Genomic DNA, 213,632 nt, shown 5'->3' with positions numbered 1-213,632 from the left:
TCTGCAAAGTCAGGTGGATTTAGCAGGACTGTGCGTCTGCGGTGCACTCTTACAGGACACAGCGAAGGATTGTGCTCAGCAATCCTACAAGCTTAGAAGACAAAGATGGCTACTGACTGTTTTGCATGGAGAATCAGAGTTAGTAGTGTTATAGTACTGAAAGAACATGATGTTTACTTAGACGGTTGTTACATGCAGAACATTAGTTAATACAGAGTCTTAATGCCAAATCCACAATGGTAGACTATACAGACACATAGTAGCCATATATGGTTTTACAGTAGTGTTGGGCAAATTGAAATGGAGCCAGTGTCAGACTGGGGTGTCTGGGGGCCCTCTGGGGCTGCCACCCCAAGTGCCCCTACCCCAGTCATGCACCCCATTACTTACACTTCTGGCAAGTCATGTTGCAACCCCCTTATGCATATGTGCAAGCATGCCATGTCACATGTTAAGCTGGCCATACACATGGCGATCTGACGATGTTTCGTCAGATCCGCCACACACCATTCAGGGCTGTATCGGCAGGTAAGGAGGTAGAAACAATAGGATTTCTACCTCCTTCTGCCGATTCAGCGCTGAAGGGAGATTTTGGTCAGGCGCCTTCTATGGCGCCCGATCAAAATTTTCAAACTGGTCCGATCGGCGAGTCGGCCAATATCAGCAGCTTCCTGCGATATCGGTCGACTCGCCGACATACCATACACGCACCGAATATCGGATGAAACGAGGTTTCGTATGATATTATCAGTGCGTGTATGGCCACCTTTACTTTTAGTGGCTGGGTGAAGCACACAAGTTCTAGGCAGGGAGCAGACCTGGACCGGGTTTTTTTTCCCAGTGTCCTGCCAACCCAGTCCGACCCTGAGCAGAGCTCTCAAAGATACAAAGTAACCCTATGAACAATTATATATTTAGAACATAGCATAATATTGCTGTTTGTCGAGTTTAAATAATTTGGTTAAGCCAGAGATTGTAGTTAGAGGATGATATTTAATAGCGTAACTTGAATTTACTGGGCGCCAAAGCAAAATTATTTCCCCATATCTTTAAAATAAGACATTTTCACATTTTCAAACAAATATTTAAAATGCAGGTATCAGTCAGTGCCCCACTGTGCCTACAATACATTCTGATTACCCAAATTCGCAGGGTCTGCTTTCTTTATAATTCTATAATCTGCTGGGATTGCCTATTCTAGGTACAGCGTGCGGAAGGTGGCGCTAATGCCTCAGTTTTAATAAAAATCTAAAAGCCTGGACTGATGTGTTTTGTTTGGAGTGTCTGCCACTCATGGTGTGTATGGCACTACCCTACCGCTGAGCAGACTGGCAAAACAGTTGTTTCACAACTACTACAAAGGCAACGTGCGCTTTGTTTAATGGCCCAGGCTGCTGTGGGAACCCTGGATCTACATAGTAACATAGTAAGTTGGGTTGAAAAAAGACATACGTCCATCAAGTTCAACCATAATGCCTATACCTAACCTGCCTAACTACAAGTTGATCCAGAGGAAGGCAAAAAACCCCATCTGAAGCCTCTCTAATTTGCCTCAGAGGGGAAAAAATTCCTTCCTGACTCCAAGATGGCAATCGGACCAGTCCCTGTATCAACTTGTACTAAGAGCTATCTCCCATAACCGTGTATTCCCTCACTTGCTAAGAATCCATCCAGCCCCTTCTTAAAGCTATATAATGTATCAGCCAGTACGACTGATTCGGGGAGGGAATTCCACAACCTCACAGCTCTCACTGTAAAAAATCCTTTCCGAATATTTAAATGGAACCTCCCTTCTTCTAAACGGAGTGGGTGCCCTCGTGTCCGTTGGAAGGACCTACTGGTAAATAAAACATTAGAGAGGTTATTATATGATCCCCTTATATATTTATACATAGTTATCATGTCACCTCTTAAGCGCCTCTTCTCCAGTGTAAACAGACCCAACTTGGCCAGTCTTTCTTCATAACCGAGACTTTCCATACCCTTTACCAGCTTAGTTGCCCTTCTCTGGACCCTCTCTAGCTCAATAATGTCCCGTTTGAGCACTGGAGACCAAAACTGAACAGCATATTCTAGATGGGGCCTTACCAGTGCTCTGTAAAGGGGAAGAATAACCCCCTCCTCTCGTGAATCTATACCCCTTTTAATACAGCTCAGAACCTTGTTTGCCCTTGCAGCTGCTGCCTGGCATTGCTTGCTACAGCCAAGTTTATTATCTACAAGGACTCCAAGATCCTTCTCCATTATGGATTTGCCTAGTGCAGTCCCATTAAGGTTATACGGGGCTTGCATATTTTTACATCCCAGGTGCATGACCTTACATTTATCCACATTAAATCTCATCTGCCACTTAGCTGCCCAGATTGCCAGTTGGTCAAGATCCTGCTGCAGGGATGTCACATCCTGGATAGAATTGACTGGTCTGCAGAGTTTTGTGTCATCTGCAAACACTGATACATTACTCATAATACCCTCCCCTAAGTCATTTATGAACAAATTAAACAAAAGTGGACCCAGTACAGAACCCTGAGGGACCCCACTGAGAACCTTACTCCAAGTAGAGAATGTGCCATTAACAACCACCCTCTGTACCCGATCCTGTAGCCAGTTTTCTATCCATGTGCAAACGACTTCACTAAGACCAATAGACCTTAGCTTAGAAAGCAGTCGTTTGTGGGGAACGGTATCAAATGCTTTGGCAAAATCCAAATAGATTATATCTACTGCATCCCCACTGTCCAGCTTCTTACTTACCTCATCATAAAAAGCAATTAAATTGGTCTGACATGACCTGTCCTTCATAAAGCCATGCTGATTACTGCTCATAATGCCATTCTCCACTACATAATTTTGAATGTGATCCCTTAACAAGCCTTCAAATAACTTGCCCACCACGGATGTCAAACTATCTACTACTACTACTATCTACTACTGTCACATTTTGAGATATTAGTAGCTTCAGGGTTCCCCTACATCAATAGGTGCACTGTGGGTGATTTACATTGGGGGTGGGACAGAACAAGTGGCAAGAAGCACTATTGGATGCAAATGCCTTTAATTAATGGCATGTATTCTTGCAACTGAAACGAAGTTTGAACAACCGCAACTGCACTCGGTGGCTAAAAATTACCCCAAAAGAAACCCTGTGGCACCCTGTCCATTTTCTTTATTTAAATAAATGAATCTGTATTTATTAGAGAAAAAACCTGTATGCAACTTAATACATGATGTTTGGAATATGAGACTCCCACCAGGAAGTCTCTCCGTACTGTACTAAATATAGACAGAACCCCCAGAGGGTATCAACTTGCTAAACTATGATCTTTAACTGATATTTCCATTTCTTGATACTTCTGATTATCTGCTTAGTCGTTGGGCCTGGTACGAATTGCTCCTCATAGTACATCTGTTTGTGTTGCTATGGGGAATATATTGTAACATGCAGGGATGTATCAAATCCAAAATTTACTTATGGGTATGGATGAACATGATTTAGGACTGAGAAAAGAATCATTTTTCTATAAATGGTGCTTGGGGATTTTGCTCAGATTGAAACACATACATACAGATTGGGTTCATTATCCTGCCCTTTATCTGAGAACTGGCAGCATTGTTGGATCAGTGCTCTGCACAGCTGGGAGAGATGAGTGTGATGCTGAAACCAACATTTTTGCAGTTTCCATATCCCTAATATAGAAATAAGGCTCTTGTCTTGGGACCTGGAAACTGCATGATTTCCTGCACTCTTAGGACGAAAACATGAGGTCATAACGTGTGACTGTCTTGCTAAATTCATTACATTTGACAAGACTGAAAATGTTTAACAGAGATATAAACCCTAGTCCCAACCTTTTTTACTGGTGAGCCACATTCAAATATGAAAAGAATTGGGGAGCAACACAAACATTACAAGAACTTTCCAGGGTCAAAGGGCTGAGATTGGCTATTTGGTAGCACCTAAGTGGATTGGCAACCAGGAGGCTCTGTTTGGCAATACTGATGGTTTTTATGCAACCAAAACTTGCCTCCAAGCCAGGAATTCAAAAACAAGCACAAGCTCTTGAGCCACTGGTTGAGCATCATTGCCCTAGCCTATCTTCAGTCCTCCCTCCACTCTTCCCCTGCAAGCTCCCATAAAATCTGCCACAAATCTGCAGTGCCGCACAGCATAGTTCAAAAGTGCCATCTTCTTTTGTCTTCTGACCTCTACCGGCAGTTCTCGATATGGACCTTGTGGGAATGTGTGCAGTCAAAGTCTAATAAGGACTTAGCATCAACTGTGCCTGCTCCTGCAGAAGAGGAGCCAAAGACAAGGGAAGTTGGCACCTTTGAACCTCACTGCGCAACTCTGCAAATGAATGCCAGGTCAGCACACAGGGGAACCTTTGAACAGAATGGATGCTGTGTGGTTTGACACTGATCTTCCTAACCCGCAACAGCAATATAAATTGTGCAATGCATCTCAATATCTATCCCTTTTAGTGGCCTTGTAAGTACAGATATCCCAGTAAGAAGGTGCAAATCCATAAAGAAAAAAAAAAAAAACACTTAGTTCATCTCCAAAAGAAATAAGTTGTAATTATGAAAAAATACAGCACACTCCCAAATATAAAATATATAAAAGTTAATGCTAATTACCCACAAAAATAAAAAAAAACTATAAAGGGTCTTAATCAGAGTAAGAAAATCAGAAAAACATGCAGAATAAATTGTTACCCAAGTGCAAGATACAGTGGCTTGCAAAAGTATTCGGCCCCCTTGAACTTTTCCACATTTTGTCACATTACAGCCACAAACATGAATCAATTTTATTGGAATTCCACGTGAAAGACCAATACAAAGTGGTGTACACGTGAGAAGTGGAACGAAAATCATACGTGATTCCAAACATTTTTTACAAATAAATAACTGCAAAGTGGAGTGTGCGTAATTATTCAGCCCCCTGAGTCAATACTTTGTAGAACCACCTTTTGCTGCAATTACAGCTGCCAGTCTTTTAGGGTATGTCTCTACCAGCTTTGCACATCTACAGACTGAAATCCTTGCCCAATCTTCTTTGCAAAACAGCTCCAGCTCAGTCAGATTAGATGGACAGCGTTTGTGAACAGCAGTTTTCAGATCTTGCCACAGATTCTCGATTGGATTTAGATCTGGACTGTGACTGGGCCATTCTAACACATGGATATGTTTTGTTTTAAACCATTCCATTGTTGCCCTGGCTTTATGTTTAGGGTCATTGTCCTGCTGGAAGGTGAACCTCCAACCCAGTCTCAAGTCTTTTGCAGACTCCAAGAGGTTTTCTTCCAAGATTGCCCTGTATTTGGCTCCATCCATCTTCCCATCAACTCTGACCAGCTTCCCTGTCCCTGCTGAAGAGAAGCACCCCCAGAGCATGATGCTGCCACCACCATATTTGACAGTGGGGATGGTGTGTTCAGAGTGATGTGCAGTGTTAGTTTTCCGCCACACATAGCGTTTTGCATTTTGGCCAAAAAGTTCCATTTTGGTCTCATCTGACCAGAGCACCTTCTTCCACATGTTTGCTGTGTCCCCCACATGGCTTGTGGCAAACTGCAAACGGGACTTCTTAGGGTTTTCTGTTAACAATGGCTTTCTTCTTGCCACTCTTCCATAAAGGCCAACTTTGTGCAGTGCACGACTAATAGTTTGTCAGGTACCTGGTCGTTCGCCTAAGGTAGGCGCGCGTCCGATCGCCAGCGCACGTTCCGACGGCCGCGCGCGCTCCGTCACTCGCGCACGTATTGACGCCGGCATGCGTCGTGACGCCCGCGCGCGCGTTAACGCCGGCGCGCGTCTTGACGCCGGCGCACGTCTTGACGCCGGCGTGCGTCTTGACGCCGGCGCAGGCGCATTGCGCTCAAAAGGACGCCAAAGGCCTACCAGCATTGCGAAGTGATCGTTTCCTTGTGAAAGACGCCAAGCTTGTTTCCTGTGATTGCCTATTTGACTCTCTGACCCGGCCTGACTCTCGATCTTGAAAACTTGCTGCCTGTACCGACTTCCCGCCTGTCCGACCTCGCTTTTGCCTGCCGATTTTGCTCTGACGTTCCGGTTCGGCACTCCTGCCACTCCTCCACTTGGTTCAAGTCCTGTTCCATCCTCAGTGGCTGTGATCCTTAGTGGGAGGTGTAGGAGAGGTCCTTCCTCTACGAGTTCTTCCAGTGACGCGCCCGGCTTGTCCTGACAGTATCACTTCGCCAGTATGGAAGAATCTGAGGAAATTTCTGCTATGCAGCTCCTTACCCAGCAGATGGCGACCCTCACTCGAGTGGTGCAAGAACTACAGGCAGGCTTCCAAGAAGTTCAAGCCCAGCTACAACCCCTGCCCAGGGATCCTACTGATGCTCCTGTTGCACCCCCACCTGTTGCTGCCCAGCCGCCAATTGCCAAGCTCAAGCTCTCTCTGCCGGAGCGTTTTCTGGGGGATCGCAAAAAGTTCCGGGCTTTTATGAATAGCTGCAAGCTGGAATTCACACTTAACCCCCAAGTTTATACAACTGAGCAGTCCAAGGTGGGGTTCGCTATCTCACTCCTGTCCGGGGAGCCACAGACTTGGGCTCATCGTCTTCTGGAACAACAAAGTCCGTTGTTTAGTGACTCTGCTGCTTTTTTCCAGGCGATGGCGGTATTATACGATGACCCCCAAAGAGAAGCCTCAGCTGAAGCCGCACTCAGATCTTTGTCCCAGGGTAAACGGCCAGTTGAGGAATATGTTACTGACTTCCGTAGCCACGCTGCAGATACCCGATGGAATCAAGCTGCACTGAAGCATCAATTCAGAATAGGGTTGTCTGAAGGTCTAAAGGACGAGTTAGCCCGAGTGGGGATTCCCGAAGACTTCGATTCTCTCATCGATGTCGTCGTCCAGCTAGACCGACGTTTGAGGGAGAGGAGACTAGAAAAGTCCGGGACATTTCAACCCAGTTGGCTGCTCCCTAAAGCTCCTCTATTCCCTAAACCCATTTTGGCTCCATCCACCACGGCCTCTCCATCGGCTGGGGCTGCTGAACCCATGCAAATCGGGCTCATCCGTTCCCCTCTGACTCCCGAAGAGAGGCTACGCAGACGTCGCCTGAACTTGTGCCTTTACTGTGGTGCCTCTGGTCATCTGCTCCGCACATGCCCGGTGCGACCCACAAGTAAGAGATCTATACCAGGTCTTCTTAGTGCAGAAGCTGTGGATGGACTGTCTCTTATGTCAGTTATTACTATTTTGCAGTGGTCAAGAAAGACGCTCCAGACCCCTGCGTTGATTGACTCCGGGGCGTGCGGTTGCTTTATCGATCGAGACTTCGCACGTTTTCATGACATTCCTTTAAGACCCAGATCCTGCCCACTGACGGTGAAGTTGGCTGACGGATCTAATATTTCTTCTGGTCCAGTCCTGTTTGAGACTATTCCTTTGTTAATAAAAATTCAACAGCATACCGAAACCCTATCGTTTAACGTGGTTTCTTCCCCTCTGTATCCTATCATTTTGGGGTTTCCATGGTTAAAGACTCATAACCCTCTCATCAATTGGTACTCGAATCAAATAACATTTCCCTCTGAGCATTGTCCTTGTTCTGAGTTGGCTCCTGGGAGATTGCTGGTTGTGACCCCTGATCCTCGACTCAAACTGGTTCCAGAACCTTACCACGAATTCTTAGATGTCTTTGATGAGAAAGGAGCGGATGTACTTCCTCCACATCGGATATATGATTGCCCGGTGGATCTTCTTCCCGGAGCAGCGATCCCATTCGGACGGATCTACCCTCTATCCGAACCTGAACTTAAAGTCCTCAAGACCTACATTGAGGAAAACCTTAGGAAAGGATTTATCCGTCCGTCTACCTCTCCTGCTGGGGCAGGTATTTTCTTCGTTGAGAAAAAAGACCATTCCTTACGCCCCTGCATAGACTACCGAGATTTGAACAAGGTAACCATTAAGAACCGATATCCGCTACCCCTCATCTCGGAACTGTTTATAAGATTACGTTCAGCACATGTATTCACAAAACTAGATCTTCGAGGGGCATACAATTTGGTCCGCATTCGACAAGGAGATGAGTGGAAAACAGCCTTTCGCACCCGATATGGGCACTATGAATACCTAGTGATGCCCTTCGGGCTATGCAACGCCCCAGCGACGTTTCAACACTTTGCAAATGATATTTTCAGAGACTTTTTGGATCTTTTCGTTATTATTTATCTCGATGATATCTTAATATTTTCATCTTCCTTGGAGGAACACCGACACCACGTCAGACTAGTCTTCTCTCGGTTACGAGCACATAAACTTTTCGCCAAACTGGAGAAGTGTGAGTTCGAAAAATCCTCTATAGAGTTCCTAGGTTTTATCATTTCCTCAGACGGAATGTCTTGTCGGGCTAATTCTGCGTATATCTAAAAGAATTTAAGGCTCCTTTTTAGTAACAGGAGGAGTCTTAAATAATATATGCCCAACTCTGAATTCGATATCGAGCTTTCCCAATCAATTGGTACAAAGGTGAGAAATCATGACAATTATTTAATAAAATAATTAATTTATTTAAATATGAATATTACAAAAATGAAATTATTACTTAACACTCCCTGATATCTATCTAATAATTAATCAAAATGAACATTGACCAATAGACATTCTTCAATAAATGGCAAGCATCCACAAGATTATATATGTACGTTCACTTTCAATACTTAATAACAAGGTAATTAAATATGTTGAATCAAAGGAAGGGTAAATAATTGATTTTGAGGTCTTAAGAAATTCTATCCTTAAATTTTCTTATTTCTCCATTAAATCGCTAACTTGGATATCATATATGTGTTAATGAAAAATAAAATGGACCCAAATTAAACAGATTATTCCCAGTTTGCAACTCTGGGAAAGTCAATGTTTAGGGTAAGACTATAATATACATAGGAATAATAAATATCCAAGCATACAACCTAATCGAGAAAAAGTATAATAAAATTTATATTTACCAGAGTAGAGTTTTCTTATAGTTGAGGGTAGTTTCTCCTTCCTCTTCCAGTTTTTTTTTAGATCCCCTTAGATTTTCTTTTTCAGGTTCTTTCTTTTAGATCCCTCTTTCTTTTTCTTAGTCCTTAGTCCATTCTTTTTTTTTTAGTCCCTTCTAGTCCTCCTGTCTCCTAACTTATCCCTCATCTCTATCTCAAACTCCACCTCTGGGATTTATCAACTAGCCAACTGGCATCAACGGATAGTCTTTAAGTTAAACTATCACCAGTTGATTTAAATATTTATTACAGTGACCTCTGGACCTGTAATGTCCTCCCCCATCTGTGGATGGCACTGTTTCCTTAAATATTGTGGTCTGAAAATATTCAGAAAATATAAAATAACCTTTGACCTTCCTTAATTCGATGTTACACACTATTGTTGACATTGCTCCACACTAGAACAATGCTGTGTAACTACTTAATACCTTAGTACACATACAGTATACCTGTGAACACACTAGCCATTCAAAATTGGTCTGTCCTTGATTAATTATTACCCTCTCAACAGGTATGCTCTATATTGTGGAGAGTTTGTAAGATCCTTCAAGGTGTTCTCATCTTGTTCACCTAGACACCAAGGATTATATAACCTTTGATATTTGCTTTAACACAAAGGTTATACATCTGGGCTAGTAATCCGATACAAATCTCCTTTTCAACATATACGTTTCTGATCAACTAAACAAAATAACATTCATTATTTATTCCTATATGATTCATCAAAAAGCACAATATCATTCATGAATATATATTCTATTAAGTAACATAATCACGTTATCATTAACAAATCAGAATATTCTTGTAATTAATAATTATCTTATCTGAAAATCCGACAAATCCCCCTTATTTTTCTAAAATGTTTCTTATAATATGAACATTTTAGAAAAACTACTTAGGGTTTTCAAACTCTTTCTTCATCATACCCATTATGTAAACTTGATCGGCGAGATTTAAGCCATAGTTTATCTAGAGTCTTTTTGATGATCTTCATCCAACGAATTGCTAAGATGGTGATTACAGTTAACCATCCTACTATAATTGTGATCAATATACTCCATATATAGTTTTCCCCCCATGACCAAACAGAAGGAAACAGTATTTCGTCATCGGTTGGTGAAAATTGTGGAGTATCCATGGTGATATTATGTTTTTTTATAACCATACGGATGGTATGGCTGGGCTTATTGTCCAACAAAAATTTTAAATCCGGACTTATGGTAATTTCCTGATTTTGGAATGCATCAATGCTTTCCACCTCTCCTTCAGTGTCTTCAATGTTCACAGGATATGGAATTAGCGATTGTTACTCCGGTTGCAAACACGTTTCCTATTACTGCAAAGATTATAGCAGCAACAATAGCAGAAATGAACCGTTTTGGTCTTTGGTTTGACGAAAAAAGGCTCTCTGATTAAAGTTTTCTGGGTTTGCTCCAGGATTTGAGTAATCCGCTTTTGTGAATATTCAATATGCAGCTGGTACCATGTTTGAATCTCCGGTGATCGAATATTGGATACGTTGACTTGTCTTTCGATGATCCAACGTGGATCTAGGCTCATATAAATCTTCTGGGATAAGATTCTCTTGTTGGTCATGATGAATCCTGCCGTATCCTGTAGCATGATCCCGGATGATGGACCTGGCATCACAATCCGCTCAGCGTGTAACTCTTTCCCCAAGATCAGGACTGCATATAAAATAGCGATCATCTTGGATGGCATCTTTGCGCCTATAGATAATCAAAAGAAATCATTAGGTTCAGCCGTCATATATACATAGCAAGTTTCAGTTCACTGAGAAGATAAAGGATATTTAGAAGGTAGAGAGAGACATAGGCATATCATGATACAACATCTATATACAATATTAATCTCTACTTCTATCTTTAACTAAAATCTCCTGATTTCTTACTACTCAGCTCTCGACTTGCTCTATTCTCCGAAGCTGTGAGCTAGGATGACAAACACGTAATTGGTTAATGTGCACCCATTTTTCAACAAAATCATCCCCCTTAGGAATTTTAACTTTATAAACCACAGGAGATAATTTATCAGTGATTATATATGGACCTTTCCAGGAAGGTAAGAATTTCCTTTCCTTTACTTGGTCTCTGGCAAAGTTATAAAGATAAACTTTGTCATCAACCTGATATTCCTTTTGAGTTGTTTTTAGATCATAGTACGTTTTTGTACTTACTGCAGCTTTTTCAATATTTCTTTGAGCAAACGCAAAAGCATGCTGTAGATGCTTTCGTAAATTTTCTACATATTGATGTGCAGTCATTGCATTCATCAAATTGTGATCTGTGGTCCTATAAAGTAGATGTTGAGGTAATACCATTTTTCTACCCGTAATCATCTCAAATGGAGAAATTTTGGTTGCCGCACTCGGGGTGGCTCTAATAGCCATGAGAACTAGTGGTAATTTGACATCCCAGTCTTTACCAGATTCTTTGACAAACTTTTTCAGAATGTTTATGATTGATTGATTGTAACGCTCTACTCCACCACTAGAAGCAGGTCTGTAAGCTATGTGTAGCTTCCTTTTTACTCCTAGAATTTCCCACATCTTAGTCATAACTTCACTGGTGAAGTGACTTCCGCGGTCAGATTCAATACGTTGGGGAAGACCAAATCTGGAAAATATATGGTTAATGAGCAGTGATGCGCATACACTAGAATTACACGTCTTGCATGGTAAACCAATGTATAATGTCATTTCCTAAATACATTTGATATTGCGGTTCCTTTAACACATTGAAAACGTGTTCCGCAGATTTGTTTCCTAGGGAGATAGATAAAATGCATTTTGCAATCACATTTTGACTCTGGTCATCTTTGTCCAGGTCATAAACCCATTCCTGTAAGGAAGAAAATTTAATCATCTGAGGATTTGTAACCTGCTTTAGAAGTCCTAAACTTATATAGCTGACTTCGGACTTGAGATCCAGCTTGGCATATTTCACCCGGGCAATATTATTTACCTGTACGGGAACCAGCATAGTATCATTGGTCTTCTCGATTTTAACCAATGATTGGATATGTCTGGTTATGCTTGCTACTTCCCGATTTCCCCCTTTAAGAGAAATGGTTAACACATCATCCTCTAGGATTATCTTTTCAATTTTGTCCTTTTGGATATTAATGATGTGGAAGGAAGTATTAATGCTTTCTTCAGGTTTACCGTTTTTTAGGATTGAGACATCTGGTACCTGACTGTTCCGGAAATGGATTTCGACAGAATTAGGTCTTTCTTCAATCATATGGCAACTATTTTGCGGTTTTGCATTGTGGGAACGTTCAAAGAGATTGGGGTTTTTACCTGAGTCCATATTGCTTCATTAATAAAGTCAATTATGGATCTTAACCTTTTGAGCAGATCAATTCCAATGATCAGCCGATCATATGGAAGATCTACAATCAATGTTGGATGTCTAATGGTCTTTTTACCAATCTTATATGTCAGCCAGGACTTGCCTTTCACTTGTAGACTATCACCACCTACACTTACCAGAGATCCATCAAATACCGTCAATCTCGGTTTATTCTTTGAGGACTCTAAGATCTGTTGGAAATAGCTGAAAGACAAAATAGTGACCTGAGATCCGGTATCCAATAAACCTTGGATTGGTCCGACACATCCATCCTGAAGACAAATATCTATAAAATACCGGCCATCTAACTGTAAGAGATTACAGAGGAAATTGGAGTGTTTTATCATCTGTTGATTTAAAAAGTGATCTCTCTGCAGCGTCAGGATATTTGGAGATTGCTCCTCCTTGTTCTGTCTGCAGGGCATTTGTGTTCCTATGGATTCTATTAATGGAACAGACTGAACCGAAGGTACTTCACACACTGGTTCAAATAACACCGGATTATAAGAATTGTCCTTATTAGGCTGTAAAACAGATGAAATATTAGATTTTCCCTTCCCGGCCCTGAATTCAGGGTCGGGGCAATGCAAAACATGATCATTGATTGTATTTAATTCTTTCCTGTCCATTTCCATATAGCAATTTGATTCTGCTTCCTTTATTTGGCGGAGCTTGGCCCCGCTTTTTCCTCTAAAAAAACTTCAGGTTGTTTTCCTGCAGAAACTTGAGATAATTTACTTACAATGTCAGTTAACTTGGAAACCTGATCTGCAAGCTGATCAAATCTGCTAGGTCTACCTGGGTTTTGATTCTGTGGACCATTTTGGTTCCCTGTGGGTGATTTACCCCTGGGTGAATCTGGTGATTCCTGCCCTTTTCTCCATTGCTGCCTGGGCCTATTGTTCCAACGTCTGTATCCCTGGGGATCCCAGTATCCTTGGTAACCCCCATATCTTTGGTTACCTCGGTATCCATGGTACCCTTGGTTGAAACGAGGACGGTAACCTTGGCTTCCAGAACCTGAACTATTTCCTTCTGACCCCTTGGCAATTTGAGGTTTAGTTTTTCTGGTATTTAGTTGTTTTTGGTTTTGTTGATTAGGCCCAGTGGCTGAAGGTATTTTCTTTGGCTGGGACTCAAAATTTAAATGAGGTTTTACCCCGGACTCATCAACATTGTGCTCTGGGAATTTTTTAAATTTCCTATCATTTAAGTTTTGGCCCTCACTAATGTTAAACAGCAAAGTTGCTGATGTTACCAGTCTTTCTAGAGGGTTTTCAAAATCCAGATCATGAGCTAGACTTAATTTGATCTGGGTTGGTAAGGCCTCATAGAATACTTGTTTAAATTCCACAGATTCCCAATCGGGGTTTCTGTAAGCTAAACCATAGGCATTTTTAAGTACAGAGAGAAATTCTCGAGGGCTTTGATTAGATCTACATGTAAGTTTATAAATTTCTCTCTTTGCAGCAGTGGTAGTTCGATAGGGCCCAAATTCTGATTTAATTTCATGTAGGACTGACTGCCATTTGGTGATTCCTCTCTCTTTAAAGGAGGAAAAGTAATGACGGTATCTGTCATCAAAGGCCCATGGAAGAAACCTGATTTTGTCTGCCTCGGATAATTTTAATGAATCCATAGTAGATTCATATAGTTCTAAGTGGTTTGCAATTTGGGAAGAACCTTTCTTAGAAAATTTTGGTATAGCAATATTCAAAAATTTAATTATGCTGGCAGAATTTTGTTTTTCTTTTGGAATTTGGGGATTTTTCCCTTTTGAACCCCTCTTATGGGTATTCTTCCCCCTGTTTGGGAAAGGACCGGATCCCCATGCTCTCTCATCACTCTCAACTTCACTTGCATCAGTATTGGAAACACTACTTCTATGGGATACATTTGACATAGGTATTTGATTTCGCACATTCCTCACATTCCTCTCTGGGGACGTGTCTGAAGAAGAATCTCTAAGGACCCTTGTTCTGTGATTACCTATTAAGGTGGTCACAGCTTGGCAAGCTTCAGCCAACCGGCCCAAAACATCTTGTGCCTCTGAATCAACATTATCAATTGGTTTGGCTCTAGAAATATATGGTGCCCAATTTTTATATTGGGGAGTGATTATTGGAGGATCAGGAGATCTCTCCACACCATATACACCTGACTGTTGACTTTTAATGTGCTGTTGCTGTAATTCTTCGAAATCCTTTCTGAGCTTACAGTATGCTATGCGACTACGTTCAGCATCAGTTTCTAAATCCCTAATAAAAGCTTCCTTGTTTGAGATATCTATCTCTAGTTGGTTTTTATCAGATTTCATATGTTGGATATCTGATTCTATCTCATGTAACTGAGACCTCAATTTTTCTACATTTTCTTTTCTAGCTTTTGATAGGGTATCTACCTCCATTAATGCATATAAAACAGGAGGTAGGGCACATATTAATTTTTTTTCTTTTTCTGAACTGTTAGAGGCTAAGTTCATACATGTTAAATAGCGTTCAACCAGGCCGTCTGTTGCCCAGATATCATTAAGGTCTGCTCTAGCATTTCTCTTCAAATCATTAATCCAAACATCCATCCCTATATCAAATTTTACCCGTGTATATATGAATTCAACAATTCTGTGGATCATTTGCTCTGGGGTATTCCCATTCTCACTGCTTGCAACACTCATGGTCTCAATTAATAAAAAAATAATTAGCTTGACAGAAGTATTGGAATGGTTTTTCACTATTTGTACCAATATGAGAAAATAATCTCGCTCTCAGCAGTGCCTCCAAATATATGTCGGGCTAATTCTGCGTATATCTAAAAGAATTTAAGGCTCCTTTTTAGTAACAGGAGGAGTCTTAAATAATATATGCCCAACTCTGAATTCGATATCGAGCTTTCCCAATCAATTGGTACAAAGGTGAGAAATCATGACAATTATTTAATAAAATAATTAATTTATTTAAATATGAATATTACAAAAATGAAATTATTACTTAACACTCCCTGATATCTATCTAATAATTAATCAAAATGAACATTGACCAATAGACATTCTTCAATAAATGGCAAGCATCCACAAGATTATATATGTACGTTCACTTTCAATACTTAATAACAAGGTAATTAAATATGTTGAATCAAAGGAAGGGTAAATAATTGATTTTGAGGTCTTAAGAAATTCTATCCTTAAATTTTCTTATTTCTCCATTAAATCGCTAACTTGGATATCATATATGTGTTAATGAAAAATAAAATGGACCCAAATTAAACAGATTATTCCCAGTTTGCAACTCTGGGAAAGTCAATGTTTAGGGTAAGACTATAATATACATAGGAATAATAAATATCCAAGCATACAACCTAATCGAGAAAAAGTATAATAAAATTTATATTTACCAGAGTAGAGTTTTCTTATAGTTGAGGGTAGTTTCTCCTTCCTCTTCCAGTTTTTTTTTAGATCCCCTTAGATTTTCTTTTTCAGGTTCTTTCTTTTAGATCCCTCTTTCTTTTTTCTTAGTCCTTAGTCCATTCTTTTTTTTTTTAGTCCCTTCTAGTCCTCCTGTCTCCTAACTTATCCCTCATCTCTATCTCAAACTCCACCTCTGGGATTTATCAACTAGCCAACTGGCATCAACGGATAGTCTTTAAGTTAAACTATCACCAGTTGATTTAAATATTTATTACAGTGACCTCTGGACCTGTAATGTCCTCCCCCATCTGTGGATGGCACTGTTTCCTTAAATATTGTGGTCTGAAAATATTCAGAAAATATAAAATAACCTTTGACCTTCCTTAATTCGATGTTACACACTATTGTTGACATTGCTCCACACTAGAACAATGCTGTGTAACTACTTAATACCTTAGTACACATACAGTATACCTGTGAACACACTAGCCATTCAAAATTGGTCTGTCCTTGATTAATTATTACCCTCTCAACAGGTATGCTCTATATTGTGGAGAGTTTGTAAGATCCTTCAAGGTGTTCTCATCTTGTTCACCTAGACACCAAGGATTATATAACCTTTGATATTTGCTTTAACACAAAGGTTATACATCTGGGCTAGTAATCCGATACAAATCTCCTTTTCAACATATACGTTTCTGATCAACTAAACAAAATAACATTCATTATTTATTCCTATCTGATTCATCAAAAAGCACAATATCATTCATGAATATATATTCTATTAAGTAACATAATCACGTTATCATTAACAAATCAGAATATTCTTGTAATTAATAATTATCTTATCTGAAAATCCGACAGTCTATGGACTCTCGCAAGGTCTCTGCGGTATTAGACTGGCCCGTTCCCAACAGTCGTAAGGCTGTACAAAGATTTGTGGGCTTCGCCAACTTTTACCGAAAGTTCATCAAGAATTTTTCTAAGATAATCGCCCCTATCACTGCTCTTACCAGCTCGGTAAAAAGATTCTGCTGGACTTCTGAGGCTCAGCGGGCTTTTTTGGATCTCAAGAATCGTTTTACCTCCGCTCCCATTCTAAAACATCCAGATCCTACACGGCCGTTTGTTCTAGAGGTGGATGCCTCAGAGTATGCCATCGGAGCTGTGCTATCGCAAAGAAACGATGTACAGAGCCTACTTCATCCTATCGCATTTTTCTCTAAAAAGTTATCTTCTTCTGAGCAAAATTACGATGTGGGAGACAGAGAGCTACTTGCGATTAAATCTGCATTCCAAGAATGGCGACACCTGTTGGAGGGGGCGTCTCACCCTATTTTAGTTTTTTCTGATCACAAGAACTTGGAATATTTACGCTCAGCAAAAAGACTCCGACCTCGTCAGGCCAGATGGGCACTCTTCTTTTCCAGATTCAACTTCCACGTTACTTTTAGACCAGGTTCCAAGAATGGCAAAGCGGATGCATTGTCCCGTCTGTTTTCTGCACCCGAGAATGATTCTGCCACCAGCACTGTCCTTCATGCCTCCAATTTTCTCCTTCTCCAAGCCGATCTGCTTGATAAGATCCAGAATGCCTCCAAGTCTGTGGACAATTTACCTACACATATGGATCGTCGTGGTAATTACCTCATGTCTAATAATAAAATTTTTGTCCCTGAAGACCTGCGCCTCGAGGTACTCAGATTTGTCCATGATCATCCTGTTTCCGGCCACCTGGGGGTTCGCAAGACACTAGAACTTGCTAATAGGAATTTTTTTTGGCCCGGCATGTCAAGGGATTGTATGAAATATGTTACTTCCTGTCAAACATGTGCCAGATTCAAGGATACACATTCCCGACCAATGGGGTTACTTCAACCTCTCCCGGTTCCTGAGAAACCCTGGGAGAGAATTTCCATGGACTTTATTGTGGAACTGCCCAAGTCGGGGGGTTTTAACACAATCATGGTAGTGGTTGACGGGTTTACCAAGATGGCTCACTTTATACCCTTGGTGGGGTTACCATCTGCAGCCACAACGGCAGAAGTATTTATTAAAGAGGTCTTTCGGCTTCACGGCTTACCCAGGGAGATAGTGTCTGATCGAGGGTCGCAGTTTACGTCTCGCTTCTGGAGGGCGTTATGTCAGGGACTCCATATTGAGCTAGCCCTGTCCTCTGCTTTTCATCCTCAGACGAATGGGCAAACAGAACGTACTAATCAGACGTTAGAGCAATATATTAGATGTTTTTCCTCTTATTCTCAGGAAGATTGGTCGGTGCTCTTACCCTTAGCAGAGTTCTCTTACAATAATGCGGTACATAGCTCCTCCAAACAGACTCCTTTTTTCTCTAACTATGGATTTCATATTACCACTCTGCCAGGCCTAGCAGAGGTTACGGTTCCTGCAGCTCAGGATAGACTTTCGTTCTTAAAGCATAATTTCGAGTTGCTCCAGCAGACTTTACGGGAGGCTCAAAGGAATTACAAAGGATATGCCGATAAGAGACGGAGAAAGAGTCCTGAATTCAAGCTGGGGGATCTCGTTTGGTTATCCACTCGTAACCTCAGGTTATCGTGTCCCTCCAAGAAGTTGGGCCAAAGGTTTATGGGTCCCTTCCCAATCTTGGAGCAAATTAACTCTGTTACCTTTAAATTGAAGCTGCCTACTAACCTTCGAATCCATCCTGTGTTCCACGTCTCTCTTCTAAAGAAAGTGGTGGAGAATCCGTTTCCGGGTCGTATTGGGGCACCTCCAGAGCCAGTGACAGTACAGGGTGTTGAAGAATTCGAAGTCCAAGCTATTCTCGATTCCAGGTATCGAAGAGGTCGCTTGCAGTATTTGGTCCAGTGGAAGGGCTATACACCTGAGGACAATTCCTGGGAATCTTCAACCAATGTCCATGCTCCTCAACTGATTCGGGTCTTCCATAAGAAATTTCCAGGGAAACCTGCGTCTGGGCGCATCCGGAGGCCGCGCCTTGGGAGGGGGCAATGTCAGGTACCTGGTCGTTCGCCTAAGGTAGGCGCGCTCCGTCGCTCGCGCACGTATTGACGCCGGCGTGCGTCGTGACGCCCGCGCGCGCGTTAACGCCGGCGCGCGTCTTGACGCCGGCGCACGTCTTTACGCCGGCGCGCGTCATGACGCCGGCGTGCGTCTTGACGCCGGCGCAGGCGCATTGCGCTCAAAAGGACGCCAAAGGCCTACCAGCATTGCGAAGTGATCGTTTCCTTGTGAAAGACGCCAAGCTTGTTTCCTGTGATTGCCTATTTGACTCTCTGACCCGGCCTGACTCTCGATCTTGAAAACTTGCTGCCTGTACCGACTTCCCGCCTGTCCGACCTCGCTTTTGCCTGCCGATTTTGCTCTGACGTTCCGGTTCGGCACTCCTGCCACTCCTCCACTTGGTTCAAGTCCTGTTCCATCCTCAGTGGCTGTGATCCTTAGTGGGAGGTGTAGGAGAGGTCCTTCCTCTACGAGTTCTTCCAGTGACGCGCCCGGCTTGTCCTGACATAGTGTCCTATGGACAGATTCCCCCACCTGAGCTGTAGATCTCTGCAGCTCGTCCAGAGTAACCATGGGCCTCTTGGCTGCATTTCTGATCAGCGCTCTCCTTGTTCGGCCTGTGAGTTTAGGTGGACGGCCTTGTCTTGGTAGGTTTAAAGTTGTGCCATACTCCTTCCATTTCTGAATGATCGGTGGAACAGTGCTCCGTGGGATGTTCAAGGCTTTGGAAATCTTTTTGTAGCCTAAGCCTGCTTTAAATTTCTCAATAACTTTATCCCTGACCTGTCTGGTGTGTTCTTTGGACTTCATGGTGTTGTTGCTCCCAATATTCTCTTAGACAACCTCTGAGGCCGTCACAGAGCATTTGTACTGACATTAGATTACACACAGGTGCACTCTATTTAGTCATTAGCACTCATCAGGCAATGTCTATGGGCAACTGACTGCACTCAGACCAAAGGGGGCTGAATAATTACGCACACCCCACTTTGCAGTTATTTATTTGTAAAAAATGTTTGGAATCATGTATGATTTTCGTTCCACTTCTCACGTGTACACCACTTTGTATTGGTCTTTCACATGGAATTCCAATAAAATTGATTCATGTTTGTGGCTGTAATGTGACAAAATGTGGAAAAGTTCAAGGGCGCCGAATACTTTTGCAAGCCACTGTATATACTTCAAATTTATTTTTTCCTATTAGCCAGAATTGTACATCTACATTGAGTACGCTGGTACATTTGGGACATTTATCTTGAAATCCCTTATCCATAAATCTCCGAATCATGGGAAGGCCGTATCCCAGAGAGTACATTTTATGCAAATAATTCACATTTTTAAAACAATGAATTACCCTTTTCTCTTTAATAATAAAACAGAAGCTTGTACTTGATGGTAACTAAGCTGCATGGATCCATTTTGGTGGCAAAATAATCCTGATGTGTTTACTTAACAGCTAAACGATTTTTAAAGCATGGTGATCCAAATTATGGAAAGATCGCTTATCTGGTCCCCTAAGCATTCCTGATAATAGATCCTACACCTGTATGTACGTTTTTGGTATAGGATATCTAGATGAATACAATGTTGTGCTTTTTCTGCAACATCCCGGGCTATTTCTGACAGTCCCCCATCCCATTTATTTATACAATTAGTATTTTATCTAACCTCACTGTTACACTTGGTTAGTTTGCTTGATTAGTTCTCTCATTTTAGGTAACAGTTAATCCCCATGTCTTTAATACTATTCTAATCAGCTATTTGGATGAGTCTGGGATCCATGATTGCTCTGTTGTGGCTTACATATACTTTTTAAGCATTCCCTTTGTCGATAGATGCGTAGGCTGTGAAGTCTTTTGTGAATACTTTGCTCTCTCAAGTGGAAACATGCTCTTTCCCACCAGCCTCTAGTGCTGTAGAAATAGGACAAACTTTGACAGTCCTCCAGCAATGTATACATAATTTAGTAAGGAAGTATTTGCTGAATGGAAGACTTTGTTTGGAGGCAATTACATTCTTGGATTGTACAACTGGTCCTGTCAGCAATAAAAATATAACTTAAAGGGGCTTCATCACATCATTTATAAAAAATGGCCATTTCTAGGATGTATTATTCAAAAATATTCAATGTGGCTAATAAAGTGACATAAAGATCTTTTCTTCTTTGTGAAGGCACAGGAATGCTTGAAGTCTACTTCAAGTTGCATTAAAATGATAGTACCCAAATGATTCCCCGTGGGGCTTTTTTGCTTTCTCCACAATTTTGTCCCTTCCTGTTCACAACCATTGAGGTCCCACTTCCCAGTTTTCCAGATAGAGATCTCTGTGTGCCAAATATACACTGGATTGTCAGATCCATCTGACCTTCAGGGGAATCAAAGCTGGCTCAGAACATCAAGAGAAAATAGGGCTGGAAAAAATTCAACAGAAGAGTATGCACCAGCAGAGATTAAGCTTTCTCCTCCCTCCCTGCATTAACCAGTTTAGTACTGACCTGGCACAAATCAACATATTAAGTAAGGGTCTAACATTTGCACCCAAAAGTATATTAAATAAACCCAAAAGGATTGTTTTGCTTCCAAAAAGGATTAATTATATCTTAGTTGGAATCAAGTACAAGGTATTGTTGTATTATTACAGAGAAAAAGGAAATCATTTAAAAATGTTTAATTATTTACTTATAGTGGAATCTATGGGAGATAGGCTTCCCATAAATCGGAACTTTCTGGATAATGGATCCCATACCTGCACATTTATATTAAAAGCCCCTAAGGTGTTGCATAGCCAGATACAGGCACATGATTACTGGCTTCGATATGGGTCATGGAACTCCATAGCGAGGGAAGCAACACCTTTGTCCTTTATTTTGATTCCCTACAGGGTAACTGCACTTAATGTTTTTTATCTGGAAAAACAAAAATGCAAGTTTTTTGTCATCAGTTCTGGGTAACTTCCTGGTAAAATATTTTATTTAAAAATATATATAGGGGGGAGCACGAGAAAAAATGCAAATTTTTTGCAAAAAAAGTGCTTTTATTTTTATGCCATACACACATACACAGTGTATGGCATAAAAATAAAAGCACTTTTTTTGCAGAAATTTTGCATTTTGTCTCGTGCTCCCCCCTATATATATTTTTCGATTGGCTGAGAGTGCGGCTCTATTGCTGGGGGTTTGATGCATGAAGTCTGGAAGGCCGAGTGCAGAGGATTTATCTATTCGAGTAAAATATTTTATTTAAACTGTGCTTAGCCTGAGCCATATACAGTTCTTTTTGAGAGTACAGCCAGAAATTTCCCCTGTGAGTTCTTCACATAATGGGGTTGACTGGCACTTTTTTTGCAACTAACTTTATTTAGTAAACTAAGGGGCACATTTACTAATCCATGAACGTCCGAAAAGCGGCCGAATGCGTTTTTTTCCTAATGATCGGTATTTTGCGATTTTTCCGTAAATTGTCGCGACTTTTTCGTAGCCATTATGAGTTTTTCGTAGCATTACGACTTGCGCGAATTGTCGCGACTTTTTCGTAGCCGTCGCCCCGAGTACAAAAGTTTCGGATTCATTCAAGCTTCAGCCCGCCGTTTACGAGCGCTCAATATGAAAAAGTTGCGACAATATACGAGCAAATCGGAACGGCTACAAAAAAAGTCGCGACAATTCGCGCAAGTCGTAACAGCTACGAGAAAGTCGTAATGGCGATGAAAAAATCACAAAAAATACGAAAAAGTTGCGAAATGTTCGGTTCCAATCCGAATTTTTCCCATTCGGATTCGTGGATTAGTAAATGTGCCCCTAAGTGTCTTACCCACTAGGGTTAATATATCACCCTAATTTCCAACAATTCTTGTGATGGGGCATCTGTGTTTAGATACATTAAAGTGCTTATAAGCTCAGATAAAATCTTGTGCCCAGTACTATGAAGGTGCAGCGTATTTCCCAAGACTTGTACAACAGCCCAATGACAAACATATTGCACCCCATGCCATATTTTCTTGGATTCCTGGTCAAATCCAGAGTAAAGAGAAGAATAAGCACAATGTGCTGTAAATTGTAACAAAAAGAGCCTTACCGGCGGGGACACCCGCCGCGCCGTCCTCTCCCTGCGCCGGCTTCCTCCTAAGTGCGCACACGCTGGCGTGATGACGTCAGCGTGCAATGGCGCGAAATTCAAAAGTATTTAAAGGGACTTTTGCCACTTTTTCATTGCCCGTGATAGGATTGTTTCCTGGTGCCTTTTCTGAGCCTTGTACTTGTATTCTTGTATCCTGCTGGTGCTTTCCTGTGTTTTTGACCCGGCCTGTCCCCGACTATTCTGATATCCATATCCTGACCCCGGCTTGTACTTTTGACTCCGGCTTGTACTTTTGCCTAATCCCGCTGTTTGATTATCTGGTTAACCCTTGCCTGTCTGACGATCCCTGATTTCCGCCTGCCTCGACCCAGCCTGCCTGACGACGAACTTGCCTAATCCTATTTGTACCGTGATCTTCAGCCTAACTGACTTTATCTACAGTCGTGCCCCTTTGCTTGCCAGAACCCCTCGCCTTGTTCCCCTCGTTAAGTCCAGGTGGCATCTGAGTAGCTGAGGGCTCCTCCTGAAGCCAAAGGCGGTCACAATACTGGTGAAGCCGAGCCAAGACCAGGGAACTTGGCATCAGTTCTGGTTTAGGGTGCCGACCGTGACATAAATGATACACACATACTTCTCCACTTATGGTAGCTCAGAGTGCAAAATGGGGCTGTTATTACGAGTAGGCAGTACGGTTGTGACCCTACTGTCTGTCTTTGAATCAGACTTGTTTAGTTCAAGCCAAGGCAATTGAGGTAGTCACCTCAGACCTCAAGCCTATCTCCCTTTAATGCCCTGCCTGCCTGATTCTCTACAGATGGAATCAGGTGTGTTGGTGCAGACAGTGCTGGAGCTTTCTATCCATCCGCTTTATTCTTATCATCTGTCCTGTCCTAGGCTTACCTTGCTCCACCCACATTACAATTCAATAAAAAGCTACACTCCCATTTGATAATTTCTGTTAATTGGTCTAAACTCTAAAGAACCAATATTGGCAGCTGAAATCGTCCTGTTTATGGCCACCTTAAGTGATGTTCTGAGTTTTTGGATTTCCACCCCCCCAGGCGAAACAGCACCCCTCCCCCAGCCCCCCCCCCCCCCTGCACGACTAAGTGCATGCGCATGCGTGGAAGTTTTAACTCACATACAAAGCAGTGGGGAGAGGTCCCCATTGCTCCGTATGGGAGCAAAATGTTAACATGTTGTGGCGCCCAAAAATTTGTGCCGCCCTAGGCCCGGGCCTTTGTGGCCTCTCCACAAATCAGAGTCTGAAGGGAAGGCAACTTAGTAATGATTGTGTGTCCCTCTGGTTTTCCTGACAATGCTGCCTGCATTATATATAGCTTACACCCTAACCAGTTTTGGCAAAGGCAAAAGGTGGCAAGACACACAAGGCGTCTGGTGGGTTACTAATATTACTAATATTCACCATCCATACTCTGCTTCACATTTTACACTGAAATGTATTAACCCACTAACTAAGGAAGAGATTGGGGCACACAGGGAGAGTAGAAAGAGGAGCAAGGTGATAGAGGAGGGTTTGGGCAGAAGGCAGAGAGATACTGATAAACTAAGTTTCTATTACCACCTAGAGAGTGATTGAAAATTTTATTATGGGTGAGATTATTGTCAGTTTGTAACATGACCAGCAAGCCTTAGTGATTCTAATTAGGAAACAATGATGCATTTAAATAAGTGAATTAACTGACAATGTAAGACATAACTAACATCAGCTTTTATAAGACTTATTAGGCTCGTTCCACTTTAGTGAACATTGGAGGTACCTTCATTTTAAAGCTACAAAATTTGCAGCATTAATGGGCAATGAGGTATAGACAATTGAATGCATTTTAGTAAACTAACACTTTGAACAAGTTGATAGTACTCTCTTAACTCCATCTCTATATAATAAGGAGGCTTGTCACTCTGTCTAAATATTAGTGCATCTCGCTAGCAGCTTCCCTGGCTGTCCTGCCTTCTATGATTTTGAGGGCATATACACATTGCATACTTAAGTTATGATAATAGGATTTTTTATAAAGAAGAAGCAAAATAAATGATTTCACATAGAGATTCAGTGTTCCTATTGGCCAATGTTTCCAATTTCACTTTATAATTAGGCTTTGGGTTGGGATATAGTGATCTATAGTATTATCTTTTAAATAGAATATGCACTTTATATAAGCTGAGTTATTTCTAACTTGATTAATAGGAAGAGAACCTGGAATTCAATTACCCCCTTAAGTAAGTATATATAGCAACCATATATGTAGTTGCTATATGTATATCTACTGTATATGTAGATTTCTAGGAAACAGTCTAAAGGCATTTCAAACAAACAGATTTCTCTCCCATATAGGGACCAAATCAAGCTCATTTAATCATTCAGTCCCACGATTAACAATCATCAGATTATAATGGGAGACCATGCAGACATTGTATTCTATCGCTATGTATACATAAGGGATCTCCAGCCTGCAGCCCTCCAGCTGATAAAATTGCAGCTTCTAGAATCCAACTGTTTAATTTTGCTGTCAGACAGTTACCTATTCTTACAACTTCCTGTAGATTAAGTTGCAGAAACAAGTGATATTAGACTGAAAAGGAAGATAAAGCCTGTAAATTGGAAATTATTTAAGTAGTTACAAACCCAATTTTTGTATTCACCTGTGTTCAATGTAAGTTCATTAGAAAGAGCTTGTACTGGATTTATTTTCTGACTATTGTTTTAATTTTTAGCAGTTTATTAATTTATTTAGCCCACAATTAACAAAGTTCAATAAAGAATAGAAAGCAGCTGGACGGAAGAAAAGTCTATACAGAGCTCGCTATGTGACTGGTGGGGGGCACATGGATGAGCTAGTATTATCTGTAATTTATCATTTGTCCTTAGTTAAACAGTGTTTTCTGTTTTGATAAATATTAATGTAAAAGTCTTGCTTTATGTAACCCCTATGGATGCCTATACATTTCTGCTTAATAGTTTAATGCTTTTGTCATTTGACATCCTACCAGTAGGTGTCATTGCATCAACAAATTCTATTTATTAGAAAATTCTGCTAGCTGATGCAGAAATAATAGTGTCTCTGGGTATAAATGTGTCCCTTCCAAGATGTAATAAACAGGCCAAGAGAGGTTTAGCTGTAGGAAGTAATCCCCAACCTGTTTCAGGTGTCCTTCTCTGGACTGTACTGTGAGACTGGAGAGATGATTGCCATTCCCATATCTTCTATTGCTTAGTGGAATTGGAATAGGCAAGAGCCAAAATCTTCAACCACAGTCTTTTGTTTGAGCATCTCTACTGCCTCCGTGGGTCAGTCTAGGAGACTGTGGTTAACTGTTGAAGCAGGACATGGACAGATAGAAAAAGAAAAAAAAAAGAATGTTTATTCACGATTGGTTAGATGATTACCTTAATGCTCCAATAGAAAACGTCAGAATGGTGTTAGGGCATCTGTTATAACAGCGACTGGAAGAAGGACCTTGTGGTTAAAACACTGAGCAACTGTGCCTTAGGGTGACCATACACGTAGCAATTACAATCTTTCCTGTGACCCTAAATGTAGATTTTGCTTGGGCACCATCAAAACCTTTTAACCCACCCGATTGACGAGACGACCGATATCCACAGCCTTTGCAATATCGGTCGCATTGTCGATCCATATGTATGGGCAGCTTTAGAAATAAGCTTTAAAGAAATATAAACTTTTAGAGTGTTCTTCTAACCCACACTTTTACAATTTACACTACAAATTATATTATATGCTTTCAAATAGTTTTCAAGATATTAGCAATTGGCAGTCTTTAGATTGTAAGCTCTTGCGAGCAGATCCCTCTGATCCTATGTTTTACTCTGTAACTCTAGCTTGTTAAATTATTGTAAGGCCCCTGTTAATTATAAATTCGTGTAAATCACTGCATTACTTGCTAGCACTATATACATTAACGATATTGATGTTACAATGAATGTAAAACAACAGCCCCACCTACTGGGCATTTCAGATGACTGCGACAAGCAATGTGTTGTGATGATGCTCTGATTGTGATGACACTTTCACATTTCCACAGAGCTTTACAGAGATTATTCATCATTCACATCAGTCCCTGGCCCAGAGGAGCTTACAATCTAAGATCCATATCTCAATTACACACACTATGCTCAATTTCAGTCAGAAGTCGACAGTGTGCAGGGAAAGTGACAGCAATCCTATGCCATGTGACTATTCAAATAATGCAGTGAAAAACTTTAGTATTAATACATTTAAAAATGAGGAAAAAAACTGCTTAGAATTAAATGCCCTGTACAGGAAGGAGAAAGGATCATACCCAAACTTAGATCTTCTGCCTTCATAGTTCCTCCTCTTCAGTTTCTATCATTCTTATTACATGTTAAGTTGGCCAAGGAAGGAACACAATTGTTTCATTAAACTAAATTGTACAATAGTCAGTCTATATACTGGTGTCTTGCAGAGACGTCTGACCATACTAGTGTTGATCAGCTAAAAATAAAACAGAAAACCATAGCAACCCTTATAGGAGGACACCTAGAACTGCATGGACCTATGACATCTCAAGTCATCCACATTTTTTTGAACTTCAATCTAATTTACCCTCTATCAACCGGTCACCTACTGTCATTAATTTGGCAGAACGGGGGTGTGGTCAGGGACATGACTAGGGCATAACAGGCAAAGCCAAGATGCACCTAGATCAGTTCCGATTCGAGTTATTATCTCTGGGACCATCCTTCCCAGTAGGATGACAATGTATGACATTGTACGGAAAGATATGCAGAAGGAGACTTAGGTTGCTATGCGGAGGACTCATAAGATCTGGAGGCTCAGCGTGTGCACTGCTGCATTTTTATATTTGCAGTAACTTACCATTAAAGCATATAATTTGGGGATTTCACAAAGTGTAGAGACTGCACTAAATATTTAATGGGCCAGGACAACAAATCTTATAGAAATATGTGTGCTTTTTTACTGATGCTGCTTTATGCCTGATGACAGCAAAATGTCTAGCTTCAAAGTGTTCTATTTTTATGCTATAGGTTCAGATTTCATGTATTTATATACATTTACATTGCCTCAGGTAAGCCTCTTCATTGCATTCACTCCCGTTGCTAAGCCAGCCACATGCGTTCCAAGCAGCAGCAGCAAGCAAATGTCTATGAGTATTCAGATAAAGGGTATCTGATCCAGCTTTGCCTTCAAGGACAGGTGCTCTGATCTGTATAACTAAAACTCTGGTCACCAGGAAAGATAGGCTTCTGCTGTCAAAAAGTACAGAAATATTTACAGTGGCTTGCAAAAGTATTCGGCCCCCTTGAACTTTTCCACATTTTGTCACATTACAGCCACAAACATGAATCAATTTTATTGGAATTCCACGTGAAAGACCAATACAAAGTGGTGTACACGTGAGAAGTGGAAGGAAAATCATACATGATTCCAAACATTTTTTACAAATAAATAACTGCAAAGTGGGCTGTGCGTAATTATTCAGCCCCCTGAGTCAATACTTTGTAGAACCACCTTTTGCTGCAATTACAGCTGCCAGGCTTTTAGGGTATGTCTCTACCAGCTTTGCCCATCTACAGACTAAAATCCTTGCCCATTCTTCTTTGCAAAACAGCTCCAGCTCAGTCAGATTAGATGGACAGCGTTTGTGAACAGCAGTTTTCAGATCTTGCCACAGATTCTCGATTGGATTTAGATCTGGACTGTGACTGGGCCATTCTAACACATGGATATGTTTTGTTTTAAACCATTCCATTGTTGCCCTGGCTTTATGTTTAGGGTCGTTGTCCTGCTGGAAGGTGAACCTCCGCCCCAGTCTCAAGTCTTTTGCAGACTCCAAGAGGTTTTCTTCCAAGATTGCCCTGTATTTGGCTCCATCCATCTTCCCATCAACTCTGACCAGCTTCCCTGTCCCTGCTGAAGAGAAGCACCCCCAGAGCATGATGCTGCCACCACCATATGTGACAGTGGGGATGGTGTGTTCAGAGTGATGTGCAGTGTTAGTTTCCCGCCACACATAGCGTTTTGCATTTTGGCCAAAAAGTTCCATTTTGGTCTCATCTGACCAGAGCACCTTCTTCCACATGTTTGCTGTGTCCCCCACATGGCTTGTGGCAAACTGCAAACGGGACTTCTTATGGTTTTCTGTTAGCAATGGCTTTCTTCTTGCCACTCTTCCATAAAGGCCAACTTTGTGCAGTGCACGACTAATAGTTGTCCTATGGACAGATTCCCCCACCTGAGCTGTAGATCTCTGCAGCTCGCCCAGAGTCACCATGGGCCTCTTGGCTGCATTTCTGATCAGCGCTCTCCTTGTTCGGCCTGTGAGTTTAGGTGGACGGCCTTGTCTTGGTAGGTTTACAGTTGTGCCATACTCCTTCCATTTCTGAATGATCGATGGAACAGTGCTCCGTGGGATGTTCAAGGCTTTGGAAATCTTTTTGTAGCCTAAGCCTGCTTTAAATTTCTCAATAACTTTATCCCTGACCTGTCTGGTGTGTTCTTTGGACTTCATGGTGTTGTTGCGCCCAATATTCTCTTAGACAACCTCTGAGGCCGTCACAGAGCAGCTGTATTTGTACTGACATTAGATTACACACAGGTGCACTCTATTTAGTCATTAGCACTCATCAGGCAATGTCTATGGGCAACTGACTGCACTCAGACCAAAGGGGGCTGAATAATTACGCACACCCCACTTTGCAGTTATTTATTTGTAAAAAAATGTTTGGAATCATGTATGATTTTCGTTCCACTTCTCACGTGTACACCACTTTGTATTGGTCTTTCATGTGGAATTCCAATAAAATTGATTCATGTTTGTGGCTGTAATGTGACAAAATGTGGAAAAGTTCAAGGGGGCCGAATACTTTTGCAAGCCACTGTATATGTGCAACAGAAAATAGATTCACCCATTCAAGAATAACAGTGCCAATAAATTTTTATAGAGGAACTCCAGCTTCTGAACCAAAATGTGATTATTCATTTCCCAGGGTGCCACAGCCATGTGACCTGTGCTCTGATATACTTCAGTCACACTTTACTGCTGTGCCGCAAGTTGGAGTGATATCACCCCCACCCCCAGCAGCTGATCAGCAGAACAATGGGAAGCGAGCAAGATAGCAGCTCCCAGTAGATATCAGAATAGCACTCAATAGGAAGAAATCCAAGTCCAGCTTGGGACTCCTCCAGTTACATGGGAGTTGGAGAAAAAATAGGTTAGCTGAAAGCAGTTCTAATGTGTAGCGCTGGCTCCTTCTGAAAGCTCAGACTCAGCCACAATACACTGAGATGGCTGCTAGTGAATAATTTGCTATGTACAGAGTGTCAATTAGTAATAAAAAGTACACCATAAAAATCATGACAAAATCCCTTTAAGCAGTGCAGTGTGATTATATTTGAGGCAAGACACTAGCTGACAATACACAGGAAGTCAAGCTTATATGGCAAGGCCAAATACTGGATCAAATCAGGTTGCTCCTGCACCTTAGTCAGAAAGGGCCCCATTCAGAGCACACCCTGTGTCTTACTTAGTACGAAACCCAGTACTTAGTCTTCCCAGTACCTTGGTTAGATGCTGATCAGGAAGGCAGTCATTTTTGCCCTTATATGGGGGCCATTAAGCTACTGTCTTGGGCATGAGTTTCCAAGTCTGCAACCAGCATTGATTCATATATGGTCAGCTCAAGACTACTAGTTAGTAAGTGTTGTGTATAAAAGACCATTAAAACCACAGTTTGCTTAATCTACATGGTACAATGTGGGTATTCTATGGAGGGAGCTGTTTCCATGGGCAGTTTATCATTATTTTTTATTCACCTTGGTCTGGTCTTTTCTCATGGAAGGGTTAAACTTGATGGACTCTTGTCTTTTTTCAACCCTATGTAACTATGTAACCTTCACCATTGCAAAATACAGTAATGCATATGCTAGATTTATAGATCTGGTGCCGTTTAGCTTTCACAAATATGTAAAAAATTAAGAAAGCCACTAGTTGGAGATGCTAACATATACAGTACCAAGTTTGAGCATTCCCAAAAGATCTTCGCATTTGTAGCACACTGCAACAAATATATTTTCCCCATTCCCAGTGTATACCCTTACATTTTAAACACATTTTGGGCAATGACACATGTAAATATAACTGTAATTTTGCCCGATGTGTTTTAGTAGCCCCAACACCTATTGCCAAAATGTCAAAAATCACCCCAATTGCCTTTAATATAAATTGCCTGCAAGGACTTTTTGAAGCATTTTATTTGTTAGTTGTTTCTTCAAAATTCAGGCTGACAAGGATACAAAAATAAGGATGAGTACATTTCAGGTCATAGGTTATCTAAGGGGCATTGGAAACTCAACTGGGCTAATTAATCAACACAGGGCAAATTTCCGCCTGGCCAGTAACCCATAGCAACCAATTAGTTATTATCATTTTTCGGCTAGCTGCAGATAAAACAATGAAACCAATCCAGCTCTTTTTCAAGGAATGCAGCCTGCAGTATCATCATTTGTGGTGGGGGAGTTATGATTATCTGGGGCCGAAGCAAGCTCAGGGGATTCTGGGAAGCTAGTATTGAGGGTGCCAGCCCAGAGGAGCTGCCTGTGATGTAGGGAAAGGAACATGTTAGCTCTCATTGAGTGAGCACCATACTTTGAGCACTGGCATAGTCAGTATATAATATACAGGTATGGGACCTGTTATCCAGAATGCTCGGGACCTGGAGTTTTCCGGATAAGGGGTATTTCCGTAATTTGGATCTTCATAACTTAAATCTGCTAAAAATCATTTAAATATTGAATAAACCCAATAAGATTGTTTTGCCTCCAATAAGGAATAATTATTTCTTAGTTGGGATCACATACAAGGTACTGTTTTATTATTACAGAGAACAAGACAATAATTTTCAAAAATTAGAATTATTTGCTTATAATGGAGTCTATGGGAGATGATCCTATACCTGTCATATCACCCAATTCTCACAAATGTTAAAGGAAAGAATATGTGTACCTGCTACATGGAAGCAACCTCATTCTTCAAAGGAATGGAAGGTACAAATAAGGCTATGCAACTATGTACAACTATGAAGGTAAGCACCTTGAAGTACTGTATATACTCGAGTATAAGCCTAGTTTTTCAGCACCCAAAATGTGCTGAAAAAGTCACCCTCGGCTTATACTCGAGTCGGGTGCCATGGGTCCCTCCAGACTAGCACCCTCTGTCCTTTGTGTGCAAATTAGGCCACCCGCAACCATACCCTCCAGTGCCCTGGCCCACTCCCAAATTCATCTTCATCTACCATCCTCACCTGTCCCATTCTGCACCAGACATTGCAATTTGCAGACATTGCAGTTTTGAATGATTTTAACTCTTTGTGTGTTAGCTGGGTTGTTGATTGAGCTAAGGGGGTAGTACTCTTAAGGTATCATTATTGATAACATATTGTTTTTGTTGACCCTCTTCTCCACTTACAGAGCTAATTTACTTTTTTCCTTTGAAATTAATATTGAAAAACATATACCCCACTGATGCCTCATTTAATGTAATTGTATTGGTATTTATTTTGATTATTGAAACTTAGCAGTAGCTGCTGCATTTCCCACCCTACAGGCTTATACTCGAGTCAATAATTTTTTTCAGTTTTCTTAGGTAAAATTAGATACCTCGGCTTATATTCGGATCGGCTTATACTCTATATATGTACATAGACTAAAATACTTCTTTAAATGGCAGCAAAAGAAAAGGTTTGCAGTTAATTTTTAATTCATGTAAATGAGCCTGTGATGAGGGCACCAAGCAAGCAAATTTGTGCCTAATGTGGCCACACATGGTGGTGGGATAAATTGGTTAGATTAGATAAACTGGCCACCATGTTAATGATTAGATCACACATAGGTGGAGAAACAAACATATCCTATAAGGTATACCAGTGCTGTCCAACTGGCGGCCCGCGGCCGCATGCGGCCCGCGACCCCCCTCTGTGTGGCCCCCCACCTGTCTGGCTGCTTTGATGGCTTACCTTTGTGTAAGCTTTAAATGGTATCAGTACTGTGATTAACTGGCCCCCTGCATGGTTCTCACCTCAGATTCAGGCTGTAATCCCTCTGTATTGTTTAAAAATGTAATCCCCTGTGTTGTTCACACCTTTTAATCTCTGCATTGTTCTACCCCCTGCAGTGTTCACACCTCAGGCTCAGGCTGTAATCACTCCCATTGTTCACTTCTTCACACCTCAGGAGCAGTAGAAACCCACAAATAATCCCTGCACACTACCATGGATTGAACTAGCGATTCGTCCCCAAATATCTGCTATTGCGGGCCAACCCCAATGGCTTCCCCAACAATGGGAGTCACTTGTGGAACGCTCTTTTGCATCGCTTCAGTAATCCGAAGTTGTGCAAAGTTTCCTCCTGCAGGCAACTTTGCGCGACTTCGGAAAACAAGATCTATCGCGGGGTCAGAACCGCTCCGTGGGTTCTTACCCTGAAAGACTGAAAAGAGTTGAGATGCAAAAAAATAGAATATTTATTTGAAAAAACCAAAGGCAAAGACTGTCCAGCAGAATCAGATAACAGACAAAGTCAGTCCATGACCATGGTGTGGAGGGGTAAAATAAAAGGTTTATTTTAGTAATGTAAATAATTAAAGAAATTTGCAGTTTGACCTGTAGGTGGTGCTAAGGCCTCATTTTGGCCTGGAAACATAAGAGGCAGCTGCAAGACCTTGTGGCCAGACCTATTGGGGAGGTTTGTACCTAGGCTAGCTAGTGATAGTAGTGGTGAGTGACCTTTCACCTCGAGAAACTTGCACTTCGTGCAACTACGTACTAATTTGTGACAAATACGCTTATTCAATAAAATGCCAAATTGTTTCGCAGCAAGAAAACACTGGCACATTTTTGCCAGAGATTTTTCGCTAGTGCGTACTTTTCCTAGCGAATTTTCTCTAGCGGCACAATCTTTCAGAGAAAATTCGCTAGCATATATGAGCTAGTATCAATTGAAATCATTGGCTATATACAGGGCAGATGTGATGTTGCTAAACTTGGTGAAAGTGGCCAATTCTAAATGTCCACGGAACCAAAAGGAAACCTAACTCTCTTGTCAGCTGCAGTAAGAATAAAGTCAGACGCAGAAAAAAAACTATTATTGTTGCAGTGCAACAACATTAATAATAAATAAGTCAGAATCAGGCAAAATAGACTTTAATGAAAAGGGGAACGAAGAGAAAATTTTGCTGCAAAATGTCTCCTTTGCCTTTTGCTAAATTGGTGAATGCACCAGCCTGACAAGGAGTGCTTAGGAGAGGGGTAGAGCCCCTGAGGCGAAGTGTGCGCCAGAGAGGGAACTAAGAGTTTGGTGTAGGTTATAGGAGAGCCTGCGGTAGAGGCTTGGACACTGTACATATGGTCACCACAAAGGAAAGGGGTAATGGTACTAAAGGTCCCCATACACGAGCAAATCCGCTCGCTTGGTGATGTCGCCAATTGAGCGGATCTTCACCCGATATCCCCACCTATGGGTGGGCGATATCGGGGAGTGTTTAGGTTAAAAAAAAAATTGATCGTTTGCCCCTGGGGCCAAACGATCGGATTATGTGGGCGGCAATGGGGCAGTCGGTTCAGGGACCGCATCAACGAGCCGATGCGGTCCCCGATCCGACTGAATTTTCTAACCTAGCCGATCGATATCTTGCCAATTTTAGGCCAGATATCGGTCGGGCAGGCCCCTCGTTTCTGCCCCTACATGGGCAGATAAGCTGCCGAATCGGTCCGAGGGACCGATATCGGCAGCTACTATCGGTCTGTGTATGGGGACCTTTAGTGAGCAGGGAGCCCCTGGAACGGCTAATGGCACTCTGTTAGTGCATCCAGATGGGACAGGGGTCCTGGAAGTTTAGTCAGAAACACTGGATGTGTGTGTGAGAGAAGTAGATTGAGTAAGAGAGAAGTATTGTGCGCTATATTTCATTCTTTGTCGGCAACCAGAGCCTGGTCTTAAGTCTGCCTCGCTGCGAGAAGTGGATGAAAATAAAGTGTTTGAGTTCACTGCAGTGGTGTGAAAATTCCTACTGTTACAGCAAAGGCCCTGCACCTGCTTGTGACAACAGTAAATGGCTGCCTGCCACGGGTAGCAACTTTACAATAGGACCAGAAAAACGCCAGCCCTTAAACATAGTAAAAAAAGTAATAGCCACTACATGACCACGGTATGGAGAATAGGAAAATAGCAAGTACATGACTATGAGACCAGAGAATTAGCCAGCTCATGACCATGAAAAGTTAAGGGAGCACATCTCTGCTACAGCCCTTGCTTCTGTCAGCTTCTCTTGCTGGTAATTACCTTTTACAATGATCCATGTTGTAAACTGCCACAGACAGCCTTGAAAATGATGCCTTATATGTGTCAGTTCTTTTCAAAAGTAAAATATAGGTGTCATTTCAAAATGAGGAAGGAACTGCTGCTTTTTATAGAAAAGGCTTGATTGCTAAAGGTAAATAAACCTTCAGGACATTCCACTTGTACCCAAGCCATGCACGTCCGTCTCTTGGGGAAGTAAGGTGTTCATTGAGCAGAAAATAATGCAGGAATATGTAATGAATTAAGGACAACTTTGAACATTGTTCCTCATTCTAATGTAAGAAACCTGCCAGATAAAGGGGCGGTCAGTTACTGCTAGGAACCAAGGAAGATAGGGAAAGACAATTTACATACAGATAAAACAGTTTTTATAATTTCTTTTCTCATAAACTCTATAAGCAAACCTGGTAATTATATTGGAGCTGTACTGTAGAGCCCCCAATGTTCCACTGCTGAGCAAGACCAAATAGATGTAGCCAGTTCCTCCAATCTTTATTGCCCTATTAAGCACACTTAATACACACTTTGAAAAATTATTTGAAAAATAAGAATGTTTTTATGTATTTGAATTGATACACTGTTGGTACTATTTGGTACACATTTGTAAAACTATTATTTATTTTAAAAAGATAATCTTACATTCAAATAATAATGATACAAAAATACTCAAACATCACCTTTACATCTTTACTTTAAATTTCATGAAATTCAGTCTCCTTTAATCCAGCTAGAGATATTTGGTTTTGGCCATGTCCAGTTCAGTGTGTGGCCTTACGAGCATCCTAAAACCTGTTTCCCAGGTGACCCTGTTAAATATATTAGGAATTCTGGGATCCTGGTGTCAACACACAAACAACTAAGGACCCTGTTACCCTAGGGGTTTAGTCCAGTATGCTAGCCACAGTTGTCTGGTTCTTAAAAGCCATTGTGTCCTATTAATAAGGTAAACTAGCAAAGTTGTTAGATAACATTCTAGTATCTGAGTAACATGGATATTGTTAATCCTAGTGTAATTTGTTTTCCAAATTTAGGTGTAAGATATCTCCTTTCATCTGCTCCACCAGAAACAGATGGAGATCTCCTTAGGCTAGGGGTGCCCAGACTTTGTCACCCTGTGATCTACTCTTGCCACCTGGCCTCCGCCATGAGATCTACTACAGTTAAAATAGTGTGACGTCTATCATTTGGTGGAATAAGGAAGAAAAATATCAATCTATGTTTAACAAATACACATAGCAATATATAAATGCAGTGCCAAATTCACATTTAATGCCCACTTAACATTATTCATGTTAAATGTGAAAGGATTTTAATAGTTTTTACTTCTCTTCGTCATAGCCCACTTTGTAGTCTGCACACAGAAATATATATAAAGTCGGAGCAAATATATACAGCGGCCCAGTGGGGACAATCTTCTATACTGGGATGAAGCTACGAAGACGGATGGCTTAAGCAGCCGCACTCAAAGGCTTCTGAAGCATCTCATGGACAATACAGAGGTGCCTCCTTCTCAAGAAGAGCAGTAATCCCATTGCTCATTTACACTTGTTTATTGGGTCAGTATCTCCACATCCCTATAGAGCTACTAAGAGTTGGAGCTAAAGCCAAATACTCGGTTCATGTTGCAGGCAAATACTGGGGTAAAATGCTGGCTTATTAAGATACCATTTATATATAATGTAGGGTAACATCTTCCATACCAAGGTATTCCCAGCTAGCACCAAGGGGCTATTGATGGCATATTATTAGGTTTGCAGCCATACATCTTTTGCCAAGCTGCTCTCCAATCATGACTAGGCTGAGGCCCACCTATTGAAAGGTGCTGCGACTGTTACATCTGAGGGCATTGTTAGTAAGCTCATTTGTGTTTTTTTCCCAGCCTACACACTCTTTTTTTCTCACAAGAACTTTCACCCCAATTGGTTGCCGTAGAAACTCTGTTTACACAGTAGCCTGGATCAATCTTATAGATAGGCGTCTCTAAAAGGGAAAAAGATATACACAGACACATATAACTGTTGCTAGGCAATGTGACATGAAGAGCCTCTCCGGTTCTAAACAAAATATCTTTTTGTTGAAAAAAAAAGGAGATACATTGGGCCGGCGGGGTATTTCTTTAATCACCTATTTTTCTGGGGGCAATAACCAGCTGCCTATCTGTGTTGTAAGTCACATATAGATGTATACAAAATCTCTGTATTTAGCACCTGGTCTAGCCAACGTAGGTCCACCAGTAAAGGTGGCCATATACAGGCCGATTGTAGATTCGGCAGCTTATCGGCCCATGTAGGGGCAGGAACGAGGGGCCTGCCCGACCGATATATGGCCTGAAATTGGGCAGATATCGATCGGGCAGGTTAAAAGATTAAGTCGGATCGGGAACCGCATCGGCTCGTTGATGTGGTCCCCAAACCGATTGCCCCATTGTCGCCATTATAATTTGATCGAATTAGCCTACATTTACCCCAATATCGCCCAGCCGTAGGTGGGGATATCGGGAGAAGATCCGCTCGCTTGGCGACCTTGCCAAGCGAGCGGATCTTCACGTATATGGGCACCTTTAAACGCGGAAGCAGGCATTTTAGGATGGACCTATGCTTTGCTCTGCCGCGTGTGATTCTGTTTTCAGTACAGGCACAGGGGCAGCGTAAGAAAGCAGATCTGCTTCTCTCAGCCTGATGGAAAAACACAGGGCTGAGAGAAGCGGATCTACGCTTTGTGTGACCTTGCCCCAAAGGTATCAGCACAGGAGCTTACAGTCATGGTTTCTGTTAGAAGTCAGCGACTGTATCAGTCATGTAACTCTGTGGAGATCAACCAGATGGAAAGCACAGAGCTGTGTTGAAAATCATATTGGAAGTGCAAAACTGCTATATGATGAAAACGAAAACACATAAGTGCTCATACAACAGGACTATTGCTGCTAAAAATATACAAGACTAACAAGTATAACCTAAATATAAGAAAAATATTTTCACTTTTTGGTGACACTGGTCCTTTAAGATAATCTTACAAAGCAGGTATAAAACCAGCATTTTTCTCTAGACCAGGGGTTTCCAACAGGAGGCTCTACACATAAGGGTTGATTCACTAAAGTGCGATAAAACGAGCGCTATTTATAGCATGCGTTAAAAATTTTATTGCGTCTTATTTTTCGTGTCACTAAAAGGATACTTGCGTTAATTTAGCCGCGATGCTGTTTGCGTTATTTAAGTCACGAAGACTATTTTTGTGCGGTATTTGATGCAACGTGCGCTAATTAACGCAGTACGCTACTTAGCCATACACCCCATTACTTTCGGAAAACTACTGTTCTGAAAATGACCATTTCCCTGCAAACTGGAGGCTACATCACTCTAGGGCCAATACATACTTGAATAAATCACACTGCAAAGTCCATGTTGTGTTGCCAAAAGCTCATGAACTGTACTTTTCTATAATTACCACCTGCCCCAAGTAGGTGTTAATTTTCGCACAGACTAATGCAATATTTAGCACGTCTAAGTGTTTGTGAATAATGCGTTAGTATTATTTCTGCGCGTGAATTGACGCAAAATTTATGCATTCAGTTGCACGCTATTTAACGCACGCGATATGCAACTTAACGTATGCGATAATACTTTAGCGAATTTTAACGCAAAAAAGCATGTGATAACGCTTATCGCATTTTGATGAATCAACCCTATAGTCTTTATGACGCCAAGTCAAAAATTAAGAAATGAGCACCTGCTTTGAGGCCCCTGGTAGCAACAATAAAGGGCTTAATGAGCAACATGTTGCTTGCATGCCACTGTTTGGGCTTTACCCGGCCCAGACTGGCAATCTGTAGATTCTGGCAAATGCCAAAAGACTGTTGTAAGATGCGATAGACAGTCACTATTTAGTAGACAATTGTGGAGCTGTTTGGGCCTCTGTGTGCTTGAAATTCCAGGGCCTATTTTGAATCCCACCCAGGCCTGGTGGTCACTGCTCTAGACTATTATAGTAGAGAAATCCGGGATCTCTATAAATAGCAACTCTATAAATATTTGCCTCAGAAGCTACTGATCTATATTAAGTAATTTTTTCTAATTTAGTTATTTTCTTATTACCAATATAACCCTGGACTTAATATTGGAATTATTCTGTCTGAAGTATCCGCACAAAAAACAATACCTTCGTCACACCACTTACTTTGCTTTATTGGGTGCATTTAATTCCTGAGCCACTTCCAAGTTCAACCATCCAGTAGAAATTTCAAATAGGGAAGAAGCACACCTTCATGCCGGCAAATGCCTTTAACACATTTATTTGCAGAAATGCAAAGCACAAGCTTTTGGGGACCAACCCCTTCCTCAGGTGCACCCAAAAGCTTGTGCATAAAGGTGTGCTTCTTCCTTATTTGAAATGTCTGAAGTATTACATGGCAAGGTCATTAAAAAGCATTTGAAAATTTACAGTAACACAGTTCTGTGAGCAGTGAGTAAACTATTTCAAATGAAATGCTTTCTGTAATTAGCTGGCAGTTTAAATGTCTTGCTTTGTACTTTGGATACCTGTATGTTATATATCAATTTTTTTTTATAAGAAATCGCTTTTAACCCCTGAAAGACAAGTGTGGAACTGGAAAACACTGATTTTTTTTGAGAAATGTAATAAAAAAGATTTTTTGAATTGCATTATTTGCAAAAATATGATATATATAGTAACCTAGAATAATCCTGCTAAATATATTAACCCGTTAATTTGTCCAGATTTATAGAAACAATAGCTTTGTATAATGCATACAAATGTAAATCAAATATTGTTACGCTATGGTCATACTGGGCTGTTTCTCAGCCAACAGTATCCTGTGCGCAGACATGTGGTGTTGATTTGGAACGAAAAATCTTCAATATAATTAAATATAATAAAATTATAATTCATAATTTTATTTTATAATTCAGGGAGTTCAATAACTGAATGTTAGATGTAATGAGTGGCTAGGATTTGATATTTACATATATATTAGAAAATAGCATTGCAACCTACAGGTTAAAATCAAAGAAAAATGTTGAACCACTTATTTTTCACCAATAATTTTTTTTTTTATTTTGACTTGTAGAGTGCAATGCTACTTATTGATATCTAATTTTCCTTTATTTGCACTCAAGTAAATATATATCTACACACACACATATATATATAAATAGAAAACAAGGTAGCACTCACGGTGTTGTGGAAAACAATATCTTTACTTCATCAAATGAACAGTTATGGAGACATCTGTACGTTTCGATCCCCAAGGAATAAAGGTCCCAAAGGGAACTAAAATGTTGGGTAATGCAGTGTAATAAATTAGCACTGATTTCATATATTGGTGTGCTGACCATTTTTGACAAGTATCTACATTTTTTGGTCAATAGCACCCATTTTTTGAATTTGGTATCAGAGTGCAGACACACACTTGGACTTTATATATATAAACACACTAAAGAAAAACTATCCCCAGTCCTCCACTGCACGCTTATGATTAAATCTGGCAGCAGGACTGAGAGGAAGAGATTTGCTTTTGTGATTGGCAACTGATTGGCAAGGGCCACTGATTGCCTTAGGGCAGCAATGGACCCAAATACAGTACTGTTTATGTCACCTGACTGATTGGTGTAGTTTGGAGTTCCCAGTTAGGGACAAGGGGTGTTCCTGCCATGAAACAAGGTGAAACATCCAAACTGTGCCAGTGAAGGCTAAGAATTGGGTTTAACAAAAGCTGAAGGGCCAAAACTGTTGCACATTATTAAAACCAAATCTTTCTACACTCTTCCCCCGGTAGAACAGAAAGCAATGTCAATGCTAGGACATGGAGGGTTGTTAGGCTTTAAACAGCAAAATTACTGACACCCTTTCTGGGCCAAAACTATGGGAAGGTAGAAGAGGCATTTGCCTAGGGCACAATGGAGAGGGGGATGGGATGAAAGCCACACACCTTCTCAGTCTTCCTACCCCTAATTTAGGGTCCTGGGGGTATAAAAAGTGGTACAGTGCAAGGGGTCTGGGCTTCCCATCTCTCCACCCCCTGCTAGTCACCACTCCCCCTGCTCATCACTCTCTCTGATTTACACTGGGAATCGAGGAAGGTAGCCTTGGGCACACTAGCTAATTAGCCTAGCCTTGCTGCTATATCTTGATTACTACTTTGGTACACTGGCACCACACAGCAACAAAAGTGGGGGGGGGGGGGGCCTGCTTGACACATACCAATTCTGCCTGTCTACCCCTAATACAGGCCCTCAAGTATGACGTCTTCCCACAGCCCGCTCATCATGCGTGCTTGCGCTTGTGTGAGGGTGGGCATGTTGTTTGGCTGGGTTCTGTGATTGCATTTTATTTAGTTCATCTAGAAGTTAACGTGCCTTTTAGTATGTTACAGAACTGGGTATTCTGCCTCTTTCTAGCTACAAATTAAAATGCTATGGGGTTGTTGGGGTCACTGACAACAAATCTTGAATCAATGAATTTGCAAGTCTGTCTACTTCCTGTTTGCTGGGATAAATGGATCACGAGCAACCAGATATAGACTGAAGCTGAAAAGTTCAAATACAACAAAAAAAACAAAAAATGAAGATTGTTTGCAAAAAGGCACTATGTTTGCCAAAAAGCATTAACCCATAGCAATCAATATAATGTTTGCTTTTAAATAGGTAACCAGTAAATGCTACCTGCTGATTGGCTGCTATGGGTTACTGCACCTGTGCAAACTTAGTGCCTTTCATTACATAATAGTAATTATATTGCAATGTCACCCACTGTATCCTGCAGCGCTAATATGCTCCTATTTGTGTCTGTAAGTTACCATCCCCTTTAGAGTGTAAGCTCTAGGGGACAGGGACCTCCATCCTCTTGTCTCTTTTATTGCAACCTTTAATTATTTGTATTTATTATCATACTTTGAATTTATTCATTATTTTAATAACCACCTGTATTAATTCATAGTTCTACTGTAAAGCGTTGCGTACATAAGTAGCGCTTCATAAATAAAGATATACATATGTTCATAGTCTAATATTTAAAAAGCTACAAAGCTCTGTATGCTTTTCATTCAAAATACGGTAATTTGGTGGGTTATAAAGTTGTTACCATGCTATCACATCACTTTACAAAACAGACAATATCTACAGTGTATAGCAAAGGCAAGTACAAGTTGCTGATGCAGGGCTTAGTTTTAAAGATATGATATATGACCAGTGGGTCTCAGGCTGATGCTGATCCACAAAACACCCATCCTGCAAGGCAGCTGTCAAGGCAAAGGTTACTAAAACCTGCACTTTGTGTCTCCCTAAAAGACCAACATATTGATATCACTGCAATAGAATCTATGCTATGAAAGTGTGATTTCTGAGTAATGCGGGGAACTCTCATGAGAAGTCCTGGATCTCTCCATGTTGCATATTTTAAATGCCTGTGATGTATGAGTTTTCGTTCGCACAAAAAGGTTATTATTTGCTCAGGGCTACAGGGATGTTGCAGTGTTGTTCAGCATGGCAATGTATATTTCCCCAGTGAAGTAATAGAAAAGTCACAATGGTTTCTAATATAATGTATTTTGTTTGTTTGGTGCTGCTGAAAGCATGGCTTTCTGTGCATGGGATTATACAATTACATACATACCACTGAGTCATAATCAGCTGACAGAGACTGGCCTCGGGTTCAAGGACAGCTTGACCCAGGGCTTTCTGCAGGGTTGCTACCTTTCCAGGTTCCTTACTTCAGTGGGGGTGGGGGGTGGGGTGACATCACAAGGTTGGGACAAGTGTCACTGGGGCAGGCCAGTGACATCACTGGTTTGGGTTATGATGTGACGATTGCCCATTGACTGATTTTCATGTCACTCTCAGAGAATCCTGCCTTTGGAAAACTGGGCAGACGGTTTTGACCCAAACAGCCCTTCCGAAAACCAGACTGTCCAGGTCAAACCCAGACAGGTGGCAACCATAAATACATTTAAATTATATATAATAATGTTAATGTCTTAAAATAAATGGACTGCAGCTTCCCTAGATAGATAAAGGAACTGTTATACAAAACCCACTGAGCAAATAGCTCCAAGAGTCAGCATTGCCATTTCCCATAGTGTCATATTTAAACAAACAGTTTTAAATTGTTGTTCTTAATTGCTTTTTTCTTCAGTAAGATGTACTCTGTTTTTATTACACTAGCATAAATCCAAAACAATACTATGGATATTATTTTTTAATTAAAATGTATTTTAAAGCTTAAGACTAATGCCAAACAGGGCTGAGTCTTGGCTTGTGGATAAATGCAGGCCTGGAATCAGCCCCTTTGTTAGCATCAGCCTCTCCCTGAGCTACTGCGTCGGCCCAGGTGCAGGTACATGGAGCAAATTTCAGTGCCAAAACACACAAGTATGCATTTTGGCACCAAAATTCAACTTTGTATGGCAGCACCTGGCCAACAAAAGGGGCTAATTCTCAAACTGCATTTATCTGCAGGCCAATAATCAGCCCCATCAGGCATTAGTCTTAAAGGTCACCTTTTCGGGTCAAATTGTTTCCCCCACCAGAATTGCAGGCCCATAGAGCCCACATTCCATTGTAAGACCTCAACCCTACCCTAAAACCATGACATAAAAAGTCTTGAGCAGACATTAATTAGTGGCTTCCTATGCACTACAAGCTATGTAACTACAAGCTCTTCTTCCTGAAACCACTTGAATAACATGCAGGCAAGGGCCACCCACATTCAAGCACCTTACATGATGAATGCAGGTTGGGACTCCCAGTAGTACACCATTGTCTATCAAGCACAAGCCTTTGCATTCAAAAAGTTGCATCTGTCAAGGCAAAAGAATGTTGTTGCAGGGCCCAGAAGCATCTATATACTCTATATATCTATATACATCTATATACTCTTCTGCTAATAAAAAAAATCTTAAAGCTGAACCATTGCTATTATAAAAACATCACTAATGGATGGATGGATAATGGATGTTTAAGTCTGTATGTAAAGCACTATTGAAACCAGGGCCGGAACTAGGGGTAGGCGCGCTCCTTTGTCATTGCCACCACCGCTTGTCATTAGTCCTTACACATTGGGGGCAATGACCCATCTCATTACAGGGGCAAGGTGGCCGACCGGGTTGCCTAGGGCGCCCAGTCGGCTTGGCCTGCCCCTGATTGAAACAAAGCATGGTTGCATTCTTTGCAGGAGGAAAAAATGTTACATTTTGTTTCCAAATATTGAGTTATAATCATTTGCATTTGCCACAAGTACAATGAATGTCATACTTTCCTCAAGATTTTGTTTTAAGTTGGCCATACGCAGTAAAAGCTGCTGAATGCCACCCAGACTAAGTTGGCAGTGCCAGAGCAAGTTGGTAATCAGCTAGATATCAATTTGGAAGGTTTACAAATCCAGTCAGTTGAGGACTGAATATGAGCACTGATACGGCCCTCTTCTGAATGATCAGCATATATCCTTAAGATCTTATCATAGTACCCTGTATGTCACTGCCAGTGTATTTAAAGGAACAATAACACCAAAAGATGAACAATCAATTAATACAACAAACAGGGGGTCATAGGGCGTGGTGGGAAGGGAGGCTATGATATCACTCCAACTTACAGCGCAGCAGTAAAGAGTGGTTGAAGTTTATCAGAGCACAAGTAACATGGCTGAGGGCAGTTGGGAAACTAAGAATATGTCTTCTATCAAAAGAAACATGGGATTTCTGTGTATACATGTACTTTGGTATCTGACTACCTCTCTCAGAAAAATCCTTTATTCCTGGGGCTGGAGTCTGCGCAGCTCTCTCCTCTCTCCCTTCTCCTGCTTCCCCCTCCCATAAGAATGCATCCCCCTCCTATCAGAATGTGTGATCTATGCTACCAATGGCTAGAGCTACAGCAGGAAGCTATGGAGACCAAGCTAAAATGGCAGCTGCTATCGTAAACAAACTGAGGGAGTTTCTAGGGCTGTTTACTCAGGCATGGTAAAGCTTTCTGCAGAATAAATATAGTGTTCTAGGTGGCACTAATGTGGCAGTAAAATGACAAAATTACTTTCCTTCTCTTTCAACGCCAAATTTAAAGACTCACTCATTATCACATTTTTGTTTACTATTTTTATTGGACCCCTGAATTTACGTAGTTTCCGTAACTTATGCAAAAACTTATGTAACTTTAACATCAGGCAATGACAGCGCAGAGCAGGGGCAGGTAGGAGAGTAAGGTTTAAACTTAGGGCAAACTCCACTGACCCCCAATAAACTGACTGTTAATTAGCACATTAATTAATATAACTTTTATATGAACTGCTTATTATAGAGTAACATCAGCTGTTTGTATTGCACACAAGGGGCGTGGACAAAATTTTGGCACTGAATGCTTGTGTTTATGGGGTTCACATATGAATAACTTGTACAAGGCCCCAAATTTTCTGATGGCAGCCCTGACAGTGGGTGACTCTGCAATATGAATGCTAGTTCCCAGATCAGGGGCTCTGGGAGTGCTCCAAGAGGTAGTCTTTGGGTTTAGTTCTGAAAAGAATAAGGAAGGATTCTCTCCAGAGGAAATCAGGGATCGCATTCGAGATGTAATCATTATATTCTACAGAGCTTATATGCTATCTGCTATGTAACCAGTGCCTTTCCCCTTTGAATGGCTTTACAATAGCTCATTTATATACTACTTTATAACTACAGTAGTGTTTTTGAAGCAAACACACCAGTTTTACAAGTACAGGGCAACATTGCATTTGGTGGATAAAAAGATTTTAAAAGGAGCACTGCAGTGAGGGACTTGTACTCAGGGGACTGGACATTTGCTAATGAATACTACCCCTGGCTGTTACTAATGCCTATGACTAATACCATCAAGGAAAGTAACTACTAAAATATCTATAAGTAATTGCATTGCAACATCTTGAAGTGGTTAGATTTCTAGCAAACAAACAAATATTTAAGTGTACTCTAAAGAACCTGTGGCTCCAAGGCTACTAATGATCTTATAGTGTGTTTGGAGTTAGTGTTGAAAACCTTCCTTCCATTCCTACCCTGAGGGCCCACTTGAGAGAGAGAAACCCCTCTGTGCTACATGATAGGTTTTAGATGAAGACCAAAAGGGGTCTGGGCTCAGTGAAAGTGGTGGGTTATATTCATCTTTACAACCACTGTGCAACTTTTGGTTGTCGTTCCCTGCCACTCTACAAAAATGAATATGAAATTGAAGGATGCGTACAAGTGTGTACAGCATTTCGCACGTGCAACATTTGCACTTGTTTAGCAAATAAACCCTAGTAAGTTGGTGACTGACTACTATGAGCTATACCAGTAGGGTCCAATGCCCCCTCCCCCCCCCGTGTAGCCCCCCCCACCTGTCTAGATGTAGTGACTGCTTTTACCTTTGTGTAAGCTTTAACTGGTATCAGTACTGAGATTAACTGCCCCCTGCATTGTTCACATGCTGTAAACCCCTGAATTGCTTACACCTGCAATCCCCTGTATTGTTCATATCTTTTAGTCCCAGCATTGTTTGCAACTCGGGCTCAGACTGTAAGCGCCTACATTGTTCACCTCGGACAGACTGTAGGAGCAGTACCAGCATTGTGTCACTTTATGTACTGCCTGCCCTATGCTGTCTGTGTCTGCCATACCCTGCCTGTGTGTGCCATACTTGTAGATTGTAAGCTCTTTTGGGCAGGGCTCTCTTCACCTCTTGTATCGGTTATTGATTGCTTTATATGTTACTCTGTATGTCCAATATATGAAACCCATGTATTGTATGTTGGCACTTTATAAATAAATAAAATAATAATAATACTCTGCCTGCCCTACCCTGCATGTCTGTGCCATACTCTGCCTGCCCTATGCTGCCTGTGTGTGCCATACTCTGCCTTCCCTATGCTGCCCGTGTGTGCCATACTCTGTTTGCCCTATGCAGTATGGCATGTTAGTGCAGTGGTTCTAGATTAGGCTGACCAGAAGAAATAGAAATAAGCAAGTGTGATGTACTTTAATGGTAATCTTAAATCTGTGGCTCAAAAATATGAAAACAGAAAAAATAAATACAATGATCTATAACAATGCTGATGCAATACATTATTTATTAGTATTTATATTTGGTTATAGATTTTTTCCAAAGTTTTGGTTTTCTTTTTTTCTATTATCATTGGTTGATTTGCAGTCGTTTGCCTCTAGGACATTCTGGCATGTTCTGGTCCTTCTGCAATTGTAATGAACAAGTAGCCAGGAGGGAAGTGTAATATAAAGGAAAAGTAAATTACAATTTAGATGAAGGATTGGGGTAAAGTGGACTGCATGGAGAATTAAATGCAATAATAAAGCACTAGAAAACTATTAACATACTAAACTACAGAGAGAGTGGGTCACAGAACTTGGGGTGGTTAGCATGTAGGAAGACAGATGCTATGTATCTAACAGCTTTCATGGATATAGCAGTGGGAAAGGCAGCTAAAAAAGGAGAATGAAAGCAAATGGAGATGGGGCAGGCAGTTAGAGGATTCCCACCCCTAATGCAGTGGATTCTGCCCCCCATGCACCTGAGCTACTGCACACACTGACCTGGGGATTCCTTCTGATGGCTGAATGGTGCTGCTTGGGTGGCAGCTGATCTCCTGCAAGGATTAGCCCTTTCCCAGCCTGTGTGAGCACGATCTTTCCCAGATCTTTCCCTCCTCTCTCCTTCTAAGCTCTAGGGCCGGTCTTTCTCCCACTTTCTTTTATGAATTAATATTTCTCCTTCTCCCACAGCCTTCACATCTAGCCTTCGGTTCTTTTTTTTCCTGTTGTCCATGTAAAACACCCTCTACCCCGGATCCAGAAAATAACTAGTAATTCACAGGCAAGTCTTAAAGGCACAGGCTCTTATTAGACTGGCTCCTGCTGTGAAACACAGAGACCTTTGCATCCAAACACTGACTCACTCATCACAGCTATTGCAAAGTACACACACTGCAGGCAGTTTAAATAGAAACTTTTTCCATGTTCACAAGATAAATAAAGCAACCCAATGCAAATTGAAACCAGGAGCTGTGGGAGATAAAAATAGTTGGTGGGATTTTCCCTTTTTTTCCACAAACATTTGCTTCTTAAAGAAGTGGCAACCCTGTAGTCAGAAAGGAGTTAAAACATTTCTAGTGCATGAACAAATATTCATGTTGTGCCAGCAGCATGATATACTGCCATATAAAAATAAGATTGGCAATGCCAAGTGACAGTTAAGCTAAGGCTAATGTCACTTGTCTGCTGGCACTCACCTCCCCCCTCCAGCTGCTCATTGAATTTTGGGGCATAATAGTGCTTAAAACTGCACTTTGACCCATTCCTATTGAAATTAATAGGAAGTGCGGAGAACAGTCCAGGTAGGTAGAGAAACTCTTCATGTGACACTAGCCTTCCATAACTTGCTGGGGGGTAGTACTGAACATGCTAAATATTTGTGTGCACTTTTGAGGTCCTCAATGGAAAAGACCAATTCACTGTTTGGGTTGAACTAGATGAGGTTGAGGCCCTACATCAAGCTAAAATGGAGGATGGGGGTCAGAGGTACCACAATGGTCAGCCAGTTCCTTGGATGAAGATTCAGAGAGACTGCCCCCCAAAAGTAAACATTTAAAGGTCCATCTTGTATAGTCAAATGAAGCTCTTAATCCTTTTTTCTGCACCGAAAAAAAAGGATCACCTTTAGGCCTCTCCTATTCATCTTCCAGTCTCTCAAATCTTAAATTTTAGTATGTTACTATGTTACAGAAAGTCCTTTTCCATTGATCTTAATTTTTTTTTATAGACTAGGAATTTTTGTCTTCCTTTTCTACCTCTTTCCAGCATTTAAATCGGGGATCGATGGGCTTTCGTTTTGTGGAAGGATCAAGGGGGAGGTAGTGCCACTACAACTCACTTATGCTGTGTGCAAAATAAGAGAAATAAAGGACGCCAGAAGGTTCTTGCAGCAAACACAAACTGGGTTTATTGTCCAAGACAAATGTTCCACAGAATTATGCAGTAATACTCACAATGTATAGAGCAATGGATTGGCAGGTCAAATGTAGAGCAAGCAATGTAAAGATGCACCACTGTGGAGTTTAGTTAAAGCTATAGGAATTGTTAACCCTATAGGTCCCTACAAATGTTTTAATCCAGGCCCTCTCCTAATTATATTCCAGCCATACCTCCCAACTGTTCCGATTTTCGCGGGACAGTCCCGCAGCAGTTCCGGTTTCTTTGTGAAAAGTCCCTCATTTCCCTTTGATCTCCTGCACTGAACGCTAAAAGAGATACAATGTTTCTCAAACTTAATTTAAAAAGTAGCTTTTGGCATAGATCCCGGAAAAGTTAACAAGCTACTACTGCACTTAGATACAGTTGTAACTAATAAGCTAAACAGGTCTCTTGGGGGAAGTTTACCTTTTTTTTTTAAAAAAAAATTCTGGCAGAGAGCCCAGAAAAGTTAACAAGCTACTACTGCACTTAGATACAATTGTAACTAATAAGCTAAACAGGTCTCTTGGGGGAATTTCACCTTTTTTATTTATTTTTTTAGAAAAACTGTAATAACACATAAAACAAGACCTTAAAACCCCCAGAAATGTGTTCAAACTTTAAATATCCTGCCAAATATTGTAAAATGGGAGTGGTATTTAGGGGGTGTATTAACAAAAATGTATGTGGTCAAAAATGCGCAAAATATTTCTTTTTGTCCCTCTTTACATTTTTCAAATGTTGGGAGGTATGCAGTGCCTCAATGCCTCATTGCTTTGGTGAATTGGACCGTAGCAACCAGTTAGTTGTAGAAATTCCAAACTGGTGAATAAAAGACTAATAACTTTTAAAACCACACACAAAATAATGCAGATTATCTCAGAATATTACTATCTACATTATACTAAAAGTTCATTTAAAGGGGATCTACCCAAATAATGAAAGTGTATCAAACTAATTAAAATATAATGTACTGTTGCCCTTCACTGGTAAGGATAAAGACTCATGCGACGATTAGTCACAGCAATTTATACATTACCCTATGGTGGGAAAGTCACAGTGATTAGTCGCCACAACCACCTTTTTTTTTATAATTTTTATTTTTTCAGATTTTTGGTACATACATAAGCATTGTTTATTACAGGTATAGTTGCATCAGTAGTTATATAATATAAAATCACATTTTCGTTCATGTATATCCCATTTTTGCACAATCTTATAGTTTTTACTTATTTTTCTCAGTTCCCACAATATTATTACATTTGTTAAACATTAGAAACTGTATTAAGATTTCTTATCATTTACTGTTTGGATTAGTATTAGTAAAACCGTAACTATATAACTAAAACATGGAGATACAGTGTACCGAAAAAATTATTCCTTCTGTCTGTTGTTACTGCTAGTGCCTTACTCATATTGTAAGGAGGTGGGTGGGTAGTGTATCATGATATCTGTATTTTATCCAGGGTTCCCAGACTATCTGAAACGTTTTAAGTCTATCTATTGCTATGCTTGAGAGTTTTTCGTTAATAAAAATCCAGTCAACCTTGTTTTTAAACTGAGTGAAATTTATAGATAGGGATTTCCATGATTTTGCTATTGTTTGTCTTGCAGCAAGAAACATATGGTTCAAAAGTTTTTTTTTTGTTCTTAGGAACTTTGGCTGAGGGTAGTCCCATTAACGCTTCATACGGGTTTTTACGTAAGTTCAAGTGCAATACAGAGAAAATTAGGTTATAAACTCTCGCCCAATACCTGACCACTTTGGGGCAATGCCACCATATATGGCCCATCATACCCGGGGTTGGGCAACCTCTAAAGCAGTGGTCATTTGTGCTGTGGTATATTCTTGCTATCCTAACTGGGGTTAGATACCATCTAAATAGCACCTTATATCCAGCTTTGGATATAACTGTGTTTGATGAGCTGTGCTTGAGATTTTCCCATAATTGGGGCCATTGTGCTTCTGTAAGACTCACTCCCAAGTCGTTATCCCATTGTTTAATATAGGAGATATCCGTAAGGTTTTTAGGTTATATCAGAATGAGATAGAGAAGAGATATGGTTTTTGGTGGGGAAGCATTATTAGAGCACCATCTCTCAAAAAATGTCGGTGGGGCCTGGTCTGAGCGATTCGGTCCCCAGCACTTCTGTGCCCAGTGAAGTAGCTGCAGTGTTCTGTAATGTTCTGTCCACAACCGCCTTTTTTAAAAGTATGTCTTTGCCCTAAAGGTGGCCACATGTGGCGATTTTCGATCTTTAGCAAGAAAGATCGTTCCCACCCTCCACAGATGTTCAGGGCTGAATAGTCAGATAAGGAGGTAGAAAAAATAGAAATTCTACCTCCTTCTGCCAATTCAGCCCTGAAGGTAGATTTTGTTCAGGCGCTTTCAATGGCCCCCAATCAAAATCTTTTAACCCCTCCGATTGGCAAGTCGATCGATATCATCGGTGAGTGTATGGCCAGCTTAAGTTGTGTGCTTGCTTCAGAAAGACATTGTGTAGACATTTGGGTTGCTATTCAAACTGAAATAGGGTTAAATGGCACAGGTTACTATATTGTACAGATCTTGGGCCCGATTCACTAAAGTGCGATAAAACGTGCGCTATTTTTAGCGTGCGCAAAAAATTTTACCGCGTCTTAATTTTGGCGACTTTTCGCACGATTCACTATAAGCATACTCGCGCTATTTTACGCGTGGTATTTCATGCGATAGCTTTGTCGCGATAAATAGCGTGCGCTATTTATCGCATGCGCTAATTGTCGCGACATTACGCACGCGACAATCGGCAGCATAAAAATAGCGACATTTTGCCCTGGGAGAGCACAGAGTGCTAAAGAGGTGCTGTATAAAAGTTTATTTGCCAAAACCCCCCCAAAAAAACTATATAAATCTAAGTAAGAAAAAAAAAAGAAGTGCTAGAGATAATAAAATGGGGGGGGGGGGCATTTAAGAATATTTAGCCAAATACTTAGGGGTCTGTTTGCTAAAGTGGCTTAAATTAAGTTAGAGATTTTAGACACAGAATAAATGGCAAATATGTTATGTTTAATTTGTTCATAAATGACTTAGGGGAGGGTATTATGAGTAATGTATCAGTGTTTGCAGATGACACAAAACTCTGCAGACCAGTCAATTCTATCCAGGATGTGACATCCCTGCAGCAGGATCTTGACCAACTGGCAATCTGGGCAGCTAAGTGGCAGATGAGATTTAATGTGGATAAATGTAAGGTCATGCACCTGGGATGTAAAAATATGCAAGCCCCGTATACCCTTAATGGGACTGCACTAGGCAAATCCCTAATGGAGAAGGACCTTGGAGTCCTTGTAGATAATAAACTTGGCTGTAGCAAGCAATGCCAGGCAGCAGCTGCAAGGGCAAACAAGGTTTTGAGCTGTATTAAAAGGGGTATAGATTCACGGGAGGAGGGGGTTATTCTTCCCCTTTACAGAGCGCTGGTAAGGCCCCATCTAGAATATGCTGTTCAGTTTTGGTCTCCAGTGCTCAAACGGGACATTATTGAGTTAGAGAGGGTCCAGAGAAGGGCAACTAAGCTGGTAAAGGGTATGGAAAGTCTCAGTTATGAAGAAAGACTGAGAGTTGGGTCTGTTTACACTGGAGAAGAGGCGGTTAAGAGGTGACATGATAACTATGTATAAATATATAAGGGGATCATATAATAACCTTTCTAATGTTTTATTTACCAGTAGGTCCTTCCAACGGACACGAGGGCACCCACTCCGTTTAGAAGAAGGGAGGTTCCATTTAAACATTCGGAAAGGTTTTTTTACTGTGAGAGCTGTGAAGTTGTGGAATTCCCTCCCCGAATCAGTCGTGCTGGCTGATACATTATATAACTTTAAGAAGGGGCTGGATGGATTCTTAGCAAGTGAGGGAATACAGGGTTATGGGAGATAGCTCTTAGTACTAGTTGATCCAGGGACTGGTCCGATTGCCATCTTGGAGTCAGGAAGGAATTTTTTCCCCTCTGTGGCAAATTAGAGAGGCTTCAGATGGGGTTTTTTGCCTTCCTCTGGATCAACTAGTAGTTAGGCAGGTTATATATAGGCATTATGGTTGAACTTGATGGACGTATGTCTTTTTTCAACCCAACTTACTATGTTACTATGTTACTTTATTAAACGGGGACAAATATAATATTGCAATTATTCTGGCAACAAAACATTGGATTGGCAGTTATCCCACTCGCCAGAAAATACGCTACGTACTAATTAACGCAAGTTTTACTATTCAGCAAAATGGGCTACAGACAAAATTGTTGGCAGAATATTTGCAAACATTTAACCCATATAGCATATTGATGCTGTTACTGATAAATGTAAGAGTGTAGGAGAAACTACATGAAAGTATAGAATACCATATCAATGAAGGAAAAATAATGAGACATTACTCTGTTCAAAAGTATAAAAATATAAAATTTTACTATTAAAAGAAAAAAGGGGGGTAAAAAAACTTAGGGCTTGCTGCCCTTGAGTTCTCGCATGTCCCTCTGGAGTTGATCCACCTCCCCCCGGAGCTGGGCCAGCTCGGCCTTCATGTTGGCCAGGTCCTCCTGCATGGATGGTCCCGCAGGAGAACCTGGTGCCCAGCGCTTTGCCTGGGGGGAGTCCGGGGCCTGGGGGGAGAACTCAAGGGCCTGGGGGGAAACTGGGGGGAAACTGTGGGAGGAAAGAAGAGGGGGGTGTCTGGGGCCTCGGGGGACCCTGGGGCCTCGGGGGCATATTCGGCCTCGGGGGCCTCTTCAGCCTCTTGGGCTGATGGTCCTGGGGCCTCTGGGGCCAGTTCCTGGGCCTCTGGGGCCGGAGGTTGGGCCGCGGGGGCCGGTAGAGCCTGCTGGGCCGGTAGAGCCTGGGGTTGGGCCTGGGGAGGAGGCGCCAGCTGAAGTTCTGTGAAATAGTATTGCAAGATGTTATTTTGTGTAATATATTATATATATATATACATTCATAAACCATCATAAATAACGGGGACCCTCACAACAACATTTTCTGGCCCCCCCATCTCCCACGCCCCCAATGGCCCCTCCCCCTGTGAACCCTCACATCAATACAAAGGACACACAGACATTGTTAGCCATGGCCCCCTAAAACATTCGTGGCCCTTCCCCAAATGACTCACACTATGGGCCGCTCCCTGCTGCTTCCCCCCTGCTTTAAAATTATTTATGCATATGTATTTGAAAATAGATGTGTATATATATATATATATATATATATATATATACAATAGGAAGTGCTGGGAAGCTGCACACCATAAGGAACAATAATACCTGGGTGCCTGTGGCAAAACAAAATCTAGACAGGCATGGGGTGACAGCACACACAGGATTTTCACAAGGAGTCACAAAGATGTGAAATAATATTCAGAGGTTTATTGTGAGCAACGTTTCAGTTCCTCACTGGCATTATGGTTGAACGTGATGGACGTATGTCTTTTTTCAACCCAACTTACTATGTTACTATGTTACTTTCATCATCCCTGACATTTCTTACATTTGTACCTTTAGTTCAAATTACTTGCTAAATCTTTAAAAAGCATAATAAAGTACAATAATTACCTTCTGCAATTTCAGCGACCAGTTCTGGGCTCCTGCGCTTCAGGTCAGACCACAGACGCTGGAGCTGGCGGGGGTCCACATCAAGGGAAAACCCGGCGAGCAAACCCTCTCTTAGCTCGCCCAGGATTGCCCTCTTCCTCTCATGGACCCCTAAGTCCCCCAGCGGCGGGTCATCATATCCTGCACGCAGGAGCACGCTGATGATATAGCGCCTCTCCCCTGGTAGCAGATCAGAAACCCCAGGCATGGTCCTTTCAGTTTGGTGGCTGCAGGCTCAATGACACAAAATGGCCCCAAGTCGCACATGTCACGAGATTACAAAATCGCCACAAAATGTCCGCAAGTCGCGAGATTACAAAATCGCGAAACTATACATAGTAATGTATTTTGCGCGACAAAATATTCACCGCTATAGTACTGTATATTTTGGCGACAACATATTCACCGCTATAGTACTGTATATTAGTAGCGAAATTCCATACATGCCAAGACTTTAGTAAAATTGAGTAAAAAGACACATACTTGAACAAATAACACTGTAAGTCCATATTTAATTGCAAAAAACTCATTTACTGTACTTTTCTATAATTTTTCGTCTGCCTGTAGTAGGTGTTAATTTTGAGTAAAATTGAGTAAAAAGACACATACTTGAATAAATAACACTGTAAGTCCATATTTTATTGCAAAAAACTCATTTACTGTACTTTTCTATAATTTTTCGCCTGCCTCTAGTAGGTATTAATTTTCGCATAGCCGAATGCGATATTTAGCGCGCCAAAGTTATAGTGAATCATGCGATCGTATTCTTTTCAGCGCGAGAAATACTGCATGCGAAAATGGCGACTTATCACACGCGGTAATGCTGTAGTGAATCGCGCGCTAATTGTCGCGCCTTATTTAACGCAAAAAAGCGTGCAATAATTTTTATCGCACTTTAGTGAATCGGGCCCCTTATCTGTTATCTTCTGTGTAACCTGTGTCTTTTGTCTTTTTTACAGCTTAAATGGAAACTGAATGTGTACAACGTGCAGTCAAAAACCTTTTTTTCTTCTGACAGCTTCTGCATAAGGGGTTTATCCACTATGTAGAAATATGTCTCGTCCCCTCTCAAAAGCCTCCCTAACTGGCTGCTCCCTGCCCTTGCTGAACCAATAGTTGTGCTGGGATAAAAATCCCACCCTATTACAACTCTCTTATCCTCAGCAGTCTTCCCACACTTTGGTCATGTTCATGACCCAACACTGATTCAGTATTCTGCTTAAGATCAGGAAACATCACCTTTTTGGATGTACCTTACTAATAATGTTTGAGAAATGTCAATACCATAGAAAATTAACTGATGTCTATGGACTGGGGAACTCCCAGATCACAGAAGGAGTCATATTTGGCAGGGGGAAGTGTTTTTTCCGTTCAAAAACTAGCAGTTAGCTATTGCTCCAGAACAATTGCCATTTATGCAGGGACACCTCCAACTGGAGAAGCCTCTTTTGACAGCAGGGTTGGCAGCACAGAGGGTAATTACCCTCAATGCTGCCAACCCTGCTGTCAAAGGAAATTAAAAAACACAATGTTTCTTTTCATTTTTTAACTGCACATGAATAATGCTTTTGTTTTTATACTCACTCCCCATGTGAGATTTGGCTATGATTGTGGACAGCCTAATTGTGCTGACCTATGTTATGCTCTGGCGGTCTACATGGGTTTCTTCTACGTGCTTTAGTTCACCCAATACTACAAAAATGGGTATGCAAGTTAACTGGCTCCTGAAGAAACTGACCAGACATTGTGACAGGGACCCCAGAATGTAAACCCCTGCTGCATATCATGCACATTGTCTGCAGGCCTATAAACAAGAGGTGAGGAGCAGTACTAGTTTAACCCATATGCTTAGAAAGGAGACACAGACCAACAATATTTATTTTTATATTTTATATTTTGAGTTTAACCCAATGTGATATTCATACTGGCCATTTGGGATTAAGTGAAGGTTGTCTGTAGGGCATGTTAGTAGCGATGTGTGGGCCAGCACGAATCCACCTGGCCTGTGGGCAAAACACATCTTTCATGGGTCACAGGCAGGTGGTAGGTTGTCCACTTATATATACTTGAGCCTGCCTGCCCCTATCATGGTGTTAGAGATGGGTTGTTAGAGGGCGGGTTAGGGTTAGATGAGGGTTATGGTCGACCCACACATTATAAGTCTACTAAATAATAAATAAACCCAACAGGATTGTTCTGCTACCAATATCGATTTATGTATAGTTTATGCAAGTATAAGGTACTATCTATACTTTAATGGGCAGTGGGAAGTAGGATGAGTTGTGCGTAAAGCTGCAGTGGTTAGTATCAAGAAAAAGGCCCAAGCATGTAAAAATGTGGTTGGCTGGTGCAGGTGTAGGCCTACATAATTAGATCATCATAGGTCTTTGGTGTAGGTGGCCGGCATAGTTCTGAATCTTAGATGCATAACCTTATATTTAATCAACATGTTTGATTAGACACCTAGGGGCTGATTTACTAACCCACGAATCCGACCCGAATTGGAAAAGTTCCGACTTGAAAACGAACATTTTGCGACTTTTTCGTATGTTTTGCGATTTTTTCGGATTCTGTACGAATTTTTCGGATCCAATACGATTTTTGCGTAAAAACGCGAGTTTTTCGTATCCATTACGAAAGTTGCGTAAAAAGTTGCGCATTTTTCGTAGCGTTAAAACTTACGCGAAAAGTTGCGCATTTTTCGTAGCGTTAAAACTTAACGCAAAACATACGAAAAAATCGCAAAGTACCGATCATTACGAAAAAAACGCAATCGGACTCCATTCGACCCGTTCGTGGGTAAGTAAATCAGCCCCCTAGTTTCCCAGCTTTTTGACATTCACTTGTACATCTTGGTTGGGATATTTATAAGTGATGCATCAAATCTAGTATTGGGAAAAGTTCCTAGTAACTTTTACTACAATTTGGATTTAGCTGAATCCTAAGTTGTTTTGACAAGCAGACATTCAGAAAAATAAGTAATGAGAGGTCTGTCAGCAAAGGTTTACAACCTCCCTGCTGTTCACACCCATGCCACCGTTTTTTTTCTCTCACACAGCTATCCACCCATAACCCTAAGCTCATGCATGTTGGATTCAGAACTACTCTACGCCTCTCCATGCCCTAGGCAAATAACCTGTAAATTGGCCTTCTGCACCCTATACTCAAACTATTTGTTGTAGTACTCACACTTTTTGTAAATGATATGTCCATCCCTATATATATATATATATATATATATATATCCATCCCTTTCTGTGCTCTGCACTGATGATTCTGACTCTTGAAACAACATAGAGGCCAGCTGATTATCAGAAGTATGCAAGGCATTGTGGGAACACCAATCTTCGCAGTAGGAGAGCTGTTTCCTGCTCCAGTAAATTAGTAAACTGCTTCGAATTGTATTTTTTTTTCTTATTGTTCATCTTTTTGGGTTAACCCTACCAGACAATCATTGTTAGATTATGATTTTAATGGTAAGTAAAATCTCATGAATTGAGCCTGTCTAGTAGAAAATCATCCAAATTTGGACAACGTATGTGGTATAGAGAAACGCCATTAGATATGATAAACCACAACAAAATACAGTGTCCCCGATTACCTCCCTGTCAGTGCCTGACCTGGTAATCTGGCTATACATAAAATCGAATACATCGACCAGCTATATAATAACATAATAACCAATCTTTAGCTGTTGTGGCACCAGAATATAATCTCCCCAGGACTATGTGGTTTTTCATCTTCAGTTAAGACAAACTGCTAATAGCCAGTTTCCGACCCCCACCCCTTTGCTCTTCTCACTTTCTGAACTTGAATGTGCTTTAAGGGCACCAAACACAAAAGGACTAGTGTCTCATATCTATTCCAAACTCAATAGACAAAGAAGCAATCCTTTATGAGAACTGCCATACAAAATGGAGAATGTAGACTTCACCCATTCACATTTACCCCCTGTAATTGGTAGCAATTATATCCTTATACAATACCATATGATACATAGAACTCTGGTGGTCTTAAACCAGACAATTTATACTTTAAAAGTGGAGTGGGACTAAGTCACATTCTTGCATGTATTTTGGATCTGCCCTATTATAACTCCATTTTGGCCCAAGTGGAGACTAGTCACCCTCACCTTAGTCACCTTAAATCTCAGCTACCGCTGGCAAGAATGCCTTCAAGTGGGAAGGCATATGTATCACTTTGTTTTCTGTCACACAAAGTTTTCTCTTGCAGGATAAAACTTCAAGATTAACTGTGGTCGGCTAATCTCCCAGTGGGCTTCTGGTATAGAACTTCAATTTTCCAAATGTCACACCCCACAGGCATGCCCGTAAGGCTTAGTAGAAAGCATTAATTCCGGACAGGTATCAGCATATTCTTAAGGCTACTATTTTTCTATGCTAAAGCTCTGGATAATTTTGATAAATGAGGCCCTCCTCCACTCTACAAGCATATCTACTTGAGCAGAGGATGCGCAGACAGTCAGAAAAGTCATATCCCAAACTGTCTAAAATATCACAATATGCTTAAGACATGCTTTATGTTTGGATGCAACTGTATTTACCCCAATGTGTCTACTTCCTTTATTCAACTCTGCTCCTCTCCTTTTTTATCTCCCACTATACTGTATACTATATGATTGATCCCTTAGAATGTTAAATATATTTATAGCAGGTACAATTGTTTGATAAAGACTTTTATTATTATTTACTATTATTTTTTTATTTCTGGGTGACATGTCCACAGTGCAGTAAAATGAACCTGACAACACACCTCTAAACAAGCCTCTGCAACAATGCTTCCCAAACTGAGGGGCTAACCCCTCTGGGAAGGCAGGACCCCCTCTGAAAACCAGATATGATGAGATCTTTTTAAAAATTCTAGAAGCTAAACATAAAGTTCATATAGAGTATCCTTAAAGGAGAAATATTGGATAAATGGAAAAAAACATAATTTTGTAGGCAATTATGAATAATATATGGCAGTGCTGTCCAACCTGTGGTGCCAAGGGCCAGCATTTCTCTAGCATACATAGTGGAGGACTGTTAATGGAAGCTAGTTTTGACCACGCCTCTTTTTAAACCACACTCATATTATCACAAGAGGTTTTAAGACCCTGCCCACATTAATGATGGTAGCGCAGCATAAACCCAAATGGTTGGTGCTCACTGTGGGAATTTCAACCATCATTCATATGTGAATGAATTATATTATGGCATATTAGTATATACCCTTAAATCCATATGCCTCCTCCCCTGTGGATAGCACAGCAACCCCCACTTACACACTTTAGGGACCATTTAATGACTATATCCAACTGATAACAAACTCCCAGAACAAACCCCTGCCAGATTCACCTCCCACAGACAGCATAGGGCAGGCAGAGTATGGCGCACACAGGCAGCATAGGGCAGGAAGAGTATGGCACACACAGGCAGCATAGGACAAGCAGAGTATGGCACACATAGGCAGTACTCTGCCTGCCCTATGCTCCCCATGTGTGCCATACTCTGCCTGCCCTACCCTGCCTGTGTGTGCCATACTCTGCCTGCCCTATGCTGCCGTGTGTTCCATATTCTGCCTGCCTTATGCTGCTGTGTGTGCCATACTAAGCCTGCCCTATGCTGCCTGTGTGTGCCATACTCTGCCTGCCCTACCCTGCCTGTGTGTGCCATATTCTGCGTGCCCTATGCAGCTTGTGAGTGCCATACTCTGCCTGCCCTTAACTGTCTGTGTGTGCCATATTCTGCCTGCCCTATGCTGCCTGTGTGTGCCATACTCTGCCTGCCCTATGCTGCCTGTGTATGCCATATTCTGCCTGCCCTATGCTGCCTGTGTGTGCCATACTCTGCCTGCCCTTAACTGTCTGTGTGTGCCTTACTTTGTCTGCCCTTAACTGTCTGTGTGTGCCATACTCTGTCTGCCCTTAAATGTCTGTGTGTGCCATACACACAGACAGCATAGGGCAGGTAGTACATACAGTGACACAATCCTGGCACTGCTCCTACAGTCTGTCTGAGGTGTGAATATGTTTAAATAATACAGGGGCATTACAGCCTGAATCTAAAGTGTGAACAATGCAGGGGGCCAGTTAATCTCAGTACCGATACCATTTAAAGCTTACACAAAGGTAAGCCATCAAAGCAGCTAGACAGGTGGGGGGGCACACAGAGGGGGGTCGTGGGCCGCATGCCGCCAGTTGGACAGCACTGATATATGGTGCTGGTTTCACTTTAAGTTAAAAATTAATCCTATCTGTAAAAATGGCCCCTTTATAGCAGCTCCCTATAGATCCTATCAGTTCTCTGTCCATCTTTCAAATGAAGGGTGGGTGTGTCCCAACAGTCCCTGCCAGAAGCACAGTAGGAGGGGGAGAGCCAATCACAGCCCTGCACTCACACAAGCAAAGACAGGCTTCAGTTCCCTATCAGGTCAGCCTAGCTGCTGATTGTTCATATCCTACAGTGCCTGTACTGAGAGCCGCGGCCCCCCCTCCACATGCAGAGAATTCAGCCAGCAGGAAGTGGAACAAATGGGCAGGACTAGTGGTGTTTTGGGGGAATTTCTCAATAAATCAGTTGGAAACACAACTTTTTTAAGCTCAATCCTTCTATAGTTAGAGGAGTATAATTTACTGGTACATTCATAATTTTTATAGGATAGGTCTTGTTTAAAGGAGAAGGAAAGGTGCAATCAGCAGCGTTTTTGGGGCTGCACCCCCACACCAGCTCTGTACTTACCTCTTCAGCATCGGAGCAGGTCCACTAGAAAAATGCATTACTGACAAAGATGACCATTTTCTAACATTCCTTAGAAACATTTAGTAAAACATAGAAAGGAAATAAAAATAAAGTACTATATGTAGCTTATGGTAAAGAGCTCAAATGGAAGCTCATATTTGGGAGCTGATTCATTTAACATTTATTGCAAATTAAAAAAATGATTGCCCCCCTATCCTGGTGAGCTTGGGGCAAAGCCACTTTTATCCATAAATTGAATGCCAGTAATTGTGCATCCACCTTCCTTGCAGGAATTCTTCTTTTCGAGAAAATATTCTTTGTATATTTGGTGCCCTCCCAGGACCCTGGTGCTGGCACTGACTGAAACCTAGGCCATCTTTCAAAACAAACTTCTCAGCACTCACCAACTTGCCTCAGAGCTCTCATACCATATGGAGAATAGAGATTTACGTAACCAGGATTAAACCAGAAGCTTATGATTATATAGTGCTATAAATCAAAAGTGTAATCTTTAATAGGCTTACAGGACAAGATGAGAAAACTGAAAAATCAAACTACACATAAAATATGTTGTATTCTCCTTATAATAAAGCAACCTAAATCCGGTTAAACTTTAGGAAAGCAACCCATTTCTTATTTAAGTGAACTACAATGATTATAGCTGCCTGATGTGACAACTCTTTACATAAAGGTATTTCTTCTGACCTAATAATTTATTATAAACACAGTCTGAAAGAAAAACCTGTCTAACCAGTAAGACAAAATCCGTATGTGTTAAATTAAAATGTAATTTGAGCTTCACCTGTTTAAACGTATGAATATAGGGAACATATAAATACAACCTTTACAGCCAGAGAAATAACCAATAAGAACAGTCCTTATAGGCGAGGTGTGTTGACCACTGTAAAGGGACAGCACACTTTTTTTTGCAGCCAGTTTGCTCTTTGGGTCTGTACCTATGGTACACATCAACAGTGAATTAAAGAAGACATTTTTTATTTTATTTAGCATTGGTGTCCACTTCTGTGGATACAAGCCCACAAAGTAGAAGGAGATCAATTACTAGTTGCATTGCTGTGGGGTGGAACATATAAAAATATGCCACACAGCAATTTAAAGTGCCTAAGGAGGCACTTGTGGCTACAGAAAAATGCTTTCTGTTGCCATGGTTATCTTTACTATAAGTAAAATTGGCAAAAGCAATAGATACCCACCTGTAATTATTCTGTGATAACCTGATGTAAAACCTGTTTGGATGCCCAAAGCCAGTGTTGCACATTTCATTCAAAGTCAATTGAGTTAGCTAAACAGACAAGGATTCTACTTACTCTCAAACACAGCGTCAAACCCACCCATTCATTCTATAAGGAATGAATAGGTGATGTGGGTCTTTGCAGCATCACTGGCAAATTGTCAGTCCCATATCCCTAGACTGTCAGTGGCTGCTGGGAGTTGTTTAACAAAACCAAAAGGGCTGTAGGTTGCCAAACCCCGAGCTAGCAAAATAATCAGCAGGCACCTAGAATCCCCCTCCCCCACATGCTTGCCTATTTAGCTCACAGCTCATAACAAAACAAGAGGATTCTCCAGCTAACATACCAGGAAATTCACTGTTAGGATTTCCACTGCATTGTAAAAGATACAATTTGTTTGTTAAAATACTCTACAAACGAAACTAGATGCCTAAAGTGTCTAACTGTAGCATTGTCTATTTTGCTTTCATACTGGCCACCACCCCCAATGGCAACCCCATAATTCTCCTTTATTGCAATTTGTACAGTATTTAATATGCTGCAGTCACAACGTCCGTGTAATTGCACTCAAAATATTTTAACTCCTTTCTGACTGCCACTTGTTTGTAAAGGAAGAGTTTTTGAGGGAATGGAAGGAAAATCCCACCAACCTTTTTTTTTAATTTTATCTCCCAGAGCTCCTGATTTTAATTTGCATTGGGTTGCTTTATTTATCTTGTTAACATGGAAAAAGTTTCTATTTGAACTGCCTGCAGTGTGTGTACTTTTGAATAGCTGTGATGAGTGAGTCAGTGTTTGGATGCAAAGGTCTCTGTGTTTCACAGCAGGAGCCAGTCTAATAGGAGCCTGTGCCTTTAAGACTTGCCTGTGAATTACTAGTTATTTTCTGGATCCGGGGTAGAGGGCGTTTTCCCTGGACAACAGGAAAAAAAAAGAACTGAAGGCTAGATGTGAAGGCTGTGGGAGAAGGAGAAATATTAATGAATAAAAGAGAGTGGGAGAAAGACCGGCCCTAGAGCTTAGAAGGAGAGAGGAGGGACAGCAAGCAGCCTGGGCTGGGGACATCGTGCTCACACAGGCTGGGAAAGGGCTAATCCTTGCAGGAGATCAGCTGCCACCCAAGCAGCACCATTCAGCCATCAGAAGGAATCCCCAGGTCAGTGTGTGCAGTAGCTCAGGTGCATGGGGGGCAGAATCCACTGCATTAGGGGTGGGAATCCTCTAACTGCCTGCCCCATCTCCATTTGCTTTCATTCTCCTTTTTTACCTGCCTTATAGTCATGCAAGCTTTCAGATACATGGCCGCTTTCCCCCCTTAATCACCTCTAAAAATCCCATGCAATTAATGAGTCACCCCCTTTTTCATGTATACTGTTTTGCCCATCTACCAGTTTAATATATTGATTATACTCCTTTACTTCTCATTCAGCCCAGTTTATCCCAGTCCTTACTTCATAGCATGTCATCCACTTCTCCTACACTTTGTCCTTCCCTCCTGCTACTTGTTCGTTTTACTTCAATGACAGTTTTGTGTAGCCAACCAACCAGTGGTCCTCCTGCTGCCTCAGTGCCCGGCCATGTACACATGTGCTTGGAGTTGGAGATGTACAGAAGGAGGGCTACAGGTTGGCCATCCTCACATTACTGATTTGTGTAATACCCTGTATCTCCTCTATTCCCTACCACCACACACATACACTCCTCTCCCTGTTTCTATCTCCCCCTGTCTCTCCTCCCCTCACAGTCCTGCCTGCTCCCTCCTCTGCCTGTCACACACACACTCACACACACACTCTCACACATACAGTCTCTCACCCCTCCCGCCCTGTGTCTCTCCCTGTGTCTGTAGCAGGCTGTGCGGACCTTCCTCTGGGACAGAGGGATGAGGGGGGGCTACTATCTGCTGCCTGGCTCCCTGGGATGGTGGGGGCGGATTGCGGGGGTGTGAGGTAGGTCTTGGGGAGAGGGATTGCGGAGTTTTTTCCTAGGGAGGGAGCAGGGAGTGCTGGGTTGGTTGGAAATTCAGCAATGCAGAAGGGCCAAGCTGTGCGGGAATGTGCTGGAGGCAAACGATTGGATATCTACCGGTAATAATAGAGCAGCCTATGCACTGGGAGGGCTGACTTTCTGACCCTGACTATCCCCCCCTAAGGGGACCTGACATAATATACTCCTGTCTCTAATGTGCTCAAGCACAGATCGCTTGTGATTGTGTATTTACAGCACTGAGCACAGAGCTGCCCCATAGCACTTCCTATTAGTACTCTATACAGGGGTGCAATCTGCCTTCCTGTGTGTGTGTGCATGATGAGAGGGCACCTATGTTGGGATCTGATTAGGGGAGCAGTGGGAATTTCTGTGGGCTCAGTACTAAACTAACATGCCTTGTATGGTTTTCTGGGCAGTGATGGTGCAATGGATGTAACATAAGAGAGGCATCCTGTGTGTATACTTTCAAGGACCTTTATCTGCTGGGCCCTCATGTCTGTACACAGAGCAGTGATTACATGGGCCTAGTGTTGATACTGCAGGCTGTGATCTTTCACTGGGTCTGCTGAGTGCCCCGCTCCTATCAGGCAGGTGCTTCCTTCTGCTTGTGCTGATAATTGACCTGTGATCTCTCAGTAAATCTACTCTGATGGGGCAGCCTGGTTGCTACTAAAATGTCCTTAGAAATGGAACCTGTTTTCATGTGGCCTGCAGTATGTGCTGGGAACTCTAAGGTTACCTTGGAGGGAAGATCAGTCTACGTGGGGTGGAGGGCTAAACATTATTTGCTACACTGGACCCCATCACCAGGGGCTTAAACATGTAGACAAGGTCCCATTTACAGAATTCTAATATATAGGTCATGAAGAGATTTATTGACTTCCACATGTCAGGCCTACTTCACTGACTCCCCTTTTAATATATATATTGTTTTTTTCTGCATTGCTTATTTTATGGTATCATTTTTTATACTAACATCTTTTTAAAAGAGGCCTTGCTTTTTATGTCTTAGAAGTGACTTTACCATATTTAATGTAATATCCAGTGCAAGTGCATTGTGTTGCCTTAAAGCAGATTATGTTGGAGCAAAATGATTTGTTTAGAAATGCATGACTGGTATATTGTATCTTATGTGATACTTTCATGTGAATCATTATAGTGCTGGTTGCACATCAACAACATGGGGGGCTCGTACAATAGTTGCTGAGTTCCTTGATTATTTCCCATGATTCTGTGTTAGAAAAAGGGACAAATGTATAATGCATATAACATTCTCTCTCTCATTATGTGTCTCAATATAGACATTATTGTATTCTAATTAGCTATACAGTATTTTAGAAGTGCCTTAGCTCTACTCATGTTGACTGACATTTGTTTTTGATTCAGCTTTATATACTTTATACATTTCATTATTTATTATAAAGTACCAATATAATACACAACTGTACAATGGGTGTATACATTGAACATGCAGATTTACATACAAGACAAATGGGTTCAGACAACAAGGTGTGGGGGACTTTATAGTTATTGTGATACATACCCAACTGCACATGAGGATTGCTCTTCATATGAATACATATACTGATCATGTATCAAATTAGATAATAAATGCTTGGTATGGATTTTTTCCACTACATAAAACAAGGGTATTTACATGTCTGAATTTAGCAATGCCAACAAAGCATTCTACCATTCTACCATTTTAATGACACTTTGGCCACTAGAGGTCACTGTTTCACTGAATGTTTGTTCTTTTCAAAGCAATCACTATGGGTGCTCACACCCATGAGTAAACATAAGTAAGAAAATAAATAAAACTAAAAAAGCATTTACCTATAGAGATTTTTTTTTTTTTGTATTGAAAAGTTTTTTGAGTGGACTAGCGAAGGGCAGCTGCAATCAAGAACGTTATTGATAGTAACTGAAGACTCCACAGTTAGTGTGAACGCTATATGGTTGCATTGAAAGAAAGAAATAAAGCTGTCTGTGGTGAATAACTTGAGTTGTAATGATATATAAAAAAATTATGCATATATCTAAACACTCTGATAAAAAGGTATAGTGCACCATTAAGCTGACCAGTTCATTCCTATAAATTGGGGCCGCTTAAAATTAAAGGGCATTGCAAGGATGCATGCAAACCAGCCGAGGTTGCAGTAATAATTTTAAGTTAACATTTTTAAAGAAGTTGCTGAAGACTGTATTGCACTCCATGTAGCCATGCAGAATTCATCAAAATAAACTGTTTATTCATTTATTCAGCAAAGGGAAGATGGGCTTGCCTAGTATTAAAGGGGTGAGAATGTGACAATTAAGGGCAATGGCACAAGGGGTGATTGTGAGCTTTGTGTTGCCATGGCAACATATCACAGAGAATTGTCACAGAATGTTGTTTCTGAATGTGTACAAAACATGGAAAACCTGAATGATAACTGCATGGAAATTTTGAGATGATCTTTTTAGCTTATAAATGTACATTTGTTTTTGCAGGCCTAGATTTGTGTGAAGGCCACATAGAGGCAGTCCTAGGGAAGCACATTTTTAGGGGCAGCAATCCCAACAAGCAATTACCTCCCAACCTGGAACTGCCATGGTCATTCCCACACTTACACTTAATCCAGCCCATAGCAAATGTTTGGGGTAAATGTAGGTTTTAATGGATTTGTAATGAAAATAATGGTTTTAATTTTAATTTGGGAAAAAGTCATTATTAATATTTAGTTTCTGCTGCTATGAGTTCTGTGCATAAATATATGTATTTAAGTATTTTTGCTGTATTTTTTTATTCAAGTATATTTGTCTATGGATGACTCTTAAATGGAATATTAGTGTGCACTGTGAGGTGAAATGGCAGAGGAACTGACAGAACTGAATTCATTTTCTCCACCACACTAATCCATAGCAACCAATCAGCAATTATTTCTGAATTGTCAAGGGTAACATTTTTTGTTAAAGGGTATTACCCTGGACATAAATATATAACATTTCAGAAAATTAGTATTTCTTAATAAAAGCACCAATCAACCTGCATCCCTCCTGCAGTTTAACTTAGGCTGCCAGGGAATGTTGGAAGTTGTAATTCAAGAACAGCTGGAGAGATACATCAAATAAAAAAACCAAAAAAAAAACCTGTAATTAATAAAATTATATATATATATAATATTGCAATCTAAATCAAACTAATTTAAATATTTTTCTAGGCTGCAGTTACAAATGAAATGATCTAGTGTTTTGTGGTTGTGGTGAGAGAGGGAATTTAGAAAACAAAAACCCTTGATGTTTGTTTTTGTAAATGGCTTAATGCAGTATCCGCGGCACAAAAGAAATTGACGGTTTGTGTACACATCAGCCATGTGTACTAATGTGTTCAATTCTGTGCGCAATGGAACCCTGCTGCCTGCTAAAGTATATCCACTGTAACCAATTCCGCCCCACACTTTATTTCATTCCAGGTGAGTTTCCAGGTTTCAGCATGTTATCAGCAAAATATGAATGGAGTAAAACAAATCTGCCTTCAGATTGGCTTTACAGTCCTGCAGGGTTTAGCTGCAGTATTGATATGACCTAAATATCCATCTATGAATCAGTGAGAATCTGAGCTAAAAATAGGGCTAAAGATCATTGGGTTGAGAGGATCTGGCTCTGAGCTATGTGCAAGCCGAGTATTCTTTGATCACTGATTGATTTCAGTTGATATGTAGGAGGGCGCTATAGCACATCCTAATCAGAAACACAGTGACACATTGCTCAGTAGGTTATCTGTTTTCATCAGATCATGTGAAGAGATTGTATATTCCAGGACCCATTGCAGAGCCTCAAAATTGCTATGTAGATTTCTGTCCTGACAGTAGGTGACATTGAAAGTTATAGGTTTTTCCTCCCAAAGTTCAAAGCTAGCCAGTAACAAAAGAAGTATTGTTTGTTTCATTGATATTTTATGGTATGCTGTTAATAATTGGCTTTCTAGCTTACACATTAGAAGTTGTTAGACTATAGTTAACTGTCTTTGGCCCCCCACCAAAAAAACAACTTATGTAAAATTGTTGAGTGCTTTTGCAATTAATATTCTCTTTTATTATGTTTAGTATCACTAGCAGTTTTACACTGCTTTTATCATGATCTTCAAACTTATTGGCCACCATATAGTTGTTCACCTCCCAGACAATTTTAAGAAGATAGTACTATAAAAATTATACATTATTATTTCTGGCAATTCATTTGAAAAGGGAATAAAGAATAATGTAAAATAAAATGTAGAGCAAGAAAAAGTAAAGTCAAAAGAAATTGGTTAATCAGCCATCAGATGTTAGAACAAGGATTAGAACAAGCAAGCAGTTTAAATTAGTTTTTTTGGTAGGCTATATAAGAGATAAATAAATTGAGGTTTAGGTCTCTATGTGAAAATTGTAAAGAGAGGCAGTTTCTCATGATTAAGCCAGATCATCGTAAGTAATATGATTTACTCATGTCGAGTCCAATGTTAGTCTATGGCAAGGCATATTTGGAGAGATTTGTAGCCAGCGGTAGTAATTTATTTATTTATTTTTTTAACACTGGATGAAATAAATCAAAGTGCAATTACTGTGCTGGCAGTCAGGTCACTAATAGGTAAAGCTCTAGAATTTAATATTTGTTTCAGGTAAGTTAGTGAAAAAAGATTTTCTAGTTTTTATGAGGACCCTCTGATGGTACCCGAGTAATAGGTAAACAAAATGCCAGGGAATTTCTTTGCCTGACTAGTGGCAAGACGGTTATATGTAGTGCTTATTCCCCCTATATATCAGACTGCTGCTTTGAAAACACTGAATTTTTCCTCCTGCAGTCAACTTTACATGACTTCAGAAAACGAAGTGATGCAAAGGGCTTTCCACTGGCGACTTCTATTGTTGCAGCTGGAAAGCCTTTTTAAAGTGGTTACTTGCACATGATATCAGAGATCTATCACGGGTGAGTAACTTGCTCCATGGGTTCTTACTATAGGAGACAGCAGTAGCACCAATATATTTTCTCAGGATGAATCCCCCTATTCTGCTCTCCCATGATAACCCCATGTTTTGGGTTTTTTTTCTATTTGCTCTCTTACTAATTTCTATACTGTCTCTCTGCTCTTTCTTTTTTATATATTTTTTTCATCTCTTTTTATCTTTTGTGGAGAGAAGGGCTAAAAGTGATTCAAAGTAGGTAAAGAAATAGGGGCTTTTAAATAAATCATTGCAGAAGGCATGAATTGATTGAAAAAGGAAGACAGGTATCAGGGTCCTCAGACATTTCCCTTAAAAGTGTAAGTCCGGGTCCTGCCAGGATTGGCTAGGCTGGAGGAAGTTTAAATTTCTTTCTCCAGCCTAGCCAATCCCCTTGCAGCTGAACATGGGATGCTGCAGATGGGAGTAAAATGGACAGCCTAGCGGAGCGAGAATGCCCACTTGCAGTGCAGGTACATTTAGAATAAACAGTCAGTAAAGCTTTTTTTTTTTTCTTTTTGCTTCCATTTTTTTGTCCTCTTTATTCTCTTTTGTCAGTCAGCCTTTCCCAGCCTTTATGAAAATCCAGTCATGCTGGCTACAAATCTCCCTGTGTGTAATTGCTCTAATCTGTGTCCTCATACACAAATTTTGAGACCAGTGAACAGCTTTGTGTTGCCCTAACAAAGGATTTTGTGTAAAAACACAACATTTTGTGCTTATTCTGATATACACACAGTTTTTCAAAAGAGGCTCGTTCGACATTACAGAGATCACATGTAATAATACATGAATGGATAGCAGTAGTATGCTGGAATGGCTCCAAAGATTTATAACATATAAATACTTTTATTATTTCCGACTATTTTTAATAATACTGAAGTTTGCTATTTCTCATGCATCCTTGAATCAGCTCTGAGGGAGGAGGGGGGGGGGCACCAGTTCTGTAAAGTCTTCTAATTTGCTACATTAGTTGATACATTTATTTTTAGGCCTTCCTGAGCATAACCCCTGAGTTTTATTAAAGGCAGCTGTTAGAATTGATAAAATAGTTGCTAACATTTCACAGATCCTATATAGAAATGTAACCGCTAATGTAGCAAATTGTAACAGTTCATAGTCTGCACCTGGATTACTAAAACACTAGACTGAAACATCAAGCGGTCAGAAATTGAAAAAAAAAAAAAAGATGTCGATAAAGGTGACAAACCCATTAAAGAGGGGCTAACGATACAAACACATTTTTATTAGTAATTAAAGAAAATCATATTTATAATGCACATGCATTCTAAATTGTCGCAAGATAATTGCCTATCAGTTTAGTGTTTGTCTTGATAACGGCAGATAGCAGATTTTACACTCTTAGGCAATCATTCCTTTTAGTATACTGAGTTCCTAGTAATGGCAGTGCAAAAGTGCTAATGAATGTAAACTGTGTAAGTATACTCTGCGCAGTTTTACGCTGTTTTTGACTTTGTTTTGCTTCCACGTTATGGTGAATGCCCTGTGTGAAATACATTCTACAAAGCTGGAAAGTTTCATTCTTTGGAAAGTCGAGCGTTTTTGTATTTTGTTTGCCTGAATGCTCTTACAGTTCAGTCATGGCATTGTTGGTTAAGGATTTAAAAACAAGTTTGTACTCATGATAGTGCATAGAATTTCCTTGTGCTAAGCATTTCTTATTTGTATACAATTCACAAAAGCCTTGACTAACCAGTAAATCCTTATAAATTATGCTTAGTAATGCCATTTGTGTCGTAACTCATTGAAACTTGTGAAATAAAATGTATTCCTGTCTTTTAACATAGCAGGATTTAGAAGTCATGGTTGACATATCAACTGAAAAGGCAAAAGCCTGAAGACTCTTGCCTTCATATGGTTATGGAAGTCATTGGAGACTTCTAATATCCTTATATTTTACAATAGTTTGCTATTCACGCAATTGTATAGATTAGTGTTGCTTTACTCTACTGCGCATTGCTACTTTCATCACCGGGATGCTGTTTTTTGTTTTTTTTTCTTAAAGAAGCACTGGATTTATTTCAAGGTGACTAACATATTGGCACTCTCCAGTGAATTGTGGTTTCCTTGTCCTTTAATGGGAATTTATATTTTTAAAGGTGGCACCTGGAACAACAATCCATGAGTAAGCAAACAAAAACTTTTGTTCTAAATCAACCATGTAAACTTTTTACTCAGGTTTGTGTTGGTTTCCAACTTTATTAACCCTTTTTAGTACATTCAACCCCCTCTAAGAAAATTGACAGTGCTCATTCAAACAGGCTATTTATTTGATGTGCTCTACTTGCATTAGAGACACAGCTTTGAATTCCTCTAAGTACATTAGCTAACAGTTTCCATTTCATTTGTTCTGGTTGTACCCACAACTGTTTGCATCTGTGTTTTGCAATGCATTTTTAAAGAAACTTGTGATACCATCATAATAGAGGTCTATGAGAACACCTTTAAAAGGAATATAACCATTTTTCTGTATACGTTTATTGTTATTGAGGGTAAGTGGATAGGAGTGCAACGGCTTCTCTCTGCCTGTGGGTAAAACAGAGGCTGAGAGAAGCTCAACCTGTACCTCGTGTTCCCTTAGCCTTAGAGACTAATTTCCATTTTATAATCAGAAATTCAGCTCTTTTAGTGCAACAGTTGTAAATTGTTTTTTTGACCAAATGATGCAGCTCCCCTTGCATGCTCCATGCACAAGTAAGGCAAGCATGGAGTGAGAGATTGTAGCATTGCTGTTTCAGACAGCAGCAGCCCCAAAAACTATAACAAAACTGGAAGTATTAGAAGTATTATTTCACTGCTGCTAGATTGAAGATACTAATAGCCCCAATAAGAGTAGTCTGCATTACAGTTTGCAATCTTTGTGGATTTCCCATTACATATTATTTAGCAACAAGAAGTGGGCTACATATCGCTCAGGTAGCACAAAATCCATCTGGTTGATACAGTTGCCCCTGTTCTGCATATTACACATGGTCTGTGATTTTCCATGGTGTGACCTAACTGTATGTCAATAAATCTGACCCAACCCCCACCACCTCTGTTTTATAACTAATGGCGGGTTTCTCTTTTAACTGACCCTGTTGCCCTCTGTTCCTTGTTCAGTTCAGCTGTGGTGAAGCTCTACACAGTGCTCAGAGTCAATGAGTCAGTGCTGTGAGTACATCTCAATGGGAAATCTGGTATGGTTTCTCTAGGAAACATATACTATTGCCATGGTGATCACAGTTCAATGCTGATTGGTGCAGTGCAAGCAGTGTTACATGTTAACTTATAAAGCTGCTTGAAAAATAGGAGCCTTGGGAGCCTGTAAAGGTAGCCACCCGGAACCCCACTTTTTAATCTGGGGCCCAATAGGGGGTATAACATTTGGGGCCCCGGTGAAGAGATGTTGCCTAATAACATGGGAGCATGTGACCTACTTAGTCATCTTAAATGTTGGTTTTAAGGGACCCAAAAATGACAGCTGTCCCCCAACTGCATGTGGATCGAAGCATTGCTTGTGCTGCTGCCTGTGTAGTACATGCTTTAAATGGTCCTTTTCATCCCTGTGATTAATACACTAGGGAATGATTCCATCATCAGTGTCTGTCACTGTCCATGTAAAAACCAACCAGCAAGGATTACTGTTGTTAGCGTCATAAGGTTTCATTATGGAATCTGCTTGTACAGAAGTCCTATGATAATAAATGTCTTTCTAAAATCCAGTTCTCCTGCAGTAGTTAGTCTCTATGCAATAAATATCTATATCATAAGAGGGGGATCTGATGCTGTACCAAGAGAGCTAAACAGCAGTCTTATGGCATGGGCATGTGTGTGTGATCTGCAATTATGTAATAAAGATATTCTCATATTAATTCTCTGGGCATTAACATGAATAAATATTTTGCATAAAATATCCTGGGAGGCACTACACCATAGCATGCTGTAGACTGGTAAACCCTAGCAAAATAAAATTTCAGTTAACTGTATTAAAAAAAAAAAAAAAAAGCAAAAGTCTGGTTGCTATGGATACTATTCTGCATTAAAAGTTACACTTGCTTTGTGTATCCCCCCTCATTTAGTGTCATTTGTTCCTCTGCATGACTGGAGGAAGAAAACCTTAAACAACAAATGAAGGCCAATAAATGTGCTTAGGCACTATACAATACCCTATTGCTAAACACTAACCAGTGTCGCTCTGACAATGGATTTGGGAGCTGTAGTTCAGAATGGAAAGGAGTAGGCATTTGACTCTGTGGAAACTCACTCGTATTGTTAGCATTGTAGTACTTGCTAGAACTTGTGTTGCCTCTTATCCAATCCACTGCACCCATAGCCTGTTGAGAAAGGAGCAACAAATCCCCTTGCCCTGTTCCTCTGTTTGGAACCGTAGAGGTGTAAAATCCATGCCTTTCTGTGTCATCGGGGAATAACAATGCCTCCACGCACTAACATGCCTCCAAGGCTCCATCTGCCCCACACCTACATGGGTCTGCTAAAAACATGAAGGGGTAGGATTAATTGACTGATTTTAGGGCAAAACAACCTTTTTGTGCCAGAGGCATACGCAGGAGGGAAATCCCCAACAAACAGAACCTGTACTGAGCATTTCCTGTGAGCTTTAGGCTAACTTCTTAAAGAGAACTACTACACCAAAGGGAATATCCTTTGTATGCATACATAGCTTAGTACAGCATCTTCTGGTAGAATATGTCATGGAAGATAATGTCCTAATTTATATAGTTTTTAAGCCTGTAGGCGTATTGAGAGCAACTCATATAGCATAATCCATGTTTTATCCCTGTGCAGTACTAAGAAAAAAATGCTTACTAAATAGCTTAACTAGAAGGTGGACTTACATTTATTTAGGACTTTGTGTGACCTCTGGTATTATAATAATTGTTTGCATGGTTTAGGAACAATTGTGATTAATGATGGTATAAAAGAATTATGGTATATAAAGAAGCCTGTGGAGCCCAGAGTCATATTTTGGCAATAAAACTGTTTTGCTCTTGATTTTGTGTTTTTTTTTTTTTTTTTTGCATTTTTTTAAATCTCAAAGCTTTAGAATATAAAGCAGTGGTCCCTAACTAGTGGCTCAGGAGCAACATGTTGCTCACCAACCTCATGTATATTGCTTCTAGTGGCCTGAAAGGAGGTGCTTATTTTCGAATTCCTGGCTTGGAGGTAAGTTTTGGTTGTATAAAAACCTTGAGTACTGCCAAATAGAGCCTCTTACAGGCTGCCAGTTATATTTTTTCATGGTTGTGTTGCTCCCCAACTTGTTTTGTGGCTCACGAGTATAAAAGTTTGGCGACCCCTGATGCATGAGTGTTGCTTAATTGTTACCCACTGCCCATAGCAATGAGTTAGTTTCTGGAAGATAAATAGGACACAGGGACTGAGGTTTTTGTGTTACTGATGCTTTCAAGGTGATGCTTTAAAAACAGAATTTGAAAAGCACTTAACACTATTAGCAGTTTTGCATGACACTTCTCCATTTAAGAAGCTCTTAATTTAGGTGTGTCTTCAATGGATACTTTTGCATGAGGATATTAAGCACCGGGGAGTGGTTTTGCAGGATAGACAGAGCAGAAAAATAAGGACTATTACAAATTCCTTATAGAGGTTGGCATGAAGGTTGGTATAAAAACTATAACAAGTATCAGTGGCAAGTGCTTTGTGTTTCTCTTCACTGATTTTATAGAGGTAGTAGGTGTCATAACGACTGTTATACGCTTTGGTCATTAAAGCATCCCATGTGCCATATTTCTAAATCTGCCAACACACTTGGGACAATTGGAGGCTTCTCCACGCAAAAGGTTTGATACATTGAGGTGTAGTCACATGTGGATTGCAAAAACAGATTCTTAAAAGTTTAGTCCTTTTTCTGCTTGACTTGAGAACCGTGTAACCATATCTGTTTCCTTCCTATCATAAAAAACAGTCCTGTCATGCCTTGTGACTGGAATTTAAGCTATGGCTATTTAATAACATAGGTAAATCTTGCTGGAGGTTCTGTGGCCCCATGTGTGTTTAAGAGCTCCATAACATCTTGGCCACGTGCATATGGATATAAAAGATTGTAAGCTGTATACATACCATTTGGCAACAAGTCAGAGGAGTCACAGCAAGGTCAGTGATCCTATACCTTAGCAGTGTAGATATGCAAGTGCTTGTCAGACAATATTTTTCTGGGAAAGTGTACTTGTTTCCTTTGTAAAGGAGTTTCTGTACAAGCCTGCGTATACATCATCCCTATGAAAGCATGGTTAAATGTCACAGAATTAGGCCAGAGTTGGGCTGGTCTGCCAGAGTATCAGTAGATCTTCATAGTGGTTTCCAGCCAAGGACAATTTCCATCATCTCTTTCTTATTTCCACTACAGGTCTGTATGAGACCTATTACATTTAGCAGTATCTACATCAAATTTATTGTATGAGTGCACCCTCAATGTCGGGTTCTTTGATGGGCCCTATGAGGCATAGTTTGTCGTTGGATTTTCCGCATGTTCTCTGCGGTGACTCGTTTTCTGCTGCTAATATTCTGGGAGAAAGCCCATTCAACATTTGTGTGTGTATGGTTTTTATTTTATGGTCAAAGGTACTAGGGGCAATTTCCTGGGAAGTTAGTTCATTCATACAGCATCCCACAAACACAAGTAAAATAAATAACAATGTTTACTTAATAAAGAGTAGCTCAAAGAACTGTTAACTAGGTATTTTTGAGTCTGAATACAAAAATGGTTGTCTGCTTGGTTCAGCGTGACACAAAGTGATTTCTGAGACCGCATTTTGTTTTTCCTGCAGACTCAGTTTCTAAAGTATGTTGTTATAGAGCTATTCCTTAATTACAACTAACTATCCCTGGCATATGAATATTTATGGTGTATGGCACCATTTATTAAATATTATAGGGGTCCTCCTAAAAACAGTATTTAGCATAATAAATTAACATTTGTTATACATTTGCTATGGTTTGGAAGTTATTTATCAGTGCAGTTGAAATTAAAAGCAATATTTGTTCATCCCTTTCTTCTTGCCTGGGTCTTAACTCTTAAAATAATGTAATGTCTGATCTCCTCTAGGTCTTTTAATCAGCTTTAATTAGATGACTTGCAACTTTTTTTTTCAGGAGTCAGAGCCAGAAAGAGTGCAGAAAATGTAGAGAGACAAACAAATACTGATTTCATTAGCAATTACATTTGCAAATAAGATCCCCTTTATTGCAACATTGGCAGCACTGGTTGTTCAGTTAGAAGCATAAGCTCATTAATAATACTCCTTTGCTTTGAGATACCATACTTCTTTGCTTTTTGTGGGTTTTTGTGGTTTGGGTTGGTAAGTTACATGTTGAAAAGGCATCTGAGGGAGAATAGGGTTGTACTGGGGCCATAACATTGGGCTTTAAGTGGAGTAAAGTAGCCAAAATCAGGCCCCTCCTCCCTTCTATTAGTGCATGCGGTTCCATTTGATCCCTTTTTAAAATAATAGAAGGGAGGAGGGGCCTGATTTTGGCTACTTTACTTGCTTTACTTTAGTTGCTTTAGGGGCTTATTATGCTGGAAAATGCTGTAATGTTGATCTTTTTCTGAAGATCCGAAAATCTTCTTTCAAAACTGACTAGAAATTTTATGTAACATAATCTATTTATAGGTATATTCCATATGTATTTGGCTAATAAAGAAAATATAATGACATACCTATAGCCTGTACAGTGAATGTTTCTATGAGGTGACAGCTCAAGCAAGGTTTGAGAAACAGGAACTTTTCTAAGTGTTGCTGAGCTACATTTTCCAGAATCTCCCCTGTGATTTAGCTCACAAGGCTTGTAAATCCAAAACATTTTTTTTTTGCCTAATGAAAGAAAGTTTTGCCATGGTTCTGTCTATAAATAGTCAGTGCAGATTAGTGTGCACCTTATACAGTCATGCACAAATGACTTATTGCTTTAGGTTGTGCATCTGACTGTCAGAGAGGCCTTACACATGCCCCCCATAGTGTAACATTAATGCTGCACTGCTTAATACTTGTCATTAACAAAGTAAATATTGTTTTTCAAAGTAAACCTGGCTCCTGTGCTTATATATTTGAGTACTAAATAAGTTTCTTTAACACATTTCCCTGATTTAACATTTTTCTGGATTCTACACTATTTTTTTTCCTGGTCCCCTGAAAAGATTCAACATTTTGTCCCGTTAAAACATAAAAATAATCTGAGTTTTACCCCTCAATCAGAAAATTGTTTCTCTTCATACAGCTTTGTGTTGGAGTTGAAGGTAGCAACCTTCAGAATTGCATCTAATGGACACCGTAACCCCGCCCCTGACACATTGGTGTGATGCCCATTGGAGGGCCCAATACACAGGTAGATAAGCTATTGATTTGGTCTGAAGGACCCAAATTGGCAGCTTAAATCTGCCAATGCAGTTTTGGGTTTACAAGCCCTTAACTAAAGTAGCTGTAGTTCTGCTACCTTGCATGTGATACATGATTTACTTTGTTTTATGTGATAGCACTAAGCAGAAAGTATTAACTCATGAGATCCCTAGTTCTGTTATTAATGTTATATTTTGCCTTAGTCATGGCTTTTGTGAATTATACCTTGGTTGTAGACTGTAAGCTCTACAGGGCTTTCTTTACTTCCTAGTAAAGCATTTTTAGCAATTTTATCTAATTAGTATGTTTAATGTATACACTTTTATCTTGTACAGCCAAGTGAAATATGTTGGTTCTTTTTAAATATGTGTTAATAATAATATTTAGTGATGTGTAGGTTGACCTGCAACCCGCAGGACCCACAGGTTTACCGTTAGGTCGGGTGGGTTGTGGCTGAAATTTGCACAACCATTTTGGGTTCCATGTGGGTACAGTTCAGACTGGGAAAGTACGCTCTTCCTCTGCTGCGGTAGTTTCCCTGTCTTGGCACTTGCAGAAGAGGATGCGGGTCAGAAAATGACAACATTTTGTGTGTTAGTCGGGCGACTAATCTCTCCGAAATGCCATCCCACCGGCGAAAATGTAAATCGCCGGTGGGATGGCATATGCAGTGCTGAGATTTCCCCCAAACCGCGAAAGTTGCCTTGAGAGGAAACGGCGCCGCGTATGCCATCCCACCAGCGATTTACATTTTCGACGGTGGGATGGCATTTCGGGGAGATTAGTCGCCCGCGACAAGGGAGATTTGTCGCGGGCGACTAATCTCCCCGTGTGCCAGAGCCCTTAGGGTTGGTATGGGTTAAGTTTTTCTTGACCCCTGGATCACTAATAATAATGATTGTTTTGAACTTAGTGGTCTTTTTTTTTTCTCTTTCTCGCTCCTGCTCTCTTTTTCTATCTCTGACTCCCCTTCCTGTTGGTTCCCTGACAGAGGAGGGGGTGTGGTAAAATCTGATTAGGTTGTCATTGGGATACAGCAAACAGAACTGGTAGTAAACATTGACTTAGCTGAAAAATTTCAAGTGCCGCTTTCAAACTAGTAAGACCTATGACTGTGGCTACCTGTACCCTATCTAATGCCTGGGAGTGTGTTTATACAATTACTGCTCCTCCTCTTCTTTTTTTTTTTTTTTTTTTTTTTACTAGCATCTTTGTGTGTATGATTCCAGAGATCTCAAATGCCCATATTGCAAATGTATTATTCATTCAGGGCTATGGGGGCAATCTGGATATTAAGGCAAAGTTCAGAAGGGACTAGTGGTTTCTACAGGGCCTCTGTATGTATGTTTTGTATTTATTTAGTGCTACTTATGTACGCAGCACTGTACAGCAGAACAGTAAATTAACTGAACAAATAGGGGGTCAATACAATAATGAATACAAATAAATACAAAATACAGTTACATTAAAGATTAAGAGCAAAGTGTCAGAACAATAAGGAGGTGAGCTAGTTTTGCCCTGAAAATGCCAGGACCTGGCAGACATGCTTCCATTTAAAATAAATAAATAGATGTTATCACTTTAATTACAGGTAATACAACTGCAGTATGCTGATAGTTGTTGTTTATACGGCCTGGGGTTGTTAACTCCTTGATTGCCAGTGAAAGCAATCAGTTCAGGACATTGTTTTCTCAGCGTGGCCTGTCTGTTGTTTTATTTAATTGCTATGAAAGGGTTAATGAAACATACCTAGAGCTCCAGTGATTTTTTCTTTTTTTCTTTTTTTGTGAGGATGTGGGGGCAGGTATCCAGAGCGGCACTGGTCCTGTCGCCTAAGGTCAGACACTATGACACACTTTGTCCTGTAAGGTGAATCCTTGTGTCTTGTTTTTCTATTGTGTCAGTGTTTGCTAAATGATCTTCTTGTTTTACACTGAAGTGGAAAATCTCCTGCTTTATATATGAATATATACAGGGTGATCACAGGCACTGTGCTTCTCTGATAGTTCCATAACAAACAAGCAGTCTTTGATTCCCACCACACCTTGCCTGACTCCTGTCTATACCACTGCAGTTGCTCACATTCCTAACGCCTTATCGCTAACAGGTTGTGTTTAGTCCCCATGATGCATGGGGCTTGTGACTGTGTTTCCATAGCAACTGCACGTGATGTCACAGGCATGACGACTGAGCCTTTGCTTGTTCCCAGGCAGGGCCCTGAATGTCTGTGTGGGAGGTGAATACAAAGGCAAACTGGATGGAGCACAGAGCTTGGAGACCCAGACCCACATACAGGATTTATTCCATGTAATCTGCCATTGCTGCTTTATCTGTCTAGTGAATAATGGATGTGGATTAAAAACTCCATGCTTTTGCTATGCCTGCCACTAAACCCACAGGTAACAAAAAGTGGTGCTGTGCTACAGGAAATGGCTGTTTTTCTCTTTTATTGCCAGATGCAAAGAACTGAGCTGAAGGTTTGTGCTGGGTAGTTTGGATTTTGAGGGGCATCTAGTTTCTATGGCATATCTGCACTGTTATTTATTGACCAGCCCCACAGCCCAAAGAGATCAATGGGAGTTGTAGTCCAGGAACATCTGTAAGGCAGTGGTTTGTGTTTTTGGTAGGTTTTTTTCCCAGTATTTCAGTCACAGCTTATTTGCAATCTCTTTTTTTTCATTGCTCTGAGCATAAATTTCAGTGCTGACTACAGTCTGCTGCATATATACAAAATGATCTCTCTTTCAGAACTGCCTGTAGTGATTTTAAAGGTAAAACTGTTGAATGAGGGATTTAGAAGTATTGATTTGAGTTCACATTTGTGATTTTGTCAAGATATTGTTTTGTTAATGTAAAGGTCATTTACAGCAGACCCAGTTATATAGCAGATTTCACAGACTGTTTATCATTTCTTTTATGTGTTAATAATAATTGTAAGGTTTAAATGGGCATTCATAAACATGAAAAAAAATGTTCAAGGTGCTGTCTTCGCTACCCCTTGTTATTTTGGGGTCCAGAACTAGACATTTGGTAACTGTCAGTTTAGATTTTCCTACACAGATTTAATGTGTACCACAAGTATAGTGGCCCTCACAATATATGGAGCAGGACCACATTCTGGTAAGGCATGCAAGTGTTTTAATGAGTAACAGCAGCCAAGGCAGTTAGAGCAGCTCTTTGTGAGCTCCAAGGGCAACCTTGTGCATTCACATGGCAAATCCTGCTGTCTGTCCTGATTAGCAAATTATTAAATCTGTGGTGTAAAGTATATCCAGTACTTTCAAAGGGATCACTGATGAAACCTCTGACTACCAACTTGCTCTCAAAAGAATCTGTTCATGTTACAAAGATGGGGGAAGATTTATCAAAATATGCATTTTCTATACGTTTCTATGGGATATTTGGAAGCATCAATTGGTAAAAGCTAGAGTTCACATTTGAGAAATATGCTTCTGAAAATCCCATAGGAATAAATAGAAAGTGGGTACATTTTTTGAGGTGAGCTCATTTCCACATTTTGATAAATCTGCCCGATTATGTTTGGTTTATAGACTATATAGACAAAAATAATCTAAGATGCTTCTTACGTTAAGGACAATGGCACACAGGGTGTTTCATCACCTGCAGGAAATCGTGCTCGCCTGGGGGAGACAAAATGCCTCTTAATACATTTGTACGGCTGTCTATGCATGTGCACACATATATGGCAGTTTTGGCCACAATCTGCCTTTTCACCACCTGAATTTTTCTTTTCTAGCAGGCTAATATAAAATTAATACTTTAGCTTAGTGTTTGGTTATTCAGAGCCTTGTTTCATTTTTATTTTAAAGAATAGGCAGAATACTTTTTCAACATGAGTTCTGGCTGGTGTTTGTGGTGTTTTTGGTGTATACTGCCCCTTTTAAGTTATTTTACTGCAGCCTTGAGGGAATGAATCAGGCTAGTCAGTGATGTTTCAGACTTGACTCGCAAATGGAATTCCAACTGATCTCAGAAGTCTTCACTTGGGTTGAGGTCAGGGCTCTGTGCAGGACAGTCAAGTTCTTCCTCTCCCATTTCAGTAAACTCATTCTGTACAGACCTCGCTTTGTGCATGGGGTATTGTTGTGTTGAAAGTAGGAAGCACAGAACTGTCAAGAATATCTCATTATAGCTGCAGCCTTAAGGTTTGCTTTCAGTGGAACCAGAGGCCTGAACTATTGAAAACAGCCCCAGATCATTCTTTTTCCTCCACTAAGCTTTTTTGTTGGCAATCTGGCAGGTAGAGTTCTCTGGGCACTGCTAGATGGTGAAATGCCATTTACAGAGGATGATGGCAGTGCTTGGCATTACACGCGGTGATAATACATTTGTTTGCCTCTGATTATGATCACCTTTAAGTTTCCAATACTCCTTATGAATAGTTCTTGTGCTGGTGCTGGAAACCGTTTGGACAGATTGTTCTAAGGACAGGACATGGTACAGATGTCATCCAGTCAGAATGTTTCTGTATACAGTGGTTGCTTAATTCAGCCCCTGGAAAGCAGTTTTGCCTAAACTTTGGAAGCTTAAGGGCTCTGGCACACGGGTAGATTAGTCGCCTGTGAGGAAACCTCCCCGATTTCAGGGAAATCGCGGCGCTGCGTATGCCATCCCACCGGCGATTTACATTTTCGCCAGTGGAATGGCATTTCGGGGAGATTAGTCGCCCGCGAACAGGGAAATTTGTCGCGGGCAACTAATCTCCCCGTGTGCCAGAGCCCTAAAGGAGAAGGAAAGATTGAAATCACTAGGCAGGGGATCAGGTAAGTAATATATAATATGCCCTAACCTTTGGCATCCCTAGTTATTTTACCTTTCCTTCTCCTTTAATCAGAATTCTTTAAGAAACTAGATTCGTTTATTTAGTTTGACAGATGTTTCATATTGCTGTTTGGCTGTTTTAAACGATTTGCTTTTTGTTTACAACACTTATCATTTCTACACTGCTAATTGCTTAAGTAAATGGCTTATCTTCCAGCACTAATCTAAACGGCGGAATATGTCCACAGCCTACCCATAGATGAATCTGCCAGGAGTTTGACAGAAATTCATGCATATTGACTCATTCTTGGTTTTATTCTCTAATTATAACATTTTCAGAGCCTTCTGGTATATCTTTATGCACATTTACCCAGTGAACAAAAGGTTCAGTACAGCATTATGTGAGCTCACAATCCCATAATTACCCTACAGCAAAAAGTTGTTGATAAACCTGGGGACCATGGAATAGCCAGACAACTAGCTGTAGCTGGGAGGGTGTCTAACGTTTAGGGCGTGTGCATAGTGAAATTACTAGAGTTAATAGAGGGTTCAAGCTAGTTTATGCTTATATATAACACTCCTGCTACCCCTGCAAATATAAATAGATTAAGGCAGTGTGTATCGCTAACTTTTGCTTTCTCAGTCTCTTCATAACTTTGTGGTTCTTTACAAAACTTTAAATTATTAAATTCTTTGGCAAAGTAGTCTGGAGAGTTAAGCAATATGGCAGCTGCCATCACTTGAGCAAAAAAAAAAAAAAAAAAACAAACATTTTAATGCACAATCTGCAATCACTATAACATGTCTGTAAAAAAACAAAACGTTTAAACGGTAATAAAATAGGATTGTTATTCCTCCAATTCATGCAGCTTAGTTACCATTAAGTACAAAGGTACTATTTTATTATTACATAGAAAAAATGATTTGTTTTCTGTTTTCTGCACATTTTCTGCTCTACAGACAGCAAGAAGGGGAAGTAGAATGAAATATATTCACCTAAAAAAAGTGCTTAAATGTTTAAACCAATATTTATTCCAGTTTACATTATCCAGTTTAGCATTGTATTTATTTATAACTCTTTTAATGATGCATCCACTTACTAATGTTCGGAATGAATAATAGGTTTACTAATGTAGGTGTTAAATTCTACCATAGCTCATAGCAACCAATCGGCAATTAGCACACAGTCTAATGTAAGTCAGACAGCAAACGCTAATGCTTGATTGGTTGCCATGGAATTAGCACCTTTGCTAATAAGTGGATCCCAATTGTTTGAGAGTTTACTTTGATACCATATGCGGTCTCATTGCATTTTATATATGCTGGGTTAAATGCTATATAACATGAAGCTTTAGACTTTCATATTTAATAAATTCCTGATAGTGCTGGTAAACCACATGTATTTGAAGGCATTTCGTTTTAATGCTGTCCTTGTCACACGGATAGAGACGCTTCCCAACATACTGTGTAGGTGTTACATATTCAGCAGATGAGGGAGAAATTACTGATCTTAGAACAAGATGTGCCGTGTTGCAGGGATGTGATTTATTGAATGGAATGATGTCCTGTGGAGAGTGTCAAGGTGCAAGGGATTAAATATCAATGCAATCTATTTAATTGCTACAGTTCTGTGGCTGCAGTGACCAGCTACATTGGGTTAAGGGTGGACTGTAAAATAATCTGCTTGGATATGCAACTTTTCCATATATTTAAGCCAGGGGGCTCAAACTCAATTTACCTAGGGGCCGCAGGAGGCAAAGTCAGGATGAGTCTGGGCCGCATAAGGGATTTCACAAAAAAAAGTCCATGAAGGCTTGCATTATCGGATAATGCAAGGCACGGCGGGCGGGAGCTGCTGATTGCGGAAATGACGTTATGCCATCATAACAGTTATTATGGGAAGACGTAAGGAGCTAATTGTGCACACAGAACGTCTTCCCATAATAACTGTTATGATGGCATAACGTCATTTCCGCAATCAGCAGCTCCTGCCCACCGTGCCTTGCATTATCCCTTGAATCGCAATAAAAATCGCGATCCATTCATTGCTTTTGCGAAGGGGTTGGTGCGGGCCACAAAATATTGTACCGAGGGCCGCAAATGGCCCGCGGGCCTTAAGTTTGAGACCCCTGATTTAAGCAAAGAACCTTTAGTAATTTCTTTACAAAGTAACTTTGTTGCTAGACTTGAAATAGAGACCTAAATTGCTAAATGGGGAGACTGTACAAATCTCTGTTTGCAGCTTTGAAGGGGCAAATGAACTGTACACACGATAGCAGTAATATATTATTGTAATGTGGTCACCTTTATATTAACTTTTTACATACAGGTGGCCTATTCTAAGCATGTTTTCAAATGTTTGCTTTTTTTTTATTGATTTTGTATATAAAGAGGGATGGGGATACAGAAAAATTATATTATTTTTGTAAAATTGAAGTTTAATCCTTGTTCACATTTATGTAAAGTTGTAGTATATAACAGAGTGACCTATTATTGGCAAATTTTCTATTTTTATAGATATTCATTATTTATTATTCATATATATTTTGTCATCTTCTATCTCTTTCCAGCTGTCAGATGGGGGCCACTACCCCATCAGACAGAAACTATTGCTTAGTGAGGTTACAATTTTATTCTATTTATTTTCTATTACTTCTCTTTCTGTTTAGCGGGCCTGGGTCAGCCGGACCCACCAGGTTTTTTCCCAGCCTCTCACCAGCCCAGTCCAACCCTGGTCTATGGCATCACTGTTATGAACCTCTTCCAAACACCCCTCATAGGACACATGCAGTGGAGTAGCGTTTTTGGATTGTATTCTACTGTGTATGCGCACAGTAGAATAAGTCCAAGTCTTCATTAGGGAAAGTTAAATATAACAGCTGTCTGGTACTACTTTTTATTAAAAAGGAGCACAGGCCTGGATAAAAATCTATTCAGCTCACTTTGATTCAGTTGGCTGAGGGGTATCTACCATACTGGCATACTCAAATGAATGGTAGTTTCCTTATCCTTTGGTGTATGTAAATATTTGGCGTTTAAAATAAACCAATGTTTTTTTTTACTTTAGCTGTGTCTTTAACAAGGTAGTGATTGCTTTGATTTTAGTCTGTTAAAAAAAGGCAGTAGTTTGTAGCTGGGATGAGTGCAATAGTGTATGTTATAAATTTAACAGAAAGCATCTGCTTCTCTGCAAGGATGAAGGGCCACTGGTTGCATATGGGTAGGCTGCACTGCAGCCTCCAAAATGATATAGGGTTTGTATACTGTACCCCTTATAAATATAAAAGGATAACACCAAATATGAAGGAATTCCTTGATTATTTGAAGGTACAAGGGAGAAAGTCAAGTGATTTTACAATAATTGTGATATACAAGCTGACTTTTAATTTGCTTGAATAAAAGTATGGAGCACATTACTTCTCATAATACATATGCTTTAAAAAAGTAGTGTGATACTAGTAACTATCCTATTGAAATTAGTTTGGAGAGGCTACCAATTGAAGACCCTCCATTGGAGAATGTATAATTATATGAATTCTATGTCACTAATCATTTTTTAGGGGTTAATATCCTAAACACAGCATAAAATATGTTTGCTTGTATACTGGCACTGAAATATCTTCTTTTTTTTTAAATGTTGTTTATAGAACAAGGAAAACTTGTGCTTTGTACAATGATAATTGCGAACTCATGACTTTATACTGATTTTTTTTTTGCATGATGAGTTAAATGATTGCAAAACAAATGTGCCATTGACACAGAATTCAATACCAGTCCTGCAATGGAATGCTGAAACAGCCTTGTGAGCGTTCAGTTAAAAGCTTCCATTCAGTTTTCTGCTGCAGTTCCTATACATTGTGTTCCTCCGACAAAGAAAAAAAAGCTTGTAAAATGGATGATCCCATAGTTCTTATAGTAAACACCTCAGTGCATCCATGTAACTTTGGGGATCTTCCAACCCATAACCAAAACACATGCTCATAGTATAAGGCAATCAAACAAGGGTATGTCTATAAATCGGTCATTTAGTTTTATTTTCAAGAATATCTAATACAGCAAAAACATACTCACACCAAATGGCATCCCAACTAACCTTGACACTGGGCTTCCAGGTGTATCTAGGAGAGGAAACAGAATAGGAATAGTTAGTATCCTATTGTAGGATACTATTACTCCTGTTGGAGTAATAATAGCACATTAGTTTGAGCTGGTGAATTGTGTTCTACTTTAGCATGTCCCATTAGATCATGATTAAAATATGTTGAATTCTGCCATACTAGCCTTTGCCTTCGTGTCATTTCATGACTCCACCTTTATTTTCACTCCCCTATTGCAGCTGTTAATCAACCACGGTAACTACACATGCTTCATATCTATATTAATCAAGTTCAAATCAAGCCACAGTTCAATTAGTGCCTGCTCCTCCCAATCCTCTAATCCTTCAGTACAAAGGCTCCTTCAGAATTCCTCTCCTCTTGATGAAATTAGCAATGAGAAGTGCAAAGACACAGGGAGAGCAAATGTAAAGCAGAATTTGGCTCACAACTGCAAACTTCACCAAGAAGAGGGATAAAAGCTGTTACAGTATCTGCTAAGGGCTAAACAAAACAGGTAACAAGCTGGAGACCTACAAGCCAAGAGAATTTCGGTCTAGTTGGCTAACAGGCTGATGGCTCACTTCATCAACATAAAGGCAAGTTAACTTAGATTAGCTCAACTAGGGATGGGGGTCTGGGACTGTGCGAATATGGAAAAATCTGTGTAAAGCACTTCACAAATGAACCAGCGTCATATAAATATGGGATAATGAATAATGCATAAATATCTTGTTTGCATACTTAATGAGGACTCACCACTGTCCGGAACATAGCTGTGGAGCATCACATACATAATTATTTAATTGCCAGCAAAAAATGCATTCATTTAATGCAAATTAATAGGGGAAAATAAACAGAACATACATTAAAAAGACAATAAACCACTAAGAATTTCTATGTACCAAACTGTGCCTTTTATCTTCAGATTCTTGTACTTTATAGACTGGAACTGAAACGTCGGACAAAATAAAGAACCATGCTTCAATATTATTTGTAAAACCTTTTTTATTTCTTTGATGATACAACCTTAAAGTCCTGTGAGTGCTGGCCTTTACTGCAGTGATTTGTAAATTTTTCTTGCATGAGCACCCGGGCATTCAGCTTTTTGTATGTGAAGTGCTACCTACTGCTTGGACTATATATATATATATATATATATATATACTGAAAAACACTTAAATATTCCAGTAAATATAGATTTCCAAAATGTATATGTATAATGTATTTATATATATATATATATATATATATATATATATATATATAATACATTTTGGAAATCTATATTTACTGGAATATTTAAGTGTTTTTCAGTATATATGTATATATATATATATATATATATATAATATATATATATATATATATATATATATATATATATATATATACTGAAAAACACTTAAATATTCCAGTAAATATAGATTTCCAAAATGTATATGTATAATGTATTATATATATATATATATATATATATATATATATATATATATATATATATAAATACATTATACATATACATTTTGGAAATCTATATTTACTGGAATATTTAAGTGTTTTTCAGTATATATATATATATATATATAAATATATTTTTACTGTTTTGGGTAGATCGGTGTGTCTCCCTGGTTAGAGCTGTGGCCGTTTGATTTTTTTTCATACATCTATGGTGCTTTCTTCTCATACGGAGACATTTTATTATTCACAGAAATCAACTAAAATTCATTTTGATGCCAAAACTGACTGGCACTGTTTAGGATACAAGCAGGAGACAACACTACTACACTATTAAACTAGAGACTATTAGGGCTCTGGCACACGGGGAGATTAGTCGCCCGCGAACAGGGAGTTTTGTCGCGGGCGACTAATCTCCCCGTGTGCCAGAGCCCTTAACTTTGTGCAGGCTTAAGCTAATATTGACTTAGACTTGCTTTTTCCCACCTATCTTAAATAGGCATTGAAACTTTACTAACAAGAAATGGCTTACTCAAAAGGAGTAGAGTGCTTACGGATGTGGCAGAGCTGACTAAGGTGTCATCAAAATCTTATATATATATTTTTTTTTCACTACCGTATATACACTATTTCAGTCCACTTTTTGTCTACTGAAAAGATTATGCAAACTAAGGTTCTCTGTTCACGACATGATAAACCCACATTTGTAATTACCTGGCTCAGCTTCCTTCCTACCTTTTTCTAATCCTTTTTTCTTTTCTGTTTCGTTAAAGGAAAAGTCAACTTTATTTTTAATTTGTTTGTTTAACTGGGTTAATGAAGTCGGAGTTTGGAAAATTATATAATGTGAAGTTTTATGACTGCCTGGTTCATTAGTTAAATATCTAATATACTTTTTTTTTTGTTTTTAATCAACAAACTCTCACAGATGCCCAATTGAGATCTCACCTAATCTTCCTCCTAATGCCATTGAATTAGTAAGCTCAGAAGCAGCAGCCCTCCCCCACCTCTCCACCCGACGGAATAAATGCCGTGTATCACCCACCCAGCCTGGAGCCTCTGGGAAGCTGCCAACTCCCAGCCAGGAGAGGTAAGTGCTCAACCATGGGGAATATTTATTTTGTGTAGAGCTTTAGATAGCTTTAAAATTTCTAGTAAAAAAAATTAAGTGGGAGAATATTGACCACCAAAAGTTCCATTGTTTTCAAAACTAGCTATATATGCTAGCAGACAGAATATGTAACATGTTTTTATCAAATTTGTTTTTTAAAATAATATTAACCTGCAATTCTGTATTATAATTTTGTCTGGTTTGCAGCAAAATGTCCTGGTTTAGTGGTATCCTGGTCCCCAAAGTGGACGAACGAAAGACAGCATGGGGGGAGCGCAATGGGAAGAAGGGCAAGCGAAAAAACACCTCTTTATGTGGTCCCAGATATATGAGCTGCCTTCAGGACCCTGAAATGGACAGAAACAACCGCAACAACTTCGGCCTCCGTTGCACCTGGCAGGAGGACCATTATGGCAAGAAAGGGGCAGGTGGTGACCTGGGACTCAAATCCGTGGCCCTTGGATTTGAGGATGGGGAGGTGAAGGGCTCCAAAATGGGATCAACAGAAGTGGTGGGCACAGAGGATGGTGAGCAAAATTTGACTCCTGGTGAGTGCTGGGTACGATTTTTACAAGTGTTTCAGTCGAAGAAATTCCAGTCTGCTAAACTGGAGCGACTATACCAACGGTACTTCTTCCAGATGAATCAGAGTAGTCTGACTATGTTAATGGGAGCCCTTGTACTGGTTTGCTTGGTCATGCTGATCTTTCATTGTACTCATGGGGAACCCCAGGTAGTCTACGTATCTGTCCTTGCTGTAGCTATGGCTCTGTTTTTGTCACTTATGGTGGTGTGTAATCGCAACGGCTTTCACCAGGACTACATGTGGATAGTAAGCTACCTTGTGATAGCAGTCCTGTTTGCTGTGCAGGTTCTTGGGGTTCTCATGGTGACCCCACGTAGTGCCTCTGAAGGAATCTGGTGGAGTGTATTCTTTATCTATATTATCTATACCCTGCTCCCTGTGCGCATGAGGGCAGCTGTTCTGAGTGGACTAATTCTGTCCTCCCTACACCTAATCATCTCCTGGAGGCTCAACCTGACAGACATTTTCCTTTGGAAGCAGGTAAGTGATATGTTTACATTAATTAATATTTGTATATGGAGCTTTTATGCCTGTAAACATTTGTTTATACATTCAAGCTGTCATTTTTATTTTTGGGGTATATTAAGCATTAGCATTTGATGCATTGCAATTGAAGAAAAACATGAGCAAATTCATGGATGTAAGGCACGTAGAATAAAAGAAGGCTTTGCTTGATTTGGGTTCTGCATTACTATGTCACCTCTTGTTCTGGGAGGTGACACTTTTTTTGTTGGCTGCAAGGGAACAGTGCCACAGCTAGTATTTGGTCTTTAGCCATAGCAATGCATGTTTGAAACAAAAAAAGTTAAAAGCCCTTTCATGGTGTTTATTTATTTTCATTAAATGTATAATAATAAGCTTCAAGACTTCATGCAGTTGGCTTTCTTAATTTTTGGACTTGCTCATCTTTTTTATTGCTTTTAATTTAAAATAAAAACAAAGTATGCATACAATAGAAAAAAATAAAGTGCCATATTGTATATACATTCTTGAATCTGTGTGCATAGAAAGATTATGCCTATATCATGTCACAATGACAGCAGTGATCTAAGACACTGATATTTCCAGAATCTTTCAAAAAATCTTGACCAACAGTGCCAAGCCAGATTGTTGACCTTTTAAATCATTATTCTGACTTATACATTGGTGTAACTATGGAGTGCCCCTTCTCCCAGCCTGCTTGCACCTGCTCCTGCGGCTAGTTTACCACAGTTGTGAAGAATTTTGGGCAGGAGAGAGGCTAGGGAGGGGCGATTTCTAAAGAGCAGACCCCAAGGTCGTGGGTCTGCTTCCTCTATAGTTATGCCACTGATATGTTATGTATCACTATAAAATGGTAATGTTGGGAATGTGTTTTTTGTGTTAACAGAGCAGGAACATATATTTAGCTGTTTATATAATGTGTGCTGCATATATTAAACTATACCAAGTTTTCCAAGCTCAAGCTTCAGTTGTTAAACCACACTCATAGTTGTTGGAATACAGTGGCATTTGTAGTTCAGAAGATGGAGAGAACAGGTTGGAAACCCTTTGTACTAGATTAGTACTGTCCAGTTGTCTAGCTGGTGGTCCACAGGCCAGGTGCAGCCAAATGAGGGATTGTTATGGATCCTGTGACTACCGTAGGGCTCTACTGACTTCCTTTTACCAAATGATCATAGTAACAAATGATCAAGTAACTTCTGTATTTTTCATTTGAATACTCTTATTATGGCTGCTGTGGCACTTAGATTTTCATCAAACTGCTGAGGACCAATTTTGGTTTTCTATCTCTATGTGTAAGAGGCATGGTTGAAAAAAAATGAGGTTTTTGCACGGTACAACGTTGTGATTTTATAAGGCAGGCAGTTACCAGCTATGTTAGTGTAAGGTACATGTGTTTGTGTGCTTTGTGCAGTGGCAGTATCTTAGCCAGTGATGTTCAACCGAGGCATGATTATCCTTTTGGCTAAAATCAAGTGTAGTATTGAAATGCGAAACACTTGGTCCTCTGGCCTTTAGGTTGTCAGGCGGAAGCTGGAAGCTTGATGAAAGCGGAGTAGCGGTGATTCCATTAGGGAGAGCTGCTGGCTTATTTTTTTAGTCGGGGGCTTTGCACATGACTCCTCCTGCCTAATCATGTTTCACTTCCTTTGCCCCAGCCATTAGGTGGGCGGGAGGTATTTTTCTTTTTTCTTTCCAGCCGCCAGCTGGAGCCTTACCAAGGCAATTTAATGGCATTGCACCCGCACACTTCAGCACCCTTTTTGTGTTTGATTTTTGCACCCTGGATAGGTGTCATAGTTCTCTGGGCTTGACCCTAGGCCAAGACTTGGTGGTTCTCACCCTACCTTCGGCGAAGGTGGATCTTGCCTGCACACGCTGTTCATTGGTGAAAGCCTTGGACACATGAGCATCGGAGCCCATGCCATTTGGTAGGACTCGCACGCGACGATTCAATTCTATGTTTGCCCAAATTTTGCTGATTCATTTGTGATGTATCCCATGAAGATAGCAATAATACATTCTGAGATATCTTAATCTATTTCTTTATATAGTCAACTGCACTTACACAGAATCCAAACAACTTCCAAGTTACAAACACAGTGAGTGCAAGATAACCCATAGGCTTCACAAGTGCTTTTAAAGGAAGCAGTAATAACTACAAATGTTATTTCCAAAATGCAGTCCAATGGGCCCATAACTGGGTAACCCCCAAGAAATCCAGGAGAGTAATCAGGTATGCTGAAATGGTTTAGGACCCAACTTTTTGTATTGTAATTCTAAGGTTACATTGAAGATAATGTAAAACATATACAACTAAAATAACTTAAATAATATAATATATTATATTATATTATGTGGTGGGGGGATTTACTGTGGGTGTTAGGATATGGTCTGTTGGTTTGTCCCTGAGGAAGAGCACTGGTCATGCTCGAAATGTTGGAATTTTTTCAATAAATAAAAAAGTGCTCAGTGTTCCAGATGCACATGGCGCAGCACATAGCATCATTGGGCTCTGGGAGCCCTGTCCTTATCATCTGCATGCCTCCCCTCGCCTGACCCTCATAAATACAGGGCTGCCAAATTCAAGTAATGCTGTATTCATGGGACACATAATCTTTGCATTCCAACACTAAGTGCAGAGACCTGCATCAATTTAATGTGTAAGGCAGGACACAAACATGGCAGATTGCACCTGTTTTTTGCATTATACCATGCACTACTTAAATGATTCCTAATAGAGCAAAATAGTCATACCACTATAGAGATAAATGTACAAAAAAAATAAAAAATTTTTGGTCTCCCATATTTGCATTGTAAAATTAAATGGCAAACTCTTTTTATATAAAATAATGATGTAACTATCACATCGTTTTTATGGATTTGTAATTGTTGAGCAATATCTGCAATTTGTCAGGTCCCAAAACCAACCTAAATTACTGACCAGAATGCAAGTTTCTTTAAGATTCTTGGTCTCCTCCTTCAAGGTCATTAATACCGCAGGAGGGATAAAATAGTTAATTCTTGTACTCGGGTCAGGTTTGAATTGCCAACTGAAGATGAAAATGCTGGTGGGGCGCAGGTCTAGTTCAGTAGAAGCACTGGAAAATGCCAAAGGGGCTGTCATTTGGCATCCATTTTTTAGTAGGTCTGTAGCAGGCAGAAGATCATGGAGATACAACACAAGGGGGATATTTACTTTAGCGTGTATGCCGACATCACTGGTGATGTTGCCCATAGCAACCAATCAGATCTTTGCTTTTGTTGTGTGCGGGCTGTGACAAATGGGGAGATTAGTCGCTGCGCGACAAATCTTCCTTGTTGCAGGCACCTAATCTCCCTGAAATGCTGATTTTGGAAAATCGCGGTGCCGCGTATGCCACCCCCCCGGCGATTTACATTTTAGCCAGTGCGATGGCATTTCGGGGAGATTAGTTGCCCACGACAAGGAAGATTTGTTGCACGGCGATTAACCTCCTCGTTTGTCACAGCCCTGACTTTTAGGTGACCACTCAAATTAAATTGCTGATTAGTTACCATGGGCAACATGCTGTGACCCAAGTACACGTGACTTCTGCATGGCTGATTGGGTAGCAAGACAGCAACTTTCACCTGAAGCAGGGTGCCCCTGTGCTGCTGAAATGCCAAGATAACTTGCAGCGCTGGTGAGATTTAGCACTGAGGTTAGTAAATCAGCCCCATAATCTTTACCTGATTCTTGTGTGCATATACAACTTTCGCCTGTTTGTGCTGCTATTTGGATGCTGTTTGTTACTAGTACAGATATTTGCCAATTGACAGCTCTTGTTGTACTTTCTTCCTTAAATGGGAACTTACAAAACTGGAGTTAAAAAGTGTTCCTTTGACTAAAGATGGCCAAGATGGCAGTTTATATGGCCGTGTATGGGGCCCTCAGATGGGCTTACCCAACCCTTATCTGGCCGTAAATCATCCAGATCGCGTAGGTTTAAAAATCCCGTCAGAACAAGTTGCTGCTACTAGTAGCTTTATGTGTCTTCACCCTTTAGGGCTCTGGCACACGGGGAGAAGTTGCCTTGAGAGGAAACTTCCGTGATTTCAGAATGAGTTGGTCTCTGCATCTTACTATCAGGGAAATCGCGGCGCCGCGTATGCCATCCCACCACCGATTTACATTTTCACCGGTGGGATGGCATTTCGGGGAGATTAGTCGCCCGCAAACAGGGAGATTTGTCGCGGGCGACTAATCTCCCCGTGTGCCAGAGCCCTAAGGCTTCTTGGTCCTACCTAGTCCACTTAAAGATAAGGCCTAGTATAAAGGGTTTTCCTATTTCTCCTGGAACATATATTTTGATTGTTTTTTCTTTGATTGTTGATTACCTTTAACAGCTTTGTTATCAAGGTGCCCAGCAATGGTTGCTAGGAGGTATCTGAACAAATTCTTGTGTGATCTTAAGGGCTGGGAGGATGTCACAAAGCACTTTGCAATTTCACAAGCATTTCAAGAGTGGAACCTGGAACAAAGAATGTAAAGAATCAAAGAAACCAGTCAATGTTTTTTTTACCTTTTTGCAGTGTCTAATGGGAACATTGGCCAGTGTGTATGTGTGTTCCAGCATTTAGGCTCATCTTTTTCTCAGCCTTGCGCATTAGTGAGCTTGTGGGGCTGACACCGTCTAGTTTTTACTTAGACTGTCCAGTTCAAAAATGCCTGTCCAAGTCTTAAAACTCTGAAACCTATATAACCCTGCCATTTGGACCCCCTCAGAATGAGTCGGTCTCTGCATCTTACTATCGATACAATCCTTGACATCATAGCTCCCTTACTTATGTCTTTTGTCTGCCCCTTAAAGGAGAAGAAAAGGCTAATAAAGAGTTAATCTCAAGCTGCAGGCATACCTTCAGTTGTCTCAATAGTGCCCTTAAGTCTCCCCATATTTCTCCCGTTCAGACAATCAGAAGCCAAACAGGAAGAAAAACCGCTGAGCTGTGTAAAGAACGGTCCCATAATGCCTCACTCCTGCACCAAGAGCAAGACCGGTGTACATGCTCAGTTAGTTAGACTATGAGGATGCTTCCTGCTGATTGGCTCAGATCCACATTCCTAAGGGGGGAGTGAGTTCTTAGCATTCTTGAGGGAGGGGGGAGCAGGAGAGGGGAGAGAGCAGAGAGCTGTGTGTCTCTGGCAGAGGAAAATGGACACAACTTATCTTTTGACAGAGAACTTATGCTTATAAGGTCTATGTAAATACAGCTTACATGTGTTTGTACAATGGACGGTCCAGAACAGAGGTCCTTGGGGCATGGCTCCTGGATTTTTTTGACTTATAATTGGGGTGCCTTACTTGCAGTGTGATTGGTGGCATAGCTCAAGCCTAGCAGAAAGGAGGGTTTATGTTTGCTGTTACGCGAGGATGGCTTCCTGGTCACCTGTTTACAATTTCATGGGATACTGAAACGTTGCTTAACTGGTGCTGACTTTGATTAAAATGAATTTGGCACGCATTCCTTTAGAGTCTGGCAGCTACAATGGAGAATATGTGTGGGCTAAGGGATAAGCAGGTAATTAAACTAGGCCATTGAAATTCAGACTCCTTTTAGTTCTGTGTACTGTATGGCCTGAGTGCTAGACTAACTGACTTCTCTTCCTAGGTCTGAACACTTGCTTTATGGAAGATACAGTATACCTTACCTTAAGTTTTCTAATTGTGCAATCAATTTAATATTTTTAGTCAGGGATGGTATTGCCTCGAATAAAAAATGGACATGTTGTATGGTTCTCTATATGAATTAGTCTGCCGTTTCTGTAAGACACTTTATCTAGAAGCTATTGCAGATAATTTTATAAATTATATATAAATTGCAAGAGTAATCGCAAAGAGATACAGTTGCATCAAACAAATGACCATCATGCTGCCGTTCAATTTTAACAATTTAATATCCAAAAACAAATACAGGTATGGGATCTATTATGCAGAATGCTCAAGACCTGTAGTTTTCCAGATAAGTGATCTTTCCAGAATTTGGATCACCGTACCTTAGGTCTACTAAATAAACATTTAAACATTAAATAAACCCAATGGGATTGTTTTGCCTCCAATAAGGATTAATTACATCTTTGTTGGGATCTAGTAAAAGTTACTGTTTTATTGTTACAGAGAAAAAGGAAATCATTTTTAATGATTGAATGGGATATGGCCTTTCTGTATGGCTTTCTGGATAATGGTTTCTGTATAATGCATCCCATATCTGTAGTACTAAAAAGATAAAGTAACATATTAAAAAAAAAAAAGATATATACTTGTATATGTGTATACTGTACTGGGTTACGATTATAGATTCTAAGTTGTCAACTTGTCTGAGTTTCTTTTCAGTAGGGTTGTAACAGAGCAGTGCCAGAAGCCTTGGTGTTTCAAAGGTAAATTAACAGATCTATAATTTACAGAACATATCTGTAAATATAGTTTTTATAAGATCCTAAACCCAGCTATAAACATTTTTCTTAATTTGGTGTAATCCTGCATACAATTTATACACATCATGTGCAAAGTTGAATACTGTTGAGTAATTTTATGTTCAGTGAGTTCCCTTTACGTTAAATTTAAAATGAGAGTGAAATCCCAGTAGACCATGCATGCAAAACATCTTTTGATATTATTGAGAAGAAAATAAAGGAATTTCATTTTTGACCTCAACAGTGCCACTAGGGTACTTCCTATCAGGCTTGGACTGGGAATTAAAATAGGCCCTGGCATTTCAAGTACACAGAGGCCCGAGGAGCCCCCCACCAGCCCAATAAATAGTGACTGTCCATGGCATCTCACAGCAGCCCCTCTGGCATTTGCTAGAACCCACAGATTGCTAGTCCTGATCTGCTCCCCATTAGTAATAATCAATAGTTTATTTTAGCTATCATATGTACTAATGCTTTGAAGGGCCCCATGCAAGATTTAAAGGAACAGTAACACCAAAAAATGAAAGTGTATAAAAATAATATATTATGTACTATTGCCCTGCACTGGTAAAAGTTGTGTGTTTGCTTCTTAAACACTACTACAGTTTTCATAAATACCCTGCTGTGTAGCCATGGGGGCAGCCATTTAAATTGAAAAAAGGAGAAAAGGCACAGGTTACATAGCAGATAACAGATAAGTAGCAGATTCCCATTGTATTCTACACAGTTATCTGTTATCTTCTTATGTAACCTGTGCCTTTTCTCCTTTTTTCAATTTAAATGGCTGCCCCCATGGCTACACAACAGCTATTTCTATTAACTACAGTAGTCTTTCTGAAGCAAACACACAACTTTTACCAGTGCAGGGCAACAGTACATTATATTTTAATTATTTTAAAACATTTTTATTTTTTAGTGTTACTGTTCCTTTAACTGGCCTCACATGTAGTCCCTGATATCCAAAAAAGACACAAATAGGTTTTGCTGGATATAATACAGTCTGATATCTTTCAATAATAACTTGGTTTAAAAGTGCAGCTTTTTAGAAAGCGCATAGTTGATCAAGTAATTATTGAATGAAGCGTCGGTGTACTGAGTTTTAATTTTAATTCAACGTGTCAACAACTCTGGTATGTGCACTATACAAATAAATCTGGGCATTTCATAAAATCATTTTAGGCATTAGACAATGACTTGCCAGTGGGTCCCCTACAAACTGAGCATAAAAGGGTCTGCACAGGCCCCTGAGCTACCTGTTGGGTATCACTGGGGTTTTTTTTTAACTAAATTGCACTACATTTTTTAATTTATATAAAAAAAAAAATTGTATAATGGATACAAAATTATAATTCTAAGCAACTTTCCAGTATTGGTTTTAAATTAACATTTATTTGTAAATATACTGGTGACATTAAGCAGTGTTTGTATGTCCCTTCTGTTCTCTACATTGCTAGTCCTGACTACATGTACCCTTGTAGAAGTCATTTCATCCCCAGCTAAGACTTCAGTTCTTGCAGTGCCCCTGCATTTTATGTGATTATAAGACCTATGAAGAGACTCCCAGAAGGCATTGTGCAAATTATAGGTTTTGCTGGAGGAGAGGTGGCTCTCTTTGCTCTGCTGAGATTCTAATAATGTGACGTCTCTTCATTCAAGAAAAACTTTCTATGCGGATTGTGAAAATAGATCTGCGGCAGATGTAGGGCACTTTCTGTAAAATGATCATTGCAAAGAGGAAGCAGGGGCCAAAATCAGGTGAAATCTAACAGGTTTATAATATTATTTGAAGCAGAACAGACACTGATAAGAAACACATGTCCCAAAATATACAGCATAGAGCCCTGAAGCTATGGGGTCTGCCTTCCCTCTCTGTTCAGTGTCAGTTTTCTCCGTGGTTTAGTTTTCTTTTTCCCAAACACAAACCTGCCTGCGTCAATAAATCCCTGCTTACTGACCTCTTCTAAGCCAGTGCCGGAGGCTCCAGTATTGGTAGTTTCTTCCATTCTTAATGTAGCTGGTGATCTTAGAAACCTGCACATGCCCCAGTCATCCGTGAACTTTAGTTTCTGCCTTGACTTTGTCTTTACAGATATTCCCAATTATCCCGATTATGTATTTAACAAAGATTGCATGTGAAATCTGCATGTTTGAATGATGTATTACATATAGCTTGTGTGGCTAACTAAAAGTCAGTCCCTAAAAAAAATACCAAATACAACGCCTATTTGAAAATATAAATACATTGCAAATAGTTTTTAGATTTAGTTTGTGGACTATTAACATTTATGGCTTTGTTACCGTAAATCTGCTAAATGGTGTGTCATTGCTACCATCAACTTTTATTGGCCCATGGCTGCATAATCTCTTTTAAAAAAAGACCGTCATGTGATGAACCCAGTGTTAGGGCTCTGGCACACGGGGAGATTAGTCGCCCGCGGCAAAACTCCCTGTTCGCGGGCGACTAATCTCCCCGAGTTGCCAAATCTCCCCGAGTTGCCTACCCCTGCCATCCCACCGGCGAACATGTAAGTTTCCGGCGGGATGGCAGACACGGCGGCGCGATTTCGCGAGTCTTTTTCGGCGATTTCCTGAAATCGCCCCGCCGCGTCTGCCATCCCGCCGGCGACTTACATGTTCGCCGGTGGGATGGCAGGGGTAGGCAACTCGGGGAGATTAGGCAACTCGGGGAGATTTGGCAACTCGGGGAGATTAGATTCCAAACTGGAATATATTTATAAATAGTAAATATATATATATAACTGGAATATATTTATAAATAGTAAATATATATCAGTAAATATTGTCTTTTACATTGAGCCGCCATTTTATGATGGTTTGTGTGCTCCCTTAGAGATCACCTGACAGGAAGTAATGCAGCTCTAACCATAACAGGAAGAAGTTTGAGAGTGAAATGGCTGATGTGACCTAACATGTATGTGCCCTTAGTTTGTTTGTGTTTATCAGGGGGTGGCCATAGTACTTCAATTTTCTATTTAGGATTATCCTAAATATACTTTTATGCAAATGGTTTATTTAGGTAAAGCAGGACTTTATATATGAGCTGATTTATGTGGTATATTTCTATTGAAACCTACATTTTTGGGGTACTTGCCTTGACAGGGCTTCGAGCTACAGGTACAGGGCATTCTCTACACTCTGTGTTGCAGCAGTAAGTGGGCATGTTTGTGCATGCCAGTGCCACCCTCTGCTCCTATTTTTTGGGCATAAATTGTAACCATTTGCAAACAATTTTCCAACTACTGAAGATTTGCCCAGTTGCAATAGATTTAGCTAGAATTCTGGGAATGAATGTTACACTGAGGGTAAATTGTGCCAATTTTTTATACTTTGAGCCTTTTTGTATTTATTGGGACCAAAAATACTTTCTGTATCATGGGCATATGGAATAAATGAATGAATGGTATTTTAACCTATGCCAACTATCATTCTTCTTGTATTGTATCTTCAAGAGAAAAAGGCATTATGCACTTGCCCCTGGCATGTAACTTTAAATTTTTTATTGTTATTAAGGCTGTTTATAATTCTGTATATCACTAAAACTGTCAAGTCTGCTGAAATATCTTGGCTGACCTTCATTTCTATACAAGTCTACCACCAAGAATTGTGTTTATTTCATGATTTAGACCAGACAAAAGGTTTTGCTCAAATATGTTTGAGTATTGTTGGGCCCATGCTAAGACGCATTTTTTTTTACATTATTTAAGTGTTTACCTGCAGCAGTCCTCTCTATACCCCCCCCCCCCCTTCCTTTCGCACAGAAACAAATTGTTGGGTGTTTTGCTGTTGCAACAAAATCTGAGCAACCAAATGCCTTGTCTGTCAGTGCCATAAAGGCTTACATTTTTTATTGCTATGAAAGAACTGGTTTGGAAACTGCTTATTGTTTTCATCTCAAAAAATCTATGGTTTATGATATTTCTTGAGCCAAACAGGACAAACCGGGAGACTGAAGCTACTTCATGTTTGGTCTTGTGAGGTATATAATTAGTGCACAGATAATATCCCTGCATAATTGCTCCTGCTTACAAAACAGTCACAACAAACAGGGAAGTGTAGTGACCCACCTCCCAATACAGAGAAGCTGATTGATCTGTTTAGTTTTAAAAAAATAACAAAAACCATAGTTTTGTCATGATTAAAATAATAGGTAATAAGTATGTTCAGCACAAACCCGATTGTCTGATTTTGACTTGTATAAAAAAAAAAAATTACCTGAACTGTGAGTAGACTGTCAGCATGCTTTGTACTGTTTCCTTAGAAACCTTAGTTGCAGTTTGATAGTCATGCACAGAGGACCATACGTTCAGTATTTTGTTTAAATATCCTTTATATTGTGCTGGCCTGCTTATACAGCATTTTATAGAGATGTGTTCATTATTCACACCAGTCCCTGTTTTAGTGAAGCTTACAATCTAAGGTCAAAGTTGTACATATTTATGATGTAGTTGAATTCTAAATATATATATATATATATGATTTGTTAAAATTCAGAATTGTGATCTATTTTTGAAAATGATGGCTTTTTGGAATGTTATGTGAGACCGACCTGCTTGTTGGGTGATTTTGTTTCTGGTGATCATTGGTTGGTTGTAGAAATTATTAACAAGGGATAGTGGTAGAAGAAAACCAAGATCATCAGTACCATTAAGGTTACCATTAAGGGACATTTACCTTGTGATGCTCATATGAGGGATACTGTTTACCATTGCTTTCAGTATGCCATAGCCTTGGAAATTATTTTCTTTTGCGCGACTCTTCAGTAAGCGTCTGCAGCTTGAAGGGCGGTTACAAGCATGGGTGGATATTTTTCACCAATGTGAAGATGGGATTTTGTTATATATGCTCATACAAATTATTTTGCCCACCAGAATTTGTTGTATCATGACTTATGTACAGGCATGAGTGTAGAGCTTGAAAGGAATATTCAGCCTCCTATACCACACAAGCCAGGCCTTTGTTAGAGAATAAAGCTTTTTGTGCAATATGTGTGTTGCAGTCCAAATAAGTACATTTGGCTTCAATGGCTGTTTCTAAAAACTGGCTAATCATTAAAAAGCTAAAAGAAAAAACATACACCAACCAGTTTGCCTGGAGGGATATCACATACATACAGCTTTTTGTTTTTTGTTTTAGCTTATTTATGGACATTGCAGGTGTGCTTAGCCCATCTCTACGCTGCCATCATGATTTTACTTGAAAAGCTTTTTACCATGATTTCCTAGATGAGGCTCCTAACCTATTAGTTGCAGATCCTATGATGTCTTCTCTATCTTTGCACAACCCAGGTTATGACAAATATATCTAGTTTTTACTAAGAACATAATCCATGATTCCAGGCTAGGGTGGTGCATAGGCATCTGCACACTCTTGCTCTTTAATCTCTGGGCTCCAGTTTAAATGGGAGCCTTCTACTGAAATGCACACTTTTTCCTAAAAACTGCATTTATAATTTGCAGTCCCTCAATTCAAGACCCTCAAGTCCATCAAGTCTAATGAAGGGCTTGGGAATAAGAATTTCTCCAAAGCCTTGGAATGTAACACTTCAGGAGGGACATTCTCTAGGGCACATACACACCCTCCAGCAAATGTCACAGAAAATGCTTGTCAGGGCATCCCACGCTCATAACAGGTGAGTGTGAACAGAAACATTCACTTGTAAACAATGCAAGCACTCAGTCACTTGACATTATTGGCCTGTGGCACCTCAGATGGAAAGAAGGTGATGAGTAGCACCCCAATATTTGCAGTGCCTATTGCTTGTCTTCTCCCCCTGCTAACGCCAGAACCCTAACCATAGCAGGCTTCTACAATATGCATAGCTACTTAGAAGCCTGCAGGTCTTCACATATATATACCTCGGGCCAGTATCCATCCATTGTATTATTGCCTTTTTTGATTGTGTCTGTGTGTTAAAATTTTTTAATTTGTTAAAGTTTGATTTGCCCCACTTTTAAAAGATAGTATTACCCTAACACTCAAAATACTCTAGAAATCTCTGTAACTAATTAATTTCGTATCATCTTCAGCCACGTTGCCTTGTGGTTATACACTTTTCTGTGCACAAGTAAATGTGTGTATGCCATGTTAAATGACAAAGTTGTAAGGGATGGTTAATGTTCTTGGCAGTTCCCATTTAGTTTTGGTCAGTTTTCTTAAGCTTTGCTAAATTCATAATGGATGCCTAGTGCAGAACACTAGTGCAGAAATTGTAAGGTGACAGGGTTTCAAATGAAAAGTCCAGCAATTAATGTAATCCTCCATGACTGAATTCTAGAAATGGAGTTGACCTCTTTATAACCTATGCCACAAGGCTTGCACAGGTAAATTTACCCAGGGAGCTTGCATTTGCATTGTACATACTAACAGGGTGTGCAATTAGATCTGTTGACCATCGCTCTCCCCCTGAGCTTTTAGTCAGCTAAAGTTCTTCTACCATGCATAATACTTCATATAGTAGGTTCTGTGGCGACTGCCCTTCCTTTTACTAATTATTGCATCTAAAAACTGAAGCATATAAAAATATATAAAATACATAAAGAGTGAAGCTGTATTCACTGTAAAATGTAGATGTTGGACAATCTTTCCTGACTACTACAGTATACACTTCACGGTTTCATTGGTAAGAGGCAGGAAACCATCATACCCCTATTATTAATAATAATAATAATAATAGCAACAATAATAAAGTGGAAGAAACAGTTTGTCATCACAACAATGAGATGTTCCAGTCTTTAAGAGGCTTTTCCCTGAAAGTATGAATGAATCATTCGGCAAGTTGTATAGCATGCAAGGATATCCTTTACTGAATGTTATACTGGCCCCTACTGGGCTGTTGCCATTTTGGCTACTCTTACACATTCAGGGGGCCATTCACCAGTTCTTCTGAAAGAGGAAGACAACCTGTGCCCCATGGCTGCCTTCTGAGCCAGTGTTCTGAAGATTTTACATCAGGCTTAATGCACTTACCCTATGATGTACAAAAATGCATAAGGCTGTACTGGGGATACATTTATTTGACTGGCCTTTGTGTGGAGTTTGAGTGCCTAAACTTTTGGGTTTTTAGATTACTTCCTCCCATAGATGAAGGTCTGGGACTTGAGCACCAGAACCCCATGTTTCATATAGTGAACTATGTACTTGGTCAAAATTCAGGTGCTTTCAAATTTTGTGTAAATGAAGATAATCACATCATATATTAAAGCTGTGCTATGAGTCAGGACCAAGAAAATATCTAATAAGTATATTATTGATGAATAATCCCTCAGCCTGTATAGAGAACCCTCAAGAAATGGACAAATACAGTATAATCCAATGCAGAGAGTATGAACCCATGTTCTATTTTTGTGATATATGCTCCTGTCGCTTTTTTGAACTGCTACCTGGGCCTGCTTATAGAATGTCAGTGTGACGCTACAGGGTTGTGCTATGGTTCTGCAGTGCCAGATGTCTCCTAAATGATATTGTTCATGCTGGGTCTGCATTTCATCAAGTGATGTAAATGGAAGAGACACAGGTTTGTTTATTGGCTCTGTTATGCTTCTTAAGCCTTTCTCACTCCTTGTGTGTTTATCTTCCTTCATCATGTTCAGGGTGGAGTATTACTGGCCCAGATTCAAATGGTACTACCTAATGTATGAAACCAGCAGGCCTACATTCACTGTTTGTTTTTGGGAGTTATTTGCTTTACTGTTGCACTTTACTGGATAATGACACACTGACTGCTCTATCTCTACTGGCTGTAGCTTTGTTCCTTATTAATTTTTAAAATAATGTATTCAGTGTGCTGTCCAAATCCTTCACATGGAGGGACAGCATAATCTAGTGTTAATGTGTTTAAACTGAATTATGTTATATTATCAAAGGAGGTAGTCTGTGGAACCATTGTCCATGCCAGCAGACCTTGACTGGGATTCAAACTAGGCCCTGGCATTTCAACTACACAGAGGCCCCAACAGCCCCCACCAGCCCAATAAATAGTGACTGTCTATGGCAGTGATCCCCAACCAGTGGCTCGTAAGCAATATGTTGCTCCCAGTGGCCTCAAAATAAGTGTTTATTTTTGAATTCCTGACTTGTTTTGGTTGAATAAAAACAAGATTTACTACCAAATAAAGCTCCCTGTAAGCTGATAGTGTGCATTGAGGCTACCTAATAGCCAATCTTAGCCTTATTTGGCACCTCCACAAACTTCTATAATGCTTGTGTTGCTCTTCAAGCCCTTTTACATTTGACTGTAGCTCACGAGTAAGAAAGGTTGGGGATCCCTGGTCTATGTCATCTTACATCAGCCCAGAGGCCATAAAAACCAACTGCTTTTAGCACTTTGAGTTAACATATGAGATAAATCAGCAAATTTTAATTAAAGGGGTAACAGATCTACTCCACTGTAGCATATAAATATTGTGCGTTGTATGCTCCCATCTCAGCCTTTCAAGTGATTTATCCACTAAAGGTGGCGATTTTCGATCTTTCGCACAAAAGATCGTTCCAATCAGCCACTAATCTTCAGGGCTGAAACGGCAGATATGGAGGTAGAAACAATAGGATTTCTACCTCCTTCTGCCGATTCAGCTCTGAAGGCAGAGTTTGCTCAGACGCCTTCTATGGCGCCCGATCAAAATCTTTTAACTCACCCGATCGTCGAGTCGACCGATATCAGCAGCCTCCTGCGATATCGGCAGCCTCGACGACTTGCCATACACGCACCGAATATCGTACGAAACATAGCCAGCTTTACTGAAGTCTTACCCAGTGTATTATTTAAAGGGCATGGAAAGGCAAAGTCACTTGGGGGTGCCAAAATGTTAGGCACCCCCAAGTGACTTGAATCGCCTACCTTGTACCCTGGGCTGGTGCCCGGGGTAGCTGCAATCGCTTCCTTCTTCCTGTATCGCCGCGCGCACATGCGCAGTAGAGTGAAATGCCAAACTTTAACAGAGAAGTCGGCTTTTCACTCTAATGAGCATGCGCCTAACTCAGTCACATCTTAACGAAGCAGGAAGGAGGAAGCGCATCACCCCAGGTGCCCCGGGCTGGTGCTGTTTTCTCCTAACAGGGGCACCAGCCCGGGTACAAGGTAAGCGATTAAAGTCACTTGGGGGTGCCTAACATTTTAGCACCCCCAAGTGACTTAGCCTTTCCTTCTCCTTTAAGTAGGAGCGCTCCAGATTAATATGGAGTATATAATAGCAATTCAGCAACAGAGAGTTATAGGTATATCAGAGCAACCAATTTGAAAACAACTACTAACCCCACAATTTGCTCTTACCCTTTGAAGGGAGATATCAAACTATGGATTTTGGTTCTTACAAAAAAGCATCCCTGTTTCAGAGATTTATTTTGTGTTTAACTTCCTTTTTCCCCCCCTTTCTTCTGGGAATAACTTTCTCAGACAGTTAAAAATAGAATCTGTCCCAGGCTTTGGCAGTGTTTACATTCAGAATTAATGGGCTGCAAGTATCTTTGCTGCTTTGTGGTTCATGCTGGGATGTCAGCTGGGAACTTTCCCTTCAGTTGTGAAGATATTGCTTTTTAATTATCTAGTGTTATTGTATTTGATGGATCTCAAATATACAAAACATCCTATAAAGTTATTTAGATGGCTTGTCCTGGTGGTCCCACATATTAAATCTAAAATTAGTTAAGATAATAGGAATATAGGTCTTTTGTGATACTAGACACTTATGCAAAAAACTTACAAACTGTGTGTGTGGCAGAATTAGTGAAAACTAAAAAGTTTTTTTTTTTGGCTATGCTTGCAATGCATTGCGATGAATCTTAATTGAGAAACAGATCTATTTTTTAAATTTTTGCATTTTGTTTTTTTTTCTTGGTTAATTCCTTTTAAAGCCAATAAAATAGGGACTATTGCTTAGTTGAAACCACATTTCCATGGTTAGAACACATTAGTTATTTCGTATAATGAAGTTCCACATACCACGTAGCACAGCTTAAAAGCATTCTACTAAGCTAACATATTAACCTTGATTAACTCTATTATTACTTTGCTCTGCCTTTTTGGTTCTCTGCTAATTAGCTTGTGTTACTATAGTAAAGCATTAAATGAATCTATGTAAAAAAACAGCTTGCAAATGTGATTTAACTAATCTGGGCCACCGCATAATTTAGGACCTTAAAACTTTAGTAAGCTGGTCTGCTTCACAAATATATTTTAAATTGCTTTTCAGTTAGAACCCAGCTGAGCCCTTTACCAGGAGAGTACCTAGAGAAGAAGCAGACTCTGCAGTTGTAGAGGGGCAATTTTAATATATCTTGATAGAAAAGGTCAAAGTTTTGAGGCCCTAAATCAAATTTGCTGTGGGGCCCGGTAACATCTACTTACGCCACTGCCCTTTACAGTCCTTGGCCACACCAGCGATGGCAGGGTCTGCATTCCTATAAGTATGTTCTTGGTTAAGGCCTATTTACAATATCACATCTGAATCCTGTGACTTTCAATATAATCATTAAAATAAATGCTTCATGACCGCAAATGTTTGCAAACTGGTTGCTGTATCTGAGGTCTAAATGAAGGGTCACAGCACCATACAAGGTGTTTGTGCATGTAGGGTGTCTGTGTAAAACCACTTTTGGCATAATATGGGGCCCACTATAATACATGCACAGCACTGTTCACTGAATGAAATCCCAAGTTATGATATAAAATTGTTATCCCAGAACAAACCTTGGAGATGGCAGACTTGCTCTGTCGGGTGCCACCTTTTTTCTTCTAATTGAATAAACACAATGGTGGACATAATTATGGGTCTTATGCTCTGTATTTGGCCTAAATATAACATCTCTTTTGTGTGGCCATAAGCCACACTGCCAAGTGAAGAAAGGTGCTCGACTACCCTTTGTCAAAAATGAAGTCTGAATAATCCTTTGAATTCAGCTTATGTCTGCAGCCCTCCCAACCCAGACTGCTAAGGATTTGCTACCCTTCCTCAAAAGAATTCTGGCATCCCTGTTTTTTTTTTTTTTTCCTATTAATTATGATTGCACCAAGCATCATTTTTACTGGTCATGCCGGTAAAACATTGGGCAGGTGGCAACCCATGTCATACCATCCACATGGGTGGTTATTGTGCCACAGAAAGGTATTTTGTTACCAATTGTTCACAGAAACGTGTGTTCTAAAGGCAGTTTAATTAAGTGTCCTCAGGAAGTTTATCTAAGAGAAATTAGTGTGCTGTATAAACAGTAACACAATGTTTTATATACATAACAATTGTATTTGTCAGAAATAACACCAGATGTTCTATGTTGTATGCAAAACCTCAGCAATAAGAAACCTTTATTGCAGAGATGGAGGCAGAGTTACATAAGGAGTTATTGGTTTCAATCAGAATGGATATTAATCTTAGGGTTTTGCATTTTCCTTTCAAGAAAATTGCAGTTTTTCATCTGTATGAATTTTGTATTCATGTTGTTTTTTTTTTCCAAACTAATCTGTTATAAAATTTGAACCATATTTGGGAAATCCATTCCCACTTTCCCCTAGCAGCTTTGGTGCTTCTTTTTTTTGCCCTTCTACTTCTCATTCAGCATCAGATAGTGTCCTGCTTGCTGTATAGTTCTGGATAAATAATGCAATGTTCCAACCAGAGCAGAAGCAGCACTTATTACATCAGACCCTAGGCCAGGGATCCCCAACCTTTCTTACTCAAGAGCCACAATCAAATGTTAAAAGACTTGGAGAGCAACAGAAGCATCAAAAAAGTTCATGGAGGTGCCAAATAAGGGCTAAGATTGGCTATTATGTAGCCTTTATGCACACTATCAGCTTACAGGGGCTTTATTTGGTAGTAAATTTTGTTTTTATTGAACTAAAACTTGCCACCAAGCCAGGAATTCAAAAATAACTACCTGAGAGTAACATCCAAGGGGTAGGGGAGCAACATGTTGCCCCTGAGCCACTGGTTGGGATCTCTGCCCTAGGCAGTCCCAGTAAATATAGAAATAATTGCTTTCAGTTGCATACTGCGTTTGAATCTGATAAGTAAACTAATTTGCTGAAGATTCTAATAAGCAGGTGCCTGGGGATGCACATTTACATACAAGAACTTAATTTATATACATACAGGTGAGGGTTTAGAAAAGGTAGGCACCAGGCCTGGACTGGCCCAAGGGGTTGCTGTAAGATGCTATAGACCGTTTAGTGAGCTGGTGGGGGGCTGTTTGGACTTCTGTGTACTTCAAATGCTAGGGCCTGTTTAGAGGTCCGGACATGGTAAGCACTACTGCCAGTGCCGTGGGAGGAGCAAGTGCCATGGGGGAGCAGCCCAGAACTGACACCTATCTTGTATACAGTCCCCCATCCAAACCTTAGTATTCCTATTGTACATAGTCCACACAAGAAAATTAAGTTTGGTTGAAAAGATACTTTCCTTATTTGTATGCAAAGCAGTAGTGGTCCTGGGCTTTTTCCCAGAATTCCTAGATTTTCTTTTTACAATGAATATGCCCACCCACTTGTTTTATAGGGAGTCAGTCAAATGCCTGCTCAGTCTTTATCAAACACAGACAGGTAGTATAAGAGCTTTGTGCAAATGGAAAGGGAATATAAGAGACTGGGGAGGCCTTAAACAGGGTAGACATCTGGGCCCCACTTTTCCTAAACAGAAATCTAAAAAGTGTTTGGCAAGAAGTTGAGTGTTTGTATTTTTTATTTACAAAGTTACTTGTATACTCAATGCCATTCAATGCTATTTAAATTCTTTTCATATGTTCTTAATATTAAAAGCCCTAAAACTGAACTGCATACTCTATTGCAGTGCTGTCCAACTTCTGTGGTACCGAGGGCCGGAATTTTTCCGGCCTCCGTGGTGGAGGGCCGATAATGGAAGCTAGTTTCGACCACTCCCCTTTTTTAAACCACACCCACTTGAAACCACACCCATGTTATCGCATGACCATAGCCATAGTGCTGGGCGGTATACCGGTAAAAACCGATCACCGGTTTTTTTTTTTTGAAACCGATATGAATTTTCTACATACCGGTGTGCTGAATACTTCCGGGTGCGCACGTGACGTCAGCGCGCACGTGACGTCAGCGCGCACGTGACGTCAGCGCGCACACTCTACAAAAGCGCCATCGCTAGGACGCATTCAGAGTCGGATACCAATGTGAGCTGTTGGGGGGTGCCTGGCCAGTAATTATATTTTATGTGAAGGGGATGGGGTTGTGTGGGGGGGGGGGTTATATTTATGTGAAGGGGATGGGGGGGTGTTTGGGGTGGGGGTGGGTTATACTTATGTGAAGGGGATGGGGTTGTGTTTGGGGGGGGGTGGGATGGGGTGGGGGGTTATATTTATGTGAAGGGGATGGGGGGTGTTTGGGGTGGGGTGGGGTGTGTGCGGATGGGGGGGTGTTTGGGGTGGGGGGGGTGTGCGGATGGGGGGGTGTTTGGGGTGGGGGGGTGCGTGCGGATGGGGGGGTGTTTGGGGTGGGGGGGGTGGGTTTGGGGGGTGGGGGGGGTGATTGGGGTGGGGGGGTGCGTGCGGATGGGGGGGGTGGGGGGGTTGCGTGCGGATGGGGGGGTGCGTGCGGATGGGGGGGGGGGTGGGGGGCTGCGTGCGGATGGGGGGGTGTTTGGGGTGGCGGGGGGTGCGGGTGGCGGGTGTTTGGGGTGGTCACCTAATCATGCATGGGGAAAAAAAAATACCGTCAAATACCGTGATACCGATATAATTTTGAAAAATACCGTGATATAAATTTTTGGTCATACCGCCCAGCACTACATAGCCATATTAATGGTGGTAGTACAGCAAAAACCTGCCATACTCTGTCTTCCCTTCCCTGCCTGTGTGTGCCATACTCTGCCTGCCCTATGCTGCCTGTGTGTGCCATACTCTGCCTGTCCTACCCTGCCTGTGTGTGCCATACTCTGCCTGCCCTACCCTGCCTGTGTGTGCCATACTCTGCCTGCCCTACCCTGCCTGTGTGTGCCATACTCTGCCTGCCCTATGCTGCCTGTGTCTGCCATACTCTGCCTGCCCTACCCTGCCTGTGTGTGTGTGCCATACTCTGCCTGCCCTACCCTGCCTGTGTGTGCCATACTCTGCCTGTCCTATGCTGCCTGTGTGTATGGCACACTGGCGGGCCGCCAGTTAGACAGCACTGCTCTATTGCATGCAGATAAACATTGAGTGTATGGACTAGCTGAATGGAGTAGTTGCCTCACACCTTGTAATATAACTGAAAAACAAAGCCATAGATTTGAGCAGCCATTTAGATAAACTGCTTGTTCCATCTTCTACAGTTTGTTTTTTTTTTAGCTGTCCATTCTGCCTTACTGCCTATTTAATAGAACATATTATTACACCTTCTATGTGAAACTGTACCTAAAAATGAGGGTTAACTTTATGAAAAGATGTTATTTATGTTCATTAAGTGCTGTTTGCATCAGTGCTTCTTATTTACAAAATGTTGTGTTCCGTAATTCTGCACAATTAGGACCCAGTGCACTGATAACTGTAAATATATGTTGTCTTCTGGTTAAGTGAAGGTCAGAAGGTAAAGGCATCCTTGCTTGTCTTCCCTGCCATTTATAGCAAACATAATTATAATAAAACAAAGAGAGCACAGTCTGAATGAAACGCTTATTAAAATACACAATGCTTGTCTTTTTAACGACCTTGATGTCTCTTCTGTTTGTGTCTGCCCAGTAAAAAAGGCTTTCCTGGATGAAATTCAAGTTGTGAGGAATGGAAACTTGTTTGGGTGCTGGAGAGGAGAGAAAGTCAATAAAATAATATAAAATTCTTGGTGGGTAAAAGAGCTTTATTAAACAGAAATAGGCAGGAGGAAGTGAGCTTCTGATCTATCCCTGACATGTTGATTCCATGTTATATTCCTGTATAAATATAGACATTTTTATGATAATCTCATTAGTATTAGTATGTTTTATGACTACTCTGCTATCAAGGTGTAATTCTTCATTTTGTCATTTTATATCCATAAATCCGTGTACAGCAGTATCGTCTCATTAGTTAATTTATAACCTTTATTATATTATTGTGGTGAGTACATTTATTTTGCTGTGTTGTTCTCTGCATGATAAAGATGAGGAGAACTAATGTATTCCACTGGCATTTAGCATGAGTTGATGACCATTAGTTGCTCTTTAGATCCATGGGGGTGTGGTTTTTTTTTTTTTTCAGTTTAATGTGGCCATATACACAGCTTATTGGCTGGTGTACAAGGTCTCTTGATGGCCTGTTTGACTGATAGTCAGGAAAAAAAAATCTTTAGGAACGTTATAATATCCAGTTGGTACTTTGATGTGGGACAGGTCTCCCAATTTCCCCATTATGATCTGATCCTTTAGCCCCAATCTGGCAAGCGGATATGTCAATGTATGGCCAGATTTAAAGCTTCCTTAAAGGAGAAGGAAAGGTAAAAACTAAGTAAGCTTTATCAGAAAGGTCTATGTAAATACAGACATAAGCACTCACAGAAACGCTGGTCTGAGTCCTCTATCAAAAGGAACACAGGATTTCTTGACTCCTTTTTTGTAAACATGTTCTTAGGGTATCTGACTTCCTCTCAGAAAAATAGTTCATTCCTTGGGCCAGAGTCTGTGCAGTTCTCTCCTGCTCCCCCTCCCATAAGAATTCATAAAACTCACTCCCACCCACCCTTAGGAATGTGTGATCTGAGCTATAACAGCTAGACTGCAAACAGGAAGCTATGAACTCCAAGCTAAAATGGCAGTTACAATCAGAAAAAGCTTTTAGGGCTCTTTATTCAGGTATGATAACATTTTCTGCCAAATACATTTAGTGTTCTAGATGGCACTAATAAGGCAAATCTATTGGCAGTAAAATGCCAGAATGACTTTCCTTCTCCTTTTAAATTTTAATTATTTTCAGCTTGTGTCCAGAAGCAGGAGCCAATAACAATAGAGAGGATACAAGTTTAGATCACCTCTGTGTCACACAGGTACTGTACAGTAGTTCTGCTTCGTTTCATCAGTCAGAATACACCAGGCCCAAAGCATGGGTCATTCACATAACCATTTACATAATGTAACAGTCAACATTTGGTTGAATTCAGAAATTGCCAGATGTAGGTATTGGTGGCATTACATCTTTGGAAGTGCCCGGCGCAGAGTAGCAAACCCACCAGACCCCCTTCCACCTCTCCCCGCCCCGCAGACCTGTTCTCATTGAAATCCTTGCTTGTGCCCGCTCTCCTGAGAGCCAGTGTGAACGGAGATTTAAATGCAGCATAGAGCTTCCTCTATTGTTATGCCACTGATAGGTATACATTTTCCAGTTTTTATCTTTTCTAAAAGCTGTATACCTCTTACAGCTAGGTCACTTGGGAAATTACTACCATAGGTCATCCAGAGTAATGCATTCATTTAGTGCCTGAGGGGCTGTACAGTATAACCAAGTGCCTGCTGAAACAGCAGCTGTTGCAAAAAGATGAGGGACAAATAGTTAAATTATTAAATGTGCTATTCAGTCACCATTCATAGTGAAAACTTCTAGTATCTTGTGTAGTTGATTTGTGCGGATTTTACTAGAAGTGGCAGCTTTAATTAAATATAATCAAAACCAAGTCATTTTGGTACCGTTATGGTGTATGTGTTTTACCTGGCAATCAGTTAGGGAAATAATATAATATAACATGAATTGGGCCATTGTTTTGTGGTGCTCTTCTTACACCCATCTCTGCAAATATCCGTTTCATTCAATCCCTGGAATGTTATGAATATCAAGAGTTGCATTTACATGGGTGCTCTTACTAATGACTGTCCCTGGCTACACCTAGCTGTTGGGAATTTTGGGGATGGCGTTCTGGGAACTGTAGAGCAACAACAGCTGGAGAGCTGCAGCTCAAGATATATATACAATTTTCTTTTTTAAATATTAATATTTGCTTAAAAAAATGGGAGACTGGACTTCAACTTATATACAGGGAACAGTATTTTCTTAATTTAAGCAAAGAAATACTGTTTAAGGTGTAAAACAATTAAATTGCATTAAAATAAAAAAATATATTTTTTTAAAAATGTTATAATGGACAACATTCCCTTGTGTAATGGAAAAGGTCAGGTTTTCCAGATAGTATGTAAAACCTTTGATTTTAGTGAACCTACTGTACAAAGCAAATGTAAATATAATGATTTACACTTGGGAGCAGAATGTACCATTAGTGCACATATGCCATATTGGTGACACTGACCTAAATGTTCATGCTCAGTAACCTTATGTGTCATTGAATTTCCTTATACTTCTGCCACGAAGATATTAGATTATAGGCTCTGAAGCGTTCAAATCTATGTAACACCCTTAGAACCATGTCATTTGGTGTCCAGTATCTGTCATATTGTGTATGAACCCAGGTAACGGTAATGTGGCACATACTGGCCCTATACAAATTAAAGTTAATTTACAACTAGGTCATCAGGAGGTGCAACTGTCAATACACTAATTCCTCTCTCCATCCCTCTGCATTGCTGTCAGACAGGCATAATTGATCTCCAGTTAACTGAATAGACAACTAATGAACGTGGCTGCAGCATTAGTAGGGAACCATCTCTTCAAGGTACAGTGTACTGTCCTTTTATGGTTCCACTTTTCTTTTTAACTCAAAAGCAGTGGTACAGTTCACAAATTATCACCTAGGGCCTGTGCCATGTTACCAAGTCAGATTGGGCCGGCGGGGCACCAGAAGAAAACCCAGTGGGCCCTGCTGGCTCAGACCCTATCCCGGCCGGCGCTCTCCTAGGCCATAGATCCTTCAACCTCGACACACTGAAGGTAGGATTTAGACTGGTGCAATGGGTTTAAAATGATACTAGCCTTAAAGGGGAAATATATCTTTGAATGAACATTGAGTTGTAGAAAAATATTATGTAAGTAGTTTTCCTTATTTATATAAGTTTTTTTTTTATTCCTTTTAAAAAAAAAAAAAACTGAACAGCTATCTCTGGAAATCCCTGTAAATGAACACAGCCTCAAAAAAGTTGACTGGTTGTGTGTCTAGGTTTTATTTGTTCCTTTTTATAGTTCATAAATTACTGTTTATGGCCTCTTTTATTTCCAGTTGCACAGCCAAACTGCTGCCTGGTAGCTAAGAAAAGTGAACTTAGAAATCTGAATCTTTCATAGCAAACTGGGGAGTAACAGGAGGGTAAAAAGTTAAACTGTAAAAAAAGAAAAAAAAACCGAAGCAACTAAAATGGTGCTTTGTGATTTTCTTAGAATACAACTGCCCACAGCATACTGAAAGCTAATTTTAAGGTGAACGGGCCAACTTGGATGCTGTTTGCTGCCTTATTTTATCATTGTGTGAGAGTTGTAGTTTGGCTCTCAAAAGAGTAATGGAAAAGCTTAAATTATCACTGGGTTACATTATGAAGGCCCTTCTGTGTATGTAGGCTTTCATTTTCAGGAGCCAAATGCTAAATATAGTTACGTAATTTGCAGTTTGCGTGAGTGTATACATGGCATGCAGACAATTGAAGCAATTCAACCATTTAAACATGATCCTTTTTCAGTGCCCCATATCGTCCCAAGCTAAAGTGGGTTGTTTCAAGGACCAACTAGTAACGTTGTAGTTCCTTAGAGTGCTCTCTATAAGGTAGTGTTTGTAGGCACAACTACACGATGTGAGGAAAAAGTACTGGAACACCTTCTATCGGGGCTGCCCAAGCTGTTGCACTGTAACTCACAGCTTCTACCAGCAGCCAAAAGCACAGATGCTGAGCTATTTTTCCACAGCCTGATGTTGCCCATAGCAAGCAATCAGCAATTCGATATGAATGGTCACCTAAAAGGTAGAAAACAAAAGGAAAGATCTGATTGGTTGCTATGGGCAACATCACCAGTGATGTTTGTCTCCAGTGTTAATAAATACACCCCCTGGACAGTGCAGGGAAGTGGGGCTTATATGTCCGTTTTTTTCAACCTTGCGAGGACACAGGTAAGATGATCACACTGTAATATGGGAAATTCACTCACTATTGCATCATATATCATCTACCACAATGCCATCCAACTGTCTGCCCACGGGCCGGCTGCTTTTATGGCTTACCTTTGTGTAAACTTTAAATGGTATCAGTACTGTGATTAACTGCCCCCTGCATGGTTCACACCTCAGATTCAGGCTGTAATCCCCCTGTATTGTTTAAAAATGTAATCCCCCTGTACTGTTCACACCTTTTAATCCCTGCATTGTTCACCCCCTGCATTGTTCACACCTCAGGCTCAGACTGTAATCACTCACATTGTTCACCTCTTCACACCTCACACCTGTAGGAGCAGTAAAAACCCACAAATACACCCTGCACACTATAAAAAGAACATATACTGAGGTACTGCAATTTTTTCAATAGTTTAATAAGTTTTTTAATATATAGTTATTGTGCAGACTGTTGGAGCAGGCAGCATAGGGCAGGCAGAGTATGGCACACACAGGTAGAGTAGGGCACACACAGGCAGGGTAGGGCAGGCAGAGTATGGCACACACAGGCAGGGTAGGGCAGACAGAGTATGGCACACACAGGCAGCTAAGGGTGGGCAGAGTATGGCACACACAGGCAGCAAAGGGCAGGCAGAGTATGGCACACACAGGCAGGGTAGGGCAGGCAGAGTATGGCACACACAGGCAGGGTAGGGCAGACAGAGTATGGCACACACAGGCAGCTAAGGGTGGGCAGAGTATGGCACACACAGGCAGCAAAGGGCAGGCAGAGTATGGCACACACAGGCAGGGTAGGGAAGGCAGAGTATGGCACACACAGGCAGCATAGGACAGGCAGAGTATGGCTCACACAGGCAGCATAGGGCAGGCAGAGTATGGCACACACAGGCAGCATAGGGCAGGCAGAGTATGGCACACACAGGCAGCATAGGACAGGCAGAGTATAGCAGGTTTTGGTACTACCACCATTAATATGGGTATGGTTATGTGATAAAACAGATGTGGTTTAACAAAGGGGAGTGGTCAAAACTGTCTTCCATTATCAGCCCTCCACCATGTAAGCCAGAAAAATTCCAGCCCTCGGCACCACAGAAGTTGGACAGCACTGATCTACCATATCGCGTCCACATGTGTATGTATGTATAGGGGTATTTTTTGTGGCCCTCCAGATCCAGAAGGACTACAACTTCCAGAGTCCACTGAATGTGTTTGGTTAGCAACCTATCAGGATCTGGTAGGAATGCACGGAATCCAGGATGCGGTTCGGGATTCAGCCGAGGAAGGATTTGGGGTTCGGCCGAATCCGAAAGTAGTGGATTCGGTGCATCCCTAGTATCTGGAGGTTTGCCAAAGATGCACCCAAGGGTTGTATTCTCCAAACTGTCCAACTATATTTAACTACAGAAAGATTGGTTAAAAGAAACTGTGGCTTTATCCATAATCAAAGCTTTTCATTCTCACACTCTAGATACCAATACTCTTTTCTATAATTGCTACTAGTCCATTTTTTATATAGCAATTTGTAATTCACTTGTAGTTTTGGTTTCAACAAGAAATGCAATAGAGTTCTCATTGACCATAGCACTTTTCAATAATTATTCACTAGATTTATGATAAGATAATTTCACCTATTAAATAGATATGTACAGCCATTAACAATTGTGTTACATTTTTACACTCTCCATTTCTATTGGAATGCATTTCTGGTTTTTAAATTGCTATTTTTGATTTTTGAAGGACAGGTCTTCAAATGTACCTAGTTATTTTCTTTCTGTACATGAGCTGTGCTTTAATAAAGACATTTGTCTACTTAGATTTTTACTTTGGTTCAAGATACATAGCTTTACTTTCTACAGCCCTGTCCAATATTTGCTGTGTAGCAGGCTTCTTATCTGACATACCACAATTATAATAAGGAGATAATGTCCAAAGACTCCACAGACCTCATTTCATTTAAGAGCAAAAAAAACACTCTTGGTAGTTAGGGTTGCCAGCATTTCTGGAAAACATTACCAGCATTCTTCTATTTTTATATTTTGACCCTATTTATAACATTAGCATCATGAATCATTCTTACCCATTAGACAGCAACTCTATTGGTAGTCTGCAAAGTTAGAGTTAAAGCTGTGAGAGGCTCCTGCATTGCAGAAAGCTTTGTGCCCCAATCTAGGGTGCAAAAATTGACCTAATAAAGTAATATCCAACTAGTGATCCTCTAGCTGTTAATAGCATGCTGTGAGGGCCTCGGGTAGGACATTGTTTATGTATATACTGAAAACATCTAACAATTACTAAATAACATATTACTAACATGATTTGATAACCTATTTTTCCCATAAGGGACCCATGTTATGCCAGGCATCCATAGAATACCTTGGAATATAATAGAGATATGGGACCTGTTTCCCAGAATGCTCAGACCTGGTGTTTTTCCGGATAAGGGGTATTTCTGTAATTTAGATCTTTGTCTACTTTGTCTAGTAAAAATCATTTAAGCATTAAATAAACCTTATAATTAAACCTTATAGGATTGTTTTGTCTCCAATGAAGATTAACCATATCTTAGTTGGGATCATGTACAAGATACTATTTTATTATTAAAATCAATTTAAAAAAAAAATTAAATTATTTGATTAAAATAAAGTTTATGGGAGATGGCCTTTTCATAATTCTGAGCTTTCTGGATAATGGGTTTCTGGATAACTGATCCCATACCTGTACAACATATTAACCAAGCCCTGGGGGTCAAAAACTGACCATTCGTTTTCCTGCTGAAGATCTGCATAATGTAGAAAAACAAAGGGTAACATTAAAAGGATCAAAACTGACACCAGATCTAATCACCTAAAGCAGCCAGTTAAATGTTTGCTTAGCAGAGGACAGGTAAATACTGCTTCCTGATTTGTTGCTATGGGTCACTAGATCTGGTGCAAACTTTGTGCCTTTAATTGCATTACACAGAGCAACACCATATGTTCTCTTCTCTAATACAGCACTGTGCTGTGGCATCATGCCTTCATGATTTCTTATACACAAAAGCCATGAATAACCTGGAAATATATCCTTCTATATGGTGCTTAGTAAAGTCAATTCATTGTATTAGGAGCTTACGGATGTCCCTTGTGCCACATGATTAATGGAGATCTGTATATTATGAAAAAATGACTTGTATTGTAAAATATGTGGGTATTAAGTCACCTTGGAGCTCTGTGACTTGTAGAAAAGTATTGGCCCCCAGCCTTGTGCCCATATGTGGTCATGGAATTCTTCACTCAGAAACTGTTTTTGCACAATGAAAGACATTTTTAATTCTAGGCAACTTTCCATTATATATTAATAAAATATTTGGAAAGATTATAAAAATATTTGTCACTGTAATTGCATTTCAACGTATTTATTCTTTTCTGTTCTCTTGTTCTGATTTTTTAAACAATGTAACAGGTTAGTTCTCCTCAAGGTCTGTTAATCAGCTGGCTTCTACTACATTGTTTCAGAAGTCAGAACCAAAAGTAAATAGAATACAGATACTGCTTTTAATAGCAATAGAATTTACAAAGCTTTAAAACTACTAAATATGTTGGAAAATTTACTTAGAATTTTTTTTTTTATTTATTATTCTAAAGCAGCTTAGCAACATGCAAATGAATGATTCCAGGACTAGCACTCCCTTTGTGATATGATTATTTATTTTTTCACACAGTTCAAATGCGTGAAAAATAATTAATCACATCATAAAGGAAGTGCTGGTCCTGGAATCATTTATGCATGAATAGTTGATTAGCTTCCCTGCTGTCACCACAATAACACACGCAGTTGTAGCTCTTTTGGGCATCCATTGGTTTGCATTTTAAATAAACTAATAAAATACTTACAGTGGGCTGTCAAAATCTTTTATCGTATATGTTTGAATAAAAAGGCTATCTGTAGTTTTGTTTTCACAAGAGACTGCTTGGATTTACTCATTACTAGAAGATAAATTAGAATTTTAAGAGTTAACCAAAGCAGTGCTGTCAACACATTGGGGCACATTCAGTACAACAGGTCTGATTGCAAAAAATTTGTATTTTTTCGAAAGTTTACAACTTTTGCGTATTTTCTGCAATATTTTCGTTAATTTGCGCAACTTTTTCATACTTTGAGACAAAATCGTATATGTCGCAACGAGTACGAAAGTTTCGGAATTCATTCAAGCTTCAGTATCATGACTTTCCTTGGGCCAGGTTGGAGCTGCAGAGTGCCATTGAGCCCTATGGGAGACTTTCCTTGGGCCAGGTTGGAGCTGCAGAGTGCCATTGAGCCCTATGGGAGACTTTCCTTGGGCCAGGTTGGAGCTGCAGAGTGCCATTGAGTCCTATGGGAGGCTTTCCTTGGGCCGGGTTGGAGCTGCAGAGTGCCATTGAGCCCTATGGGAGACTTTCCTTGGGCCAGGTTGGAGCTGCAGAGTGCCATTGAGCCCTATGGGAGACTTTCCTTGGGCCGGGTTGGAGCTGCAGAGTGCCATTGAGTCCTATGGGAGGCTTCCAAAATCATGCGCTGAAGGTTCAAAGTCAGAAAGGTTTTCGTGGCGTTTACGATCGTTCGGATACGGAAATTACGTAACTTTCAGTTCGTAAAACAATATTTTCGTCCAAGCACGACGCGACTTTTCGCAAAATTAACACACATCAGAAATTTTCATATTTAATGCGAATTTTCACAAATCGTACTCATAATTTGTACTTTAATGAATCTGGCCCATTGTATTGGCGTACACAAAGGTATTTTTAAAATCTGCCAAATATGTGGGAGCTACGATGTTCCATGTAAAGGTACTTTACTGTAGTCCATAACATTCATACTGATTAACAAATGTGATCTTGTCACGTATAATTGTTTGCAAAACTTTGTCCTGGTAAATTGGCAAAGGAGAAAAGACAGAATCAGTATTGCCCACTTTTTGCTGCCCCAGTGGATTGTGTACAACGTGGGTGTAATAGGATTGGATTTTTATAAGATATTTTCAAGTTCCAAGTTTATTACTGAATGCTGATTCCACAAGTCCCTTAACTCTTTTCTGTATAGTGAAAAGGGGGGTCATTTGGTAATAAACAATACACTCTCTCGTCAGAAAACTTTGTTGCGTTCTCATTAACTTTATACATTTTATCCCCTTCATCCTCCCCCTTTATCAGCAGGATTAAATACCACATGTTTATATGCCAATATATTTAAAGGAATACGCACCAGTTAAGAAAACGCATCACTTAATAAACCTTCTCCAGCAGAATTCTGAATTGAAATATGTTTTTCAAAAACACACAGATTTTTCTCTGTGTTCTAAAAATGCCAGGGCCTTTTTTGGGTCTTGGTCCAGACCAGTCCCCATCAATGGCCATGTCCAAATAGCATTCTGTTATGCCCACAGGCTGATAAAAGCATATATGTTTTGTAGGTGTTCTGTTAACTGTAAAGCATAACAGGGCCGTAATCTAAAAGGCCATAAAATTGTCAGTACCAATAACACTGTTCAATTGAAATAGCAGGTGTATCTTAAATATCCATGACAAATTTTATATAGTTATAGTCATCAATCAATATGTATTTATATTATATGGTAATGCAACTGTAGACCTACGTATATAGATAGAACCACCATTTACCTTTACCCTGTTGAAAGGATACTTAAATATGATGTGGTTGCTGGTTGTTTGGCCCGCTATCAACCCAGTAGGAAACAAAGGACTGGAATGCACTGGAATGGCAGGAGAGTGATTAGGGAAAATGAATTCCCTGAGATCATTATATGATATGTAATTGCTACATAAAAGTATGGGTGTTACAAAAGTACGGGGCATACAGCATAGGAAACTGAACAGTGTGTCTAACAGCCAGTTCCACCCCCATTTGTCTTGTGTAATACATAAATTGATAATTTTTCCCTTTGTTTGACTTTCCTTTCCCCTGTAGTGTTTACTTAAATCTAAATGTTTAATCCTGAGGGATCATAACCTCCTATCTGCTTTGATAATAAGAAGGATAGAGTTTTGGAAGAAGTAAAGCAAGACATCAGCCCAGGTTAACTCCCAGACTGCACCAACAAAGGTTTTGTAATGTGCCACCATACCCACATAAACATATCAAAATGTCTGCCTCATCCCATAGTCCTCTGCAGCTCATATTTCAGTAAGGTTCCAAAAGGTTCGCTAAGTAGCCTGGCTGCGGTCTCTTTTTGAGTGAGCCAGTGGAATGTTCTTAGTTATCGCTAATGGCAATCTAGTTCAAATTAATGTTTAATGAACTATTAACATTTAATAGAGTTAATTTAGAAAAGTAGAACACACATTAGCTCAGTTTCCTGCCAAGAGCAAATATATTTATTGGTGTGAATCTGTTGTGTGACAGCGTAGGGGGAAATTTTCCTAAACTTTCCCTATTTACAGTATACACACCTGTTTCAAACTGAAGCAGTACTGATTAAATCATTGTGGACAGGAATTTATTTTCTTGTAATTGAAAATAATACACTGTACCAAATCTTCATTTTAGTTTGGTACTCTGCTACAGAGAAGCCCAGCTGTGCTATATATGTCACATATTGTTGGAACAAACCGCATTCATATGAACACCAACATTTTAGATAGTAGTGTATGCCTTCTATTACGTAAAGGACATGTCAACCCCAAAAATTATTTTTTGCCTAATAAAAGAGAACATCATTTTAAGAAACTTTCCAATGTGAATTTATTAAAAAATTATTAGTGCTTTTATAGTTATTTGTAAATGTAATTGCTATAGAAAGCAGCATTTGCTGAACTCCTGGTTGTTACTTTTTAAACAATGTTGCAAGTGCCAGGCTCCTACAGCAACAGAAGTCTGTAAAATCTGCTGGCATTTGTAACATTGTTTCAAATGTCAGAGCCACCAGGGCAGAGAATAGAAAGGACAGGCAGACACTGTATTTCATAGCAGTTATATATATATATACAAATAACTAAAAAAAAAAAAATTACAAATATGTAATGAATGTATATTGCAAAGTTGCTTATAATTAAGTTTTCTTTTATTAGGCATTATTTTTGGGGTTGGCATGTCCTTTAAAACAAGCATTTCTAATGAAATGATGCACATTTTAGCATGAATATTGTTATTATTAACAAGACTTTACAAAGCACTACCATATTATTTAGAGCTGTAGAATACAAGGGTGTACACATCAGATGAAGAGGGCCCTGTTCATAAGAATAGTGCTTACTGATACACTCAGTTGTCACTAGTGCTGGGCGGTATACCGGTTTAACCGGTATACCGGTTTTTGAAAAAAAAACGATATGATTTTTGAACATACCGCTATACCGGTATGCGCGCCTCCTGCAGTTTTTCTCCAATTACATCCGGGTTGCGCCCGTGCGTACGTGACGTCGGCGCGCACGCGACGTCGCTAGGACGCATCGCTGGAGCTGGAGGAACCACAAGTTGGGTAAGTGGGGTTGGGGCTGGGGGGCTGGGGGCTGGGGGGTTGTGGGGGGCTGTGGGCTGGGGTTGGGGGGGTTGGGGGCTGGGGGGGGGTTGTGGCTGTGGGGGTTGGGGGGGGGTTGTGGCTGGGGCTGGGGGGGTTGTGGCTGTGGTTGGGGGGCTGGGGGGGTTGTGGCTGGGGTTGGGGGGGCTGGGGTTGTGGTTGGGGGGGTTGTGGCTGGGGGGGTTGGGGGGGGTTGTGGCTGGGGGGTGGGGGCTGGGGTTGGTGTTAGGGTTGTTGGGGGGGGGGCGCTGGGGTTGTTGGGGGGGGGGGCCACCAATATTTATTATTTATTTTTTATTTATATACCGTCAAATACCGTGATACCAATATAATTTTGAAAAATACCGTGATATAAATTTTTGGTCATACCGCCCAGCTCTAGTTGTCACAGACTGCTCTAGAGTCGGGCACAGAAAGCAATGGCCGTGTATACAATCATCACAGAGGCCAACTTAGGGAAAAAGGTTGATAATAGCTCAAAGGAAATATTAATGTTTTGTCCCTTACTGCAATGTATCCAGATTGCATATTGTAGACATGCCACACTTCCTACAGACACCCGGAGCACTGGGGCCTGGATGTACTTGAGTTTCTGAGAGTTTTCAGAGATTTTCATCTTCTGCCCCTCCAGTTGTTAAACTGTGACTTACCTCTAGCAGATAACCTTTCCAACATCTAGGCATGTACCACTGGACAGGTGTAGGAAACAGGAAAGGAATACAGAATGCAACAAAAGAGAAATAAGGAGAAAAAGCCGTTTTTTTTTGTTGTTGTATGCAGAATATATTTGGAAACTGGCACATTGTCTTATCTTAGTTTGATGCATATTTCATCATTCCCTATTCTCTGTATAAAGCACTGTAAATGATATCTATGTTAAATTCGTTAAATATAATAGGCTTGCACAGATATAAAGTATATTGGGATCTGTCTTGCTAGGGAGGAGATCATACACTCTTATAAAGCCAGTATTGCTGTCAAACCCCCCCCCCCCCCCCCCATGTCTTTTTATGGAAAGTTGATATTCTGTTACATGGGAGCACTGTCTGGGATACACTATCTGTATAACCTGTAACAGTATGCTAGAGATATACTATACACCATACCCTGTAACAATTTACCTCTGATAACATCATACACTGTAACACTATGCCCTGGCATACACAATGCCCAGTAAAATGGCTGGGAATATATTATAAACATTATATTATATACCACCACTGTAACAGAGCCCAAAACCCCCCATATTTCTCTCTATGTAAATGTTGTTTTGTGGACTCTACAGTAGTATCCAGTCAAAGCTGTTGCATTTATCCACTTGACACCTCACACTGTGTTTTTCATGTTTGCTTGGCCTCTCAGTTTCACATTCCAGCCTTAACGGGTCTGTTCATCTCCATTGTTAGCCTTTTATATGAAGCAAGTTCAAGGTAACCCTGGTGTAGGCTGTCGCAGAATAGGGAGGGGGCAAATCAGTCATTAACTTAAGTCAAGGTTATGTTGCATAAAGTGAAACTGGTACAATAGTGCATGCAGTACCACAAGAATTCAACAAAGCTTTGACTTACCGCACAGTAATACAGAAATATCCGCAGTCTGCTATGGCGTTTTACTCTTATATAGTGAGCAGTCTTCAAATTTGGATGATCAGGATGCCATACCAGATGGTAGGTATTGTATATAGTGTTTAATGCATACAATAGTATATTTTACTCATGAAACATAAACTCTTACTATAGTATCTCCTTGCCACATGACTCCAAACTGTTATGTGGAACTAGTTACACTTGTTCATTTATGTGGAACTAGTTCCATTTCTTTATTCTAGTTAATCTTTTCTGTATAATGACCACCTTCTGTATTTCCCTGAGATCAAGCATTGGGGTATGCGAGTTTATTACAAAGATCTCCTTATCCCAACCCGGAAGGGCTAACAAGATTACATTGCCATAGTAATACCATGGCTCTCCAGAGTCAAGCAGGAGGATTTCTGGGTAGAAATAAATCCTGGTCCATGTCAAGTGTTTAATAAATATATATATATACACACAAACACACTACATGGCTAGAGGTAACTGATCACATTTTTATTTAACATTGTCTGGACAATGAAAGTCTAAAATGACACTTCCTCCATTGGAACACTTACTGCTGAATTTCAAGCTGTCCCTGCAAGCAGTGTCAGAACAAGAACTAATCTAAGGTAGCACTGAGTTTTATTTGGGAAGTCAGAGGCAAACTGTTACAGTCTGACACTGAGGAAAAGCATTCTGATGGGAGTCTGTATACTTAGCACTGGATTTCAAATAATGCACCCCTAGGTCTGCAGCCTACTGCACCTCTTTACACCCAACTGCCCCCCCGCCACAACACACACATATCATGCACTTGTTCTTCTAGCTGCCTCTTCCACCCCATAGCACATACATAAGGAGTTGGAGATTCAAATAACTCAGAATTGGAAGCATGTCCTAGGCCTGGGCCTTTGTGGCCTTCCCACAAATCTGGGCCTTGGTATACTGGATGACCCAGGGTATACCCGTAAATGGCAGAACGGAGCTGTGAAGCCATGATAACGTGAATGCAAAGTTTTAATGAAGACTAAAAAACAAAACAGCAACTGGTGCAAGATATTAATATGGACAAATATACAGACCAGTGACAGGAGCAATTGACAGGCAGAAATTGGGCCATTAGTCGAGACAGGCAGCTGGCAAGTGGAGATGAGGAACAGGGCAAGGTCAAAACCAGGAGATCCACAAGAACAGCACTAGGAATGGCCAGAAGTACAGGAACAAGGCAGGGAACAAGGAACCAGGCTACACATGGGTTTAATAAAGTGGGCAGAGGAAAGGGAACAGACAGCAGGATTACAAGACGTAAATAAGTAGAACCAACCAGGACCAGCCCTAAAGGTGACCACACATGTGGCAATTTTCGATCGAAACCTCGTTTCGTACGATATTCGGTGCGTGTATGGCAAGTTGGCGAGTCGACCGATATCGCAGGATCTTTCAATCCGCCACTAAGGTTCAGGGCTGAAACGGCAGATAAGGAGGTAGAAACATTAGGATTTCTACCTCCTTCTGCCGATTCAGCCCTGAAGGCAGAGTTTGCTCAGGCACCTTCTATGGCGCCCGATCAAAATCTTTTAACCCGCCCGATCGGCGAGTCGAACGATATTAGACTCGCTGACTTGCCATACACGCACCGAATATCATACGAAACGAGGTTTCGTACAATATTTTTGGTGTGTGTATGGCCAGCTTAAAGGAACAGTAACACCAAAAAATTCAAGTGTATGAAAGAAATTCCAATATAATGTACAGTTGCCCTGCATTGGTTCAACTGGTATGTTTGCCTCAGAAACACTACTATGGTTTATATAAAGAATGCAGCTATGTAGCCATGGGGGCAGCCATTCAAAGGAGAAAAGGCACAGGCACTTAGCAGATAACAGATAAAACACTATTGTATTCTACAGAGCTTATCCGTTATCTGCTATGTAACCTGTGCCTTTTCTCCTTTTTTCCAGCTTGAATGGCTGCCCCCATGGCTACACAGCAGCTTATTTATATAAACTATAGTAGTGTTACTGTAGCAAACACAAAACTTTTACCAGTGCAGGGCAGCAGTATATTATATTTCATTTACTTTAAAACGCTTTAATTTTTTTGTGTTACTGTTCCTTTAAGAGCCTCCAGTGGCACAGTTGGTAAATACACAGTCCCAGAAATGCACACACTAGAGTTTGAATTACAGCTGGTCCCGACACAAACAAGTAAACATTATCATGTCAATCATCATCATCATCAATTCATCACTTGGAGAGGTCACTGCCATTGGACTCTGAGGCAACACATCCTCTGGAGTGATAAATTGCAATTTACTATATGACACTCTGAAGGAAAAATCTGGCTTTGTCAGATGCTAGACCAAAACTACATACCTGAATGTATAATGGTCATGGTGAAGTTTGGATGAAGGAGGAATGGAAGGTCTAGGGCTGTTTTCCACTACAGTGTAAAATGGTATACTTGGTTATTCTGTGCTTCTTAGTTTGTGGCACCAGTGAAGGCTCTTTCCTGTTTCAACACAAAAATGCCACTATTAACAAAGTAAAGTACATACAGAATAGGTTTGCTGAGATGGCAGTGAAAAAACTTGACTGGCCTGCACAGAGATCCGAACATCTGTGAAATGAATTGGAACACTGACTGAGAACTTGCCCCAACATTAGTGCCCAACCTATTATGAACTGAAACAAGTTCCTCCAACAATGTCCTAACATATAGTAACCACCAGCAGCAATGGGGTAACCACCACTAATTACATACAGTATCTTGTGATTTTTTTTTTTATTCTGTAAATTTACTTTTTTTTGTTTTATATATCAAGTTTGAAAAAGGTACAGTACATGTGGTACAGGCTGAGCACTGGTCTTCCCAACAATATAAGCATATACCATTAGTACTGTTAGTGTATGTTTCCAGTTAGCATTATACATTCACTGGGTTAGGGACAACATTTGTGTTACAAAGTCCAGGTAATGAAGCTGGTATTCAGAGGGTGTTGGACTTATAAAGGATCTTCCGTCATTTGGATCTCCATAAGTCAACTAAAAACTAATTTTAACGTAAAATAAACCCATTAGAATTGTTTTGCCTCCAATAATCTTGGTTTATTTATATTTGGTTATTTTGATGCTATAAATGAAAATATCTATGCCTAAAAGATAAGTTAGGCTTTGCAAGTGTCAGCCTTGGGAAAAGCAATGTATATCTCTGTGACCACTACTTGCATCATTTATACAGGTATGGGACCTCTTATCCAGAATACTCGGGACCTGAGGTTTTTTGAATAAGGGTTCTTTCCATTATTTGGATCTCTATAAAAATCATTGAACATTAATTAAAGCCAATAGGATTGTTTTGCCGTCAATAAGGATTAATTATATCTTAGTTGGGATCAAGTACAAGGTACTTTACAGCAAATAAAGGAAATCATTTTTGAAAATGTGAATGAGAGATGGCCTTTCCATAATTTGGAGCTTTCTGAATAGCTGATTTCTATATAACAGATCCCATACCTGTACAGCATGTATTAGCATTGCTGCTTTGCGGGACTGGAGCCCTATGCTCAGTTTGTATGCTCTCCACATGTCTGTGCAGGTTTCCCCCAGGCGGAAGCTTAGTTGACTAATGATAAAGATACGCCATTCTGTGGGAATGTGATAGGGACCTTGTAAGCTCCACTGAGCTGGAACTGATGTGAATGATGCATAATCTATGTAAAGCGCAGTTGAATATGTAACTGCTGTATGAATAAAGAATAATAACATTAATTATTAATATAACTGATTATTATGGAAACCATAATCGTACAAAATAAACAGGCTTTGTGTGCATTTGTACGTCATGTACTCCTAGTTTGCAACAGTTTTGCTTCAGAAGCTCCTTTGTTTTGTAGCAGTAGAGGTTGCCATGAAATTCTCAAGGATTCAATTTGCACAGCAAATATCTGATATTCCATTCAGAATACAATTGTTTTTACCAATATAGCACTGAGGGCAACATTATGTTACTGAGTGGGACTTTTGTTCCAAAGACTTTTTTTTTAGAAAATTAAAAATGTTTTTAGTGTAATCTATGCACCATGTAGTTTCCTGTAAATGAATCATGTTAGCAGATATATTATGAAAAAGCAGTGTATTTCAATTATTATAAGTGTATAGTTATTTGTCCTGCTCTCCTGGCAAGGAGCATTTTCTTGGTAGTAATATGATGAGATCCACTTTTTTCCAATCAGCAGAACAGCACTCCTCTTATGCTTTATGAATAGGACTTAAGCTGTCTTTTTTTGCTTGAGCAAGATTCATGGTGAGGTGGCCGCCAATGATATAGATGGAGTTTATAGGTCTCGTTCATGAACATAGGTGCCCCATAGATGCTATATGGCCTGCTATTAAAATACATAGGGGCACATTTACAAAAGCACGAATGCACGAGTGTTCATGCGAACGCTCCAAGCGTATTTTCGTCGATTTTTTTCGGGCGTCCGCACGACTTTTTCGTACGCCGCACGACTTTTTCGGACGTTTGCACGAAAAAACCGGAAAGGTTTTACCGCTGTTTACAATTGTTCGGTACGAAAATTTCGTGACTTTCGGATCGCCAATACGATATTATCGTGACTAATACGATTTTTCCATAAGCATTTTTGTGATTTTTTCCCATTCGTGATTCGGATTCGTGGATTAGTAAATGTGCCCCCTTGTGTAGTTGTCTAGGAAATGCACGAGCAAGTTATAAGTCTCCCTAATAATTATAAAGCACAATTATATTAACTAATTTTTTTAACACACACATGCTATATTGCACAAGTGCAACTGCCAATAGCACACTACACTACACTACAATGTTCAAATTAGGAATTGAAAGCAAATATCTGATTGGTTGCTATAGCCATGTAAGTGCACTGGTACACTTAAATCAGCCCAGTGTGTCTTTGGTCAATGGGGATACAATGGGGGATACAACCTGAAGGCAATATCATGGATGTCCAGCATACCAGAGAACTTTACAACAGACAGGGCCGTATCTCTCTATAGGGCGCTCCTTTTGCCGCCCACCTCATTCGGTGCCGTGGGGAGAGGAAGCGCTAAAGTTTTGGTGCTTCCTCTCCCCATTTCTCCATGCGGACAAATTATTCTGGTGCTTCTGGGTGGCATGCCGCCCCTAAATTTCTGCCGCCCTAGGCCCGGACCTTTGTGGCCTTGCCACAAATCCAGGCCTGACAACAGGGGTAGTAGATTTCTGACTGCTGGAGGCCAAGTGAAAACATAATTACACTTATGAATTTGGGGATACAGCCATTTTAGAGCAAATGACTGTACATAGGTAATATAACCATAATTTCCAGGGCTGTGGAGTCGGTAGATAAATTCTCCGACTCCTCAGTTTCTGATACTTCCGACTCCACGACTCCGACTCCTCTGTTTTTAATATGCTAATGTATTTTATACATTCATACAGTCAATGAAAAGCATGCTTCATGGTCACTCAACGTGTTCGTTTATGCACTGCGTGCATTGGGCTTTATTCTTATAGCAGAGAAGTAATTAATTATGACTGTTTGTGAATTGGGACATTTAAATTTGCTTTATTTTTTTTTTTTATTTCCATTTAAATTTAGTAGGAGTCGGAGTCGGAGAATTTTTTGCCGACTCCAGGTACCCAAAATTGCCTCCGACTCCTCGACTCCGACTCCACAGCCCTGGTAATTTCAATGACATTATATGTAAAAGCAGGTTCTGAGTTTGTCCGAACCTTTGTTTCTAGTAGTCACTTACAAATTGGTTGGTGAAGTCTAAGGGCAGTGGCAAACAGGGAGATTAGTCACCCCAGATACATTTTCACTATTGCAAACGATGGCGACATGCCATCCCACCGGCAAGAATGTAAGTCACCAGTGTGATTGGTATATGATCTCTTCGGTCGCCCAAAGTTGCCTCGCAAAAAAACTTCAGGCGACTTCAGAAAACCGAAGCGTTGCGTATGCCATCCCACCGGCGATTTACATTCTTGCCAGTGGGATAGCATGTCGGGGAGATTAGTCGCCCGCAATAGTGAAGATTTATTGTGAGCGAATTATCTCTGTGTGTGCCACTGCCCTAATCCTTGTTTTAAGCAATGTATAGGTTCATCCTACAGAGCAGAGGCTCTGTAACATCCTCCAAAATTTACAAAACAGGAAAGAGTGCACTCTGGAGAATCAAATCAATAAAGTGTGATTCATTATTGTTTTATACAACACAACATGTTTCAGATCTACTGATCCTTCATCAGGTGCTTTTACCTAGTGACGGATCAGTGGATCCGAAACCTATTGTGCGGTATAAAAAAATAAAGAATCACACTTGATTGACTTGGTTCTTCGGAGTGCACTCTGCTGTTTCTAGTAGCCCTACACTTAAAGGACATGTAAACCCCACACACAAAAATGTAATCAGTGAACAGCCTCCTTGAAATTTTTTAATTTAATTTACCCGACACTCTGGTGTTCCAGAGGTTAACAGTTAGGCTGCAGCATTCCCTTAATCACTTGGATTTCCTTCTCCTCCTGTAACCCACTCGGCCCCCTCCCTCAGGGATTTGCTTTGGCTGTTGGCTTGTGGGCATGCTCAGTTGTTCCAAGCTCAGATTACTAAACACACCCTCCAGTCTAGCAGCCAATGAAGACATGGCATTGCTGGTTCCCATAGAAACTTAGCTCCTAACCCCCTCTCCTCAGCTTAGCTTAACCATTACAGTTCTCAAACAAAGTAGAACTTTTATCAGAGACATTTCTGCCTGTGTGAGCCTTGACCCTTGATGAAATTTATGCTGAATAAGGGTCTGTGTGTGTATGCTTTTTGCAGATTTAAATGTAACTGGTGATGTTTTGGAGAAAAAAATGGCTGCTGGGTGAAAGCTGTTATTTGCTTTAGGAATATGTGATGTTGCTGGCAAACAAAGGGGATTTATGCAGTACAAATGATGTCAATTGGGTGGGGAAGACCTGCCCAACTGATATACATTGTAGGAAAATTGTCCTTTAAAGGGAGGGCTGAGTTGGTTACAGGAGGAGAAGGAAATGTAAGTGATTAAGATGATGTTGCAGCCTTACTATTAACCTCTGGACAACCAGTGTGGCAGATATTGAAAGATTTCAAAGATGCTGTTCACTGATTACATTTTTGTGTGTGGCGTTTACATGTCCTTTAAAGGTGAGTTAGCGCACAGACATATTCAGATGGCCTGGTACAGAATATATTGATAATCTCAGCCACAAAAAGGCCATGCATGTGATATGTGCAGTAGAACGAGAGTGGGGAATAGGAGTGTGACATTCTTGCACTGAGTGTTGCCCTACTGATATATTTAGTTCCCTTTCCAGCATTGGGAAGAGTGGCAGCGTGCCAGATTCCTGCTGCTTGTGGTTAACCACTCTTACCGCACAGGAAAGTCAAGCTATGTGCAAAACCCTCTATAATTGCTCTTCTTTTTTGTATAAATATTTTTGGGGTATTCTCAACAGTAAAAGACATTATTTCTCTTGTTCAAGGTCTTCCTTACCCACTCACACCACATATATCCCACCCTTCTGCCATTTTTTTCTGTCTGTCAGAGACCTGTCTTTCTCATTCTTCTATAGCTTTTTTAACCAGGAGATGCCATGCAGTATATTCATCAGTCTCCAATGATACCTTTCTATTGAGTCTGAGTATTGTGTTCCTAATCATTTGCGTGTGTGCTGATTGTGCATGATGACATGCAAGTGAACCAAGGTTCTTTTTGAAGTATGCTGTATTTCTATTTGTCCCACCGACCCATGTGACCATCTGGTCCACACACTCAGCCAGCATAGTAATAGTCACAGCAGCAGGCAAAGAGGACTTGAACGCAACAGGCAGAGATACTGTAACATTATTTATATGTATTGATGTGCACTTGTCTGGGGAACACTTCCACGTGTACACAGGTACATCACAAGGCCACCAGCCCACCCCTTGTGTGGAGCTTATGCACTGAGGAGGTAACAGAACGAACAGTGATCGTATAGTGGATTTTCATATACAAAGAAATTTCAAAAAGTGAATATAAACATACCTGTAAAACAGTAGAGAGACCACTACCACTTTCAGGTACATCGTAAGGCTACCAGCCCACCTACATTACAACAGGCAGTTAATTCAGCATATCCCTATTACCATATTGCAGGATTTATAAAACTGAATGGAAATGCAGCATAGCTGAAATACATGACACATTACCATATAACAATCTCAGCACAGTGCAATATGCAGATCACAACAATCAGTGTAAGGATTAAATCATACAGTTTTCTCTTGAGCAGCCATTTTAGATACATGTGGTTTGCCTGTCTTCAACAGGGTCGAACTGGGCCACGGTCCAGACCCGACCCTTGCCAGCGCTCCCCCTGCTTACCGTTCCTCCCCTGACACGTTCAATTATGCGCACTCAGGGGAGGACGTAGGGTGGGGGGACCCTGCGTGGTTGCCCTGCGGGGGGGGGGGGGAAGAGGGGGTGCGGGGGACTCGGCTGGCAGGGGCCCCTGGGGCAGTAGCCCCGGTGGGCCCTGCACCCCCCAGTCTTACCCTGGTCTTCAATACAAAGTTTTAGTAGTACACACTTCAAAAACTGCTAAAAGTATGAAATTGCTATAGCTAAAGGTAAACAGAGGTATAGAACTTTTGAAATGATTAAAGCAGTAACAGACATATTACCTCTTCTGTGGAGTTAATGCACTGAGGAGGGACCAGACCAAATGACAGAACATACAAGGGGGGGGTTAAGGAAAGTCCATTAAGGACTATAGTCTGGCAAAAGATTCTGCTCAGTGTTTGGCTATGCTTTTTGCACAGAATTTTTCTGGTCTGTCAGAAACTATTTATAACTTAATTAGAACCTAATAAACCATAAAACATACAGTGTGGGACTGGCCCGCCAGGATACCAGAAAAACTCACAGTGGGCCCTCTTGCTCACCCAACCATTTGCTTTGGATGCCTATACCATGGCCATTACTTAATTCTATATGAGAATAAACAAAATAAATGATAAATGGAGGAAAGGATAGATAATAGTATGTAAAAAAAAAAAAAAAAAAAGTAATTAAGAGATTAAAGAAAGTGAGTGAACAGAGAAGGGGAGAGTGGGCTAAAGGTCTAAGGTTTTCTGATGGGCGCTTGGCGCCCCAGTCTGACACTGCATACAAACTTATATGTTGCTCTCAAAATGATTTCCTGTAAGGAGTAAAACCTCTTGCATATCAGGGATATATGTGGAGAATATTCATATACTTAGGTTAACTGTGTTACATATGCAGAGCCGTCATCAGCAAGTTATTTTTTTGGGGATCCCCACAATGAACAAAGTGTGTATTATCAAAATTTTTGGCCACATCCCTACACAAAAGATCAACTAGAAAGTAGGTAGGTTTTACTAGGAAAAATTGTTGAACTTGATGGTTTTTTGTTAACCACAGCTACTATGATACAAGCTCATAAATCATTTTACTGAAAAGCAGGGGGTCTGTCTATTAAAGAAACAGACCCTGGTGCTGCTGGGGGGCCCAGGAATTATAGGTGGCATTGGGAAGTTGACTAAAGCAGCTGCAATATTAGTTTATGGAAAAATGTCTTCAAACTAAAGTTTAGGGGCCCAATAATGTTGCCGTGGGGGCCAATAACCAGCTATTTAACTGCTGAGAAGTTCATATAGGTAATAGCTCCTATAATTCAGTAAATCGATCCCAATATAAATAGTTGGTGTTACTCTATAATAAGTAGTGCTTATAAATAGTTCCATAGATTGATGTGCTAATAAATCAGTCAGTTCATTGAGGGTCTGTGGAATTTTAATTTCTTTAATTTACTGGTGGTCTGTGGAGTTTGCCCTAAGTTTAAACCCAACACTGCCTGCCCTTGGCATACTCCTCTGTGTTGCAACTGTTTGATAAGAAAGTTCTGTAAGTTTCTTTGTACATTGCATAAGTTTCTGCTTACGTTTCTATGATAGTCACAAAAGTTATTTGGCTATGTGGTGTACCCACTTTGGTGGCCCTGTGTATATGTTTTATGTGTATTATGATTATATATATAATTGACCTGCTACTTTAAAGTGCTGGCCAGTAAGTTGTTGCTTTATAAATACTTCATGGTGATATGATTAATAACAGTAACTGCAACTGATGGCTTTGATGGCTACTTGTAACAAATACATTGGCGACAATATGCAAAGTGTTAGACTGTCTGCTAGGGATATGGAAAGAGAGTATCAAGGCTGCCTGCTACACAAAAACTTTATAGTGGGCCTCGATGAATATGTGAAACACTGTCATTAAGGGCTGGTGTAATAAGAAAAGTTTGCAGTGAAGAAATATGTGAAAACCAAAAGATTTGCTTTCAGAGAATATATGCACAGAGCCTGTCAATTTAAGTGTCAATAAAAAGTCAGTGGTGGGCAGTGAAATGAGAGATGGTACTGTTACAAGCCCCCCCTGACACCAAGACAAAGTTAATGATTTTCTTCTAGAGAACAAACATTCTTCTATAACATCGCATCTAGGCTCATTTGTTTCTCGTGTGTTCCACTGTTTCTTTTACATATTTAGCATCTTTAAAATTTATTTTAAACAGCAGTGGGTTTTTATCAGTTCAGAGTTGTTTTTGGATAATGGTAAATTCGTGTCTGTTTCCTCCTGCGGCAGATTAGGATTATGCTGTGTAATCATTCCCTGTATATTATACAAGCACACTGCAGCAATATCCCTGTCCTCCCATCCACATCCCAGAATCCTAGTGGGGAAAGGCACTTGAGTGAGTGCTTCTATTAATATCTCTAGTGGGTTTGGCGCCAGCACCACCCTGCATTTCTGCTTTTAACATGTGGTTCTCATAAATAAAGCTGCATGTTAATAATACGAGACTTTACGTAAAATTATTGTAAATGGAAAGAATGGGAAGATTATTACGGCAGTTGAATTAATACTGTATTGCTAGACACTGGGTCAGAGATAGTGAATAAATTCCTCTATTGCAGTAAGGCAGGGGCCCTAGTCTAAGGGGGGACAAAATATGTAATCAGAGATGTACTACCTGTGACCCTCAAGCTAAAATACAACTTCCAGAATCCCTGACAGCTTCCAACGGCTATAGTTCCACAGGTTGGACATCTCTAATGCAGATTTTACTTTTGCTCTTTTTATTTCCTATCTTCCTCTGCCCTTCCTTAAACTGACACTATATAATCCATGCTTTTAGAAAAAAAATCATTAAAAATTATACACCTTAAAGGAGTAGATTACTTTTAAGTTTTAGTATGATGTAGACGTTATATTCTGAAACAATTTGCAACTGGTCTTCATTTTTCATTGTTTGTGGCTTTTCAGTTAATTCACTTTTTTTTGTTCAGCAGCTCTTCATTTTAGTAGCTATCTGGTTGCTATGGTCTTATTAACTCTAGCAACTAGGCAGAGCTTTGAATGATAGAATGGGTTATAAACAGAAAGGCAAGTGAACTAGATCTCCTTGGGTCTGTAGTCTTAATTGCATAAACCAACCTGTGTTAGTGGATGAGATCAAATCCAAGACAGCTAACCAGTTTGGTTACAATTCCCTAACAGTTCCCTAACTTTTTTGATCATCAGCTTCTCTGGTTCATCAACTTGACAAGATAAATCAATTTGCCATCATACTCACTGTGTGTGCCAGATTCCGCACATGACTAGCAAAACCACAAATGCTGCTGCGCTGGTTTGTGTCTTTGAGTGAGGGTATTATAAGTAGAATGGGTCCTCAATTGACTATCCTGCCTATGGCCCTATGACTGACTAGAGTATATATACACAAATATATGAACACTGGGGTTGATTTATGAACACAGGTGCTTAATTACACACCTGCAATTCCCAGTGACTATGGCTAGTGCCACACGTAACATATGTAGCATATTTTTGGCAAGCCGAAAACCGATTGCTGAGAAATATGCTACATGCGCTTAAAAATCTTCCTACATGTAGCCAATATTTGCCTAAACACACTAGACTTTGCATTTCAGTGGATATCAGCTACAGGTACCTGCACCCGAGCGTATTCAATGCTATCGGGTGTAGGCACAGGTAGGAGGATTTTTAAGCCTATGCAGCTTATTCTTGGCAAGTGTTTTTCAGCTTGCTGAAAATACACTACAGGTATTGGATCCCTTATCTGGAAACCCTTTATCCAGAAAGTTCCAAATTACAAAAGGCCATCTCCCATAGACTCCATTATAAGTAAATCATTTTTAAAAATGAGTTCCTTTTTCTCTGTAATAATAAAACAGTACCTTGTACTTAATCCCAACTAAGATATAATCATTCCTTACTGGAGGCAAAACAAGCCTATTGGGTTTATTAATTATTTGGTTATATGATTTTTAGCAGACTTAAATTGTGGAGATCCAAATTATGGAAATATCCCTTATCCAGAATGCTCGGGACCTGGGGTTTTCCAGATAACAGGTCCCATACCTGTACATATACTACGTATGGCATTAGCCTTAGCCCACCAGTCAGGTCTTTGCTTTACTATTGGCATCTGCAGTTGTGCAAATTAGGGCTGTGATACACAGGGAGATTAGTCAACGCAACTTCGGAAGATCCCAGCCACATATGCCATCTCACTGGCGATTTACATTCTAGCCAGTGGGATGGCATTTCGGGGAGATTTGTCGCCCACGACAAGGGAGATTTGTCGCGCGGCGACTAATCTCCCTGTGTGTCACAGCCCTTTATAAATAAATCCTGCTGTGTGCAAGATAATGGTGCCCTTGTGTGAGTGATTTTTACTTCACCAAATGACTACCTTGTGAAACAAAGCACAACCTTGTCTTTTAAAAGCCCTGTAAATATGTACAGGAACCAGGAGAGTATGAAAGAGTTACTGAATATCTAATTCCGCTATCTACAATTCTCTACTTTTCTCTTTAGCAGCATGTGGCACTTGCCATCCCAGGTCATGCCTGCCATGTTTGTGGCCTTTCCTGGAAATGGGGCAGTTAGGTAACTGCACTTGATTGTAATAAATATTATTGTTTGTGAAGGGCTTTGTTATGAGGCCCACAGATATTAATGTTATGATAGAATTAAAGGCACAACAAATAGAGCTGCCCCACATCATCTTCATTTATGCTACCTGACATTGAAGTGAAGTAACAGCATGGCTGCCAACCTTATTGCACATTTCTGTTCTATAAAGAAAGTTATGGGGGACCTGTTTTGGGGAGTTAGCCTATGTCAGTTAAGGAGGGGGCCTGTACAAGGGCTTAGCTGTGGGTTTATTTATCCTTTAATAAGAAAATGCGTGAAAAGCTAGAAATTTTTTTTGCAACAGACAGTTTACCTTGCACTGCACAAATACACAGCTGATAAATCTTGTTTCCGTGTGTATGAGCCCTTAATGGTCTAATCCATGCTGATTTGCAGTATTCAAAGTGCCCTCCTGCAGGCAGTGCTTCCCTGGATGAAGTTAATGTTACCATGTAAAGAAAAAAAAAAAGCAAATAGATTTCGAGATTGTATTGTGCAGGTGGCCAACATCTTTCGTGTAGTTGGATGATTTTCTTTTAATATCAAGCTTTCACTAGAATAATTCTGTTAAAGCGATAATGTTGTCCAAAATTCCTGGATTCTTTGGTAAGCTGATGGCTATTAAAGATGGTGATATGCCATATGTAGCTGTTTGACTACAGCTGGACAGTAATATTACAGAATACATTATTAGTTGCAGAAGTATTGGGGTTAAAATGATATAGGTAGATGGACTGCAATTTCCACTCCCGGTGATATAATTTTTCTGCTTTAAGTTTTTGGATCTGGCACTTCTATAGGTAATATCAAGAGTGGGAGACATTGCTGGATAAGTAGATCATTTTTTCTGTTTGTGAGCGAGATGCGCACCTGTTGAAAGCCTTGAAGCTTCATGCAATGATAGGGAGACTTAAGACAGAAGGACTTCAATAAGTTTGTAAATGATGTTTACTCTACCTCAACCAAGAGTAAACCCAGTTTACACATAACAGATACACTATCTTGAGCTACCACACACAATTGTCACCCATCCTGCTCACCTACTGGCAGAATGGCAGAAGGCAATGCCTTGGAGTATATGTGCTTCATAGCTGCTTTCTAATAGCACATATTTATTTATAATGCTTTCTGGAAACGTTTCATATCTATTCAGTCTCATAGCCACTGTTTTCAACTATATTCATGGCCCAGGTCCAAGGGCCGCTTAGTGAGTGTGAAATGCTTTAAAATGATATGATGTATTGTAGACATAATGCAGATAAGACAGTATGTACAGTATGTGCAATTGTTGTAGATCCCGAGCCCCTCTGAAGAAAGGTATATATAGCTGCATTATACTTCTCTCTGCGTGTGATAAAATTCAAATACCTTAGAAGACTCATAAATAATAATTCTAAATAATACAAATATGCCATCTAAACAGCTTGATACACAGGGATTTCCCTGACCTTTACCAGGCCTGTTACTGAATAGTTTATTACCTCTGCATGAAAGGTTACCAGATCATATAAAAATTGGGGACGTGTCTACAATATACAGCTGGAAGGGATGCATTGATTTCATTTAATTGAAGTCCGTTTGCAATCAGTCCAGGCCAGCAAACTGCTTTTGTAACTATGTTTGAATGTTTATAGAATGATTTTGGTAGCCTAAACTAATGGACAAACATCTATGGAATAGAATACCTCGCTGTGCATCAGAACTGGCAGTACTAATACAAAAACAGAATTGTGTTTATATGGGTGGAGCTGATGTTGCAATAGATTCTATGCAGTTTATGTTTCTATATATAAATGTTACAAGCAGCCTTGGAAAAGCATTTTTTTTATTTTTAACAAGCAGAAAACAGTGACTTATTATAAAGAGTGTTTTGTAAAAATCATGCATTGTAACATTCTCTGACAACAGGAAAAACATTTTACATAGATAAAACTGACTAAAAAAAATACTAAAAAAAACTGTGCAGTGACCTTCATGCACTTTAAAGAGGCAATTTAGACCTATGTTTAACATGCCTTCAATGAAAAGGGCTTGTGCTGGACATTCTGCCTATTGTTTTTTTTATTTTTTTTTTTACAATAAACAGCACAGAACAGTGAAATTGAAAGCACTTTTGATATACACTGTCACCTACTGAAAGCAACTGTGGGAGGAGGAGAAAGGAGCTGAGCAAAATACAAATCCACGGTTTGCCCTCTGTATAATGATCTCCTCCTTTCTATAAGCCACAGACACAGGCTGCAGTAGGGGAAGGATGGGGGTTTATTCATACACAGTAATAGTGGTTTTACAAATTCCAGCAGAATGTAACAAAATGCCTTATTTTTTCATTCTGGCCATAATTATTTATTGCCCCTTTATATAGCTTATATACTGGTACCAGTTTATTGCCAAACACCTTCATTCTACTGTGCTTGGCATACTTACTTTCATACCAGTATGCTGTATACACAATATGCACAAGGGAAGTATGCACACACACACACACACACACACACACACACCACCCAGGGCTCATTTATAGCAGTGCACAGAAATGAAAGGTACGTGCATACCTGTTCTGAATTGTGTGCACAGTGTACTTGCACCTAAAATCACATGCAGATGTCATTTTGATGGGGAACAATAGAAACTACACAATTGGGTCAATTTATAATTTCCTTTAAAATTGGTTAAATAAGCTGTGCAAATTCAAAAATATTTCTAATATGGTTAGCTAGCCAAAAATTGAATCTATAAAGGCTGGAATGAGCGGATGTCTAACATAATAGCCAGAACACTACTTCCTACTTTCAACTCTCTAATCTTAGTCAGCGACTTGAGGGGGGCCACATGGGACCATCGCAAGTAGCATCAGAATTTAAAGATTGGCCCTATAGCATCAGCTTCTGAATTGCCTAACAAAATCCAGTATTGCATGCTCTTGTGCAAAGTTTAAAGGTCTGTATCATTACAGTTTTAGGGATACTGAACCTCTAGGCTGGTGCAGTAAGTTCAGTATATAAAATATGGCATTTAAAGCCAGCAGGTTGCAGTGTGGTTGTCCTACATATTGATGCTAGACAAGACATTTTTTCATACTGTTCTCCCTTCTCTTATTTAGCTCAGCGCCAACGTGCTAATCTTCCTGTGTACGAACATCATTGGCATTTGCACTCATTACCCAGCAGAGGTGTCCCAAAGGCAAGCCTTTCAGGAAACAAGAGGATACATCCAGGCTAGGCTACACCTACAAAGAGAGAACCAGCAGCAGGTAAGTACAAGTGATGGGGGTCCCATAAATAAAAGACTTTTAGATTGACATCAGCATTGGTATTGAGTCTGTGGCCAGCAGGGCTGGTTTAAGGCTAAAAAATTGTGGACATTTGTCCTAGGCCCTTGGCAATCCAGTTGTTTTTTAACTTCTAGTACCTCACCAATAGCTGAATGAAAACTGCAAAGGGGATGCTGGTAGTGTAACAACTGGAGGGTTGACATGCTTATTTATGGCATTGCCCATCCCACAGATTCGGGCTCAAATGCTCCAGCATTGCCATTTGTTATTTATTGAGCAGCCGCATGCTAAACTGTCTGACCATTCTTAGTAAATTCCCTCTGGGGCAGTTCTTAGAAAACAGTTGCTGCTTTTGAATTTGTCTTCTGAGCATGGATGGGTGATAACTGGGTAAATATTGGAACATTGCTTCCATCTTTAACACTTCACCGAGCCTGCACTAACGAAACTTGTCAATAACACTCCAAAAGTCCAAGGGACACTTCCTAGTCTTGTTGACCTTTCTGCTGCAAATGACATAGTTGACTACACACTGCCTTGTATACTTTCTGGTCTCCATGACACAGCTTTATCTTGGTTTTTTCACTAACCAGGCTTTGGCACGTATTTCCTTCCATTTTCCCATCTGAAAGGGGAAAGGCTTCCTTATAAGGTCCATTTTCTTGATGTTCTAGTGCTCCCTTGTGAAGTTATATTGATCTTCCTTAACTCATGCTTTCCCTTTTGGTATTAGCATATTTAAAAGACTTACATTATGTAATTTTAATTTAAATTCATGAATTTACTTTCTGTAAGGGGGTATATGTACAGTGTACTGGAGCTCAGATGGTTACAGTGCAATAAGCTTCAAAACCTAGTTTTTTTTCTTAATAACTATTTATTACTCTGGAGCAAACTTTTCCTTTCTTAAATCACTTTCCCCTCCATATGCAAAGCAGCACCTTCCCTGCTGCTAACACTTCCATCTTCTTTTTCCCTGTATTGAAATCTAAGGCAAGTACAGAAGTAGCATACAGAGCAGAAAGATGTAGGTACGGGTCCTGTGTGATTATGCAGGTTAGGGTTAGGTGTGGGTTAAGGTTTTGCAGGTTAGTGTTGGGTGCGGGTTGAGGGGTTTATGACCATCAGCTTCTCAAAGGGTCCATGGACATCTTTGCATTACATAATCATTTTAATCTAATTTGTTACCCCAACATGTGTTACATTGGTGAATCAAGCCACTACATGGAAAATGACACTAATACTGTAGATCACATGGTTATACTGTATTAGCTGCTGCTTCACCAGGGAAACAAAACCATGGAAAGGGTGGTGTGCAGTTTGAAGGTCACTAAGGGTAAGTTTTGGGATGAATGCTACTTGCAGTCCTGGATAACAGGGTGATTTTTGTGTTAGTGACTTGGTCACATTTGAAGTAGGCCAAACATCCTCGCATTGACTTACATTGCCATTTCCTTATAAGTACTCATTCTAGGCCTTAGCAGGTGATACGTGCCTGAAAAAGCATTTGTATCCATTTTTAGCCAACTGTTGCATAAAAAGTGCTTAATACGCTTTAAGCAGCCATGTACGATGTTACCCTAAGGTGAGGTCCTAAGCAATTGTTTCACAGTAAGCAGTGTGCGGCAATATGTCACAAGGGCTTGATAATGGTAGGGCTGGCACTACATCAGTATCTCTCATGACATTCCCAGGAGCGTCTTTTGCTTTCTGTCTTACCACGCCATGTGGCCATGGAGATGAAGGAAGACATCAACACCAAGAAGGAGGACATGATGTTCCACAAAATCTACATTCAGAAACATGACAATGTGAGGTAAGCAAAAATTGTATTTTTTTTCTTAATTTAAGACAGTAGGGTCTCACTTGGCCAGTGGTCATTGTATACACACATGTATGCATTTATCATACATATGGAGAGTGGGCCACATACCTTATCCAGTTATTCAGGATAATTGCTTTATCAGAATCTGTATTGGCTAACATTGCTACGAAAATGTGTAGCCAAATTGGCAGTGATCTGCCCATGTGGGAGTAATCACAGCTACTATACCAGTCTATGGCTTTACCTTGAGTATGTGCACCACTGCACAAAGAATAAACATTTAGGGGCTAAAATATATTCTGTCTCAAGAACTGGAATTGTAAATGTGGCCTTCCTATGGGATGAACTGCCTGGAAAATGGATTTTAACATTTCTTGCTGCTGGCACATATGCTAGCAGGAATTGAATTAATTTAATGTGTCCTTTTAATCACTATCCCCCCATTTTTATTTATTTATTTTTTTACAGTATCCTGTTTGCAGACATTGAAGGGTTTACCAGTCTTGCATCCCAGTGCACAGCACAAGAACTGGTCATGACACTTAATGAGCTCTTTGCCCGCTTTGACAAGTTGGCAGCAGTAAGTAGCATTTGAAACATACTTAATGGAACATTGTCAGTAACCTACTTCAAAGGCTTCTAGAACATTGTCTGCTTTTGTTATGATGGCTCATTGAGTGACTTGTTGTATATAATGTCAGCGTCATATTGGAAAACCAAAAACATCCCCCTATTCAACACTGCATCCCAGTTTTACAGCATGTATCCTGGTTAATCCCACTTTTCTGTAAGAAATATGTAAAAACAATAAATCAGTTTGGATTAAGTTTTTTGTTTGCTTGTCCCACTTTGCACTCTTTATTCTCCTTTACTAAAAAATCCCTTAAATGTCTTAAAGTGTCATATTGCCACTCATGTGCTTCACGAATGCTTAGATGTAAAAATGAAATTTGCATATAATAAGCTTTTGTTTACTAGGAGAAGAACAGTATGTGTGAATTTACACACACTATATTCTGTTTTCATTGTCTCATTCAATCTTCTAGGAGAATCACTGTCTGAGAATAAAGATCTTAGGAGACTGTTACTACTGTGTCTCTGGGTTGCCTGAAGCTCGTGCAGATCATGCTCACTGCTGTGTTGAGATGGGAGTGGACATGATTGAAGCCATTTCGTAAGTATAATGGATAGGCAGATAGACATCAGACAACCTGCATGTGACCTATATAAGAAATCAAACGCCCCTCTTCTTACATTATTCTAACAACTTATTTGACCTATGAATAGAAAAGTATAGGAAGTTTGTCATGTAATCACTGCTAATTTACAGCTGATACCCTTTTAATGGCAGCCCTATTGGACACCACTGTTTGACTTTTTGAGTAACTTCCCTTTAACCTCTTGGTCCATTCTGCTATGAATTTTTTTTTATGAACCAATGTGTGTTCTCATTCTGAACCTTCTTGCTTAGGTTGGTTCGAGAGGTGACTGGTGTTAATGTCAATATGCGTGTGGGGATACACAGTGGCCGTGTTCATTGTGGTGTCCTTGGTCTGCGCAAATGGCAATTTGATGTCTGGTCCAACGATGTGACACTGGCCAATCATATGGAGGCTGGTGGTAAAGCTGGGTACGTGACCTGTTTTTTTTACGTCATAATCCATTATGCTTATAAACTGTAGTCCCAGTCTGAAATCTGTTGATTGGCAAGAGAATGATCCCAATATTCAAGTTATGTTGCAATCACTGCAACAGCAAACACTGTTGAAAGAAGAAAAGCACCTATAAGTGACTCTGTCCTCCAGCTTTTGGACTTCACAGAAGCTGTGATACTGATTCCCTTGGTAGATGTCATCCCATGTTCTGCTGATGTAAATAAACATATGCAGAAAGTTTGATTTTCTGCATGTAGATTGTTTTATTTTCTACTTGATATAGGACTCGTATTACTAAGGACTGATTGAATGCTCCTTATTCTTTCTATATATAATAGACTGTAAAGTGTCAGGTTAAGTTCCCAAGATTTTTTGGGCTTTTAGAAGTCATTTAGTTGTTAACCCCTTAAGACTGTATAAACCCTGTCAATAACAGTGCTGGCTTTGCTATTTTTTAAGCAGTCACTCACTGAGTATTGAGACTAAGAGAACAGTGTTCACGCTTAGCTCCTGCAATTAAACTCAACTGCTCGCTGAGAAACAATCATTGTCATAACTGGTGACTGTTGCTATAGCATGTCCTTCCTTAAAGGGCATGTTTTTCTGGTTGCTTGTTATTATCCTAGTGACCAGACAGGAATTTTAAAATAAAAATGAAAGTTATATAGTAAAGAAAAATAATCCTTTAAAAATCAAAATAGCACTAAACTTGAAGCTTCTCACAGTTTGGGCTCAGTCATCAAAGGCATCCAAGAGCCCGTGCTTAGCAGCCCTCAGGTGCATATATGATACATTTTGTTTGCAAGAAAAAAAACTATTAGACTGTTAGTGTAGATAAGATAAACACTGGAAATCAAACCTTAAAGAAACTGTAACACCAAAAAATTAAAGTGCATCAAAGTAATATATTATGTACAATTGGCCTGCACTGGTAAAAGTTGTGTCTTTGCCTTCGGAAAGACTAAAGGTGGCCATACACGCACCGATATTATCGTACGAAACCTCGTTTCGTACGATAATCGGTGCGTGTATGGCATGTCGGCGAGTTGACCGATATCGCAGGAAGCTGCCGATATCGGACGACTCGCCGATCGGACAAGTTTGAAAATTTTGATCGGGCGCCATAGAAGGCGCCTGACCAAAATTCTCCCTTCAGAGCTGAATCGGCAGAAGGAGGTAGAAATCCTATTGTTTCTACCTCCTTACCTGCCGATTCAGTCCTGAATGGTGTGTGGCGGATCTTACGATGTTTCGTGCGACCGATGGTCGTACGAAACATCGTCGGATCGCCACGTGTATGGCCACCTTTATACAGTTTATATAAACAGAAATGCTTTGTAGCTATTGGGGTTAGATATTCAAATTGAATAAAGCAGAAAAGGCAAAGGTTACATAGCAGATAACAGATAATCTGTGTAGATTCCCATTGTGTTTTACAAAGCCTATCTGTTATCTGCTATGTAACCTGTGCCTTTTCTCCTTTTTCCAGCTTGAATGGCTGCCCCCGTGGCTACACAGCAGCTTGTTTATATAAACTATAGTAGTGTTCCTGAAGCAAACACACAACTTGTACCAGTGCATGGGAATAGTGCATTACATTTTAATTTCTTTAAATGACAAGGGAAGCCTAAATCACTTGGGGGTGCCAAAATGTTAGACACCTCCAAGTGACTTTAATCGCTTACCTTGTACCCCGGGCTGGTGCCCCTGTTATCAGAAAACAGCACCAGCCTGGGGACCCGGGGACGAGCGCTTCCGCCTTCGTTTTGCCGGGACCCCACGACAGGCGCATGTGCATGAGTGAAAAGCCGACTTCTCTGTTAAAGTTCGGCTTTTTCACTCTACTGCGCATGCGCGCGAGCGAAGACAGAAGGAGGAAGCGCTGCAGCTACCCCGGGCCTGGTGCTGTTTTCTCCTAACGGGCACCAGCCCGGGGTACAAGATAAGCGATTTAAGTCACTTGGGGGTGCCTAACATTTTGGCACCCCCAAGTGACTTTGCCTTTCCTTCTCCTTTAAAACATTTTTGGTGTTACTGTTCCTTTAACATTTATAAAAAAATAATGTACTGGTTAAATTCTTATGCTATAAGCAGATAATTATTGTTGAATATAATATATTATCTTAGGGCTTGAATTCCTTATGAGCAGATTCTTTACCAGTATTCTTTCTGCTCGGCTTTGAAAATACTGTTCTCATCCTTCATCACCACAAAATATTCTGGCACTAGTTCAAGGAAATTTCTGCCGAATTTATAATGTTCTCTATTGTTAGTTGCAATTAGAAGTAGCCATCGTTTTAGTTCTTAACCCAGCATTTCTGTTTGCAGGCGGATACACATTACAAGTGCAACGCTGAAATACCTAAACGGAGATTATGAAGTGGAGCCAGGTAACGGGGGCGAGAGGAACGCGTACCTAAAGGAACATGACATAAAGACCTTCCTTGTGACAGGATGCAGTCAGAAAAGGGTAATTTGAAGGATGTTGCCCTTTGTCATTTCTCAATGAATTAACCTAGTTGTACCTGATATCTTACAAACCAGATGACCTGATGCAATAGTTTCTGGGTTTCTGTGTGCTTGTACTTAAGGGATTAAAATGGTCACCGGCAATCTTGAATGAATACAGGGATTGTCATTGGGATTTGCAGTGCCCTTTTAAAATAAATTATTATGTGTCGTAGAATAAAGCATCTCTTGATTCTTCTTCTTAAATACATATATTCTGGGGTTTTTTCTAAAGCATATATAATAAATGCAGTACAGGTATGGGATCCCTTATCCGGAAACCCATTATCCAGAAAGCTCTGAATTACAGAAAGCCCGTCTCCCATAGACTCCATTTTAATCAAATAATTCAGAATTTTAAAACTGATTTCCTTTTTCTCTGTAGCAATAAAACACTACCTTGTAATTGATCCCAACTAAGATATAAATAATCCGTATTTGCTGCAAAACAATCCTATTGGGTTTAATTAATGTTTTATTGATTTTTTAGTAGACTTAAGGTATGGAGATCCAAATTACGGAAAGACCCCTTATCCGAAATACCCTTGGTCCCGAGCATTCTGTATAACAGGTCCTATACCTGTACTACCAAAAAATCAGCACAGTAAGACTGAAGTTTATTCTAAAAACCATTGTTGCAAAGTTTAGGGCTGGCATGTGGATTAAACCAACTATTTCATTTGTTATCACTATTCTATTGCTTATATTCCTAAAATACTGATGAGGTGGAAGCCCTTTTATTACCTTTGGAAGAGTGTTAATGTACAACCTTGGCCTTCTAGCTCATAACCTACAACTGCCAGTTTCAAGGGATGCTGGAAGCTGTAATGCAAATGTGATAACACTTTGATTCATGATTGATTAAATGATGAAGTTTTCTCACGCTCTATTTAAATAGTCTGTCTTCCTGCCTGTGAATGTGTATTTCTCTGCATCACCAGAAAGAAGAGAAAGCAATGATGGCGAGGCTACAGAGGGCAAGGGCCAACTCCAATGAAGGTCTCACACGTGTCTGGGTGCCTGAGCGATCGTTCCCACGCAATAAAGGCTCCAAGGCTTTCCGACAAATGGTAGGCATAGAGAAAACATTTGTCACCAGTTCACATTTGCAATTTCATATTGTCAGGAGTGGTGTCAGGCTGACAAGGAGCTGTTTTCCACTGAGCGACTGCAGCAGGCAAAATGCCCTGTGTGCCACTGCTTTAACAGATACTATTGTTTACACTCTGGGGGTCACTTATAAAGTTTGTGGAGTGCATGATTTTTTCACGAATGATTGTTTGCGCAAGTTTTCCCCTAAACGCTTACATTTTGTACTGCGGTGCCCATCTTTCCTTTTTTTTACGAATCACAGTGAAATTAAGTAACGGTTGGGGTAAACATGCCCTCTGAGCATGTTTATTATGCACGAATGTAACACTTATTTTCCCTTTGCAAATATAAATTTGCGGAATCAGTTTACCTATTATTCTGTCAGCCACTAAAGTTCTGGCATAACTCTGATGCAGAGTGTGCACAGAAAATATTTGCAATTTCTGAATATGCCATATTTAGAAAGCTTCAAGGACATTCGCACTGCGAAGAAAAATTTAGCAATTATGTTTGTACATTAAATGCATCAGTCTTGTCCAGCTTTATAAATACAAACACGGGCAGGGCAAATATGCTCAGTGTGAATAATTCTGCGTTGCACACATTTTATAAATGACCCCCACTGTATTTATGGAAAGCCCTTTATAGAATAAACTAGAACAGCAGGATATATAAGAAATATTAAAGTGGGGAAAAAAAATCTATATTTATTAAAGTACATGTATTTAAAAGGAAAAGAAGGCAGCACTGTTTAAGCTTGTGTAAAATGTTAGATGGGATTGTGAAAATGCAAATTTAAAATGATTGATGTTATCTCTTTGCTCCTAAAAAAAATTGATCCCTTTGGTTTGGGCCAGATACTGACTTTTTTCTAGATGTGATTACTATTAAAAGACTGGTAAAACTGGAATGGAATTCGCCCTAAGATTATCTGGCACCAAGCACTCAGAGCCAAGATGATTGCAGGATAATATGGATTATGGTAGTTGCATAGGGGCTTGTTAGCTGCTTTCTTCACAGTCACTGTGCTATTTGTGTTACCAGATTCCTCTTCCGCACTCACACACATACTGCAGTCTGGTTCCCAGGGACTAAACAGCGTGAGAGCGAGGCCTCCCTTGGAGGTTAGACTCAGACATCACAGGGATGCACATCTCCTCTCCCAGAAACACTTAATTAATACTTTGTCATAGGGCCTCCTGTGGGACCTGCTTAATGAGTCCTGCCAAGGGGCAAGCAGCTCCCAGATTGTATACCTTCTGCGAATGACCTTCTTCCATACCCTAAGGGCCAAGTTGTAAAATTAACGACTATAAGCTGATGGTAAATATATTTCACTGCAAGAAAGTAACATATCTCAGTGAGAAGTAACTGGCATACATCTCTTGTATGTACAATTTCTAGAAAACCCTTTAGCGATTTTAATGTAATGATTGCACATACTTAATGCTTAGTTTATTTGGACAACCAAGATTAGTTATTCTGGCAATGCAAGGGAAATAAGGGGTCATTGATCCTTGTGGATATGTATAGCGGACGTCTGTTATACATCAGAAGGAATTGTACATAGCCAGAGTATGGCTACATCCACAACTTGCCTGCGTGCCTGTACTCTAAATATTATCTTTGTTACGTGCGGAACTCATTAAATGTGTTTTCATGATAGATAGTGGAAAAAAATCATTGCAGAAAAAAAATCCACCCTTGGGAAAAACAAGGGTGGATAATACCATTGTTGTCTGCCAGAGACTATTCTTATATCAGCCTTGAAATACTTGGTGTGGTTCAATTAATGTAAAATGTAAAAAATACATAATGATCATCTGTATTTATAATCCATTTACATTTGTATAAATAAAAGGGGTGTGTATTATGGTGTGCGCAAAGCAATGTGCTGTGAATATTGACATTATATGGGTGATTCCTTTGCTGAGATATTTCCATAGACCTAGATAAAATGACTATAGCAAATGGACCATACTTATTTAGTGAAACAACTGTATCCCTTAACAGCCAGTCAGAGGTTTGTTTTCATTGTTCTGCCTATACTAGAGCAACAAACGTTTAATGCTGATTGAATCATTTGGAGACTGGATTAATAGATTCAAATCTTCAACTGGGGGGACTCAACAAGGATTATGATTTGTATGTTTCTCCTTTTATTTCAATATACATTGTCCATCTTTTTATATACTTTAAAGGGTGTTCAGTAGTGTGTATTGATCCATACATAGACTATAATGGTACACTTTTTTCCTATAATATTAAAAGAAACTATACCCCCACAATGAACACTTAAGCAACAGGTAGTTTATCATACCTGTTATATTAAAACAATGCAAGGAACAACAGGAGTTGTATATATGTAGATAAATGCTGCACAAGTCTGTTTTAATCAGATATCTAGTAGAGTAAAAACTAAATGTTACATTGGCACCTATAAACGAATGATATAAATCTACTTCTGGGCTGTGGTTATCTCTTCAGCTGTCTTTTCTCTGTATCCTCCAGAGAGTTGGGCTAAATAAGTGCAGCTTGGCTCTTGGGGACTGCCTCTAGGCAGGGTCCAGCTCTGACAGACGGTAGAATTTGCTTTATGAATACAACAGTGCCCTCTGTCTGCTAAATCTAAGCATGGCTCCCTGTCCTAAGTCAAGAGAAAATAACTGCACATCCCAAGGGTAAATTTATGTCAGGACTCCACTGTTGCTGGTAGTGTCACTATCACTTTAACTGACCTACTTCACTTCCATAGTTCTGTCATGTATCATATTTATTTGTTTATATACTAAAAGATGATGGCTGGCCAAAAATAGTTAGGATCAAAAAGATAATGTGGTATTTTAAGTACAAGGGTCAAAAGAATGACTTTGCGTATGAAATGTTTCATGTTTATGCTAATGACACTTGCCTTCTGAGACATCTGGAACAGTTTGTTTTGTACCTTTTGATATACTGTAGATATCTTTGTAAAGGAGCCTGCCAAGTGTTTCATTCTGAGAAATGGCCTCTTGCAGAGAGGGTTGGTTCAGTCTGCAGGGTGACACAGAGGAGACTTTGTACACAAGCATCCAACATAATATTTTTTTTTCTTTCTTTCTCTTTTTAGGGAATTGATGAATCAAGCAAAGACAAGTATGTATATAAGCCTCTCAAGTTATCTTCTGTTTCTTCTTCTACTAACATAAATATTTGTATCCGTAATTGGCAGTACAACAAATGTTTCAGTTTCATACATCATACCTGGAAACAGGGATGGGAAGATGGAGGCAAAAATATACAGGGTTCTAACAATAAGGCACAGCAGATCCCAGTGACTGCTGACAGACCCGTATGTGTAGAGGGGCCTGTGGGGTTTCTACATCTGTTTGCTAGTAGCTTTGAAAAAACTTTGCTTGATACACCGGCCAGGGGGAACAAGCATGGTTCCTGCAGACACTAAATCATGCTACACATCTATGACATATCAGAATAACATTAAAGGACAAGTCAAGTCAGATCCACTGGGGCTTATGTTAATTTCAGCCAAAGGTCAGGACTCAAGGTCTAAGTTCTAAGTCAGGACTAAGGTCTAAGAACATATAAGAATCACAGGACAGAGACAGGTTCAGAGTCAGCGTAGATTAGGAACCCTGGCTCAGGGAACTACTCCAGACTGCAGAAAAAGGTTCATGTGGCTGCAGAACTAGGAGCAAGTGGCAGTAGCAGAAGAGAAGCACAGACAAATGTTTTCTTTTAACCTCATGTTTGATAGAAAATGCTCCAAAAGTCCAGATCTTGGGCTAGATTCCCTACAGAGCCTTACAGAGAAGCAGAGTAAAGGTCCCCATGCACTGGCTGATTCTAGCTGCTGATATCGGTCCCTTAGACCGATTCTAATTGGCCCGTGTATGGGGACTACTGACTGGCCTGCCCGACCAATATCTGGCCTGAAATCAGCCAGATCTCGATCGGGCAGGTTAGAAAATCTAGTCGGATCGGGGACCTCATCCATGATGCGGTGCCCGAACCGACTTCCCCTATTGCCGCCAGTATAATTTGATGGCCCCAGGGCCAAACGATTGAATTAGCCTACACGCTCCCCGATATCGCCCACCCGTAGGTGGGGATATCGGGGGAAGATCTGCTCGCTTGGCGATCTCACCAAGCAAGTGAATCATAACGTGTATGGGCACCTTTACATGTGAGAGGTACAGATGTATGCTGCATTTATAATCCAGTGCTATTATTATATATTGCAGAGTTCACAGCAAAATGATTTTAAGCCTCCCTGTAAATTCTGATATATCACTTGTGGCTCTTTATAAATAAAGAATAATAGTTATAGTGACCTGGTTTTAGTCTGCTTCCCCATGTGTCATATTCCTCTTCTAATACAATGTAACTTTATATTTCAAGAAACCAGCAAAAAATGGCATTTGGTATAGTTTTCTTATCAGTGCCATTATATTGCATTTCACTGTGTTTACAAAAGTAGATCATTAAAAACTTTAGTATATATTATAGTATGCATAAATCTGAAGTCTTGATGCAATAAATACCATATCCATAGAAGGGAAATGACTGTTCATTGAAGGGAATATATGATCAAACATAAATAATGCTTAAATAAGTAAGAAAAATGATTATGTTAACAAATTGCTAGAACATTAAAAAATAAGGCACAAGGCTTGTGATTATCTGCAGCTGGCTAATTGCAAACCTCTATCTTGGGAATTAAATGGGATGAAAAAATCTAGAAATAGAATCCAGCCCCTGAATACAGGTAAACATGCAGTTTACTGTTAATATCAAACGTGCAACACAAAGAATAGAAATACTGATTTGAATCCACACTGTTATTTCTGGTAGGTACTTGTAAAAATGTTTTCTTTGAAACAGAAATCCTGTTTTTTATTGTATTGTGTTTGCCTGTGTTGCCTCAGTTCTGCTGCCTGCAGGCATCTGTTATCTGTTGTCTAAATATACAGCCCCCATCCTGTTTCTGTTCATTTGAACTTAAGCTAATACATATTTATGACTTGGGGCAGAAAGTCCTAAAAAAAGAAGGTATTTTTAGATTTTAAAAACGTACTATGCAGAGATGATACAGAAGTTCTGCATGTGCATCGTGATTAGGTTTGGGTACATCCCGGATATGTTCTTAAACTTGGATTCATTTTCCAGATTTTGGAAAAATGTCTTCATTTCTTGTCATAACTAAATTATATAAGTCAGATAAATAAGTATATTATTATGCGTGTATTTTTCCCCATATGTAATAAAAAGCTCTAAGTTTGCCCAAGTGCAGTAACCATAGCAATCGATAAGCTCTTTGCTTTTAAATAGGTGACCAGTAAATGCTTCCTGTTGATTGGTTTATATGGGTTACTGTCCCTGGGTAAACTTAGTGGGGGTCATTTATAATCACTGGGCAAATTTGCACCTGGTCAGTAACTTATGGCAACCAGTTAGGTGTTTGCTTTCATTGTTCTGGCTTTAGCTGGTTAAAAAAAGGCTAATCACTGGTTGCTAGGGGTTCTGTCCAGGTGCAAATTTGCTCAGTGTTTATAAATGAGCCCCAATGCCTTTTATTACATAACGTTAATTGGGACATTTTTGTACTCTCAGCTGCTGCCTTTATAGTGACTTTCATGACCCAGGAACCACCCCCCCAGTATTCATTTATCACATGAGCTGCAATAGGGTTGCTTGGAGTTTAAAAGACATTTCCTTGCCATAGCCAATCATTTCTCCTTCATTTCAAGTCCCTACATGTTTCTCCCTCTTCCTTATAATTATTCTTGCATCGTATTATAAGCTGTCCACCCATGCACAACAGTTCAGAAGTTTGATGTTGCTGTCCCCATGTTTATACGCCTCTTCTACTAAATGTGGCCTGCTTTTCTCTGTTGTGCCCTCTTAGTTTGTACTCTGCCTTTCAGATCAATCTGTCTTACTGTCCATTTAGTCCTGAATTCCTTTTTTTTGTAGCAGAAACACGCAGGAAGCGCTAAACCCTGAGGATGAAGTTGATGAATTTTTAGCTAGAGCAATAGATGCTCGTAGTATCGATCAACTTCGAAAAGACCATGTCAAGAAATTCCTCCTCACCTTTCAGACGCCAGACTTGGAGAAAAAGGTAGCTGTGCTGTGATCACATTGATTAAAGCAATGTAACATAATTCTATAAGGGTTGGAAAATGGCTCTGTTAAGTTGCCAAAGAAGCATGTGTGCATCCTTATCTACCACCCCAAAAAACGCACACTCAAATTCCATAATATAATACACAAGAGCTATAACTATCCAGTAAATTATATCCTTATAAAAGGTTCTTATTGATGGTATCGGTTATAATCGGGGTTTAGTAATGTAATTTGCCTCACTGAAACTTGTATATGATGTAAAAAATTGTAATCCCCAACTGCAAGATATGATGTTAGTAGAAGTCCACTCAGAGTTCCATGATCTGTAAAAAAGCACTCAGTAACAAAGGAAATAATTTAACATTATTAACAATATTTCCTATGTAACTGCCAACTCCACTCAAGAGTTAGTGACTTACTCTTGACATTTGGTCATGGATTGGCTAGATATCTAGTGGGTAGTGGATTTGCTCATTTCCCACTCTACATAGCATCTATTGGAATCTGATGAGATTTAGCCCACCATTATTTCAATGAATGGTTGGCCTAACATGTATTATTTTACTACTAGATTGAAAGCTTGCCAGGTACATTGACTGAAATTAGCCATACACTGTAAGATCCACTTGTTTGGCGAGGTCGCCAAGCGACATAGGTGTCGTCGGATCTGGCACCACATCGACGACCTGACACGGTCTCCAATCCAACAGAAAATCAAACCTGACTGAGGTCTGCCAAATTTCAGGCCAGTTGTTAGTCAGGGAGGCCCATTCATAGGCAGATAAGCTGCTGAATCGGTCTAAAGGACCGATATCAGCAGATGAAATCGGCCTGTGTATGACCACCTTTAGTATAATTTTAAAGTTCAGAGGATAAGTAGAATTCCCTTATTGGTCCATAAATTAGTTAAGTTAAAACCTGCATTTTTCTTTTAACCAGATTTGTTTCTCCTTTAGTCATATACGCTATTGCTCACAGGGTAATAAGGAAAACAAATCCTTTCTGTGCTAAGTAGTAAATGACCGTATTCACTATCTCCCTGTAGAAGGCCAGTGGAATGTTGCAGAGCCAGGATTGAAGGTGCTTGGAGCTTTGGAGCTGTCAGTAGCAGTATTTAGTGAGATGATTTGCCTTTAGTACTTATTATTGTTTTCTCCATGGCTCTTTTACAGTACTCCAAGAAGGTTGATGACCGGTTTGGTGGCTACGTGACCTGCACCCTGCTTGTTTTCTGCTTTATTTGTTTTATCCAGATAGTGATCTTTCCTCAGTAAGTTGAATGGTGCATCTGCTCTTGTTTATGACTATATAGTGCTTATAAGTAGTTTATGAGTAGTGCAAGGCACATTGGGTGATTTTTTAGAGTTTTTAGTAGCGAAGACATGTGGTGCCAAAAATTGGACTACATTTGCCTCTCTGATATATTCAAGCTCTTGCAATGTGGTTCTTGCCTAAAGATAGACAACAGGGTTTTCAGGTTACAATTTCCTGACAATCAGGTGACTGGGATGCCATGTTTTGGCAGAAATATGTGGTTGGTAAACACCCAAAGTTGCCCGAAGCCCATTGCTCTAAATTTAAGATAAATTTGTGCAGTGAGTAACTGTGGCTATCTCCTGCAGCTCATTCCTCATGCTTGGAGTCTACACCAGCGTCTTTATCATCCTGGCCAGTATACTCTTTGTCTGTGCCATATATTCGTGTATAAAGGTGAGTGTCTCTTACAACTCTAGTTTGAGAATTTTGGGTCACTGCTCTGGAGACATCACCTCTGGTTTCTTTTGCAGCTCTTTCCAGCAGCACTGCAAGGAGTTTCTCGGAAGATTGTGCAATCAAGAACCAATAGCACTCTTATTGGGATCTTAACCATACTGTTGGTGTTTACATCAGCGTTTGTTAACATGGTAATAGTTATCTCCACATTATTTGGCTTAAAAGATTGCTTTGCTTTAGACTTAAAGGGGTGGTTCACGTTTAATTAACTTTTAGTATGTTACAGAATGGTTCTAATTCTAAGAAACTTAGCTTTCCAGTGCTCCCACAACCCTTCTTTTTGTGTAGGGCCCATACATGGCCAGATAAACTGCCGAGTCTGAGAGGGACAAATACTCTATAAGTATCTTCCTTTAAGGAAAACTATACCCTTGAATGAATACTAAACAAACAAACAGTTTATATCATGTTAAGTGGCCTATTAAAAATGTTTTAAATGGTATATTTTTATAGAGACCTATACTGTTCAGGGGAATAGTTTTCCTTTAACTGCTGTCCTTTTTATGTATTTCCAGTTTGCCTGTAATCACAGGAGCCTCACTGACTGCGCAGGTCAAGAACTGAACATTAGTTACAAGTTTGTCAATGTCTGCCATCTCAGAATGCTCAACTACAGCCTGAGTATGGACTCTCCTCCATGTGACTCCGACAAGCCCTTGTGCAATTTCCCTGAGGTTTGTTGTAAACACATGCCATTTTGGATGCAAGATGCATTAATTGGTGTCTAGTGTCATGTATGTTAGTACTGTTCTGCACTTATGCTGAGGGCAATGTGAACAGTTGTAGCACTTTCTTGTAGCCAAAGATAACTTTAAATACACTTAAGAGAATGAGGAGCTCCATCTACTGTTTAGCATTGGGAATTTCAGCTTAAAGCAATGAAAAATGTGGTGGATTGCATATGAGAGAGAAAGAAAGGCTGTTGCTTCACTCTTTATGCCACATATGTTTATTTTAATGACTGTTTATGTTCTGTGCATAACTGTGCTCTCCTAATGTATAATGTATAGAGGGAAGTCATAAAGTATTATTATAAAGACAATATTTTCCCCTTAGGGTAGTAGATGCATTGAATATGCCACAAAAAGGTTGTGTGTTGTGACTAACTATATATCTTTTTTTTTTCCCCAGTATTTCAATTACAGCATTCTGCTGAGCCTGTTGGCCTGTTCTGTCTTCCTGCAGATTAGCAGCATTGGGAAACTGGCACTTATGCTTTTCATTCAGATTTTGTACATTGTCATCGTTGAGGGACCGGAGGTTGTTCTTTTTGACAACTATGATCTGCTGGTGACAGTTAATGCACTGTGAGTTCTGGGAGCACAAGAAGTTTGCTTCAGACTCTATTGTATATTGTTGTATGCATGTCAGATCTTTTTTTTTGTTAATTTAATTGGGGTTTCATACAAGTGGAACATCTAGGGTCCTTTGTCCCATTAATTACTGGGCCCCTAACAAATATATTGCCTGTACCCCTGTGACATTGCCCTGATGACACAGTACAACTATAGTGAAACAGTCTGATAAATGGACTGGTGGCCATAAAACGTATTCCAATGTCTGTGTGCTTTGTAGAAATTTATTGTGTGTGAGTTTATTGAAACTTTCTGCATATTTTTTATTAAATCAAAAATTAGGTGATGTCCTATGCACATTGGAATACACTAAGCATAGTTCTGCATAGACACATAGACTGTGTCACAGTCCCATTTAATAGATGCAGTTATCACTAACATGTCCCTATAAAGGAAAGTCACTATTACTTGTAATGAAGGCCTGTACAATTATTTTGTTTAAAAAAATTCTCTCTAAAGCCCCTCTAAACAGTAAAGCTGTGCTTGGGCTTGTAAGTTCAGCTGGGGGTGGCATAGAAGGGGATTTTTTTGCATAAAATATGCAAAGAGAACTTACATTGTTTAATCTTTCCACAGCCCCATTAATGGAACTGGGGACATCGAAGAATGGTAAGTTATCTCTGATAAAGGATACCTGTAAACTATACTATAAGGATTTATTGGCTGAGCATTAAAAAGTTATCACTTAAAACTGTGCTCAGGGCAGCTCATCAAACCAATTTTATTTTTGTTTTGTTTGCAGCTTGCCCAGCAGTAAAATAGCTCTGAAATTTGTGACTCCTGTCATATTGACTGTATTCGTTCTGGCACTGTATCTCCATGCCCAGCAAGTGGAGTCCACGGCGCGACTTGACTTCTTGTGGAAGCTGCAGGTATTTTGGAATAGCTGACCACTATCGAACTGGTATGTCAGGGGCCCACCGGAACTACTGCCTAGGGCCCCCCCACCCCACCCCAGTCGCAAACTTCTGCTTTCCCCATGCTGTGTACCTCACACATGCAGGTCCCGCCAGGAGTAGTGGGCTGGGTCAGCAGGGCCACAGAGCCCACTAAGGCCAAGGCCCACCAGATCTTTTCCTGGTGTCCCACCAGCCCAGTCCAACCCTGTGACTGACTGTGCATGCCTATTTATTGGCCTGGTATAGGCTTTCATTTTGGTTAACAAATGCTGGTTTTAGATTTTTAGATTAAATGACTACAGTACTACTTTGATTTCTTAGCAGCCAAATATTTTGACATCATCTGGCTGCCTTCTATATATTAGAAAGAACATGTTCATTTTACATACAGTAATAGTGTCTAAATTCAGTTTATTCCTCTTACCTTGCAATACACCTAAGTATATGGTCTGACTACGATCTTCCTCTTCTTTTTCATATTCAGGCCACAGGAGAGAAGGAAGAAATGGAACAACTGCAAGCCTATAACCGACGTCTCCTGCACAACATCCTCCCAAAAGATGTGGCCGCTCACTTTCTGGCCCGAGAACACAGGAATGACGAGTTGTATTACCAGTCCTGTGAATGTGTGGCGGTCATGTTTGCCTCCATCTGTAACTTCTCTGAGTTTTATGTGGAGCTGGAGGCGAACAACGAGGGGGTTGAATGCCTGCGACTGCTGAACGAGATCATTGCTGACTTTGATGAGGTGATAGGTGTTAATAGGAGTCACTCATAGGTGTTAATAGGAGTCACTAACCCCCACCCCCCAGCGCAGGGTCTGTGTGGAAGTGAAGGATCAGCAGAGGGATTCTGAGGTGCATACCACCTCAGCTGCACATTTTAGTTAACTATGTATATGGCAAAGATTGTTCTATTAATGTAAACTCTGAGATTTGTGAATGTTGTACAAAGGTAAACAACCCCTTTAAGTCTGCTTAAAAGTAATTTTAAGTTATATTAAATAAACCCAATAGGATTGTTTTGCCTCCAATAAGAATTAATTATATCTTAGTTGGGATCATGTACATAGCAGTGTTTTATTATTTATTATTACAGAGAAAAAGATAAATCATTTCCGGATAACGGATCTCATACCTGTATAATTTAATCGGCTGCACAAAATGCATTTTACCCCCATGGAGTTGGGAGATCTGGTTTGTTCCCAAAGAAGAGGGTGCTTGAACTAAGAAAGACTAATTTGAAAATGGCAACCACCAGGGCACAAAATCACTGTACATGATAAATTCTGCATTAATTTTGTCATAAAATGAGAAGCACTATGTAAGAATAAAGTTAGTAACTAGGAATCCCATCCATACAGTATATATTTTATATTTTAATTCCCCACGTCTACAGGTCAGTAGGCCACGGTTCCTTCAAGGTCTGAAGCTCTTAATTGTCTAAGGGGTACATGGATCTCTCTATATTCTAATCCAATCCAGTTCCAATCATCTTCATCTGTCACTCATTAGTTGTGCTCCAAGTTTAGTAATTCAGTTCCATGCCTTGCAATGCTGTTACTGACATGTCTTTTGTCTTTTTTTTTTTCTTTTATGGCTAACAGATTATCAGTGAAGAAAAATTCAAGCAGCTAGAAAAGATTAAGACTATTGGTAGCACTTACATGGCAGCATCTGGTCTAAATGACACCACATATGACAAAGAGGGAAAGACGCATATTACCGCCCTTGCAGACTATGCCATGAAGCTCAGGGAGCAGATGAAGTACATAAATGAACACTCCTTCAATAACTTTCAGATGAAAATAGGTAAGTTTGGTACGGTAAGCTGCATAGTGACTTCCAATGAAGGTTTTTATTCATCTTGGTCAGTACTGTCCAACTTCTGTGGTACCAAGGGCCAGAATTTTTCTGGCCTACATGGTGGAGGTCCAATATTGGAAGCCAGTTTTGATCACTCCCCTTTTTAAACCACACCTACTTCAAACCAAACCTATGTTACCACAAGTGCATTAAGACCATCCCCACAAAAACCCAAATGGTTGGTGCTCACTGCAGGGATATCACCCATCATTCATATGTGAAAGAAGTTGATTATATCATATTAAGACATACCCTTAAATCCATACGCCTCTCCTGTGGATAGCACAGCAACCCCCAGCACATAATTACACACTTTAGGGAACATATAATGACTATATTCCCAAATGCTAACAAACACCTGCCAGGTTCATCTCCCACAGGCAGCATAGGGCTTTCAGAGTATGGCACACACAGGCAGCATAGGACAGGCAGAGTATGGCACACACAGGCAGCATAGGACAGGCAGAGTATGGCACACACAGGCAGGGTAGGGCAGGCAGAGTATTGCACACACAGGCAGCATAGGGCAGGCAGAGTATTGCACACACAGGCAACATAGGGCAGGCAGAGTATGGCACACACAGGCAGGGTAGGGCAGGCAGAGTATGGCACACACAGGCAGGGTAGGGCAGTTTGATAGCACTGATCTAGGTTATGGTATAGAGAATCGATTAGTGCTTAGTCTAAAGCAATTGAACCTGTCGAGTGATCATGCAAACATTTCACCACTTATCCAAGCAACTTCTTTAGTTCATTTGAGTGGTCAGGAATTCCCCCAGCACTTTAAAATTTTGAGGTTTTGTGTGGCCAACAATGCAGATTGCATGCTCCCGGTTTTACCAGACAAGAGTCACTGTGGCTTTTTTTAAACAGGGCTCATTCAATTAAAGAGGTAGTTTTCCTTCATGGACATTGCAGCCAGATAGCCACATAAGAGTTTATTGCACGCAAATCTCCAGACTAGGAAAATAGTGCATTGTTGTTCCCTCAAATATTTTCGTATAAAATTGTCTCACTGGAAACTAAATTGTGCCATTTTTTAACCAAGTAGGATCTGTGCCTTGTGAATAAGTTGCTGTAGATTCAGATACTGAAACAAGAGATACCATATTTTTCCCATGCACCATTTTGTCATGTATTTTGCAGGGCTGAATATTGGGCCTGTGGTCGCTGGAGTTATTGGAGCTCGAAAACCTCAGTATGACATTTGGGGAAACACTGTGAATGTAGCTAGTCGCATGGACAGCACTGGGTTACCAGACTGCATACAGGTGGGCATCAGGATTTCCTCAAAGTCATTTCTGATTGGCTGTTTATGCATACAGTACTGACATCGGGTTCACAACTTATGTGTACATACAGCAAGTATGAACATATTTTTAGAACATAATACCAAGAAATAATATTTTTTTTCTGTTAATAGGTTACAACTGATTTGTACCAGGTCCTGGCAGCCAAAGGTTACCAAATGGAGTGCCGTGGGGTTATTAAGGTCAAAGGGAAAGGAGAAATGACCACCTACTTCCTCAATGATGGACCAGTCAGCAGTTAGCAGAGAACTCTGCTTTTAGGGGCAGAAAGAACAAGAAGCCTCCTCCTATCCCAAATGCAGAGTAACCAGAACAATAAGGAAGCTACCTACATCCCCAGCAGCAGTTAGGTGCAATGGGGCTGGGCGGTGCCAAAGTCCCGCACCTAAGACATAGAGCTTGGCAGTGGCGTGTTTGTTTGGTGCTGTGATCACTGACCGTGCTGTCCTGACACAGAGCTCTGTCCTGTCCAGGAGACAGTCTCAACTGTATTTGAAAGCACAGAGAAGCAGCTTTCACCCTGGCACTTACAATAATAATAATGCTCACTGGCGGTACTTGCAAGTTATTTATTGTGAACAAGACATTTTATTATTCTATTTTTATTTTATTTTAATTGCCTTGGGTTTAACAAAGCAAGAGAGAGTTTTAAAAAATACATGGTACATGTTTTAAAGAAGAAGCTTCTCTAAGAACTGACCAAAGAGACAGAAGTGCAGGCCTCAGCAAAGAATAGGAGGGCATTGCCTTGTACGTCTTCATGCGCTGTATATTTTCTCTTGTTGGCTGACTAACCTGTCTCCAGGTGCAGGTGAAAAAAGTATTTTCAAGATCCCAGCAGCACCTGTGGGGCCTTCAAAGGGAAACAAAACTTCAGCAAGTCAGTAAATACCTCCCATTCTCTTCCCATCCCTTACCCAACAGCCCTACTTGCTAAACTGCTCTGGAATGAGAATGACCTGCTGAAAGGAGCAGTTTGTGACTCTCAGGAGTTACCGCCTAGTGGATTCTGGGCTATTTCATTAAACTTGGAAATCATTTAACAGAGGCTCTGAGATCCCTTCTGGATTTTGTTATAATTGCAGGGGGAACCACATTATGAAAAGAGACATCAGCAGTCTCTGCCTTTTTATCTTTACTCTCGACAGCAAGAGGTCAAGGAGACTGATGGTTTTTCGCGTCTTTACGGATTGACGCACAACGTCTATTTTTCACTGTGAAGCTGGTGTTCTCTTCTTCTCATTTGCCAAATTACATCTGACCTGCACATCAGAAGCTCATCATTTAGATAACAGGGATCTAGTCCTTTCCTTTTGGAAGCTGTGCAGACAGCATTAGGTACTATCTGGCCTTTGACTTCCTTGGACTGCAAGAGGGATCTAGCGCCTTAATCCCTGTAGTTGTGCTTCATTATAGGTGTTCGATAACCATAAAATGGTTAATGAAGCACCAACACTTTTTAAAGGATAACTCTATGTTACTTAAGGCAAGTTCTGGGATTATTAAAGAGTGGTCAAAGAAAGATTTAACTGCAAAAAATATTGTTAGACAATGAGTTGCATGCCCCACTGGCAAGATAAGCAGTTAACACAAGACAAAATGTCGCCTCCAGCAGTGCTTACGACAGCTGGCACTTAGAGGGAAGAAAACAACTCCAAAGTGTTGAGCCTCAAATATTAGAAAGAGCAGTGATGAACCTCTCTTGCTTCCTGCCAGATCCTCCACATGAAACAAACAAGCAAGCACAGAGTAGTGGTCACAGGCCTTGTCAGTCAGTTTCATGTTGTTGTCTCAGGCATTGATGGTTTTAGTCCCCAAAACAGGTCCTGATCCAGAGGCCTTCAAAGGGCCTAGCAAAAACAGATTCTCTGGGAGTGCAATTCCATCTCTGGTGCCAAAGAGAAAACTAAGTTACAAGGATATGTGTATATATAAATAACACATATAAGTGTGTGTATATCTGTATCTTTATTGATATAGATATATATAGTATATATATATAGATGTATGTGTGTTTGTGTTTCTTAAACACACACATATAGCATATTTATATACACACCCACATATATATATATATATATATATATATATATATATATATATATATATATATATATATATATATATATATATATGGATGTATTTTTGTACATTTGGCTTAATGCTGTGTCATTTAGGCTGTTTCTTAGGTAAATATCACATTATTTTCTTGTTTTTCCACAAAGAATCTAAGCAAAAAAATCTTTTCAGGGGGTATTGTAAGAAGGAAATTAAAATGTACCATTGGTTAAATCCCTTTTAAAACCATGCATGCACAGAGGAGTAACCCAGAGTCCAGAGCTCCTTGCAGTAATAAGGATGACTGTGTATAGGTTTATTTGGGGAAAGCAGTGGGCCAGTGTGACTTGTGAGAACTGTAATCTGTGTTAAACAGTTCTCTCCTTTGAACAAGATACTAATCCATGGGCATGAGTGAGTGAGGATGAAATAATATGCAGTGAATCGTATAGGAATGAAGTGCCTTGGAGAGGTCTGTAGAAAATGGGAAGTTGGTAGCCCCATTGAATAAAAGGAACCAGTCTGTTACTTGCCTGCTACCAAATAAATACCCCCAGCTGCTGATATAAGAGGATTCCCTTAGATCTCCTGTACTGTGTACATCACAAACTTTGTTGTCAAGTATGTTTTTTGTTATAGTTTTATAAACCATAAGATTATTTCTACCCTACCTAAAATAACAATCCTAAATAGTACCCCAGTACGAGATATTCACATGGGGAAATGGAGTCCTATAAAGATAAATGATCTGGTAGATAAGACCTGTTTCCCCAATAAAAATAAGTGTGGGAAACACTTACACTGATTCTTTCCAAACCTTGTGGCTTAGATATAACATCTAAAAATACTGACTCATCTTTATTTCTTAGAACCAACAATTTATTTATTTACTATTTGCTTTACCTTAAATACAAAGAAAACGTGACTGTATTGTGTGCATTGAGTTCCCGAGGGCTCATTTATCATGCATGGGGCAGTGTGCAAAGTGCAAAAAAATAGGTGCAAGCCTCCAGGTTATTTATAACATTAAACCCTGCCTACACATGCAGGTCATTCTGGTTCATAACTTAGTACTAGGAATTGCACACAAAACTGCCTGGAGGTGTACCTCATCCTGTCCCCTAACTTGCCAGTCATTCTGCCACATGTTAGAGAGTGCCATTTGGTTGATGGTGCAAAGGAAACCTGAACTTACTGCCTGCCCTATGGCACTGGATGCTAGGGCTTCTAAATGTGCAGTAAGGGATGCCCAGTGCACTAATAAATCAACCCCCCCCCCCCCCCATCTCTTCTTACTCACCTTTATATAGGTGTAGTATGCCCTATTAATGTGTGACTTGATGCATAGTCACTAGATAGAAATTACACAGCACCATATAGAATAAATACACCTGTTCATGTCTATAGAAAATCGACAAAGGCAAACAATATTCCACATTCCACCTCTATTTCTAGATAAAAATATGCAGAGAGCTGTGTTATTGGCTTAAGTTAAATTGTAGTAGAGAATGACTCCTATGAGTGCCGTCATTCTCTACTACTGTGTATGCCCAAGCTCTGGCACCGAAGTATTGGTATTTTTTTAATGGTGTGCTCCCCATTCTGGACTTGGCTAAAGTTAAATATATATGAGATAAGGAACAGTAACATCATAAAATGAAAGTGTTTTAAAATGAAAATATAATGTGGCGTTGCCCTGCACTGGTAAAACTGGTGTGTTTGCTACAGAAACCCTACTATAGTTTATATAAAGAACCTCCTGTATAGTCATGGGGGGCAGACATTGAAGCATAGGATTCATAATAGATAACAGATATGTTCTGAAGAATCCCATTATATATACTACACAGTATATCTGTTATCTACTGTGTAACTTGTGCCTTTTCTCCTATTTTTGGCTTTGAATGGTTGCCCCCCTGGCTACACAGCAGCTTGTTTATATAAACTGTAGTAGATTTTCTAAAGCAAACACACCATTTTCACCAGTGCAGGGCAACAATACATTATATTTTCATTACTTGAAACCACTTTAATTTTTTGGTGTTAGTATTCCTTTAAAGTTCTCTGTGTTTATGTCTTTGTAGAAATGCTTTAAATCACCGTAAGTGTGGCCAGATTTACTAATATGGCGCGCAGTAGGTGGGGGGTGCCGTGGTTGCAAGTACCTCTTGGCCCTGCACTGAGTCCATTACATCTTGTTTCTGGGCAGGGGCGTAATTACAGAGAAAGCAGACCCTGTAGTTGGAGGGGAGCCCAGACGTGTTTGTGGGTAAAATAAATACTGAATTATTTCTAGCCAGAAGGGAACTCTGTCCCTCATTGCTGCATGGGCAAGGCCAGTTTTGGGGCGTGCAACCTGTAAATGGCTGACAGACTGGTCTTATTCTTACATTTAAGAGCTCAAAACACACAAGCTACAATTAAATGTCTAATATTTGATACTGTCCCTAGCCCTGCACACAAAGGTCATGTTGTTCTCAGCTTTGGCTTGTTCCAAGAAAGCAGCAGATCAAGGGAGCATTATGCTGCGTGGGGCACAGTTTTCCTTAGGCAGGCCCTGGGTTTCTGCCAATGCTATGTGCCATATTTTTCCAAAAGACAAAAGTTTTTTTTTAAAAAAAAGATAATTAGTACTTATGTACATGCACTGTTTTGAGGTTCTACATCTAAAGGGATTGTAGCTTTTATATCCCATTTTAGGTACTTCTGAGGCTCCTTGGCATTTGTCTGTACTTCTTGAAGACTGCGTGTGTGTGTGTGTGTATGTATGTATGTATGTATATATATATAAATTTCAGTTTTGCTATAAACAGTTATGGGTACGTTTAAGAAGATTTCAATAGGGAGCTAATATAAACATTTATCAAGGATTTCCTGAAGGAAAAACTAGCTTCACCTATAGGGATATGTAGTCAATGGCATTAGGTAAAAAAAATCCGTAAATGCTTTGCACCTAATTTTGTGCTTCAAATTTCACTTCTATTTGCACCTATTTATTATTTTCTGGTAATAAAATATATTCCCATATATGGTTCTGCACGGCGTGCAATGCAGTCAACTTTTTTCTTTTTTTTTTCCTTGCACTAACTCCATTTACTAGAATGCTGCCTTAGTGTCTGTCTGGTAAATAATACGTACATGGGCCATAAGACTTTATAGAGGGAAAAAATCTACCCTCTGGTCCCTGTTGTTATACATTCCTATGTTTTATATTTCCATCTTTTTTTTCCCCCCTCCTTTTTTTTATTCCCTTTTTCTTTTATTAAATTGAATATCACTTTCCTGCCTTTGACCCACAAGGCCAGTTTATAGTATTTTCATAAAATAATGGAGTGTTTTGCACTAATTTCTTGCTGATTTGGTGTCTGGAAGTCTTGCAAGATTAGTGGTTTCTGATTGGATGTGGTTTCCAATGTATCATGTGTATTGTGCTCCATCAGTAGTGTGTGTATATGTGTGTGTGTGTGTGTATGGATTGCTTGAGTAGGCAAAATTGTCTGTAACAAAGGCCAACACTGTACAGTCAGATTATGGTACAATACTGAATATTTTTATATTCTGAGACAAATTAACTTTTATGTGCTGTTTATGACATTTTTAGGGTTATATAAATATATAATGTGCACATTGTTTTATTACTGGAAATTGTTATCAATGTAATGCGTTACCCGGGCTACACAGTTTGCTCACATTTCACCACCAGCTTTACCCCATTCACTAAAGTGGTAAAATGGGGTGTCCTACTGTAGTGTATTCAGTACTTCAGTTCTTTGTTTGCACCTTAAATACACCGACTAAAGTATTGCAGGTTTCTCATTCTCTTGCTTTATAAATTTACACTCAGTTCTTGCAGGCGTTGACGGATGTCAAGACAAGGACTAAACAGCTTATCATGTTTGCATGAATCCTTCCCTACATTATATAGCTACAAACACACAGTATAGGCAAACAATGCACTCAGGTTTGAACATAAGCCCATAATGGCAGCTTGCACAAAGGTCTCTTAGGCAAGAAATAAACGGGTCAATGTGGCTATAGCAGACAGGACAGCGGCCCTTGCATGTTTATTAGCAGGCCCCTTCATTGTGCCACTTAAATGTTACATCCTTTTCTGCAAATAAACACACAAGGGCTGCTGCCCTGTCTACAGACTCCACGCTGTGCTGGTTTTATTCTTGCCGAGGGTGCCGCACCAGGCGGAAGGGAGAGGCCAGGGTGTACAGGTGAGGTGTTTTACACAAAGGTGCAAAATGTTATAATACAAATCACACATCTGATTTTTATTTCTTACTGCTTGGGAATAGTGAAATTGTTGCCTGCACATTTGTCTAATAATGCTGCAAAGTCATTCTATCAAGGCAACAATGGGTCATGGAGATAAACCAGGAAAAGGTTAAAGGCTCATTATATTCCTGGTCAATATGGAGGTCCAGGCTAATATCTGGTAATTTTTTACTTTTAGGAAAAAGAAAGTCCAGTCACAAAATCTACAATTAGTTGCTATATTAGCATCATGAAAATTAAAAAGTACTCACAGCTCCCTGGCCACTTGGCTGTTTTACTTTGTGGTCTGACTTGCTTTTGATGGTTGCGCAACTGACCAGTTCTCTTTAGCAATCATTTAGATAACTCTAAGTTACCTGGAAGCAGAAACTTGTTGGACTTGCATATTTATAAGCTTCCTCAAAGGCCAGACTACTGCATGTTTTGTATACATATTGGGGCCGATTCACTAAAGGTCGATAAAACAAGCGCTATTTATAGCATGTGTTAAAAATCTTATCGCTTATTTTTTGCGACTTAACGCTCGATTCACTAAAAGGACACGTGTCATAATTAAGACGCCATGTTCTTTGCGTTATTTAACTCGTGATGAGCGTTTTTCTTGTATTATTTTCCACCGCGTGTATTATTTCTCGCTGCCGCTTGCTATATTAGCGCACGATTTTACGCACGTAACCATTACTTTCGGAAAACTACTGTTCTGAAAATGGCCATTTCCCTGCAAACTGGAGGCTGCATCAATCTAGGGCCAACAAAGACTTAAAAAAATCCCACTGCAAAGTCCATGTTGTGTTGCCAAAAGCTCACCAACCACAATTTTCTTTAAGTACCGCCTGCCCCAAGCAGGTGTTAATATTCGCACAGACTAATGCAATATTTAGCGCGTTTAACGCTTCATATGTGTTTGTGAATCATGCGTTAGTATTATTTCCATTTGATAATTAACGTAATGCATGAAAAATAATGCATTGCGGTAGCACGCTATTTAATGCATGCGAAATGACTTTGATGAACCAGTACGTATTTACTCGCATGCTTTTTAATGCAAAAAAGCATGCGATAAGTGTTATCGACCTTTAGTGAATCGCCCCCATTATGTTTTATACTCCCAGAAAATATGGAAATTCTACTCCTACAGTATCCACGTATTGAAATATGAAGCTAAGCAAGAGATGGACCTCTGCTTCCTTGTAATTAGAAAAGCTTTAATTTTCGGTGTGAGAGCTCGTGATACAGGCACTTGGCGACAAAGCTTTAGGCTTAATAAATGAGTTGCTAATAACCTATATGTGTGTATATATATATAATATATATATATATATATCAAATATTATTTCACGACTGGCACACCACCTATTTAAAAAATCACAACTTTATTGTTAACACATTGCACAGAAGTAGTCTAAGGTTTCGGCCCTCAACAGGACCTTTTTCAAGTGCTCTATCACTTCGATACCTAATTATCCAGTGCTTTCTATATTATGCAAAGCTTACGATTCCATTCTAGGACTTAACTATTTGCTTACTAAGTAAAACCCACATGCTTCAGAATTAAAGTCATTTTTTCTTTCCATTAATTCCATGTCTCCAATTTGTGTTGGCAATTATTTAATCTAAATCCTTGAGTGTACAACGTGTTTGTCAAAACCTTTTTTGGTATTACAGGGACAGTTCAGTTAAAAGGTTTTATTTGTGCTTGAAAGCTTGGGTGCTGTTGAGGAAAACAGGAGTGCTGTAAATCCTTGATGTTTTTGTGGCGTAATGAGTCCATTACCTGAGCCTTTGGCAACATTACAGGCAGCAGAGAGGAAACCTTGCATAGCCTTCTCCCTGTTCATTAGTGCCATGTGTGTCTCTAGGCCTTTCTTGGGTCTGGTCCTGCAGGATAAAGGTTGTGGTACATAAAAAATAATCTTTTTACAACACTTCACAACTAAGGTGTCTGATATAGACAGTAAAAGCGTAAATGCAAATGCCATTTACCACCTGGTTATTTAGAAACTGCAGAAAAATCATTTTAGGGCCAATGAAAATGGGGCAATATGTCCTTTTTTGCAAACACTTGAAATTGCTTACCATTCAGGGACCTAATGGGTCTCCCTCAAAGTTCTTATCCTATTTTGCTCGCTTTCATTTAAACATTTCCCTTTGGGCTATGGCACACAAGGGGGCACATTTACTAACCCACGAACGGGCCGAATGCGTCCGATTGCGTTTTTTTCGTAATGATCAGTATTTTGCGATTTTTCAGAAAATTGTCGCGCCTTTTTCGTAGCCATTCCGAAAGTTGCGATTTTTTTCGTAGCATTAAAAAGTCGCGACTTTTTCGCAGCTTTCGCGCCGAGTACGAAACATTCGGATTCATTCAAGCTTCAGTATGGTGACTTTTCTTGGGCCAGGTTGGAGCTGCAGGGTGCCATTGAGTCCTATGGGAGACTTTCCTTGGGCCAGGTTGGAGCTGCAGAGTGCCATTGAGCCCTATGGGAGACTTTCCTTGGGCCGGGTTGGAGCTGCAGAGTGCCATTGAGCCCTATGGGAGACTTTCCTTGGGCCGGGTTGGAGCTGCAGAGTGCCATTGAGCCCTATGGGAGACTTTCCTTGGGCCGGGTTGGAGCTGCAGAGTGCCATTGAGCCCTATGGGAGACTTTCCTTGGGCCGGGTTGGAGCTGCAGAGTGCCATTGAGCCCTATGGGAGACTTTCCTTGGGCCGGGTTGGAGCTGCAGAGTGCCATTGAGCCCTATGGGAGACTTTCCTTGGGCCGGGTTGGAGCTGCAGAGTGCCATTGAGCCCTATGGGAGACTTTCCTTGGGCCAGGTTGGAGCTGCAGGGTGCCATTGAGTCCTATGGGAGGCTTCCAAAATCATGCTAAGTCTGAAAGTTTCGCCCGCCGCTTACGAGCGCTCAATACGAAAAAATCGCGACAAGATATGAGCGAATCGTAATGGCTACGAAAAACTCGCGTTTTTTCGCGCAAGTCGTAATGGCTATGAAAAACTCTCATTTTTTCGCGCAAATCGTATTGGTACCGAAAAAATACGCAAAAAATACGAAAAAGTCGCAAAATGTTCGTTTTCCAAACGGAATTTTTCCAATTCGGATTCGTGGGTTAGTAAATGTGCCCCAAGGTGTGTTGATTCCTAACTATGCCATACTTTCTGTAATGTGGGTCTAGGCTAACAAGGTAATTAGGTGCAGGTAACAAGATAATTACAGATGTTTGTTATTACAAATGACACTGCTCAGTTCTAACTAAGGACTTTTTCCTTGTTTAATTTAGTCTTTTCTGTTCTGGCAAGAAGTTGGTTACATGTAAGTATGCAGAGTGCAGCCATACTGTGAGCTTGTATACCTAGAAACCTGACAAAACCAGACTGGCCTGTATCATTGCTAAGCTGAAATAACATCAAATGATCGGCTTTGCTTGATTGCTTTACCAGGTCATGGGCAGAATCAGTTTGGCTGGTTGCAGACATCACGGAACTTGCAGTTGTCCTGGGCAGAGAATCCAGTTGGAGGGGCACATTAAGTCTCATAACATTTTAAATATATGTATTATATAATTACAATTTTATTTTCAGGTATTCGTTATTTTCCAAATTAGGCATTTGCCTCAAAAGCCTGAATTTTGTGGGCAATTCTTTATTGCAATAATTATGCAATACACTATAGAGCTCATACAGTATATGTCCTCAAGTGTGGTTGCATACCCTGCACTTTCCCTGCAGTCAGGTGCAGGTAAAACCACTTTTGTTACAGGTTCTTGCATTAAAATGCTCCTTGCACTTCCCTATAGTTGTTCTCAGTACTACTTAGTCCTTCCTACCTTCCATTCAGAATTGAGCACTGTGCCCGTTAAAGCAGGAGAACCTTGGAGCTACTACTGCCTCCTAAACGGGTGGTAGCTTTAGGGTTCCCTCAGTCAACCGGCAGAGTTCCGATAAGGACGCACATGTCACTTGCTTGGGGAAATACCCGCCCTGTTAGCATAGCAGCTGCTACTATCCCTGTTGCTAAGAACCATCCTTGTAGAAATTATAGTATACTAGTATAACTGCCATGAGCCATAATGTGTCCTGTTGGGGCGCCTAAGATAAAATTCTATTTGATTGATATTTTGGATCATGCAAAGAGGAAGACACTTTTACACCTAAAAGAAAAATGTTATTGCTGGCATGGGACCTGTTACCTGGAAACCTATTATTCAAATAGCTCAGAATTTTGGGATGACCATCTCTCATAGACTCCATTTTAATCAAATAATTTATAACAATTTGAATAATTTCCTTTGTCTCTGTAATAATAAAACCTGTACCTTGTACTTGATCTCATCTAAGATATATTGATATATCTTAGACTGCACCTGCTGTAACAACTAAATGGAAAATACACCCCAGGCAGGGAAAGCTGCCCCAATCCTTATTAGTGGCAATCCTATTGGGTTTATTAATGTTTAACTGGTAGATTTAAAGTGAAGATCCAAATTACAGAAAGATCCCTTATTCAGAAAACCACAGGTTTCATGCATAATGGATAACAGGTCCCATATCTGTACTACAGTGCTGCTGGCACACATAGTTATGTGCAATACCGAGGACATCTATAGAATGATAGTAAAGTGCCCTTTGTGCTTGTAGCAGCTAGTGCGTGCTGTGTGATATCCACTCCCCCTGTTGCCTGGTCAGCAGCTCCCTACAAGGTTCCTGATATCTGTGTTAGTTGTGCAAGCCTGCGGGGTGCTTTGCTGTGCATTTGGGGCAGCTTTCCCTGCCTGGGGTGTATTTTCCATTTAGTTGTTACAGCAGCTGCAGTCTAAGATGTGTTTATATGCAGAAATGTACATGTCCTTCACTGACTGTAATTCTGAGCACTTATAAAGGAACATGGAAAACAAGAACACAGGAGCCATTTCTCCCATTATTGTGTTTGAGCAAAAACTATGAATGTGATTTTGTTTGTACTGCTCTTTGCTTCATGTTCTACTCAGCGGGCTACTAAATAAACGCAGAAGGATAGCACTCTTATGCTGATGCCACACTGGGCTGATACTCCAGCCACGAATCAACCCCAATGATGGTATCGGCACAGAGAAAGGCTGATACCAGCAAAGAGGCTGATTCTTGGCCTGCGGTTATCCGCAAGAATAAGCCCTGTGTGTCATCAGCCTTAGGGTATGTTATAGATCAAAAACCATCTACATTAAACCAGTTCACTGTTTAAAAAAAAAATCAGGGTATCCTTGCTGTGGCTATAATATTTCCTGCACTGCTACTGCACTTTTTAAATTCCTTTTTTTTTTTTTTTTTTTTTTAAATAAATGAACAAATCTTAAGTTATCACTGTTCACTTCAACCCCCTAAGAAGCAGTAGTAAATGCCCACCAATAATGAGGGTTTCAGTCAGATATTTATAAGAAGCGGAGAACTAGCAAAATAATTCTATTAGTTATATATTCTACAGCTATTTATTTTATACAGCAGGGCCATGGGTGCTTCAGGCAAACGCTCTCTGCCTAGTGGAAATGTATTCCTGTTTGCATTCATTATATTGACATTGAATAAAATGTGTGTTTTAACATTAATATGTGCTACTTTACTGTAAGTTGTTACACAAAAAGAGTTTTATTAATATACCTTCTGGGCATTACATTTTCTATGGGCAGGGGTATAAAATTAGGTCCCCTTTCTGCTCAGGGGGGTCTCAATGATCCCACCATAGCCTTAGGCTCCCCAGACCATCACTTGTTCCTACCTAATACTTTTTTTCAAATAACGTGATGTCAAAGACTGGTGACTCCTAGACTTTTGGTTCCATTTTTTTAAACAAGTACAGCATATACTTATCTGGAAACCTTTTATATAGAAAGATCTGAAATATTGCAAGGCCATCTCCTATGGAGTCCATTTTAAGCAAATAATTCCAATTTTTTTTTCTTTTTTAAATAATAAAACAGTACATTGTACCTGATGGTAACTTGGCTGCATAGATCCATATTGATGGCAAAACGATCCTTATGGGTTTATTTAATGTTGAAATGTTTTTAAGTAGACTTAAGGTATGGTGATCCAAAGTATGGAAAGATACCCAGAAAACCCCAGGTCCCAAGCATTCCACATAACAGATCCTATACCTGTATAAGGGAACATAGCAATTTGCTTACCGTGCCATCAATAAATATTGCTTATAAGTATAAGACATATTTGGCAGATGTGATATTTTTATCCAACTGTAGAACTTAAACTTCTTAAACTGTTACCCTGCAGACTGCACAGTATAAAGCTAGTATCCCATGGGGCTGGGGTACACAGTCTGTGTGCAGATACACTGAGCAGACTTCAGCATGAAAATAAGTCTACTGTACGTTTGTGTCTTCAAGAAATGTGCTCTGTGTATCCCCACGATGCCCAACTCAATGCTTGTCAGTGCAGATACACATGGGGGCTGCCTGTGTACAAAATGCAGGTGGAGAAAGTTGGATCCCCAGGCCCATGTGACATTGGCCTACCTATACACTGCCTTCATTAAATGGAATAGGGCGTGGTTTCCCTAGTATTGCATAAAACTGCAAAGCAACAAGATGGCCAGAAGGGGGCAAGGTTCTTGGCACACAGCATGGCTGTACAACTGGAGGCCAGTCGGCTGCATGCGGCCTTATGGTCTCTAGACTGCCTAAGTGTTCTACTTTCCATAAAATGTAAGAAGAGATGCTAACTGTCACTTAAATATCTAAGAAAATAGAACCTGACACATTGTGCAAAGTCAATCTGATGCTCGTTTGCACTAGGATCAGAATGCTCATGCCTATTTATGATGTATATTTAATGTGTTCATTTATACAAATACATCCAAATACACACATAACATAAATAATAAAGTCATCTAAATTTCAAAGCAGTCTGCAAAATCACATTTCCCCATGACTATAATCTGTCTATTTAATGCTATGGAATGATCAGTTTCTAATTGATCACCTTGAAAAGTGTTTGAGCTTCTAGAAAAGTGGATTTAATTAATATCGGTAATCATTTAATCCAGTGGAAATTAGACCTTACAGAAAGCCTCCTACTGGGTTTTACATCCCAGATCACTCTTTCTTTTGACTGGGCTAATGTATCCTGAAGGCTTGGACAATGATTTACTTTGAGATTATATATATATATATATATATATATATATATATATATATATATATATATATATTGAACTGACCTATCAAATTAATCAACAAAGTTCTAATGCCATAGAAATCAGCGCTACAAAATATCCAGATCTGACACTGAAATTCTGCCCCACAGTTTAACTGCAGGGTTCCCTATATCTAAGTTTGATTTGGTTTAGTCATTTGATGCATTTACTTGGATGGAGGGTGGAGCCTGCTCTTTTTATTACTGGCAAAATGCAGCTAAACAATCAGTCCTTCATGTTTTTGTTAAGGACATAACATTTTTCTTACCCTGAAGACTAAAAGGAATATGTATTATAAATAAAGGCATTGTTATGATGTATGCCAGTCATTCTGTTGATCATTCAGATAAGCATTGTGCTATATTGCAGCATTTTAGCAAAGGGTTGGCTAATGGAAGGCTGCTACTTGGGAAGCTAAAATAAAGTAGAAATCAATGTATGCAGTACAGATGCATTTAAAAAAAAACTAGCAAAAAAAAATGGGGAGGCTATCTAGGCCGTATTTATTTTATTTTCCATATACAGAGTTATACTGCCTATGCTGACACAATTTCTATGCAAAACAAAGCCTTTTCATCTACAGTCATAATAATAAGAAAATAAAGTCTAATATCAGTAAGTATATTCTGCAGATTTTTTAAATATTATGACCATTCAGTGGGTTGTGTTTATACTATTGCTGTGTCTCTCATTGCTAAATAACCTGCCATTGCTAGACTAATGTACCAGGGCATCCTTTGCCTGATGCTGAACTACAGCTGCCAACATCCCCTTAGGGAACATTTCCAATATCATGGATACAAAACAGAATATGTATGTCTCCTTTTAGAATGGGACATCAATATCCAAACTCAGGGGCATAGATAGACACATAGGTGCAGGTCTGGGCTGGGATACCAAATAAGTCCTGACATTTCAAGTACACAGAGGCTCAAACAGCCCTAAGGTCCAATAAACCGTGACTGTCTATGGCATCTTGCAGCAGCCATTTTCACCCTCCCCTCACAGTTCTGGCCTGTCCAAACTGAAGCCTAACTGCTAATGCAAACAGTGGGCACTGTTGGTAGGTTGTAATGTCCCTGGGACATATTTTAGAAAAATGACTTGGGACAAAAAGCCCAAAGCAGGGACTTTTCTTGGATATTAGGAAGAACTGGAAACTGTGATGCAGGTTGGATGTATTTTACCTTGGTGCCTTTTGACTGTGCCTGCCCTTAGACTTTCACTAGTAACCTAGAACATTTTCAGCCAATAAGATGAGAAATAACAACAAGAAGATGAATGACTAAAGAGACCATCTTTAAAGCTGGATAACATGAGACAATTTGTGGGTGGTAAATGGAATAAAGCTATAAAATATTGACTGTGAACGTACAGACACTTTGTAAATACTTTCTTTTCTTATCGCATACCCAATAATTGCAGATGAAAAGAACACCAGATGCCCACACAAAAATACCCAGCTGGGTATTTATATGGCTAGCCTAGGGTTCACACGGGTTCTTGCTCTTGCGCATTATTTCAGTATCTTGTGTATCTAGGCTGCAGCAATGAGCTAAGATCTTGGGTTATTAGACCTAGAAACAAACACACTGTGAGGCTGTCTCTCTTGAATGTGTTGTAAATGTCTATTTTAGGCCTGGCCAGTAAAAAGATCACGGAGAGAGAAGATAAGAGGGCAAGAAAGGCTGGTATTTCCAGTTTGAGCACTGTTTGAACTTACCTAAAATGCTTTCCTCCTTGAGTCCGAATACAAAAAATTCATATTGGTTTGTACTGTGGGTATTTTCTGTGACTTTTTCGTACTTTGCGTGACCTTTTTGTACTTTGCAACAAAATTTGTGCAACAAAATCGTATTGTCGCGCCAAGTACGAAAGTTTGGGATTCATTCAAGCTTCGGTATCGTGACTTTCCTTGGGCCAGGTTGGAGCTGCAGAGTGCCATTGAGTCCTATGGGAGACTTTCCTTGGGTCAGGTTGGAGCTGCAGAGTGCCATTGAGCCCTATGGGAGACTTTCCTTGGGCCAGGTTGGAGCTGCAGAGTGCCATTGAGCCCTATGGGAGACTTTCCTTGGGCCAGGTTGGAGCTGCAGAGTGCCATTGAGCCCTATGGGAGACTTTCCTTGGGCCGGGTTGGAGCTGCAGAGTGCCATTGAGCCCTATGGGAGACTTTCCTTGGGCCAGGTTGGAGCTGCAGAGTGCCATTGAGCCCTATGGGAGACTATCCTTGGGCCAGGTTGGAGCTGCAGAGTGCCATTGAGTCCTATGGGAGACTTTCCTTGGGCCAGGTTGGAGCTGCAGAGTGCCATTGAGCCCTATGGGAGACTTTCCTTGGGCCAGGTTGGAGCTGCAGAGTGCCATTGAGCCCTATGGGAGACTTTCCTTGGGCCAGGTTGGAGCTGCAGAGTGCCATTGAGTCCTATGGGAGACTTTCCTTGGGCCGGGTTGGAGCTGCAGAGTGCCATTGAGCCCTATGGGAGGCTTCCAAAATCATGCACAGAAGGATCAAAGTCAGAAAGGTTTTCCTGCTGTTTACGATCATTTGATACGAAAATTTTGTGACTTTCGGATCGCCAATACGATATTATCGTGACTATTCTGTTTTTTTCATAAGCGTTTTCGTGACATTTGCGATCCTCAGAAATCGTATCTAATCAGAATTTTTCCCATTTTGGGATTCGAACTTGTACTTTGATGATTGTGCCCCTAAGTCTCCATTAGCTTACACCCATACTAAATGGTGCATATGGCACATTCCTGTTGCCTTGCCTGTAACCCATGGGAGTCTGTCGGAAGTCTGTTGGTGGGATTCTGCCTGGACATTAGACTAGTGTCACTCAGCAACTAAACACTGCTAGGGTTTTTCCTTTAACCTGTATGGCAATTTTACATACATTTTTTATGTGTTTGCATAGACCTTCAACCCTACCTTGCTGTTGTTTATTAAACACTGCTAGATAATGAGCCTTACATGCAGAAATATGCCTTATGCATTACTATACAAGATGAATCCTTAAAAATACACTGCAAAAATCTTAATATGCAATAGAAAGTCTATGCAAATGATGGACTATAATATTATTGTAGAAGTGGGCACACTACACTGAGCTGCAGAGTACAGCAAGCCCATTAATATTTGCAGTATACCTATATATACAGTAAGTGTATCTGTATACCTGTACACAATATACTTCTAAACCTGACTTTTATAGCAAGTTGACAACAGTAATGAATCATTCATGTGTTGCTCCTTAGTATGGGTGTCACTGAAGGTTTATTATACTTGCTCTCCTCGCTGACCCTGGGATTTGATTCTCTGGGGGGTGATTAAAGGGACAATATACATCTCTTTTCAACATGAGCCCAATGAATAGGGCTTGTGCTGAACATACTTTTTGCCTATTGTTATAATTAAGAAATATATTTGGGTTCTGTTATTTGTGGCACTAAACAAGAATATGAATCCAGTTTCACTTCCTGCCACTTCCTGATCCCACAGAACTTCAGAGGAGATGATAAAATGAATTATCAGTCCGCTGAGAAGCCCCTGATAAGGAGGGTAAGGCCAGTGAACCTAGCCATCTTTCAAATTGCTTTATAATGGCAAAAAATAGGAAAATATAGAGGTTGTTTTTTTAATTAAAACAATAGTTAGAATGTTATTTCAACACAGGTCCTATTTGTGTTCGTTTTTACTAAAGGTGTTTTTAGGAGTGTACTGTCCTTTTAACATATCCCATGCATTACGATATATAAATATACCAGTAGGTTTCTGTGTGAGACTGAAATGTAATAAACCTTTCTATTTTTGCATTTACATTTTGCTCACAATTCTTTAAATCCTAGGAGTGCTGCCCTTGTTCCAGTGCATTTTTGGGGGGTACTAGCACCCAAGTTTTGTTGCTGCAAATAGTGTGCATCCTTTGGACTATTATATATATATTACAGCATATACTAACTACATGGGCCAGTTTGGTTCTTTTGCATCACTTGGCAGCTCTTACATTTAGAAAGCTGTGAATAAGTGAACCCTTAATTCTCAAATCCGTGAAACCACTTTAAACAGTACCAAAATGACATACCTATTCCATTGCAGTTACTTAAGGGTTACTGATCCTTTAAAGAGATGCATTACCTTGAAATTCAATATGATGTAGACAGTGGTGCATGAGTTTATTGAATTGTAAAAGTTTAGATCTTTCCGCAGTTCTGTCAGTACAGTGGCACCAGGGCCCAGAAGCTCGCTGCCTGGTTTTGGAGCAGACATTTCCTGATCGGCAGCACACTGGCAGGGTCAATGGAGGGACAGTTCCCAGCATTTTACTGTGCATCAGCCAAGCTCGGGGTCACGTTGCATCAAAATGCTGGGCATCTCCCTGAGTGCCATTGCCCTTAGGTTATCTGCTTGTGGCTGGAAGATGTTATTGTGTTTGCCGAGTGACCTAAGATAAAGTGGAACAAACACAATTCTGCTGGGGCCCTACAAAGTCATGATGATGTTCTATTTGTTTCAAATGAAATTAAAGCCTTGTCTTCTGCGATATATCAAAAAAATTGTCTTAATTCAGAACACATTGCTCATGTATGAAAGCATCTACATCCATAGCAAAATCTACATGGAGCCAATCAATGCAGAGCACTGCCCGTAAGGAAATGCATAGAATAAAAAAAGGGAGAAATTTGAGGTTTTTCCAAACGTTTCATTCAAGTAGGCATGTCTCTGTCAGAGTATGGAGAAGAGAGAACCAGAGAACTAGGGTTTGGGAAATATGAAGGATTTCAGGGCATCAAAGACAAAATAATGTGTAAGTTATGCAGGACAGAAAACATACAAGTGATGTGATGAGAGAGAATGCGATCCTGGAGTAGGTCTCAGCGGCGAAGAATTATATTAAAGCAAAATCAGTCTTTACCAGTGTATGTAATGCATTATTGTTCATTGATGGTTAAGGTTACAGAACCTATAACTCAGCTGCTGGGGTGCAGGGAAGTGTAGTTTAATGACACTGTACAGGCCACTTGTTGCACATTCCTTATTTAATGTGCAGATACGGTGAGCCATTGCTTAGCAGTCAGAAATTGTCTGCCCATCCTTTCTTTAGGGTATGAGAAAGTGGTACAGGGGTGCAGGCTTCCTGAGCCCAGCTTGAGCTAGGTGCTCTGTCACTTTACAGCTTTTCACTGTATAGAATAATGAGATTTCATTACTGCCAAGGACAGGAATATGTCCTGTTACAGTTGGTTTGGCATGTATAATTCTGTACACAAAATGCCAAAGAGGACAAGGCTTCAACATTTTTCAATATATGGACATAGTAAGAAACATGCCCAAGTGCATATGGTTCAAAAGAAGGGTATAAACTTTTGTTCAACTATACTTGCCCTTTACTCTGGTAAGAAGAATTTACCAATGTCATTGTTTTTTAAAGAGCAGGTTTTATGTTTAATATTACCTGATTGCAGTGGTTTATTGGGATTCCTGTGACAGTAGCACTGGGGGTTATTTACAAAGCAGCCAATGGCATTTGCAAGCAAACAACATTCTAGATAAAACTGCTATAACCATGTATTTTGCACCATCCCGCTGCTCTCAACCCAGTATATTCAAGGCACAACTAGTAAAGTGACAGCACTGGGAGTATTGCATATGATATGGAATTCGCTAGATCTCTTCTCAACACCGGATTCTTGATAAAGTCATATATTTGAAAATGGGGGAAAAATGACAAATGACTATTTATGCGCCGTTGATGTCAGTGTGCGTTATAAACACCAGCCCTATGTATTTCTGTTTCCTTTCACAAAAATAAAAAGTATTCATTCTGGGTTTGGCTTCCTGTCTTCTCGAAACCTGATGGGCTCAACTTTTGTCCTGTTTAGCAAACAAGCTGAAAACCAGATCTGCTCTTGTGTTGTTTTTTGCGATAAAATGAAAGAAGAAAAAAACTTTCTATGAAATTGTAGCTTTTTTCATAATATAACAACGTACAGACAAAAAAAATCACCATGTATTTCATTGAAATATTGAATATATTTAAATATCAATAAAAAATTAAATATTTGTACGAATTCACCTGCTTTATTCTAATGTGCTGCACTTTTAACTCCAGGGGCTCTTAGGTCAAGTGCAATAAGTTGTCCCTCACATCCATACACAGAACTAACTGTAGCCTTGATATGTTGCCAGTTCATTCCATTTTTACAACATGAACCTTTACACTGTTTCAGATTGCATTAGACATGGACTGGCACAAGACTGGACAATCAAATCCAAAGTGGTGCAGTTAAAAAGTGTTTATTCAGATTGTATTAAGCCTCACTGACGCGAGGTGAATCATTTACTTCTCTCCATTTACAGAATGTCAGTCTGTGCCCTGACCGAAAACTACACAATGAATGATTAAGATTTGTATGTTGCTGACATACGTCTGAGATATAATGAGAGGGGGATTGTTCAGTGTGGACAGACTGACAAGTGGTCTTGGCCACAGTGCATTGTGTATGTCTGTGCTTTAGGCTGTAACTGATGCGCTGAGGCTGTTGCTACAAAAGTCTGGGCAGTGCCTCCTGCTTTTCCATCTCAAGCAACAGGAGCATTGGGCTGTGACACCGTTCCCATTTGGCTATAAGACACCAATATAATCAGAGGCATTTCTGGGGCTGCTACTTTCCCTTCCTGAGAAAGACCTGAGTCAGATCCAAGCAATACCACGTGAGCTTAATAAACATATTTATGCCAATTATTTTAATAAAGAAATTTCTATGGCATCTCTTATTTCTCTCAATCAACAACAATATGAAACTACTTTAGCACTTTCTGTCGCTTGCTATGGCACATGGGGAGATTAGTCGCCGCAATAATCTCCCCGAAATGCCAACCCACGGGCTAGAATGTAAATCACCATAGGGATGGCATACGCAGAACGGCAATTTGCCAAAAACGACAAAGTATGCCATCCCACCGGCGATTTACATTGTTGCCCGTGGGATGGCATTTCTGGGAGATTTGTCACACTGCGACTAATCTTCCTGTGTGCCATAGCCCTAAGAACTTCAAAGGAGCTCATAAAACTAATTACCAGTCCACTGAAAGCCCCCGATAATGATCTTCTCAAGGGCTGTTGCTTAAAAAAGGGAGAGGTTTGTTTAACAGTAGATAGGCTGCTCTGAACAAGTTGCTCTGTTAATAAATGAAGAGGGAGGTGAATTCAGTGAATGTAGCCCAACTTTCAAATGAGTGCTTTATAATGGCAAAAAATAGGAAATATGGATTTTTTTAAATTAAAACAATAGGCAGAATGTAATTTCAACATAAACGCTATTAATGTGCTCATTTTTAGCAAATGGTATTTTGGTAAATGGTATAATGTCCCTTTAAGCCTTCACTGCATTTCTTGGTTGTGCCAAACCCATACCTTACCATGTGATGATTGTACAGTGTATAAATATTAATAACCACAGGCATACCAGATAACTAATATGGAAATTTTGAGCAAAGCCAACTGTAATATCATTTCCAAAATAAACACACGCATGCAGCCAGTGCAAAGAGATTTATCAGCATTTTATTTATTTGGATGACGATCACTCACTTAGAACAAACGGAAAGATTTGTCTGTAAGGTACATCTGCTGCACAAACCTAGAAAGGAAAACCAAAACTATTAAATCTCTTTCAATCATTTGGAAAGACTAGACAGACCAGCAAAGTACAAAAGCAGTTGCATAGGCCTGTACACCTGGACAGCTTTGTTTCTTTCAAGAAGTAAACCAGCCTGGGCTAAACTTTTAGTGGCTCTGGTCTAATGGGAAAGGGGAAATAAATTGCCAACCCCAATATGTTTTGGAATATTTTTCATTTAAAATCAGCAATCTGTTCTACACTATATATGTAGGAAACCAACAACTATTGTCCTTCTACATCAGTGGTTTTCAGCAGGGCTGTAAATAGCATTAGGCAGATTAGGCAAATGCCTAGAGCTCAACAGGGCGGGGGATGCAAACTGCAGACAGGTTCTTAGGTTGGTTACCAGTGCAGGGGCCATAATCAGCGAACTGGCGACTGGCAGGACGAGCTATGTGGTAGCAGTGGGGAGAGGGTGGGAGGGTTTCATATTATCAGCAGTGGTGGCAGCTAAAGGGGGGGAGAGGGTCATGGCTTAGTGGTGGGCCTTGGGCACCAACAGAACGTGGCTCAGCACTTGGTTTCTTCTTAGATTGCCACCCCTTTGTGCACCTCATAAAAAGATTAACAGTCATGCTATTATGGTTTCAAGAATATCTTGTTCAGAAAATTCATGTTCACCCCATATCTGACCCTGATTGCCCAGTGGGCTGGGCTTCCACAAGCATGATGTCGAGAAAATAAGCAATTAAGCCAAATCTCACCCCAACTTGCCCTTCAGGTCCCTCTTGTGTGATTTTTAAATCTGTACTTTAATTATCAGTTTGCATGACTTACAAGGTCATAGGACTGCTTATTTGAGGGTATCGCTGACAGCCAATCCACGGATGAACAGATTCTGCTTTACTTCTTGGATCCTGCGGAAGCCACCAACCATACTGCTGAGCTGAAGTCGCAGGCATTCGCTGAGTCTGTTTGGGGGCTGAAAATATTTTTTCTTAATAATTACAAAACAAAATGATTTCACTGAGCCTGGCAACCAAAAAAGTGAACTAATCCTGAAGATAAGATGTTTATTATTTATGTTTCTATTCAGACCTTCTTATATTCACCTTTCAGTCTCCCATGCAAACTGGTTCCTGAGGTGAGTAGGAAGCACACAGAAGTTTATATTCCAAGATAGCGAGCAGAGAATAAAAAGCTCATTTAAAAAGCAATAAACAAAAAAGAGCAAATGCAAATTGTCTACAAATGCCTTTGTATAACTAAAAATGAAGTTCCTCTTGTTCAATATGAGGTCAATGATCAGAGCTTTGCCTATTGTATATTAAAAAAACAAAACAAAGACTAAGGGCACATACGGTGGATCCTCCACCAGCAGAGAAACACCAGTGCCCATCTCATACTGCCGGCTAAGTGAAGTGAATGGCAGGACTGAGGACACTTATGAGCACTTTAGTGTTGTGTTATTTGTTCATTTAGATATCTATATCAAAGCTGTTGCTGGGTTCTGATATGCTTCCACTACATGTGCATACTGTCTTGATTCTCCATTAGCAGCCACTTCCCCCTTACTTGAAAAGGTAAAGCACTGGATACAGTATTTCTGAACAAAACAGTCCTACTGATACCAGCGTGTGCCATGAGCAGCATGTTTCCCTCTCAAGTAAAAAGGAAGCAAAGTGGGAATCACTTCTATTTGGCCAATTGCATGGTCATTCCCTATTACTGTATGGGAAAAAGAGATGGAAGGGCAGAGAAAAGAGACTTGGATAATAATGAGGTTGAGGGAGAGGAGGAATAATAGTTTAGAACAGGGGTCCTCAAACTTTTTAAGCCAGGGGCCGGTTCATGGTCCCTCTGTTGTGGAGCCGGACTAAAGTCCTCCCCCTGTGTCCTCATACTATGGCCCGCTTCCTCCTGCTCCCCCCTGCATCCTCCTGCTCCCCCACTGTGTCCTCCCACTCCCCCTGCTTCATCCTGCTCCCTAGCTGTGTCCTCCCACTCACCCCGGCATCCTCCCGCTCCCCCACTGTGTCCTCCCGCTCCCCCACTATATCATCCCACTCCCCCCTGCTTCCTGCTCCCCCCCTGCATCCTCCTGCTCCCCCACTGCATCCTTCTGCTCCCTCGCTGTGTCCTCCCACTCCCCCGATGTCCTCCTGTTCCCCCACTGTGTCCTCCCACTCCCCCACTGTGTCCTCCCACTCCCCCACTGTGCCCTACCTCTCCCCCTCTGTATCCTCCCGCTCCCCCCCTGCATCCTCCTGCTCCCTGCTACTTCCTCCTGTTCCCTGCTCCCCCGCTGCATCCTCCCACTCTCCCCTGTGTCCTCCGGCTCCCTCTGCATCCTCGAGCTCCCCCCTGCGTCCTCTATCTCCCCCATGCATCCTCCGGCTCCCCCATGCGTCCTCTACCTACCCGCAGCATCCTCGCGTCAGATCAGAGTGGGGGCCGGGTAAATTTCCTTGGGGGGCCATAGTTTGAGGATGCCTGGTTTAGAATGTGGGCCCCTGGCATCTCAGTCCGACACCGTTGGCTGCAGTGGTTCTCTCTACAATCTATGGAATATTCCCATCCCCAGACCAGCAATCCGGAAAATGTCAGAGGCGTTGCTGTAAAATGCTATAGACCAGTGCTTTCTAATGGGCCTTTGTGGGGCCCTCTCAGTCCAGACTTCTAACTATGTTAATTTTGTTTGATTCACCTATTGTTATTACAGATCTACTTACTTCTTAGGTCTTGATGCCGCCTTCGCATCTCTTGATACTTTCCATGACTGACATAAGGAGATTGGGGAACAAGTGCAGGCAGCTTAATGTGACTTTCTTCATGTTTTCCGTATACTTAAAAAAAAAAAAAAAAAACTTTGACATGAAGTCTCGGAGTAAAGTTACATGTGCTCGGCCTTAAAATCTTTCTGAACACAGGCCAAGAATCCGTTCCTACTCTATAAGTTGTTTCTGCGCCCAACATAGACTGTTCTACAGTTCTATGAAATATAGTCTGTCTTTCTGTCAAACTAGGCCCTGGAATTTTAGATACACAGAGGCCCAAACAGCCCCCCACAGACCAAGTAATTAGTGACTGTGGCATATTACTGTATATAGCAGCTTGCCAGTCCGGGCCCATCTCCAACCTTACAGGAAGTCATCAGAGTTGGCGGATTGCACCTGGCCACTGCTTTCTGTTTACTTTTATCATTTGTTTCCCAAGCCAACAGATCATATAATGGTAATTGTTCTGTTTAATTGTTTTTATGTTACAGGCAGTGGCAGACATCAACTCTATTCATGTAAACTACAAACTGAATGTGTTAAGGAGGAAAAGCTAGCCTTTGAATAATGTAGACTTATGCAAGACTGAAATGTCAGTATAACCCAGTCAGTGTTGGACTGAGATGGCAGGGGCCCTCCAGAAAACCTTAGACCAGGGATCCCCAACCTTTCTTACTCGTGAGCCACAGTCAAATGTACAATGACATGGAGAGCAACACAAGCACCATAAAAGTTCATGGAGGAGCCAAATAAGGGCTAAGGTTGGCTATTAGGCAGCCTCTATGCACACTATTAGCTTACAGGGGCTTTATTTGGTAGGAAATCTTGTTTTTATTCAACCAAAACTTGCCCCCAAGTCAGGAATACAAAAATAACTCCCTGGTTTGGGGGCACTGAGAGCAACAACCTGCCCCTCTCCCCCATGCAACCTGCCCCTCTCCCCCATGCAACCTGCCCCTCTCCCCCCATGCAACCTGCCCCTCTCCCCCATGCAACCTGCCCCTCTCCCCCCATGCAGCCTGCCCCTCTCCCCCATGCAGCCTGCCCCTCTCCCCCCATGCAGCCTGCCCTCTCCCCCATGCAGCCTGCCCCTCTCCCCCATGCAACCTGCCCCTCTCCCCCCATGCAGCCTGCCCCTCTCCCCCATGCAGCCTGCCCCTCTCCCCCATGCAACCTGCCCCTCTCCCCCCATGCAACCTGCCCTCTCCCCCATGCAACCTGCCCCTCTCCCCATGCAACTGCCCTCTCCCCCATGCAACCTGCCCCTCTCCCCCCATGCAACCTGCCCCTCTCCCCCCATGCAACCTGCCCCTCTCCCCCCATGCAACCTGCCCCTCTCCCCCATGCAGCCTGCCCCTCTCCCCATGCAGCCTGCCCCTCTCCCCCCATGCAACCTGCCCCTCTCCCCCATGCAGCCTGCCCCTCTCCCCCCATGCAACCTGCCCCTCTCCCCCATGCAACCTGCCCCTCTCCCCCATGCAACCTGCCCCTCTCCCCCCATGCAACCTGCCCCTCTCCCCCATGCAAGCCTGCCCCTCTCCCCCCCATGCAACCTGCCCCTCTCCCCCATGGCAACCTGCCCCTCTCCCCCATGCAACCTGCCCCTCTCCCCCATGCAACCTGCCCCTCTCCCCCCATGCAACCTGCCCCTCTCCCCCCATGCAACCTGCCCCTCTCCCCCCATGCAACCTGCCCCTCTCCCCCCATGCAACCTGCCCCTCTCCCCCCATGCAACCTGCCCTCTCCCCCATGCAACCTGCCCCTCTCCCCCCATGCAACCTGCCCCTCTCCCCCATGCAACCTGCCCTCTCCCCCATGCAACCTGCCCCTCTCCCCCATGCAACCTGCCCCTCTCCCCCCATGCAGCCTGCCCCTCTCCCCCATGCAGCCTGCCCCTCCCCCCATGCAACCTGCCCCTCTCCCCCATGCAGCCTGCCCCTCTCCCCCATGCAACCTGCCCTCTCCCCCATGCAACCTGCCCCTCTCCCCCATGCAACCTGCCCCTCTCCCCCATGCAGCCTGCCCCTCTCCCCCCATGCAGCCTGCCCCTCTGCCCCCATGCAACCTGCCCCTCTCCCCCCATGCAGCCTGCCCCTCTCCCCCATGCAGCCTGCCCCTCTCCCCCCATGCAACCTGCCCCTCTCCCCCCATGCAGCCTGCCCCTCTCCCCCATGCAGCCTGCCCCTCTCCCCCATGCAGCCTGCCCCTCTCCCCCCATGCAACCTGCCCCTCTCCCCCATGCAGCCTGCCCCTCTCCCCCCATGCAGCCTGCCCTCTCCCCCCATGCAGCCTGCCCCTCTCCCCCCATGCAGCCTGCCCCTCTCCCCCCATGCAGCCTGCCCCTCTCCCCCCATGCAGCTTGCCCCTCTCCCCACATGCAGCCTGCCCCTCTCCCCCCATGCAGCCTGCCCCTCTCCCCCCATGCAGCCTGCCCCTCTCCCCCATGCAGCCTGCCCCTCTCCCCCATGCAGCCTGCCCCTCTCCCCACATGCAGCCTGCCCCTCTCCCCCCATGCAGCCTGCCCCTCTCCCCCCATGCAGCCTGCCCCTCTCCCCCCATGCAGCCTGCCCCTCTCCCCCATGCAACCTGCCTCTCTCCCCCATGCAGAGTTCTGTGCTACAGAGGAACCCGGAGCCCCTTCTCACCCGCTGTCTGGCCGGACGCTGCCGCTTGCCCGTTGCCCTGGAGGCTGAGAGCCCGTAACGGATCCTGATAGCCAAGGTGTGTGAGCCCGAAGAACGCCATGAGCGATCCTGCCCTATGCGCGTCCAGCGGTTGCCATAGCGACGCGCCTCCTGGTAGCTAACCTTTGAGCGCCGTTACCATGGAGATTACGGGGCAGGCGGTGAGTTGCGTACGGGTATGGTGATTTACTGTGCGTATGTAACACGATGCGCAGTTATGTATAGTTTATTTACTTGGAAGGCGATCCACATAAATTGTTATTATTGTACTTTTAGTTTTGTTATATAGATTTTTTTTCCTAAAGTATAGAAATGTTTCAGGCCTGGTACCTTTTGGGATGCTAGAATTTAATTCCATTAGGTCAGTTTTATTCAATCCATGAAACAACTACATACCTTCCAACAAAATACCACTCCCATTTTAATACATTTGGCAGGTTATGTAAAGTTTGAACACATTTCTGGAGGTTCTGGGATTTTGTGGGATGTGTTTTTACAGTTTTGTTAATGAAGATGAAGGGCTTTCCACCAGCGACTCCTATTGTTGCCAGTGGAAAGCCTTTTGGGAGTAGTTGGACTGGGGGGTGCAGGACCCCCCCAGCCCTTCCCCCCCAACCCCCTGCAGGGGCCACCCCACTGACGTCCTCCCCTGAGCAGGCTTAAATGAATCATGCCAGTGAGGATATTGGCAGCCAGGGGAAACAGCAACAGGGATCGGGTCTGGGACGTTTTTTCCCGGTGGCCTGGCAGCCCAGTCCGACCCTGCCCAAAGCCACTAAGTGGGTTCTTACCCATAAGCAGCTAGTTCTCCCAAGAGACCTGTTTATCTTACTAGTTACAAATGTATCTAAATGCAGGTGTTGACTGTTGAGTATTCTGGGCTCTCTGCCAAAAGCAACTTATCAAATTAAGTTTCAGAAACTTTGTATCTTTTTAGGCATTCAGTGCAGGAGATCAAAGGAAAATGAAGAACTTTTCAAAATGGATCCAGGACTGTAGGCTGAGCTGTTAGGTATGCAACTAATGTTTTACAGAATTTAATGACCTTGGGCCACAGATTTCAGATATAGAGGCACAGGCAGGGATTCCCTTCATTTTATGCATATGCTTCCCCAGGGTCATACTGTGCAAAAAAAAACATGTCCTGGCACTTGTGGCGCCAAGGATCCAGACCCAATCCCTGCTGGCGTACCCCACTGACATCCCTCCCCCAGTCACACTGAAGTTAAGTATAATGTAAGCACACTCGGGGGAGGGGGTTGGGTGGGCATTAGGGGCTCCTGGGGTTTGTGGGGGCCCCTAGGATGGCAGTCCTGGTGGGCCCTGCACACCCTAGTCCAACTTTGTACTTACAGCTGGGCCTGAAATGAACAAGAAACATGAAAGTGGTATTAGTTTCTTATTTAGGCCAGTGAATAAGTAAGTGTTAATTGACTTTGGGCCTGATTTCCAAATATCTATGTACAGGCAGGGATGCCCAGCATAGTATCCAGCTCGTTCCAGCCTTGCCCAGAATAATTCAAGACATGAAAAGTGTCATCAAAGTGGGCATCTTTGCAATTCTGGCTGTTTGACTAAGTAACAGGTATGGGAGAGGTTAAATGACCGTAGACAGTGGATTTCAAAATAAATATGTGCAAGCACGGATGCCACACATATATGGTCTAGCCTGGCCCGAAATGGCTCTGGGCATAAAAAGTGGAGTCAAAGTGGGCATCTTTTTAATTCTGCCTGCTGAATGAGAGAATGGGGTGTAGGAAAGTATTTCTATAGCACCACTTAATGGACCAGGAAACCCACATACACTGGAAACCTGTGAGCCCATGTGACCCTTCAAGATCATTTTATGACTATTCTAAACATAATTTCAGTTGGTTCATTATATATTTTTGATAGTTTTTGAAATATTTAACTTCTTCAAAAACTATTGCTTGAAGAGACTACATTTTTATTGTTGCTTTTTATCATTTGTTTTTCTATTCAGGTCTTCTCCTATTCATGAATACTCAGTGACCATATTATGGCTGAATTTCCGCGAAATACAAACCCCAAGGTGCAGAGATGCCAACTTCTTAACATGCATTGCTGGGGGCATTGGCGGATTTGGAGTGAGGGAGAGAAGGGTCCAAAAAAGGGTAACTCTGGGGTCTGGGGCATCAGAGATGACAGGTATGGAGATGCAGGGACTGTCCTACAAAAATGGGCCATTAGGAGTAATGCTTTTGTGACACTTTGCTCATTTATCTACACATTTGCACATGGGCAGTTAGCATGGAGACTAGGGTTGCCAACTTTTCTACAAAAAAAAAAAAAACCTTCCTATATTTTTATCTTTTTGTCCTATTAATAACATTAGCATCAAGTATAATTTTTTAACCAGGCTCATAAAGGCTATGCTTTATTTGTTTATTTGTCTCTGGCTTAAAGGAACAGTAACTTCAAAAAATGAAAGCGGTTTAAAGTAATTAAAATATAATGTGCTGTTGCTCTGCAAAAAACTGGTGTTTTTGCTACAGAAAAGCTACTATATAAATAAGCTGCTGTGTAGCCATGGGGGCAGCCATTCAAGCTGGAAAAAAGGCACAAGTTACATAGCAGATAACTAGTAGATAAGCCCCATATAATGGGGGTTTATCTGTTATCTGCTAAGTAACCTGTGCCTTTTCTCCTTTGAATGGTTGCCCCCATGGCTACACAGCAGCTAACTTATATAAATAGTGTTCCTGAGGCAAACACACCAGTTGTACCAGTGCAGGGCAACACTACATTATATTGTAATTACTTTTATACACTTTCATTTTTTGGTATTACTGTTCCTTTAAAAAAATCTATTCACTGATTGGTCGCTATGGGTTACTGCCCAGGTGGAAATTTTCCCAGTCTTGATAAATAACCCCAACTAAATTCTCCTGTAGAGTGAAAGTGAATTCAATAATAAAATTATTGGCGCTTTAGACTCACCTATAACTATGTATTCTTTTATTTTCAAGCGCCCTTCCTTTTATATTTTTTTTTTCTTTGTACCCAAGAAAACATATGGGAGACTTAGTGCATTTAACATGGCTTTTGCATTGTTATAATACATTCAAACCAAGAAGCAATTGTTTTTTAGGCCGTCATTATTCGAACTCCATAAACACCCGAAAAATAACACCTACGTCCGACTACGCATGCACCACGGCCACTACGCTACTCACGCAAACGCGCTCTGACGTCATTCCGTTTGCCATGCGTGCTCCTCCTCGCCCGCACAGTCATGGCGCCATTGAGCCGCTGGTATTTTACCCGGGAGCAGCTAGAACGCAGTCCGTCCCGGCGAGCTGGACTGGACGCCGATAAGGAGCTCTCGTATCGGCAGCAGGCGGCAAACCTCCTGCAAGATATGGGCCAGCGGCTCAACGTGTATCCTTCCCCAGCCCGCAGCGCCGGCCTGGGCGAAAGGGAGGCCTAGAATACATGGGCTTCGTGTTACATGAGGGAGATAAACTAAGGCCCTAGTGTGTGCTCTTTCGGCCAACAGCGTTACCGTAGAATAAGTACTAGTAGGGCGGGAGCAATGCTTTAGCCCCCTGTTTGTGTGTGGGCTCCGCATGTGGCACATTATATAACTAGCCCTACGGACAGGGATTGGCGGGGAGGAGTTATTAGTTGTGGTCGGTCCTGAGCCTAATGGCTGTCACTTGTACAGCTTTACATCATCTTGCTTTTTATACACTTAATATTGTTATTAAATCAATCCCTTGCTGGAGGGGTGAATAATTGAAGTTATCGAGCAGAGTGTGTGGACTTGTCTTTTTTAAATCTTACCAACTGAATAGATGTTGAAGAGAATGTCACGGTGCATATTATGTGCAGTGTTACACCGAGGCTAACCTAGTTCTATAGAAATGCAAGTGAAAGGGCGCTTTTGTTTTAGGAAGGGACTAGAGAGTGTCACAAGTACAAGGAATCGTATTACTTCACACAAGCGCAAGAAGTAAATGGTATATTGTAAACAAACCGTATTAATGTTGATACAAAACCCATTTGTTCACCTGATGTTTTTATTAGCCATAACTTTTTGTATTTGATGACTAGGGTTGGTTTAATAACATATTGTAATTTGCGTATAAGCAGTTACCGATGGCAACTGATCAGGTCTTTGCTTTTCTATCTTGCAGTAAACTCTGTCTTCCACTCTGTTCCGCCTGGTGCACAGGACTTATAGAGACTTCAGCACTCTCCACCACGTTCCAAGTAGCACAAAAATACCAGCATTGAAAATCAGCAGGGGTTATCCCGCTTAAAGTCCCGTTGTGCCGGTATTTTTGTGCTTTTAGAACCTGCATTTGTTCAGTTTACCTCCCATATTTGTAAATCAGAGCCCATATATTTTAAATAGAGGTAAATCACTAAACCCTATTAATGAAACAGTAACATAAAAATATGTTAATGGTTTCACCCCAAAACTATTACAGTAATAGGCAAAGCTTACTCCACCTTGGATTTTTGGAAAACTTCAGCTAGAATTTTACATAATGCTTCATAGCAGCAGGGTGACGAGCAACTTGCTTTCCCTTGTTCGGTGAAATGGAAGTTAGTTTAGCACTGGAGGACTTTCAGCACTTAGCTTTTTTTTATCAGTGTCTGCAGTTTAAATTTATATTTTTATTCCTTTGAACAACTTTGGAGGTTAATGTTGTGAGCATAAATTTAAACTGCAGATGCTGAAGGACCTCCTGTGCAAAGCTGTCTTTTGGTTCAGCTCACACAGATGCCTGTTGCCATGCTGCTATGGAGCATTTTGTGGAAGTAAACTTTAGCAGTATTGGGGTAAATTAAGTACTAACATATTTTTGTGTTACTGGTCCTTTACAAAGCATTTAAATGCAAAAGCCTTGGTTCCTAAAAGTCCTGTAAAAACACACCATTTAAGAATATGTTGTTACCTTTTTGGGGCGTGTGCTTTGACATTAAAAACATGAGTGTCTTCTGAGAGTACAAGGCACCCTCAAAAATCTCAGTCAAATAAAACTGGGGTCTGCAATGTGTTGTGTATTTAATTCAATAAAGCATATTTTGTGGTGTGTCCTGTGTTCTTGAAGAGATTACATGTTTTTGTGTCAGCACAGAGATGTAAAGTATCTACCTCCATAACATTGTATTGCTTTATAATTAACTGATCACCTCTTTCTGCATGTGTGTCCAGCTTCTGGCTATCTAGATCCTCTTAAACTAAAACTTCACAGCTAAAAGCTGGGATATTTGGGAGTTATACATTTACAGAATACAAAGGTCCCTAGTTTAAACATTCCTAATTTAAAATGCAGTGAAAATAAAGAAGTAAATGCAAAAGACTTAGTATTGTGTTTTGCTGTCTTATTTACTGCAGGCGTTTTAATTATTAAAAAAAAAAAATGCAGAGTTCAGTTTAAATATAGTCAAAGGTAGAAGTTTCCATCAGGTGAGTTAGTATAAACTGGGCCTGTTCTATTTATATAAGTGCTAATTATACCACCGTAGTTTAATTATAAGATTGAATAACATTTAAAAAGATTGATCATGGTTGCTGTTGGTAAAAGGACTGGTACAATTTAACAACCTCAAATTTAGTGGCCTCAATGTAAAGAATATTTAATGTAAAACCATATAATAATTTTAATATAAATTCAATTTATGTTAGAAAATGGTCAACAGTTTGTTTTTACCTGTTCACAAAGTTAATATTTCTGTCAAGGTGTTGTGCTTTATTTTTCCCACATAGGTAGGGGTGAATATGAAAATCTTATTTTCCTTAGCTTTACTTGTACAGATCACAGCTGACCATAAATACAGCTATTGTATATGTGCATCGTTTCTATATGGTTCAATCTTTCACTCGATTCCACCGTAACGTAAGTGTAAACTTAATTGTGCGTATACTTGTTTTGCTAAATTATCCTTTTGTTAAGCAAACGTGTGTTGCGCAACTTACTCCCCATGAAAAATTACATATCATTAAAACAATATACATTATCACAATTACATAAGCTATTGTAATTAGTTATTGCCTGGAGTTTATAAACAGAATGGAATGCTTTTGCAGATTAGTTGAATTTATCATCAGCGTGTACAATAGTAAACTGACCTGTTCACCAGTGTATCCTAAGCATTATGGAAAGGGTTTATACAGTACCTATAGTGATATCTTGTTTATATAGAAAGAGGAAATATTTTTATAATGATTGTTATTCATTATTCTGGCTTAGTGATCTGTTCAAAACACCTTAGCAATTAAAAAGACACACTTTTGTAGTTGTAAGAAAATAACTGCATCTACAAAAAAAAACTAAACAACGGGGCAGCTGTTGTGTTCATATGTATCCTATACATTTGACTGAACTGGTCTACTGGAAATGTATGAAAACACAGAATTTTAGTGGATGCATGTATTTATACTGTCATTTTGTACTTTGCAGTCTGTGGGACCAGCTGCACTCTTCTTGGCAGCAAAGGTAGAAGAGCAGCCTCGGAAATTGGAGCATGTAATCAGGGTGGCACACGCATGCTTGAGCCCGTTAGAACCTGCACCTGATACCCGAAGTGAGGTAGGTTGTTTTACAAAAATATTAGAAAGTGCCCTAGCACTGTTGGTGTATTTTAATTAGGGATGCACGGAATACATGGTCCTGGCCGAACCAAATCCTAAAAAAAGTCACGTGACTTTTTATCATGTAAATATGGAAGTTGAACATTTTTCCAAAATTGTCCAACATTTAACCCTTCCAAAACCTAATTAGCACATGCTTTTTAGGATTTGGGGGTTTGGCCAAATCCAAAAAAGTGGATTCCGTTCATCCCTAATTTTAATTCATCTTTATTGTTTTACCAACAGTACAAGACAGAGTGATTTTGCTACTTTGGGGTTTTTCTACCTCCAAATACCAATACAGGATCTGAGGTATTGTAGGTGTGTTAACGGAATAGTTTAGGAACCTTTGTGCTGTGTGGGAATCATTTGGCCGAAACTTATCAGAATATCTAAATTAATAACTCCCAACTAATAAACATTTAAACTATGAGTACAAATGAATTAGGCCAGCAAATCTAAATTTTAGTTCTCTTTGATCTTATTTCCCATATGGGGTCCAAGAGTGTTGAATTCTCTTAGCTGAATTTAAAGATGATAATTTTAATAGTTCAGGTGAATTACTAACCTGTTTGACTATGTACATTTCTGGAGGATTTGGAATCCCTCAAGTCCTGAAACTGGGGATTCTGTGTACTCCTGGCAAAATTATGTTATAAAAAAAAAAAAAACACATTAACCTTCCTATGTACAAAATAGGATTGCATACACAGTGTCTTAACATTTAAAAAGGTTGCGCAAACCTATGCTTATGGTTCTGTTGGCACTTCTCCTGGATTTAAAATTAGCAGGAAAGCTCTTCCATGGGATCTTAACTTATATGTATAACAAAGTTCCTCTGTAGACAATGCAGGAGCTATGATATATGTAGTGTGATTTTTTTTTGCAAATTATGTGACCAAATATGAGGTTTACATAATAAATAAATTGTATATAACACACCAGATTTATACAGCAAGAATCTGGTAGCTGCATTTTTTATTTGCATTATTGGCTATAGCCATGTTTATGTCATGGAATAAGTATATTTAAAAATCATTGCTAAAAGTTTGTTTTTATAGAATCTTGTATTTTTTATTATTTATCAGGTAAAGATATTGATTTAAATATGTTGTGGATATGTTCTGCTTCTACTAAATTTGTTGTAAGGTTGCTAATCTGTGCAGTTTTGTGTAGCAGCGATTTTTATTTTACATACATTTAATTTGAAATGAAGTGCCAGATATTCTACAAAAAACAAACATGCAGATCTATGACCAGATCATTGCCAAAATGGCAATAACTCATTGGTTTCTTAGGACATTGTACTGAGTGCCTCACAGTGAGTAATTTGCCTGTCCTCTCAACAACAGGCATACCTGCAGCAAGCCCAAGACTTGGTCATTCTTGAGAGCATTATACTGCAGACCTTGGGTAAGTCTTCCACATCAGCTGCAAAAGGGAAAGACTGGACAGCTTTTTTAAAAAGATTTACAGCTGTGGAACATGACTGACCTGAAGGAAGAGTCTGCAAAATAACGCTGTGCGCTGTTGGAATTTATCAACTGAATATGTATATGCGTTTTATGTTGTTTTTTTGTTTTTTTTTTTCTAACGTCGTCCTTTCTCAGGACCCACTAATGTGTTTTTTAAAGAACATTTGTTAAAATAGAGTTTGGCTTCTGAGGCTGTGTATGCAATATGCACATCACTGTCTAGTTCTTTGACTAGTGCACTTTAAGCAGAACTTTATTCTTTAATTTTAGGCAGAATAAATTAAAGGGCTGATGTAAATGCTGACCAACGTATTACATGTATTGGGCCAATTAGGTATCATACAGTGTATTTGAGGGCCAGGTTATATTAAAATGTCATAAAATAAATCCTGTGTATTCCTTGATCAGGCTGGGGGCCACATCTGGCCCATGGGTCTCCAGTTGGACAGCCCTGTTCTGTAGAATTCACTTGAAAAAAAAAAAGTTTTGCCTTTCTTGCATTACATAAAAATGGACAGGTTATAATAATATATTTCCTCTTTCAGGTTTTGAGATAACGATTGATCATCCGCACACACATGTTGTAAAGTGTACACAGCTTGTCAGAGGTAAGACATTTATTTGGATTCTAATTTTTCAGATCTGGTTATCATGAATAATTGTATAAATAAGTTTCACTATGAGAATTTGCACCAAACTCACTCTTCCAAGAAATAACTGGCCTTTATAAACCTTACTTGAGTTCTGTACTTTAAGTATAGGATATTGTACTCCGGTACAGAATTGCATTCTGGTCCTGAAATCAGTATTTGGGGCCATGGAAGTAATGAACAGTTATGTCTCAATGGAATTGTTGAGCAATATATGTTGTAAGGGGGACACACTGATCATGCAATTATAATTTTCTACACATTCATATATGTTTTTACTTATTTTCTACTATTCAGTTATATATCGTATTACAATGCACATAGCAAGGATGAGTTTCTGCATGCATTAAAGAATTATAAGTTTTGTGCTTCTCTACAGCAAGCAAAGACTTGGCACAGACATCATACTTTATGGCAACAAACAGGTTAGTACAGCTGATGATCATATAGTGTTATATGCCAAAGAGCTTAGGTAAATATTGAGCTACAGCTTCTGAATTGTATTCTGTTTTCTGTTAGCCTGCATTTGACCACTTTCAGCCTCCAATACACTCCACCCGTGGTGGCTTGTGTCTGCATTCACCTGGCATGTAAGTGGTCTAATTGGGAGATTCCTGTATCGACAGATGGGAAGCCATGGTGGGAGTATGTGGATGTAACAGTCACGTTAAAGCTGCTGGATGGTAAGCATCTAACTTTTATGGTTGTTGGATGTGAACCTTTATCTGTAACACTCTGTAGCCCAAAATACAGTTTTATGTGTTTGTCTTTATTTTTTTTCTGGGACACATGGATACCCCTTGGAGAATCCAGCCTTTAGTTGGACAGCATCCCTTTAGAGCATTCAAATTTTTAAGGGGAAGAAAAGCCTCCCCCAAAAAATTAGAGATATTAACTTTTTCTTTGTCACCTCCAGTAACTATCCTCAGGTTGGTGGCAACTACAGTGACTTACAATTTATTTTCCTTTGCAGAAGCTTTGTGAAAGCACTCTGTTAGGCCTGGTATGTCATCCCCAGGACCCAATTTCCTGGAGACATATTTCTTTGATTCCTCCAATAGCTGCCTACAGCTATTATCCCTATGCAGGAGGCCAGTCAAAGTACTGTGCTGGGCTTGGGAACTATGGTTCTTGCCTCAAGAGGCCAGCACAGTGAACTGACAGCTGTACAATACCATATGCAGGAGGTTTTTGAGTTCTTATTTATTCTTTTGGCATTTACTGTATTTCTGAATCATTACACTGCCTTAATGCGGCTGGTCTTGCATGTGGCCTGATGTGTCAGATTCTTTATGTTGCCTGTTTTTTTTTTCTTGCTGACACAGCCAGTCTGTTGTTGTTTGTGCCAGACTCATAGCCGAAGGTGGGCTTTAACCCACATTTTATAAACATTATGTGCTCTTTCATTTTAGGGTCATTTACTGGAAGGGGGGTTGGTTTAGTTTAAGTAAGAATTTCCACTTCTGGAACAAGATTTAGAGTGCTAAATACAAAAGAAAAAATTCTATTTTTCGTGATATAGGAATTTATAACAGAAACATATTTTATTTTATGGACAAAAATTCAGCTGATTTGGAAAGCTTGATATGTATAGTTTTATGGAGATTTCTAAACACATGCCAGTTGTTTCCTATTTTGCCCCTGGGCGATCGGGCCCCAGGGGCCACTCGTTCCCTTCCTGTGCTTGTTGCATAGGGGGTGGGAACGAGCAAGGAGCGAAGGAGTGTCTGTGGCACTTGGGTACTTTTATCCAAAGAATGTCGATTCTACGTAACTATGTGGTAATACTAACATGCTCTCTAGAGAAGGTTTGCCGAAAATATGCTCCATAAGCTCCTTCTTGTGCCTGCACCGGAATGAATGGAATACTTTCAGATGCAGGCACATATGCCGAAATATGCATAAAAATTTGTGACTTTGCATTCTCTTGCGTTTTTATGCGGATATCAGCTACATGTGCCTGCACCAGAGCGTATTCCATTCATTCCGGTGCAGGCACAGGTAGGGGCATATGGCGCATATTTTCATCAAGCGTTTTTCAGCTTGCCGAAAATATACACCATATGCCTGGTGTGGCATCAGCCTAAAGGTAGGATCCCCTGTGTTGTGTTTTCTTAGTTCACAGCTCTGATAGACTAACAGATTATCTGCATTTCTCGCTCTGTATACAGGTATGGGATCCCTTATCCGTAAACCCGTTATCCAGAAAGTTCCGAATTATAGAAAGGCCATCTCCCATAGACTCCATTATAAGCAAATAATTATCATTTTTAAAAATGATTTCCTTTTTCCCTGTAATAATAAAACAGTACCTTTTACTTGATACCAACTCAGATATAATGAATCCTTATTGGAGGCAATACAAGCCTATTAAGTCTGCTAAAAATCATTTAAATATTGAATAAACTTAAGTTATGGAGATAAAAAATTATGGAAAGATCCCTTATCTGGAAAACCCCAGCATTCTGGATAATAGGTCCCATACCTGTACTTTGAAAGTGATCATGACCGAGTTATGGATGAATTACTGTCTATATACTTTTTTTTCTCTCTAGAGAGATAAATTAAACAGGGGCCTATTTATAAACCCTTGTAAAGTTATTTACACATAAACTAATAGCTTATTTATAAAGCAGTGTATATCTTATGTGTGATTATATGCTGTGCATCACAGTTGGCTTCCACCAGCCGAATCTTAGCTTTAACCCATTTTAGCCTGTGGCAAAAATTCTGACATAAGATGTGTAATGCAGGAATGGAAAACCAAACACCATTTTTCAAACAGCATATTTAAAGCAGCTGCTGCTTTTTGTACCAGAATGGCACGCTGGACTTCACAGTTGCCAAAAATCAATACAGAATAGGGTTGGCTTTTATGTGGTGATGCTACTGTTTAGATGGCATTCTGGGTGATGATGTACTCTTTATAAATATGTCTCATAGAGTTGTCATGAGAATTTTCAGAATGCCTGGTGTGATTGTGAAGCTTAATATAGTTCAGCATAGATAAACAGTATTTAGTCATGGATTAGTTCAGTTATAGGTCTTTGGCAGAGGTCAACCTTGTAGTCAGGGTTATCTACAGTTGTTATTTGTGACATTAATTCTCTGCATACAGCGTCTTTGTTTTCCATTTTATATAATAAATTGACGTAAGCAATGGAGACAAAATAAGTATTAATCTCCCCATTTCTTACAGTAAGTCATAAAAATTTGTTGATTCTAGAATCTTCGGCTTCTGCTACAAAAAAGATAAAACAGTAATGTAGATGAAACTACAAGATTTTGTAGATAATGGATGATAAGTTTGCTCTGACTTCACCCTGAAATCGCCATACCTTAGGAAGGTTAAAATTTAAGAGGAGATCGCTATGTACAAGATGTAGGGTTGCATTTCTAAGCCTACTTACAGTTTTTACACTTTGCCCATATTCAATTAACCATTTCCTTAAATAAGTGTATTACCTGCAGCAGATGGTTTTGCGGTCTTATTACTTTTTCTGTATATGCTTTTGATACCCAATTTCTGCTTGATTATTGCAGAATTAACTCATGAATTTCTTCAGATCTTAGAGAAAACTCCTAATCGCCTGAAACGAATCAGAAATTGGAGGGTAAGTTTTTTGGGACAGTTCTCCAATCACAAGTGTGTCAAACCAATACACTATTAAACCCTTAAAGGGTAGACCGTTAGACCTTTTTGATAAAGCTTACTTAGTTTTTACCTTTCCTTCTCCTTTAAATTCAGTCCACGGATATTGTTTAAGGGTAGACGACATTTGCCATAAAAAGGGCCCTGTGCAGAAACCATGCCCTCTTACATCACAATCTCCTCTAATACTTCCTCTCTGAGCATCCTTTTTGTGCACTTGTCCAATTGAGGTTTGGCATGGTGCCAAGAGACTGGCGGATTGCTAATGTGGTGCCGTTATTTAAAAAGGGATCCCGTTCTCAGCCTGAAAACTATAGGCCTGTTAGTCTGACATCAGTAGTAGGAAAACTTTTGGAAGGGGTAATAAGGGATAGGGTACTTGAATACATTGCAGTTCACAATACTATTAGTTTGTGCCAGCATGGTTTTATGCGTAACAGATCTTGCCAGACTAATTTAGTCGCCTTTTATGAGGAGGTGAGCAGGAACCTCGATGCTGGAATGGCAGTTGATGTCATCTACTTGGACTTTGCTAAAGCGTTTGATACAGTACCTCACAGAAGGTTAATGATCAAATTAAGGAATATTGGCCTAGAACATAATATTTGTAATTGGATAGAGAACTGGCTGAAGGATAGAGTACAAAGAGTGGTGGTAAATGGAACATTTTCTAATTGGACCAGTGTGGTTAGTGGAGTACCGCAGGGGTCAGTCCTTGGGCCTTTGCTTTTTAACTTGTTTATTAATGACCTGGAGGTGGGCATAGACAGTACTGTTTCTATTTTTGCTGATGACACTAAATTGTGCAAAACTATAAGTTCCATGCAGGATGCTGCTGCTTTGCAGAGCGATTTGACAAAATTAGATAACTGGGCAGCAAACTGGAAAATGAGGTTCAATGTTGATAAGTGCAAAGTTATGCACTTTGGTAGAAATAATATAAATGCGAACTATCTACTGAATGGTAGTGTGTTGGGGGTTTCCTTAATGGAGAAGGATCTAGGGGTTTTTGTTGATAACAAGTTGTCTAATGCCAGGCAGTGTCATTCTGTGGCTACTAAAGCAAATAAAGTGCTGTCTTGTATAAAAAAGGGCATTGACTCAAGGGATGAGAACATAATTTTGCCCCTTTATAGGTCCCTGGTAAGGCCTCACCTTGAGTATGCAGTGCAGTTTTGGGCTCCAGTCCTTAAGAAGGATATTAATGAGCTGGAGAGAGTGCAGAGACGTGCAACTAAACTGGTTAAGGGGATGGAAGATTTTAACTATGAGGTGAGACTGTCAAGGTTGGGGTTGTTTTCTCTGGAAAAGAGGCACTTGCGAGGGGACATGATTACTCTGTACAAGTACATTAGAGGGGATTATAGGCAGTTGGGGGATGTTCTTTTTTCCCATAAAAACAATCAACGCACCAGAGGTCACCCCTTTAGATTAGAGGAAAGGAGCTTCCATTTGAAGCAGCGTAGGTGGTTTTTCACGGTGAGGGCAGTGAGGTTATGGAATGCCCTTCCTAGTGATGTAGTAATGGCAGATTCTGTTAATGCCTTTAAGAGGGGCCTGGATGAGTTCTTGATCAATCAGAATATCCAAGGCTATTGTGATACTAATATCTACAGTTAGTACTAGTGGTTGTATTTATAGTGTATGTATGTGAGTGTATAGATTGGTAGGTGTGGGTTAAGTGTGCTGGGTTTACTTGGATGGGTTGAACTTGATGGACACTGGTCTTTTTTCAACTCTATGTAACTATGTAACTATGTAATGTCAGGTTGACCGGGTTTTCATCCTATTCAGACTCTCCTCTCCTTTAGACATTCTACAGACCTCTGTTTTATATGATAATAGTAAGGTTCCATCTAATTGTTTTCAGACTAGTGAATACGAGGACCCATACTACAAAACCTACTAGATCAGCAGTAGGTTGAATTAAACTGCCCACATGGGTCTGTTCAATAGATGAGATTGCTAAATGAGCAGACCTTGACTTGATGGGACCACCCAGGTCAAAGGCAAAACTGATCTATAATATGGCCAAAAAGCTTGCTATTCTGTTCCAAATCATCAATTGACTAAGATGTAAATCATGAAAACTTTTTCAGTATGGTAATATGTCACAATGAGTCTCCTTTATACTTTTGATCTCTTTATTATCCAGTTGCATTAAATGACCCATACATTTCATAATACACTATAAAGGGGTTCTGTAGTTAAAACTGGCATATGCCAGATGTGCAAAATTATTTTGCCGAGTTTATCCCATTGACTTCAATGAGTTACACCAGGTCTGGGATGACGTTTTATAAATATGATTTGATGATTATGAGTTATCCAGTATTCTAGCTGAAAGGCACATGAAATAGTGCCCTGAGGTCAACTGGGAAGCACAGGACAGCACCAGAAGCAGTAGAAATGCAGTAAAGATTTCCAGAGTAAATTCATCTTTAAAGGAGAAGGAAAGGCTAAGTCACTGGAAGGTGCCAGAATGTTAGGCACCCCCAGTGACTTAAAGGAACAGTAACACCAAAAAATGAAAGTGTATAAAAGTAACTAAAATATAATGTGCGGCTGCCCTGCACTGGTAAAAGTTGTGCGTATACTTCAAAAAGTCTACTATAATTTATATAAATAAGCTGCTATGTAGCCATGGAGGCAGCCATTCAAAGGAGAAAAGGCACAGGCACATAGCAGATAACAGATAAAACACTATTGTATTCTACAGAACTTATCTGTTATCTGCTGTGTAACCTGTGCCTTTTCTCCTTTTTTCCAGCTTGAATGGCTGCCCCCGTGGCTACACAGCAGCTTATTATATAAATTATAGTAGTGTTACTGTAGCAAACACACCAGTTTTACCAGTGCAGGGCAACAGTGCATTATATATTTATTACTTTAAAGCTCTTTAATTTTTTAGTGTTACTGTTCCTTTAATCGCTTTCCTTTTACCCCAGGCTGGTGCTCCTGTGAGAAGACCTCCGCACCAGCCCGGGGTACCTATGAGCGAGTGTTTCCTCGTCCTTCTGTTTTTGCGCACTTGCGCAGTAGAGTGAAAAGCCGAACTTAAACAAACTGCAGGTACTCCGGGCTGATGCGGTTTTCTCCTAACAGGAACACCAGCCCAGGGTAAAATGTAAGCGATTAAAGTCACTACCTTTCCTTCTCCTTTCAGAGCTATGACAAAGATTTTTAAACATGCCAACTATTTTTCCTCCAAATGTTACTCCAGTTCTTAAACATAAAAGATTTTACATTGCTTTATAAATACAGCCCTAACCTCTTTTCTTTTGAAAAAAACACATACACCTCTTTCTTTTGTTTGTTAATATTGAAAACATGTTTCTTCTTAAAGAAAGCATTAAGAGCATTATCTAACATTTGAATTTATTTGGCTTTTTTATTTTTTACTAAGCCGTTTTTTAGTTTATGGCAGGAGATGTTAAATAGCACTTTTGTATTTGCAGATTAGTCAGGCTAACCAAACCAGGAAACCTAAAGACGATGAATGTCAAGAAGAGTCTGAGGATAATAGCTTTTCTGAAGAGACAATTCTTCGAATGTTCTCTCATAGTGGAATGTTAAATACTGATTCCCTTTCTGATTCATCATCTCAGCCACTTTCGGTTACAAAAAATGATGGGGGAATGTCGGAAGGGCAGTGGGGGTGTCAGCTACAGAGCCAGCGGGATCAGCATAGAACTGGCGAGCTTATAACATCTGCAGAACAGTCACAAACACTCGGTTCCAAACCAGTGGCACTTGCTAAAATGTCTCTGAAGGAGTACCGAGCAAAGCATGCAGAGGAATTGGCAGCACAAAAACGCCAGCTGGAGCAATTGGGTGCCAGCCTAAAAGAGCAATACGCTTCTGCTGCTCAGAACCTGTTAATACAGCAGCAGAAAGAACGTGAAAAAGAGGCCCATGCCTCTCCTATTATCCTTAAGATTCCATTGCATGAAGTAAGCCACAAACGCTCTGAGAAATCTTCCAGCCTCAAGCTTCGGCTCCCTGTTACTAACCGGGAGAAATCGGAGGAGGGAAAAATACGGATTAAGTTGCCAAATGAGGACAGCAGCAAGAGTAGAGATAAGCACAGAAGTAGTACATCTTCACATCACCATCACAATAACCAGTCACATCGTCAACACCACCAAGATCCATCTGGAAATAACAGCAGCAAACGTTCTTTACCTCCCCCGGTATTTTCGACACACAAATCATCATCAAATTCCCGAAAACGTACTACCACAGAGGAAACCGCAGGACACGATCCCCCTTCTCACAAAGTCAGCAGGACCTCCAAAGCTTCCACACAGGAACCTGCTGTTCCACACTCATTAAACAGAGTGAGAGGTAAACCAGAAAGGGAATCTTCGGGAACCAATGGTCACAGCGTCAATAAAGTAATTGATTATCAGGACACAGTGAACATGTTACATTCACTTCTTAGTGCACAGGGAGTACAACCCATGCAGCCCCCTCAGTATTTAAATCCATTTGGGGATTTTCGCAGGACACGGCCTGGTAACACTGATGATTCCAGAGCTCCCCCACTTCCTGCTGAGCCACCCCCCCCTCTTCCGCCACTGCCAAAGTGATATAAGTTTTAAACCTATTGTTTTAATGTCTAGAAAGGTGAATTAATTTCCCTGCATTGTCTGAACTATCCTAACCAGCACGCTCTCTTTCTTTTGCTCTTCCATTTTTTATACCAAACTATTCCTTGTGGTTTTGTTCCTTCCTAAACAGTCTTACCCTATTGTGTTTCCCTAATTTTTTGCATGTCTTAAATGAAATGATGTCACTTTCTAGGACTTCAATCACTCACTTCTCTGTCATGTTATATTTTGTTTGTGTTGGTGTTATTTCTATCAAACGGGTCATAGTTTTAAAAATGTACTATAAGAAAGCAATTGAGAAATGTTACAAAAGTGTTGATACTAAGCTTTTTGCAAGCTGAAAGTTACAGGTACATTATATTTATAGTGTTATCTGACTATTTTTATTATGCTTTATTCTTCCTTTTAACTGTCAGTATCAAACTTTCATCTCATTTATCTATGAATGGAGATTGTTTGTTTTTTCCTCTGGTGGAAGTCTTATTTATAGCTAATTTTAGGCTAGGGCAACAAGGTTGCAGTGTAGTCGCTGACCCAAGTATGTTGGTCAGCCAGGGTGTCCAACTGTAACTGTGCTGTGTTTGGTAGGCATCCCTGGATATTAGCACTCAAAGGCAGCTAAATGAGAGCCTCTCAGAAAACTCTGCCTGCAGTATTCCATGGCAAGTATGTCAGCTGACATCCACAGACATCCTACCATAGAGGAACCTATAGAGCTCTCCTAAAGAAAGTCTTGGCCCAGGCCTTACTTTGCCAGTCAGTTTGATAATCATTTGTATAATTGTTTGATTAAATCACAATTTAAAGGAGAAGGAAAGGCATTTTAATGCCGATAGATTAGCCACATCAGTGCCACCTAGAAAGCTATATTTATTCTGCAAAAACCTTTACCATACCTGAGTAAACAGCCCTAGAATCTCCATCTGTTTGCTTAAGACAGCAGCTGCCAGTCTCAGGAAGTGTTGCAGCTTTAGCAGTTGGTAGCTCACAGATCTCACATTCTCATGAGAAGGGGAGTGAATTCTTTTGGGAGGTGGAGTAGGAGAAGGGAGAGAGGAGAGAGCTGCCTGCTTATGGTTGTATTTACATAGACCTTTCTGATAAAGCTTACTTAGTTATTACCTTTCCTTCTCCTTTAAATAAGCTTTTTATCCCAATTACTTAGATGCTTACGATATATTGCCCACTTACACCACAGTTTTTTTATAGAATTTTTTTAAAGCAATGTTAAATGGGAAATAGCACTGGAAATTGTTAGTCAAATACATTATTTCCTCCTTTAATGCCCTGGGCACATGTAGAGTTTATGTTGTTCCTTTGCTTAGTGTTTCATAGGTGAATTTTGTCACTGCTAGTCTGGTGAGTAGCATTCATTAACCTGCATTCACTTGCCTGCTGGTAAAAATGGTTATGACCAAATGGCTGTTACCATTTGCTTGTGTGACTGTCTACAAAGGGTTTATAGTCTGCAGAGCAGATATATGTGCATGTAACTTCCTATGAAGTGGCAATTCTTGTTGATAGTAGGAATCAAGAACGGCTCACAAGCCATTTTCAGAGACACTCACCTATGTGCCTTACTGTTTGGGCTATATGTACATTCTGGTTTAATTGTCTTCTAAAGTGTAAGAGCAACTCTCAAGTTACATTATTTAACATTGGCTGCTTACACTACTGCAATAGTGAGGAATATTTCTTACATTTTTGTGATCATAAACAGCACATACCATTTGTAATATCTAAGTTTTGGTGATCTGAATGCTGTGTGTATAATATTGTTTCTGTGTAATTTTTCATCCAGCCCTTTGAGCAGTGAATTGTTATTCAGATACCTGAAAAATGCCTAAAGGGAGGCATTTTCTTGTTTTTACCAACAAATCTAGATTATTGAGATCAAGAATTAGCCTTTGTTTGACAGTGTTTCTTAGGTTCCTCTAACTTGTTTTATCTTAAGAGGGGAATGCTTGCAATTACAGCTGAACTCACAGCATCAGTCCAATAAGAAAAGTTTTAGGCCAATGACACACAGGGCATTATGTCACCAGACGTGACTGTTCTGTGAGTGTTCAAAACATACCTTTCTATTTTGGATCATGGAAGTCACATGCTCTGAACAAGTCCAATTTTAATAAAATGCAGAATAAAGCATTTCCGTGCTAATATGTGATTGGACTGGTTTGGAACAGTGAACCGCAATACAAAGGTATATTCTCCCATTTTGTCACCTATGCCACAAAATTCACTCAGTACCATTGCACTTAGGGGATGCATTCGTTATATCAGTTTGCAGGCCTTCTGAGACTTTGGTCTTGGGGTTACTTATGTGCAAATTGCTAATATAATTTATTTCAGCTGTAGGGATTTGGACTGCAAGATAACATTTTCTTCTTATGGTTCTGTATTACATGGAATAGTAGATGCTTCTTACATGTCAGTATGACAGACTTGAATATCAATTAAAATCCTTAATTATTAATGAAATAATTATTTTGACAAATATATAAATTATTAAAATACTTGAAGACCCCCCAGTGATAATGTGACAGCCAGGTTTCTCTTCAGTGTTGGACATAGACAGCATTGGGGGCTTGTGATTGGGGTGTGGCTGCTGTCTATTACTCAAATTTAGATAAGCTTTCCCAGGACCCCCAAGCCCACAGAGTTCCTTAGCAACCCAACAAAAATGTCCACATTACTTTCTCTCTCTCTCTACCCATTTTATATTCTTCAATCAATTTAGCCCTTGTTTCTTTCACCATTAAAGAAGGAATGGAAAACATCTGGGCACTGGGTATTACTTTTTTTGCGATTGGTAGACAGTAGCTGGTTGAGCATTTCACTTTGTGTCTTGTAGTGCTTTCACTATGGTTAAAGTGATATTGACACATTTAAAGGGACTTTATTATATAAAAATGTAAATACAAGTGAAATTAATAAAAAAAAAGGTTTTATTTACAAATGAAAATTTTAAAAAAAAGATTTTAATTATAGCTTTTAATTTGCAAAGGGAATATATTTCACTCTGCAATCCTCTGTTTGTATAGCAGACAATAAGGCATGCTGAGTGTTTTTTTTTATCCAGATTAATGATAATTGTATTATAGACTGGGGAGAAAAAAGGGAGCCTAAACAGTATACATTTTATTTCTTTTTCATAGGGAGTATGATTGTGATATTAAAAAAAACACATTTATTTCAGACTGAGCTAGAAAGGCTTTTGTCAGATGTGGCAGTTTCTCCAGTGGCTAAAAATCATATTTTTGTCACTCGCACATGCAGCATATTTTGGGCAGAAAATGCTTTTGTGCATTTTCTGAAGTAAATTTGCCTTGTGTGCACAGTGACAAGTAATTCCCGTTCCTGCCCGTGCTACGCAAACGGGGGTAGGGCGGTATATATATATATAATATTATATTATATGCTTGTGCCTAAGGTGGCAGCCCTTGGGTGCCAATATATTTGATAAAATTAAAAAAAAAGCAAAGAAACCCATAGCTGCTGCCAGATGATACCTGGGCAAATCCAGCTGCAGAGCTGGTGGGATGAGGACGCAATGTCTTACAATAATTAACCACTTTCGGGAGAAGTGACATCACACCTAGGGTGGTACCAGAACTAAATGCAGCCCTGCAGCATCCATACACTTATTGGTATTTGTATGTTCATCATACATACCAATACTAATAAGGGTATGTAAGCCCAATGATTCCCACTGATATCCATAGAAGATTGGGCAAGTCTGAACATCTAATCTCGTAATGTATGATGTACTGTATCTGCCGATTCATGGTGCATCAGCAGTAAAGTCAGGAAGATTGTAAATCAGATTACAAAATGATTGCAAGTTTGCCAAATTTTTCCTCAGCAAAGTTTTTTTTTTTTTTTTAATTATTATGGCCATGTGAAAGTTTCATGAAGGAGGTGTTGCCCCCATATAAAAAAAGTAAAAAGGATTGGGGATCTTTCCCAGTAGTTATAATTATTCCCCTTTAATTTACCTAAAAGGCTTTGTGTGGGGTTTTTTTTGTCTTCCATTGGCTGATCTGAATGATGTATAATCTCTGTAAAAGTCTGCGGAAAAGTGTTGGCACTATATAAATAAATAATCAGATACATGAGAAATAGGGATATCATTTTTAAGAATTTACTGGAAAGAGATTGGGTCATGACAATATTGTGAAATGCTCATCTGTATGAAAGTAATGGGCAGGATAATATTAGGTTTTCTGCAGTACTCAGACATACGTGTATAGAACTTTAAGGAAACAATCCAAATTGATGTTTGGAATACGTTAGTTCAAGCTGGTAATTACTGCTTAATTATCAGCCAAATGAAAGAACAGACTGATCAAAAAAGCTTTCTTACCAAATTGTTAATAACATTGGTTATCATTTATAACTATCAACATTTATTACATCTCCTCTGAATTCAGGAATTCATATTCAGAGAATTCTTTCTGAAAAAACGGCACTTTTCCCAGGGCAGCAAAAAGCCACCATCAAAGGGGTGCTGTACAGCATTGTGTCTGATGTGACGATGTGACGGGCAGTAGCAGAAATGCCACTGAATCGATCCACAATAATGTTTAGTGATTCCAGCCCCCCATTCAGATTTTTAAAGGTTAAGTAAACCTTTATAATAAGTGAATGTAACATTGATGAGAGTGCTATTATAAGCACTTTTGCAATTTACAATTTTTTTTCAAGATTAAGAGGAATGAGTGCTGTTAATTTTTCAATTTGAATAAATTGTTACAACAGTGCCACCTACTGGCCAAGGGCTGATCTGTTGTTGTTCTGGTAAGTAAAACCATTAGAAACCACAGATACCTTTTCTCTCATCTTTTCTAACCAGAAGAGCATCATATCAGCTCTTTCTTTTACCTGACAATTTCCTTGACTAAATTACAGTTGGAACAGTGGCACTGTTGTAGCAAAATGCATTCAAATTAACAGTACATGTCGCTCTTAATATATTTGAATCTTGAAAAAAATGAATTTATTTAATTTGGGAAAAGTGCTTAGAATAGCACTTGCATCAATTTCACATTCACTTATTTTAAAGGCTTATTTAACTGTTAACATTATTATTTGTTTGGATAGAACCCCCCCCCCCCCCCTTACAGTTTATAAAGAATAAGTACATATACAAGGTATTGTGGAGATTACATTTCAGCAAGACACTGGCATAAATATTACATGGCATGGAGGTCTCTGCTTGTAAGAGCTTAATCGTAATATAAGGCTACTGAAGCTACAGAAGCACTGAATAGTCATGCTTGAGCCAATATTTACACAGGTTGTCTATAGGATCGGCAAGCTCTGTTCTCAGATACCAGTTTAAAGTTTAGTATGGAGAGGTGAAGAATGTTACATTTTAAAAAAATGTCAAATAGAAATCTTATGAGAAATGTCTGAATCTTGTTAGTTTAAACATACTAACAGTTCATTTTTTTAAGGTGAGCATCCTCTTTACTGTCATTTTTCCCTGGCTTAAAAAATTACAGTTGAATTGGTGCTTTCAGGCAGGGAAATGGTGAATTAACCAATATAAAAATGCTAGGACTGCTCACTTCCTACCCAGTGTCGTTCTTTAGATTGTAGCAGCAGGTATGTTTCTTAAATAACACATTGGATTATGTTTTCCAAGCAAACATGAAAGCGAAGATTAAAAAGGAGGTGTTTATAAGTAAATATGTATATATTAATGTATGTGTATGTGCATATGTTAAATATTTATCAACAAATGTGGACCGGACAGTGCACAGTGTAAATTATATTTTTAAATACATGTAGTTAAAGGATGTCTATGCAAAGTACAAATGGATTTAATGAGACTGAAACAAAGTGACTGTACAGGTTTCAATCATTGTTTAAACAAGGAAAGGAGTCTGCCTGAAGCAAAATCTGTCAAATGCAAATAAAAATCATTTGATTGAAGCCTTGTTTTCCAGCTTTGTGAGTCCAGATGTAACTATCACTGGATCTAGGGAAACTAAAGCCTAATTTTATGCAGTGGCACACAGGGTTATTTTGGGAGTTTTATTTATTCTTGCTATTTATAAGGCTCTGCTCAATGGAGCTTACAATCTAATGTACCCATCATATTCCAAAAAACATGTATGTAAATTTTTGGAGTTGCCTACCATTTCTCTCCTACCTGAAAACATGCAGTCAGATAAACCTTCATTGCTCCAAGCTTGTACCTGAACTTTCAGGGAGTGCAAATTTGATGCCTTGTTTTTAGCAAGGAAAAAAATGCAGTAACTAAATGGCCCCATGTGTAAATACCTTTGAAAAATATAAAGATTTATACATCTTTTTTAGTTTTCCAAAGGATTTTATTTATGGGTTTCATTGTTTGCTGTCTGACTAGAAGGCTATTAGATTTTTTTTTTTTTTTTTTTTTTAGAAAGAATATCACCTTAGATTCCTTAAATACAAGTGTAACAATAAAGAGCTTACCTCTCCTGTCAGATTTTACAAACTATTATCTGTGTTAGAATGATTTGCTCTAGAGCAGGGATCCCCAACTTTTTTTTTTTTTTTACCAGTGATACAATATTCAATTGTAAAAAGAGTTTGGGAGTAACACGAGCTAGGTAGCCCCAATGTGGACTGGCAGCACATCTGGTTTTAAGCAACCAAAACTTGCCACCAAGTCAGGAATTCAAAAATAAGCACCTGCTTGCGCATGCGCAGTTGGAGGCAGCAAGAAATCAGCTTCACCTGCGCATGCGTAAGCAGGGTCCATGTTGGCGGAGAGACCCAAAGTGTCTTCAGTTGCTAAGAAGATGTCGGGCAGGTATGCTGCTGCTCTACTCTGCATTTTTAGTTAGAGGTTAGCGATAGGGACAGCGTTTAAACTTAGGAACTATGCGGTGAGGGGGGGTGGTCAAGGCAGTGATAGCTAAGGAGGCTTTTAGCGCCCAGGGGTATAGTCCTCCTTTAAGCAAACACAGGGAGCTTCTAGGGCTGTTTACTCAGGTATGGTGTAGCTTTCTGCAGAATAAATATTTCATTCTATCTTGCACTATTGTGACTTATTTATTGTGATTTATTGGCAATAAAATACCAAAATGCCTTTCCTTCTCCTTTACAGAGATACACTAAAAAAACAACTCTTCAAAATATGAATGTACATTAAAAGTTATTTATTGGTCATGCTAATTGTTTTTCACTGATAGTGCTGCTTTTGTAAGTAATTGTTAAAGATCCCAATCCTAATCTCAAGGGGTCATCTTTTTTTTTTTCATTCTAAACTTGTCATGTAGTTGAGGTAAAGTAAGTGCAGATTGCCAATCAGTCATTCCCACTAGGTGTGGATATAATCAGGGCCGCCATCAGAAATCACGGGGCCCCTCACAAAAAAATTTTCTGGGCCCCCCTCCCACCAGTACAAAGGACTCACAGATATGAGACATTGGTAGCCAGCAGGGCCCCCCCTAATACATTGGTAGCCAGCAGGGCCCCCCCTAATACATTGGTAGCCAGCAGGGCCCCCTAACATTTAGCCAGCAGCGCCCCCCTAATGCATTGGTAGCCAGCTGTGCCCCCTGCCCCAGTACATTGGTAGCCAGCTGTGCCCCCCCAGTACATTTGGTAGCCAGCTGTGCCCCCCCAGTACATTGGTAGCCAGCTTAGCCCCCCTTCCCCAAGTACATTGGTAGCCAGCTGTGCCCCCCTTGCCCCAGTACATTGGTAGCCAGCTGTGCCCCCCTTCCCCCAGTACATTGGTAGCCAGCTGTGCCCCCCTTTCCCCAGTACATTGGTAGCCAGCTTTGCCCCCCTTCCCCAAGTACATTGGTAGCCAGCTGTGCCTCCCTTGCCCCAGTACATTGGAAGCCAGCTGTGCCCCCCCTTGCCCCAGTACATTGGTAGCCAGCTGTGCCCCCCTTCCCCCAGTACATTGGTAGCCAGCTTTGCCCCCTTCCCCAAGTACATTGGTAGCCAGCTGTGCCCCCCTTCCCCCAGTACATTGGTAGCCAGCTGTGCCCCCCTTCCCCCAGTACATTGGTAGCCAGCTGTGCCCCCCTTCCCCCAGTACATTGGTAGCCAGCTGTGCCCCCCTTCCCCCAGTACATTGGTAGCCAGCTGTGCCCCCCTTGCCCCAGTACATTGGTAGCCAGCTGT

At 40.4% G+C, this 213,632-nt stretch overlaps 4 protein-coding genes and 1 long non-coding RNA gene across 9 annotated transcripts; 2 read left to right on the top strand and 3 right to left on the bottom strand.

The window, feature by feature from the left end:
* Nucleotides 1-12,332: 12,332 nt before the first annotated feature.
* On the bottom strand, nucleotides 12,333-15,303 carry LOC101730503. The gene has a single exon (XM_004911846.4). The coding sequence runs from the start codon at nucleotides 15,070-15,072 to the stop codon at nucleotides 13,057-13,059; it is 2,016 nt and encodes a 671-aa protein (XP_004911903.1). The 5' UTR covers nucleotides 15,073-15,303; the 3' UTR covers nucleotides 12,333-13,056.
* A 31,929-nt stretch (nucleotides 15,304-47,232) lies between these two features.
* Nucleotides 47,233-48,184, bottom strand: LOC116408705. Its single transcript, XR_004221169.1, has 2 exons — nucleotides 47,817-48,184; nucleotides 47,233-47,457 (listed from the first exon to the last, which is right to left on the bottom strand). It is a non-coding gene; the product is annotated as an uncharacterized LOC116408705 (long non-coding RNA).
* Nucleotides 48,185-63,287: 15,103 nt separating this feature from the next.
* Nucleotides 63,288-169,812, top strand: adcy6 (adenylate cyclase 6). 4 transcript variants are annotated; one of them, XM_012957773.3, is made up of 23 exons: nucleotides 63,288-64,003; nucleotides 89,441-89,602; nucleotides 89,831-90,689; nucleotides 141,315-141,464; nucleotides 143,180-143,301; nucleotides 143,779-143,890; nucleotides 144,357-144,484; nucleotides 144,782-144,940; nucleotides 147,294-147,435; nucleotides 148,415-148,543; nucleotides 151,675-151,700; nucleotides 154,539-154,686; nucleotides 155,864-155,961; nucleotides 156,314-156,401; nucleotides 156,479-156,595; nucleotides 156,980-157,138; nucleotides 157,596-157,771; nucleotides 158,396-158,428; nucleotides 158,562-158,691; nucleotides 159,203-159,466; nucleotides 160,325-160,529; nucleotides 161,730-161,854; nucleotides 162,007-169,812. In XM_012957773.3, exons 3-23 carry the CDS (start codon nucleotides 89,835-89,837, stop codon nucleotides 162,133-162,135), a joined length of 3,495 nt encoding a protein of 1,164 aa, XP_012813227.1. In that variant the 5' UTR covers nucleotides 63,288-64,003; nucleotides 89,441-89,602; nucleotides 89,831-89,834; the 3' UTR covers nucleotides 162,136-169,812. The 4 variants fall into 4 exon arrangements, with proteins under 4 accessions (XP_012813227.1, XP_012813226.1, XP_031753006.1 ...); XM_012957772.3 differs by lacking the exon at nucleotides 63,288-64,003 and adding an exon at nucleotides 64,596-64,796; XM_031897146.1 differs by lacking the exon at nucleotides 63,288-64,003 and adding an exon at nucleotides 64,861-64,934 and having other exon boundaries at nucleotides 154,542-154,686.
* Nucleotides 169,813-182,963: 13,151 nt separating this feature from the next.
* LOC100490937 (testis-expressed protein 49) lies at nucleotides 182,964-188,646 on the bottom strand. Its single transcript, XM_002935104.5, has 4 exons — nucleotides 188,464-188,646; nucleotides 185,774-185,887; nucleotides 183,879-184,023; nucleotides 182,964-183,059 (listed from the first exon to the last, which is right to left on the bottom strand). Exons 1-4 carry the CDS (start codon nucleotides 188,561-188,563, stop codon nucleotides 183,011-183,013), a joined length of 408 nt encoding a protein of 135 aa, XP_002935150.2. The 5' UTR covers nucleotides 188,564-188,646; the 3' UTR covers nucleotides 182,964-183,010.
* Nucleotides 188,647-191,659: 3,013 nt separating this feature from the next.
* On the top strand, nucleotides 191,660-211,439 carry ccnt1 (cyclin T1). Of its 2 annotated transcripts, none has more exons than XM_012956531.3 (9): nucleotides 191,660-191,904; nucleotides 194,294-194,375; nucleotides 194,940-195,068; nucleotides 196,462-196,522; nucleotides 197,130-197,192; nucleotides 197,596-197,659; nucleotides 197,754-197,917; nucleotides 200,778-200,848; nucleotides 204,345-211,439. In XM_012956531.3, the coding sequence occupies exons 1-9, from the start codon at nucleotides 191,759-191,761 to the stop codon at nucleotides 205,476-205,478; spliced, it is 1,914 nt and encodes a 637-aa protein (XP_012811985.1). In that variant the 5' UTR covers nucleotides 191,660-191,758; the 3' UTR covers nucleotides 205,479-211,439.
* The last annotated feature ends 2,193 nt before the right edge of the window (nucleotides 211,440-213,632 follow it).

Source organism: Xenopus tropicalis, chromosome 2, assembly GCF_000004195.4.
Source record: "Xenopus tropicalis strain Nigerian chromosome 2, UCB_Xtro_10.0, whole genome shotgun sequence".
NCBI lineage: Eukaryota > Metazoa > Chordata > Amphibia > Anura > Pipidae > Xenopus > Xenopus tropicalis.
The sequence above is the reverse complement of the archived record's forward strand: the minus strand, read 5'-3'. Positions and strand labels throughout refer to the sequence as shown.

What these genes read in the sequence shown, in the direction of transcription:
- LOC101730503 (XM_004911846.4), bottom strand. Translation starts at nt 15,072, where the DNA reads ATGAGTGTTGCAAGCAGTGAGAATGGGAATACCCCAGAGCAAATGATC.
- LOC100490937 (XM_002935104.5), bottom strand. Translation starts at nt 188,563, where the DNA reads ATGGCGTTCTTCGGGCTCACACACCTTGGCTATCAGGATCCGTTACGG. An exon ending in GCGGCATCAAGACCTAAGAA is followed by an intron (nt 184,024 to 185,773) that starts GTAAGTAGATCT and finishes AAATATTTTCAG; the next exon opens with CCCCCAAACAGACTCAGCGA. An exon ending in ATAAGCAGTCCTATGACCTT is followed by an intron (nt 183,060 to 183,878) that starts GTAAGTCATGCA and finishes TTTCCTTTCTAG; the next exon opens with GTTTGTGCAGCAGATGTACC.
- adcy6 (XM_002935120.5), top strand. Translation starts at nt 64,876, where the DNA reads ATGCAGAAGGGCCAAGCTGTGCGGGAATGTGCTGGAGGCAAACGATTG. An exon ending in ACATTTTCCTTTGGAAGCAG is followed by an intron (nt 90,690 to 141,314) that starts GTAAGTGATATG and finishes TCTCTTATTTAG; the next exon opens with CTCAGCGCCAACGTGCTAAT. An exon ending in CGCCAGACTTGGAGAAAAAG is followed by an intron (nt 154,687 to 155,863) that starts GTAGCTGTGCTG and finishes GCTCTTTTACAG; the next exon opens with TACTCCAAGAAGGTTGATGA.
- ccnt1 (XM_012956531.3), top strand. Translation starts at nt 191,759, where the DNA reads ATGGCGCCATTGAGCCGCTGGTATTTTACCCGGGAGCAGCTAGAACGC. An exon ending in TCACTCGATTCCACCGTAAC is followed by an intron (nt 194,376 to 194,939) that starts GTAAGTGTAAAC and finishes TGTACTTTGCAG; the next exon opens with TCTGTGGGACCAGCTGCACT. An exon ending in CACCTGATACCCGAAGTGAG is followed by an intron (nt 195,069 to 196,461) that starts GTAGGTTGTTTT and finishes TCTCAACAACAG; the next exon opens with GCATACCTGCAGCAAGCCCA.